This window comes from Gobio gobio (assembly GCF_949357685.1).
Source record: "Gobio gobio genome assembly, chromosome: 16".
NCBI lineage: Eukaryota > Metazoa > Chordata > Actinopteri > Cypriniformes > Gobionidae > Gobio > Gobio gobio.
In genome coordinates, this window is record NC_137109.1 from 41,098,947 (window position 1) to 41,387,304 (window position 288,358).

Below are 288,358 nucleotides of genomic sequence, written 5' to 3' on the forward strand. Positions count from 1 at the left end.
AGAAACACGCTGCAAATACTCACAACACAACCAAACACAGAAACACGCTGCAAATACTCACAAAACAACCAAATACAGAAACACGCTGCAAATACTCACAACACAACCAAACACACAAACACGCTGCAAATACTCACAACACAACCAAATACACAAACATGCTGCAAATACTCACAACACAACCAAATACACAAACACGCTGCAAATACTCACAACACAACCAAAAAAAGAAACGTGCTGCAAATACTCACAACACAACCAAATACAGAACATGCTGCAAATACTCACAACACAACCAAATACAGAAACACGCTGCAAATGTTCACAACACAACCAAATACAGAACCTGCTGCAAATACTCACAACACAACCAAATACAGAAACACGCTGCAAATGTTCACAACACAACCAAATACAGAACATGCTGCAAATACTCAAAACACAACCAAATACAGAAACAAACTGCAAATACTCACAACACAACCAAATACAGAAACACGCTGCAAATACTCAAAACACAACCAAATACAGAACATACTGCAAATACTCACAACACAGCCAAATACAGAAACAAACTGCAAATACTCACAACACAACCAAATACAGAAACACGCTGCAAATACTCAAAACACAACCAAATACAGAAACACGCTGCAAATACTCACAACACAACCAAATACAGAAACACTCTGCAAATACTCACAACACAACCAAATGCAGAAACACGCTGCGAATACTCACAACACAACCAAATACAGAAACACGCTGAAAATACTCACAACACAACCAAATGCAGAAACACGCTGCAAATGTTCACAACACAACCAAATACAGAAACACGCTGTAAATACTCACAACACAACCAAATACAGAAACACGCTGCAAATACAACACAACTAAATGCATTAACACGCTGAAAATACTCACAACACAACCAAATACAGAAACACGCTGCAAATACTCACAACACAACCAAATACAGAAACACGCTGCAAATACAACACAACCAAATGCAGAAACACGCTGAAAATACTCACAACACAACCAAATACAGAAACACGCTGTAAATACTCACAACACAACCAAATACAGAAACACGCTGTAAATACTCACAACACAACCAAATACAGAAACACGCTGCAAAAACAACACAACCAAATACAGAAACGCGCTGTAAATACTCACAACACAACCAAATACAGAAACACGCTGCAAATACAACACAACCAAATACAGAAACGCGCTGTAAATACTCACAACACAACCAAATACAGAAACACGCTGCAAATACTCACAACACAACCAAATTCAGAAACGCGCTGTAAATACTCACAACACAACCAAATACAGAAACACACACACTGTAAATACTCACAACACAATCAAATACAGAAACACGCTGCAAATACTCACAACACAACCAAATACAGAAACACGCTGCAAATACTCACAACACAACCAAATACAGAAACACGCTGCAAATACTCACAACACAACCAAATACAGAAACACGCTGCAAATACTCACAACACAACCAAACACAGAAACACGCTGCAAATACTCACAAAACAACCAAATACAGAAACACGCTGCAAATACTCACAACACAACCAAACACACAAACACGCTGCAAATACTCACAACACAACCAAATACACAAACATGCTGCAAATACTCACAACACAACCAAATACACAAACACGCTGCAAATACTCACAACACAACCAAAAAAAGAAACGTGCTGCAAATACTCACAACACAACCAAATACAGAAACATGCCGCAAACGTTCACAACACAACCAAATACAGAAACACACTGCAAATACTTACAACCAAATACAGAAACATGCTGCAAACGTTTTTTGGTTGTGTTGAGAACGTTTGCGGTATGTTTCTGTATTTGGTTGTGTTGTGAACTTTTGCAGCACTTGTGTTGTCAAACTGAAGATGTTTTCTTTATTTGCTGGTGTTTTTTCTATTTGCATGTGTTTTCTTCAGTTGCAGCACGTTGAGCTCTCTCGGCCACCGTACAAGCCCCTCTCCCACCATTGGGGAAACATCAAAAAATGGGAAAATGTATTCACACACATCCACCCATTGACCCATCACAATCACTAGCAAAATCCTTCAGTGAATGTGGCAGTGACTCACAGACCTCCTGCACTATTTTTTTTTTTTAATCAATCTTTCAGATCTTATATTGGCCAACTGCCCCAATTCCACTAGGGACGAGTACATGACTTTAAAGAGATGGCCTAACTTTGTACATCCTGCCTCTCACCGTGCTGAATGTAGACTGGCAGACTTTAAAGACCTCACACAAATAAAATCATCATTCAAAGAGCCACATACCAGGCAAGGCTGTTGAATCTCTTGATACCTTCAAAATCTGCCATACCTGTAGAACTGAATCATAAAAAGATGCTAAACCTCCAAAATCCACTTCTTCTTTTTTTAACAGAAAAAGTTGCTAGCTGTAACCCAGCCTCCCTGATTCGCAGTTTCATGCAATCTCAGCCCATTTCCATATAAAAATCCCTGTGCAGTTTTCAATCTAAAAGTCACTATACGTGAGGAAGATAAAGGGCCTCAGCTCTAACCCAATGACAGCCTGACCAAAAAAAAAATCTAACATTTTCTTCTGTAAACTTTGAATCAATGTCTTTGGTGGATTTAAAACCATAAATGTATGCCAAAGCATTGACAAACATGTGCAAAATAGAGTTTTCCGCTGAAAACTCTAGAAAACATGTCTGCCAAATTTGTGAACTTTCTGAAAAAGGTTAGTTTTATTGGTCACAAAGTCATTTTAGAGAACTGGAAATAAAAAGTGCAAGATCAGTCTAGAAGTATTTAGATTTATTGCATTTCAAACAGATTGTTGGCTTTATACACCGATCAGGCATAACATTATGACCTAATATTGTGTTGGTCCCCCTTTTGCTGCCAAAACAGCCCTGACCCGTCGTGGCATGGACTCCACTAAACCCCTGAAGGTGTGCTGTGGTATCTGGCACCAAGATGTTAGCAGCAAATCCTAAATTCTGTAAGTCGCGTGGTGGGGCCTCCATGGATCAGACTTGTTTGTTCAGCATATCCTACAGATGCTCGATTGGATTGAGATCTGGGGAATTTGTAGGCTAAGTCAACACCTCAAACCCGATGTTGTGCTCCTCAAACCATACCTGAACCATTTCTGCTTTGTGGCAGAACATTTTGTTTAAGCTACAGTAGGTTGTCTGTTTGATCGGATCACACGGGCAAGCCTTCGCTCCCCAAATGCATCAATGAGCCTTGGCCGCCCATGACCCTGTGGCCGGTTCACCACTGTTCCTTCCTTGGACCATTTTTGATAGATACTGACCACTGCAGACAACTCTGAATCAACATGCACCACTGGCAAATGTTCTATATGTCGTAATCATGTTCACAATTTGTAATAATTACTTTAATGAGCTCACTGTTTCTCCCTTTAAAGGAACACTCCACTTTTTTTGAAAATAGGCTCATTTTACAAGTCCCCTAGAGTTAAATAGTTGAGTTTTACCGTTTTTGAATCCATTCAGCCGATCTTTGTATCTGGCGGTAGCACTTTTAGCATAGCTTAGCATACATCATTGATTCTAAACAGTCCATTAGCATCTCATTCAAAAAATGACCAAAGACACTTTCAATATTTTTCCTATTTAAAACTTGACTCTTCTACAGTTACATGGTGTGCTAAGACCAACTGAAAATGAAAAGTTGCGATTTTCTACACCTATATGGCTAGGAACTACTTTCTTTTTGCAGACATTGAAAACCCCACAAGAGCTGCAATTTAGGAGATGCTCTGTTCCAGTCTTCCAGCATTACAATTTGGCCCTTGTGAAACTCGCTCAAATCCTTACACTTGCCCATTTTTCCTGCTTCTAACACATAAACTTTGTGGACAAAATGTTCACTTGCTGCCTAATATATCCCACCATCTAACTGGTGCTGTGATGAAGAGATAATCGGAGTTATTCCCTTCTTAAGGGTCATAATGTTATGCCTGATCGGTGAATATGTTGGTAAGAGCTTTTGGGTTTTTACTTTATAGGATTTTACTTATAGTGTAGCAATATTTGTCATAGCTGAGGGGCTTGCAAAATCTCAATAAGCTGGAATAATGTGATATTATGATATTTGTTGTTTATCTGTAAATTCCAAATTTGATATATATGATAAGCTTATTATGTGCACAGCTGCAGGGCCAAAAAGGAAGATACGTTTTATTTTGTGTTTCAGGAGATAATCTGTCTTCATATTCAGATTCATTTTATTAGAGTTAATCAGCATCTAAATACGAATTCTGGCAGCTATAGCATCTCTTATTCATCAAGCTGGCAGCTGATTGGCTCCACTCATCACTGCAGGAAATTAATGTTGATGTCATTCTTTCCAGGTGTCTTTTTTGATGTTGACACTTTAGAAATAAAACTATAATAAATATACATCAAATAAACTAGCATTTTTTAATGTAAAAACACACTGGTAATTACTGGAAAAAAAATAAACCTGGAAAATAATCTTCTAGATGGCCAATGCATATAGATATGTTACACTGTTTGTCTGTGGTCACTGTCAGTGTCGCTAACAGTCAGATCGAATTTACTCAAAACGTTCTCTTTTCTCATTCTATGACCACTAAAGCAAATGACAGAACACCATCGGCCATTCTCACCACAGCGTTTCACATGAAGTCTCTCTTTCTTTAAAGGAGGAACTGAATGAGGTCTTCTTGACCCTCTAAATATTGTCCTTAAGAGACTCTGAGGAACATTTTATCACCGTGTTAAAGATATTATTTATGCTCATGCATCCGAAATGTAATAATAGTTTCTGAGAGGGATTTATAAATTTGTTGTGAACAAATCTGACAATGCTGCCTTTGTGGCTCTTGGATTAAAGGTCATTTTATGATATATTACATATAATCATCAAAATATGCTTTTTCAGTCTGTTTCCATGGACGCATCATATTAAATATAAAGGCAGTGACAGAGCAAGCCTCCTTAAATGGGGATGTTGTGGGCGGGAGAACTGAATATGGTGATTTTAATGGAATATCTCTCACAATTTCATGCCATGGAGGAACCAGAAAATCAGGTCTGAATGAAGATACAAACATGTGCGTGGATTGCGGGGAGCTTTTATTCGTATATCCAGACATTGCAATAGAATCTGCCACAGGAACAGCCCACCTTTGTACACCACACACACACACTCATGGCAGGGGGTGTTTGTTATACATGGCTGCCCTGATCCATGAACAAACACAATTAGTCTCAAACAGTTGCGCTCCTTTTGGCCTCTGGACAGTGAGAGAGAGAGTGTGTGTGTAATCCTACAGTATTATTCATCAGCCAAGTCTAATCTGGTCAATTATAAATTCAATGTCTGAAAACAGCCACCGATTGATGCTTCCGGGTGTGAGATCCAATTAATCCTCTTGTTTTCGTTTTAGCCTGTAAAATGATGTGTCATTTTTAAACTGTACTATTCATAAAAACTCCTAAAACATCTTAATCTTTACTAAACTTATTCAAGAAAAGTTTCCAGGTTCAAACTAGGTCACACATTGTACCCTAAACTTTAGTGTTCCTTTCCTTTCCAATCCTTTCTTTCTTCTTTCTTTTTGTTCATTTGCTTGTTTGTTTGTTTGTTTAGATCTTTTCCGGTCCTTCCCTTTTTGTATGTTTCTTTAGTTCATTTTAGTTTATTTCCTTTCCCTTCCCATTCTTGTCTGTTTTAAGAGAGTATTTCCTTCCATAATACTTATAAAACATTTTTGAAAACAACAAGACATTTATTTCAAGAATAAAAATGTGATCTTTTCCCCCTTGAGATCAAACTATGAATAGGCCACTGGTGTTTCAACTAGCAACTCCTCACATAATCATATGGGTAACTTTCGGTGGGAGATGGTGGTCCAGTGGGTTAAACCATGGAACTGATATGCAGAAGGTTGCTGGTTCCATCCCAGCGGTCACTACCAGTGTGTCCTTGAGCACTTTACTCCACGTTGCTCCAGGGGGATTGTCCCTGTAATAAGTGCACTGTAAGTCGCTTTGGATAAAGCCAAATGCAAAAATGTAAATGTAAAAACTTTCAAAAGCAAGGTTATTATAACCTATTCAATCTGTCTCTCTAAATGTCGCTTATGTTTCCAGTCTCATAACACAAAGCAGGCAGGCCCGTATTTTAGCAGTGAAACACTTCAGAATTCAACAGCTTGTTAAAACACCAAATACATTAAAACTGAGTGGCTATTTAACAGCTGTTCTGTGCTTCTAAAAATGTAATTTAAATAGTGACAGGACACTTGTAAGCAATCATTATTCATTACGTGTCCGTGTACCGTAGTACCTGTCCTGTACCTTTACAGAGCCAGACGCTGTTGATATTTGCTATATTGTAAAACAGAGCCATCTGCTGGACCATTGGTGTCAGAGGTGGCTAAAAAATGCCAACGAGGGGACACTGATGATGACATGACAATGTCCTTGTTGTACAACGTCATTACTGGTATTTATGAACAACAGCAGAGTTTTTCTGACATGTTAATTAAAGTACATTATGATAAATAGGCAAAAATATGCTAATTATGATAAACATTGCTTTGATTTATTACATACCTGCAACATTTCAGCCGTAAATTAATTATGTTAGCTATTGTGTTTTATGGCTCCGCCCTCCTACGTACTTCCGCTCAATTTTCATTTTCCTTCAGTACTTCGTCTGGGATTGCGGTATATTCGCCGGTTTTAAGAGATGACATCCGTCACGACCAAACGTTAGGTGAATTAAGTGATTGGCTATGGCAGATCCAGAGTGGCTCCGGGCAGATCCAATAGTTTTAAACTTCAACAGAGTATACCTTCAAGGAAGTTTAGGCTTGTCAATGGAGAGTGGTCAGACTCCCTGTACAAATGAAATGTACGAGAGTCTGGTAGGACCAGGCTAATTATGTGTAGTACCTGTCTAGCAATGTATTTGTATGCTGTTTGTGGAAAATGTGAAGGCCAAGAATGGTAACCCACACAGAATTTGTCCCCCATCCAAGTTAGAGCACAGACATTAGGAATAGACTCCCAGGTTTTAATGGGGCATTGTGGGTCTTTTTTAGTGAGTTTCCATGCACCTTTCATAGCACTGGAAGGATTTTGCAATTGAGACAGCCTCAGTGTCGGCGCTGTGGTGGTGCATTCGAGGGCCATGCCCCCCTAGCAGTCATTGATGCCCCTCCTACCAAAAGCCATGGCGTGTGGCCCAAAAAAATATCCCTTTTTTTATTATTCTTTTAATAGATTAAAATTCTTTTAATACTAAAACTTTTTTTTCCCTCTTGCAATAAGTAATTCCAAAAATTATGCCACGGGTGTCGGTAGGTTTATATGTATATCCCAGCCACTGCATCGTAGACGTAGGTATGTTATCTAATTAAGCATAATGGTAAGGAAAGCACCTTATAGTCACTTGAGCGGCACGTATGAGGTGTTTGTGGGTGTTTCTCCCTCATATCTGATTCAAGATCTTGATAAATTGTGGCATTTCATTGTTTAGAATCCAGTATTCCTGTAATTCTGTTGTCTTTTATGAGTTTAATAAAGAACACGTTGTCTTCTGTCTGTGTCAGAATGATCAAAGGTACGGTGACGCGCATCTGCCACATCATATATAGGCCTATTATTTTTTCCCCACAATTTTTTTCCAATTTTGTTGTAATAACGAGATGTTATGTCATTAAAATAGACTGAGAAGGTTGGATTTTTCCCTTAGGCATAGTGTAACCACTTAAAATAGCCTAATCCGTCATTTATGGTATTGTAGTATATATTGTAGTATGCAACGTGTTGTAGAATATTTGAGTGTATTTATTATAAGTTGTGTATTTGTTTGTTATTATTATTACTAGGCTATGTGCATATTTATTTAGAACATTTCGTTAATTACCGTTCCCCTGTCAGGTAGTCACCGCGAGAGAAGGGCGAAATGTTTAATTTGCATGGTGGTAGGCTAACTCAAAGTTATTGTTTTTTTACCACTTCGTTATTTTGGCTCGGAATTTTGTTTGCTGGAAATATGAAGTTAATTTAGAAATGCTTTTGAAATGAAAAGCTTTGCGTTTAATAAACAAAATACATTTTTGAAATGAAGACAGCGTTTGGAGTGGAGTGCAAAATAATCTGTTCCCTGAGTCCACGGCCTTTGTTGGTATTGTGTGTACACACATAAAAGTAGACAGTTTATAGTTTATAATGATGTCTTGCACTTATCTGTATGGCTAAAAATGACGGAGTGTGAATTGTTTCCGCTGTCATAAAGGAAAAAATGCGTGGGCGCTTTTGTAGGACAGAGGGCCTTTTAGTTTCATATTATGTTTAATTATTAGCCTATAACATAATTTTTTACTTTTTTTAACTAATTGTCTGTATATTTAATAAATAAGAAGCAAACCAAGATCGTTGGGAATGGATTGACGTGCGTAATGTTTCCTTAACACAATTAAACAGAATTGTCAAATATTCGGGCTCATGTTATATGAGCAAAACTAAACTTTATTTTGGGGAAATAATAGATTCCTGACCATTTTTCCAGTCTATTGGCCTCATAGAGAGATGCGCTATAGAGCACAGCCTGGTGCATAATGGAGATTCCAAAGCACTCTTCTTTGGTCAGAACCACGGAGAGCGATTGCGGACAGGTCCGTCCTATATGCACCAAAACTTTTTACAATGCAACAAAATATTTAAAGAGCATCAAGCTATTAAAATCTCTATTATGTAAGCACAGACAATATAACAGGATATTAGTCAGTCATTTTAATGAGGTTAAACAGTGATTTGATAACGTTTTTAATTTAAGGCCCACCCACAATTGGTCTGGCTATGGCCAATCCAAAACTGGAATCCTGGCGCTGTGCCTGATTAATATAATAATAATAATAATAAAACGTGTTCCGCTTTTTTATTGCATTTCTGCTGTGTTGGACTATGATGTGGCCACTGCATATTTCTCAAACGGCAGTGCCCCCCCGCCGATGACCCAATTCCCCTCTAGTAGATCTGCAGCCTGCACTAAAAAAAGAAAGTGATTGCACCGCACACTTACAGAAAGATATCATACGTTGGTATGAACGCTAAAATAGTTATCATTATAGTCATCAAATCTTTAAATATCTCTGCCCTTAAATCTTTGGAGGAAAAAAGTGTTACAGTTTACGTGATTAAATACATTCTCTTAGCTTAATAGGCAATGAAAAGACAACTAAGACATTCGTAGATAATTTTTCTTGATTACTGTAAATATGTTATATGTAAATATATGTAAATATGTGGCGTTTGAAGCGGTTTTTAAACGGAAACGGTGCTGTGTTGAACACCCTGTTCTGATGACGCAAAAGTTGCAACTATGGCAGCTGAGAAGGCCATTCTTTGTGTTCCTTTTGAAGAATTTTTGGAGCTCTTAATTTTCTAGTTCTTACTTTTTTAATACCTTGTATTTTTCTTTCTCATTTTTATGTAAAGCACTTAATTAGGCTACCATTGTGTATGCAATTTGGTATATAAATAAACTTGCCTTGCAATGAAACAAAAAATATAAGCAACTACATCATCATGTTGATATGTTATATTTTACTATAAAACTCTCACAACAATCATGTCTTCTAATATCCTCAATTGTTGCGTACTAGCTGCAGCAGACACATGTAAACAACTTTACTTGGACCCCTTGGGCCTCATTCATGAAACGTTCGTAAATATATGAGCAAATTCTGAGTAATTTGTGCGTAAAGTTGACCTTTACAAAAACTCTCCTCCAGATTCACAAACGCTTCGTATACCACGGATTTGGTAGTTAAACGTGTGTATATTAATGAATTCCGAACATTCGAAAATAGGATGCGCGTGCATTCTCATTCATAATTAGCATAATTGGTTGTTTGGTCTGTGAGGTTTTTGTCCCGCCCCTCCTCCACTGTGATTGGACGGCTGGGTAAAAAGTAACAGTGACGAGCGCTGTCTATTACCCAACGTTGAAATATCATTATGGTACATAGTGCATCAAAATGCAATGTCATCAGTTTGCCTAAATTAGAACATAGAACGTTCAAATGTTTTACGCACCATTTACACATGGTATAGCCTGGTTAAAACCAGACCATTCTCAGTAGTAACTGAGTTATGGTCTGGCAAAGCTTCATAGACAAATCATTTCCAAAGGGGCGTCACCAACGGGCGTCGCTCAAATGCCTCTCTGCACAATTGGATAGACCTAAAACCAATCAGAGCGATGAAGGAGATGACGTATGCAGAGCGACGGAGAAACATCTGAGACTTTGGCCGTCTCTCAATATGCAATCTTGTCTGTACTTGTGTTCTCAAATAGGAAATGTCCCCGGTTTCCATTTCAGAAATCTGGTCACCTTTGTTGAGGGTAGATGTGACTGAGGCGTTGTGAGCAGATGTAAGCACTCAGGAGAAGTTGGATGAGTTTTAACAGATGGGATCTTTTTATTTACCCCAATTAAGGCCAAAGAAAGGCAATCAAAATTAAGAAAAGAGAAAAAAATATATATACAAGAAAAAAAAAATACTATTTAGTAAATAAAATAAATGGACATGAGAGTCCAAAACAAAGAAAAACAATCATAATTTTACAGCTGCTTAGAAATTGACCTTTACACAAGTCACTATACTTAGGGTATCAACAGACTTATGTCTTCTCACTTCCCCCTCCCTAGAGATTGAAACTACTAGTCTTTTATACACATGAAGGCACCCCTGGAATTGGCACATACCAATTCAATAATACAATGCAGGGGTGGCTCAGGTAAACAAACCATAAATGCTTAAAAACAGCTGAAATGCTACATCTATAAAATTAGAAAAATACAGAATATAATTTCTATGATTTCAGCTAACATTTGGCAAAGCCACAAGTCATATTAACAGCTAAACCAAAAAATAACTCAAAACTCCGGGTCACTTCCTATTGACCCGGAAGTCATAGCGTTATTTAAACCCCACCATTGCAACAAAAATTCCTTTACACAAACAAACAGGAGACGCTGGTCAGACTTAAAGATGGTATGTCAAAGCTATGTTCCTTTTAAACTAAATAAACAAATACATAATTAACAAAAACATGTGTTGCATGGTTATTGTAACAAATTATGATTGTGAAGTAATGGCATGGTTTTAAACAGTCAGATATGTATTGAAAGTAATAGCTATAGCCGTAGTTTTAGATGTTAAAAGTGTGCACACGAAAGCTACGGGATTACTATGGTGTTTTGATGAAAGGCTAGATTAACCGCTGATTTAAAACAGTATGAGGATTAACAGAACACATTAACACGCTATACAAACGAATACAAGCAACATTTGCACTCAGTCTTTGTGAACGGGAATAGGTAGCGCATCGCTACCGAGACAGTAGCTATGCGCCCTGTCACATACCCCCCCCCTTAAGAGAGAGCGTCCAGGTCCAGCTCATGACGCGAAAGAAAGTCAGCAATGACATTGTCCTTACCTGCCCTATACCTCACAGTAAACCTGTATGGCTGCAAGGACAGGTGCCATCGGGTGATTCTGGAATTAAAATCCCGCATTCGGTGTAGCCATTGCAAGGGTCTGTGGTCTGTCTCCAAGACAAACTCTTTGCCAACAAGGTAATATTTTAAAGTGTCCAGAGCCCACTTGATAGCAAGACACTCCTTTTCAATGGTGGAGTACCGAGTCTCACGAGGGAACAGTTTGCGGCTCACAAACTGTATGGGTCTTTTGTCCTCCCCCTCACCCTGCAACAACACTGTGGCACCACGCCGTTTGGATTGCACCAATTTGTCACCCTTCCTTTCGGCTTGTTCGGGGCTCCCACCACCTTCCAGCGTCTGATGGATAGAATTCTCCGGCCGCATACTGCGTATGCCGCTGCCTATCTCGATGACATCATCATCTACAGCGCATACTGGCAGCGGCATATGCAGCACCTGCGTGCTGTCCTGAAGTCGCTGAGAAGGGCGGGGCTCACGGCCAACCCAAAGAAGTGTGCGGTTGGGCGGGTGGAGGTAAGGTATCTGGGCTTCCACTTGGGTCATGGACAGGTGCGTCCCCAAATTGATAAGACCGCACCAGTTGCGACTTGTCCAAGACCTAAGACCAAAAAGGAGGTCAGACAGTTCCTGGGGCTAGCGGGATATTATAGAAGGTTTGTGCCTAATTATTCGGACCTCGCTAGCCCGCTGACTGATCTGACTAAAAAAGAGGTACCAGATACGGTTCAGTGGACGGATCGGTGCCAGCAGGCCTTCACCCAGATAAAGGCTGCTCTGTGTGGTGGGCCGCTCCTTCAGGCTCCTAACTTTTCTCTCCCTTTTTCTCTGCAGACTGACGCCTCGGACAGAGGGTTGGGCGCGGTCCTGTCCCAGGAGGTGGAGGGTGAAGAGCGGCCGGTGCTGTACATTAGTCGTAAGCTCTCTAAGAGAGAGACTATGTACAGCACCATAGAGAAGGAGTGTTTGGCCATCAGGTGGGCCGTTCTCACCCTTCGCTATTACCTCCTCGGGCGGGAGTTCACCCTCTGTTCGGACCACGCCCTCTTGCAGTGGCTCCACCGCATGAAGGATACCAACGCGTGGATCACCCGTTGGTATCTAGCTTTACAGCCTTTTAAGTTCAAGGTGATCCACAGGCCGGGTGCACAGATGGCTGTGGCTGACTTCCTCTCCAAGAGGGGGGGGGGGGGGGGGTGCTGCAGGCCGGATGGCTCCCCGGCCTGAGTCGGGCGGTGGGGGTATGTGGCGGAGGGGGCGTGGTTTCGCGAGGTCTGCAGCGGGAGAGAGAGGGCGGAACCGAGCGGTGAGTAAGTAGGTCAAGTGCAGATCATAAACACCTGTGTCTCATTGCAGTAATTGGCGTGGAAAGACCGCATAAAAGCCGCTCCGGGACGAGAGAGAGGGGGAGAGAGAGACACGCACGACTGAGACTCGAGGGATGACTGCAAGCAGAGAGGAACTGCCCAAACCAACGATTGATACGAAAAAAGAGAGTTTATATAGAAGTTTAGGTTGTGCGATGTGCACACTGTTTGTTTATTGAGCAACAAGAATAAAAGAGAGTACTCACGAGTCCCAGTACGCCGACCCCGTCTTCTTCCTTCCTACACCCACAAGAGCCATACACTACAAAAAGGTATAAGAAGCTATACAATAAATAAAGCAATTCAGTCAAAGTCAGCGCTAGGAGACTACAACGGTAAAGTTTAATAGCTTAAAAATATAAAGTTATGAAACTTCACTTTGCCCTCAGACAAAACGATCTGTCTGGGAACAAATTATAGATTAATGAGAGCAAAGATCAGCCGTTAGATCTACACCAGATGAATCATATCTTATGTTTAACCACTACAGAGACATCAGAGCCAGCGGCAGACGGCAGAAGGACTGGCCGAGGAAAGGCGCCTCTCGGTGGGGTTAATGAGCGATTGAGCGCCGCTGAACCACTGGAGCTCACAACTCTGAAAACGGCAGATCAAATTTTAAAAAAGGCGCTCTCTTTATAAATAAACCACAGATTTGAGCTTTAAACAACTACATTCTCGCCTGAAAAGGACTTAAAACTATATTTTGTAAAACATTAACACTACCAGAGGGCTCTCGCTAAGACCCATTCGTTTAGCCACCAAAGGGCCAAGCCGGTATCAAACTTTTGCCGAATCCAGTCAGTAAGACAGCGATAACGTCTTTTTTTAGATATGAAGGCTTTGAGTGTTGTTCTTTGCTCGGGTTTTAATGAAAAGGAAAAGTTTAAATCGCTTAAAACAGATGCGATAGCTGATTCAAACGAGTGATGCTCCACGGAGGCAAATCTACTTCAACGTCGCTGCGCTGTCGTCATTGTGTAAAGCCCGCCCCAACGTTTCTAATTGGTGCTGCGATTTCTAGGGATTAGAAATGGGCTTGAATGGGCTCTTTGCCAGACTACTTGCAGAGCAAATCTAAATTTGCCGGAAGTTGTCTGGGTTTTCCCAGGCTACACATGGTAGGGAGCAGGTGTACATTTATTTCGAACCAACTAACATTTTAAAAATATGAACATTTTCTTGAATACGAAAATTTACGTCAGATCGGCTTTACGAATGATTTACACACAAATTTGTTCTGCTCATGTTTCATGAATGAGGCCCATTGTGCGAGTGGTCTCTTTAATACCGCATGGTTTATATACATGTTGCTGCTGATTGGGCTAACATTTTTGACACACCCACCAAACGAGAAAACACATCTCAAACCCGTTGCACATGCACTCATAGACCGTAAAAAAGTTGCACACCGTTGCACACCATTTCCAGGAAACATGACGTTCAACCCGGAAACCATAGCAAAACGTTGCGCACCAGTTTGAGCTTGAACGTGCCCCTGTCCTACACAACAATGCTGACTCAACCAATGGCGTGTTGGGGTGGGGCTCATTAGCCGATTGTTGATGGGTGGCATATTCGCGCTGAAGGAGTTACTAGGGACTGACCTGCTAACCAACTAATTTCTGACGCCAACTCAGAATCAACATGCACCACTGGCAAATGTTCTATATGTTGTAATCATTAGGCCTATGTTCACAACTTGTAATAATTACTTTAATGAGCTCACTGTTTCTTCCTTTAATACATGATGTTAGCTAACATGATTTGTATCATCTTAGAGCTGTACAATTCTGAAATATTACTTGGACAGTCACCTCTGATAACAGATCACTCTAAATTGTAATGTAGACATGCATTTTCTGTAAAGCTACTTTAAAATTATATGTATTGTGAAAAGCACTAATAGCCAATACAAATAAATGTGAATTGAAATGTTAAGCTTTAATAACATTGTGTTTAAACTAGCATTCATTAACCTACCTCAGAAATGAAGATCTTCTGCAGAAAGAAGAGAGTAAATTGTTCAGAGGTTGATCTTCCATAGCTCAGGAGTTTCAGAATATATCAACCTTGACTTCGGTTTTTCTCCTATAATCCCTAATAAGATTTAGAAAAGATACAAATGAGATTGTCAACATATATATCTAGCTACAATTAATTTCACGAGTTCAAACTTACAAATAATTAGAGTAAAAGAGTTTGCATACTTGCCGTGCTGTTCGGGATATAGGGCTCTGAGCTATGGAATGTGGCCCGAACCCAAAGTATTCCCCCGTATCCCTGGCTGGGATAGGAACTAGCTGAGAATGAGGAGTCGGGGTGGTGGAGGGATGCAGAAAAGATTGTTGAGGAACGAAAGTGAGTCGGCTATCTATTAATAGGCCTCCAATCGTACTGATAGGGTAGATCATTTCAACGTGCTCCTCTCGGACGTTGTTAATAAAACTGTGGAAAACACAGCTCATAATTAAAAGAGAACTATTCATATTGAAATATTTCAATTTTGCTACTGTTGGTAGGCCTACCATGGCAAAGTTTTGAATTGTTCTCTTATGAAAAATATCTTATGAAACTCTGGTGAAACACTATAGTGTCTTTTTCTCAACAGGAGACCTTAGCAGACCTTATGATTTGATCTCCATCTCTTTTTATTTGTGATTCTTATATCATATAGGTCCTGTTTCTCACTGTTCTTAGTTCCTGAGTCTGTATGGAATGGATGTGGTTGGTCCATCCAGACTTTTACCTGTGGTGAGGATGAAAGCTGATGAAGTGGATAAAGTGAGGCGAGGCACCCTGGCAGAGATACATCTCTAATTTCTTCTGTTCTAATTAGCCCAGTTCTTTCTCAAGAACAACTTCATGCAAAGTTGTAAAATAATGAGAAAAGTACATGAGCTTTTTCCGAGTCTTTTTAAAGAATCTGTATAACTTACTTAATTAAACAGCTGTAAAAGTTTGTCCTAATTATTTAACATGCAAGTTGCATATGCAACTTTTTAAGAGCAAAATGTGCAAAGAATGATACATTGATATATAGATAAAATAAAAAATGAAGGTGGTGATATGTACACTATATTGCCAAAAGTATTGGGACACCCCTCCAAATCATTGAATTCAGGTGTTCCAATCCCTTCCATGGCTAAAGTTGTATAAAATTTCCTCACTTCTAAAGATTCTATGGTCAACTGTGAGTGGTATTATAACAAAGTGGAAGCAATTGAGAACAACAGCAACTCAGCCATGAAGTGGTAGGCCATTTAAAATCACAGACTGGGGTCAGCGCATGCTGAGGCGCACAGTGCGCAGAATTCACCAACTTTCTGCAGAATCAATAGCTACAGACCTCCAAACTTTGTGTGGCCTTAAGATTAGCTCAAGAACAGTGGGTTGAGAGCGTCATGGTTTCCATGGCCGAACATCTAAGCCAGGGGTATCCAGACTCAGTCCTGGAGGGCCGCTGTCCTGCAGAGTTTAGCTCCAACCCCAACTAAACACACCTGAACCAGCTAATCAGTGTCTTACTAGGGCCTTAAGACATCGATTAGCTGGTTCAGCTGTGTTTATTTGGGTTGGAGCTAAACTCTGCAGGATCTAAGCCTTACATTACCAAGTGCAATGCAAAGCGAGGGATACAGTGGTGTAAAGCACCCCACCACTGGACTCTAGAGCAGTGGAGATGTGTTCTCTTGGGTGACAAATCACAAACACCTTTGGGATGAATTAGAGCGGAGACTGTGAGCCAGGCAATCTCATCAGTGCCTGACCTCACAAATGCGCTTCAAGAAAAATGGTCAAACATTTCCATAAACACGCTCCTAAACCTTGTGGAAAGCCTTAAGAGTTGAAGCTGTTATTGCTGCAAAGGGTGGGCCAACTCCATATTAAACCCTACGGATTAAGAATAAGATTTCAATAAAGTTCATGTGCATGTAAAGGCAAGCATCCCAACACTTTTGTGTAGTGTATATGCTTGTTTTATCATCTACATGAAAAAGATATAAACTTTAAATTAAAGTAATGCTATCAAAACCTAAAAAAAGGTCTGTAAAAGCACAAGAAAATGTATGTGAGGAATGTGAAACTCTGAAACTCTTGCAATATAGAACATTTATTTCTGTTTTTGACATTTTCTTCTGCTTTTTACATAATGAATGGAGTCTTTGAAATCTTTGGATAAGGGCTGTAGAGCACTCTCATAATTATCATCTCACAAATAAAATCATATATCTTCTTGACCTGATTTGACAAAGTTTCAGCATAAGCTTCATACTGGTGAAAGGAAATATAATTCACAAGCATAACATTAAAATCTCTACGTATTTACTAGTAGTGCATCCCTGAATTATTCTTGTCAAATCACTCACCAGTGAAAACAACCCTGTAATTTTCTCATCACAGATACATGCAAGTCAAAACATATGAGACAGCGATATAGGTAAGACTGTTGAGTAATGGAAATGTGTTAACTGCATGTCATTTCTGGCTATATACGCACTTAACTCTGATTTACTGCTCTGAGGTAAATTAGTGCTATTCATTTTACATACTGAAAAAGCATTTATTGTACTCATTTTTGCAGTCTCTTCACAATGTACCATGGGTTCCTTATTTTTGAACCTGTGCAATGCTCAGACATTTTTATGATCAAATCTGCAGTTGAAACATACCATAACCAACATGTACATTTCAGACTGGTGCCAACAGAATAAAATATTAATAGTAACACTAATTCTATGCTACTGTAATTTACCGATAATACAGTATGTGCCTATTGTCTGTATCTGTCATTCAGCATATTTGAGCAACTTTGTCAAAGGTTTTTAGTTAATCTAAACATGGAATTTCTCTCATCATTCATTCCCTTTCTTGTTGACTTCCCTTTCTTTTTCCTGCTGTTTTTCTTACATTCAGTGAAAGTGGATGGGGAGAAGCAGTCAAGCTTCAAAACAGAACCATAAAAGTACCATAAAAATCTTGATGAATCTTGATGAATCCTGAAATCATGTGAGTATTATGTTTTGTGATCTATTATAATGTTGTTGTTTTTTACACAAAGCTACCAAATGGCTTCAGAAGACTGTGGAAAATTACTCGTATGATGCTTTATTGTCATTTTGGGGCTTGAAAGCTCCTCATTATCATTCAATTATATGCTATGGAAAACTATGTAGAAAGTTATGCATTTGGAAGAAAGTCATACAGGTTTGGAATGACATGAGGTTGAATGAATGATGACAGAATTTCAATTTTTGGCTGAACTAATCCTTTAAAATGATAAATCACTTAGAATGAGAACATCCTTCAGTGAAACCTCCTAAAAGGACATTGCTGAGGTTCAGAGACACTGTGCAAACACATGCTAGTGGTTTTGATGCACAAAGATCAGTTTGCCATGTCATTAAAAGAGGGAAAAGCATCAGTTCATTAAATATTTTGGCCATTTTCCAGTTCTTGACCCAAGCACCAAGATGAATTCTGGATTCAGAAGTAGCATTTGGCAGCTTTATCTCTATAAGAGAAACTGGACAGGGCTCAAATCCCCTGAGCTCTTTTCATCCGTCTCAAAAAGTTTCGCTTCTCCTCAAGCAGTTCCTGGATACGCTTATTCCGTGTTTTCTCACGCAGAAACACGCGCCCTCTCCTGGGGATGATGTTATTTGGAGGAAACTTGCTGTCCAACGGGATTATTCTATACGGTATATCAATAGCGTTGCTCTCGCTCGTCTCTTCCACGTTATTTGGTCGTCTGCTCGTCTTCTCTGTGCTGGATGCTGTTGTACTTGAGTGTGGTGTGCTGGACGTTGTAGATATAGAGGTTGTTGCCATTGGAGCAGGTTCTTCAGTGGTTGTTGGCACCTCTGCTATAGATGTTGCTGGGATGCTGAAGACCATCTTGCCTGAGGTTGTTAATTCGTTTTCCTTCACATCATACTCTGACGTTACCACACCGTTTTCCACATTTGGTGCACCAGTACTCCCATTAAACCCTTCAAATTGGACGGTGGTGCTGGGAATGAGGGTGGCGCCATTCATGTCACTGAAAATGGTGGGGATAACAGTGCTAACAGGGAATTTGGTGCCCGAGGTTGTTAATTCGTTTTTATTCACATCATACTCTGTTGTTGACTGGATCACACCGTTGTCCACATTTGGTGCACCACTACTCCCATTAAACTTTTCAAACTGGACGATGGTGCTGGGAATGAGGTTGGCATCATTCACATCACTGAAAATGGTGGGGATAACAGTGCTAACTGGTAATTCTGAGCTGTTTGCCATGTCATTTCCAGGTGCAGATGTGTTCCTAGTTGCTGTAGTAATGGCAAAGGATGTGCTCTGCTCTGGAAGGAAATCTGGAGTTGCGGGCTTATAGATAGGAGTTGTAGTATACGGGTAAATGGGTATTGTCGTGTATCTGTGAGTATCAATTGACGTTGCTAAGGCCGTATATAACCTAGGTGTGCTCACAGAAGTGGCACTTTTCCCTTCTGTAGATGGTAGAAAGGCTAATGTGGAGGTCCCCTCTGTGGTGGTCTCTGTGCGTGTGGGACTGTGAGTTATAGTGGATCGTCCTTTAGTGGTTATTTCTGATTTGGATGGTGGCCTACTTGTGATCACAGTGATCTTTGTGGAATTGTCAACCTTGCAGGACTTGCAGCACATGCGCTGGAAGCCCGGAAGGGAACAATACTGCAGCAGCGCCTCCATGCGACAGAATGTAGAACGGTCACCGTGACAACGCAGTCCTGCAAAACAGGAGAGGGACATAAGACATATTTACTGTATGTACGCTGAAATCATACTAAATCTAAGGGTTAGATCAAGTTAACACTTTTTACAATCTATGATGTGTGTATATATAGAGGATCTTAATGACTGAAGCTAAGTAGATAAAACATGTTTTGTAATCTTGTTTCGTGCTTTTGACAAGTGTGTTTGAGCAAGAAATAAGCACAAATCTTGAGAGAAGCATGAGTTAAGGCAAAGGCAGAAAAGTAGTTATGAACTGACCATTAAGCAAATCTATGAAGATAGAGATATACACTCCCGGGCTAAAAATGGGCCAAGCCAAAAATGGCAAAATATTTAGGGGTCTTTTAATGGTCTTAACCATTTTAATCACAAATCACTGATCAGCAAATAACTAAAATTGCACAAATACGGTAGATAAAGTAACTTGGCACGGAATAGCCTTCCCCAACTTGCAGTTTTTACAGGGAGAAGAGTCATTGTTCCACTCAATGCTTATGGCTTTAAACAGTTTGTGTATTTGGAAAATGTCACCCAGTTCGTCTGAGTTTAATTATGAGGCCCAATATTCACTATAGGGTTCACTCTGACCATACACAATGACACCTTCTCCATTCTTTATTGTGGTAGAGATGTATTTATTATTATATTTCTCAGCAGATTTTTGAAGACACCACTCTGGAGCATCACCATGCAAATCGTGTTTCATTGTGATTCATCACTCCACATGCAAGTACCCATATTCTGCCAAAAACTTAATTCTGTCTTTGATGTTTTTCTGAGACAGCAATGGCTTTTTTTAGTAAGTCCATTTGCTTAAATTTAGCTAATTTCCTGACCAATAATATGTGGTTAAGACCATAGATATACATAATAAAGGCTAGATGTCTCGTCCGCACTGCTGGCCAATGGAGGTCGACGTCCGCACCTGGCGGCCATCTTGTCACAGGCAGCTCGCTCACTCGTAACATTGTTTTCATGGTGCTTGCACTTTTTAAATAACCATAGCTTGCTCAATTTTATACTGATTTTCAAACTGTTTGGTTTGTTATAAACGTCAGAGATGTAGTTATGACACTGCATACTTATGAAAAATGATTCATCATTTCTTCAAGCATCCATAATTATAGCCACGTTAATAACGTTTGTAAGAAACCAAACCATTTGTAAATCCGTCAAGATTTCAGTGAGATAAGAGTATTTGTGTTCCTGCAGATCACTCGCCTTACATTAGGTACCACAGAGCCCTGCCTGTGACAAGATTGCCACCGGTGATGACGTTAGAAACTCCGCCATAAAACATCTAGCCTTTATTATGTATATCTATGGTTAAGACAGTTAAAAGCTTAGTTTTTCGCCATTTTGAACTTGGCCCATTTTTTTGCCCAGGAGTGTATGTGAAGGTAAAACATGTCTTCTAAGCATGTTTTGTGCTTTTGACAAGTGTGTTTGAGCAAGAAATAGGGGAAAATTTAAGGCAAAAGCAGAAAAGAAGTTATGAACGGACCATTGAGCAAACCTGTGAAGATAGGGATGTAGATGCATACTGGAGGATTAAACATGTTAGGATAAATGATTAGTTAACAAGCAGTTTTTCTTCCCTTGTGAATGTGATTATTTATGGACTATGAATGTAGTTATTTATCCTCATAAAAATGGATTAGATTTCTTAATATAAATATTTGCCAAAATATTTTGCAAGATCCTCCAAAAATGTATGGTCATCAAGGGGATTTTCAAATCGCTGACAGTATGATGGTCAGTATGATGCAGATATATTCATAATCCAATTTAATGATATCTAAGTGGACCTACAGAAGGTTTTATAGGGTAAAATTGTGCAAATACATCACAAAAATGAGTGTTATTGCCTTACCCCAATTTACTATGGTAAGCCTACAATAAACTACAAGTGACATAAAAAATTAACCCACAAATTTACATTCAGCCACAAATAGCGATAGAGAGTCCAATGTTCTGTATTGCACCATTAAAGTAAATGGAAAAAATCCCACTTTCAGAGAAATAGACAGAAAGCAGAGCACCATCACAGACAGGGAAAAGCCAGAGGAGAAGATTTCTGTTTTTATAATACTTTTTTTATTCCTACTTTTGCAGTTGATCATGACAGAAACTGAAACAATGAAATGCACTCCCACCCCCACCCCCCCTTTAAACATACAGATAGAGTTATCTTCTTCAGAAAAATAAATCAACTGTATTGAAAGGTACAAGGTCACAGTAACTTTGGTTAAACACTTCATTACTTTGAGAACAATTAATCTATTGGTAATTCAGATGAACAGGTAAATAAATAAATAAATAAATAGGTCATTAGTTAAATAAAATACAGGATTTCCATGATGATGTAAAAACTGGCATGGCACATACAAGTGTCATATATTAAACATTTACAAAACATTAATAAAGTTTCCCTGATAAATCAAAGTGCATATAGACGCAGTGCACGTAAGTCCATCTGAATGTTCCCCAGACATTTCCCCCACAACAGCCAGCCAAGACGCAGTTAGGCCAGTGAAGTAACATGACAGTTACTCATAGTATATAATATTAGCATTTTTTTTTCTTATAAGTAAGGAGATAACAGTCATAAATGTTATTAAATACAGTAAACACCTATGTTTATTTACAGTATCTCACTGCAAGGTCTGGCTTTTCCTAGTGTTTTCTTCACGGCTTTGAGCATGAAAAATTCGGATAGCTCGCTACATAGTCACAACAGAAATGTGTTTCACGATACAATGACACGTCTGAAGTGATAAAGAGATGCTGAGTGTAGGTTTCCATTAAAACGCCCCCTCCGTAGCCAATGGGTTTGCCACCGTTTTCGGATGTGTGTGACGATTGGTTGATCAGTTGGTTCTATTTCAGGTTTTGTTTGAAGCTGCCTCTGGTTTCTGTGCGCTAAGCCATCACTTTCACAGATAAATGCGATACATTCAATTGTAGTGTAAGGCATTGTTCTTACGCTCTATGTCTCCCCTTTCCCACCCCCGAAAAGAATGAGCACGGATGTGGATGAAAGTTCATGAGGTATATTTATGTGTGGTTTGTCTTTCGTATGGCCACTGGTAACCATTGTTAAAACGCATGCTGGCAGACATACACGGACGCACTCTCGTGTCGGAAACACTCGCAAACATGAAGGCATGACGAAAACGCACGCCGCTCTCATCGCCACATGGAGATATTTAAATGCGCATGAATCCCTCTCGTTCAGGATGAATCCGATAAAATGAAACCACTTCTCTCTGAAAAAAACAACAACAACAACAACAACAACAAAAAAACGAAGAGGCAACTGGCTGAGCGAGTCCTGCATAATATAGGTCTTCCCCTTCCCCCGAAACACTTAACAACATCTGTTATTAAATAGCAATAGTTCTGTATTTATGTAAAATCAATAAAAAAATACACGTAACAGTCAAGAATTAAAGCGATCAATAGCAGTCAAAATGTTAGGCTAATAAGCTACAGCTTATTCATGGTAAAACAAATTATTAATATTTCATATTATTGGTACCCATATAGATTTATAGTCATATATAAATACAAATATATTTATATGTTTGTTTAAAGTCTGCAAGCACAAATAAGCTGCATTTATTGAATTTGTTAACAGTCAAAGAGAGGATGGAGGATGAGGTGGTTATGGCATTCGAACGTGTGTAGTAAAGCGACCCTGTTTAGCAAGTTCCACCTCATGTTCACCATCGGCCACCAACACGCATGATGGCGGTTCAACAGTACATCCCATGTTAACATCTTAACTTGTTAGTTTGAGTGTTTGTTTTTGTCCCATCGGTTTTTCGAGAATGAACTAGGTTGTGGAATGAGCACTTAGCAAAGATTTCCTCATTGTGACAAGTTCACATTCACAATAAAGCTTAATGTTTTTTTTGTTTTTTTTTGTCTTTTTGTTTTTCTTTTTTAATCTTTTAGCCACTTTTCATGTTTATTTTTTTCCCCTTCACACCTGCAGCTCAGGCGGCGCCTCTGTAAAACAGCGTCCGCCTCGAGAGCGTGAGCCATATAGAAACAGCTTGCAGAGGGCAGTGATTCAAACAAACGCGGCGCCCCTGCGGAAACCTCAGCGCAATCATTAGCTCCGCAAGTTGCCCGTCCAACCACAAAGCCCCTCCTTTAACGAACATCCCCCGAATTTTTTACAAGTTTTGTTTTGTCAACAATTTCTCACTGGCCAGCGTTCACAACACAGAGCTCCACAAAGGAGAGAGAGAGATAGAGCGAGAGACAGAGAGAGAGAGAAACAGAGAAACCTCCCCCTATCGGAAACGCCCCGTAAAAGAGGACCACCACCCAGGAAAAAGAGAAGCGTGCAAGCCTCAGAAGAGGGAGGCAGTCAGGGGAGTTTGCCTTGTAAAGCCAGGCAGAGAGACAGAGGGAAGGTCCAGCTGAGATAGGTGAGACAGCGCAGCGCGACAACGTGGCTGGAGAGAGACGCTTTACTTGACATCCTCTGCACGGGGTATTTGGGGTCGTGACGCGACAACCACTGTATCAGGAAGTTGCCGTGCCTGTTGAAGTCGGAAGTGCTCCCTGTTGCATATGGGAAGAGGAGGAAGTGGGATCGGGAAGGAGAAAGCCCGGGAGACAGAGAGAGAGAGAAAGAAAGAAAGAGGAAACTAGTCAACTATATTAATGCAATTGTTAATGTCATGAATTAGTCTGTTATTTCTGCACAAAACCAGTAGAGAAAATACTACTTTTATTAATAACATTAATAAGCAAGCTTGAAAGATCATTAGTACTGTATGTGTACATTCAAATAATCCCAATTGACTATACTTCATATATGAGTACTTGGCTTCATATATTTTATGTATTCATCAACATTAAATCAATATCCCTGACTTCCTACTAGCACTCGGAAGATGAAATATTAGGATAAAAACGGTAACTGCTAAGCGAAGATGTTTCGTCACAACCAATCATATGCAATGCTATTATTTTGAAGGTGTAATATTTTACAAGCTTTTTGAGTTATGTGTAACTCAATTATGCATTTTGTTAGTTTAAAACACTTTACATGTGGTAACACATTACAATAAGGTTCACATGTGTTAAAGCATTAGGTATAATTAACTAAAAACTAATACTTTTTTACAGTATTTATTAATCTAGGTTTACATTAGAAATTTCGAAATATACTATTGTTCATTGTTGTGGTCAGTAAGATTTTTTAACTTTTTTTTTTACTTTCTATTTACAAAAAAAAAAAAAAAAATCCTACAAAAATGTATCACAGTTTCCACCAAAATATTAAGCTGCACAACATTGATAATTTATAAGAAATGTTTCTAAAGCACAAAATCATCATATTAGAATGATTTCTGAAGGATCGTGTGACACTGAAGACTGGAGTAATGATGCTGAAAATTCAGCTTTGCATCACAGGAATAAATTAAATTTTAAAATATATTCAAAAAGAAAACAGTTATTTTAAATAGTAGTAATATTTCATAATATTACTGTTTTTACTGTATGTTTTTATTATTTTAAATGCAGCCTTGGTGAGCATAAGAGACTTCATTCAAAAACATAAAAACAATTCCAAATTCCAAACTTTTGAACAGCAGTGTATAATAATTGTATAAAAATATAATTGTTATTTCATGTTAGATAATGTAAAGAACTTTATTGTAAAGTGTAACCAGTTATATACACCAACATCTTGAATATGTGGCATGCATTTTCAAGTTGTAAAACTGACTCCCAATGCAGGATTACTTTTAAACTCTCCCACCAACCATCTGGATCCAATCTAGTTTGTTGCGCCCACTTTTAACGATTCAATCAATTCCCAAAGTATATCAAATCCAGCCCTACATGTTTTTAAACTCTAATATCTTGTTTCAGTACATCAGTTTACAGAAAATGACTTTAATTAGGAATGTAATGATCTGTTAGACTTTTGGGGTTGTTATTTCAGACATGAAAGTTAATGAAATCATAAAGTTGAATACGCACTTGGGCAGGGATCTATTCTGCAGGGTCTTAATGCAGCTGGTTTGGAGTCCAGACAGAGTCCAATGGTGTTGTCACGGGTGTGGCAAAGCACCTGCCTCTCCTGCGTGCCATTACCACACGTCACTGAGCACTACAACAGCACACACACAAACAGAACGTCAAACTCATCCAGCGCTCAGATCTATACTGATATTAACAAAGCATATTCATGTCTGTACCTGTGACCAGGGGCCAAGCCTCCACTCAGCAGGGCACAGGTTGCGATTGCAGTCTTGGCGGGATTCTGGGCGCTTGTCGTTGCAGTAACGACTGCGGATGGATTTGTACTTGTCGTCGCCCAGAGATTGGACGCAGCGTACGGAACGTGTCTGAGTGCCCGTCTTCCCACAAGACTTGCTGCATTCTCCCCACTCTCCAGCCACCCAGCTAAACACATGAAATCCAACACACAGTCAATGTTTATTCAGAAAAACAGGTGCTAAATTGTCATGTGTTATGCAAGATACAACAGTATCATAATGACATCTACTGGACATAGACTATAGTTGCAGAAAACTAGACCACAACATGTAAAATATGTGTAGAGCTAGGGAATGCTATGTGGTTTTACTTTTTGCATTAAAAATCACATTGGTTATTTGTTTAGAAGCCTTTCTGGATTGTACTGTACATTGCATCGCGGGAAACAATGTATCACATGATCAAATGCAAAGTTAGAATACAAGTAAAGATAAAATAATACTTTTTTACTTCAAAAACAATCTGATTAAACAACTTGTGTTACTCTCAAAACTGAAAATGTGAATTCAAATATAACAAGAATATCCTTGTAACTCCTATAACAATACACATCTCTGATTTGGGAAGGAGAGCTCTTTTGGTGCACAAACTCACATAGGCTGAGCACACTCTCTCAGGTCACAGTCTCTAAATAGGGGCGGAGGCTGCTTGATTTTCTCACAGAATCTGCGATGGACCATCCTCATCTCTGTGTTCTTACGGCAGCCGTAACGTGTCATCTGAATGCCTGTCCATAAGAATGAAGTCAATGAAATATTCATGAAGAGAAATCCAGAATAATATAAAAAAAATAATGTATGCTAACATTCCATTGGACTAAATATTGTCAGAATTGTGTTTTTTGTAAATTGTTTTTTGTAAATTTTGTAAATTGCAATTACAAAATTGTGAATCAAATACTCATGATATTTCATGAAAAGTATGTATTTTCAAGTAAGCTAACATTCTATTGTACCATATATTGTCAAAAATGTTCCCACATAAAGTATTGCATATAATAAACAACAAATAAATAACAGGACCACATGAATATTGTGCTGACATATTTTTGTAGGCCAAAACCCAAAAAACATGGAATTAGCATTTTATCACTTTCGGTTCCATTGGTTCCAAAAGTTTTTGGTTAAATTCTTGAAGAAAAGGTCTGCCGATAACACATTTTCACATTTTTTAAAGCTTTCACTTGTCTTGAAAAACAAACTGTTGTTTCTTAAAGCTGGCAATGTTTTTAAAGCTGCAGTATGTAAGTTTTGCCTCTTTGTCGCCATCTCTGTTTGAAACCTGCAATTGCAGTTATTTGCGGAATTATCGTCTTTACGTGGGTTGTGCATCGGCACGGCTCCTCAGAGCAAATTAATCTAATGTTTTGGGCAGTATGTGCGTTTTGCTGTCAGTCACCGCACCGGTGTAGATACTGTACTTCGGAATCACAGATTCTACGTCTTGGAAACACGACCAAAATAAGAATTTTCACCAGAAAATGTCACGTCTGCCACTTTTGTTCTGACCAACTGAGAAAAAAAGCATTACAATAAATCATGCTACCAACGGTATTTAAATCTAACAATCGCTTAGCTCACATCACATCAAACTAGGGCTGTAACGTTTTGACCAAAAATAAAAATCTCGATTAATTGAACATTTTGCCTCGATTACGATTATTTTGCTCTCTTTTTTTTTTGCTTTCCTTTTTTTGCCCTCATAGTTCACTGATAAGGTTTGTACTGTAAATATTTTCTACTATTAGAGGTGGGATATTTTCTTCTAATGAAAAAGTGCATTTCTTTGTGATTTTAAAATACTTGAAGGAAACGGTTCACTTTCAGCAGTTATTGTCTATTGTCAGATTTCTGTTTGTTGTACATCAGATACAGTTAGCACAGTAGGCCTACATTACATTTATCTGAATGAATTAATGAGAGAGTGATTGTGTGTGTGAATTAGTCATACCGTCTCTATTAATTATGAAGCTGTGTTTTGTACTTACTTCAAAGGTATTAAACGCTATAACGGTTGAGTTTCTAAGCTACTTTAGTGATAAATCACAGGGCAGCATTGACAATGAGTTTCTGCGCTCCTCTCTGTGCGTGATCTTCACGTGATGTGCGAGCTTCTGTCTGAATGTTCGTTTGTCACAATATATCAGACATTTGTTCAACATAATACACATTTGATGGTCTAAAATCGCTTCAATGTTCAAACTGGCAGGCCTTAAAACACATACAAATGACAAAGCTTTGTGAGGAAGTGAAAGTGATCTGGCTTCAGTGCGTGTGCGTTGTCAGAGACACGACATGGCTCGAATCTCTCACAGAAAAAAAGCTCATGAGCACTGAACGGAGAAGTTTTCCATAACGTTGTTCTTGAATAGCGCACAATCGCTTTAATGTTCAAACTGGCAAGCCTTTAAACAAATTTAATTGAAAAACTTCATGAGGACGCAAGTGAAAGTGATCTGGCATCTTTCTGTGTGCCTGCAAACTGCACTTGATGTGACTGACAGGGCGGAGTCACGTGACTAAATGGGGAAATTATGTCGGTTAGAGGTTCTAAATTTCGGTTTCGATTACTTTTCGATTAATCGTCCAGCCCTACATCAAACAGTGCAAATTATTGCTATACTTTGTTCTCAAATTTTTAATGTAAACGACAACAGAATTGCGTGATGTATTTAGTATTTACATGTATTTAGAATATTAGCTTTAAAGGTGAACTATGTAGGATTTTTGCAGTAAAACATCCAGAAATCACTAGGCCAGTGTTATATATTTTGTTCAGTTGAGTACTTAGAATATCCCAAATGTTTTCAACTATTTGTAAATCGTGAGAAAATTGCTATTTTAACCAAGGAGCCGGGACGTGAGAGCTATGCGTGTGAGGGAGGGAGTCGCCTGTCGATTGCGTCATATCTGCGTCACCCTCGGTCTCCGGTTTTATTCAGTGAAACACTTTACTCTCACTGCATTGTGAACAAGTGTCATAGCAGCCGCCGAGCGAACGTCATAACTTCCTTTTCAACACACTCAGATATATCTAATACGATAAACAGAGCTGCGTTACCTCACACTCAGCACTGGAGAAGAGGAAGTGCCGCCGGCAATCGTGTCATAATAAAAGTCCTGACAGCGACTATGCCATAATAACAGTCCCGCTCTTCAATCGCTCCTGCGGCCTTGCTCAGCTCCACAACACTCGGTCCTGCTCTGCTTCAAACTACAGTAATGTTAATAATCGCATCCATGAACATGATTTCTGCCCGAGTCCTATCCTGACTGTTTCCCACCGGCTGTGAGATGAAGACCACATGTCCCGAGATTCTGCGCTCAAACGTGGCGTCATCAAACTACGCCTTTGTTTTGAACAGGCGACCTCTAGTGGACTGAAAAGTTACATAGTGTAGCTTTAACTGTAGATTTCCGTACAGTCGAATCTTTTGCTTTTGACTACGGGTGAATCTCCAGTTGTCACTGATGATTGGCATTTGGACCTTTCTGGATTACAATCCGCCATCAAAATGAATTACACCAGCTGCTGTGAGAATGATCCGCCACCTACAGCATCCTCACATGCGATACTACTACTAGCCGGACTCCTTATTTATCTATAGAGACGTGACATAATGATGCAGACATGCAGACATTCCACCAGTACCACTCAAATGATAACTTATACAAATTATTACAAGCTTACCGTTGTGAATCGGGTAAGGAGATAGTTTTGAACACTGACTGTTTATGTACTTGCTCATGAACAGATTTTGGATCATTTTTAACAAACAAAAAAAAGTTACGGACTGCAGCTTTAAATAAAGACGGAAATAGTTGTGGGAAGGTTAGTGATGGTGACATGGAAGTTGTGCGACCATGGTCTAGTTTGTACGTGTGTACGCGGCAGCCATTGTAAGTCCACAAGACCGTACATCTGACGTGAGCCATAAACGTTGTGTTAATTTGTGAAGATAATCATTATGAATAAAATGTTTAGGAATAAGATATTTTTGTTGGTCATAGAACTTATTTTCTGCAATGATCCAAAAATGGAAAAATCCTATTGGGTTTATGTCGAGGGATCCAGGGGGATGGTAACTTTCGGGTTGGCATACAAAAATATGTCATCACAGCAGCACTCTATAGACTCTTTCCTTTTAGTTACTGTTGCAAGCTTGATAATATGGCGGATAGCAGCAGTTGCTAAGGTAGGAATGCTCAGTAATGTTTTAAAAAGTGACTTTTTAAAGGGTCAGTTATAGTAGAAACTTAATAGAGATGTAGGGGAAACTCATCTGCCTGTATCCATATCAAATTATTCTCAGGCAAATGATTGTGGGGGTTGCAGTGAAATACCTCCTCCACAGGTCTTGGAACAAGGTGCCCATCTCTTCACCACCCAGGAGTATGGAAGGGCATTATCAGGGACCATGTTATTCTCATTGGCGCTGTCGCTCGGTCTGTCATTGTCCGTGATGTATTTGATCGACACCTTCACTTTGACCGATCCATGCATTCGAATCTAGTATACAAATAAAAGACAATCAGTTAAAACAAGTTAAAAGAGTGTGTGTCCATTCATGTGTGTGTGAATTCCTATGGGAGATTACCATGACAACCACATCGTTTTTCAGGGGGCCATTGGTTTGAATGGTGTCCTTGTTGTTTTTATTCTCATACTCCCATTCCAGACCTTTTTCAATAACTGAGCGCGTCTCTGGGTAGTCTCCATGTGTGTTGAGAAAGAAATCACCAGACTCTTTATTCTTGACAGCTATTCAGTGGCGAAAAGAAATGAGAGAGAGAGATGCAATTAGGCAAAAATAGTGACCACTTCAGTGCTTACTGCATGAGAAACTACAGGGAATGATCAGGCTTTACCTAAAATGTGATTAGTCCCATTAAGTTCCTGGATAAAGAGATGTCTCGCCCCTCTGGGAACTTCAAGCACCTTAATGACACCTAAACCAAATGCAAAACATGTTCAATTCACTATTACTATCCAACAATGGTTTTATTTGTACAGAACTATTTTTATGGATACTTTTCAGTATTAAATTAATTTTTAAACCAACATTAGTTTCCACTAAGCTTGCAGTTTTTTCTAAGCTGAACCCCTTAGATGTAAAATATTTTCTTGAAGTACTCCCTAAGATTTTAAGTTAATCATTTAATGACACATTTGCATTGTCACAGATCTCTGATGTCATCTTTTTTTTGTGTGTGTTCTATTTAGATTTTTTTATTTTTGAAAATTATTTATATATAGGGTTGCAAGGAATTATATTGTGATTATATATTTTGAACTGATATGACATTTAATTTCATATGAAAATATATTATATTGTTGCTGCTGAGGCCAGGAACAAAGAACAAACTCTACTGCTAATACTGAGTGAATGCTCTCCGCATATAGTATATGTTCATAAAAAACTTTTACTTCAAACCCACTAAATCCCAGCCTCAGTCCATTCAGAAGTACCAGTACTTGGGTAGAAACCTATACATAAAAGCCTGACAAAAATGCTTATTTTAAAGAAAAACGTCAGATGGACTTAGAGGCTTTTGCATCTGAAGTCTTCAAATAGTTACTTTTAAGGGTGTTCACACTTGGGTTCACTCTTTACAAGAACCAACTAACAAAGTTCCAATACAAATATTTATGTCTTAAAGGGGACCTATTATATAGTCTTGATTTTATTTTTGGGTTTACTAGAATAGTTTTTCATGCTTGAATGTTCAAAAAACACATTTTAAATTGTTGCAGCACCTCTCTTCCCAGTCTGTCAGTAACACTCCTTAAGTTATGGTTTCTATGAAGCCCCTCCTTCCGAAAAGCATAATGTGCTCTGATTGGTCAGCTGGACCAGTGTTTTGTGATTGGTCAACTGCTTCAAACGTGTTTCAGAAATGTCACGCCCTTACCATAACCGTGAGTTTCAACACACTACTAACTCAACCAGGCCCATCTTTTTCTTTCTTTTTTTAACGTATATTCGTTGTATATCAATTAATTAAATGAGGAATATTGAGATGTATTTATGAGGAATATTGAGATGTATTTGTTTCCAGAAGAAAACTCAATACTACAACTGGGGCATTTCAGGGAATTCAGAAACAGTGTTTACTGATATAGAGAATAGAGACTTTGTGCTTTCCATTACCTTTTTCATGCTCAAACAGCAACATTACACACTAAAGCAAGTTGAAAATCTAAAAAAGCATAAATAGGACCCATTTAAATTCGTCACACAATCAGTCATTTGAGCTTTTAACATGTCAAATCCTCCTTTTTGCCAGAAAACATATTTTGGCAGAATATTGATGAAATGCTATAAACTTGGTTCAACTCGCATATTGCATTCCCAAATGCAGGTTAAACTCACAGTGCTTGCAAAGATGGAGCAGCCTAGGATTTGATAATCGCGATATGATAAGACATCACACTTTTTATTAATTGTGCAGCCCCATTTGTGACATTGTAATGTTAGATTTAATTAATTATTAGCTTTCCATCAGCTCACAAACCCCCTGCATTTTTACTGACAAACCCCCAGGGGTTCGAGAAACCTGTGTTTGGGAAACCCTGTGATATGGTGCCATTTGTAAATTTCTCTTCAGTGCAAGATGTTTTTAAATAATGTAAAAATGGTTACCTCCTCTAAAACCCATTTTATGGTATGAGACAAATTATTCTGTGTTCAATCATAATTGACATGACAGTAATAAAAGGCTCACGAACCCCCAGAGGTTCAAGTAACCTGCATTTGGGAAACCCTGCACTATGGTATTGCCATAAGAAGGAGTCTTAGGAGGCAACATAATGAACTTACTTTTGTAAGAGCCATTGTATCTGGACTATAAGCCTGAAAAAGTCTATGAGGCATAAGTGCCTTAAAATACGGCCTCCGCTAGGTTTTGGAACCGAGCTTACATATGTGCTTAGGAGATGTACCTTTCTTCTCTACAAAGGTGAAGTTAAACTTGTGAGTCTTGCACTTGGTTCCGTCTCCCCCACAGACGCCGCACTTATCTTCCTGCAGAGCTGATCCAACTACCTCATCACAGCCCACTTTCTGAAGAGAGAGAGACACCATAAGTAAAAGGGAACTAAGCACACACATTTACAAGAGGTACACACAGTTATTCACCTCACAGTCTCCGTACACACACACACTGTAGGGATCTTTGTAGGAGCAGCGTGTTCCAGGTTCCACCAGAGTCTCCATGTTGACTATAGCTCGCGTCTCTTTGGATTGACAGTACAATTTGCAGCGTTGTTTAGCTATGGAAAACAAGACAAGAGAGATCCTTGAGTGATGGATTTAGATACGACAAAAAGATCGAGTGCATATTGACAAGGATTGAGAAGAGCTTGAATTCTTAAGAGGAAAACAGCTTCCATGAAATTTCATTAAATTACATTAAATACCAGTTACAAAATGTACAACTAGTATTGCTCAACTAGTCCATCTTGGTCCAACAGAGGATTGACTTAGATAATGTTATTCAATGGTTTATACAAAAATAAAACCTTAAATAAGTGTGAATGGTCTGCTGATAGTCTTTACATGTTCTATAAATGTATTGTACATTATATTATCATCAGCGTGTACAATCCAAAAACTGGACACTTCTGTTTCAGAAGTACATTCTAAGTCCAGCTCAATTTCCCATAAAGAACAAAAGTTATCCAAGAACAATGTGATGAGTGTTGGCTATCCCAGCAATTTAAAAAAAATTACTTGCACACTGTGTGAAAAAAATTATTTTCCTAATAAAAGAGCGAGACAACTCAACAAATCAAGGCCAAAAAAGTAAATTTCTCTTGAGTGCAAGATGTAAAAAAACAATGTAAAAATGATTACCTCATCTAATCAAATGTATCCAAGGCCACTTTACGGTATGAGACATAAACCACAAACATTCTTGTGTGAATTATTCTGCGTTCAGTCATAATTGACATGACAGTAATAAAAAGGCTCAAAAAGTCCCTCTTCACACGAGCATTACTTTGGATGTATTTGTGTTGATCATAAAACTAAGGCAGATGTCCATAGCGCTAAAGACTCTGGAGGGATTTCATGTTCTCAGTGATGTCATGAATGGTGTAGAAGTACACGTGGAAAAAAGAGGGGGGTTTGAGTGAAATCATATTTTCATGTGTGCCCACTGTGTAAGCGGAAACAGCTGTGTGGAAAGATGGATTACATCAGCCTGGTTGACAAACTGAACTTGATTGTGCAGGACAGGAGTGGGAAAATATATAAATAAAGTGTACAATTTAAACGATTAAAGATTTTAAAATGAAATTATATTTAAAAAATACTTAAAAATATATATTAAATATTCCAGTAAAATATTACATAGTGTTCTTTTTTATCTATTTGGCCTTTGCTTAATGCACAGAAATACACTTTCAAAAAAAAAAAAACTGCTTATCACTAGGCCTCAAAAGTACATCTTGGTACCTCACCCATCCATAAAGGGTAAGTATTAGTACATACAATTTTTTATATTTAGTACCTTAAGGTTTAAAGGTGTGTATTGTGGCTTAGGTGTCTAAAGTAGGTGTATTGTACTGTTTTCTTTTATTTAAAAAAAAATTCTGTCAGTAGTGTGGCTGTTTGATGTAGTATTTGTGGCCAATGCTGTCTAGTTCATTTGTAGCTCAGTATCTGCTTTCAACTCAGTACGGTCTGTGAAGTCCGCCGTATTACTTACGGTCAGGGTGTTCATAAGGCAGCCAGTGGTACCAGGTATTCTGGTACTGAAACTTGTTGTCCATCATGCTACATTGCTCGGCTCTGTAGTCATGGTACGGGTCCTTACACTCATGTGTATTACACATCTGGAACTGATAGCTTGGGCCGGAGCAAGAACGTCCACCATTAGCTGGACTGGAGGAGGTTGAAGGGATTGGAAAAAAATAATTAGTTATATGTGAAAAATTTGACAGACAGACAGACCGACCGACAGACAGACAGACAGACAGACAGACAGACCGACCGACCGACCGACCGACCGACCGACCGACCGACCGACCGACCGACCGACCGACCGACCGACCGACCGACCGACCGACCGACCGACCGACCGACCGACCGACCGACCGACCGACCGACCGACCGACCGACCGACCGACCGACCGACCGACCGACCGACCGACCGACAGACAGACAGACAGACAGACAGACAGACAGACAGACAGACAGACAGACAGACAGACAGACAGACAGACAGACAGACAGACAGACAGACAGACAGACAGACAGACAGATAGATAGATAGATAGATAGATAGATAGATAGATAGATAGATAGATAGATAGATAGATAGATAGATAGATAGATAGATAGATACCGTGGATTGTCACAAGCTCGGGTCCGAAACTGTCCTCCCCTTCCACAGGAGCGAGAGCAGGCACCAAACTCACTCCACATCCCCCAGCCTCCGTCCTGTTTTATAATGTCTGGAGTCAGCCACACACAGTGGCCTTTAAAACAGTGCTGAGAGAGGAAGAGACCAAAGCAAACACATAAACACAGAGGAAGCGAGTGAGTCTAACACATCAGGACATATCTGCATTAAAGGCGGTACCTTCCCATCTCCGCATGTGGTACCATCAATGGGCGGTCCTTTTTTGGTCTTGCAGAAGAAGGGGTTGTCTGGGTGAGCACACCAAAGCTGCTTACAGGGGTCAAAGGTGCGATACTGAGAAATAGAGGAACAGAGAGTAGAAAATTTATTCTCAACCTCTCACACACACTCTGAATGAGACGACAAGACGCAGCTGGTCAGATAGTCACAAGGCTAGGATCAATAGGAAGGATGTCAGATTGGATAAATAGTAAACTGTTCTTTACAAAGTCGAGATGATGTGAAAATATCACTATTAAAATAGCCCAGTAAATTTCCAATAATAAAAAAAAAAATCCATTAAACTTTGTCTCTATAATAAATAAATTGTAATTATATATATATTTGATATATATATATGAATTGTGTTTCTTTTAAATTTGTAACACAAATCATACACTTTGTTTCTATAATAGAGCAATGGTATTTAATTCAATAATTAATATAATATAATTAATATAATATATGTGACAAGCAGGGTGGGCGAGAGCCGTGACGGTGTGAGGCTGGGTGGCGTGATTGCAAATGAGCGTCAAACCGGTCTCGTTTCTCTCACGAAGGAGCTCGGATGCATAAAATGAGGAGTGACGACAGTGAAGGACGAGAGAGGACCAGTTAGCTGGATTTGATTGTTGACGATTTGGCATGATCTTGGATTGTTTGGCTCTTTGAAGCTCATCCGGGACTTGCTGTCATAGTAACAGATCCATAAGCTTAAATGGGAGGTTTATAATGTTTTATAATGTTATTGTCTTACACACATGTTGTACAGTTACTCTGAGCCGTGCATTCATTTGAACAGTAAAATCGTGAATATAAATAATTGGGAATCATGTTGAAAATAAACAGTGCACATTTCATTTATCTATTATAACTTTTATGTTGGTTTGGTCATTTGGCTGTTTCCTTATAAAAGGTCCAGAAATTCATGATTTTTTTGTATTTATTCATTTGTAAAAAAAAAAAATTGCTTGGTGGCTTTTTTAATTATATATGATGTAATTTTGTTGCTGTCTTGCCGCCAGCCAATCGCTGCATTGCTGATTGTGGTTTCGAGTATCGATACATCTGCCCTCTTCAGGGAACACAAGAACGGGCAGTAATCTCAGATAACTTAATCCAGATATTTTAATCCAATACGCAAATTTGTTTGAAGAACTAAATTAGCCAGAGATCGGTTATCACGATTAAAAGATCTGGGATCTGTCAAATCATCTCAGATGTATTAAGCGAGGACGGATCCCAAGCCTGGATTTTACTTTGTGTTTTGTTTATGTTTTATTATGTGTGTCCATGACGGCTTTATTTAAAGTGTTTAAACATTCGCCGGTTCCCGCCTCCTTCTTCCCATAACAACGAACTTAATTTCAACATAATATAATATAATTAGCGACGTCATGTCACAATTATTAAGGCACGATGAAACAGTATGATACATTTTCAATAATGGGCAGGTTACATTTATGTAACAAAGCAAACTCATGCAGGCAAAACAAAACAATGACAAAAAGCTGTTTTAGTTATGATACAGCTTCTGACCAAGAGCACAGTTAGACAACAGAATGCTGGGCAGTGATGTGATATGGCCTCAAATGCTAAGCAAAATCTCTCTTTTTTCCTCCTCCCTTGGAGAGGCGTAGTAGACAGGACTAGAATCTCTGGCTGTGGTACTAATGATGACACTCCATTTAGCAGGATCCTAAACCCAACAAGCGTTTCAAACACATCAAGGCACTAAGTGCAAAATAATGGCTCACAGTTTTCAGCATTAGCCAACTGGCTGCTACTGTTATCTCAGTTTGAATATTGTTTAGAGTTTGCCAAGCTAAATATTGCTAGATGATTATTTAGCACCTCAAGAGATTTTTTGATGTTTCAGGGAACTTTATTGTGGGTAGCACTTTATTTTACGGTCCTGTTACCCATGTACATACAATGTACTTATTATAGTAATTGCAATAACTGGGTTATAACTAGGTACTAATCCTGAACCTACCCCTAAACCTATCCTTAACCACGTAGTTACCTTATATTACACAGTACTTTCTCAGCTACGTGCACATACTGTAAAACAAAGTGCAACCGTATTATGGTTAAACTTGCTCCAGTTAGCAATCTATCTATTCATGGATATCTTTTCTGATGAATGTAGAAAACCAGACTGCAATGACCTGGTTAACTTGACATTAAAGGGATATTCAAAAGAAGTTTGAGCTCTATAGAGAGAATCTGCTTTCAATTACCACAGCAAAGAAGTCCCTCAGTTTGAAAAATAAAACATACAGAAATTGTGTTCACAATAGCGTTTTTACAACTGGAGTCTAGGGCAAGGCATTCCAGAGAGTTTAGAAGCAGAAATGTGCCACTCGTGTCTTTGCTGAAGCACTTACTTGCTGACTACTGTTCTGGGTGGATGACCTCCAGTTATGCATTACCCTAATGTAATTCCTGTGTGTTGTAAACACAACTTTGCAGATGGTTGAGTATCAATGTACACATATTGCTGTATATAGACATCAATATGTACATTTCTGTACAAATTTTTTCTTTATTTTTAGAAACTCAAGGACAAGTTGAAAATATTTAAATGATTACATTTGCACTGAAATCAAGCGTTACTTTAATTTCTCGTCACACAGGCCATTCAATTCATGGGGGGGGGGGGACTGTGCCAATTCCGAAATGAAGAAAAGACGACTGTGGGTTTAGTATCCCGCTGTGTACATGTCTGCAAAATGACAATGAGTTCAACACCAACCAATAACATGTAATGATTAACAATAAGACCATCTGACTTGAACCAAGTTCAAACGAAAGAGGCCACATTGCAACTGAGGAGAACACCTTACCTGGGCTCCTGACGGCCCCACCTTTTGCAGCTAAGGGAATGGTTTAACAAGACAGTGAAGTACAGTCCAAGCAGTGCTGTTCAGCTGGAATTTCATTTTTTTGAGCAGAAATGATTCTTGAAATCATTTTTATCCAGTTTTGTTAAAGCAACATTAAGTGATTTCAAACTCATGCCATCTGGTTTTGATTATCTGATCATTTTTTATTCAAAAATGTTTGTTTTTTTTCCTCTCAAAAGTGAATGGCAAACAATATAATTAGCCTCACATTTTCTCTCAGATAGACGTCTGACATAATTTTGGAATTTGGTGTTTATAAAAATGTTTTTATATTGACACATCTATATAAAATAAAACCAGCTGATGTGCTATGAAGGATTTTAAAACCTGGTCCTTATTGTTCACTAAAAGATTTGTTCACCCAACAATAAAATAAGTTTCGTCATTTTCTCACCCTCCTGTGAACCCATATAACATTCTTTTTTTTCTGCAGAATACACAGAATGTTTAAAAAGCTTTCTTACTTTCAAAATTATGAAAAGATTTATTGAAAAGATCCCACTCAAAAGCACAATTCCTTGATGAATCAGTGCTGCTTCTTTAGAGCTAGGGCAGATGACAAAAAGTTTAATAAATGATGAGTCTCAGTCTGTATAACTTGCATTACTTTAGAAGACTTGAAATAAAGTGCACGAGTCACTCATATGGACCACTTTTATGATACATTACAGGTGCTCTTGTGGCCTTTGTAAAGCCAGAATGGAAATGTTTCAAAATCCTTCTTTTCTGTTCCATGGAAGAAAGAAAGCCATACGAGTTTGAAACAGCATGAGTGTGAGAAATAGTGACAAAAACCTTTTCGGTGCACTATTCTGTTCCTTTAAGGTTTTTCCCTTCAGTATGTACAGATATCAAAACTCAGTCACTTAACACAACATACTGTTACACTCATAATGCATTATAAGCATGTATAACACATAATACTGGGTCACGGCGATCTATGGTGAACCCAATGACCACAAATGGTGATTGTTATGGCAAGCTGATGTCAAGGGAGAATTATACATGCTTGTAGTGATTTTACAATCTCATAAAAAATAATGCATTATTTGAATTAAAAGGTCTGTGCGGCAGTTAATTCAAGACTCACCGCTGTGCACATCATATATCCGGCCCCGAAGTCAAAGCGACACTGTTCGTTCATAGAGTAATGCAGCCCGGGCAGCTGTGGAAGCTCCTCCCAGGTGTGCTCAAACGGGTCATCACGGAGACAATCATATGAACTACAGAGGCAGAATGAGGTGGGATATAATCCACAGTTGTACCAGTAGAGTTGTGGTAGTTGATTTGGTGTGTATGTACATCTAGTACTCACTGCAGGTAGCGGCCCAGTTCCTGTTGACTGCAACGGGACCAGTGGAACCGGTGGAAAGCAGCCTGCACCAGTGGGGCCATGATGCTCCCCATCTGCACCTCATCTCCACAACGGTTCCCCTGCCCATCGTGCTCCATTCCCAACCTATAACACAAACATACATATACCGATCAGGCATAACTGAATTCATAAAAATTGAAGTGAATAACACTGATTATCTCTTCATCACAGCACCTGTCAGTGGGTGGGATTTATTAGGCAGCAAGTGAACATTTTGTCCTCAAAGTTGATGTGTTAGAAGCAGGGAAAATGGGCAAGCGTAAGGATTTGAGCAAGTTTAACAAGGGCCAAATGATGGCTTGACGACTGGGTCAGAGCATCTCCAAAAATCTCCAAAGCTCTTGTGGGGTGTTCCCGGTCTGAAGTGGTCAGTATCTATCAAAAGTAGTCCAAGGAAGGAAAAGTGGTGAACCGGTGACAGGGTCGTGGGCGGCCAAGGCTCAATGACGCACGTTGGAAGCGAAGGCTGGACCATGTGGTCCGATCAAACAGAGGAGCTACTGTAGCTCAAATTGCTGAATAAGTTAATGCTAGTTCTGATAGAAAGGTGTCAGAATACACAGTGCATCACAGTTTGTTGAGTCTGGGGCGGCATAGCCACAGACCAGTCAGGGTGCCCATGCTGACCCTTGTCCACCACCGAAAGCACCAACAGTGAGCATCAGAACTGGACCACAGAGCAATGGAAGAAGGTGGCCTGGTCTGATGAATCACGTTTTCTTTACATCATGTGGATGGCTGCGTGCATCACTTACCTGGGGAACACATGACACCAGGATGCACTATGGGAAGAAGGCAAGCCGACGGAGGCCGTGTGACACTTTGGGCAATGTTCTGCTGGGAAATCTTGGGTCCTGCCATCCATGTGGATGTTACTTTGACACGTACCACCTACCAAAGCATTGTTGCAGTCGTACACCCTTTCATGGAAAAAGCATTGCCTGGTGGCTGTGGCCTCTTTCAGCAGGATAATGTGCCCTGCCACAAAGCAAAAAGGGTTCAGGAATGGTTTTTCGCCAACTGTTTTATGAATATTGTCAATTTGGATGTACTATTCTTTTCACATACTGATTTTCGGCTACTATATAGTTGGGAAGTATGCCGTTTCGGATGACCAATTGATATTGCGGTTCCTGCTTGTGGCAAAGCATCCCTGATGTTTATCTCACCTGATTCAATCATTGACAGTCACTTTTTGCCATCTACAGGTATTTCAATCTAACTTACTGAAAGAGTCACTATCAAAAACACTAATCAGCAATACAGTGGGCCCCATCATACACCCTGCACAGCAAGACACAGTAATTTTTTTTTGTGCTAGTTTCAGCCCAACGCAGTTATCATTTTCACGTCCAGCACCACATTGTTTAAATAGCAAATGCACTTGCGCCCATCTGCTCGGCCATGGGCATGCTGGTCTGAAAACGAGGTTTGTTCTGATGCATTGTTGGCACGTTGATATTTTGAGGCAACTGAAAACGACTGCACCATTGACCAAACACCTGGTCTTAAGTCAATAGCGCAGTATTTTTTGTGTTATTTAAAGGGCGCATTAGTAATATACGCCTATAGGTGAGTGCACAACGGACATACACTCTGCTTATTACACACAGAGGGACACGCAGCAGCGCACAAACATTTTTAAATATTAAAAATAAAAGGATTCCTTTTTTGTTCAGTCTTTCCGCTCGCAAATTCCGCATATGTAAATAGTGAATCTGCCATGGTGCAGGCACAACTGAGAGATTGCTAATGTGTCGTCATCATGACGTATTCCCAGTGGTAAACGCAAAGCATTTTGGGAATCCGCGGCACAAACGGGTGCCAGTCGCCAGACTTCTTTGCATGGAGGGAAGAATGCAGTGTTCAAGATGCCATCTACCTGCTGTGTTATAAACTGCAATAGTCGTTCTCACGATAGAAGTGGCATAAAGCTTAAGAACGGGATATACAAATATAAGTAAACACTTTGCAGTTTGAATGATGTCCTGTATGAAAAAAATGACGGAGTATATTTTTATGTGTCCACTGTTCGATTGCGCCCTGTACGCACTAACAACACTTAATATCATGTAGTTGTATATGGGTGCTGGAAGTTGGGCAACAGATTGACGTCCCTTGACCAGTCGCTCAGCTCGTAAGGATCCAGTCCTTTGATTCCCTCTATTTTCTCATCATATCTCGTCTTTGCATTAGGATTTAGTTTTAGGCGATATGGTCCGACAATGTTTTCTTTAGCCCGCTGCATTTTGTAGGATTATATTCAGTTTTTCTCTCAAATTTTTAATTATTTTCATGCCAGAACACTAGCCTGCTATGCCAGGCCATGTAAACGGGCCAAACATACCCATAATTCTTTGCATTCTGATGACTTTGCCGCCCAGTTGGTCACAAGTCTTAGCGATCTCTAGCTTTTAAAGCGATTGGGATTGAGATAAAACTCTGATTGGTTTATTGCATGTTATGGCCAAAACACACCCATGACTCGAGACTAGGTAAAACCCTTTTGGAACATGAGCCTGGCGCGCCGACCGTTTTTTCCGTCATTAAAGGTGGGGTAAGTGCTTTCTGGTAACCGATGCTGATATTTCAAATCACCAAAACAAACACTCCCCTATTTTGATAGCTCCGCCCTACACATATGTAACCCAGGCAACAACTATGATGGAATCTGCTGTGCCAGCTGGCCGGGGGTATGATGTAGAGCTGCAACTAACGATTATTTTTTCTGTCGACTAATCTAACGATTATTTTTTCGATTAGTCGACTAATCTAACGATTATTTTCCAGATTATTCTTATTATTCTTTTTTACTGATTATTGTATTTCAAAGAGGGTAGTGAATTTATATATTATTTTAACATGAAATCAATGAATGATGACAATATTAATTGTATTTCAGGAAGGGTAGTGTACATAGTATGCCATTTTATAATGAAATATATGAACACAAGAAGCTTTTTAAACATAATATATAATGATACTATTCATCATAAAATGTATACAGAGTAGGCCTAATTAGGAAAAGTTGTTTACTATAGTAGTTGAGTATGATTTACTTATTGATTTGTGTCAATAGTAAACGAAAATGCACTTGTATTTATCTGCAAAAGGTTCACATACAGGAGCTTTCAGCATAGTGTTAATGTATAACTAGTCGTCTATTTTGAAGATACATGTGCATAAACAACGACTAAAGCTGCCAGAAGTTTTTGCCCAAACTTCAAAGACACATTTAAATTATTAAAGCTAGAGGCATATCTTAACTTTAATGTTACTTTAATCATGTAAACTACCTATATACAACAAGTTATTATGCATATGTGTTTGGGACAGAGCGGAACCAGGTCGCATTAACAGCAGATATATGCAGCCCATAATAAATAAAAGCACGAGACGTACTGGGGTCGGAGAAGAACCCAGGAAAATGTGACCGTCTGTTGCAATGCACGCGCCACGGTTCAGCTGCGCGAGAGAACACTGGCAGCAGGGTTGCCAGGTTTACACAACAAACCCCACCCATTCATTACTCAAAACTAGCTCAAAACAAGCCCAATCGCGTTTCGGGGAGGTTCTCTGGTAAACATCGCGTTCGGGGGGTTAAATATGTGTGTTTTTTTGCTTCAACCCGCGGACATGAGACACAGCCCGGGGCAACAGTGTAGAAGTAGCCCAATTCCGCGGAAAAAAGCGGACTTGGCAACACTGACTGCAGTGTGAAAGCTCCCGCTCTCCACGCGCACAGCTTCTGCTCTGCCACCGCGTGCAGTGTGAAACCGGCGTTACAGAGCGAACAAAGCACAGTTTTATTGGGCTTCTGTTTAAAGTACTCCCACACTTTTGAATGTCGCGGTCTGGCTTTATATGATAAATGATCATTTTCACTATGCCCGGGAGCAGAAGCTGCCATTATTCTAGATCTTCTGTTCCATTCTAGAACGTAAATAATGTGCCGCCGACGCGTCGACGCATTTCACGCACGTCGACGTATTTTCGTAGTCGACGTCATCGACGACGTCGACGCGTCGTTGCAGCCCTAGTATGATGTCATCAATAAGCGAAAGCAATGTGTGTTACTATGGTAATCCAGGTTGAATGTTCAGTGGAAAAGTCATCCCTTACATCCCAAAAACACAAACACAGTTCTCATGAACAACTCGATAGCACAAGCACGACAGTCCAACTAACGAACATATTACAATTATGACAAGATTCAAAGGGTTATATCGATCACGAAAAGAAGAACCAAAGGAAACAAACATATATTAGAGTTTATTGTCTTACTTTTCGGACCCACTGCTGACGCTTGAAACAGACAGTGGAGGAGGTTTAGACGCTCCAGGCTTATACGGTGTGGAAATGAATGGGTCTTTATCATCGCTGAAGTGAACGACAATACGATCGCAAATGGACAAGCAAGCAAACATGACACATGAGCATATTCAAGCAAAAGCCAGCATATATTAATTCTGTGAAACAAAACAAAATCAATGTTACTCGCCTATCGAGAAGAAATAAAGCAACCTCTGCCTTCGCTCCTTGAGTTCTCTCCAGCGCTGGAAAGCTGATACTTCTTGCCTGATCTTGCCTTCTTTTGTTCCACAGACATTTTCCACATTTGTTTTTAATCTGCCATATCTCTCTTTCTGTCATCGCTCGGCTAATGTCCGTCCTGTGTCGTGTCTTTTGAATAATGACGTGCACTGAGCCCCTCACTGCTGATTGGCTATAAGTTAGTTTTGGTACTCAGCCCGAGACACTTTTATAAAGCAGTTTTGAAATAACACTTAACCCACCTTTAAACTAGCAAAAGTGGATTCGGACACACCCTAAGATCGGCTCAGATCGTTAAAATAGGGCCCAGTGAGTGGAAAGTAATTTATTCGAATGCTACTCGACCAATAACATTGAAAGACCAAAACGAAATGTTTTATAAATTCAAATATATGAGCTAGCTTTTGACATACTGATATTAGGCAAGCAGGGGTGCAGCAGGTACTCACACATGGCCGGTTTCATGTGCCACCACAAAAGCAGACGAGAAACCGTCCTCATGGTTGAGAGTGCAGCTCCGTACGGGATGACACATGCCTGTGACAGGAGCGTAACCTAGCAACACATAAGAACACCTGACTGAGTTTGTCCTCCTCATATCTTCATCACCATACACATATTTGCAGTACTTATTTTCCACTGATCTGAGGCCTAAGGTCAAGATCATTTCAAGATCATTGTAGATATCCATTTTTCAAAGTGAGTGTGTTCATGTTTGAATAATCATCTGCTTTTATTAGCAACATGTTTCAATCTCTGGAGGTTGATGGTGCTGTGTTGGTGAGTGTGTTTGTGCATTTTACCCTGCATCCCCGTGGGTCCAAACTCTTGACGAGTGAGAAAGATGGCGTGATCGTGGTATTCTTTATCATTAGTGTCCTTCCTCTGCTGTTCGAAAGCCCATCTACACACATTCTCCAGACTCTGAGAAGGGTTGCCCAGTTCAATGAGACTCGCGGACTGAAAGCATACAGGAGAAGGATGTTACACTCAAAGCTACATTTTGATTTTATTATTGGCATCTGGTGAAGGTGTGAATCAATTCCAAACTAATCTAAATTAAGCTGTGGGCTCAATACAAACTATTAAAGGAACTGTTCATCAAAAATTTTAATTCTATCATAATTTCTGACAGAATCTGTCAAAATTTTGGTCTGTTGCTCCCATAAAAATTATGACTTCAGGAGACATGGAACACAGCACATGGGTCATATTAATGCTTTATAATGCTCATTATAATATAATGCTTTGTCGTCTTTTTTGCAGCATGAAATAATTGCATGGGGAAAAAAGCAACAAGTATTGCAAAGCTTTCTATTTGTATTGCATCTTGTCAATAGGGTTTGGAAGGGCATGAGGGTGAGTAACATTTGAAGGTAACTTTATGAATACTGATGATTGTTACCACCAGACCAACATAAGTACATACACTACCGTTCGAATGTTTGGTGTCTGTAAGATTATTAAATGTTTCTGAAAAAAAAGTATCATGCTTACCAAGGCTGCATTTCTTTGATCGAAAAATACAATAAAAGCAGTAATTATTGTGAATTATTATACAATTTAAAATAGCTATTTTCTAATTTAATATATATTTTAAGATGTAATTTATTCCAAAGCTGAATTTTAAGCATCATTACTCCAAGCTTCAGTGCCACATGATCCATCAGAAATCATTCTAATATGCTGATTTACTGCTCAAGAAACATTCATATTATTTTCAATGTTGAAAACAGTTGAGCTGCTTAATATTTTTGTGTAAACAGTAATGTTTAAAATTATTGGGTGAATAGAATGTTCAAAAGAACAGTATTTATAAAAAAAAAAATCTTTAGATTTTTTTAGGTAAGAATTTAGGGTTCAATTCTCGCTATTAACTAGTTGCTTATTAGCATGCATATTACTAGGATATTGGCTGTTTATTTGTACTTATAAAGCACGTATTAATGCCTTATTCTACATCCCTTAATCCTACCCAATCCCTAAACTTAAACGCTACAAAAACTACCTTACTAACTCTTAATAAGCAGTAAATTAGGAGTTAATTGAGGCAAAAGTTGTAGTTAATAGTTAATATGTGTTCCCCATACTAAAGTGTTACCGAAATCTTACCTAGCGAAGTAAGGACATTACTGTCACTTTTAATCAATTTAACGCATTCTTGCTGAAAAAAAGTATAATTACAATTAATTAAATTTGAATCATTATATAATTACAATTAATTAAAAAATAAATACTGACCCCAAAACTTAGAAACAGTAGCAAATAACCTCAAGACTTAACATTATGGGCCAGATTTACTAACGCAAACCCTCTTTTGCCGTTAAAAAAACACTGTCGGGATTTACTAAAGACACGCAGTGGAAAAAAAAAATGCTGAAAAGGCGTGAGCAAAGTTATTTTTGTGGCTGACCTTATTGCATATGCATTTGTAGGAGTTTCCCTTTCAGACGGAAAATTTATGAGAGGAGAGTATTTAAATGAATCACGTAAGGTGATTTACTAAGGTTTGCACTCGTTAATTTATTGGTATTTGTGCCATTATTAACAGCCCAAAAAAAGCACATCTTAAACCAGAGGCTAACGGGTAGATTGCGTTGGTCATTATGTAAATGATCCGGTTGCGTCTTTGATCTTTAGTGTGCGCATTGTCAGTAGTCTAGAAATCTAGACGCACCCAAGCGGCAGCAAATATAATTTGCAGCCAGGGCGTCTAGCAACTCTCTGTTGGCATGCGAGCTTGAAAAAAACAAACTCTAGTCAGGCCAATCACATCGTGTATAGAGTCGGTGGGCGGGCTTAACATAATGACGGCAGAGTTGCGGCGACACTTGAAAACAAAGGAGCTGGCGAACAGCGCTCTTTCGAATCGGCTTTGCCCGCGACTCTGGAAGACTTGGAGTTTAGCTTTTCTTTGAGAAAAGAACAAAGAGCGGCACTGAATGTGTTCTGAGTTTTGCCGACCGGATACGGCGAAAGTCTATCAACTAGCTCCGCTTCACCTTCTTCGTTGCTCTGGTTGGTTGTAGCGCTATCCTATTGCGTGCAGAGGGAATTTGAAAGACAACCGTTTATCCCGCCCCTCGGATTTAGCCCTGCCAACAGTGTGTTCCCAGACCCAACATCTTGATCTTGTCAGGCTACATAGTAGATCACACGCACTCCCATCGGGACTTTTTTGGAATAGTGCCCTCATGCTAATTTGCCCGATTAATAACTTTGGCCCTATATGTGTTAACATGAGTAGTGTGATAGAAAAGTATACTAACATTGCCTCTTTAGTCATATCAAATAACTTGACCATTTAATAGCAAACCTGAAACTGAACACTGAACAATTGTTTGTTATTACACTGAGGGATAAGTCGAAACTATTTTTTGCGGTCAAATCACAGATGCTGAACCCAAGCTGTTCCTGAATCAGAGGACAGACTCCTAAAGTAAACAATTACATCGACACACACTTCAAAAGCATGACACAATTGCTCATCAATCCTTTAGTATCATTAACGGCCTTTGATGTTGAAAGTACTGCACAACCTGATCGATATCATTTGTAGTGAAACTGAACATGTTGACATGAAATGTTTATATAAAAACAAAAGAAAAATGTTTACATCGTAAACCACGGCAGCCATGACGCTCTTATTGCTTCATTTCATGCTCGTGTGAACACAGACGTAAACATTGCTCTGGCTTTCTTCCGCAATCTGTGCAGGGAGATAAATGTGTGCGGAGAAACATCCAGACAGGAATGCGCGGCTGTGTTTTGATGACGTGGCCACGAGAGCCATTGGAAGTAGGAGATCCTTTCCAGATGCGTGTCCTGAAACTGCCTCTCTCTCCCTATCCCTTGCTCTAGTGCATTTTACGTTGTAAGGTCATGAACTCTGAGAACTACGCTGCAATGTCTTCATCCGCCAGTAGAGGGAGGCTTCACCATTCCAATGTCTTGCTGTGCACCAATTTGAAAGAAAGAGGGTGGTGGGAAATAACTCAACTCAGCATCACTCTCGGCACAAGTGCATCCAGCACTTTATTCTCGCATTACACTTCATTTATTTGTGATTGGTGATTTTTAAGCGGTAGGTTTGCGTGCAGGCAGCAAACTAATATAAACTAGTTGCTAAATACATGATTCATCTTCACTTATCTTCATTCCATCAATGAGACGTTTGTTGATAATGTCATGAAGGGTGTTTCTCGGGATTCTGTACACAAGAGACTTTCTCTTGTTCTTGTTAACGGAATACATGACAGACGTGCAAGAATGCTCATTAAAAGAACGTCTCGGCATCTTTATTGTCTCTGTGATCCGCCGAACACACACTTAGACACAAGCGCGCTCTGTGGATTGATGCTGGGTGTGTCGTGTCAGGGTCTCTTTATCTTTTTCGGCATTAGGTGAGGGGAAGAGCAGAACAGATGTTGAAAATTATGTTGGAACCTTGTTGGGGGTGCGCGGGGTCACTCGGTTGATCATGCGTGCCGCTGCCGGCAGCAACGGTTGCCACAGTAATTGGGAATGATGGACAACCTGCTGGCAAGACGGGCGAGGCTGCATGCTGATTGGGGCTGAGGCGGCAGGGGAGAGGAGTGGGTGTGGAAGAACCAGGCGTTTGTGTATGAGCGAGAATAAGAGGGAGGGAGGGAGAGGTGGAGAGAAAAAGATACAGATGGAGAAAGATGTATATCTGTGGCAGAGCTATTAAAATAAGTGGCTGATCTAGAGTGATTTGAGGAAAGGTTTCCACACTGAAAGAGAAGTGAAGTTGAGATAAAGGTCAACAAATCTGTAATGAAATTACTCAAATGGAACAACTGCATCAACGCGCCTCTATTTAACAGGATGTAAACAGATAATCTTGTACTAAACATGGAAAAAAAATATCCTAGGACATCCCCATCCTAACCTTACATTGAGTTATGATAGCCATGAATCGAGTTCTGTGTGTGTGTATTCACTCAGTTAGACACATTCTTGAAATGTACTCATATGAACACTATAGAAATTAATGCTTGCTCTGTTATTTGGTTTTAAAGCAAATCTCTGAAAAACTTTAAAAAAATAAAAAATAAAAATAAATGGGATCTTGCATAAAAAAGCTGAATGGATGTGAACAGGTGGATTGCTTTTTTTTTTTTCTTCATTCAGTAAGAAGACAAATAAACTACACTGGAAAATGTGCATCAAATTCCTGTGACTTTGCCTCAAGTCATGTGACTTAACACACTTAACACACCAGAAAAAAAAAAAAAAAAAGACCAATCTGCAATTTGGACCATAATGATTTTGTTCTCTTGAACACATGGGATGGAAATGCTGGTGTATTCGTTGAATCTTTTTTGAAATATTCAAATTGTTCGAATAAATTAAATACACAATTTGGATTAAATCTGCACTACATACAGTGAAAAACTGTAATAGATCTAACCTTACATTTTATGTAATTTTACAGTAAAATACTGTTAAATTTACAGTTTTTGGAAGTGAAAAACAACAAGTCATTGAATACTTTTAAGTGAAAATATATAAATTAACATTCCCAGAATTCCCTGCGACACATCATATTTGATGTATTTTTCGCTGAAATAAATATGCTTATTATTAGTTTTTCTGTTTGTTTTTTTCTAATTAGTTATGTGCATTAGGGTTTTATGTTACATCTAATTAATGTTTATTGCATTACTGCATGTCATGTGTGTTACCATTATGGTGTTTAGTATTTGTGGGAATGACAGTACAATTTCTACAGTCAAACCAAAATTTATTCAGACACCTTCAACATTTTCTCACATTATCACAGTTTATTCGCTATAGTTTAGAAAACGGTAATAAAATATGACAAGAACTCTGAGTTAATCTGTGTCAGAATAAATTCATCTTGATAATGTCAGATAACTTTGATAGAAAGGTATGTAATGGATTACAATCAACCAATCAGTTGTCAGCTGTTAAATTTAAGTACACAATTAGATAATACCAATGTTTTCAACCAACTACCAGGAAATGCTTCATTGTGTTCAGTGTGTGGTGTAAAAGGTCGAATTAGCAATTAAAGAAAAAACACTGGTCAGGTCAAAGTGTCTAAATAATTTTGGTCCCAAATGTTTATCAATTTACTCGTAGTCCACTGTATGAAGAATTTTTGGGTCATAGTTTACTTTGTTTTGCTATCCTCACTTACATAATTGAACTATAGTGTCCTGCACCCACTAGTAAAAAGTTATATCTGGTGTCTGAATTTTTGGTTTGACTGTATATATTAGTATATTTACCTTCTTACCTGGAAAAGCAGCTTGTGATTTATCTTTGATTCATCATGTGACTTATCACAACCTGTTTGGTGGTTGTCAGTGTATAAAAGGTACAAAACAGATTAGTACTTCAATAGGTTGGTAAATGAATCAGTTCAAAAAAATATCAGTAAATAAAATATGTTTTTTACTGTAAATTTAAGTAAAATGTTGCTACCATCTTTTTCATGTAAAATGTCTGGCTATATATATATATATATATATATATATATATATATATATATATATATATATATATATATATATATATATAAAAGCACACAACAAAATTACAAAAAAATTACAGTTTTTCAGCAAATTACAGCTAAACTGCAGTTGTGCTGATATTCACTTTTGCTAATGTGATATTGCTTATTTTTTCTTATTTTTATATCATCTACGCCAGAATCTGCCACTTGGACTTGGGGACGTTTTTTCTCTTTAAAATCATTGTATATTTACTTTGTATCTAAATTGGGTATCGACAGCCAGCCCACAGGTCAACCGACCCACTGGGAATGTTCCTGTGCTCCCTGTGGCCACCGTATCCCTGAATGGAGTTAAACATCATTTTAAGTCACAGTGAGAGGCAGACGAAGCGTGACCAGCAACAGACTGAAGGAAAAAGACAGAATGGAAAGGAAAACAGAGGATACACGAGCACAGAGACAGAGATGAAAAGAGAACTGACAGAGAGATAAACAGAGAGAGAGAGAGACCTGTGTGCCAAATGCCTGATGAGTTCATGTGGGACAGTTTGCATTTTAAGAACTTAATCCTGGAAAGACAAGGCCAGAGGGACAATCACCACAAATCAGCGCAGGAAACGCCATCTGCCTGACCCGCTGCAGACCTCTGTCTCTCCATCTCACCTGAAACTGCACGTAATCAGCATGTAACCCCACACACTATCTGTCACTGAGGAAAAATCACCATTTATCATAATGGCTGGGGGTGGTATAGTGTCTCAGTAAGAAGAGCAAAATTTGAGGGCACCATAGCGTTGTGAGCTATTCCTTCCGCTGGGCGAACTGACATTTGTGGTAATGGTAAGCTCCGTCGCAGAGATAGAGAGGTGATGGATTGTCATGTTTAAGTGGCTTAAAAATATCTTCCTCATGGGTTACACATCCAGATAGCACTCCTGGAGAAAAGATCCTTTCTTCCTGAACCTGATACCGATTGAATAAATGGCGTAGGTGTTAACTTCACAATTGATTAAGATGTCTTTTTTTCAGACATCATATTATTCAGATGTTCCCAGAGGAAAATTGCTCTTTCGAAGCTCAGTTGTGTCTGTCTCAGGATTGTTTCATTTAAAGGTGAAAGTATGTAACGAGTGGCACCAAACAAAAGTAATGTCACTAAAACAATAATCATTTTTCCAAACAGGTTTCTCAAACACTCTGAATCTGCCATTGTACATTTTTTTAAAAAGAGAGAAAATAAAGAGAAAACTGCTTCGCCCCTATCTCACACCAGTGCTTGTCACTGTTGCTGTGTCGGGTAGGTCAAATAAAGAATGTTGAAAGATTTTAACCTATGGGAATTTAACCTATGAAAGGCTTAATTTAATGTTAAACTTCCATGAGAGAAAGTCTTTTAACCCTTGTATGGTGTTCGGGTCTGTTGGACCCGTTTTCATTTTTTATCAAAAGAAAAATGATACGATTAATTATTATTTCAAACTGAGACTCATTGGCCTTGGCTCATTTTCTGTGAGGAATATCAGAACACATCTTTAATGAGCACACACTGTTCACCCCCCCTACACATTTATATTACACAGGATGTTCGGGTCCATTGGACCCAGGGCTAATAAAAGTGTGGAAATTGTAGGTCCTGTGTACCTTTACTCTGTCCTTCTCCTGTCAGGGCCTGCTGTTAGTGTGTGTATGTTCATGTACATGATTTATGAGGACACAAATGTGTATAATAACATGGGTATTACAACGTAAACATGGTTTATGACGACATCTGTGTCCTAATACTAAAACATACTAAATGGTGTTTTTTTTTTTTTTTTTAAATGCCAAAAGTTTTCTGTGATTGGTAAGTTTAGGGGTAGGGTTAGTGTGGGGGATAGATTATACAGTTTGTACATTAGAAAAACCATTATGCCTATGGAGAGTAACCATACATCACATATCCAAGTGAGTGTGTGTGTGTGTGTGTGTGTGTGTATGTGTGTGGTTTGTGTGTGTGTGTGTGTGTGTGTGTGTGTGTGTGTGTGTTTTGTGTGTGTTTTGTGTGTGTGTGTGTGTGTGTGTGTGGGCATGTTTTCGTGAAATATCAGGACACAAATGTGTATAATGACATGGGTATGACATAGGTATTACAAAAAGAGGGTGAAATATGAGGACGTTCCCCATGTCCTCACTTTTCAAAATGCTTATAAATCACACAGAACAAGTTTTTTTTCACAGAAAGTGAACTGCACAGTCTCCTGTGAGGGTTAGGTTTAGGTTTAGGGGCAGTGTAAGGGGATAGAAAATACGGTTTGTACGGTATAAAAACCATTACGCCTATGGAATGTCCTCACATTTCACAAAAACAAACATGTGTGTGTGTGTGTGTGTGTGTGTGTGTGTGTGTGTGTGTGTGTGTGTGTGCGTGTGTGTGTGTGTGTGTGTGTGTGTGTGTGTGTGTGTGTGTGTGTGTGTGTGTGTGTGTGTGTGTGTGTGTGTGTGTGTGTGTGTGTGTGTGTGTGTGTGTGTGTGCATGCATGAGTGTGTGTGCATGCGTGTGAGAGAGAGATTGAGGTTAAGTGTGAGAGAGTGCAAGAGTGAGTTTTGTTTCTACCCCTGCCGATGTGATCTAACAAAGGTAAAGAGAAAACTTTAAGCATATATGCTGTTTATATTGCTTGTAATTGGGATGAAGTAAACATCTGTTCAGTATTTTAACATAAAATGTTTGATTGTGTTGAATTAAAAACCCAAAAATGCAGCGGGTCCACCAGACTCACGCAGACTGGCTGAATAACAAAAATATGAACAACACACAAGGGTTAATACAAAAATTACAGCCTTGACCTAAATTAAAGCTTTTGTCTTTTGTACCTCCTAAAATCCTTAGAAGAAATAAACGTAGAAACAAGAGATTCAAGCAAGAGTGATACAAGTGTGATATTGCTTTTAACAGTTCAATGAACAAAGTTCATATTGAACTTACATTTTAAACACAATGTTGCCAATTACTATTACAATCTATTTTTCAAAAGGTACAAAACAACCGCAAAACTAAGTATTTTGTCTTGAATAAACGATTCAATAACTCACTCATAAACAATTGAATTAATCCCTCACTCATTGATTCATTTTAATGATTTAATAATTCAATTATTTTGTTCCTGTATCAGTATTTGTGAATTAATTGATTAAGTAAATAATTCAACGACTCTCTTAAAGGCAGTCACTTGTTTTGTTCATGAATGAATACGTGTTTTGAACAAATGAAGGATTTAAAGACTCACTCATAAATGCTTGATTTAATCACTCACTCAGTGATTCAATGATGCATGTGAATGATTCAATGGTTAATGGGAACACATCAATGCTTTACTCATAAAAATAATCAAGTGTTTTGCTCCTGAATTAATTAATCAGTATTTATGAACAAATCAAATATTCAATGACTCGGTCATTAAGGCAGTCACTTGTTTTGTTCCTGTGAATCAGTGTTTTGAACGAATCACTTTGAATTAATGATTCAATGTCACTCATCACCACCTACAGGCATAACGATGTAAAAAACGGAAACTCTCCACCACTAATGCATATAATGCACACTATTGCTATTCATTTAATTTAATTTCTGTTTAGGTGAGATATTAAAGAGATATTTTTTTGGGATGTTCTTATTGAGGAACTGTGTAAGATGTGAAAGCTGAGCCTAGAACTGTGGTCACTATCAGGGCAACTGCATCTGAGACTGTCTCCCTGATCTGAGATCAGCCTCTCTCTGATCTCCAGTTACAGGAAGAGCAGCATTTTATGGAGCTGTGTTTATGAATGAGGCAGGGTCATCATTGATTGTTTATCTGGCGTTCTTGATTCTTCTTCCCAGAATCCTTTGCTCTGTCCCATAGGGTAGGTGCTGGTCTGTGCGTGTTTATGTGTTGGGATGGGGGGGGGGGGGGGGGTATTAGGAAGGCAATTGCATAACATCAGCACTCTGTGTGCTTTGGTGTTGAACTGTGAAGGCGTGCGACTTTGAAAAGACTCCCATGGGAATGTTATGCTTTTAGTTCCCGTTTGCTCAGTCCGGTGGAATAACATGCCCTAGGCCTTGGTGAGCACCCAGCAGAAGGGGGTGGAAAAAAGATGTGCATGTAAGCTAAGCTAGCAGTGTGTTTATGTGTTTGTGTAGGTGTGAGTGTGAGACAGAGGGTGGAAGAGAGAGAGAAACGGAGTGTGTGTCTATACATGTTTCCTGCTGATGCAATATGTCAAACTGTCATGATACAGAACTGCGAAGGTGCTAAATGGCTACAGACAGCGAAATGGATCATTTGGGGATAAAACTATGTTTTAGGTTACATCAGTGCTCTATCAGAGTGAAAATAAGAGTCAGAACATGAATTCTGTCAGGACCACTCTCGTCAAAGATGATTGATTGACTATTAGCATACAGTTTGGATTGGCGGTATGGTTCTGTTCTGGGCAAGAACTCCCTGCGCATCCAAGCAGCCTAGTATGGATAAGAGCAGGGAGGGCAGCGATAACCCCCATAAGGGTAAACAGAACAGAACAAACATAATGTATTTGCAGATATCATTAATGTTGTTAATAAATGTACAAAATAATTTGGGAATTTAGTCTGATTCAAAGGGAATCGGAATACCAAATCCTGACTGGACGAGAGGAGGACCTGGGGATGGAGGAGGGTAAATGAGCTCTGGAGAAGCGATAGCATCTGATAGTACTGAAGGAGCTTATATATGTATGCTGTGATAGACGTCGTATTCCTATAGGTAGACGTGATCAGCTGAGAGTGAGTTGATGAGAGCCTGACTAACGTGACCTTCCAGAACTGACACTATATACGCTTGATATCAGTCTCAGATGAAACACCAGCTATTAAAGAGAAGTGTGTAATTTCTCCACTACTAGCGAAACCAAACTACATTGAAAATTAAGTTTGCCAATCACTTCAATTGATTAAACATAAAAAACATTACATTAAAACATAAAAAATGTTAATACACTCACAAAGCCAGTTTAAAACCTTGTTTTTTTTTTTGTTTTTTTTTTTACAAATTATTTGCTAATATTTGTCTCTAAAGCATTTAACCAAAGAAAATATTACACAAAATATGACTACAAAAATGTGAAAAAAATGTAGATAAAAGATATACTGAATCAAAACATGATGAACATGTATAATAAAACCTGACTTTGACTAACTTTTCATCTGATATCTGATGCATGATGTCATTAGATTCATGATTAACACACAATGGTTCTTACTTTTTTGGCATCCACCAAAACAATCCGAACTAGCACCACGTTTATCCGTGCCCCAAGAGAATGGTCATGATAGATCTCGTTAACCTGTGAAGAGAGAAAAGCAGTGTTAGGTCCAACATTAAGAGCTTAATATTGAGACTGATATTGTGAGTAAAATGTCTCACTATACATTACACCTATTAAAGCAAATTATTTTCATATTCATGTAAAACTTCATACTGAATACCCTTCAGATTCAATGTTTCAGTCTGCCTTTTAGACATGTTTCAGCATTATGTGTGTTGGATAATGGCTAGCATCACTTAAAGCATTTTTAAATTAAACTGATTATACTAACCCTAACCGTTAAACTTTTTCTATTTGTACACTACCGCTCAAAAGTTTGGGGTCAGAACTTTTTTTTAATAGTTCTGTTCAGCAAGGATGCCTTCAATTTAAACATTGATAGTGTTACAAAAGATTTCTATATTAAATAAGTACTGCATTTGAACTTTGCTGCTCAAGAAACAGCTCTGATTCCCTTTTGAATGGGAACTTGCACTGTGTCCCCTAGTGGTCATTCCCCAAAGTGTCCGCAGTGGAACCATGGTTACATGCTTAACCTGAGACGTTATTATCAAATCAGATTTCTGATTTCTGATCATTATGTGACACTAGTGACTGGAGTAATGCCAGCCGAAAATTCAGTTGTGCCATCCCAGGAATAAATTATATTTAACAATATTTCACAATATTACCGTTTTTACTTCACTTTTTATCAAATGAGTGCAGCCTTGGTGAGCATTAGAGACTTCTTTCAAAAGCTTCATAGGCTTCAAGAGTTGTAAAAACACAAATTTTTCAATGCTAGTGTACATTTGATAAAATGCATTTAGTCTCTATGAAGCTAATATACGTTTCAGCTTAAAACATAACTCCAGGCTAGTCTGATTTGCTGGTTTTAGAGGGGTTTCGGGGAAAAAAAACCCCTAATGTTATGCAAAGCATAACACGTGCACATAGAAAAACACAGACAAACTACAGAGCTGGACCCAATAGTTTTCAAGAGAGCCTTTATTTATTTCCCATGATTCTGCAGTTTGACTTCTCACCCCGCACCTCGGCCATCTTTACATATTCAGCTTGCCGAAGGATGGGCCTAATGCACTGTGGGAAACGCGGTTCCCAGACAGAGAGAGAGACAGAGGCAGACAAATTGGTACAGAAGTTCAGACATTGTGTCCTCTGCCGCTCTGGAAGCCTGCTAATGAGACACTGAGATGTATACACAGCCAACAATAATGAGATTTCTGATGGACAGACTGCGGGAGGGGGAGCAAGAATAAGAGACGAAGACAGACAAGAAGAAAGGGGCTTAAAAGAGGGCGGCAAGGAAGAAGGAAAAGATGGAAAAAGGATTATACAACATGCTTTTCGAAACCGATGTGTCGCTGCACTGACTCACCTGCTCTTTTATATTGCCAAGCAACCGGCAAACTTCAGAATGGGGTGGAGCCCTGTCTCTACTCTCTCGCTCTCTCTCTCTGTATTCCTGGCATTCCCTCTTCTTTGCTGTCATTCCTTTTGACTGTCGGAATATGTTTTGGTTGTGTTTGTCAGTGTTTCGTTATGTTTCTGCAGACTTTGTTTTTACAATTCACAACTTTTTTGAATTCGTCATCTCTTCCGTTTCCGTTTCAAATCGGTATATGTGTCCGCAGCTGCTAAAAGCTTATCTTTCAAACTAGCGTATAGGCCTTTTCCGTAGAGTTCGCCAAGATTTCTACAGAAACTCTAAAGTGAGCAGCTCTTAGGCTTGGTTGCCTTAGTAACTATGTTAATACAGAGGCCAGGTGACCATGACTTCAGTGTTCCGAACGTTAATGATCGTTAAACTGAGGCACGACTTTCATACGGAACACACTGTGCAACACCTCAGGACTCTGCATTAGGAGACGCAGTGCATGATGGGATATGGCTGCTGCCTTGTTTCCAGACTTCACTTCAAAGAAAAATAAATTCATGGCTGGCAGTAAAAGTTTATTTCTCTATTATTACAGTATATGCTAGAGCTGAAAAGTTGAACATATGCTACAGTATGTACTGTACTATGTGAGAGTAGCAGTGTATAAATAGGCATTCTGCTATGCCATTTGCATTTATGCATATTTGGTAGATGTTTTAATTTTTTTACATTAATTTCTTCTGTGCTATATATAGGCTCTTTGATGTTTGTCATAATTCTGTACTGATAGGCTATTGTAGGCTATGGTTAAGTTATTTTATATTTCTTAATAAAATTGTGACCGGAACAAATGTTATAAAGAAATTATGAATTATTACACCGGGTAGATTAGACCGCAGGATTAAAAGTGGTCGAAAGTTTTTTTTTTTCAAAGAGCCAGAAAGTCACTTTGGAGCAGTCACAACAAATTAACAATGATAGCGTTTCAGTAGGACAGCAGATATATCAGCAAATATCGTTCTCAAAGAGATGATTCTTGGAATATGTGACGACGACTGGGTTAAGCATTTACGTTACCGTATCTGAGGGAAATGTTGCAGTGCGTTGATCTGCCAATCTCTTCAAAGGAAGATTACAAACGGCGAACGCCAACTGATTACACGCGACGACTATTTTGGTGGTTTGCTTGACAATGTGAGTACAGGACTCTTTTACTTTAATGATCAAATAATTTTTTTAATTTGTCTAAAACATGTGGAACTATTCTTATATGTTTTGTCTCCCGGTTCTTGATTTTCACGCCGGCTGAGCTGACACAGGCGGTTGTCGTGACAATGACGTAGTTTAGGGCGGCACAAGTTTGCGTTCATTTACACTGAATCAAAGCCGTTTCAGCATCGCCTTTGATACTAGGGGCTGAGGTGGGTCAGACCCGGCATATTTTAAGTCTGCTTTTATGCGGCATTGCGTCTTTACAAATAATTTTAGCAGACACAGAGCCGCTTTAGCCGTCTTAACTCGTCTGTGTAAAGATGCTTTTAGAGAACTACAAATAAAAACTGAACGTGTCTGTTTAATACAGTGGGAGCGAAATGCGAAAGCGAAATGTAATTGCCGCTAATTCTGAACCGAAAGTAAAATGAGCAATGCCGCACTGTTTTAATTATTTAAATAGGCAAATGCTTAAGAGTCTATGATTGGATCATTATTGCAGTGATAAGTATGTTTCTAGCATGTTATATGTTTGCCAACAGTTCTTAACCCTAATTAATGGAGTGTGTAGCTTTTCATTTCTTAAACAACCATGTAAGACAAACCATGCCCATATTCCAGGATGACAATGTCAAGATTCATCAGGCTCAGACTGTCAAAGAATGGTTGGGAGGGAGCATGAAGAATCATTTTCACACATTAATTAAATCTTCGGGGTCTGCTGGAGTAGACTTTACACCATGCTCGACTCTTGCATAATCAATACAAGATCTTGATCAAAAAATGACGAGCCTCTTGATGGAAATAAATGTTGTGATGTTATTTCCACCTAGAGGTGCATACATTTTTGTTTAAGATCTTGTATTGACTTGTATTGCATCAATTAAGGTTAGAAGAACGTTGGCAAACATATAACATAGAAACAAAATAATTAATAATGATCCAATCATAAACGCTTAAGCATTTGCCCATTTAAATCCAAACAGCAACTTTTTTTCTTTTGGCCGGGCAGTGTATAAATCTCATTTTAGGTCTTTTGCAAGGTTACACTTTACTTCGATAGTCCACTTTAGACATTTCACTTACTATAAGTACACTCTAAAAAAAAAAGGTTCTATATGGCACCAAAAATAGTTCTTGGCTCGTAATCATAGGGGAACCTTTTTTAGTGCTATATAGCACCATTTTTGGTGCTTCAGTGGTTCTTCAGCGGTTCTTCAGAGGTTCTTCACCGGTTCTTTGACTAAGGTGCTATATAGCACCTCTGAAGAACCGCTGAAGAACCACTGAAGCACCAAAATTGGTGCTATATAGCACTAAAAAAGGTTCCCCTATGATTATGAGCCTTTTTTTTTTAGAGTGTAACTCTGCAACTACACGCCAACTAACTCTCAATATAGTATTATTAGACACTTAGGTAGGTAAGAGTTAGTGTTAGGGACAGTATACTAATACTCTAATGACTGATAGTTTACATGTTGCAAAGTTACGTATAGTTAGTAGAATGTCTAAACTGGGCTATTGAAATAAAGTGTTGATTCAAGTAGTAATAATAAAAATATATAAATAGTAAAAAATATATTAAACATATCTCATACAATTATGAGAATAAAGGACTTAATTCTCGTAAAAGCTGTATTATCAAAATCTCAGATTTTAAGATTTTAGTAGCATATTAACATGCTACTAAAATACTGTTGTAAACTGCCCAACCCTACTTTACAAATGCACAAGTTGGAAAGCTTAATATGAATTAGAGTCACAAATCATTAGCAATACCAGGGTTCGTCCTCAGCCTCCGACAGAAAAAAAAAACCCCTATAGATTCCCCCCTTCCCACCCATCTCTCTCTATGTTAATGACCACGAGAGTGTAGGTCTCATTAGTACTGCCCTGGTTGCTGGCCTTGTTCAGGAGCACTGGGTTTCATCAGCCTACAGGTAACTAATGGAGACCTAGAGGTCGGCAAGTCAGAAAATCATTAATATCCCATTAATAATGCAGCAGGGGCTAGCATTGTGGCTTCACAGCTTTAGAGGAAGGAGGGGAGAGTGAAGAAAATAGCAGAGGGTGCAGAAAGGAAGATATAGAGTTAGAGGAGAGAGGGGAAAAAAATCTATGTGTGCGTGTGTGGTCATTGACTGAGTGAGTAGTCAGTGCTTTGTGTGAGTGTGAGTTTGTGTGTGTGTGGAGGGGGGGTTATTAGCATAATGACCAACATTCCCTTATCAAATTGATTAAACCAATGTGAAAGAGCCATGAAAAGGAGCCATTTAAAAGAGGCCAAATTTTATGTTATCAGACCTGTTTATCATCTGGCCCTGCCAAACTGTGAAAAGAACATCGATAGAAGGGATTCAAGTGCCAAAGTGTTTCCTTAATCACAGGTAGAGTGGGATTTAACAATAAAATGTCAGTTTACTCAAAAATGTTCAGTTATAATAAACACCATTGGTTCTGGCATCTCAAGAACCAAACATGACTTATGTAAATCTTATGAAATCTCTTCAGTGAACTTAAATTTCGGTATTTCTCACACAAAGCTATCATAAATCTTCCCTTAGATCTGGAATATACCAAATAAGACATGCAGTATGGAGTATTTTTATGGTACTTTCATTTCTGATGACGTGTCTACCGGCATGAGGGCGGGACAACCTGTCACTTACAAGAGATCACAGCAATAGCAAACAATGGTACAATCAATTCCCGATGGACTGCCCAACATTTTTTTCTTGCTTCACTCAGTAATACGTCACAACTTTTGTAACTTCCATGGCATGCCAACTTTAAGAAGTAAAGTAAATAATAATAAGATTAATTAATATATGTAATAAATGCCTCAAAATTAACTACATTAAAGACTTCTTGTCCGTGCAAAACCAATTTTGACAAATCACTCCCATACAAGCCTTTTGTTCCCCATACAACACTGATTTCACCGTGCTTCCCACATATATATTATGCTGAATCATCATCGTCCTGTTTTAGTCCAGGAGAGGAAAGTGAATGAGTACAAAAATCCCATCAGGCTCTTGGCTGGCGGTGTCCCAATCTCCCTTTCATTCTTCTGTAATGTACAGGAATGCTCAGAGATATGAGGGTACACTGGTGGACAGTATTTGCTCAGACTCATTACCGAATCTCTGCCATTTTCACTTGACATTTTGGACCATTATTACCTGTCTGACATTTGAGGGCCAGAACAACATGTCTATGAAGAGCTGATTACATAATGGTCCGCCCGCCCGCATATCTTGTTTACTCCTGAGGAGTGACTAATATAGAGGGAAGCAATTAATATTGTCGACTTTCAATTCACACAATTAATGCTACACACAAAGGTCTCAGCTCCATTACACAGACTGGCTGCGATGTGGGCACCGCCGAGTGGCTGTGAGGCTGTGTTCCTGGACCTGGTACATTCAGTTCTGTGCTAAAGGCAATCTCAGATCAGCATGTGATTTTCCAAGATTGAAAACTAGAAAAGGGTCTCAACAACAACAAACCCTTCTGCATTAAACACTGGTCCATTATCTTGATTGCAACACTAAATCTGAAAGTCCCAGTCTTATAGGGGTGGAATAAAGGTAAAGGATTGCTGATTGGAGGATTGGAAGGGTGGGCGTATGTCAAAAGGCCTCCAGATCTTTTGATCCCTGTCTGACGCATCGATTCCTCATCATTTCCCATGGACCTATGAAGTGAAGCCAATCAATCTTAGTGCATTTTAAAGAATTGTTTCACTCGGTTCTATAAATTGAGGGCAGAGCGAGTCATTGGACCAGTTCTCCGGAACAAACAAAAATCCCATTCACAAATACATCAACTCCCACACAGAGATTAGCGTATCGAATTAATTCAGGAAGACGCAAAACTACATTCACAAACACTTTAGAGCAGAATCAGAAATGAAGCAGGACAAAACGCAACATAATAAACAAATAGAAAGCTATATATTTAAAAGGTGTCAACTATACAAGTATCACTGTATCATCTATACATCCATCCATCCATCCATCCATCCATCGACTCCATTCATGAACTGGAATTTGAATTGATAGGGCCTAATTTATTAAATATAATTAAACATAACTATTAAATGTAAATATAATCTACATTAAACATGCCTTTCTATAGCTGACTTGTCAAACATTGGTTATTATTAATGGATTCCTGAAATCTACAAATCTTCAAAACTACACGTGCAGCAAATTTAATTTTTTTATTCTGTATTTTATTATAATTTCAGATTTATTATTATTTCCTGAATCAAATTCAGAAATTGAAAAGGCTTCAAAATTCTACAGGCATTCTAAATTCAGTTGTGAATGGCGCTCAACCCTGCCGCCTACGCACAGTCCCGTAGACAGATCCCTTTCAGGCAGACAGACAGACGGCTCCCACTCTCTCCTCCTGCTGGATCATTCAGAGAGACCAACCACTGACCAGGAGATCATGAATGAAAGACTGCAGAGGATTTTTCTCTCTGAGCAAACACAACAACAGAGTAGTGACATTTACGCACACACACACACACACAAATCCGACGCAACATAACAACAAACACAGACGCTACGCATAAAACATCATCACATGCAGCCCTTATGTGCAACAAACACTAAAAGAGAAGCAGCAAAGTGGGGAAGTCAGGGAAAATAGTTGGAGGAAAAAAGGGCAAAAACCTGCTTTATGTCGCTCTCTTTTCTCTCCTTGACTCCCGGAGAGCGAGAGAGACATGCCTTCTAAAAGTGAGCAAAGTAAACTTTCAAGAAGAAAGCAGCAAGAACTCAACGCGTGGGAGAGAAAGGAGACTCAATGTTATTTATATATTTCTGTTTATCTGTTTTCCTGTCATTTATTCAGAATGCAGCGTTTGAAACACCCCCTAGGATGAGAACGAGAGGAGAGGAAAAGGAGATGGCAGCGGCACAGCTGCAGAAATTGTTCGGGGACTCATGATAACTGGAGAAAATATGCAATATAGAGACAAATGGTGAGGTTATAATACATTTTTCTCTAGCCTTTTTCATCCCATCACATTTTATCTTAGATGGAGTGATCCGTGATGTAGAAAAATGACTGTAGAACTGATCTAATATGTGTCTGATTTTACCTCACATCATTGACTATTACTGATGATATAATATCTGGCCGGCTCGAGTTTTTCTTTTCTTTTTTTTTTTTTTTGGACTGTTGGCTAGCTGATCTCTCTCTCTCTCTCTCTCTCTCTCTCTCTCTCTCTCTCTCTCTCTCTCTCTCTCTCTCTCTCTCTCTCTCTCTCTCTCTCTCTCTCTCTCTCTCTCTCTCTCTCTCTCTCTCTCTCTCTCTCTCTCTCTCTCTTCTCTCTCTCTCTCTCTCTCTCTCTCTCTCTCTCTCTCTCTCTGCGTAGGTTTAATTTGTGGAGATTAAAGGACACATATCAAGGAGCAGATGAGAGCTGTTTTGTCCTGAAGCATATTTTCTCCCCGGGCTTACCGCCACCCTGGAACACATGACACAAAACCACTGATTTACTGCATCCAGCGTTACCCCAGCTTGACATCCTTCTTGCTTGACAATTACAGAGACAAATCACAAAAAATCAAATCAGCATAAAGTCACCCAGACATCTACTCTAAAGACCAGCGTCACTATTTAAACCTGACCGCACGTGAAATCTTTGCGAATGTATGATTTAAATACTGCATGTATCCTTTTACTTCAATGTCAGAAAACTCCTCCAAAATAGCCCAAAGTGGAGTTTATAAACACTTAAAGCTAGAGCTGTTAAATTATTTAATTGCGATTCATATCAAAATTGAACGACTTCTGGAATGAAAACTAAAACTGTGCACAAGTATAAATCTGAAATAAGCAAAAGAAAAAAATCCCAATATTTTATATTTGAATTTAAAGGGGTGGTAAACCACGATTTCACGTTTCTAACTTTAGCTAGTGTGTAATGTTGCTGTTTGAGCATAAACAACATCTGCAAAGTTACAACGTTCAAAGTTTAAAGCAAAGGGAGATATCTGCTTTTAAAGAAATCAATTTCTGAGGACTACAGCAAACGGCCGGTAGGGACTACTAGACATTCCTCCAGGATTGCTGACATCACCAGTCCCAATATTTACATAGACCCCTCCTCCGAGAATATTAAACAAGGCCATTTTGTATCCCTGCTTCCCCGCAGCTCCGTTGTTGTGGTATAGTTAGTAGGCTGGAGTGTTGTTGCCGCAATGCCGACGAAACGCTGTTATTTTCATCTGGATTGCAGGTCCACTTTGTTCAGCCTTCCTAGGGACGGGGGTGCGTTGCAGTGCGTTTAACATACAACATGTTATATGCATGTGTGTATGAGACAGAGGGGAACAGGTCGCATTTGCAGCAGATATATGCTGCCCATCATAAATCAAAGCACGAGACAGACAGGGGTCGGAGGAGAAGACTGGAAATTGTGACATAATGGACAATATTCGTCTTTATTTGCAATACACGAGCCGTGGATCAGCTGTGCGAGACAAACACTGCCAGTGTGAATCATCCACAACGGGCGCGCGCGGCTCCCACTGCACATTTCACGGAGGAAAGCTTCCACAATCTTTGCGAGTTCAATGCAGGATTCGCACAATGGCTTGTCCTGAAAGACGGATTTAAAAACAGAAGCTGTTTACGGGCCACAACCTGTAAGTATGATTTATTTTTCGTCGATGTGTTTTCCTGTAATAGTTCGTATTGTTAATTGTACGTTGTAGCAAGGAAGTAAACAGATGACAACGCTGTTTGGCTCTGCAAACCAGTTTGTTAAATGCTCATTCATACTTAACGTTATCCGACAAACACCTAACGCTACAAACTTTTTTTTCAAATCTCAACAGCGAACTTGGTATTAGTGTAAATTATTCTTTAATTAGAGCTTTTATGTATTGTTTTTCTACGGGCATGCTAAACAAGGTTCTGTGTGTGATTTGGCTACTATAGTAAAGCCAATGTTTAGTGTTTATTCTTGCGACAGATATTTGGCTATAATCGTTCTAAAAATACAAAAGTAACAGTGCCATTCAGTAGCGATCACTATAGATCCGCAGTCTTTACTCTTGAGGACTGAACAGGTTCTGCTCGATCATCTTCACTCAAATGTTCTGGGTCCGATTCGGACTCAAATTGGTATGGTTTTATTGACGCCATTGTTTCTAATACTACCCAAAGCACAGTCTACCGGTAAAGGTAAGGGGCGTGACGTTTCCGACAAACGTGCACTAGGTGGTTAGCGAATCACAACACACCGGGCCAGCTAACCAATCTGAGCCCATTACGTATTTTTGAGGGACCGGCTTCATACAACCCGGAAACCATCAGACCGTTTTTACAAGGAGGGACAGAGCAGTGTAGAATAAAGGTAAAATATATGAAAAATAATGCAATTTTTTAAAAACGAAGCATGAACACATGTTACAGTGCACCCCACAAACACAATCAAGCCTTCAAAAGAATGTGTTTTTTACCACCCCTTTAAATTTGATTTTGAATTTGATTGAATTTGAATTGGAGTTTAATTGAGAATACCATTTAGATTACAATTCAATTTCTGAATAAGCATTAAACTACAATTAAAGGCACAATATGCCAAATCATTTTTGCAGCTAGAGGTCGCGTTATCAAAACAAAGGTGTAGTTTGATGACGCCTTGATTTCGCGGAAGTTGTTGTCTTCACCTCTACAGCCGGTGGAAAAGAATTTGATGAGGTTCAGGCAGAAATCATTTTCGTGGATAAGCTAAAGTATTAAAGATTTATTAACGTTACTGTAGTATGAAGCAGGGTTGGGCTGAAAGCCGCTGGAGCGGAACAAGGCCGCTGGAGCGCGTTACTAATGAGAGATGAGCGCGACACGGCTCAACGCACACACACGGTCTATGTCCTAGTTAAAATTGCCTATTTCTCTGGATTGAAAACATTCTTGGAAACATTTGGGATAATGTAATTACACAAGTCAACAAAATATATAGCACTGTTCTATTGGTTTTTTGGATATTTTTATCGTACCTTAGAATCTAATCAACTGAATCAATTCAATTTCAAAGAAATGAATTTAACTAATTTATAACCAAAAGTTGGTCACACAAACTTTGAATGTTGGCTTGACCTGAATGTTGGAGACTGTAATCATTTCCAAATGTAGGGTTTTCTAAAGAGACAGAATTAAAAAAATTGTTTTATCTATAACAGTTTAGTGGCAAATAAAAATTGATAATGTCAGTCTATAATGTAATGCTTTTGAGTTGGATTTTTTTGTAATACAGTTATGTCATAATTATTCAACCCCTATTCAATGCTGCCGTTTTTAAGTCACTTATTTGTATGGTACAAAATTATGTTAAAACACAGTTAAACCTTTGGAAACTCTACAACAGAACTGAATCAGCTTGTGCTGTTACATATACATACATTTAGTTCATGCATGTACTAAAGCTGAGTATCAAATACGGCCAAATCAAAAGAGCTCTCACAAAAGCTATAGAGAACGAAATGTTTTATTACATTAGAAAGTCTATGGCTAAAAGATTTCCAAAACACTAAAAGTTCCTAGAGACTCAATTGGCAGCCTTATTCATAAGTTTAAAGTTTGTTGTACCAGAAAACCATTGATGTTTTTGTAGAAAAAGTACAATATCATTAAGGGGAATAAAATGTTTGATCAGAGCAACTGAGAAAAACCCTCAATTTACTGCCAAAGGCTTGAAAGACGACCTGATGAAAGGAGGAAAAAACATTTCAATGCAGAGTATCAACTCAATCTTGCAACGACAGAACTGCTTGTGGTCTCAACCAACCCAGCACTTCATCAAAAAGCCTTGGAGTTGTGATTGATGACCAGTTAAACTTCACTGACCACATTACTACAACAGCTCGGTCCTGCAGATTTGCGTTATACAACATTAGGAAGATTAGACCCTTCATATCAGAGCAGGCCACACAACTTCTGGTCCAAGCTCTTGTTCTCTCCATACTGGACTACTGTAATGCTCTCCTAGCGGGCCTTCCGGCATGCAGTAACTGATCCAGAATGCAGCGGCAAAGGTGGTCTTTAACGAGCCGAAGAGAGCGCACGTCACGCCTCTCTTCATCAGTCTGCACTGGCTACCTATAGCCGCTCGCATCAAATTCAAGGCACTGGGGCTCGCCTACAAAGCAACCACCAGCTCTACACCAACATACCTAAACTTACTTGTTCACACTTACGCACCCTCCAGAAGCTTGCGTTCTGCAAGTGAACAACACTTCGTGGAGCCATCCCAAAGAGGCATGAAATCACTCTCAAGGACCTTTTCCTGGACCGTTCCCACATGGTGGAACCAATTCCACCATGTGGGAATCTCAATTTGAGCAGCCGAGTCTGTAGCCATTTTCAAAAAACATCTCAAGACACATCTTTTCCAGCAGCACCTGACCAATAAAGACTAGCACTTAACTATTCTATAAATTTTTCTGTTTGTTTGTTTATTTTATATAATAAAAAAAATGTTAAAGTATGTGTACTGTACTATGTGAACTCCGCTAGATTAACTGAGACTTGTTACAGCACTTGCACGCTGTTGCCCCTTGTTTGTTTAGTTGCTTCTATAGGGCCCTATAATTTCCGCGGTCACGAAACGCGGACGGAATCGCGGAATTGGCATATTAACGCGGAATCTAGTGTTAAAGCCAATTTTCGCGGAATTTTACATATTTGGAATGAAATGCTGTTTTGTGTGGGGGAAGAACGAATGTCTGGGGAAAATGCAGACCGGGGGAAGCAAATCTGGGCGACACAACCCCTCCCATCATTTCAGCTCCCCCTTCAAAACAATGAAAGTATGGGGAAGCGGCTCTCCGCGGCTCTGCTTTCGTCTATGAAAAAGTTAAGAAACTCAACGCTAAGCCCTCAGTACCGAGCCGAGCAGCTCATTCGCGGGGAGTGCTTGCTGTATTTTGCCTTATTTTTAATGCACTTTAATGTAAAATAATGTCTTAAATGAACTTGAGAGAAAATGAGATGCGTCATGTTTGGAAGCGGTAGATCTTAAAGTGACAGCAGCACTGATGATGTCCATCATTAATGTTCATCAAAGACAAAAAAAAAACACAAAAAAAAAACAACGGGAAAAGAGAAAATTGTAGCTTTAATGACGATTAATCTATATTTCACTTATCATTTACGCAGTTAAGAAAGGTGTTGATCCCTTTATTCAATTTCTGTGTAGGCTATGTCTAACAGGCAAGGCAATGGGTAAATATAACATTTATTATAATGGGTTTATGTAAAGATTGTTTTAAGTTCACTTAAATTAAAAGTTGTTTTTTAAAGACTAATAAATGTTGAAATTGGTAGCTTTCAGTTAAACTGTAATGTAATGTAACGTCATTAATGTTTCATAGAGACATTATCAGTGATACTGGCCTTCATTCATAAAAAGATGCCATTACTACACATATTTAAAATATGCTGTCTTTAAGTTGTTTCTTCATTAATTTGGAGAGTAACTGAAATTATTACAATATCAAAATATTAAAAACTCCAATGTTTTTTAATTACAATTAATTATGATTTATTACAGAAAAAAATGCGATTAATTCAGTTTTTTTTTTATCAATTCACAGCACTAATATTTTGTTGTGACTTGAAGTACTTAGAGTGCTGTATTTGTCCTGAAAAGTACTGCGTAAATGTGATGTTTGTTACCTCAATACATTTTATGTCATTCCTATTTTATGTTTTATGTTCTATTATATTAACATTAAAAGCACACTCTTTTTACGACCAAAAATAACAGTTAAGGGTAAAAAAAACTGAATTAGCAAAAATTTAAATGGAAAAAATGGAATTTGGGAGGAAAAAAAAAACAAATTTGGGAAAAAAATTTAACGGATTTTATAGGGCCCTACTTCTATTGCTCTCCTCATTTGTAAGTCGCTTTGGATAAAAGTGTCTGCTAAATGATTAAATGTAAATGTAAGTATAAGAAGAAGACAGACAAGCATGGCCTTCATGTTGGGACATCTTGCCGAATGCCCCTCTTGACCAATAACATAAATAGCTGACTTGAATATGCTAAAATTTATTTGGACAGACCTGTGGAGTTCTGGAAGAATGTTTTATGGAGTGATATGACCACACTGGAGCAAAAAAGGCAAAGCTTATGAGCAGAAGAACACCATCTACATGGTTAAACACGAAGGCGGTCCAGTCTTGTTATGGGGGTGCTTTGCTGTTGCAGGAAGTGAAAATCTTGTCTGTATGAAGTACATCATGAATTCCTTGAAGTATCAAGCCATTTTGGCAAAGATGGTGATGCCTTTGGTGCAGAGACTGAAGCTTGATGATCAATGGACTTGCCATCTGAAGGACAGCCATCCCAAAGTATATCCAAATCTACTTGAGCTTGGTTCAGGGATCAGTCGTAGAACGTTCTTGAGTGCCCTGTACAGTCTTCAGATTTAAATCTCATTGAAAATTTGTGGTGGAATTTGAAGAAAGCCGTGGTCACGTGAAAACCAAAGATTATCAGTGATCTGGAAGCTTTTTCAAGCGAGGAATGGGCCAAGATTGCAGTAGAGAATAACAGAAGCGTCTAAGCACTTACAGGCAGCGTTTATTGGAGGTTATAAAGAATAAAAGATTCTGCACAAAATTTGAATCATTTTGAACACAAATGTTTAGAGCCAATTCGATTTTTTTTCTTTCTCATGAACTTTACGCTTCATAATCACTCAAATGTGTATTAATAAATTTTCTATAATAGTTTACTGATGCCTTTGTTGAATTGTTTTCATAGAATTTTGTTCTTGTCAGCAAAATGTCTCACAAGTCAAGGGGGTTGAATAATTTCGATATGGATCCATCCGATGGACTTTAAAAAAATTCAAAACACTGCAGGATTGAATACATGTGCTATAAACAGTAGTACTTCTGGTGTCAACACAGTGTCTCTAACGCTTCACCACCAGTCAGCTTCATCTCAGCTGTTTATTATAATGCTGTCTTACGCCTGTAGAATCGCTGCGTTGTTGACAGAGTAGTTTCTATAATTCTATGACTTTTCTCAAGAGTAACCCAAACACAACAGTCAGCGTGGGTGGCTGGAGCACACTTACGATGTTCATAAGAGTAAGGAGGTACTTCTCCACATGTTGCTGTCCATGAAACTGCACCACGGAGTCGTCCACCCCCAGCAAAACCTCAATGTTGTAGACTCGTTCGGGGGACTGTCTGCGGGCTCGTCGGCTCTGGTTAATACTGCGTTCCACGCCCTGATACAGAGTCTCAAGATCCAACAGTCCGCCCAGATCAGCACCTATGAAAAAATACAGAATTTCAACAGTTTTTTAAGTGTAAACTGATAAATCATACAGCAACGCACAGACTTTCTTTTCCTTTTAAGTGACAAATTGTTAAAGACATGAAATGAAAAGCTGTTTTGTGCCACAAGAAAGCTATCAAACCACTATCCACTATATGTGGTGTCATGAGGTCATTCCCTCTCCAGGCGGATAGATGGAACATGGAGGAGAGAACACATTGAGGAAGATCCATCACCTTGTCTCCATCACCCAATCAGCTGGGGGCATCTTCTATGCTCCAATTATGTAACGTTTCCTAGGCAACCTGCTCATGGGTAAACCAACGCTCGGTGCAGACTAATATTAGCACACCAGTCACTTTCTTATTGGATGATAATCCGAGAGTAAGAACAATATTCATCATCTTAATGCTGAGAGTCAGTAACATATTATTACAGGGCTACAGAGGCAAGAAGACAAGCGCAGAAAATTCCCAATAAACCAAATGGAGAGGTGTTTGAGTGTTGCTTATTTTCCTCTCTTTTTTGCTTTCTTTTTGGTGTTTATTATGAAGGATTTTGTAGGGCTGTAATTGTAAACTTCCTCACACCAGCAGGTGTTCATAATAATCACAGCCTGTGTCAGCTAATTTTCACACAAAATTAGAAGAAAGTGTCTACTGTACAACAAAAGCAATTAACATGCTCTTAGCTCATGTCTTTCAATATGCAAAGAATATGTAGAATATTGTAGTTTAATTATCAGTATCTATTTTGTAGCAATATCTGCACCAGGCTGATATTACAGGATAGTCTGCGCAACGCTGTGATGATCTGAGGGTAGGGGAGAAAAGGCCACCATATTGCAGCATCCCTGAAGCATCTTTGGGTGCAGAGCTTTGTGCAGCAGAAGTGAGAAGAAGAACAGATCCCTTCAGTATCAACCTTGGGACCTGTTAACAACAACTGAGAAGCTAATAAACAAGTAATAAATATTTGCAAACATTTCCTTTTCACCAAACCTACTTATTCATCCACACATCATTGTTCAAAAGGTTGGGGTCAGTAAGATTAAAAAAAAAAAAAGAAATGTATTCATTTATTGATTGAATATTTGATTATGAATGTTTTCTATTTAAAAACAATGCTGTTCTTTTGACTTTCTATTAATCCTGAAAAAAATGGATCATGGTTTACAAAAAAAATATCAAGCATAACAACTGTTTTTAACATTGGTAATAATATGAAATGTTTCTTGAGCACCAAATCAGCATATTAGAATGATTTCTGAAGGATCATGTGACACTGAAGACTGGAGTAATGATGCTGAACAGTCAGCTTTGCCATCACAGGAATAAATTACATTTTAAAATATATTAAATCCATCCATCCATCCAGAAAATATATCTAAAGTTTAATTTTGTTGTGCAGCATAAAAGCCGCATTGTTTCAGCGTGAAAGCTTCTGCTAAGTACATAAAATGAACATAACATACTTAATAAAAATATATATAGTTTAAAAACTGTTTATTTGGGAACAGAAAGAAAACAGTTTTCCTTAAGGGGTATTTCCCCCCTGTTCTACCCTACTGGTGACGACTAACCTCCATCTACGTATGACATCTGTCTTTTTCTGCTATTCACTTTCATTCCATGATCCTCCAAAACTTGACCCATCACCCTGTCTGTCAGATACACACAGCTCCGTTCTGACCTCATGAGAGAACATTCACATTCAGACTGAGGAGTCCTCGCCCTTATCAGGACACAAAGCTACTTTGTCTTTCAACCTTTTCAAATGTCAAAAGAACCTATGAGGGAGAGAAATATGGAAGAAATGCAAGAAGAAGAGAGGGAAAGGGTGCTCAGACTGGTAGGACATTTGAAAAGATTGATATCATGTACAGTTGTGTTTCTGTTTGGTAATGTTAGGGAATGTTTGACAGAGTTTGTGAGCTGTGAGTGTGTTTTAGTCACAGATGTACATGTTCACAGAATCACAGTGTCATCTTATGAACCCAAAGTACTGAACTCATAGCAGCTAATTTCAACAATTCAAAGCTTCACATGCTCATCTCCATGAGTGACAGATTTATGGGTCGTCGGGCCGCCAAACTGCAAAATCACTGAGACAGAACGAGAGTTTGGTGCATCTAGACGTGTCTGCTGACACATGCACATAGAAACACACACAAATATGCACACACTGCCAAGCACAAACATTTTCCTTTAAGTTTTACATGTAGGTAAAAGTGTGAAAAACTCAATGAGAGCTTGTAGATCTGAATGTATATAGGCTTAATATCTTAAATAAACATCTTAAATCTGGTACAGCAAATTTGAATCAACAAGCCTGTTGCAAAACTTGGTACCACTATTTTACAGTGTCCTTGTTATACATTACAATAGTAATAACTATATATGCCTAATTGCATGCAATTAATCTTAATTTGCTAACACTTTATTTTATCGTGTCGTTGTTACACGTTACATGTACTGTAGTTACTATAGTAATTACTATAAGTTGTGCATAATTGCATGCAAGTAACCTTAACCAAACCCTAATCCTAACCCTATAGTAATTACATGAAGTTAAATATTATTACTCAGTACTGAAATGCATAATTGCACTGTAACACTGACACCTTGAAGGAATACGCCAACTTTTTGGGACTTTGGCTTAATCACCGTATCCCCCAGAGTTAGAAAAGTCCATACTTACCATTCTCATCTCCGTGCATGCCATAACTCTGTCTGACGCACCCACCACTAGCCTAGCTTAGCACAAAGACTGCAGGTAAACGGCTCCAGCTAGCCTACTGCTCAATAAGTGACAAAATAACGCTAACATTTTCCTATTTACATGTTGTGATGTGTATAGTTACATCGTGTACTAAGAACGACGGAAAATGAAAAGTTTCGATTTTCTAATCCGATATGTCTAGGAACTATAATCTCATTCCTGCGTAGTAATCAAGGAACTTTGTGCCGTACCATTGGTGCACAGGCGCAATGATATTACGCAGCGCCTGAAAATAGGCTTACTTCCGTCAACATAACCAACGTGACAACCTACTTGCAAAGAGGCTGGGGACTATATTTTCAGGCGCTGCGTAATATCATTGCGCCGCTGCACCCATGGTGCGGCAACAAAGTTCCCTTATTACTTTGCAGGAATGAGAGTATAGTTCCTAGCCATATCGGTCTAGAAAATCGCAACTTTTCATTTTCCGTCGGTCTTAGTACACGATGTAACTATACACATCACAACATATAAATAGGAAAATGTTGGCGTTATTTTGTCACTTATTGAGCAGTAGGCTAGCTGGAGCCGTTTACCTCCAGTCTTTGTGCTAAGCTAGGCTATTGGTGTGTGCGTCAGACAGAGTTATGGCACGCACGGAGATGAGAACGGTATGCATGGACTTATCTAACTCTGGGGGATAAAAAGTCCCAAAAAGTCGGCGTGTCCCTTTAGAATAAAGTGTAACCCTTAATTCTAACCATAAGTAAGTACATGTCTTTCTTTACTTAATATTACTCAGTACTTAAATGCAGTGTTGGGGGTAACGCATTACAAGTAACTTGAGTTACGTAATAATATTACTTTTTCAAGTAACTAGTAAAGTAACGCATTACTTTTCAAATTTACAACAAAATATCTGATTTACTTTTTCAAAAAAGTAACGCAAGTTACTTTTTCACATTTATTTGACTGACAGCTCTCCTGCCCCCATGTTGAGAAAAGTGAGAGTAAGTGCAGAGGTGTTGTGTGTAAATGTGTTATTGTAGTCCTAGACTAAATGTGAGCATTTACTCATCTCACTTGCACAATGAAGATTCTGTAGTCCTCAAAATTAATAAAATCAGTCAAATGCAAAATCAGAGTACTATGCAAACCTCAAATATATAAATGTTAAATAAAACTAATATTTTTATGCATTTAATCTACCTTTATTGACCAATGTCTCGCTGCTGACCTTTGATGATTCAGTTAAGCCATGAGCAAAAATTACTAGATTTTTGTTTTTATTGGTAAAACTTTTATCTCCTATGTCCTATTCTTCCATTATCCAGAATGGCAGCACATTTTTACCTCAGCCTGAGGCCTATTATTTCAATTTTGGTATGAAGAGGTCTTTACATTTGCACAAAAAATGACTTTTTTTGCTATTAAAAAACCAAATAAAAAAGCAAGCCCATCCCAGGTGAGAAAAAGTAACGCAAAAGTAATGTAACGCATTACTTTTCTTAAAAAGTAACTAAGTAGCTCAATTAGTTACTTTTTAAGGGAGTAACGCAATTTTGTAATGCATTACTTTTCAAAGTAACTTTCCCCAACACTGCTTAAATGTATAATTGCACTGTATCAAAGAAACCTTACAACAAAGTGTAACCCAAACCTCACTTGTACACTCAAAGTCCAAAAGCAAGTGAGCAGCACCTGGTTTGGATGGGTGTATTGGGCAATAAAGCCTCGCCCATTCATAAGAGCAAGAACAATCAATTCCTGACCAATCAAATCAGAAAATGCTGGAATATGTATGCTGATGCATTAGCAGGCGGGTGGAATCAGCTGTAAATAAACTGTATCTTGACTCTAAAATGATTCTCCACAAACATCAACAGAAACCGGAATGTGGCCTCTCTAAATGACCTCTACGTCACTATACATGTAACCTCTGACATCACGTAAAAAAGTAGTGGAATGTACTACTGAACTAAAAAAGTAGTTCAGTAGTACATTCCACTATGTGTGTCCATTAGAGCCTTCCAGCACAGATATTGTCCCATATGTACAAAAAGCACAATAACGCTCTGTGTGCAAACAGCTTGCGCATTGGCGATGCACCGGTGATGTAAGACAATGTTTTTAATTAGAGTGTGAGAAAGTGTGTACATGCAGCAGCTGTACAAGTGAGCCTTTCTGTGTTCTTGAGGAAGGGTATCGCAACCTTAGGGAAATCTGATCCAGCTACACACATTTTCTAACAGCCAGTGCTCAACTAATGCTCTTTCTGCCTTTTAATCTTTAATGGTGTGTTGTAAAAGCCGAGATCAAATTAAGCCTTTAGGACCAGGCCATTTAGAGCTGGTAATGATATCAGTAACTAAATCATCTCCACCGGTAATAAAGTATGCCATTTGATTAAGCTCTATATTAATGCCAACAATGCACTAATGTTTACCATGTGGTAAGTAAACCAGCAATGTTACTGCAGAGCAGAGGTCAGCAACCTTTGTGACACAAAGTGCCATTTTTAATCTATAATGGTAATCAGATTGTCATATCACCCTTCCCAATGTATTACACATTCACAATATACTAGATTTATAATTATCTACTGTATATTTGAGTAATATCTACCCATTTATCACTATATTAGATAGATAGATAGATAGATAGATAGATAGATAGATAGATAGATAGATAGATAGATAGATAGAGATAGATAGATAGATAGATAGATAGATAGATAGATAGATAGATAGATAGATAGATAGATAGATAGATAGATAGATAGATAGATAGATAGATAGATAGATAGATAGATAGATAGATAGATAGATAGATGATAGATAGATAGATAGATAGATAGATAGATAGATAGATAGATAGATAGATAGATAGATAGATAGATAGATAGATAGATAGATAGATAGATAGATAGATAGATAGATAGATAGATAGAGAGATAGATAGAGAGATAGAGAGATAGATAGATAGATAGATAGATAGATAGATAGATAGATAGATAGATAGATAGATAGATAGATAGATAGATAGATAGATAGATAGATAGATAGATAGATAGATAGATAGATAGATAGATAGATAGATAGATAGATAGATAGATAGATAGATAGCACAAATGACTCAACAAAGAAGGAACTGCCTACCATATTTCCAGCTGATAACAGGAGCAGCTGTACTCCAGGATCTCTGTGAGCCAGAATAAGTTTTTATAAGAGACACCTGTACAGTTCCAGCACTGTTTATTCCTGTAACCTCCTGTTGTATCTGTGAGGAGAGTGAGACTATTGCCATGTCAACACCTTTGGAGGTCAGTGTGGCCTTGTCTGTTGCTTCTACTCATCTGTCACTGTTCTGGGGCTCATCCACTGACCTCTGTGGCCCACATTCATGGACAGTGACACGGCCAGGTCAGTTTTTACTTTTGTGCTTTTAGAGTTTATTAATTAATATTTATTGCCATCATGTCATTCCAAACCTGTATGGCTTTCTTTCTTCTGTTAAGTTAAGTTAAAAACTGTTTGGTTACCAACATTCTTCAAAATACCTTCTTTTATGTTCCATAGAATAAAGTCAAACAGGCTTGAAACAAAACGGGGGTGAATAAATGATGACAGAGATTTCATTTTTGTGAACTATCCCTTTAAATGGCTGTTTTATTTAGCAGATGCCACGCGTAGGAGTACTTTAGAGATTTTAAATTACAAATTGTTGTATTGTATCAATTAGTTGTATGAAATACGATCACTTACTATACGCTTAGCCTCGTATTACTGTAAGCAGTATTGATTCTCTAGCAATACTCTGATTACAATGAATGTTTTTTCATACAGCAGATTGTACACTTACAAGAAAGTACATCCCACAAATAAAATCTCTTATGTCTCAGTCGTTTCTCCTAGTTTGCAGTGATATTAAATTGAGATTTTTTTGCTTAATGAAAAACTCCAGTAAACTTGCATTTCTTTGCTTCATTATTGAGAATAGACCTCAAATGTTTCTCATTCAGTTCAAGTATGCTATTGAAATGTACAGCACCATAGACTCGCTGCTTGTTAACAAGTGTCTTATTTGTGTCTCTTTTTACATTTTTCTAATGAATTTTAGGAGACAGATTTGAGAGAAAGATACTTGAAGAGAATATTCATGAGAACTACATTAAGCTTCTTGAGCTATGAAAAAGAAATAATATGAGTGGTTAAGCTATCAAGATAAAGTGATTATATCATTGTAAAACCACAGTGCTTAGATGTCTCATTACCATATTCATGTAGGTATTTCAAATGTGTCCTTTTTTCGCTATACAGCCCTATTTCCATAAGGCAGCCCATCAAAGTCTTGCACACATTTTATGTTCTGTCTGTTTAAACAACTAGCCTCAAACTCAATCTCCCAGCATTCAGCTGAAAACATATCTTGCCACTGATAGATGCAGTGAAGGTGGGGGAAAATGAAGAATGTAAGGCTGACCTAAGAGAGAGCAGGCGTCTGGTGCAGAGACGCTGAGGAGGAGGAGGTGGTGGAGGACCCCTCCCATCTTGGCATGAGTGGGTGGATTTCTCTGTTTATCTTTAAGATTTGGCAGTGACAAAAAGGCTGAAAACCGTCTTTTTCCCTCTTTCTTGTATTTCATAAGAGGATCTCTTCTGGCACTTATGAAATCATTCCCTTGTGTAGATATCCAGAGTTTAATGTGTGAATTGCTGGATGGCTTGATATAGCCCAGTGGAGCTTTTCTCCCATGGTGCTTTGCTGTTGCTTGTACATGTCTGCCTTTGAGGACAGTCAGCTATAAAGATTATTGAACACTAAAAAACATCTATCTATCTATCTATCTATCTATCTATCTATCTATCTATCTATCTATCTATCTATCTATCTATCTATCTATCTATCTATCTATCTATCTATCTATCTATCTATCTATCTATCTATCTATCTATCTATCTATCTATCTATCTATCTATCTATCTATCTATCTATCTATCTATCTATCTATCTATCTATCTATCTATCTATCTAAACATGTGCCATTAGAAGAAGCAGGATAAATGTCAGTGATCAGCAGGTGAGAAATGGCACCAGTCATTATGGTGGTAAAGGATGTACTACAGCACACACGGTATACTATAGGGTGAATTCAGGGTGATTGGGTCACTTTTTCCAAGTCATCTCAATGGCAAAAAGTGTCCCAATTACCCTGAATTCACCTACTCTCACCAGGTTGGACCCCCTTCAGAGATGCTCTTCTGCAAACCTTGGTTGTAACAAGTGGTTATTTGAGTCTTTCTATCAGCTCGAACCAGTCTGGCCAATCTCCTTTGATCTCTGGCATCAACAAGGTATTTTCTACCACAGAACAACCGTTTACTGAATATTTTCTCTTTTTCAGACCATTCTCTCCCTTCTGCCACCGACAACCATGCCACGTAGTTACATGAAGAATCACCCTTTCTTCCCCATTCTGATGCTCAGTTTGAACTTCAGCATTTTCTTGACCATGCCTACATGCCTAAATGAGTTTCTGCCGTGTGATTGATTGGTTGAATTCTACAGGATATCCGCGAGACGTGTGTGTTGAGTTCTTTAACGGTCTGTCTGGAAACAAATGCCATGACACCAAAGGCCGTCGTGTTTACAACTGTCAAGTCAACACAGATTGCTTCAAAGCAGCTTCACAGCGATAATAGGCAAGTCATTTTGTTTTAGAAGAAAAGTTTTTGATTGATTGATTTCTGTTGTAAAAACTGATTAGTTATTTAATTTAGTGCCACTTAAACTACACCATCCTCAGCTAAAACAGAAAACCCCCAATGCGTTCCAGACCCCATCCGCACGGCAACAGCACTTGATGGCCCTAGAACGCAAACCATGAAATAGGTTTGAAATAGTTTTGAAACTATACCATCATCATCATCATTATCCCCGCGCAAACCCTGAAAAAGGCGAATTTGTGAAAACGGGAACGGCATGTACGCAAACATTACGTGTTCAGCCTATAGGCAAGCGCGTTTGAATATGTGTGCATATGTGTTTTTATCTGTACAGAGGGGAGGGAAGGTAAAGAGGCCTTCACAGGGGAGAGTCTAGTTGACACGGTCTCTGCTGACTAGGGTTGGGAATCGTGAGAAATTTTCCGGTTCCGGTTCCGGTTTCGGTTCCGCCTAACGATTCCGGTTCCGATTCCGGTTCCATTAAAATTATTACACAAATAGTGGTAAAGGAAAAAGGCACAATACGCAACTCAAACAATCCATTTTGTGTTTATTACTTGCTCTAAAATTAATTTACAGGTTGGCAATGTCAAAAAAGTCCTGTACTGTACATATATTACAGTATTAATTAAGCCATTCTTGCAACACATTGTTTTTCAAATGAACACCTCTGAAATTGTCTTATTACATTTTATCTCTCTGTCTCTGAATAAAACCAAGTTATAAATTATATTTATTAGTTATATTTATTAATTAGTTGTATATTAATTAAATAGTAATTCAGTTATTCAGTGAACTTGTAAATAATAAATTGCAATTCAGCATTACAAAGGTAATTGTGCCTAAACGCTTACCTAAACCATGGTGACTCAACGGTTGACATATATATATATATATATATATATATATATATATATATATATATATATAGGCCTTCCACTATAAATCTGGTATAAGCCCTGAGGCACTCTGTGCTGTAGCAAATGTTTTGTCAAATTGCTAGTGCAGCCTCCTTTGCATGTTATTAACTTTTCACATTTTGCTTCATTATCATTCATTCTTTGGAAATGAATCCATACTTGTGACTTTCTCTTCGCCATGCTGGTGGTGAACGAGAAAATATCTGACGCAAAACCGTAAATGTGTAGCGCGAGGGCTTTCAGTGCTGAACTGCGTTGCACTCCTGGAAGCGGCAGGCAACGTAATTAATATTCATGATGAGGTGAGCCAGAGTTGCCAGGTTTTCACAACAAAACCCGCACAATTGCACAATCGCTTCAACCCGCGGACATGAAGCACAGCCCGCGGCAACAGTGGAAAACGGGAAAGCGGGAAAACCACGGACTTGGCAACACTGGCTGTCACTCGCTATGAAAGGATACGCTTCCAGCGCTTTGCACACACATTGCACCAGAACCGTTTTCGGAACCGAAACTTAGGAATTTCGCGCGGTTCTGGTATTTTTCAAAAATCAGTTTCGGTTCTGAATAAGAACCGGTTCTCGGTTCCCAACCCTACTGCTGACACTTCAGGGCTGCGTAGTGGCCGTGTCTAGGCAAAAGGTCTACCATCTGATCTGGATCTGGCACACTCCATTGTTGCAGATAATTTGCACAACATTCTTGAATGAATAAGTTATAGATGCACGCCGGTCTGTTATAGCCGGGACATCGGCTTTACATTTTCACGCCCTGGGCAAATCGAACTGTGATTGGTTGCGTTAAATGTCAGTCAAACGTCCTCTTGTGCGGTCCTCGACCAATGAAATCTGCGATAGAGTCCAAATATTCTGCTGTTAGTCTGAAGGTTTGGCTACGCGAGAATACACTTTACTACATAGTATAGTAATAACAGTAAATAACTAACCTTAAACCAAACTCTAACCGTAACTCTACAGTAAGCACATGTAATTAATTCATATTATTCAGTATTTATTAAAGTAAGTACAAACTACATTGTAAAATCCAACAGTGATTCTAACTAACTTTACTAAATATCTTAACTTAATTGTAAAAATCTAGTAAACTGTACTATTCACATACTATGCCTTGTTTACACAGAAAACCCAAGTTGTGATTAATTGATTGGTTTGAGTGCAATTTTGCCAACATAAGAAGTTACCATTATGGTGATCAGTGTTTCATTTGATTGGGCACTTGGAACATCCATATTATTGTAATTCTATTGATGTAGCGATGCAACAAGAAACCACAGTTATTTGGTTTCAAAGGAAGATAGGTAATAAATAGGTTTCTTTTAAAAGTTAACCTAGCTTCTGACTGAATAATTAACTATAGTTAATGATTTAGTCAGAAATTAAGTCACCTTTTAAAAGCAACCTATGTAATATTTCCCTTAATGTCGTATAATGATCTTTTACAATTGTATTGCTAACGCTTATGTCATAAACACCTTGTGAAACTTTTAATTGGGTTGATATAATCCATCTACATTTGTAACAATATCTTGCAGTTGATCATGCTGGAGTCACACACACTTCAACATCCAATAAATCTAAAGTAAATTATCAAGTACTCTCTACAGATCTTTTTTAGTTACTAGAACTCTTGTGTAAGTGAACTATACTAACTAAGCATTTGTTAGGACAACATACTATTCCTATTTCACTTTGCTTGTTTTTTAAGGCATTCGGTTTGCATGCTTTTTTTAAGTCTAACTAATTAGATTTTACAGTGTATGTCACCGTAAATATTCAGACACATTAGTTGTCTTAACTGTCAAGCATGTCCAAACTCATCTTTACATGATTTTTTAATAAAATCAGATACTGACTGATACGATACAATTTGATGGACTTCAGCGGTTTGATTCCAAGATGAGATTATTTCAGCTAGCTGCCACATTCAGCCATCTCGACTGCAAAAAGATTGTAAAAAGATCTTGAGTAGAGGGGGTGGAGAAAAACAAAAGGTGTGAGACAATATGTATGCAAATGATCCAGGGTAGAAGTTCCCACAGGGAACGTGGATATATATCAGCTATGATTTATGGAAATTCATCAGCCAGTTATATACTTTAATTGAGCAAACCTATAGAAAAATTACAGGCCCTTTTCAAATAAGGATGTACGTTTGTTTGCGTAAAATCTGCCTCTTCAATATACCAAGTATTCTGGCAAAATTTGAGACACTAAGGGAAAAATTATGAACTCATAATGTATCTAAAGCCAGATTTATGAAGTGTATTTCTTTATACTAAAGCATTCCACTGGTAGACACATTATGAATCAAATATACAATACACAGAGAAAAACAGTTACTGTCTGGTTTACCTGTTGATTGCATAATATTACTATGTTAACAATATATTTGGAGTAAATTTGCCCCTTTCTATGCACACACATGGGTCACCATTCAGCATGCAATACAACCATGCAATTTTGTCCTTTCATGGGATCGGTGTTCTCTCTTCAACCCCATTGGCAAGCTCCATCATTAATCAATACACTCATTCCTCTGTAACACTATATTCCTCCAGCAGCAAAGTAAAGTATCCCTTCTTGTGTTTTCCCATTTTAATAAACTGCAATTTTAATGGGATTATCTGTGGCGGATTGCCGCACCAGAGCAGATGTCCGGTGCATGTCATTCCCATGGCACCGACTGAATAAATCTGGACTGCCATTTCTCTGAATCCTTGGAGAGAATCAGATTTTCAGGCACACTGTTTACTCTCATCTCTGATAACTGTGCCTATTTATGCATGCAACTGCAATGCTACTTATATAAATGCGACATGAAACACAAAAGGACCTTAAACAGCGACTTTATTCTTATTTGCTAACCACCCAAAATTCAGTTTAGCCAGCTGCTAAAAGCTTTAATACAGTTTTATTTCTACCTGTTTTGCAAAAATTTCTATAGAAAATTGGTGAAATTTTTTTTTTTTCTTAATGAATTCGAACAAAAAAAAAGTATGCATTAACGGCAATCATAACGGATGATTATTAAAGAGATTAATCAGAGAAAATGCCTCATATAACCCCATTTTATGCTATAAAATTAATTAGAATCGGAAACATTATGCTAAAATGTGTATAGGGTACAACAAGGAACTGGATATACCTATAAATGTGGGTGTGCATTAGTGAAAGAACACAGCACAGAGGGATATGCTATACAATAGAGACTGGAGAGTAATATAGTTTGGACAGAATCAGCACTGAACGTGTAGCGAGGGGAAACAGACAGTGGAAATGTTAGGGCTTATCTCTCTGATGAAATTCAATAACAGCCTTCAAAGAGGGTTTTTTTTTCCCGTTTCCAATCTGAACACGACACTGAGTGTTATTTAATTCTCCTCATTTCACTGCACAGGTAATGTCCTCTAATCCAACGGCACACAGATCAGTGAGAGAGAGAGAGAGAGAGAGAGAGAGAGAGAGAGAGAGAGAGAGAGAGAGAGAGAGAGAGAGAGAGAGAGAGAGAGAGAGAGAGAGAGAGAGAGAGAGAGAGAGAGAGAGAGAGAGAGAGAGAGAGAGAGAGAGAGAGAGAGAGTTTCACTTAAGACCTGTGATAAATTAATGATCAAGCCGTAACAGCATCAGACAATAAACAAATCAAATTACTGTACTTTGTCAAGAAAACTACCGGGCCGGTTCCTGACTGTCCCATGTCACTCTAATACTGAGGTAGTGTTGACCACTCTTGTCTCTGTAACCTAGTTTGTAACAGTCCAAAGGAAGAGTAGTGTACTGAGAGTGAATCATAACTCATCACGATTCTACAAAGCTTGTGCATAAGAGCAGCTACTAGGCTACTTGTATTTTGTACATGTTATGATAAGGTTTACAACCAAAACAGGATTTCACTTTTAAAATGAGACAAAATCTCAAAAGTTGAGCTTATTGTTTTTTCTTCTTTGATGCATACCTTGAGGTCAATAAGACCGTGATTTTGAAATAAATTAATATGTTTATTTAATAAGGATGCACTCGGTTGAGCAAAACAGACAATAAAGACCTCTTTACAAGACATTTCTATTTCAAATGATGCTGTTCTTTTGAGCCTTTTATTTATCAAAGAATTCTGGAAAAATAGTTTCTACAAAACTATTAAGCAGTGATAATAATAAATGTTTCTTGAGCACCAAATTATCATATTGGAATGATTTCTGAAGGATCGTGTGACTGTAGAAATGATGCTGAAAATTCAGCATTGTCATCACAAAATTCTTCAAATATTACTGTTTTTATTCTATTTTTGATTAAATAAATGTAGTCATTGTGAGAATAAGAATCTGACCAACCCCTTAACACACACACACACACACACACACACATTGGGTTTTCATGTTTTATGGGGACTACATAGACATAATGATTTTATACTGTACAAACTATATTCTATCCCCTAAACATATAAATGCATTTTTATATTTTCAAAAACTTAGAATGATGTATCAGCTGTTTTCCTCATGTGGACAAAAAATGTCCCCACAAGGACAAGGATTTCGGATATTGCCTTCTTTGTTGGGGCATTTTGTCCCCATAATGTAGGCTTCACCAGGAACATAAACACACAACACAGACACACAAATGCATAACACACACACACATATATATATACACATTATATATATATATATATATATATATATATATATATATATATATATATATATATATATATATATATATATATATATATATATATATATATATATATATATATATATATATATATATATATATATATATATATATATATATATATATATATATATATATATATATATATATATATATATATATATATATATATATATATATATATATATATATATATATATATATATATATATATATATATATATGGTTTTGTAACAACATTAGGGTGCGTAAATAATGCATTTTCTTTTGTGGGTGAACTTCCTTTGGGGGAAGAAACAAAAACAAACAAACACACTATTACATAACCTCTCCATTTACATTTCTACTTCAGGTATTGAGACCTCATTATATTTACTTCAAACACAGTTCTCTATTATGAGAGAATAATCTTACAGTCCCAATGTAAATAGAATTAGGAACCTTTAAATGGCAAGTCCCCTCGTCTCACATAGCATAGTCAGGTCAAGCACTACAGCAGTTTGCTAAGGTCTACATGAAGTGCATGCTCCAAATGAGTGTCATTAGACACAGCAAAACAAAAACAGCAAAGTGCAGCAGACGGAGACAGCAAACACACGTCTCGCGCATTTGTTCTGACAATACGGTGCGATTCCTCGGTTGCCGCACCAGCTACACAATTAAACCAGCCACGTAGCGAGCATGTGCTAATTCAAGCTCTAAAGCTTCAACCCAGAAGCCAAAGCGCATAGCCCTAGGAACGTCAAGTAATGAGTTAGCTTCCTTTCCCCCTGCTATTCTTGACAGAACAGTACGGACGGCAAGAGAAGGGTGTAAAGAAAGAGGAGGCTGGGGAAAAAAAAGATTCTGCTCTCTCTTTTCCTTTTTCCTTTTACCTCACCTTCTCGCTCCTCTTGTTCTGAAGGCACTGGCCCGCCATTCTCTATCCAATTTTAATGAAGTGGGTCTCACTACGATGCTGGTGAAAATTGCCTTGGTCTCTGCATGTGAACATGTGTGTGTGTGAGAGAGTGTGCCCAGAGCCCTTGAGGCCTTTTAATCTCTAAATGTGTGTGTGTGAGACGGTGTGATTTATAGAGCACATGCTCGTGGCATCATCAAGAAATACAAACACTCACGTCACATGACATTCCTGACAGCACACACTGAACAAATTCAATACACACAATGTGAATCAACACAGGTTAGGAACCGTGAACCGGTTCTTATGCAGAACCAAATCTATTTAAATAATAATACAAATAATCCAAGAATTGACTGTTTGCCTGCTAACAGGGAACATTCCCAGAACGTTCTGGAAAGGTTCTTTCAAGGTTTTCACAAACATTATTCCAGTAACGTTAATAGAATGCTCATTCAGAGTTATCTGGTCTTTAAAAATGTTCTCAAAATGTTAACATAAAAACATTTATGCATCGCTCATGGGATTTTTTTTTTTTTTTTTTGATGTTCGTCAACATTTTTTAATAGTTTCAGAATGTTAAGAGAACATTCAAAATTAATGACCCCATAGTGTTTGCAAAATGCTAAAATAACTTATTCCTAACCTTCATATAACTAAGAAAAAAACTTTTTAAACATTTTTAAAAACTGGACATTTTGAAAATTCAGAGAACATTCAGAAACAACGTTTTCATAACTTAATGGGAACATTAGTAAAACGTTTTTAGAATAGATTTTTGTTAGCTAGATATTCAGTGGTGCAGCAACACAGCTACTAAATCTACAGTATGAAACTGATAGTGTGCCCAGTGTAATCCGATTTCCAAAGAAATGACTTCTATGAATAGATTCTGTTTTGTGAATCAAACACAGCTTACAAAGAGCCAAGACTTAAAGTAGTTTAGTTACTGACTGGTTTGTCATAACAATATGTAGTTCAAAATAAACATTGTGCATTTTGTCAGTAGTATTTTATGACAATAAATGAATACAACATTAATTAAAATATACACTGATTAGGCATAACATTATGACAGGTGAAGTGAATAACACTGATTATCTCTTCATCACAGTTAGTGGGTGGGATATATTAGGCAGCAAGGAAACATTTTGTCCTCAAAGCTGATGTGTTAGAAGCAGAAAAAATGGGCAAGTGTAAGGAATTGAGCGAGTTTAACAAGGGCCAAATTGTGATGGCAAGACGACTGGGTCAGAGCATCCCCAAAATGGCAGTTCATGTGGGGTGTTCCAGACCTGCAGTGGTCAGTATCTATCAAAAGTGGTCCAAGGAAGGAACAGTGGTGAACCGGTGACAGGGTCATGGGCAGCCAAAGCTCATTGATGCACGTGGGGAGCGGATGCTGGCCCGTGTGGTCCGAACAAACAGACAAGCTACTGTAGCTCAAATTGCTCGAGAAGTTAATGCTGGTTCTGATAGAAAGGAGTCAGAATACACAGTGCATTGCAGTTTGTTTCGTTTGGGGCTGCATCCCATACTGACTCATGTCCACCACCGAAAGCACTAATAGTGGGCACATGAGCATCAGAAGTGGACCACGGAGCAATGGAAGACGGTGGCCTGGTCTGATAATATCACGTTTTCTTTTACACGTTCTTTCACGTGGATGGCCGGGTGCGTGTGCATCACTTATGGGGAACACATGGCACCAGGATGCACTATGGGAAGAAGGCAAGCCGGCGAAGGCAGTGTGATGTTACTTTGACATATACCACCTACCTAAGTATTGTTGCAGACCATGTACACCCTTTCATGGAATTTCCTGGCGGCTGTGGCCTCTTTCAGTAGGATAATGTGCCTTGCCATAAAGCAAAATTGGTTCAGGACTGGTTTGAGGAGCACAACGACGAGTTTGAGATGTTGACTTGGCCTCCAAATTCCCCAGATCTCAATCCAATCTAGCATCTGTGGGATGTGCTGAACAAACAAGTCCGATCCATGGAGGCCCCACCTCGCAACTTACAGGACCTAAAGGATCTGCTGCAAACATCTTGGTGCTAGATACACCTTCAGGGGTCTAGTGGAGTCCATGCATCGACGGGTAAGGGCTGTTTTGGCAGCAAAAGGGGGACTAACATAACATAATAAATGACATAATGTTATGCCTGATCAGTGTGTTGTTTTATATAATTAAGGCAAATTCGCTAGGAGGAATCAGAGCCACAAGAATTCAATTATTTTTATTTCTAGTCATGTTGCCCAATAAATAACTATTCCCAAAACCACAGTAAAAACTATATACTATAAGCTATTGAACACAAAGTTATAAATTACATTTTAAACATTTTATAGATTTCATTAGGGTTGCAAACCTTTAAACAAGCACAGAAACGCACACGTAGAAAAGAGGACATTGTGACTATCTCGCTAGTGATACTGCTTAAAAATTAATGCCATCATTTTCTCTCATTAATAATGACAGGGTTAGTGATTGGTCTGCAAACAGCTGCAGTGTGCGCGTGTATGATGAGAGAGGATCTGTAGGCCAAATGTACAACATTCAACAGGAATAATGTGCCAGACATCAATGCAGTGGGTCACTGTGAAGAAAAGGTGACACTAACTGAGAGAGCAAGAGACATGGCGAGGTAGTGGGTGAGAAAAACAGAGCAAGGAAAACACACGTTGGTGTTGACTGTGAGCGAGTCTTTTACAATGATTCACAGCGGCTGTAAGCTTTGTGTTAGGAAGGTTTACTCACCATAGCCACCAGTCTGAAAGCCAACACAAGTCACACAAACACCATTCAACTCTGTCAATGTCCACACCTAGCAGTTGTAACCGATGGTAATGGATTCGACACCATGCCTTGGGTGAAACTGTGCTGTGATTACAGACATGGAAACTAGACCTCTTAAAATAACACTGTGACTCGCACTGAAGTGTTGATGGCTCTCTGATTTTCACAGCTGGTAATCTCATATGTTCATTAAAAATAACCTGTGCTGTGCACTGAAAAAAACACAAGCAACTCTGACAGCTGCTACATGGGACGACTGATTTGATGTATAAAGGGGCAAAAAGCATCTTGAGCGAAACATGTATCTTGTGCTGTCTAAATGGATACATCACTTCTTTTTCAAGCACCTCGTTTTGTAAATGCCTTTATTGCATAAATTATGGTAATGCAAAACTGTAAATACACAGTCCATATGCTCAATTTGAATATACTTGGAATTCCAGGTATAAATTATACTTTTACCTGAGCTGATTTACAATAAAAAACACAAGGCCACTTGTTCATCCACTTAAAATGCACATCTACAGTAAGCAACAAATATGTCCAGTCAGATGTGGTGGATGCTTCACGCTTAACAATCTTGGCTCCCAATGCAAAGATTTCAGATTTGATCCTAGGTGATCCTATCCTTGGTTATATTTCTGAGATAGGTGGCTTTTCTAGTTATTTCTATACTTATGTGCTAAAAATGCCACTTAACCCTCTAGTGCCCTTCGTTCAGAAAATTTTCTGTTTTGAAATATTAAAAATCACTGCTTCATCGGAATGATATGAAACTTGGTGCCTTTTCTAGCATTAGGTATGTTAACACAAACAAATTGGGGTCATAATTCGAGCATGCTAATTAGTCGTTAAAAAAAAGTAGAGTTCATTGTCTTTGGTCATAAATGACCGACCATAGGAAATGAATGGGAAATCAGCAAAAATTCTCCAAATATTTGTGTGTACAATCTACAAATCGGCCACGATGCTGAAAAAAAGTACACAGCAGTAAAGGGGTGACACTCTAAAACATCAAGAGTGTGATATTGACACATCCATTCACACACACACGCACACTTATACACACACACACGCACGCACGCACGCACGCACGCACGCACGCACGCACGCACACACACACACACACACACACACACACACACACACACACACACACACACACACACACACTGAACCTATGAACCACATCTTGAATTTTTAAAAATCACAGCTTCATCAAAATGAGATGAAACTTGATGACTTTTCTAGCATTAGGTATGTAAACACACAAACAAAATTGAGGGCATGATTTGAGCATGCTAAGTGGTCGTAAAAAAAAAAAACTCCCACTTGTGCTCTTCGGTCAAAAATGACCACCATAGGAAATGAATGGGAAATCTAGGGAATTCTCAAGCCTCTCCATAAAGACCTCTATGGTTGCATGATTTCTTAAATAATTCCAAAAGAGGGCGCTAATCTGCCTTCAAAAAAATTATTTTGAAGGCCTAGTCTCTATTTTAACCTGAAATACTGCAATAATTAAAAAAAAAACATTAATAATACATTACAAAAACAATTTAAATGGCAAAAATAGACCATAATTATTGCATAAATATAAAAAAATACCATCAAATCATCTCAAAATAAAAAATTAAAAAGAAAAAATATTATTGAAGAAAAATAAATTGTATTTGTTTTACTGGGGTAGAGGAAGTTTAATTTTTAGGTGTCCGGTCACTTATGACCGGGAAGACAACCAATGCAACCCCTAAGCGAAGAGTACCAGAGGGTTAATCAAAATACCACAATGTGAAAATAATAATTTCACTACCTTTAGGTACTTTTAGAGGTCACCAGGGTTGGGAAAATTCAGAACTAAAGAATGGGCTTCTGTTTAATTAATGAGTTGGAATTTGAATTGGAATGACAGGAGGAGAAATTTACAATTTAAGGAAATTTAACACAGGTAGTGAGTCGTCTGTAGGCAAAAAAAGCAAAGGAAAAACGTTTCCGTTTTTAGTAAATTAACACCCTTAGAATTTAAATAGGTATTCTAAATTTAATTTTCACAATTCACAATAAAAAATTCGGCATATAATCTGATTAAATTAAAATTCTGCAAGGAACATACAGTATACATCACAAATTATATTATCTAATTTGATTACAGAACTGCCCTACAAAGGCAAAACGCAGTAACTTAATTTTTGATCGAAAATGAGTTATTGATATTTTTGGGACATCAAGACCTCCTTTATCATGTGGATGAGTATCTTGAGTCAATTCCGTTGTTTTATCGAGAAAATAGTGGGTTGTCTTAACAGTAACTTCCAAAAGCCCAGGAGAAACCAAGCCAGAACACCATAACGCCAGTTCCTGCTCTTTTCCTTTGTTTTAGAACTCTCAAATCGAGTTAGGATACTACTTGTTTAGAAGTTACTGTGTTGGCCTGGAGTTACGGTATTCTGCCGTTGTTTTACAATCCATTAAAGTTTGCAGCGTTTATATTACAGTGTAGCCTGTGTCATACATCTGTCACTGAAGCACTCCTGACACACGATACCTGAATAAAAGTGTAGGTAAAACAAATAGTTGAGAGGTTGTTTTTACTAATAGCGTTTAAGGATGATTGAGATGGCTTTTGAAATGCCATAGTCACTATATTTTATACAGGTGTTACTATAATGTTTTTGTAAATGGTGAACAGCAACCAAATATTGATAATGTGGAAGTTACCGCCATTTGCCTTGGTGTGACCTCTCACTTTTTGCAGACAATACAAAGGCAGAGTACAGTAACTTCAAAATAGGGGTCAAAAGTCAAGTTTTTTTATGTAAATCATTTTAATTACTAAAACATCTAATTGACAGATTTCCAGTGTCCTAATTAATTTGGCTGGACAACTAAAAATCTTTCGTTCCACACTCTAGCGAGTTATGGTCTTTTGCCTTTGTAGGGCAGTGTAGATGTTTTGCAAGTGATCCATTTTTTTTTAGAGGATCTTAAATGCAGTAAATGAACATACCATTTCCCCTGTATGCTGCCTTACAAAACAAAGCCAGAATGATTAATAAAGTATATTAGCAAAGTAATTAGCAAAGCTGCAAACACGTCCACTTTGGCTAACTACAAATCATCTAGCTAACAGTGCTAACAAGCCAATGGTTTCACTCGACAAGTCACTGCCAAATATTTGGGTGGCCAAAAACTCTTTAATGTAGTGAATGCAATAGAAGTGCTTCAATTACCAGGCTATTATTGCTGTAGCAGACAGAGCCCAGGCGGTTGTGAGCTAGCTTGGGCTGCTGAGGGGGGTGATTTATTGTTGCTTGCGTGTTTGAGACAGCGAGTAAGGGAGGTAATCAGCATGGAGCTGCAGTTTAATGCTGTTTCAGGGTCATGGTGCACTTTGCACTCGACTCTTGCATAAAATATGCTCTTGTTCCTCCATCACATACTGTCTCTTTGTCCTCCATAAGTGTTGTTAACGCTAAAATGTGTTGGAAGTTTCAAAGTAAAGACCATTTGCAATGATCCCACTAGTCATGGAGTGGTAACCATGGCAGTAAAGTGGTGCTTGAAAGCACTGATGGGCGTCAATCTCTTTTCAAACCCACAAAAAGTTTAGAAAGTTTGCAAGTCCCTGGACGAAGCATCTTACACACCTAACATCTTACACAACTTTGTGCAAAGAATATTCTCAAATTGTTGCATGAATACTGCCCTTGTTACCCGTGTCTACGATCCAATCACAAGAGAATGCAACTGCCCTTTTTCTTTTGAGTGACGGCATTAAATGGAAATGATCTTATTAGCAACACTCTAATGTGTTCTCAAGATCCCTGATGGTGAATTTGAATTGACTGATGGCATCAATATTTCATTTATTCAAATGTGACACCACGTCACCTTTCACATGCACTGGCACCTCTCTTATCTGTCTGTTTGCTGACATGAGCAGGTGATTCTTGCACACAAACTAATTGCACTAATAGACCAAATGAGACTGTACAGCTTGATCAATCTACCTTAATTTTAAGTTGACCGACAACTCTTAAATGTAAGACGTGTTCCGCATTGATACCAGGGTGTACAGCTAACACCAAAGACCCAATATGACTGTAACATCAAACAAGTTATGGCTCTATTATTTTAAACCGAAAGCACTTCCTAGCGGAATGATCAACACCTCATTGTATACAGTTTCCTCACTCCACCTGCGTTTGTGTTCATAGTGTTCCTGAAGTATGTAAGTGTTGCAGGGTTTTCTTTGTCCATGCCCTTTTATATACAGCACCAAAACCTCATCCGAATTGCCTAAAGGAAATGTCTGTTGACATCCCCCTCATTATGTTCACAAGCACAGACACAAACAAATTGTCACGGTTCACGGATCCGCGTGTTCATTTCTGGTTTCTGTGTTGTGTTCTGCAGCTGGTCTGATTTGATCGTCCGTGTTGCCCTAGCTACTAATTCGCTGACGAGCTGATCAGATCAGCGGCACCTGTCGCTAGTTCCTGACACCTATAACGGTCCTGCGTTTTCTGTGTTCAGTGTCAGATCGTTCTGGTATTCATGTCTCGTTGTTTCACCAGTTGCCCAGCTTTTGGTTTCTGTGTTTGCTACCTGCTGTGTTTGGACTATTGCTGCGCCAGTTTGGAGTCTTCATTTCTCTGCTCTCCAGTCCATTGCAGTTCCTTCGCTACCAAGGACTTATCCTGTGTCAAAAACATCGAACAGCTCTGCTTGCTATAGTTTTGTTTAGTTTAATAAACTGTTATTTCACTTGCATTTGGATCCTTGCCTCTGTCTTGTTCTTGACACACAATTTCTGCTCCTCTCAGAACATCAGGTAAACTGCACTTGGCAGTGTTAAAGGGGTCATGAACTGTGTTTTCCTGGGGTGCACTTATAATGTTAGAATGCTTTTTGCATCCAAAATTGTCATAATTTATAAATAAAATACCTTTTTCATTCCCTGATTTTAGCGCTCTGGCTTGAACGCTCTGTTTTAAGAGGCATGTCCGCTGTGAGACTTCAGTGTAAATGCCCACTGCTGTGATTGGCTAACGTCTTTCTGTTTGAAATAGCTAAGTATTACACTCTTTAGTGCGTTTTTTACTATTACAGCTCTCATGGTTAACTAATTGTGAAAAGTGTTGCATTACATTTAGATCTATGGCATAATATTAAAGGGTTTGTTAACCCAAAAATGAAAATTCTGTCTTTAATTACCTACCCTCATGTCGTTCGACACCTGTAAGACCTCCGTTCATCTTCAGAACACAAATTAAGATATTTTAGTTGAAATCCGATGGCTCAGAAAGGCCTCCATTGGCACAATACACTGTACAGTCTTAAGACACATAAAAGGTAGCCTACTAAAGACGTCGTTACAAAGTCCATCTCACTACAGTGGTTCTACAATAACTTTATAAAGCGACGAGAAAAGTTTTTGTGCTAAAAAAACCCTAAATAACGACTTATAGTGATGACCGATTTCAAAAAAATGCATCATGAAGCTTCGAAGCGTTATGAATCAGCGAGTCAAATCATGATTCGGATCGCATGTCAAACCGCCGAACTGCTGAAATCACGTGACTTTGGCGATTCAAACCGCTGCATTGTTTTGAAATCGGTCATCACCATATAAGACGTTATTTAGGTTTTTTTGCGCACAAAAACTATTCTTGTCGCTTTATAAAGTTATTGTAGTACCACTGTAGTGAGATGGACTTTGTAACGACATCTTTAGTACCTTTTATGGGTCTTGAGAGTGTACAGTACATTGTGCCAATGGAGGACTTTCTGAGCCATCGCATTTCAACTAAAATATCTTCATTTGTGTTCCGAAGATGAACGGAGGTCTTACAGGTGTCGAACGACATGAGGGTAAGTAATTAATGACAGAATTTTCATTTTTGGGTGAACTAACCTTTTAAGATCGTGGCATGAAAGGTTGCAGAGATGACTTGTAGCCGATCACAGACATGTTGAGCGCATGCAATCAGTGATCTCATCATTGCAACTCAGTTTCTGTACACTAACTAATGCTTTCTTCACTAACAGTGCAGATGTGATATAGTTAAGATATTCGTAGAATGAAACAGGAGTCACTGATAAACTCTCGCTGTTTTATTGATAGCTTCAGCGCGTGCTGTTTCAACGATTGCAAAGGGAGCTTTCTTTGATCGCTTTCTTTATAGAATTTAATCACTATTAAAAATAAAGATTATTTTCATCCTACTAAGAGAAACAATGCAAGATGACGTTTAGTCACTGGTTGGATTTACTGACACACAGACAAATCACATCTGCCTACCTGAATCATCACATTTCAGATCAGGCATTAGAATGAACACAGTTACTTACATGTTGCATTACTGTCGAGCCCAGGCACTGCACAATATTTTGTAATCCTCAACGGCATGTTTATTGCTTGGTAGCTCGATCTCGTTTAGCTCGATCTGTTACTTAGACTACCTATTTTATTGCATGTCATGCGTGAATCGGTGGGCGGGGCTAAACAGGCATTGATGCTGTAGGCGTTGATATTCTTCTGCACAGGTGGTGCTCGCCTCCCTTTGACATCAAAGATCCCCACTTTGAAAAAACTGTCATTTGCTGGGCCTGGTGTCAATAAAAGATTGTATTGGACTAACAAGGAAGTTTTCAATTCTGAAACTTACAGGATATTCTTATAGTATGATGACCTCTTATATGTCAAAAGCTTAAGGAAAATTTTATATCTCAGTTCATGACCCCTTTAAGACAACACATGGTTGAGAAAGAGACCCTGTGAGTGAGTCTTATTTATTTGCCAAATCTTCGTTTTTTTATATATATATCACTTGTTTGGGCAAATCTGACACAAATCTTCCAGTATAAACATGGACAAAGACCATCCTTTTTTGGCCAGTGTTAGGGAGCACTGTGCCTACACTAAATGGGACATACATGGTGTGTGTGTTTAATAATTTTATCAGCAAATACGTAAATTGTCTTAGGAGAGCTAATTTATCCATTATCCATTATTAACTGACTTTGACACAGACTGAAAAGCATTGTAGAAACCTGATCACTGAGTGGATTTGTTTAAAAGCAGATTCATCTTCACCAAGTGTACTGGTCTAATGGTTGGGTTTCCTCAAATAATCATTACAATTGTGTGCAACCTTTAAACCCACACAATAGTAATTCTGATTGGAAGATAGATAGATTAGACAGACGGACAGACAGACGGACAGACAGACAGATGGACGGACGGACGGATGGAGGATATGCAGTGAGCAGAAATGACTGCAAATTCCGGGAAGTCACATCTCGGCCATAATTGATGCCAGACACAGCGGTCTATTGCCCAGCAGGCTCAAAGTCACTGGGCAGAGGTTTGGAGCATGAGCAGCACTACAAGGGCAGGGCTCCTCAGGAGTGCATACACATGCCAAAAAAGATGCCCAAACTGCAATTTTTGAAGGATTCACTGTGACATCCCATCTGCACAAACTGTATATTTACATCAAATTATTACCAAGTCATCACTGTTGTTCAAAACAAAACGTGCGATCATCTAGACTTAAAATGCTGCATAGTCGCTTGTTATTCCTAAAAAGCTGTATTCCAATAACTCTACTGCACAAGCAACAACAGCAAGATGGAGAGGAAAGCAGCACTGTTGCTGAAAGCCTTGCCTGAGATTGGGGATTTCCTCAGCTCAAGAGAGACATCAGCAGTGCACACTCCATCTTCAGCGGCCGCTTGTCAGGATTCAAGGGTTTAGAATCAGTTCGGAAGACGTGACACATAATGTAAGCTACAAGCATGAGATGATTAGTGTTTGTTATCGCTTTTTCTTTCTAATAATACTGCTGAAAACAGTAAAACACCATGATGAATTTTCTGCTCGCCAAGCCTGGCAAGATGTTCACAAGCAAAACGTCATCACTTAAGCCAGTTTAAAAGCCAGCAGGGCACCAGAAGAACAACGTCCAAGAAAAAAAAAAAAAAAAAAATTCTAAAATTATAATATATTTACAATAATACATACATATTTCTATTTCTATATTACATTCATATTATTTGTAATTTAAACACACATTGCTATTTATTTCTAATGTAAAATATGAACAATAAGTATACAAATAAATATAATTATATTATTTAATTAATTATTACATTTGTATTTACTTAATTATTGTATAATTTAAATGATAAAATACTTCATTAGCAGCACTTTGCCCAAATGCAAGCATAGTCTAGGGATTGGCTGTGTGTAGAATGTCTGTCATCATGTTCAAGTGATTCCTCTATTGACAGCATCAAATCCAGCTATACAGTTCCCCTTCGAGGGAACTCGAACTGCGTCATCGTGATGACACTTCGGGGAACGCCCCTCGCGTAAAGCGTCTGAAGAAACTGTAGAATCAGCCCAATCCGATTGGTGTTGCGTGATGACGTAGTATGTGACGGCATACCCGGAAGATACAAAGAGACGTCTGAACGTAACAGAGATAGCTTTTTTGCTCTTCAGCGTTAGCGCTCTGTGTTACCAGTCTGAGAGTATTTGGTGTTGTTATCTACCAACGTTGTTTTCACAAGCATACAGGGCTCGCGAATTCCTTGGCCGGTCCCGTGCTGTTGAGGCAGCACGGTTGATCTATCATGGACTCGCAGATGGGTCTGTCAGGGGAACTTGAGAGTGCTTATGCATCTTCTCCTTCCCGGTGACAGCTCCATTGTTCTCCTTCCCCGCGTGGAAGCCCGTGCTGCGACTTCTTCCCCCAGGGTGGAGGACCCGATGCGTGAGCTGTCTGATTCTGAGGAATTAGATGGGCTCCGTATCGAGGCTCGCCTTTCCTAATGCAGATTCAACCTCGAGTTGCCGAGGCGGCGCGCAGGTTTGGGTCTGTTATTAGAGTGATACAACGTGACACGGTGAGAAGGGATACTGTGGGTGCGAGGCATGCAGTCAGCTCCTGAGGGGGCGGGCTGTTTTCATTCAGAAATATCTCGACGCGTACTGCCGTGTGCCTTCGGGTGTTTCAGCCTCGCGCCCGTTTGGCTTTTTTCTCGAGGGATGAAAGCCAGTTGTATTATAACGGCTTGAACCGCGTTGCTGAGGCAACGTGTGGTTTACGAGCCGTATATAATACAATTAAGCAGTATTGTCTGATAATTGTGGCTGCGTTTTATTCTGAGGAATTAAATGAAATATGATCTGACTTTGAGGAGTTAGATATTCAGCCTATTATTCAGACCATGTTCACCGTATTTGTGAAATGTGATACTGTTTGGCTTTCTTCTCGAGGGAGGAAGGCCAATTGTATTATAACTGCTTGAGCCGCGTTGCTGAGGCAACGTGTGATTTTCGAGCCGTATATAATATAATCGAACAGTATTCGCTTTCACCTTACTATGGCGAGGAATTAAATTAAAATATTATCTGACTATAGGAGTTAGATGTATTTTTTACTCAGCCTATCATTCAGACCAGGTTGCACGGTTGGGTGATTATGATGACATTTAATTCTGAGGAATTGAGTGTCATGTTATCTGACTTTGTTAAGTTAGATACTTAATCAGTCTGTCGCCCAAGCGTGTTTGACTTGTCTGGATATCCATCTAAGATTGGAGGTTGCGGCCCTGTCGAGCTGCTCCCTTAGATGAGGCCCCTGCTGGCCGGCCCCCTCTCCCGGGTAGGAGCGATCGAGGTCGCCTCCCCTGAGGAGCTTTTGGGAATCGATGTTGTGCTCCCGCCGTCTAGTACGTTTCGGGCCACATCGTTTCTCAGCGCACGCGCGCTGCACCAGCCGCCTCTAGCAAGACCTGCGGCGGTCCAGCAAACGCGTACGCACACCGAAAATCTTACTCGATTTCGCCCTGCCGGTTAGCCGCTTCAGGGGGTCGGGGAGGAGGCTCGGTTGACACCTGAGGCCGGCCTCGAGAGGCTGGTTCCCTTAGCAGATTATCTCGCCGCATGGTTATGCCTCCGAATATATCTGCATGGGCCCTGCGTACTGTAGAACGGGATACAGGCCGCAGTTCAGTTCCCTCCCCCGAAGTCTAACGGGGTGGTCTGGATTGTGGTCGGCCCAGAGCAGGTGCGGGTAATGGAACAGGAAGTACACTCCCTGTCGGTTAAGGAGGCTTTGAACGTATTCCTCTGCCAGTCAGGGAGTCCGGGTCCTACAGCCGGTACTTCATAGTTCCTAAGAAGGATGGCCAGTTGCGTCCAACTTTAGATCGGAGGTACTTGGATCGTTCTCCGAGGAGATTCAGATTCAAGATGCTTGAGTGTCGTGGTTCAGATCCAGTCTGAGGACTGGTCTGTCACGGTGGATCTAAAGAGGACACATACTTCCATGTTCCATCCTTCTGTGTCACAGGGGATTCCTGAGGTTCGCTTTCGGGGGCGAAGCGAATCATTATCAGGTTCCTCCATTCGGGCATCACTGTACAGCAGTTTAGGACTGCTGGGACTTGCGGCAGCTGCGTCCAACAGAATTTCTCTTGGCCTGCTGCACGAGACCCCTACAGTGGTGGCTGGGAACCAGGGAGGTTTTCCTTGAGGGGAAGACCATTCTGTATGATCAGGGTAATGCGCAGATGCCTTCGTTCCCTCGTCATATGGAAGAGACCTTGGTTCCTGTCCCGGGGGCCAGTGCTGGGAGCATCATGTTGCCGGGAAACCGTTTCAACAGACGCATCCCTCACTGGTTGGGACACGGTCATGGAAGGCCGCTTTTTCAGAGGTCTGTGGGAGACCCGGCATTCTTCCTGGCACATCTACTGCCTGGAAATGCTGGCGGTCTACGAAGCTCTGAGGAGCTTCCTCCCGGACCTCTGCGGCCACCATGTCCTGATGCGGATGTGAACCAGGGGGCTTTCCTTGAGGGGAAATTCATTCTGTATGATCAGGGTAACGCGCAGATGCCTTCGTTCCCTCGTCATATGGAAGAGACCTGGGTTCCTGTCCCGGGGGCCAGTGCTGGGAGCATCATGTTGCCGGGAAACCGTTTCAACAGACGCATCCCTCACTGGTTGGGACACGGTCATGGAAGGCCGCTTTTTCAGAGGTCTGTGGGAGACCCGCCATTCTTCCTGGCACATCAACTGCCTGGGAATGTTGGCGGTCTACTAAGCTCTGAGGAGCTTCCTCCCAGACCTCCGCGGCCACCATGTCCTGATGCGTAAGTGAACCAGGGGGCTTTCCTTGAGGGGAAATTCATTCTGTATGATCAGGGTAACGCGCAGATGCCTTCGTTCCCTTGTCATATGGAAGAGACCTTGGTTCCTGTCCCGGGGGCCGGTGCTGGGAGCATCATGTTGTCGGGAAACCGTTTCAACAGACGCATCCCTCACTGGTTGGGACACGGTCATGGAAGGCCGCTTTTTCAGAGGTCTGTGGGAGACCCGGCATTTTCCTGGCACATCAACTGCCTGGAAATGCTGGTGGTCTACAAAGCTCTGAGGAGCTTTCTCCCGGACCTCCGCGGCCACCATGTCCTGATACGATCCGACAGCATGTCGGCAGTATCGTATCTAAACCACCAGGGGGGCCTGAGGTCGCGCCCTCTTTGCAGACTGGCGCATCAGGTTCTCCTGTGGTCCCAGGGGAGGTTGTCATCCCTCAGGGCGATGTACATCCCTGGGGACCAAAACTAGGGAGCAGACATCCTGTCGAGGCAGGGGCTGAGGCTCGGGGAATGGCGACTCCACCCCGAGGTGGTGGAGGCTATGTGCGAGCGGTTGGGCCCGGTGGAAGTGGATCTATTCGCGTCTCAAGAGACGTCCCACTGCACGCTGTGGTTCTCCCTCACTCATCCGGCCCTGCTGGGGCTGGATGCCATGGCACAGATGTGGCCGAGGCTACGTCTGTATGCTTTTCCCCCGATCACTCTGCTCCCGGGAGTACTGGAGCGTGTCCGCCGGGAGGGCATCAGCCTTCTCTTAGTAGCACCCCGGTGGCCCACTTTAGTATGGTTCTCCGACATCATCTACCTGCGGGACGGTCCCCCATGGCAGGTCTCTCTGAGGAGGGACCTGCTATCTCAGGCCGAGGGCACGATTTAAGCCTACCCCCGGCCAGAGGTGTGGGGTCTCTGGGTCTGGCCCTTGAGGGGGCCCAGTACCTAGTAGAGGGCCTGTCGGCGGGTGTCGTAGAGACCCTACTCAGCTCCAGAGCTCCTTCCAGCAGGAGGTTGTACAGCCTGAAGTGGAATATTTTCCACTTGGCGTAGAGAGCGGGAGGTGAACCCAGTTATCTGCCTGATGGCTTCAGTGCTGGAGTTCCGTCAAGACCGCTTCTCCGCCGGTCTTTACCCGTCCACACTTAAGGCGTATGTGGCTGCCATTTGGGCTTTCCACGCACCTCTAAGGGATGGGCCGTTGGGAAGGCACTATCTGGTTGTACGATTCCTCCGTGGGGCTCGGAGGATGAGGCCTGCGGCTCATTCCAGGGTCCCAACCTGGGACCTGGCGGTGGTGCTCGAGGGTTTGGCTGAGGCCCCCTTTGAGCCGCCGGAGTCGGCTGAGGCGAGAATACTGACCTTCAAGGTGGCTTTTTTCCTTGCCATCACTTCTCTGAGGAGAGTGGGGGACCTCCAGGCCTTGGCTATCACGCCGACTTGCCTGGAGTTTGCCCCTGGCATGGTAAAGGCCATCTTGCATCCCAGTCAGGGCTACGTGCCCAAGGTGCCATCTATTGTGGCACGGTCAGTGGTTCTCCAGGCTTTTCATCCTCCTCCTCACGTGACGGCGGAAGAGAGCAGACTTCACCTCCTCTGCCCCGTGCGGGCATTGAGGATTTACTTGGAGAAGTCTGCTCAGTGGAGAAAGTCAGACCAGCTGTTGGTGTGTTTTGGTTCACCCAAGAAAGGGCTGCCTGCGTCAAAGCAGACGATCAGTAACTGGATTGTCCAGGCTATAACCCGAGACGTTTTCCACTATTCCCTTAAGAAGCAATAGCTTTCTAGGCTACAGACACAGTACAACAAGCTAAGTTATTATCATGTCAAAGTTTGGCTTCTTTCCCTCACACAGACATCCTAAGATGGGAATTATGTCATTCGTATAGAGTATAGAGTACCGCACCGAACAGAGTTTCAGTCTGTGCTTTTTTCTTTTATTCTCTTCAGAGGCCCACTAAGTAATAGTGACAGTTATTATGGCTGGCTGTTATGTTTCATTACTATCAGTTAAGCTGCCAAAAACACTTAAAGCAGACAGCCGTCTCTCTTTTCTCTTCATAACACTGATATAGCGAGGTGAGGTGTCTATTATGCCCCATTACTCTCTTCTGGCAGCAGAAAACTTCAGTGTGTCTGTGTTTTTGCAAAGCTGCAATGGCGAACACACAAAAACTTCCAAAGAAAACATAACACTGGGTACTTTGCCTGGTAAAGGTGGTCTGAGCAAATTGTACTGACTGGCTTTGATTACATTTTAAAGTGTACATTTTACACATTTGTGACCCGTCACGGAAACCAGAGACACAAGTCGGCAGCACAACTTTCGAGCAAAATGAGAAAGAAGCTGTTTTTTTTTTTTTCAAAATTAGTGATTTTCGCTTTTTTTCAGAATCTGTTAGTTGAGATCACGAAGAAGCCTCTCCGTGTTTGATATAGCAGTATTGGTATATTTAAAAGCGTACATTTTGAGGTTGAAATCGGCTTGTTTTTCGGAGATTCTAGCATGCAGTAGAGGCGTGTCTACGTAAGCCGGCTTTTGTTTCTTTTGTTATTGCCCCCGCCCTCCAAGGGAAGAGTGGCTAACTATTATGCAGCTCTGGCCGGCTCTAGTGTCAGACGAGTTGGACTGTAAGATATCAGAGGCTATATCGATAGTAACATTTGATGGGGATAAAGACAGAGAAATGGGGAAAATCCGTAACTTTGACTGTAAATGCTACACGAGGAGAAAAGAGAACACTCTGCATGGGAGACAGTCCTGTAGCCAGAAGCTTTCTCCAGACATTATGTACAAACATACGGCTGGATTCTTTAGCTTTAGTGGCAGGACATGCAAATTATTGGACATTTAGAGGCAAACAGACGCGCAGTGCAAACTTCGGAGATGATTACATACACAAAGAAGACCCCGACAAAGAGAAAGTGTCCCCGAACGACTTATTTCATCGGAGGCAACGAGATCTGCAAGAATACTTTTCTGTTTATTATAGGGTGAGTTTCTATAAACATCAAAGTTTGTCGTTTTGTGTTCATTCTAAGAACACGTACAGGTTATCTCATGTTTAGTCCTTGTTTAGACCTTCCCATACCTACCTATTGTTATTAGCTAGCTCAGGACTGTCGTTTAGTCAAAAATTAAAAATATAAAGTAAAAACTCTAGATGGTGCAGGCTAATAGGTCCTGAACTCCACAGGTTTGCAATCACATAATTCTCTATAGGGCACAGCTGATAGGTTCAGTAGCCAATGAGCTCGCATGCTCAACATTAGCAGTGAAGTGCACTTTCAGAAACCCTCCACCTTCCCCAGCTCCACCTGTCCACAAAGACCAAATATATCAATCAACATTGTCATACCCATTACCATGCCAAACACTTAGAGAGTTGTCATGACAGAACTATTTTTTCCATATGAATTTAATCACGACTGATATTTCAGATTCTGCAGAGGGGAAGATTATTAGTGAATAAGGTCTGAAATGCCAGTATACTCCTTACACAAGCTTATACTGTATACTGTAATCCACAAGTCTTTGTCTACAAATATATCCACACAGACAAAAATCCACAGAATCACGACACGAGTGGAGCAAGGTACTTGGCTAGAGTTGATTTTGTGGCAATCAGTACATACCCACAATAAACTGATAAAACATGAAGTTTGTGTCCTTGTTCTGTCTTTGCTGTATGAAACTGAAAAAGCAAACACACTCAGCTGCAAAGAAAAAAAGTTCTGTCTGACTAACAATGATGCTAGTCATAAAAGCAGCACAAGGTTTAGAATAAAAAGAAATTCTGTGAACTCTGTGACTACTGATGAAGTAACGTGTTTTTTAAAGGTTTATCAAGAACACACTTGTTGTGTTCAAGTGTTGTAAGCTTCTATAAGCAGTTTTAATATTTTATGTTTTATATTTTAAATGTCCCTGGCAACCCACCAAATATATTATAAAATCAAGTCTGTCCCTGTGGCAGTCCTATTATTAATATTTTTTTTCTCCAAAAAAATTGTTTTTTATCCATACGGAAGCTCCAACGAGGACATAAAGTTAGCTTAAACATAATAGATTAAATTAAGTAATACATTATTACAGAATTAAATGTTCGGCTCAATAACTGTAATAGATAAGACTGATTTCAGACTTCTTATTTTAACTCTAGATAAGATCTACTCAACATGAAACATTTTGGCTCAATAAGATTTTATTTTATGAGCAATTTACATTAAATTGCTATCAAAGAATCCATAAAAGTATTAACCACAGTTTCCACAAAAATATTAAGTGGCACAACTATTTTCAACATTGATAATAATAGGTTACATAATGTAACCTGAGGCAAAATGTTTATGAGCACCAAATCAGCATTTTAGAATAATTTCTGAAGGATCATGTGACACTGAAGACTAGAGTAATGTTGCTGAAAATTCAGCCATCACGTTTTGAAGTATATTAAAATAGAAAACAGTTATTTTAATCGTATTTTAGAGCAAAAAAATGCAGTCTTGATGAGCATAAGATACTTATTTTGAACAATAGTGTATATACCTAAAATCGTGAAAATTCCATGTAATTTAATTATTACTTCATGGAAAGGTGCACAATAATGAAACCTAAAGAATGTCAATACGGCGAGGAGCTCAGACTAGTGGAAATAAATCATGTCCATCGCATGGTGTAAAATTGATTTGGGTACTGCAGTCGCGAGTACAAGTGGGCGGCTATATTAGGTAGTCCTACGGTTTCCCAGCACACAATTACTCTGTAAGTCAGTGGAGGTGCCGGTTCATTGCCTTAACAATTTGGTGTGTGGCCACCCTGGACTGCTTTTATTTCGCTTTACTCCCTATGGATTAACGTAATGGTACAAAGACACATAATCCATTGGAGAGAGCAGGGGAAGGCTGCGCACATGTGCAGATGGAAGATCACTACATACAGTACATGTTTTCTTGGAAATCTGCTTTAGAATAAATGTAGTGCAAATACAAAATTGAACTGAAATGTTTCCACATTCTTTTTATTCTTCACACAATGTCTTGCACTACTTGATTAGCACGCTTTCCCACGGGTCAGCAGGCCCACAGGCTATTTTGTGTGGTGAAACCAGGAAAAAAGAAGAGGAAAAAAATCAGACAAGTGTTCATTCAATTAGCCATGCCTCAAGGACAGTAAAATCAGCTCCTTCAAATTACAGGAGATCATCTTTTTAATGAGGCTTATACACATTTGCCCACTCTTCTAAGTGAAAGCTACGTATACGGTGAATAAAAACAGTAGTATATGAATACGCACATCACCTTTGTAAATTTTTCTCTCTTGCACACTCTTCGCTGCACTGTAGAATCGTTAACCAGTTTGACCGCTTGTCTGAGATCAGGGTTGATATTGAGCAGCATACCGTATGAAATAATCAACAGCCCAGAGGAAAAGCAGGTCTCTGAAGCTCAGAGAGAATGAATCGAGCAGACACTTTGTACATATCGCATGTTCTACAAGAGCCATTGTGTGATTAGAAAAAACACATGGTTAGCTTTAAAATAAATAATTTTGTCATCATTTACTCACCTTGTTGTTCCAAAACTATGACATTCTGTCTTCTGTGGAACACAAAAGTGGAAACTTTTTTTCAATGCTTAAAATGAAAGGAAAGAAAGGGTTTAGAATAACACAGGGTAAGTAAATAATGGCAGAAATATTTTTTTTTAGTCAACAAGCCCTAGAATAGCCTACAAACATTTAATGTACACAAATGCAGGTAAGATCATCTGGTAGTCCTGTTTGATCTCTGATGCTGCAATGATTTTGTGATTATATTGCTTTCCCTAATGAGCACAAATGTTTGTGTCAAAACTCTAATTAGACCATCAACAGTACTCTCTGCAGAAATCAATCAGTCTTGTTCTTTAAAGAGCCTCTTTTCTTTATTCAAACACTTAAAAGAGTGCAAAACATATCAAGAAGACAAAACTATCAAAAGGATGATATATTATTGCCAGAGAAAACAGTAGCAAATATTAAAGGGATAGTTCACTGAAAGAAATCGTCATTATTTACTCATCCTCATGTTCTTCCAAAACTGGTTGGTTTCGAAAATTCTTCAAAATACCTTCTTTAGTGTTCCAAAGAAGAAAGAAAGAAAGAAAGTTTTTGCTTTGCTGTTAAATGCCAAGGTTCTAAAGCTCACCGCTTTATGGAATACTTGAATTTGATTAGTTGATCGCTGCATTCTATGACCAAATTGTTTGTTGGTTCCAAGCAACTTATTTCCTACATAGCTGTGCCAGTTTCATGTATGTTATATCATTCCAAAGTCTCTTTCTTCTCACGACATTTTAAATCAATGTCATGTCCATTCTTTCATTTATTTGCTAAGTATTATGAGCTAATCTGCCATTATTGATAAATAAACTTCAACATCTGTCAGTATTTATTTAAATCTGTTTATGAATTAGTTAATAAGAAAAATCACCATCACTTATAGTCAAAATTGATTCTCCCTCCTGCTCTGCAAAGTGTTCACATTTGTACCCTCTTCAACCAGACCTGCTTAACGTGATTGTTCCCATATTGTTATTCTAATTATAAATTATACTCAATTACAAGTAAATGAATGAAAAATGCTTGCATATGAGTATAAGTTGCAGGGCACTTATAGTAGATTGATGGGTGGACATGAATGTGCTAAATTTGTCCAAATTGAAGAGCGACACGCCAGACGCCCCATGAATCAAAGCCAGTAGAATATTATTGGGCATTTTGGCTGCCAGCTACACATTCAAAGCCATTTATATGCTTTTCATGAGCTACTATCAACATCAAACCCTTCTTCTCTGCCAAATAAACATATCGCTCAAGCTCAAAACTAACATGCTTCATCATCAGACCAAGTAAACCATCTGGAACTGAGTACTCTGAACCACCCTACTTCAATAAATCATCAAAAAAAAATTATCTCCAATAAAATTATACAGTGTCAGGAGATTATAAACATTACACCCGCTTTAAAAAAAACACTGGTTACCAGGGTTCAAAGAGGTTTTGCACAAGTAAGTGGTGCAGTTTTGACACTCATAATCAAGACTTTGCAGTAGCATCATTGAAACGTATGATCCAGACCTCCTGCTTCAAAATGATCTCTCCTCAAATGCCTCCGGGGAGCGCTGTGAATGCTAATCACAACACATTAATGAATTCTAATAGGCCAGAGGTGTCATTTGGGCATTCAATTACCCCCGGAGTCTCTCTAATTAAGGGCATGTGAACATCTATTAAAATAGCCATGTTCCCAGCAACTCTGGAGTGGATCTTTAATGAAAAACATGACATATGTGTCACATAATAAAAGGCAGAGGTGCGGACAGCTAAAGAAGTCTCAAACCAAAACACGTCAAAACATATTTACGATCAAATCAGCCCTTGTTTTAAATCAGACTGGTGGGAAAAATCATCCACAATAAATAACACCATGGCTAATTCTGAACAGTTGCTAATTATTACCCAATTTGCCTGCAACGGCCATGGTCACTTTGTCAACCATTTCCCAATGAAAACCAAAAAATTTTCCAGGCCATTTGTTTTGTTACACGCAATCACTTCCCATTCATTTGTTTAAAAAAGAACCAAATGTGCAGTGATAACAAGCAGATGTTTCAATGAATGATCATTAAAAGGTAAACATCTTTAAATGATCTAAATACTAAATAAATTATCAATATAATTTTTATTTTTCCATTATAAAAGACAAAACACATACAATGAAATATTTCTACAATAAAACAAGAACATTAAAGGAATAGTTTGACAATTAAAATTTTGTCATCATTTACTTACCCTCACGTTTTTCCAAACCTGTATGAATTTCAAAGAATATGGGTAACCAAACAGTTTATGGGCCCCATTGACTTTCATTTTTCCCACATACTATGGAAGTCAACGGGGCTCATCAACTGTTTGGTTCCCATTCAGTCAGTCACGTTGTTAGACTGACGTAATGGGGTCTTGCCTCGGAGCCCAATCACCTTGAAGTGGTTACTAAACGAGCCAATGAACATTGCCCAGTGAGATTTGCATGCAGAGTCACACCCACCCGGACATATGGGTATAAATATGACCGGCATTATTCAGTTCATTTTTATTTTGCTTCGGAGCTGAGCGGTTGTAACAATGATCGCTCATTCCAATCACCCTTCTAAGAGAAGAAAACATTTAATTCAGAAAGAACAAACAGCTATTTTAATTTCTTTAAAAAAAGTAACTCGTCGTGGGATCTCTCTGCTGGTGTGAGGGCGCATCTAGCTGTGTTTCCCATCCTGCTTGTTGCGTTCTTTTAAAAGACGTCTTTCCGTCTGTGTGTTTCTGGATGCGGTCATTTCCTGACTTTATCTGGAGCGTGCAATTGCGGTGCACTTGTGCAAATTGCCGTCACCTGGCCACCTTCACCCAGCAGTTCTCGGCACTCCAGAAGCATCCTGCCACCAAGGGCATCCCCCTGCAGCTGCACAGGCTCCGGGGGGCCCCCGGAGTTATCCCACCCACAGCCCGTCCAGAGCGCAGAGTGGAGAATCTTCAGTTTCGTTTGTGTCTGTTCCTCCACTTTCTCAATAAAATAGCAGTTTCCTCAACCTCTAGGCCATACTGGGTCTGTGCTGGCAGTGAGCGAAGCTAAGCTTCCTCACTCTCAGCCACCCCCCACAAGTGGGGAGTTTGTGTTTCGAGAACACGCTGGTTCCTCACGCCTCCCTAACCCATGGAGCAGGTTAAGTGCACTACACTCACTGCCTCTACTTTGGGATGCTGTGCTTCCTGGGTTAGGTCCCAGTGCTCCTTGCTCCTTCGTAGCGTCCCTCTCCATTGGACTAGGCACGCTATCCCAGTGTTAACAACACTGGTCGTGGCTGAAAAACAATGGGAATTGAGGTCCGAAGCACTCGTGAAATGTCACGATAAAGGAACAGCAGCTACGAACGTCCCCAGAGTAAGTCTTGTCCCTTCCATCCCTTTTGGTATGGAGGATTACCATCCTCAGGCTTACATGGGCTGGGTAGGTTACGACTGTGTAGGGCAGTGCCAAAAGAGCACGCTACATCTTGCTAGCATCTGCGTCTCCGACACTCATAACACAGTTCAGTGGCTATGGCACTTTCCATAGGGACTCCATTACGTCAGTCCGACGTAACGTTGAATGTGACTGACTGAATGGGAACATCTAGGTTACTAATGTAACCCCTGTTCCCTAAAGGAAGGAAGGAACGGAGATGTTACGTCCAACCTGCCACAGCTCTGAACCACCGCTAAATGGACATATTCTGTCTCGGCTTCTCAGCAAAACATGAATAAAATGAGTAATGCCGGACATATTTATACCTGTATGTCCGGGTGGCTGTGACTCGGCATGCAAATTTCACTGGCGAATGTTCATTGATTTGTTTAGTTACAACTTAGAGGTGATTGGGCTCCCAGGTGAGACCCCATTATGTCAGTCCGATGTAATGTTACCCATATTCTTCAAAATATCTTTTGTATTTAGCAGAAAAAGAATTTCATACAGGTTTGGAGTAAATGACTAAATGATGACATAATTTAAATTTTTTGGGTGAACTATCACTTTAATAGTATTATGGCTACAAAATTGTTACTACACATGAGTGTAATTAACCCTGGAACAAAAATCCTCCAAATTTCTGTTTTGTATCCATTTTTTACGCAACCACATGCAATATAGGGCGATAATTCCTTATCACTCTTAGCCCCCTAGAGTCGGCCGGCGCGCTTGACTCTATTTTTCTTATCAGTGCCAAAGAGACTCAAATAACTCGTTTTTTATCATTCAGACAAGTTTTATACAACATTATAATCTGTTAAGTTTCTATTTTTTGTGTACAGTCACAAAAAAAACCAAATTGTGCTTTTTGCAAAATAAAGAAAACAAATATGATGCGTGATCTGCAGCCTCTTTGTCAAAGACGTTCATTCAGATAGTCTTCAGGAAAGGAACTCTAGCTTAGTGAATACTTGTCTCACAAACATGAGATATATGTCTAAAGAAATGTTAAAATGTCAGATTTAAAATAATGTAAACCAAATCGAAAACAAATATTCTGTGTTTATGTAATCTGTTTGAAAACAGAGAGATGTCAGTCGTTTTGCGCACGTTCTTTAGAGATTCAAATATTACAAGATCCATGCGTCAACGCCCACACATCAACTCAAATAAATGCATCAAGTGTAGCGCTATACTTCTGCTACATCGTTTTGAGACTGGATAATCAGGAATAATCCTGGAATAATTTACCTCATGAAAAGCTGTTCATTTCTAAGAGCAACGGATTCAGCCGCTGATTGTAAGGTAGGCTTAGTTTATTCTGTTAGCACCTGTGAATATTAAATGCAAAAAGACAGTTTAAATATGAATCCTGCTGCAACATAAAATGCAAGACTGTTTAGACAAGATTTATCTGGCCTGTTTTGGACAGATTATGAAGTGTTTATTGATTGTGAAAAATGAACAGCACAAATAATAAAGGATGCATCATTTGATGCGCAATATATCAGAAGACATGGAGTTTGTCAGAAATGATTTTGACTTCATTAAGTTTTGTTTTGTAGAAAGGCTTTCTTTAAAGTTAATTTCATTTTGTATTTTAATCAACGTTTTTAATAATTTTCCTTCTTTTTTAATAAGAATCAAATATAACAGACAATAGCCTCAGCGCTGTGTGATCATGCATTGCATGCATGTCTCATAAATGAACCGAAACTCAAAATGATATTTGAGTATTGTGAGTATCTGATCGTTTACAAAATCAAATGATTCAGAAAAATGTTGCCATTGAAATGACTGGGAAAAGTGTCCCAATCAACCTGAATTCACCCTATACTATTTGAAATCATAATTGCATTGCATTATGTTGTTTTAAATCCCAAATATTTTACTTATAACATTCATCATTACCAATTATTCATTTATTTGTATTTACTGAATACTGAATTGGGTTCAGTGTCACAATATTACAGTTTTTTTTAGCATGAGACTTCTTTAAAAAACATTACAAATAGTACACAAGACAAAATGCTCTTCTTAGTATTTTTGTCCTGATTCTAGTCTAAATATCTAAAAATTCTTAAATCAAGATGCATTTACTAGATAAGTAAAATGACATAAGATATGTTTTCTTGTTTTGTTGAAAAGAAAATCAAAAAGAAAGTGAGTTTTTGCTTAAAACAAGCAAAATTATATGCCAATGGGGTAAGAAAATAATCTTGTTTCTGATTGAAATCTGGTTTCTTGTTTCTGTTCCAAACAGAAATAAAATTATTTTTCTTACCCCATTGGCAGACAATTTAGCTTGTTTTAAGCCAAAACTCACTTTCTTTTTGATTTTCTTTTCAACAAAACAAGAAAACATATCTTATGTCATTTTACTTATCTAGTTTTTCCCCCAGAAAATTGTACTTATCTAGTAAATGAATCTTGATTTAAGAATTTTTAGATATTTGGACTGGAAACAGGAAAAAATACTAAATAATAAGAGCATTTTTTGCAGTGTAGTCAAATCTTTTGATCATATAAAATATAATAGGCCTTTGTAGTGTGCCTTTGTTGACTACATTCTAAATAAACTACAACAAAATATATTTCAATTCTCACATCAGTTTGAAGCAAAAACTCTAGGCAACAACACACTTTAGTCAAAACTCTTGTGGACACATATCTATTGTGTGTTTTGAGAACTTAATAAAAAAAAAATCAAAAACCATGCATAAACATAATTGCTCATGTTGCTCAGATATTATGGCAGCCCAGTTTGTGCTGAATACAGTGTAATGCCCCTTTTGCCATTAATGTGTTTATAAGCAACTGAAAAAAAAAACAGAAATGTCAGAGCATGTCAAAACTTCTAAAGGGCCCCAAAACAGCTCAGACTCCAGAGGGTTAAAGGAACTAGCAGACCATTAATGAAGACAATTTAAGATATTATTTTGGCAGACAAACTACACACTGTGCTATTTTTTTAGCAGTTTAGCAGTTTAGCAGTGCTAGTTTTAATAGTCCCTATTATGTAATTTTACATACATATCATTACATTTCCTTATCACATTATGTTTTATATAATTAATGAACCAAATTAACATTTTAATAAATCGATAGGTTTAGTGTTATATGTGCGTTCATGTGCTTACCGACATTGGAATCACCCGTTTTTTAATGTGTATCCCAGATGCTCAGGCGGATACACACCCTGCTATTTCCCATACTGCCCCCCTCCCAGTAATGATAGTGGTGTGGCACTGAGAGTGATGGCTCAATAACAGACCTACAGAGAACGGCACTCTGAGGTGAATCACTCTCACATGAAACAGTCTCAAGAATTATCTCAAGCATCTGACAGCACATGGCTCCTGAGCAACAGTTATTTTGAGTGCAGTCAGTGGAGGTTATTCTGGTTTATATGGTGATAAACCGGCCAAAAATATCCTTTGTTGTAGCTTAAACCGTGAGGATGTGAAAACTACATTTTAATGTTGTGTAGGGCAAGAAAGAGAGAGATAGAAGAATGAACTCAGTATACTCATCACATACTATCTGAAAAACACCAGCATATCAAAATGTCATTTTAAAATACCGACCTATTTCAAAACAAGGACCCTCTTTTAAAACCTACCATTAACATGCCTTTTGGTATCCAGACAATATCCAAAGTGATCAGATGGATATTCCCAAAATATGTCAAAGATATGTTCTGTTATACAGGCTTTTAGCCGCACATACTCATCGTACATACTGCAAGAGCTCAGCGCACATGCTCACAAAAGGAGTTAAACAGTTTGTTCTGATAATCAATATGTCCCCTTTCCAGGTGTTACAAATTAATGGAAACATGAAAGTAAGAAAGAGGCTGAGAGACAGAAATGGAGACACAGAGAGAGTGCATGAGGAAATTATAGAGTTTCAGTGAAGGAAGTGTTCCCATAACCAGCTGCTTCCTCCAGTGCTCAAGTCCATTGGGTCTATCTCTGGGAATACTGGGTGTGTTATTATTTTGTAATATTAGGCCTTTCAGAACAGATGTTCTGGAGTCAAGATCCCATAAAAAGACCACTAAAACCGGCTTTGGTGCTTCCCTGTAATCTGTCCAGTTCAAACAAATTCAGTGAACTACTTACAGAACATACAGATGGAAATGGCAGGACTGAAATAATGTATACCGTAGGTGTAGCTATGAATACCACATGACCACCTGTGGAGAAAGGGATAAAACCAACTGGATGGTTCATAAAAAGAACAGGGGGGAAAGAATCATGGAACACAAAAGGACTTATTAATCTATAGAACGACATATATACAGTCCTAAAAATAAAGGTTCTTTATTGGCACCAACAGTTCTATGAAGAAGCTTTACCATCACTGGAACTTTTTCTACTAAAAGGTTCTTTATAGTGGATAAAGGTTATCCTGTTATTTACACTAAGACAAAAAATGCTGTTTAACCATCAACTGTTCACTAAAATGTTCTATGGGGACCAAAAATCCATGGCATAAACTCTTTAAAACTACCTTTTGGAACCTTTAGGTTTAAAGGCCTGTACACACCGGGACGAATATCGCGCGCGCTTATCGGCAGAGTTTTTCGTGACGTTTTTCGGCGTGTCTTGAGTGTTCACACCCAAGCGATTTTCACTGGCGATGGGCAGAGTGAACGTGTAAATTCAATAGATAGCACTCCTGGTACACAAGGTGGTGCTGCGGCACTTTACGCTTCTGACACTCGCTTGTCACACAGAAGAAGAAGAGAAACAGTATTTACGTGCTTGCCAAAACCTTAGACATATTATGTCTATGGCCAAAACCATTCACACACTTTTTGCTAACTGGCAAGCAGCATTAGCAGCTCATCTTCTTATTTGTCTACTTACTACTACTTCGTCGTATCAATGTGTGTTCGGCAAGACTGTTTTGTGCTTGAGGGCCACCAAGTTGTGTTTTACTGTCACTGCAGCAGCTCCAGCCACGTGAACAAAAGCGCTGATCTCATTGGTCAGCCAGTTCTTAACGCGCCGCGTCAAAATAAAAAAACTAAACCGAGGCGGGTTTTTTTTCTAATTACACTTTTACGGCTGGCGTTTTGCACACGCCAGGTGTGCACACCGCATTGGCGCCCTTTGTTTAGTCACAAGGCGTTAAACGTTGCCGATAAACACACACAAAAATCATCCCGGTGTGAACAGGCCTTAAGAGTGTGAGTGTGTGTTTGTGTGTGTGTGTGTGTGTGTGTGTGTGTGTGTGTGTGTGTGTGTGTGTGTGTGTGTGTGTGTGTGTGTGTGTGTGTGTGTGTGTGTGTGTGTGTGTGTGTGTGTGTGTGTGTGTGTGTGTGTGTGTGTGTGCGTGTGTGGTCATGGTAAACCCTGCATTATGTGCATTATATTATGTCTGCAAAATGATGGCAATATCGGAAATCTTTGTCCTAGATTAGTCAGGTTGAAGACTGATCAAGTGTCTGGGTGTAGCTAAGAAAGCATCCAAGTTACACAGCTTCTTCTCAAAGGTCCAACCAAAACATTTTTGTATTACTTGGACGCAGTTCAAAGGCCATATGCGTGTCTTCACAGTTCCTGTTCGTGAAAACCAACAGCTCTGCTGGGCTGAAATTGTATACGTTTGTGAGTCCCTACAGACAGGCAGATCAGAGCGTGGGTTGCTAAGGGAGACGGGGACAAACTCAGAATGAAGACCAGATCGACAATTGAATGTGGTTTAACTCAGGCATTCAATCTTTTGTCCACCTGTGGTACAGCTTGGTAAGAACTTCTGGATGTAAAACTTCTGTCATCATTTACATGTTGTTCCAAACTACTATGACTTTATTTTATGAGTGGAACACTAAAGGAAAAATGGTTAAAAAAAAATCTAACAGAGACCTATGTATGTCAAGATGGGATAGAAAAGCACATAAAAGCATTCGATTTCAAACAAATGCTTTCTGAAAGAACACGCCTGGCCAAAAAAGGCCATACACAATCTCATACACACATAAAGTAGTACATTCCTACTTATTGTGGAACTGCTTTCTCACTGACTTCCTGTTAGTTTTGCAGGATGCCATCTGTGCATGTGTGACAGTCTACAACTATTATTTGAGTGAGATATATAACATTTATACTGGAGTGTGAGTATGTGACCATTCCACACTAAGCATTTCCACTGGGGGAAAGGCCAGTTAAATTTATTTAGCAGATGATTTGGTGTAGTGCTTTAGATTTAGGACTGGTTACCGAAAGGTTGCCAGTTCAGTTCCTACAAGACACTAAAGTTATTCAGGATGGATCATTTGCAGTAATAATCTAATGGGGTCACTGTAAGGTGACATCGCCTGAGAAACTGGACCTGTTTGTGTGGTAATAAATAAAAAATCATTCCTTCATGTTTTTAAAATGATGATAATCAATTTTGCACTAGCGGTAGCCAAATAGATGTTGGAATATTGCTATGAAGAGTACCATCTTATTAAAATCCTGTGTGACAGGTTTAAAGTGTTTTTTTTTCTTCCTTTTTTTGCAATGGAAATTGTGATACGGAAATTGCTTTTACATAATAAAACAGCATATGAAACAATGAACACAACTCGGCAAATATGACACATGAGATTCAGTGAGTCACAAATTTTTCCTGTTCATGTGGGTGGTGCACATCATCTCAGAAGGGATTTGCCAATATGGACAGAATAACAATGTGACAATTAAGTGCTACTACACTAATTTGTTGGATGCTTCACTTGCAACCTACTTTTTCCCAGACAAAATCAACGAAACAGGCCAGAAAAACAGACACTGTGTAAAATAAACCCTCTTGACAGCTGTCTACTTCTGGTCTACCAAATGAACCATCAAACGGTGACCCAAATAGAGTTCAACTTCACTGCAAGACAAGAAGAAAAAAAAAGCACAATCATTAAAAACAAAGTACAGAGTTATCCAGACAAACTGTGTTTGCTTGGAGAACATCCTGAGGGTGAGGCAGCAGTTGAAGCAGGTGATGCATTGTGGGATACGCCTCATGGGGGTCCATCTGTCTGTGCATGCCTCAGTCCACTGACCAAAAGAATATTCTCTTGATAAAGAGGAGAACAGAGGGGACATGAAATCCACATAGGAAACAGACAAAGTCCTACTATTATTGTACTGTGTGTGTGTGTGTGTGTGTGTGTGTGTGTGTGTGTGTGTGTGTGTGTGTGTGTGTGTGTGTGTGTGTGTGTGTGTGTGTGTGTGTGTGTGTGTGTGTGTGTGTGTGTGTGTGTGTGTGTGTGTGTGTGTGTGTGTGTGTGTGTGTGTGTGTGTGTGTGGGCATGTTTTCGTGAAATATCAGGACACAAATGTGTATAATGACATGGGTATGACATAGGTATTACAAAAAGAGGGTGAAATATGAGGACATTCCCCATGTCCTCACTTTTCAAAATGCTTATAAATCACACAGAACAAGTTTTTTTTCACAGAAAGTGAACTGCACAGTCTCCTGTGAGGGCTAGGTTTAGGGGCAGGGGCAGTGTAAGGGGATAGAAAATACGGTTTGTACGGTATAAAAACCATTACGCCTATGGAATGTCCTCACATTTCACAAAAACAAACGTGTGTGTGTGTGTGTGTGTGTGTGTGTGTATATTAGGAATAGCGGTCATAATGTTATATATATATATATATATATATATATATATATATATATATATATATATATATATATATATGCACACCGACCAGGCATAACATTATGACTATTGTGTTTTGCTGCCAAAACAGCCCTGACCCGTCGAGACATGGACTCCACTAGACCCCTGAAGGTGTGCTGTGGTATCTGGCATCAAGATATTGGCAGCATATCCTTTAAGTCCTGTAAGTTGTGAGCTGGGGTCTCCATGGATCGGACTTGTTTTTTCAGCACATCCCACAGACGCTCGATTGGATTGAGACCTGGGGAATTTGGAGGCCAAGTCAACACCTCAAACTCGTCGTTGAGCACCTCAAACCAGTCCTGAACCATTTTTTGCTTTGTGTCAGGGCACATTATCCTGCTGATAGAGGCCACAGCCACCAGGGAATACCGTTTCCATGAATGGGTATACATGGTCTGCCACAATGCTTAGGTAGGTGGTATGTGTCAAAGTAACATCCACATGTCCAATTCCTTGGACCGCTTTTGATAGACACTGACCACTGCAGACCGAGAACACCCCACAAGAGCTTTGGAGATTTTTGGAGATGCTCTGACCCAGTCATCTAGCCATCATTTGGCCCTTGTCAAACTTGCTCAAATCCTTACGCTTGCCCATTTTTCCTGCTTCTAACACATCAACTTTGAGGACAAAATGTTCATTTGCTGCCTAATACTGTATATCCCGTAGATGTTATTTTAATAACATCTATTAATTTATGGCTATACCTGGCCTCCTATTCTCTACTAAGCAGATGATTATCATCATCATCATGTCTTTTTTTGAAACACGAAATAATCTTGTGGCATTTGAAAACATCACCTCAATTTTGCTTAAAATCTTTGTGAAGATATATGACTTTTCAATACGTCGCCCAGCCCTTGTTGCTATAAATCACCATCACGTTCATGTTCAACCACGGTAAACATTCAATCCTAAAGAACAATTCAACTTCCTAGTTCACCTCAAGAACAACTATTAATCTGCTCCAACAGTGATGTTGTTAATCGATGGTGCTATAGTTCTTGGTATGAATTCTGAGAAGGTGAAATGTAGCATAGCAGGAAGATAACTCCGTTATGTTGTCTTTGCATCACATGACCGTCTGGCCATGAAAAACTCCGCTTTATCTCAGCAGAGTGCAGCACGACCACCTCCCAAGCGTCGCTTCCCACGCCATCCAGACTCACCCTAGCATTTCATAGGCGCACACTTCAGCTCACCAAGCAACAAGGAGACTACTTTGTGCATGTGTACAGAGATGCATGCATGTTAATGCATAAACAACAGGGTTTGTCAATATGGATAATATTATTATTGGAGGGTGTTACACAGAAAGAGAAGCACGCACACACACACAGAAAAATCAGCTAAGAAGCAGGTGTCACTGACAAAGCATCAACACTAAACTACGCTTTGCTAAGATCCTTCTGCCGTGCACTCTTATGGAAAGTAATTTTTCCTCTCCACAGCTGCTTTTATTCCTTTATTATTGGCGGCTGTGGTGTCAGACGCGAGTGCTCAGAATAGACCTTCATAATCCCCCATATTCACCGCACACTCCAGGACCCGTTCAATGCACAGCCACACAATGCAGCACCGACTGAAAGTTATGATGCCTCTCATACCAGAGCACTTTTGCATCAACGCCTCTAGTGCTAAAGGTCACAATTGATTGACCTTTAGGTGATCAATTGAACATTAAACGTGAAGTGACACGTTTTGCTCCCCAAAACGTCATAAAAGCAGAGCGTTGCTGTACTTCGAGTCATAAGATCTGGCTCTTTTTTTTTCTTCTTTTTTTGCAATTGGCACATTGCAGCTCTTGCTCTACAATTGGGAAAGTTTTGCAACTTTTGGTTGCATGACAGAGCATCCCTTTCACAAACTCACTCAATGAATTTGCAGTGTCAGTTTGGTACTTTAGTATGTAGGCAAACTAAAACATGCTTTAGTTTTACAGTGCGAACCTGGCTTGACATGGGAAGATCACATTATCCTCCTCTGATTGCAGGGGACACAATATTTCTATCATTTCGGTCAATTGCTAAAAGAGCTGGTCACTAATATCTCTTTCAAATGGAAAAACACACAGCACAGTACACAGAATTATGTTGCCGAGGACAAACCGCAAAAAAACCTTTCTAAGCAACAGGCAAACAAATTAAGTCAACACAAAGGCAAACTATTCATTGAGTGAGTCTGTTCACATATCCAAGGCCATTATGCAATTATGAAAGACTATGAGACTATGAGCTCCTAGATACAGAGATCTGTGAATATTTGAATTGTATGTGTTTCTTTTGAGGGAATTCACACATTGATGTGCATTAGTTACTATAGTTTATCAAAATGGTAATGGTAGTCAAGGGTCCACAGCTTATACATGATTCCTGCCATCCTACAACCATCCTTTCAGATTTGTCCATTTAAATATAAAATGTGACCATTGTTATATGATAAATGAAAGTCATATATAATCAATTACGACACAAATATCAAAATTAATATGATATACTTTATAGATATCTGAATAATGACAGCAAATAAGGTGAGAAAATTAAAGTTAAAATGGGCTGAAAATTATCAATCAGTAAAGTTTTAGAGTGTATCATTTTTATTTTTTTTGGTGAAAAAAACTTAATATACATATATACGTATACATATACATATATACATATATATATATGGTTGCACATAAACAATAGTGCTAAAAGTAAATTGTTTATTTTTTTGTAAAATTATGTAAAAAGAAATTCCCCATAATTAACCAAGAAATAAGGGCTAGACAATTATTATGTTTTTTTTGTTTTGTTTTTAATGAATGGAAATGTTATCTGCTTCTTTATTCATTTCATAATCAAATATTTTTTATCTGTCATTTTTTATTTGAATGTTTTTAGTAAGCAGCTACTGTAAACGGGTTGATGCGAAGAACCAATATTCCATTGCATAATTGTTTATTTACATGTGAAACCGTTATTTTTTCCCATATGGCTGACAAGAAATGAAACCAAATGTTGTTGTTGTTGTTTTTTTGTAAATCATGCTAAAACTCACTGGCTGTGCATGTTGTTTTCTGTCTGAAATGAAGCATCACTTTTATCTATTTTTCAACAGACAGAAATCCTATATTTAAAAGCTGTATTGAAGGTGCAAAATGTATGTGATATATATACACATACATTTTGCACCTTCAATACAGCTTTTAAATATAGGATTTCTGTCTGTTGAAAAATAGATCAAAGTGATGCTTCATTTCAGACGGTAAACAACATGCATCTGAACATGCAACATCATATGAATAAATTGATTATGAATGCATTTGCATGTTTTCCATTAAACATCCTAAGAAAGCAAACATTTAAGGGGCCAATAGTCCCTAACTGCAGAGGGCTTTAAACAACAGATGTATTGACATGCATCATGGGTTGAAAGTGTGCAATAGCTTTGCCATAAACACATTTTAAGCGGAGGAAAATACAGCTGAAACTTGACTAAGCCTTGTGCACGCAGAGAGCAATTGGAGAAAGGCTTGGAATTGATTTTCTACCTCCTGAATAGGTACATGACCAAATAGTGCTAACAACAAATCCTCTAGAAGAGCTGCTTGGCAGAGCTGCAAAATGTCACTTGTGAGCATTCAATTGACAGCATGGTTAAATGCTCAAAAGCTACCTAAATCTCAAATTTGCCTTTAAGAACAAAAAGACTTTTTAATCAAGCCTTTTTATCTAAAAAAAAAAAGATTCCTTCTGATATTACATATTTAAATTACGCACTGCCATTATGAAGTATTATCACACATCAGATAAACAGTTCAAATTAGATTTATAAATATATGAGACAAATGTTTTGTGGGAAAGAAGAAAAATCCTGCATACATGACAATAATCGCTCAAATACATGAACATAAGAACTATTTGCATGTGTAAACATGTAACAAATAAGTATGAAGAAATAAGATTAAGATCCTGGTGGATGAGCGCTGCTCTTCCAATTGTGCACTTCTATTCTATGGTGAAAGGTAAAAGCAAGAGCTGTCAGTGATCAATCCAAACCAAGCGCAATCCTGCTGTAAAACAGTCCCCGATTGGTCTTTACTCATCATCCCTACTCACTATACCCACCCACAATACCTGAGATCCAGTTTCCATTCATTTACCTTCCTGACATTGTCAAATGATGTTAGAAAAACTACATCATTGCCATCATCGTGATGCGATCGGATCTCGGATGTCTTATCAGGAAAGCAGCATGTAAATGCCACTCTATGAGAATTATTTCAAGATCTACGCTTCATATTGTGTTGTGTTTGGGCTTGTTTGAATTGAGAACACCTGCTCTAAATATATTTAAGTGATCTATTGTTTACTAACAGTTTACTCAGTTTTCTTTGGTCTCTCCCTGAAACAATTATGCTTGTTGGATTCTGCTAGTTGAGACCTTTTCAACGATATATGACTCAAAATGTTACGTATGATGATTGAAAGATCACATTTTCAAGTGAAGTCACATTTATATTTTCAATTTAGGCATATATTTTCAGCCAAAAACCGATAATGCCATTTTAGTCATCTTTGGCACCCCTATTTTTATCTCATGTATTGTAAAGTGCTGTACTTTAGTTTGAGAGGCACTGATGTTCCCTTTCAGTCGGTCACTACGACGTACGTCGGTAATACCGACGAATTGGGATCACTTCAGAGAGCCCCTATCAGCTTCGAGAACTTAAGAACAGGCCAATGAACAATTGGCGTGCGAGATTTGCATCTCGCGGTCCGCCCCGCGGCGCGGGTATAAACAGGAAGCGAGAGCATCGCACTGACATCATTCACTTCGGAGCCGAACCGGCGTTTGAAGTTACAGACTGCTTTCCTGATTAATTCAGCGACTGTCAGAGAACTAACAGAGGAAGAGGATCGTTGTGGCACTATCCCCTGTGTGTTGCCGCGGTTTCCCTGGGTGCTTCAGCACTCTCTAAAAGAGCGTTTCCTCACAAAAAGAGCAACACGGGTGCCCGTTGCCGAGGACGTCCTCCTGCGGCCGCCCCCGCTCCCGCCCCAGCCCAGCAGCAGCCTTCCACCGGCCGTGGGCCAGGTGGCAAGCGTCGTCGGAAGAGACCCTGAGACGGGCCGCCCAGAGATGGAGGAAACTGCTCTTCGGGAGATGGCTGCAGCACCACTCCTTCCCCCGGTGGAGGGCCGGGGGAACACTATTTGTTTGTATGTTGTATGGCCTCAGTGCCAGTGAAGCGGTATGCGACGCTACCATGCCTCATACCCGTCTGACACCACTCTCCTCGCCAACCGGGGGCGTCGGTTGTGCGGACGCACACAATGTGCCTCCCCACGCTCGCCCGTCCCCTCAGCGGATGCAGGTCGTGTGTCAGACCCAGACCCCTGCACGGACCACTCCCATGTCGTCCTGGGGCCCCTGCGTTCCGCTGCGCTGCCCCGCTCCGGGTACGTCCGTGGTGCCGATGATCCCGTTTGCTCTGTCTCTGGGGGCCTGGCTAGCGCTCCCCAGCCCGTCTCGCTGGATCATCCGCACCATCAGACTCGGCTATGCGATTCAGTTCGCCCGGCGTCCCCCGAAGTTCAGGGGTGTCCACTTCACATCTATACCGAAGGAGGGCGCCCCGGTGCTTCAGGCGGAGGTCGCTGTCCTATTGGCGAAGGACGCGATAGAGCCGGTCCCTCCAGCCGATATGAAGTCCGGGTTCTACAGCCCGTACTTCATTGTACCCAAGAAAGGTGGCGGGTTACCTGCGTTACCTGAACCGCTCCCTCCACAGGATGCCGTTCCAAATGCTAACGCAGAAACGCATCTTCAGGTGCATCCGTCCCCTGGATTGGTTTGCAGCGATCGACCTGAAGGACGCGTACTTTCATGTCTCGATTCTCCCTCGACACAGACCGTTTCTACGCTTTGCTTTCAACGGACGGGCATACCAGTACAAAGTCCTGCCCTTCGGGCTGTCCCTGTCGCCCCGTGTCTTCACGAAAGTCGCGGAGGCGGCCATTGCTCCCATGAGAGAGCGTGGTGTTCGCATCCTCAACTATCTCGACGACTGGCTGATTCCTGCCCAGTCGCGGGAGCAGTTGTGCGAACACAGGGACATGGTGCTCCGGCACCTCAGCCAGTTGGGTCTTCGGGTCAACTGGGAGAAGAGCAAACTCTGTCCCGTACAGAGGATCTCTTTTCTCGGGATGGAGATCGACTCGGTCGCCATGACTGCACGCCTCACAGAGGAGCGCGTCCAGTCGGTGCTGAGCTGCTTGAGTACGCTCAAACGCAGTACAGCGGTTCCACTGAAACATTTTCAGAGGCTCCTGGGGCATATGGCAGCAGCAGCCGCAGTAACGCCGCTAGGGCTGCTCCATATGAGACCGCTTCAGCACTGGCTACACGACCGAGTCCCGAGATGGGCGTGGCACAGCGGGTCCCTCCGTGTCCAAGTGACACCGAGATGCCGCCAAACCCTCACTCCATGGTCGGACCCTTCATTTCTACGGGCAGGAGTGCCTCTAGAACAAGTGTCCAGGCATCATGTTGTCTCCACGGATGCCTCACCCATGGGTTGGGGTGCCACGTACAACGGGCTTGCAGTATCGGGTCTGTGGACGAGGCCCCAACTGCAATGGCATATCAATTGCCTAGAGTTGCTGGCAGTTCGTCTTGCTCTCAGCCGCCTCAAAGGTCGCTCAAAGACAAGCACGTTCTGGTCCGGACGGACAGCACGACGGCCGTTGCGTACATCAACAAACAAGGTGGTCTACGCTCCCGCCGTTTGTCCCAACTCGCCCGCCATCTCCTCCTGTGGAGTCAGAAGCATCTGAGGTCCCTTCGTGCTATTCACATTCCGGGCCTGCTCAATCGTGCGGCCGACGAGCTGTCATGGTTGCCAGTGCTCCCCGGAGAGTGGCGACTCCACCCCCAGGTGGTCCAGCTGATTTGGAGTCGCTTTGGGGCCGCACAGATCGATCTGTTTGCCGCCCACGACACGACCCACTGCCAGTTGTTTTATTCCCTGACCGAGGGGACCCTCGGCACGGATGCACTGGCACACAGCTGGCCCCGGGCTCTGCGCAAATATGCGTTTCCCCCAGTGAGCCTTCTTGCACAGACACTGTGCAAGGTCAGGGAGGACGAGGAGCAACTCCTCTTGGTAGCTCCGTACTGGCCCAACAGGACGTGGTTCCCGGAACTAGTGCTCCTCGCGACAGCACCTCCTTGGCCCATTCCTCTGAGGCAGGACCTCCTGTCTCACAGACGGGGCACCCTATGGCACCCGCGTCCAGACCTCTGGAAACTCCATGTCTGGTCCCTGGACGGGACGCAGAGGTTCTAGGTGACCTACCGCAAGCGGTAGTCGACACCATCGCTTCCGCCAGAGCCCCCTCTACGAGACGGCTATATGCGTTGAAGTGGAACCTGTTCGTCAACTGGTGCTCTTCTCGCCGAGAAGACCCCCGGAAGTGTTCGATCGGATCTGTGCTATCTTTCCTTCAAGACGGGTTGGAGCGAAGGCTGTCTCCCTCCACCCTCAAGGTATATGTTGCCGCTATCGCCGCAAGCCATGACCTCATTAATGGTGAGTCCTTAGGCAAGCATGATCTGATCGTCCGGTTCCTGAGGGGAGCGAGGAGACTAAATCCTCCTCGCCCCTCCTCTATACCCTCTTGGGATTTGACTCTGGTGCTGACCGCACTGCAGAGGGCGCCCTTCGAGCCTTTACAGTCAGTAGAGCTTAAGATCTTGTCTCTAAAGACAATCCTCCTGATTGCATTGGCCTCAGTTAAGAGGGTAGGGGACCTGCAGGCATTTTCGGTCGACGAATCGTGCCTGGAATTCGGGCCGGGTGATTCTCAGGTGACCCTGAGACCCCGGCCTGGATACGTGCCCAAGGTTCCCACTACTCCCTTCCGGGACCAAGTGGTGAGCCTGCAAGCGCTGCCTTCGGAGGAGGCAGACCCAGCCCTGGCTTTTCTCTGTCCAGTTCGCGCTCTGCTATGTTGACAAAACGCAAAGCTTTAGGACCTCAGAGCAGCTCTTCGTCTGTTACGGAGGACAGCAGAAGGGAAAGGCTGTCTCCAAGCAGAGGATGGCCCACTGGATAGTGGATGCCATCGTCTTGGCGTATGAATCCCAAGACGTGCCCTGCCCGCTCGGGGTTAGAGCTCACTCCACCAGGGGTGTAGCTTCTTCCTGGGCGCTGGCTCGTGGCGCCTCGCTGACAGACATTTGTAGAGCTGCGGGCTGGGCGACACCTAACACGTTCGCTAGGTTTTATAGCCTACGTGTAGAGCCGGTGGCTTCTCGTGTGCTCGCTTCCCATAGTCAGCTTCACTGAAGTGCCCGTTCTAGTGTCGGCTTGCTGCGCCATTCCCTTCCCCTGGAACGGATACGTGCGCTTATTTTCTCCAGTCGAGTTCCCCAGGATTGGCAAACCCTGTTGAGTCCTCCGCACCCCTCGGCAGTCGGATGTTGCGGAGCGTCCGACGCCAGGTCTGGCACTCGTATGCATTGGTGGAACTTGTGTCAGACTGGGTTCTGTATGTCGTGACCCCTACGGCGGTCCCATACGTGTATTTTCCACGGTACAGCTCCCTACGGCGAGCTCGTGTCTTTCCCTTGGCAGAGTTCCTCTGCCGTCTCAGTACGGTGTCGTCCCCCGCCTGCATTAGGCCGGGGCCACCCCTGGGACTTTCGTATGTTGAGCTGCCCACGGCCAGCCCATACGTTTCTTTCCACATGGTAACTCCCTCTGGGCATGATGTGGCTCCCGCAGCGTCCTTCGGGCACGCTTTCCCAGCGTTATCCAATCAGTCTGCTGAATGGGTCTTGCGGAACAGCAGTATGACTCTCCTGGCGTGAATCTCCCCGCCCGCTTCAGAACGGGGTCTGAGGGGCTCTCGCTGGGCGCTGGTAGTGGTAGTAACTGTGGCGCTTTCCATAGGGATCCCAATTCGTCGGTATTACCGACGTACGTCGTAGTGACCGACTGAAAGGGGACTGTCTCGGTTACGAATGGTAACCCTTGTTCCCTGAAGGAGGGAACGGAGATGTACGTCCCATTGCCACAGTTCCTTCCATCACTGCATGGCTGAGTCACTGGTTCGGCTCCTCAGTGAAAAACGTCAGTGCGATGCTCTCGCTTCCTGTTTATACCCGCGGGGCGGAGCGCAAGATGCAAATCTCGCACGCCAATTGTTCATTGGCCTGTTCTTAAGTTCTCGCAGCTGATAGGGGCTCTCTGAAGTGATCCCAATTTGTCGGTATTACCGACGTACGTCTCCGTTCCCTCCTTCAGGGAACGAGGGTTACCATACGTAACCGAGACATTCACCCTACATAATTTCACCAAGGTCCAATCACTTTAAAATCTCTGGCCTTGCCACTGGTGCACATGATTTAGTACAATGAGGGAATTAATTATTATATCATGCCCAATACTTACGTAAAACAAGTGAACGAAATAATAAACTAGTAATCGTGGGAACAATTTGTTCATTCGTGGCCAAGATATACATATTTTTTGTCTGCATGTCACATGCAGGGCTTCGTAAAAAATAGATATTTAAAGAAATTAATATACTGTCTACAAAAGGTGGTTATTTAAAAAAAATATGTTATTTACCTACCATGAAGATGTAACTATTTAAAAAGAAAACTGTTTACAATAACTTTTACTGAGTGGCTGTTTTAAAGTATTCACAGATTTCATAATCCAAATTTCCATTAAATTACACAACTCACAAAGAAAAAAACACTCTCCTTCTTCAACGTGGCAGTTCATTACAAGCAATAAGATACATAATGTTGGACTCAGCTGAGCAACAAGTGGACGATGATCCAAACAGTGAAACCCAATATGACCCAAGGCCTCCTTTGACTCTTTGGGTTAACTAAGCATGTCTACCACATAACACTAGAAGGGAAAAGCTGTTGAACAGGACTAACCTCTTGAGTGAAAGTCTGCAGCTAGTGAGTTAACAGGAGGCTTCTTCACGGCGGCGGAACGGTACACAATGTGAGAACGGCCACCGTCCTCTTCCTCCTGCTCCATCACATGATGTCCCGTTTCCACTGGCTCAATGAAAAACTCCTCCTGCTCAGTTCTGATCATTCCTGCCTGTGAGAAGAAAAAAAGACAGGATAAATACAGTGTACAACTTTTACAATCATTACAATACCATAATACACTATACTGCCAAAAGTATTGAGATACCCCATCCAAATCATTGAATTCAGGTGTTCCAATCACTTCCATGGCCACAGGTGTATAAAATCAAGCACCTAGGCATGCAGACGCTTCTACAAACATTTGTGAAAGAATGGGTCACTCTTAGGAGCTCAGTGAATTCAAGCATGGTACCGTGATAAGTTGCCACCTGTGCAAAATGTCCTTACTACTAAATATTCTATGGTCAACTGTTAGGGGTATTATAACAAAGTGGAAGCAATTGGGAACAACAGCAACTCAGTCACAAAGTGGTAGGCCACGTAAAATCACAGAGTGGGGTCAGCGCATGCTGAGGTGCACAGTGCGCAGAAGTCGCCAACTTTATGCAGAGTCAATAGCTACAGACCTCCAAACTTTGTGGTGGTCTTCAGATTAGCTTAAGAACAGTGCGTAGAGAGCTTCATGGAATCGGTTTCCAATGCAGAGTAGTTGCATCCAAACCTTACATCACCAATCAGTGCCTGACCTGACAAATGCGCTTCTAGAAAAATGGTCAAAAATTCCCATTAACACACTCCTAAACCTTGTGGAAAGGCTTCCCATAAGAGCTGAAGCTGTTATAGCTGTAAAGGGTGGGCCAACTCCATATTAAACCCTACGGATTAAGAATAGGATGTCAATAATGTTCATGTGCATGTAAAGGCAGGCGTACCAAAACATTTGGCAATATAGTGTATCTGATATCCTCTAGACATCATGTGATAAATCGAGTGACACAGAGAATAAAGGACCTGTGCCAGGTGTTTGTTGGGTTGAATTCCTTGCTGATGAGAGGAAGACATTTCCAGTTCTTCTTTGTAATTTCCTTGAGAAAGTACTTAAAGCAGCACTAGGTAACTTTTGCTCTCGGGCTCCCCCTACAGTTGTGAAACAGTATTGTCCTCTACTACTGTCGTAAACTGTCATTCTACATCAGGGGATGCATCGCACGTGCATTTATTGACATGACAGCCATGATAGCCCTGAACACTGCCGGAGTTCACATGCAGCTGTTCTGCTTGCGTCGCGTGTGAAATGTCTTCATCCCAGGTACAGTGGCATATGTTTCAGCATGTCATATGAATATAATTTCATGGGTTTTATTTGTTACAAACGCCAAATGATCGCGATGCTCACGTTTACAAGCCAGCGTCATTATAGTAGCCTAGTCTATTGGTTACCGTTTTACAGAATCTATATGATACTTCAATTCAATGTTTGAGTGGTAGGTAATAACCATATAACGTCAATATTATAATATCAAGCTACCCTAGATGAATCTGCAAATTTGAAAAATCGATTTGCATTATAGCTTGAGGAAAGACAAATAAACAAATATCACAGACATGTTAGGTATCCTAAAATATTATTTTGTATGTATTACGTATTTACTTGCAAGAATGTAGCCCCTCCTCCTTCAGCTCACGCCAACGAGCAAACGCTGGCCCAATGTTGATCCTCAACCTGCCTTTAATCCCATCACTTTCTCATTTCCTCTTTTTGCTTTCCTCCGACAAAACCTTTGCTTTCTTATTTTTCTGTGCTGCTTCGGCCATGACTATAACATTCGGCAAACAAATGATAGTTTTTCTCGCACATCCGAATTTAAGGAAGTGTGGATGGTGGTGGAAGTGACGTATATGCCGTAAAGCAGTCGAATTTTGTAGTTCTTTTTTTTCTCGGGTTACTACCCGAAACCCGAAGTTTAAAAGTACGATTAAAAACGATACAGACCCTGTCAGGCTATGGCAGACGTGTCATTCAACCAATTGTAAGTCAATGTATCATCACAAGAGTTTTGAAAATATATTATGAAGGTTGAAAAGTTACCTAGTGCTGCTTTAACTTGTCTACACTACTTATTTCCATGCAAATAAAGGCCAATACAAATAATTGTAATACATTCATTCTAGGTTAAACAGGCATTTATACAATATAAACCCTATATGTATACAGTTTCATCCATAAGAGCTACTGTATGAGTAGAGCTCAACCAAATAATATAATCATCTGATTTACCAGGTTTGGTATCAATCTTTTGATCAAAAGGCTACATGTATTTGATAAAAAATTTAAAAAAAAAAAAAAAAAAAAATCATATACATATTTATATAATAAAGACAGTAATCTGTGAAATATTATTACCATTTATAATAACTGTTTTCTATTTGAATATATTTGAAAACAGGTAATGGCCAAAAGGGAATGAGTTACACTTAGTGAAATCATTAGGCCACTTTGTTCATCTATGTGTTAAATCTTAATTCTTTGCAATTTTACACCACAATTTACATTTTAGCACCTTCTTATTCCTAATACGGCCCCCTGCACAATCCAGAACCCTCCTCCGGGCAAACTTTAACACATAGCGTTGAAAACCTCTTTTCAGCTTTCAGACTTTAAAAGGTTTAGTGTACCCTTAGGCCCCGTTTCACCTGCTTTGAGACACATTACTCCCACCGATATCCACCCTAAGTCAGTCAAATCTCAATTTTACTTCCACACCTGATTTAGGATCATTTCTTCTAACACCAGCTGCATCTTAAACACAAGGACATTTATAACAGGAGTGGCTTTGAATCAGCTGTGGCAGATATGAGGTAGAAACTGGATTTCAGGAGCACCCCAGAGAGTGATACGCTACAATGATTCCCAGAGGAGACAGATCGTCTGTCTCTTCTTATGGCTGGAGTACTGTTGCAGATGTGCGTGGTGTGAACCACGGCATGGATTCGGCTGACGCTTGCAGCCGCCTGCCATTAAAGCGTAAGACTTTTTGCCTCTTTCATGCTTTTTCAAGCGTATTTTTGACATCTAGGTGATTTTAAGATTATTATTTATTTACATAAAAGACGTCAACATTTTGTGACCAGTGGGCACAGATCTCATAAATCTCAGCAAAGATTGTTTTTTTCCAATATTCAGAGGTACATTAACAAGTCAACACAAGTCATCTAAAGCTCTTCCTAAAGTTGTCCACTTGTATGCCATTTAGATTTAGAAATAAATAAAATAGTCATAAAAAATGATTTAAAAAAACGGACAAATGATTTTCATTATCGGTCAGTCAGGTCTTTGCACTACAGTATTGAAAATGGACAAAATGCCTATGAATAATGGAGGAGGTAACAAAGTGAAATGCTACAGGAAAAGTACATGACCCGAGTTGTCAAAAACATGAGAATTCATATAAAGTGCGTTAAACTTCCTAGGCATCACATGAACTGAATGTGAAACAGTGTTGCCAAGTTTTGCTAGAGAAATAAACAACCTGGACTGAAAAAAACAAGCCCAAACTGGCACCCCTATGCACCCATTTGAAAGAGATTTTGTTTGTTTTCTATAATGCTGGTTAGATTTAGTCTGCTACTCACTGTAATTAGATGTTGTATGACAATTCTCCCAATACCGTCACACAACACAGGTTATAATCCCTTGGTAGCCAATTGGCCAGTGTGCGTAAACCACCCAAGCATCAGTGGCTTAGGATAAGTGCATGCCAGCTGTAGCTTTTACACGGGTCACTGCAAATGATGGTTTCTTGACATGATTCACACTGAAAGGAGACTGAGGAGGGAGCCATCACTGCCCAAGCTGAGCACAGTTGGAGTTTACTGTGCAAAAACGTACTAAAAGATCCATATGTCAGCCTGAGTTATGTAAGCCATCGCAGAAGGGCATCTACCCTGGATGACCTTCTCTTTGGTGAAAGGGAGAAGAGGAGAAGGAAAGGAGAAGGAGACAGAGAGAGGGAAAGGAAAGGGAGAGGAAGGAAAAGTGGAAGGTAGAAGTAGGAAGGCCAGAGGGCAAGATGTATCCTGTCAGAAGGGTGAAAGAGTAGCACCTGATGCTAGTGACAGGAGAGTGAAAGATAAAAATGTCAAGCGGAGGTGCTAACACACAGTGTCAGGTAATCTTTCTCTCTCTCTCTCGCTCACTCCTGCACTCTCTAGCTCTTTGCTCCAAAACAAGCGTTCGGAAAATTGCCAGTCACTCTCCTTAATTCCATCTGTCTGTTTAGACAACTGGTAATTACCAGTCATGCTGACTGCATCTATACAGCATCCATAAGGGAAATCTCACATCACATACACATGAGCATTAATTCATGCCCCAGGCATGCTCCGCATGCACGCTGTCATTGTTTGTCCTCTCACGTTGGCATCTTAGACAGGAATGGCTGAATGATCTGATGGTGAGCACTGAGAATAACATGATCATTTTAGTGTTGCATGAGTTTTTGTGCATAAATCTGCTGCATAAAATTAGTGGTGAAAGGTGTGTGGTTACCATAAAATAAATGTAACGTTTTATATTTAAAATTAAACCCACATTTATATTATATTATGAAATGTTAAATATTATACATTTAATACATTAACATATATTAATTAAATAGGTTTAACATAGTAATTTTTAATACACATTAATAGTCAAATGTTATAACAAAAGAATAATTACTTTTTTATGTATTTGAAAGAAGCGTCCTATGCTCACCAAGGCTGCATTTATTTGAGCAAAATTACAGTAAAAACATTAATATTGTGAATTAGTATTACAATCTCTTCATCATATTGAAAAAAAGTTATTTATTCCTTTGAGGGCAAAGCTGAATTTTCAGCACCTTTACTCCAGTCTTCAGTGTCACATGATCCTTCAGAAATTATTTTAATATGCTGATTTAGTAGTCAATTACTATTATTTGTGCTCAATTATTAATAATGGTTCTAATCATTATCAATGTTGAAAATAATTTTTCCTGCTTAATATTTTTGTGGAAACTGTGATTTTTTTCTTTTCAGCATTACACTGCATGAAAACACTGAAATCCGGCACTATCCGGGCATGGTATACTCCTGTGTAATTTGATGTTTACCGGATGTATGTGGGAAAAAGCGGATCAGAGTAACACGGAACAGTATATTTCCAGAAAAACCCGGAAACCTCACGTATGCGGACGTATACAGGAATCCGTGAAATTTCACGGACATATACAGCTGAAACACTGCTGGGTGTGCTAGGACTGAAGACTGTTAGGTGTGAAGATTTACCTCTTGCATCTCCGATGCAAGATGGCGCCGCCGTGCTCGGTCGCCGTTCAGGTCGCTCCGCTAAGACTTTGCTTTTATTTATTATTCTACTCTCTTTTACTCTCTATTTTTTCCAACGGATCATCTGCTTTGATCTGTTACGACAGCAAAACACTTCTGGAAATTGGTTACCGCTACACTGACCTGTTTCAGGACACTTTCTCCAATCTTCCATCTGAGATTCGCCGGGACGCCGAGTTGAACAATGGCCACTCGAGTCGACGGCGAAGATTCAAAAAACACCGCGGGAAACGCGCTGGGATCCGCAACAGACTGAGAAAAAGAGCATTCAGTCCTCCTCTCCCGAGCATTTTGCTCGCAAATGTCCAATCCTTGGAGAATAAGATGGACGATCTTAGAGCCAGGATAAGTTTTCAACGGGACATGAGAGACTGCAACATCTATTGTCTGTCCGAAACATGGCTCACGCCAGCGGTCCCGGATACAGCCGTGACGCCGTCCGAGAACTTCTCTGTTTTTCGGATGGACAGAACAGCCGAGGCCGGGAAATCTAAAGGCGGTGGAGTGTGTTTCATGATAAACAAGAAATGGTGCGATCCTAGGAACATCTCCATTCTTTCGCGATCCTGCTCGCCTCACTTGGAACATTTAACTCTCATGTGCCGGCCTTTCTACCTGCCGAGGGAGTTTTCCTCGGTCATCGCTACTGCCGTTTATATTCCACCACAAGCAGACACGGGGCTGGCTTTATCTGCCCTCCATGATGTGACCAGCGGCTTCATAAACAAACACCCCGACGCTGCTTTCATCGTCGCGGGTGATTTTAACAAAGCAAACCTAAAGAAAGTATTGCCAAACTTTCACCAGCATGTCTCCTGTCCCACACGAGGAGCAAACACACTGGATCATTGCTACTCTCCGTTTAAGAACGCCTACAAAGCTCGTTCACAGCCAGCTTTTGGCAAATCGGACCATGCCGCCATTTTCCTCACACCGGAATATAAACAAAGGCTCGTTCAAGAGCCCCCGGTGAGGAGGGAAGTCAAACGCTGGTCATCCCATTCAGAGATCACGCTACAGGCAGCTCTTGATGACGTCGACTGGGACATGTTCCGCGCGAGTTCTGAAGACGTCAGCGAGTTCACAGAAGTGGCGCTCTGCTTTATTAACACACTGACAGAGCAAGCCACACAAACAATAACTATAACGTCCTTCCCTAATCAGAAACCGTGGGTGGACAGTTCAATTCGCACTGCAGTAAACTCGCGCACCACCGCTTACAATGCCGGTCTCCAAACGGGGGATATGAGGGAGTACAAAGCTTCATGTTACGACCTCCGGCGCGCCGTTAAAGCCGCAAAACTCCGCTATAAAGACCGAGTGGAATCTCATTTCCAACTCAACGACTCCCGGCGGATGTGGCAGGGACTGAGAACCATCTGTGCTTTTGGAACTAAATCCTCTGCAGAGGTGAGAGCTGATCCGTTGCTGGTGAACGAGTTAAACTCTTTCTACGCTCGCTTTGATGGTAATCGCGGCAGCGCGACTCCGGCGAGTGACGCGTCAGAGAGAGTCCCTCAGAGCAGCAACGGTCACGTGATCTCTGTCTCGGAGGACGAGGTTCGGAGGGCACTCAAACGTGTGGATGTCAGGAAAGCTGCTGGGCCGGATGGTATTTCAGGTCGTGTTCTGCGGTCCTGTGCTGATCAGCTCGCAGGGCTCTTTACATCCATATTCAACGAGTCCCTTGCTACATCTGTTGTCCCCACCTCCTTCAAACGATCCTCCATCATCCCTGTACCTAAGATCAGTAAACCCTCTTGCCTAAATGACTATCGTCCAGTGGCTCTCACATCTTTAGTCATGAAGGTCTTTGAGAGACTCATTAAAAACAACATTTGCTCCTCCATTCCTGACACTTTGGACCCTCTTCAGTTTGCCTATCGTCCCAATAGATCGACTGAAGATGCCATTTCTCACGTCCTTCACTCCTGCCTCACTCACATCGACAGCAAAAGTGGGAACTATGTCAGGCTGCTATTTATTGACTATAGCTCAGCCTTTAACACCATAGTTCCCATTAAGCTAACACACAAACTCCTGGATCTAGGCCTGAATTCTTCTCTCTGCCTCTGGATTGAAGATTTCCTCACTGGCAGACCCCAGGCGGTGAGAGTAGGCCAGTTCACCTCCACCTCCATCACCCTGAGTGTTGGAGCTCCACAGGGCTGTGTGCTGAGTCCCCTGCTCTACTCTCTCTACACCCATGACTGTTTGTCCACACACAGCTCCACCTCGATCATCAAGTTTGCTGATGATACTGTTGTCCTGGGTCTCATCTCCAACAACAATGAGACGGCATACTTGGACGAAGTGGAGCAACTGACATCATGGTGCCAGGACAACTGTCTCTCTCTGAATGTTAACAAGACCAAAGAACTGATTGTGGACTTCAGGAAGAGACAGCATCGGTCATACTCCCCTCTCATGATCAGCGGGACACCGGTAGAGAGAGTGAGCAGCTTCAAATACCTGGGAGTGAACATCTCCGAGGATCTGACCTGGACTACACACATCCAGACACAGGTGAAAAAAGCCAGGCAAAGACTGTACCACCTGCGCCAGCTGAGGAAATTCAGGGTTTCACCAGCCATCCTGAAAACTTTCTATCGAGGGGCGATAGAAAGTGTCCTGACTCAGTGCATCACAGCGTGGTACGGGAACAGCACCAGTCACGACTGCAAAGCCCTGCAAAGAGTGGTGCGCTTATCCGAGCGCATCTCAGGCTCAGCTCTCCCGTCTCTGCAGGACATCTACACCAAACGCTGCAGAGGTAGAGCTACTAAAATCATCAGAGACATTAATCACCCTGCAAACTCTCACTTCACCCTGCTGCCATCTGGTAAGCGCTTCCGTAGCCTGATGGCAAAGACTGAAAGACTCAGGAGGAGTTTCTTCCCCCAGGCCATCAGACTCCTGAACTCAGTCACGTGACTCACTTCACCCCCGCACACACATAAACATACAGTCTTTTAACATTAACATCCACATACTGCAATTGCACTGCACTTTACGTCCCTATTGTTACTGCGTAACAACCTGTAATAAACCTTGCACATTATACTTCTTTATATATACATATTATATATTTTATGTTAACCACTTATTTTTAAGTCTACAGTTTATCTCACTTATCATATCCACATATTTTTTTTATATTTTTATTTTTATCTTATTTCCTATTTTTATCTTTTACTTGATTTATTTATAATTCTACTTATGTTAATACTTTTTATTCTAATTTTATTCTATTTCTATTTAATTTCTTGTAACTGTTATTTGCACTGTCCATGGAGCGGACCTGTTTACATTTCACTGCCAGTTGTATATTGTGTATATAACTGTGTATGTGACAAATAAAACTCTTGAATCTTGAATCTTGAAGAAGACCTTTCATATGTTAATGACTGACACTAGTGCTGGCTGTTCTCAGAAGGAGGGGGGGCAGGGGAGGACTTGAGGATTGAGAATTATCTCTGGTCTAGTGTAGGCTACAGCAAACAAGCTTTTTACACAGAAAAAATAATTCTTAAGGCCCTGAAACACTAAACTGAACCAGCAATGAAGCCGACTGTGGGGTTGGTTCACGTTGCCTGGGTCTGAGCCAAACCATCAGAATGGTGTGGCAGGGCCTTAAAAACACTGCATGAAAAGAGTCTCTTAATCAAATATTTTTTATAAAAACAGTACAAAATAAAAACCCTGTCTGAACATATACGTTCACAAAAAAATCTGAATATGTAATGAAATAAACAAAGAAATGTAATGGAATTAACAAAGGATAATTAACCAAACATTTTAGACTATCCCCAAACAATTTTTGCAAAGTTTTACAAATTGTAGGCAATAATAGAATTAAATAAAAAGGAGATGAAATGTGGAAAATGAAAAAGTTTGTTTTAAAAACACCAAAAACTGATATGCTCAAAATAAAAATATGGAATAAAAAAGAGCAGGGATTCACTTGCTCAAGAAACACAGAAACACAAGCAGATCTTTCAGCTCTGCAACTGTTAACAAAAAGTGTCACTCCAAGATTCTTAACTTTAACACGTTGCAAAAGAGGGGCGTTTTGAGGTTTGAAATCCACCACTCACAATAGATGTATGTGCAACCAATAAGGTTACCAATAAAAAATAAGGCAACCAATAAAAATAATCCTAATTTTACAGAAAAAAACAGTTTTCAGTTTTTTACAGTATTTTCTTGTAATTTTGAATTATGTTTAAAACGATGTAAAATTACAAACAATATCTAAATAAACAACTTGACTGTTATTTTAAGGATTATATCATTAATGACAAATTACAGTAATTCTCAATTTTTTATACAGGAACATCACTGTATTATTTTTCTGTTTTCATAAATAACAAATTCATGCAAAATTACAAACAATATCTGTAAATTAACAACTGTAATACAATATTTAGCTCATTATATTAAAGGTTTATGTTTGTGTCCATACTAACAATTTAACATTATTCTTTGTCATTTTAAAGTAAATCTTATTAGTTTTATATGTACACTGTAAAAATAAAAACCTAAAAAAAAACAGCAGCTACAGCTGCAAAACAAAAACCGTAAAATAAGTCAAATATCTTAAGTCAAATAAAGTTAAAAAACTTCACAGAAATTTACATTAAACATTTTAGAGAAAACACTATTAGTTTACAGATTTTTCCTTATTTAAATTAAGATATTTTACTTTAATTTACTGTTTTACAGTGAAGGTGTATTTTTACATTCAAACTGGTTTTACATTCAATTCTGGATACAAATATAACAAAATATATAGCAAACTAAATATCAAACAATAATTGTTTTTAAAGAGTACAAATCTGCACTGCTCTCCAGGTTGAAACTTCCAGGCATCTGCCCACACCAAAAAAAACACCATTTGACCAATTAATTAAATATAACAGCAAATAAAAATAAATATACACATTTTCTAACTGTTGTTTAAAACAAGTTTTTTTCTATATTTGCAAGGCTATTTGCTGTCTTTCCGTGTTCTTTTGAGCGTGATTGGTCAATCTGAACGTCATCCAGAAATCTGGCCAATGACAGTGCGCGCCTTCAGTTTGAATTATACACCCGTTGTCGTTGGAGTTGCTCGTGGCTCGCGGGGACGCGACGCGATCGCGGCTTCTAATCTTCAACAGGACGGCTTCTTCTGTCCATTAATGGCATTGCATGGATCATTTTAAACCTGTTAAAATCTTATTTTGGACGAATTTTGATTGTGGGATGTCGACTGAGAACGAAAAAACATGAATGCGAACAGACTAAGTTTCCAATGGCGGACAACAGACGGCAGAAGGTAACGTAAATCCCTTTATATTTTTTCTACTGCTTATCAAGATATAACGTTAGTGCATTAAAGTCATATGCTAGTCGTGATTAACTTACATATTCTGTTTCTGTGTTTTGTTGTAATATTGTTAAGATAGGGCTGGGTGTTATGGCGATCTGATGATACTGACTATTGTTAGCGATTTTGCTGTAAACGTTAACATTACCTTTTTATATCGCGGAATGGGAATATAGCGTATATAACGCAGCACTGACTGTACTAAAAGTGTTTGACATTTTGACAAAGAAACATGCATGAATGTAGAATAACATGAACGGGACATGCATGTGTTAAAATAAGCCTCTCTCAGACAGCAGGCGATCCCGAAATCAATTATCTTTCTGTAAAATGCACACAATTACGTTATCTCAGAAACCTTGTCATGTGAGGTATTCACTTGATTTAAACAGTCAGTTATGTCTTAAGTAAGTTAAACAGTTCAAGTTAACGTGGGGAAACCCGGATGTGTGTCATTCTGTGCATCCGTTCTTAAAGGGGCTGCAGCTTTGTCATAATTTTAATAAAACAAAAGAATAGAGAAGACCTTCTGCTTCTTTTAGAATCAAGTGATATTAATTAATTGAATATCATACAGTGAAGACTTTTAAAGCAGTATTATTCTGTAGCATTTTAATAAAATATCCATCAAAATAAATATATTGTGATATATTGTTATTGTAAAATAAAATTTCTCATGTATGTATAATTATATGGTCATAATGCCCATCCCTACTGTCAGCTAGTTTTAAGATCAAGCTTGTCATAAAATGTAACGGAGCTTTGGAATGAATAATCTGAGATCATGTTCACTTGTTCTGCAGAGAGGACAGGAAACCTGAAGAATCTGAAGAATTATAGGCAAACCAGGATTTTGGATCTACTGTGAAGTTTTTGTATGGACCCGGTGAGTACGTTTTGCAAGTCCTTGTCCGTAAGTTGATAATTAATATTAATGTTTTATCAAACAAATTAATATTCTTTTGTGTGTGCATGTTTCTTCCCCCCTCATGATCCAGAAGTTTTGGATCCATGATCCTGAAGAACTTTTACAGATGTTGACCCTGAATGTGTAAAAGGTAATCTTAAAAATGTTGTCATTATTTTAATGTTCTCTGTTTTTTTTTCTGTAATGTAGACGCATGCATTTTCTGTGAAGTTGCTTTGAAACAATATCAGGGTTTTTCCTACATTGAAAATTTTTTGCCGGCCGCCAAAAAAATTTTTTGTCCCGCCAAAGCCTTATTTGTTGAGTTATTGTGATTTATGATTGATGTAGTAGATGACTGCTGCGCTTGCGTTAACTGAGTGACAGAGAGAACGACCAGTGAGCTCATCCCTCGCTCGCACTCTCTCTGTCTTCAAAATAAGCATTCTTAGCTTTCTACTGTTTCACATTTTACGTTAATCAAAATCAAAAGGTCGGAAGACCGAATCCATGTTGCATGTGGCGCTATCAGACGTCTTCCTTTAATAACCGCTGGGTGTGAAATGCGCTCAAAAAACATTGACTGATTCTCTGACCAGCTGACATAAAGCATACTTTAAATAAACAGGAAACAAATCCTATCCGGTTATGAAGTGTTTTCTGTGTCTTGACAAATCTTTCGCGATTTTCTAAAGACGGGATTCGCACACAACGCGTCTGCTAATGTCCGATTCGCCACCTAATGACTCCTTTGAACCGAATCATTTTAACGACTGGTTAGAATTGATCTGTCCAACACTGAACTAACAAATTAGTTTAATCATTTACTCAGAACAACACCTGAAATGAGAACACAAGTGTGCTTACCCACTTTAGCAAGAGTGGATAGTAAGAATTATTTTTAATTATCAACAGTCTTTCAGCTTATTTATGTGGACAATGTGTAGTAAAATAAATAGCCTAAAATCATTTAGTTTTGACTGGAGTGAGGTGAACCCAGAACAAATTTGTTGTTAGCTAGCTGATTGTATATGGCAGAAAATTAGGCTATTTGTTCATTTTTTTATTTTTTATATGATTACCAACACAATTATCAGTAAATAGTGTAAAAATGAGGAACAAAAACAAACATCAAGGTATCAAAATAAGATAAGCAAAAGTTACAAACTTTCTTTGAATTTATTTCAAATTTATTGTCAGTATTGCGCTTGCAGATCAAGTGGGTAGGGTATTTTTTTTTTACCGTGCGTATGTGTGTGTATGGATGACCATGTCTGTCAGCCACCACCGAAGACCATTTTTGACCCAGGAAAAACCCTGAATATGTATTGTGAAAAGCGCTATACAAATACATTTTAATTGAATTGTTTTACTTACTTTTATTGGCATTAACTATATATTATTAATGTATTATTTGGCAGGTCGCAACATGTATTTTATTTTGTGAGACTTTGCTGAGGAAGTATTCTTTGGCTCAGTCTGAAAAGGCCCAGAAAAGAAACACTATGAAGAACATCCCACAGAACCGTCAGAGAAAGAGACAGGTAAGTTAAGAAACCGGTTAATCTTTTCCCCCCCAGAATGTTACTATACTCTACTATACTATACTATACTCACTAGTTTTAGTGGTTAATTCACTGTCATGTTTTGCAGTTGCTGGAGACCAGGTCCAGGGTTGCACAAACCAACACAGAACCTGTGGAAGACTGCAACTATAGACCTGATGAAGATGAAGATGATGCTGTTGTTGATGGAAGGCCAGTGTGGATGGTTAGGCTAGCTACTACGTTTGGCTAGCTACTACAAACCAGACTAGGCTGACCCACACTACATGTCACATCACCAGCCCATCACGGCAGTTTGAAAAAATGTTCAAAACTCAAACAACATTGTGTTAGAGTTGGTCACAATTATTTTATAATTATAATTTTAATATTCAATTGTTCCATTTTATATTTTCTTTATTCCTATGTTTATATACTTATACTTTTATTGGTTCCCATATATAGAACATTTACATATATTTTAAATACACTTTTTAATTTATAGATTTCTTTGTCTCGTTTTATATTGTATACTTTGTATGTTTGTTCCTTTTTAGATGTCCATGTTGCTTTTGATCTCCACGTCTTGTATTGTTGTTCCTCTTACGTCGCCTTCCTTTAGAAACATTTTGTTCACTTATCTTTTCCCCCATTCATTTTAATGTATGTTTATAATGCTCTTTGTTCTTTTTATTTGGTTATATTGTTTACTTGGAATATTTATATGTATTTTAATATTTTTTTTTTCTCTAATATATTTTGTCTTATAAATTTATTGTTCTCATTTTATATTGTTTAATTTGTATATTTATTCTTTTCCTTTTTATGTTCACTGTGTATTTTATTCCTTTACATCTCTGTCTTTTAAATACATTTTGTTCATAATTTTTTTCCCTTTTTGTTTCTTTACCAATTCATTTTAACGTATATTTATGTTCTTTGGACTGTTTATATTTTTACATTTGTTCCTTTACATTTTCATCCCTTTTAAATACATTTAGTTCACTTGTTTTTGTTTCATCATTGTTTTAATGTTCGTTTATAATGCTGTTAAGAATGTTTTTTTTTTTTTTTTATATACCTTTTTAATAAATATTTCAGACTTTCTCAAATTGTTTTGTGTGTATTTTTCTTTTGGGCGGGAGAGGGGATTATTTTTTATATATATATATTATATATTAATGAGCGAAATCTGCATAGCTGGCCTATAACCAATCAAGTCCCTATGCTACAAAACCTAGCCCACCCTTAGCCTTAGAAGTAACCAATAAAGTCACTTGACTGGGTTTTCAATGCGTCCTGTCATCCAGTAGCAGTCTGGGTTTTGGGAGTGGTTTTAAAAAAAACCAATCCAGTTTGAGATGAAGGACCAATAGGGGGTGGAAGGCAAAGCTGTTTAGAGGTGTGAAAATGTCTCCTGGGAAAAACTTGATGGGATTATTTGCCATGGCAACAAATGGCTGTAGCATGGGAGTATACGGCCACAACATACATCCGATTTGGTACCATTTCGGATGTATACGGACATATACGGATCCATGGAATTTGACCTATCCGGCCAGTATACTCCTGGATTCTTCCGAATTTCAGCAGTGTATACAGGAGTATCCTGGTCCGGATACACCTTTTTTCATGCAGTGTTATATGATGAATAAATTCACTTTTTTGAAAAATAAATATTTTGAAACATTAAATGACTTTACTGCTGCCTCCTTGCTGAATAAAAGTATTCAGCTTCTTCTTCAAACTTCTAACTTAACCCAAACTGTTTAGTGGTTTCCACAAAAGTATTTATCTCCTAAGGGGGGGGGGGGGGGGGGGGGGGGGGGGCAGAGAGCCCTGGGAACAGATAGAGGCCGGTGGTGCGAGTGCTAATGAGTTTGGGTCAGAGATGGTGTCCCCGTGTGGCGACATCAGGGCCTGCATCCAGCCACTAGCATGGGGAGGAGCAGGTGCCGTGGGAACAGAGCAAAGAGATGGGGGGGGGGGGGGGATAGAGCGCAGTCCCGATGGGAGTATGTGGCATGCAGTCCCATGAAGGAGCTCCAGAAGGATAATGTTGTTGGACTTTATGTTGTTGTTGTTGTTGTTGTTGTTTTGTTTTAGTTTAAGCGGCAGTCGTCCATGAGGGGCTGCCGCTTTACTTTCGTTTTGTTGCTGCCACTTTACTTTCGTTTTGTTGTTTATACGGCAAGCAGGACGAGGTCAATGGCATTGAGAACAGGGTGAGGCTGGTGGCGTGAGTGATAATGAACCTCTCAAGTTTCTCACGGAGGAACTTCGGAAACATAGAAGGAGCGAAGGAGCAGCAATAACAGTGAAAGACAAGAGAGGACCATGCCAGAACATTTAAGCAGTGTTGTGGAAGCTACTCTGAAACAGTAGTTTGACAAGCTACAAGCTACTTATAAATTAAAGTAGTTAAACTACAGTCAAGCTACCCTTCTGAAAAAGTAGTTAGATACACTACAAGTTACTACCAAAATGTAGCTAGCTACATCGAACTACTTAGAATTATTTTCTTTTTTTTCAGTTATTTACAGATAACTGAATAATCGTTAATGAAGAATGTTTTAAGTTAAATGTTTGCGGTTTAAAACAATACAATGCAATACAATAATGATAAGAGTAAAGTTTTATTTTGTAAACTATCGAAATATACAATACTCAGTCTATATCTCGAACTGACTGTCAAAGTGCAAAATCGCTACAAATGTCATGTCACATCAAGGCAAGAACAAAATATAAGCAACACAGGAGTAGACAAAAATGCTGGTAAACTCACAGCAAGTTCAGTGAAGCATCATACGGTGTGTGTGTGTGTGCGTGCGCGCAGACCCGCTCCGAGACGCGAAGCATGCGCTGCTTGCGTGAACATTGTGCAATTAATTCTGTAACCCGCACGATCAGATCCTTTGCCGTGGGATAAGTGCACTAAACTATATTGCAATATTGTTTTCTGTTCAATTGACAGATGCTTTGCCAGTGCAATGACGCAAACACCACATTCGTGATCTTTCAGGTTCTTTATAAAACTGGTGGGACAGATTAAACTATGGCGGAGATATAGATATAAATAGCAAGATAATCAATTTAAAAAGTCTATTATTCACCTGTATGTGCTTGAAGTCTTCGATGCAGACAGCGTTTTAATCTTTTGTTGGTAGGCTATAAATCAAGTGTAACCTTTACTTGTCGATTCGTGTAAACTTATCAACCCACTCCTGCATGTTCTTTACATAATCATCAGATGATCTCTTCTCTGTGAACAGTAAAGCCGCAAGATGCGTAAATGAAACAAAAGATGGCGGTAACGCGCAATTTTCGTATTTGATCAAATAAAAAGAAAACACTGTGCTGCTTCAATGCATTGCAGGCTCGTCAAAACACAAAACCGAATGTAGCTTTTGGTCGCGCTACACAGCTACTTGCTGGAAAAAGTAGTTAGCTACTGGAAAAGCTACATTGTTTTAAAAGCAACTGAGCTACTGACAAGCTACTGAAAAATGTAGTTAAGTTAGTAGCGTCGCTACTTGTAGTTAACTACTCCCCATCACTGCATTTAAGTTATGTTTTATTTTTGTGTGTGCAGCAGTCGTCCATGAGGGGCTGCCGCTTTTACCTTAGTTTTGTGTTTATTTATTTATTCAAGTGTTAAACGTTTGCCGGTTCCCGCCTCCTTTACACTTGTGCCGAAACCAGTGAGAAAGGAGGGACATGCTGTTGGAGAGCCCTCGCTGCTGAGAGGGATCGTGGTGCTGATGAGGTCGGGCAGCACGATGCAGCAGTGGCCGCTTGAATGAGCGATTTGAACAGCAGTTGGGACGGAGAGCTTGATGTCATGCTCCTGGGTCGAGGAGGGGTAGCTGGCATCCGAGAGGGAGTGGAGGAGTTGCTCCCGTTCACAGTGGGTTGGAGCCTGCTGCCGTCCACCATTATGGACGAGGAGCAGGGAACAGGGAACTTGCTGCCGGCTTTCCCTCAACCGGAGGAGCCATCGCAGTCCGCCAGGAGGTGGAGGAGGATCAAGCCATCCACCCAAGAGCGTCTAGTACTATCGCATGGCACCGCAAGTGAAAGTCTCTCAGCCGGCTGTGGACCGAGCAGCAATGTGTCCGGGATACGGACCAAGTATTGTTTTTTCCTCTCGCGTCTCTGTCGATCCTTATGCTTCCGTCTCCTTTTCTCTCACCTCGTCTGTCCTTACCCCCAGGTTCTGCGGACGCCGAGACTCACAGTCTAGTGGTACCCCCCGGCCTGCGAGGGGCGATGGGGGTATGTGACAAGAAGGATGAGGCAGATGGCCGTGAGAACGGGACAAGGCCGGTGACGTGAGTGATGATGAGCCGTGACATCAGTCTTGAGTTTCTCACAGAGGAGCTTCGAGAACATAAAAGGAGGAGCGACAGTGAGGGGACGAGAGAGGACCAAGCCTGGACTTTAAGTTATGTTTTGTTTATGTGTGTGTATGTGTATGTGTTTTCTTTTGTTTTGTTGTTTGTTTATTTTGGAATTAAACTATTGTTGAACGTTCGTCGGTTCCCGCCTCCTTTTTCCCTGATCCTTTAACTGTGTTACAGTTTGTTATTATTAAAGTTACGTGGATCATTTGCCATTTCCTGCCTCCTTCTTCCCTGAGCCTTGAACATAGTTACAATAATAAGAAGAAATGTTTATTGAACTGCAAATCATTATGTAAAGATTCCAGAAGGAACATGTAAGCAACATATGCAAACAATTATGGTCCAATTATTAACAATTATGGCCCAGTGCTGTGAGTTATGACTGAGGCTTCTGTACCGGGTATAATGAAGGTCTACGGATGGACTGACTGTGATGTACTGTACTTATATTATAAATCAAATGTTGATCTGCCTATTTAGAAACACAGGTGAGGCAGCTCACAGAACCTGTCAAAGTTCAGAGAGACAATCTATTGATCAAAAAGAGTTCCAACGAGATGCAAGTTTTGTGGAACAGTCTGGAATTCAGCTACATTTCTGAGAAACTCAGAGAGAAGGCGTACTGTCTCTGTTTGTGTCTCTCTCTCTCAGTTCATCCCTTCATCTCTAGGCCTTGCTGATGGATCTACACTGTGGCTCCTGCTCTGGAATACCAAACAGAGGAAGTGCAGAGCGCACTGTGAGGGAGGAAAGATGACGCGAGGGACTCTGAGACACGGACGTATCGATCGTTCAAGGGAGAGGCAAGGAAGGGAGAGGGGACCGGACAAGTCTGTGCTGTCCCTTCAGCTCTCAGAGGAGATGCTGAATAAAACATCAAAGGCCTACTGGAGCCGAAAGAACACTGTGTTCACTTCCAAGACAGGATTTAGGAGACGAAGACAGAGCAGGCAGGTAGAAAAAGACCCAGGGCTAAAATGGCTGCTCGTCTTAGGTCTTCTCTGTTTGCTCACTCATTCAAGTTCAGTGGATGAGTGCAAAGCAATTTAGAAGAAAGCCAAAGAGGTCTGTCAGGATGGATAGAGAGCCAAATCCTAGTAGTTTAAGACAGCCTTTTAGCTTGGATGATGACTTTGATGCAAGGCCAATGATCAGCTGTAATGTTCAAGGACAGATTCAGCCCTTTCTTGCTGCAATTGTGAGATCCAAATAATGTACAAATACAAAAAACACTACTTTTTTAAAAATTATAATTAAGTCATGATGCAATAATATTGTGATTTCTTTAGTATTTTTTGTTTAGCACAGTTATTCAAAACTATTGTTTAATAACTCGTAAGTAATATATGTTATTACTTACATATATATACTAATACAGTTAGGTAATATTGTGGAAAATTATTACAAATGTAATAAATAAAATGTAATATATTCCTGAGATGGTTGAATTTTCAGCATCATTACTCTAGTCTTCAGTGTCACATGATCCTTCAGAAATCATTTAATATGCTGATTTGGGGCTTAAGAAACATTTCTTCGTAATACCAATGTTTAAACCGTCGTGCTGTTTAATATTTCTGTGTAAACCATGATACTAGGGATGGGACGATTACCGGTTTCACGATAAACCACGATAAAATGTACTGACGGTTAGTATTTAAAATGTAATTATCATTAAAACCGTGTTTGATTATCACGATTTTGAAATTCACAGTAAATCCTGTCCAGCCAACATCAGTCTGACACAGACACACCACGCTACATTGTTTTTTGAACGTGAAGAAATGGCAGAAGGCAGAGACAGTGCTCGGGAGATTTTTCAGCCTTCTAAAAGGACCAAATATGAGGTGTGGTCATATTTTGGCTTTTACAAAAGTCCTGAGGAAAACTTAATTGAGGATGGTCACACTGTCTGCAGAACATTCAAAAAAGAAAAGTCGCAGCAATAGGGGGAAGTGCTTCAAATCTGCTGAGTCGTCTTTGTGACCATCACCCACTGTTGTATAGTGAACGCAAGGCAAGTTAACTTTGACCTCAATACCAGAACTACGCCTGGAAAATAATTGGACACAAAATGTTGTTTTGAATTGAAATATTTTATCTTACTCACTTGAAATGAACGTGAAGCTTCCGCAAAGAAATGTTACAGCGTACAAAACAATCGTCCAGACAAGATGATCACAACAATATTATAGTAGTATTAATAGTAAAGTCCTCTGATTTAATTTGCAATACAATCAAAAAAAAAAAAAAAGCGGAGACGCAAGACAGCAAGTTGCATTTGAATGAAACGAGAGAGCGCGTCCGTTGTGACACATGGATGTGCTGTTATTATGCGTTGCTATTGACGATGGTCATTAGAAAGGTACGAAGGAAATACCACAGAATAGAACCTTGCTTAAAAAGTAGCCTACATTGAGCTGCTTGTTTTATTTGTTGTTTGTGATTTTCAAATAAAACTTGTTGAAATGTTTTCAGTGTGTGCATCAGTTCTTTTTGAACACTTTCATCTCATTTTAACAAACCCGTGATAGTATTGATAATCGTGATAATTTTGATCACTATAATCGTGATATGAAATTTTCATACCGTCCCTACATGATACATTGTTTTACCCAGATTCTTTGATAAATATAAAGTTCAAAAGAACAGCATTTATTTGAAATTTTTTTTTTGTTACATTATAAACATCTTCACAATTTCGAACCATTTAATGGGTCTTTGCTGATAAAAACACTAATAATACTGACCCAAAACTTTGAACGGTAGTGTATGTGTGTGTGTGTGTGTGTGTGTGTGTGTGTGTGTGTGTGTGTGTGTGTGTGTGTGTGTGTGTGTGTGTGTGTGTGTGTGTGTGTGTGTGTGTGTGTGTGTGTGTGTGTGTGTGTGTGTGTGTGTGTGTGTGTGTGTGTGTGTGTGTGTGTGTGTGTGTGTGTGTGTGTGTGTGTGTGTGTGTGTATCCCTAGCCTTCGTAATATATCAGATATATAATTATATATAATAGTATAACTACAGACCTTAGGCCCTACTGACACTGAGGCACTTACCCTGTCCTTCTACCTTACCCTATATTTCCTAAACAACTGCTTCTAATGTAACTTTAATACAAGTATTGTATTGTATCCAGCTGTCATAAAATGACATTTCGCAGAAAGCAAAGTGAAAATGTCTTTATATCACCAAATCTAATGCTGCAGACTTGTGAAAATATCCTGAGCAATTTGTGCAAGTCTAGTACAGTATGCTGTAAGTAATCTAGCTTTGTCACATAAACTGTTATTAGATAAATATCTGTGGTCTGCAGCACAACAGCTGCTCACTTGATGCCTTATTTTATAGAACGTGTTTCATCTTAATGAAATAGGCAGTTAGCATTTGCAAAAGGTATAAAATACCTTTTTTGAAAGATGTAACCGAATGGTTTCCATGGCACCGCCTATGTATTTCAAGGTGAGCAGCACCTAAAAAAAGACTAACCGTGACTTTGAGCAGTGGGGAGGCTGCCAGTTAGTGGCACATCACTATGACACATTAGATAAGACAACTTTCTGTATCACAATGAAAAATACTGAAGAAATGAGGGGGGATACAATCCAGAACATATCGCACCTTTTACACTGCAATCTCAGAAATGTATATTACTAAAAACTGCAAAAAAAAATCATAAAGCAATAAGCCACATGAGACCTTGCATTGCAGGGATTTTACTATGGTTAGGTTGCAAAGAGAAACCCCTTTTAACCCCTGTGAAATCACTGTAACGTAAGGTCTTGCAGGGGAAAACATTGACCCCCTGATTGACCCCTTTGAACGTGGCTTATCCAATCAGAGCTGCAATTGGATCCATTTTATAATACATGTTTTAATTTTAACTTTGTAACTTATCCTTAGAATGTACCTGTGGTCTAATATGCCACAAATCATTCCAGCCCTTAAATCCCCTTTTCATGCATTTTATAAGAGCTTACAGAGGCTTTATACTAAATGTTGTTAAGAAACCGTGACCCTGGATTCAATAGCAATCAATTGGAAAAATGTTGTGTTCAGCTTTAGGGTCTAATCCTGTTCTATCATATCTCTCATCCTGTCAGAGACAATCTGATTTAAGACTGTCCCTGACCTTATGGCGACAGCATAAGGGGAGAGAAGGCAGCACTATGGAAGACTGAGTATTAATTTAGAGGTTTGAATACAGTTAGCTGTATGACTGCAGTAATTATCTATAGTGTGAGAGAACGATGCTTTGTGCATTCAGAAAACAAGGGAGGAGAGTGTCTCCATGACCGTATAAGGCGGGGCATAAATCTCCATTTCTCTCTTTCTGTCTGTCCCTCTCTCTCTCTCACACACACACACACACGCACAAAATAATTCAGTAGTTGCACACTGTTGCACCTTGATTTTCAAACACAATAACAAACAATGAGGTTAAATAACATGAGCTGCAATGTCAAAATGCTTTAAATTCTTCAGGGAATTTTCAGGCCAAATTCCTTCTGAGCTTAAAATAAAACTGTAAAAATGTAATCATATTGCAATATAATACGTTTTGTTTTCCAGTACACTATGTAAACAAGTCAAATTCATTTGAGAAGCAAAACTGTATGTTCAAACTTTAAAGGGTATATGTACTGTTTTTTATTGTTTTAAAAAATATATATTTATAAAGGTTATTTTTTTAATATTTGTATACCTTATTGAGAAATGATTTATTGTATGCATAAATACATCATAAATACATAAACAAACATACATGTAAATATAAATAAACATACATATTAAATATTATTTTGATACATTTTATATATATATATATATATATGTATGTGTGTGTAATAAAAAAAAAAAAATTAAATATAATTAAATGTAATTGATTCAATAATATATTTTTTAAAAATCACCTTACATAGTTTTAATACAAGTTTATGAATTCTTGGCAATTGATTAATTGTGATTAATCGCATCCAAAATAAAAGTTTGTGTACTGTGTATAATTTGTATAATATGTATAATAATATGTGTATTAATGTATATATATATATATATATATATATATATATATATATATATATATATATATATATATATATATATATATATATATATATATATATATATATATATATATATATATATATATATATATATATATATATGGTCTTGGACCATATATGGACCATATATATGGTCTTTTCAGCTGCTGTCCTAAAGTAACTCTGTATGCAGTATAATCACGTGAATTTAGGAAGCCGTAACAGTTTGAGAGTGTGTCTGCTCCATATCTGTCTTAGGTTAGTGCACGTGTGAGTGTGTGTGTCTTTAGACGTCTGCCCTAGTTTTGGCAACACACGCAAACACACACTCTACTGTCCTTTTATTCAAACAAACTCATAAATTCTCACAAGGGGTGGCAGATGTCAGGCCGATTTACACTGTAAGAGACTTAGTGATGCAACCTCTTGCCTATCCCAGCATCCCTCTCATTACACTGAGTGTTCACTGAGAGATGCACATTCCACTGTGTATGTCAAACAGTTGAAGACTAGAAGCATGCGTGTTACTCTAACAGTGCTGTTTCTGCTTATGTCGCCTTTAAAAGCCAGACAGGCCTGTACTTTATATCTGGCTGTGTGTACATAAATGAAATTCCCCATGAAAGCTTCCATTGCACATAGTTGAATGATCGGCTTAAATTAATGATTCAAGTGGCTAAACACATACATACAAACACACACATAACAGTTCTGCCCCTTGACAGAATTCACTGGCATTGAGAAGGAATCTCAGCTAAGAAACGATTCTTCTTGCACCAGGAAACCATGTCCCTCGGATGAGTACAGAAGGCTCTGAAAGGTGAAAGTATAAAAGAAAGCAAAAGAGAGACTGTGCATACCCGATTGACAGTTTCGTGAGGGTTGGAGAAATTTTCGACAGGCTCAGAAGGTGTTGACAGCGATGTATATGTGTGAGACACTGAGATTATATGAAAAGAGAATAAAGGTAAGGACAGTCAAAATGTACAAAGACACTCACGGAAGTGTCATCATATATTCATAAGGGGAAAGAATGGCCATAGGGAAATTCATGCATAATCTTCAAACACTTTTTATATAATGATAGTTCACAGTAAACCGACCATGACATCACCAAATGACTCATGCACTATGACTTGAAATATAGTATGTGAGTGTAGTGTCATAGATTATCCAGCATGCTTTGCAGCTGACTTACAACTGACTGGGTTTGGAAAGGATAACATAGCCATTCATGTGTGCACAACAAAGTGTACACCAGAATTAGCTGTTATATTGCATGATCTGTATATGTGTTTCCATTGTGGAATTTTGTATACCAAAGAAGGTAGAGCCTAATTATCAGCCATGCTTCACTATTGCTTGTTTGACAAAGTTACCTAACAATATAGTCTTTCACGAGTTTGCACTTACATACAATCAGATATAACAGTATACAGTATGCATATTCTGCATGTAAATATGTGGCTATTCCTTTAAACATGACTAAAAAGGTGAAAAAACACAATTACTTCTGATTAAAAACATGTATTTATTTACAGATATATGCAAGCCAGATTTGAAATCAATTGTATTTGCAACATGGCCCAACATGTCAAAGTAACTGCAATAAACAAACTACAGCTCCAAAGAGTTACATAAGCATGTCGAGGACAATTTCCCAAAAAAAATAACTACCACTCAAAGCTAATCAGAAATCGTATCACTCCAGCAGCTTGAAAAGTGTTGAGTCAAATGCCAGCTCAGTCATTGTTCCGGAAGCCCTGCATGCGTATTTTCATCAATGTTTGTGTGTGCACATGAGTTACAGAAGCATCTGTGTTTAAATTATTTTGTTAAAGCTGTTCAGCTGAATCGTTAGCCTAGCCGCTACCGCCTTACCCCCCCACCCCCTCCTCCCCCCCTCCCCCTTTAGCCCATTAAGACTCCACACACACTGAACTTGTGGTTCTTCCTCTGGGACTGATTCTCGCTGAGTTGAAGCTCAGTTGTAGCTCAGTTCACCGTCAACCACACACCTCACTCCCACAGATGCATTTCAGCTAGGGGGTTATACTGTCCCTGGTCTTAATCATGTTGCTTTGAGAACAAATCTATGAAAATGATGCTGGTTCAGAACATTATGACATACTGGTACAGTTGAAAAGTTCATGTAAAGGCAGCATATTAAAGCATTATAGATGTGCTTTTGATGCAAAGGCTTTTTTTCCTCAAAATTCTAAGGAAGAATCCCGTGTGAAAAAAAATGTAAGCCAGGGCCTAGAGAAATCCAGCATTCCTCAAGTAGTTTCACTGAAAGATTGAGTTATGACATGTTGATTATGTCAAAGGTCAAAAAACTAAAATGTAAACGTGGATGAACTGATCACAATATGATCAATAACATGCAGTTCGAAAATAGATGACTTAAAGGTATGGTAGGCAATTTTCGGAGAGGCTAGCAATAGCAAGCTAGCTTTCAAAGTATAAGATCCCACCCTCCCTTTCAGAACGTTTCCAAAGCCATGCTTCCTTCAAAACACATGAACGAGTACAGCAAAGAGCAAACAAAACCGTCACAAGACTACCTCATGTCTCAAAGCACATAACATTACAATAATAATGAACATAAACAACTTAAACAGCACTGACCTGTACCACCTGACTGCTGCAGATTCATTTCGGCATTTATAGTGTTGCCATTGAAACGCATACATTTGAGACACAAACCGCTCTGAATATAGTCACAGATTTCCATGTCTTCCAGATAACAGTAGTTATGGTGTGAACGCCGCATAACACATGTCTACACCGGACGTGATTGTTGACGTGTTGTGTCACGCCGCGCCACAACAGCTAGAAGCAGTCTACACCGAACGTAAAAAAGCGGCCATTTAAAATCCATTTGTCCTTCCTATAAGAAGCATTGCGAGTGCTCGGGGTATGTCATAAATAGAACGAGGCATTAGTTTTTAGTGCATTTGCATTTTTAGTGCATTTGTAAAAGCAGACATTATTTTTTTTTATATTTAAAGGCTACTTTTATATTTTGGAGCAACTAACCCAACTCCTAGCCTAAACCTAACCACTTCCAAACAATATAAAACACGTGACAGGCAAAATAAAAGTACAGTCACAGGTATTTATTGCAAAAACTGACCAAAAACTGTATAAAACTATTAACTCTTCTGAAGTCTTCTTGAAGTCATACGATATCTTCATGTAAAGAACAGAGTTGATCTTAATGTTTTAATCGCTGAGATGATGACCCGCCGCTCCGTGAACGCACTCATTCATATCTCATTCAAATAATACACATTACTATTTACCATGACGCGATCGGTCACAAGACACATGAGAGCCAATGACATTTTACAAATGAAGCTGAAGTAATGACGCAATTGGTTACGAGACATACAGGAACCAATGCAATTTCACTATGAAATCTGATATAACGGGCGGCAATTTTTTAAATTTGATGTGTGCATGATCTTCGCTGATCGCTTTTGGGGATTTCCTTCACACAAATCAATCATTTGGCATCGGAACACTTGCATTATTTGTACTTTTTGAATAAATTGTGCATGCAGTCATATCTGCCTGTTATATCCTGTGTTGTCCCCACTTTATATTAGGTGGCCTTAAGTACTATGTACTTACATCAAAAAATAAATACAATGTATTTACTGTGTTCAAATTGTATTGCAAAACACCTTTGCTGATATTGAGGTGGGATACGGGTAGAGTTAGGGACAGGTGTGGTGATATGGGTAAGTTTAAGGGTTAGGTGTAAGGGAAGTGCCAACTGTGTAATTACAAATGTAACAACAGAAATTAATTACAGACGTAATTACATGCAGGTATTTTTTAAGTACAATGTAAAAACATGTATGTACACAATAAGTGCATTGTGTCAAATGATTAATTAAAATGTTAGTACATAGTAGTTAAGGCCACCTAATATAAAGTGGGTCCCCTGTGTTTTATATCATATACTACACAAATGGGTAGGTTTAGGGATGGGATGGGGTTGGGTTATATGTTCAAACGTGTCTTAATAGCGTAATAAAATAAATGTAAATAAAATTATGCTGGCTTAAATTGAGAATCACACTCCAACATGTCGTAATGGCAAAATCATAACTCAATATAATTTCATCATGACGATAACGTTCCCATGCCCAACGCGTCTGTGTATGACGCCAAAGGTTTCTCATTGAAGTGAATAGAGCACCCAGCACGTCAAAAAATGACGCCTATGGTTACCTTTAGCGTCTTCATTGCGGAAGGCACTTGCCCATGCTTCGGATTTTGATGCCTTGGGAGTGAGAACGGGTTGAGTGTAGACAACATAACTGATTATAATAGGTTATATTGTCTTTTGTAGACACGGTGTAAGCTTGTGTTTTGGTTCAGGAGGAGTTGTAAAAGGTACACCTTACATAGCATGAAACGTGCTAATGACGTGTGATGTCTGCGTGAGCAAGGTGCACCGAGGTATGGAAATACATACGCTGACAAGTAGGTAGGACAACTTATCATTGCATTCGAATTCAATGACTGGATGAACATTTTATGGTCCTACGCTTTCCACAGACAATATATAAACATATAAATACATTTAGACCACTTAACTTTGTGATTGCAGTGTTTTATGCTATCTATTTTATGATAGGTAGAAGGCAACACATTAAACTTTGCCACACCTACAATAGCACTACAACAAACAGGAAGCGGTAGGACAGTTTGAAATGTGGGTATTCACATTAGCATGGTGAAAGTAAAACAGACATGCTTAAATGATAGCATGAACAAATTAACTTTCACATGTAAGCCATAACTTACTGTGGATAAAAGCTTATTGTGCTATACTGTGATTTTAATGAAATAGTTATAACTACTTATAACCCTTATTAACATATAACCATTTTCATTATATTCCTTATGAAATCAGTTCCTTGTTTTTAGAGATAATTGAATATGAGTAAGATAAATATTAGGAACAAGGGCATAATGTGTATGTGTGTATATGTGTGAGTGTCAGTGTATAGAGAAAGAGAGACGGTTGAGCTGTGTGCGCCAATATGAAGTAATTGGTGTCATCTCAGGGCCTAGCTGCACGAGGGGGTGATGAGAAGTGAATGACTAGGGGGTGTGTGTGTGTGAGAGAGAGAGAGAGAGAGAGAGAGAGAGAGAGAGAGAGAGAGAGAGAGAGAGAGAGAGAGAGAGAGAGAGAGAGAGAGAGAGAGAGAGAGAGAGAGGAGAGAGAGAGAGAGAGAGAAAGAATGGGGTGTTTTGAGAGTTTGACAGGGTGCTGGAGGGGGGTGGTTTGATCCAGCCAAACAGAGAGCAGAGAAATGCTCTGAATGTCACATTTCCACTGAGAGAATTGAGGGCGAAGTATTCAAAAGTAAAAGATTAGTCTTCGGAAAGAAAGTAATGATTCTTCCTTGTCTCTTTATCTCATTCAGACTCTACAGAGTCATTTTGGATTTATGGGTCCAACAGAGTACTTCAACATGAAATCAAAATTGGGTACTTGCCTGCTTAGGCTGGGTTCATACTCTATGATTTTGGCCATGATTTGGCCATCTGAGACAAATTTTGTGAATCTCTAAAAGATTCCTCGGAGCCTAGGCCAAAATCTTAAGTCTTTGATCATTGTGATTAAATTTTGCCTCCTGTGAAATTCTGGCAGTGTCAGAAGATTTGATGCACAGTCCTGTAGTGTGATAGCCTGGTCTTACCAGACTCTCGTACATTTCATTTGTACAGAGAATCTGGCCACTCTCCATTGAAAAGCGTTTAAGTCTTTGAAGATGGGTACTCTGTTGAAGTTTAAAACTATGGGATCTGCCCAGAGCCACTCTGGATCTGCGATAACCAATAGCTAACGTTTGGTCGTGACGTATGTAATGCGCCGTTCGCCTCTGTTTCTCAAATGGAAATCTATAAAAATAACTGTGCAGATTGTGCACGCCACCTCAGTGATAAAACCTAAAACTTGTGCATTCGGGTTGTGATTTATTCACAGTGGCGGGGAGAGTTTTGTGATCGGGAACGCGCTGCTCACGTGGTCCGTAATATGATTGCTGTAAATAAAATGTCATATGGTTGGTATGATAAGAATAAATGCTGCCGTAAATAACGGCCCAATTCAAATGTTCACATGCTTTTCTTCTTTTTATTTTTTGAGCGGTGATTAAATATATTGCTCTTGTAAATACTTGCCAGCATTTAAAGAAATACAAGTCTAGAAATGCATCCAAATTACAGCGAAGCGCAACCGCACGGTGCTCTGCAGTGGTCAAAAAGGATATAAACAGTGAATTTTGAAGTGATATATTCTCGGATAGCAATTAAATGACCACACGACCATGGTGTTTGTCTAAAAAAGTAGGTAATTCAGCCGAGAAATTTTACACGGGTGGTGGGAGACGGACGGCAATAAAATCACTGACTAGCCCCTGTAAATGATGACAATGCCTTCCGACCACACAAGAAACAATTACCGTCCGAATAGGGCTTCAGCCAACTCCTTCACCACTAACGGAGCGAGCTGGAAAGGCTTTAATTTCTGGATATTCGGCAGCGGTGCCACAACGGAAAGAATGGTTTCGCTCGCATCTTTCTCCGCCGCCATTACTGAACTGCAACTCAAACTAGCGCACGACATCAACGTCATCGTTCTCAGCCACTCCCTCTGTTCGCCGATTAGACCGAGTAGCATCTGCCTGCACAAACGGAGGCTGCATTTTCAGGAACGCAGTCCTAGGACCGCATTTCTAGGACCCTAGGTTTTTATTGTCAACGCCACCTAGCGAATTAGAGAACCAGCAAAGATGGATGACGATCAGAGTGTGAGTATCACATGTGAATCAGTTTTTATTTAACATTAAAAACAATCGTGATGCTTTTCATTGGAAAGTTAACATAGCCGAAGTAATCGTGATTTGCTAAATAGTCTTGAATGCATAGCTATCATACGTATATTAGATAGTGCTGTAAATGAATTGTTAGCACATTCGTTTAACTAAACTTGCATGCAAGCTTGTGTTGACTTAGTGACAGCACAATTGTGTCTTAAGACAACTGTATTACGTTCGTTGTGAAAGCTTGTTAGTTACTCGTTGTTTTTTTTCCTTCATTTTAAGTAAGTTAAAATAATCGTAATATTTTAGCTGTCACGTGCTCACAGTCAGCCTGTTTAACGTTACCACACAATACATGACATGTTATGAGTACGTCTCTTCATTTTGGCATGATTTTTTAATGTTGATTGAGACATATGACGTTTTTATAGTCAGGCATAACAGAGGCCATCATAATAATTGACTGTTAAAATACCACGTGTTAGATTGTGTCATGTATTGTGTACTGTACTCTATATGAAGTGCTTTCAAGGACACAGCTCGAACAAATCGAACACTAAAGTATGCCAATGTTGTTTTCAATAAAACAAACATTTGAACAAAGCAAGCCGATCCACTTTTCTATGTTGATAAGAGCATTAAAATAAGAAAAAATAATGGGACAAAAAGAAATCAAGGGACATTTAGAATAAATAAAAATGTGCGATTAATTGTGATTAATTGTGAGTTAACTATGACATTAATGCGATTAATCGCGATTAAATATTTTAATCGTTTGACAGCACTAATTTATTTACATAAAATTAACTTGTTGAAAAGAGGGGAGAGAATTCAGTTGGTAGGTAGAGCTGCTGCATACATCACAATGTGTGCTTTAAATATCTAAAGGACAGGAAAAGTCATATTATTGTAGAAATAACATGTTATTTCTATTCAAATTTCTTGCATCTCTCTCTATTATTATTTTTTTCTCGGTTCAGATGAGCTTTATTGATGAATGTTTCAAGTTCACCCAAATCTTTGAACATTATGCAATAACAGTAATATGAACATTATTTGGTATGAAGATTGATATAATTTTGTATTGTATATAATGTGTGTGCTCTGTGGTGACTAAGATTTGAAAAATTAAACTGAACAAGCTCAACTCAATGTTCCTTATTTCATTCACTTCTCTATCTTTCTCTCTCTTAGGAGTCAGTGAAGACGTTGTCCATGAAGTTCTTCCGATGTGGTTCACGTCATGAACAAATTGGTTTTTGTGTGTGTTCAAATTCAACTGTTGCAATATATTATTTTATAAAATATACACAATCTTAAATCTTGAGTCATCCTTGTGTATTCCCTCCTTGAACATGTGATTGACTGAAAAGGCTATACCATTCCTTGTTTATTTTACTTGATGAGTTATTCAATTATGCAACTTGGACCCAATAATTACTCAACATTCCTAGAAACCAGATTTAATTGCAATAAAGAAAGCATTATTTGGGTGTAATAAACCTTTAAAAACCTTTAAAAAAATGGGTTAAAATACTTGGTGGCACTTGTTTCGTATATCTCAAAAACTAGGGTCCTGGAAATGCGTTCCTGGGATTGCGGTTCTCCGATTCGGTAGGTGGCGCTGTCACAAAAAAATAGGGTCCTAGAAATGCGGTCCTAGAAATGCGGTCCTGAAAGTGCAGCCTCCGTTATTGCAGGCGGATAATGTTGATTAGACCGGTAAAAATTTGTTCAGAGAAAACCTAAAAATATATCGCAGTCCCAGACGGAGTACTGAAGGAAAATGAAAATTGAGTGGAAGTACGTAGGAGGGCGGAGCCAGGCTAGTAGTGTGACTTCTCCTACGACAACCGTCAAATCAAAAACCAATAGGAGCGGAGAACCTGATGATGCAATTAGTGAGACGACAACAACAAACCACCACTCGATCCACATACATCATCTTAGTTTTTTTTTTTTTTTTTTCAGTTTTCTTTTCAAAAGAAGCCATGATAAAAATGAATGCTAAAGATTGTTTTTGTTTGCTGGCCACTATTTCTATCCACAGCTTACAGTCACTGAATGTGGCACAGATTGATGATGTAAAACGAGTCTTCTTGTGTGCGTCAATTTTTAATGCGCCTTAACTGCCGTACAGTGTGACATTAATGACAGCTGAGATCCTACAGTGTGACATGGCTTACAACGGGAATCATGTTTGTACAGTCTGACAAACAACAGTTGTAAAGGACTATTGTAAATTGTACATTGAGCACCCAGCTTTAATTCATGTTCCTGATTGCAATGCGAGTGATTCATCGAGTGCATGTTATTATAAAGAAATGAAGCTTATGCGCAAGTTCTGGCAGGAAGATGCAATGTTACGTCACTTATCACATTCAGACCTATCCAATCAAGTCATAATTCTCAGAGTATAAAAGATCGGTAATTAACACATGTCTGAGTTCACAGATGCTGACGCCAGCATTGCCTCCATCCTCCCCACCACCACCAGGTCGGTCCCTGTCTATACCTCCCGGGGGTCGGCTGCTCCCCTGCCTTCATCTTCAGGCAGGAAATGCAGAGTCCGTTACCCTCGTGACGAGCGCTACGGACGGGGCCTACGCCAAAGAACCTCTAATTTAATACTTGCTGGTCTGCTAATAAACTTGTGGTGTTATCATACTTTATCTGGTCTCCCGAGTCTTCATGGTAGAACTTTTTTTTTGCCTCTGTAATCAAAATAAAAACTTTATCATTGATGTCACTTGGGTTGTACAGACTATTGGATAATGTTATTGTTAACCAAACAGCCAAATAGCTTTTTAGGCCCTAAACACCATCGAAGAGGACTATTCATGATGTAATTAATACCAGATGGATAAAATGTACCTCGTCTTACATTTTTCCTCATTGAATATCCTGTTTCAGTCTTAAATTACGGAAGTAATTTCCAAGCTGACTTTAAACAGCTTCCTTAAATTATTCATTCACTTCATGATATATGTATATATATATTAAACTGCTAACATCTTAGTCAGTCGCAGATCGCAATGAAGCTAGCTAATTAGCAGGCAACATTATGATCAGATTTTCTGCAATTGGTTGCCTGGGTTCCGGCCTCTCTGGCTTCTAACTCGTTCTAATTCAATTACATTCAATTGAACCCAGTTCAGTTGAGTCACGGCACTATAGGCTGCTTTAAAGGGTAACTAAACCCTAAACCAACTTTTTTTAGTTAATGATCTGTAATACTGGGGCTTTATTAATGCTGTTCATTGATTCGAGTAAATGTTTTGACATTTGAGTATAAAGTGTTTTAATTCTATAAAATATGGTGTAAAACCGCCAAAGTGCTGCCCTCTTAAGGTTGAACGGTGGCTACTGCAGTTGAATTTTCCTATTGGACGTCGTGGTACATCGTGACGTAGGATGGTACTTCCAACGGCTCATTATCCGCGCCTCTGGTGCGAGCTCACCACGCCCTCAGAAATGATTCCCCCAATCACATGATGAGAACGGCTTCACTCCAGTATGAACTGTCATATTACATGAAGTGGAAACATTATGAATGAAACTCACTTGACACTTGCTATAACATTGTATTGAAGAAAATACGGTTAAATAATGCAGTTGTCAGTACACGTCAGGCTTTTCTTGCGATATTATTGCCGCCCGTCATGTGTACAGATAATTTTCATATGCAGATAGATTAGGTCGGTTCTCTTGCGCGGCTGCTTCACTAGCATCGTCTGCATCGGGAGTTAACGCAGTTTGAGCAGCGGCTCGCATTGATAAGGCTCGGGGTTTGTGTCTGTTACAGACAATCCACCCTCCTCCACTTCAGGTGAAGGTAGGAGAAATGACCGCTCTGTTGCAAAGCTGGCATCACTCCAGTCATTCTCCATCTTTGCGACTCGCGAGTCTGACAGCTGTCAATCAATCCGTCACTGCGGGTCTCAGGTGCACGCCCTCCGCTCTGCCCCGCCCTCGGTTCGTCCCCTCTGTGTCCGCCGGGCTCTGCCCACTTTTCCAGCATTTTTTGAAAATTGCCAGTGGGTGGAGTTAAGCTCTGAGCAGGGGTTTAGTTACCCTTTAAAGACAGCTGTACTCAAGGGGTCTTTCCATATAAAAAACAAGCTGATTAATTGCCAAATCCTGTGCACAAATATAAATCTCTTTCCTAAAGGTCAACTTGGCTATTTAGCTATTACAATTACATATCTATGGAACTGCTTATATAAGCGCTTCATGACAGCAGGATGAACGAAAACTGAAAGAGGGAAAGAGAGTAGCCAACATTTTAGTGCATTAAACATTTCTAGGGATTAGTCTACAACCATTTGATGCACACAAATGCGGCAAAGCTTTTTAGTAGGCTACTATGACAAGATCATACTCACTAAACAAAATGCTAGTTTTAGCAATGAAAGCAATGTTTAAAAGCCCACTGAAGGGACTTGAAACACACAGTCTATTTTAATGTGGTGATGCAATATCCACTAAAACAGGAAGACAGGATGGGACATATTGAGCAGCCCTTCCCCTTTATTAAAACGGCCAGAGCTGTTGAGCTCGGCAAAGCTGCATTTGACAGTATATGACAGCCACAGTCAAATAGATTCCCCTTTAGATTTAATATGAAACTGTTACTAAAGCAAAACAGAGATCAAAATCATGGATGTGTAGTTTGAAAAGTGTAGTTTGTGTAGATATGTCGTTTTGAAATTTCTGTTATCTCTTTCACTCGTCAGTGCCGTTAAAGAAAGTCTAATCTAACTGTTCTCCTGCTAATCTCCTCCATATTGCTTTAAAATATAGCATTCTGTGTAAAATTCAAATGGATCCGATACGTTTTTTGGTCTGCGATGACTTGTGCATATGATCCGCGCTGTACTATAGTGTCTCTGGACTGGAGCAGACTGTGTGTGCGCTATTTAGAATAGGGCGGGACGCTTCAGATTCTAAAGAGCATTTTATTGGACAGGAAAATAATTGCTTATATCTTCTAAATGCAAATTTTGCCATTGTTTTAGAGCACTTTAGCTCATAGATAATCTTAAGGCTAACATATTCATACTAAAAGCAAAAAAAAAAATATTTCATGGCGATTTTAAGATCTGTTTTTCCCCCCTGCCCCTTCATAATTCCAATCTTACGTTTTCATCATACTTAATCTGTTTAGCAGTAATCATCACTAATGCATATTTGAATTCTCAAAAATATTCAAATGGTGTGTATGCATGTTTTGTGTGTAAGACCTTTTTCATCAGTAAGTTCACACTTATATTTTTTCTAAATTTAAGATCTAAGAAAAGCATTCAGAAACACCTCGAACCACATTAACCCAAAACTCACAGACAATCCAAATTCAGCAGTTTTATAATTTTTTGTATTAAAAATAGTAATAATAATAATTATTGCAGATGATGTAAGTTCTTTTTTGTTTGCTAATAATACTTCATTAAAGGGTTAGTTCACCCAAAAATGAAAATTCTGTCATTAATTACTTACCCTCATGTCGTTCGACACCCGTAAAACCTCTGTTCATCTTCGGAACACAAATGAAGATATTTAAGTTGAAACCTGATGGCTCTGAAAGGCCTCCATTGGCACAATGCACGGTACACTCTCAAGACCCAAACTGCTGAAATCGACTCACTGATTCATAACGCTTCGAAGCTTCATGATGCCTTGTTTTGAAATCGGTCATCATGATATAAGTCGTTATTTAGGGTTTTTTTGCGCACAAAAACTATTCTCGTCACTTTATAAAGTTATTGTAGAACCACTGTAATGAGATGGACTTTGTAACGACGTCTTTAGTACCTTTTATGGGTCTTGAGAGTGTAAAGTACATTGTGCCAATGGAGGCCTTTCTGAGCCATCGGATTTCAACTAAAATATCTTCATTTGTGTTCCGAAGATGAACGGAGGTCTTACGGGTGTCGAACGACATGAGGGTAAGTAATTAATTACATAATTTTCATTTTTGGGTGAACTAACCCTTTAATATTGTTATTTAATATTATTAAAATATTTTTCAATAATATTAAAAAGTTATTATTAATTAAATGATTAATAATAGTATTATTTTAATATTATTCATTCATATTGTTGCTTTGATAATATCATTCATGTAATACATAAATAAATGTTTGGTTTAAGGGACTTTTTTGTGTGCTATACGGTTATGGTACTTTGCTGGGTCGCCACTAGACGTCCAATCTGTGTTGTGAAGCAAACCAGTCGAGAACCTCTGTCATAGACTACTGTATCAAACTCTTCTCCTCTGCAAAAGATTCTCATTTTCCTTCTCTTCCACTTTCTCATGTCATAACTGTGTAGCATTTCTTAGGCAGCACTAACAGCATGTTCTTGCAGAGCCCTTGCCAAGGCTGACAGGAGTGTATTGATTGGTGTGTGTTGGGGAGCTCAACTCGTTGGCAGTCTTGGCAGTTCTAAATGGACTCTTGTTAGCGATTCAGATTACTGATACAGCACCGTCCCGCACTTCCGATGTTGCCGCCCCGACTCGTCGCATGCGTTATTTTCAACAGCGAAACATGAGTGCAGCACGCTGGCTATTCATCACTTCCTCTTCACTTCACAGAGCGGGATGCTGATAGATTACCTCAATTAGGCCAGACGGACTGGTTCGGAGCAGTAATCTATGAGAAGAGAGGAATGAAAACCTTGGCGTGGCTATATTTATACAGTGCCGTGATAAATGTTTAAGCATTCGCTAATTCCTGTACAAGCAGATTGTGTTCAGGTCATCGAACAACCTCCAGCCAATATTCAATTAATAAGTGACACAATGGGGATTTGTAAAGCGCCTGCGTTCAAAAATGACAAATAATACTGCGTGCACTCAGACCTTGTTGAAATGATAGCTAATGGCATTAATCATCAGACAATTGCACGCAGGAATTTTGAATGATGGCAAAACTTTACAAAAGCTCTGGCCCTGAGAATGCCGCAAAAGACGTGTTAACTGGTTGAAAGTTTCAGGAATGCCAATCGCTCCATTTCGCACTTCTCTTTCCTGTTATCTTTCCATCTCCATCTCTATTTCTATCTCGACTATTAGGTATACCTGTAACCTAGCAACAGTGGAAGATATTGTCCCGCCCTCCACCTTCTCGCACAGTGACAGCTTCGGCTTGTCTGCCAATACGGCACAAAGGACTGCATCTCCCAGGGGGCCCAACGGACCAATCAGAGAGTGTTATAGAACCTGTTGAGATGCATACCTACCTCACACACAGACAATGTGCCCCACCCTAGGAACAGGAGGAAAAATCAAAGGATGCATGCAAGATCAGCCACTATGTGGCATACAAATATACACAAACCCTCACCTGCCAATCAAATTAGAAGCAGCATTGTTTGCACTATTGAATGCATCAAATCACACAACCACACCCTTATCAGACTGCCATATAAATCCTCCAAACCCAAACAGTGACCTGACACGGAAACATGTTATTTCTCTATCAATTTAACAGACATTTAGCTCAACAGGCACAAGCAGTTAGCTCATTGTACAACACAACATTGTGCATATCTCGCCCCGCCAAGGTCTCATAATCACACCAATATTATGGTCAGTCATGTCTCCTCCTGCTGGTTCATTATCGTGCAATCCCTCTGTCTCTCCTTCTCCCTTCCAGGCTCAGTCAAAGCCAAATTAACCCCTGCAGTGCCGGCTTAAGACAAGCTATTCCTCTTTAATAAGCTGGCTGATAGCACAGGAAAGCCATTCATACATAAACATGACTAGCATGCTGCACTATAAAACAAGCGTTTGACCTCCTACCAGACGAAACATGGCAAGGGCTGGAGATAGGCTACAAAGTTTTTTAAAGGAAACATTCACCCAAAAATTTTAATCATTCCAAACCTGTGTGCTTTTCTTTATTCTGTGGAAAAATTGTAATTATATATACATTTATTATATAATTTCATGTACAAAACAAAGTTCTTCATTTGTATGTTTTGCAGAAGAAAGAAAGACGTTCAGGTTTGGAACAAAGTGAGTAAATGATGACAGAATTGTAATTTCCCTTTAAGTGAGCGTCAGTATATGCGAAACAGATATTATGGTCTGTCAAAGTGGAAAAAAGATGTTAATTAACATTGAAGTGATTCGCTACATCACACCATTAAATGTTACTCTTTTCACACTGCTAATGGTGATTTTGCAGGACATTAATGACAGATATAAGTGTTGAGCCAGGAGGAGGAGAAATCGGAAGAAAATGAAGAACAGAAGGATATGCTAATTGTGATATCTAGAGTAGATATCATCAGTTTAATGATGTGCACAAAATGAAAACTTATTTTACATATTTACTCAAAGTGTGCACTATGCACTGACAATACTGAATTGACAGGTGGAATGACCAATTTCTGTAAAACAGCCAAGTGGGCATAGTTATTGGCAAAATGTCTCGGTCGATTAATTAGTAATCATTAAAAAGCACATCATTACATAACAAAACACAAAAAAAACTACAGAGTTCCATTGTCTGCATTTACACACTTTTTTAAAGGAAAGGGAATTTCGCAGGAATGCTATTGACGAATCTTTTATGAGAGCGTGTTTACTAGGTGGACCGTTCGACTGCAGTCGGCTGTGAGAAAGTGAAAATGGAACTTGTGAATAGAAAACATGTTGTGTGGCAGTACTTTCAGTCAAAAGAAGGCGATTCAAGTCGAGCTACATCGAGCTACACCAATTTGTCTCGTGGTGGCAAGGACCCTAAACAATAGCCGCTGTTAAAACATTTGCGTATTAAACATCTGAAAGAATACGAGTTGTGCATTAAGGAATCTACAGACAGCGGCCAAAATGCAGCAACTTCAGGTACGGCAAAGGAAGGACAGTCATCCTGGCATAATGTTGCCTATTCTTAATTCAAATTAAATTAAATTAAAAATACACTGCTGTAGGGATGCTCATTCGGTTAATTTTCCCAACCGACAACCGCTGCTCATTATCCGATTATTAACCATTAACTGATAAGATTATAATATTGAATTCGTATTAAATAAAAATACGGGTTTATTTTACCATGCAAATAGCAGCATACAGATCAGATAAAATATAAATCAAAAGAATAAAATAAATAGGCCTACACTATTTTTCAAATTAAAGATAAAACAAAAATACACTGAATCCGTTTGAAGCTTTGAAGAACCGGAATAGTTTTTTGTCAAATAAAAATAGCAGGCCTACCTCAACCCCACCCTGCATGTTTAAAAAAAAAAAATTTAAGTAACATGTCTAAGTGATGTGGGTTAGTCTAGAGAGCAGCCTGTTGACAGTTAAGCCTTGTTTATACTTTCGTCTGTCTCCGCGGCGCGAGCCTCCTCTGACTGTGCGCGTGCCTTCTTCGCTCTCCGTTGTGCTGTTCTTTGAAACGACAAAAGGCCGACTCGTGGTATTTGTTCTATAAACCATCAGGAAACAGTGGCAAGAAGAATATACGTGACAATGTTTACTTTAGTAAACTTGGCCAAAAGCATACTACGAAAAGCCTTAAACAAGGCTTCAGATGGCACTGGTGCCCCTGGAATACAGAGATAAAGCCTCGCTAGAGTGGCCAGCCTCGGGAAGCGTCTTTCATTTACTTTCCACCAGTCAGGAGCTTGTACTACTGCTGTATTTTAATACCGCGTAGCATATTTTGCAATATGAGCTATACACTGCTGTGGACGTTGTTTACTCCATTAATGTGTTTACTGTGATAATGCGAGTAGGATTCAGTATTCGGCAGAATCTTAACCAGTGGATTTGGTATTCGGCCAAACCCCAAAAATCTGGATTCGGTGCATCCCTATTCATAATACTGTAAATCAAAAAGTACACCTGGATGACATATTGTTGAGATACTGAAGTGTGCAACCATGGGAGCTGAAGGTTCAAAAAGTTTTAAAAATGGCAGAGAACTGTGAGCTAGGCAGTTTCAATCGCTGTATAGGTACCATGAAAGTGGTTCATCTTCAGTGCCTGATAATGCACTGATAATTCAGTCCCGGGATTTGTCCTAGGATCGTTTTATTTCTATTTAATTTTTCACACTGCCAGTGATTTTCTGGAAACTGTGTGTGCGTTCACAAACATCCTATAAAGATCCAAAGACACGTGACATCAGGATGTGACGTGTAATGTCTCCTCAGCGTCTAAGTTTGCTTATGTTTTACGCTTGTGCATTTTTTAAAATAAACTAGTGCATCACATCCGCTATGCTTCACTATGACACACCCATTTTGACATTGATCCTGCCTTTTGTTCACGTTCCTTGACTGATCCCGGCAATGTTACTTGGTCCCCATCCCGGAATCGATCCTGGGATCAATTCTGGAACGTGTTTGCGTTCACACAGAAGGCACTCTAGCAATATTATGCAATTTTCAACGCTCAGTGTGAAAGGGCTATAAGCTGCTAGCTTAGTACATAACTGGATAAGGAAATCTCTTTTGTATTTTTAGCATGTAAATGTAAATGTAAATGCCCTTTCACACCAAAAGTGAAATTAATAAAGCTGAAGGAAATGCAAATGTGTGCATTTAACTCAAACAAACCTTTCAGCTATGCTGCCATTCTGAATTGCAGAAGTATAGGACATAAGAGAAGAAAGAAAACACTCTCACTCCAACAATATATATATATATATATACGGTGCGACGCCTCTAATTAGCATTTGAATAGCAGCGAAACCAGAGAGTCAACGGCCAGACTTGAATTTACTAACTCAGTATTGACTGAGGCCACTACTTTTAAACAAGAAAAATCCCTAGGTTTGAGGTTTCTTGAGGTTTCAGACCACCAAAAATCTTGAGGTTTCAGACCACCAGCTCCAGAAAAACCTATCATATTTATTTTCACTTTATTTAAGTTAATGGGTGTGGCAAAAGTGCTTCAATTACATATAGGCATAATACCGTAACTTTTTATTTTGTGTGTATTTTTTTTTTACATAACATTGGTTATTGCTAATGACATACAGAGTAATTAATCTACTCTGTTAGCCCGGACAAGTTGAATCTACTTAAAAAATTGGAGCAAACTGGTTGCTCTAAAAATGTAGTAATGTGAACTAAAACGAGTACATTTAACTTAAAATGTTTTAGTTTAAAACATTCAGAACCTAGATAAAACTCCCCCTGCTGCTACTCTGATTTGCATTTGTGTAGCTCAAAGCATGTTCATTTACATGTTAAAGCCTCCCCTAGAATTAAGGGGAGGGGGGGGGGTCATGGGGGGACAACTGCCAAGCAAGGCCCACGTCAATTTCCGACAATTTACGGCAATTTTCGGTGTTGCCTGCAAATTGCCGTGCACAGTCGTAAACCTGAAGTTTCACGGCTATCTACAGTGCCACATACTGACGAAAATCCCACTTTTCATGCAGTGGTTTACACAGCGCACACAACGTCTCTGCCTGTTATTCACGATTTCGCTCAACATGGGAACAAGAGAGGTGTCAGTGAATAAATGGGAAAACAAAGTAAATTGCGGTACTTATTTGAAAAAGTAACTCATATATTTTGTGGCAAATTTAAAAGTAAATCTGTTTATGTAACTCGCGTTACTTATAATGTATTACCCCCAACACTTCTTACTATAAAAGCATATATACTCAGACACAATCTGTATATTTACTCCCACAGAATATCCCTGCACATTTGCTCTCCTTTCCCTCCTTTTTTTCCCCTCTCAAGTCTGTCAAAATACTATAGAATAGAAGTGAACAGATCAAAAAGAGAAGCACATCGCATATACCTTTGAATGTTAGGAGGATTCTTTTCTTTCTTGCTTTTCAGTTTTCAAAGTTTTTAATAGGCCAGATCAAAGCGATAATATTAAACGAATAAATTAGCTGGTTTTCAGGCAGAAAAAAAAATATGCCACAACTGTTGAAAGGGAAGGTGGGTAATGGATAACATCTACTCTCTCCATGCTGATTTAGGTGCTTGCTATTACACCAAAGAGAGCTTGATCCTCTGGTGTCAAATGCTGTCTAGGTTTTAAAATTCCTCTTCTCTCTGTTCAGTTTTGCTTCTAATTCTACTTGACTCTGGCTCAGTTGCTTTAACAGTACTTCAGCTAAACCTACGTGCCGTGCAGTGCATCAGATCAGTCTTACCATTTTTCTCTAGAGCTATTTTCTAATTGTGCTATTACTTCTGGAATTCAAGAAATGTAGACAAAAAACATGTCTGAATATGCCATTAAGTAGACAAATACAGATACAAACACACACAAAAATACAATTTTGAAATTGTATTTCAAAAATCATTACAGAGATCATTACAAAAAAAGAATTATTTCACAGTTTAGTAGTTTAAATTGTCTGGCTGGGTTCTTGCAGCAGACCTTAATTTTTTTATTTATTTTTTAAATGAACCATTTACAACACAGATTCTTTTCACCGTTTATATAGTTATGTCAACAGGTGGCAAAAAGTGACTTTCTTTAGGAGTGAGAGGAGTGATTTTTAGAAACATCCATCTGATTCGTTCAAAATGCTAAATCATTCAGGTACAAAACAAGTATCTAACATGCAAGTTACTTAAAATGAACTTCTTTTTTATTGAACTGTTGTATTACTTCCATATACACTACTGTTGAAAGGTTTAGGGTTAGTACGTTGTTGTTTTTTTAAGTAATCAGTCAGCAAGGATGAATTAAATTGATCAAAACTGACAACAAATCCAAAAGATTTATATTTAAAAAATAATGTTGTTTTGATCGTTTTTGTGTCATGTGTCACTGAAGACTGGAGTAATGATGCTGAAAAGTCAGCTTTGCCATCACAGAAATAAATCACATAAAAAAAAATGGTATTTAAATTGTAAAACTGTATTTTTGATCAAATAAATGCAGCCTTGGTGAGTATAATTGGATGGATAGATGGATGGATGGATGGATGGATGGATGGATGGATGGATGGATGGATGGATGGATGGATGGATGGATGGATGGAATTGATCTGTGCTTTAAGCAAACCAACACAATAAGTATGCAGCGAATACGTGACAACATTTTGGTGGAAGGCTGAATAAGGTGTCTGTAATGGAGATTTGATCTGTAGATGTGGACCACAGAACAGGAAATCTTTCTCATTACCAAGCTGAACAAGATACCTGCTGCTTCCCACAGCTCTAATGAGCCAACTCACCATAACACAGGTAATAAAGGTCAACTTACACAGCATATAGCCAACTACATGGACACATACACACATTCAGCATTGTTAAGAAATACACAGCGCAGGGAGCGACAGTGAATTTAAAAAAAAATTTTTTTACCTGTGCATACTGTGTATTTTAACATCTCATCCTGAATAGACTTAAAATTAGATGATAATTATCGATAAGTATCGATAGGTATATGTATAGTTTTCTCCATTTAAAGATATTACTACTGTCAAGTGTTTTAAAGCAGTTTAATACACCGCATGTTGATACAATCCACTTTTAAAAACATTTTCTTCACATTAAGATGACCTTAAATTCAGGACAGAGTAGCCTAGTCTCAGACGGCACGCCCACAGACCACCCACAGTCCGTTCACTGACCGTCTGATGCATATTTTTCAAACTCTTTCTCAATCTGGTGTATTATACTCTGATTGGCTGGCTTTACATAACTTTTGGGGAGTTTGTGTGTTCTGGGCATATTTTGTTGCGTTGGAAAGAACATTTTACACACATTTTATGCTATTTGTTGGTGTTTTCTTCGCTATACTCCATCTGAATTATTACCTTTTTTCAGTTGCAGTCTATTATTGGGACACAATCTATTTCAGATACATTCACTCCTAAAAGGCATGTAAAAAGAAAGTGATCTGTGGTTGTCTGTAGAACTGGCGGTCACTTTACATGTCCACCACAAGTAAGTGCTTCTTCGTGTCCAAAACAAGCTGCATTGTGGGTTTTTGCTTTTTGCTGTTAATCAAAAGTCTGGCTATGCAGACCAAGAATGCCAATTAATTAACAATTTTTGTATCCCATCTATCCCACTCCAGGTCAGTCGTGTAACAGTTATGGTAGAGATTTGTAAAACAGCATTTGGAGCCAGAGCGAAAACAACAGACAGACAATTAAAGACAACAAAACTTTTTTCATTACAAGGGCACTAAACCTTTAACCCCACGCTTATCATTGGCTATCTTTTATTATTAGTACTGAATAATTCAATGATCTATCTATAATGCAGCTTTAATTAGCTGTAGTTACACAGACTGCATTTACTGTAGAAATCTGCAGCATAATCTGGCCAGCAGGAACACAAAACGAACTGGACAATGCAGAACACACTGGTACAGCTGCTGTCCTTTTTTACTAGTATTTTGTGTTAAAAATTATACGATGAAACATATCCAGAAATCTTTAACTATAAAATCAAAATTACTATCAAGGCCAAAATCACGGATAACAATAGAAATGCATATACACAGAGAAAAAAAGGGGTAATTATATTAAATTTTTAACTGTATTTGAAAGCTGTCATTTTAAAATTTAACTGCAAATTACCTGATAGAGTTTTATTTTTTTTTTTAAATTAAAGTCCCTGTAAAGGCAATTCTGAGATTTTGTTTATAAATGTTAGAAATGTATTGCTGAAACACGTTACAAAGACTGTGAACTGTGTAGTACTGAATTGTGGAGTTAGACTAAACTAAAAACTAAACAGTTTTTCATCATTGCTGTGTTCAGAATTTTTTGGGCGGGGCTAAAACGGTGGCTCGATGACTAACTTGAACCACTGAGCATATGGCCCCTCCCCCGATACTATCATAACTGTCGATGACGCACTCGTAGACAGTAAAAGAAATGGACACAGCGACCCCATAGACTTCAACGCAGAAAAGTGAAGTCAATTAGAAGCACTCACTTCCTGATGGCTGAGCGTACTGCGCAGCCTCAGACTGACCTTGACGACGTAGATGTGACGTGAGCAACCTTTCTGACAGTTGTAAGTCTTCTAGTAGTTGTGCAAAGTGAAATCTGAATCACACAATCTTGAAGAGACAATGGGCCCTATCTTGCACCCAGCGCAATTGACTTTGTACACCGACGCATGTGTCATTCCTATTTTGCACCCGCGCAAAGCGCGCTTTTCCCTCCACAGAAGCACGCCGCTAAACTAGTGAATGCACTTGCGCTCCCTGGGCGGTTCAGCGCAAAAAAGGAGGCGTGTTCCGGCGCAAACAATCCCTGGTGCTATTTTGCTGTTTCATTAAACAATTGCGCCACTGACCAGAAAAAACCTAGTCTAAAGTCAGTGGCGCGTTGCGCGTTGTTCATTATGCTATTTTAAGGGCGCATGCTTGACCATAATGTATAGCGTGCACAACGCGCATACACTTTGCTCATGTAATCTACACAGATGCAACAGTTATTTTTGCAAATCATAAATTGTTACACTAAAAAAATATTAACACATGAGATATCTTCATCTTCATCCGTCATATGACGGAAATCATTGTGGTGTGCCACGAAGATGTGAAAAAATAGGCATAAATCTAGCTTACAAATGATTCAGGCTAATTGTAATAATTAAGGATAAGACCTGTTTGCCCAATAGTGGCAAGACATATATGTATATAAGGACATCTGACAAATTGGTTTGTCCGTCAAGAACCAGGAACAAAAATCGACTGACAAACTGAAAAAACTGAAAGACTGAAAAAAAAAAGACTGTGAAATCACCTTTACCATAATGTACAACATTACAACTTCACTTCTCTGTCTTTCACTGCTCTACAAGAACATCAGTCTCCTCGGCTGTGAACCGCTCCTGGCGTGCGCCTGGTAAATACGCCATAATAATAGCAATCCATAATGGAACTTGCGCACCTGCTTTTAAAGGGAATGTTGGATGACGCTCGGATTGGTTTATTCACGTTACGCCCAAACCACACCTATGAATAATGAAGCTACTTCAGACCAACCCATTTTAGATTTGCGCCGGGCGCAAGAGCAATTTATCCCGCCGGGAAAATAGCAACAGCGCCGAGACCCGCCCACAAAGTTACTTGCGCTTCGCGTTTTTACACTTGCGTTTCAGATCGTTAAAATAGGGCCCAGAGAGCGTGAGCAGGAGCAACTTTTGGTAAGTATTCTGATGAATTATTTAGTCATTTTGCGTAGTATTTATTTATTTTAAAATTGAATGCCAGTACGCCATTTTAAGTGAATGAATCCTGTCTATATGGGTAGCCTATTTACGGTAATTTCTCTACTGCGCGACAGAGAGTAGCGTGGTTATGACGCAATCGTTAGCCTATTTTTACAAAAACGGCTTCTACAGGGCGATAGTGTAAGATACAAGGTAATGAGGCCTTTTATACATTGTCGTGTTTCTTAAGAAATAAACAATGGACAAACAGAGTCTTTAAATTCCTCAGATGTAAAGTTATTCGCTGTCAAAGTGACAGCAAAATGAATGGGAGTCAATGGAATGCTAACAGCAGGTGATGGCTTGGTTAGCAATGGCTGCCCCAAGCCTGTAGTGCTCCTCTCAGAAACTGAAGCTTCCGCGCCTCGATCGCCCCCCGGTGGCCGGTCCCAGTATAGCTCATAAACTCCACCTCTCCATGTATTAGAATGGACGCGTAACACACTAAACAATTCAATTACACTTCAAATAATTGTTTCCAAAAGATGGTTTCTGTCATTTTAGGCAGTTTTTATTACGATGATTTCATTTCAAGTGTTCGTTTTTTAAATAAGTTTAGTTTTAGTGAGTTATTTCATACTACAAAAACGGGGGGTGTGACGTCATGATTGACAACTGAAGAAGATTGACGGCTTCTCTGAGTGAAGTTGTCACTGAGGCACTAACAGACTTTTTTCGGGATTTTTGGGAGGAGATTGGAACTTTAGCTTTCATTTCTACATTTCCATAACTGTTTATTTCACACCATCATAATTAATTGTTCTGCATCTGTGTGAGTGTGGGCGGGCTTTTGATAATCGCGCCTCTACTTCCTGCTCTTCTACTGCGCAAATCCGGTCCCGAGATCGCTACTGCGCAGACTCGGTCCCAAGATGGCAGCGCCGTGTGCGGCCTACGAAAGCTTCATGGTAAGCGGAAGTCAATGAAGTTGCGTCATCCATAATTTTTTACGGTCTATGGGCTGCCCCCATGGAAGGTACGCTTTCCGGGTGTAGGATTACCCCCTTGGACGCACTGGAGCCACTGAGCATATGGCCCCTCCCCCAACACTATAATAACTGCCGATGACGCACTGGAGCTGCTGAGCCTGGCTCCTCCCCTAACACGATCATAACTAGAGCACATTCGCATCAGTTCGCTTGATCGTGAGTTACTGTCAGTACCGTTAGTTACTACAGCCTACAACTTACAAAACAAAAATGATGATATCAAGCGGAGGTGGATTAATTTTGTGAACAGCTACCTTGATGGAGAGCTGAGGATCACCACCAACACCTGCCTCTGCAGTGACTTTACACCGGATAGTTTTACAAACTTTCAACCGGGTATTGGGATTCACTGATAATCCGCTGCAGAATGGGGGCGAACCGATTAGCTCCCGCGCCGACCTTCATCCTCCCGTCCCGCCGACATCTGGTGCCGTCGTGAACTGTAAGTTACGTGAGTGAACTTGTTTGTATGGTTATCACCAGACCAAGCTCAATTTAAGATTGAACATTGGTCTGGGGAGTCTGCTATGTATTTTCTACTGCACAAGAGGCGTGATAAACGAGCATAATTCAAATGACTCTGTATGCAATTGGATAGTCTTTCGACCAATCAGACCACAAGAGGCGTGATCAACGGGCATCGATCCATCGCTTCTCTATCAGTCATCTTGTTAAACCCGCCAATAGCGCGCCAGGTGTATAAGCCAGTCTGTGATTGGTTCCCACAAAAGTGTAACAGAAGCAGTAGAAATTAATGTAGAGGTTTCCAGACTGAGCTGCAGGGCGAAATCAAATCGCCGGCAGATCAGGCTGGGTTTACCCAGTCTATAAACTTGTGTGCTTATACGGCAGCTTTCCCGCGAGGGGGAGTGGTTTCAGCGCAGACAGCGGACACACCTCCAGCCTTTGAGAGCAGAGAATGCTGCTTATTTTTTCAAGATTTGATAAACTATTTTATTTACTTGGCGGATTTTTTTATGATTCAAATTTGGCAGGGTGGTTAATAACACATTTGTCTGTGGTGTGACAAACTCAGAACACACATTTAATTTTGACTTTACAGGGACTTTAAGAACAATTACAGAACTGCAGGAATCTTTTAACTTTTAATTTAAATAAATGTCACTCATACCCATTAAAAAAAAAAGTGACATTTAGCGGTCTCATTATTTAGTGTGAAATAACTGCAGATGATGTTGAGTGAGAGCTTACTATGACTGCTTATGTCTTTCCACATTTCTTTATGTGTTCAGATGAGCGTAAGGAGATAATAGGATGTGTACGAATATGTGAAAATGTGAATAATTAACTAAATAAGAGGGATCACACAAAAAGCATGTTATTTTTATACTGTCCTGAATAATATATTTTACACAAAAGATGTTAACATGTAGTCCACAAGACAAAAAAATAGCTGAATTCTTAAAAATGACCACATTCAAAAGTTAATGTACCCTTGATTCTTAATACTGTCTGTTGTTACCTGGATGATCCACGGTTGTTTGTTTGTTTTTGTTTTGTTTTTGTGATTGTTGTTCATGAGTCCTTTGTTTGTCTTGAGCAGTTAAACTCCCCAACAATCTTCAGAAAATTCCTCAGTTTTATTCAGTTTTATTTAGCATATTTAAACCCTTTCCAGCTGACACTGTATGATTTGAGATCCATCTTTTCACACAGGGGACAAATGAAAAAAAAGAAAAAAAGAATAGGGGGGTGGGAGGATTTTTTAATTTTAAGATCAAGGTAAATTGTATTTAATTTGTCTTCTGGGAAACATGTAAGTATCTTCTGTTGCTTCCAAAGCACTAAATGAAAAAAAAAAAAAAAATTTTTTAACAAAATAAGAAAAGAAAAATCTTCATCCTGTTCTAAATTTTTTTGTATGATCCCTCTTATTTTTTTTAAAAGTATTCACATTTTAACAGATTCTGAAAGGGGTGTGTAAACTTTTGAGCAAGACTATATATATATATATATATATATATATATATATATATATATATATATATATATATATATATATATATATATATATATATATATATATATATATATATATATATATACACACACCTGTTAGTGGGTGAGATATATTAGACAGCAAGTTAACATTTTGGCTGCGTTCGAAACCTGGAAAATGCTGCCTTCGGAGGACACATTTCAAGGTAGGAAGGCATCAAGGCACGTCCGAATCTAATGTTAGCTTCACTTCCTGCCTCCTGAGATACCTTCATCTGATCGATTTTTGAAGGCAGCATATGTATCCTTCGCTGCCTTTGATATCTATGATATTTGATATCCCACAATCCTGTGCGTTCCATTCTTTGACTGTTGAGCCTGAAAAAAAGATGACGTCCGAAAGTTGCGTTTGCTGGTCAGTTTGAGTAAATGTACGTTTTTTACCAACATTTTACACTTCTGATGTCACTTCTAGCGAAAAATGACTAATGTAGTAATTAAATATTTGTTTAGTTCTCACCAAAGCTCTCTCTATTTTGCTGTAGCTCATTAAACTGTTAGTCTGCCTAAGAAGTCTGTTCGAAATCAGTCTTGTGAGGTGCGTTCATGCACAAACGCTGCCTTACAAGTCATTGTCTGATAAGGCAGCGAGGCAACAAGTCAGCTGCCTAGGTTTTTGGACGCAGCCTTTGTCCTCAAAGCTGAAGTGTTAGAATAGCTCAATGATGCACGTGGGGAGCGAAGGCTGGCCCGTGTGTTCCGATCAAACAGACGAGCTGCTGTAACTCAAATTGCTCAAGAAGTTAATGCTGGTTCTGATTAAAAGGAGTCAGAATACACAGTGCACCGCAGTTTGTTGCCTATGGGGCTGCATAGCTGCTGACAAGTTAGGGTGCCCATGTTGACCCCTGTTCACCGCCGTAAGTGCCAACAGTGAGCATCAGAACTGGACTACGGAGAAATGGAAGAAGGTGGCCTGATCTGATGAATCACGTTTTTTTTTTTACATTATGTGGATGACCGGGTGCGCGTGCGTCACTTACCTAGAGAACACATGGCACCAAGAAGGAAAGCTGGCAGGGGCAGTGTGATGCTTGGGGCAATGTTCCGCTGGGAAACCTTGGGTCCTGCCAACCATGTGGATGTTACTTTGACACGTACAACCTACCTAAGTATTGTTGCAGACCATGTACACTCTTTCATGGGCACAGTATTCACTGGTGGCTGTGGCCCCTTTCAGCAGGATAATGTGCCATGCAACAAAGCAAAAATGGTTCAGGAATGGTTTGAGGGGCACAACAACGGGTTTGAGGTGTTGACTTAGCCTCACCTCTCAACTTACAAGATCTGCTTCTAACATCTTGGTGCCAGATACTACAGCACACCTTCAGGGGTCTAGTGGAGTCCATGCCTCGACAGGTCAGGGCGGTTTTGGCAGCAAAAGGGGGACCAACACAATATCATATGCCTGATCGGATATGTGTGTGTGTGTGTGTGTGTGTGTGTGTGTGTGTGTGTGTGTGTGTGTGTGTGTGTGTGTGTGTGTGTGAGAGAGAGAGAGAGAGAGAGAGAGAGAGAGAGAGAGAGAGAGAGAGAGAGAGAGAGAGAGAGAGAGAGAGAGAGAGAGAGAGAGAGAGAGAGAGAGAGAGAGAGAGAGAGAGAGAGAGAGAGAGAGAGTGAGTGTGTATGTGAGTATGTGTTACCCCTTTTCCACCAAGGCAGAGCTAGAGCTAGATTGGAGCCAGAACCTAGTTTCAAATCGTTTTTTTGTGTTTCCACACCCAAAGCCCCAGCTCCGAGCCAGGAAAAGTGGTTCTTAAGTAGCACCAAAACATTGCCGGGCTAGAACAGGGCTAGAAGTAAGAACCGATTACGTCAGGCGCTGGGGGCGGGGTCAACAAGACCAACACAAACTTGAGATCCGCCATTGTTGAAATAGCAGCTAATGGAGCTAACAGCTGCTGCTCGTTTGTAATCTCCGTCTATACAAATTACGGTGAACTGCATGAATGCGTTGGATTCGTTTTGATGCCGATGTAGGATCGTAAAGCCATGTGAATCAATAGTAACGCAACATATGCATTGTTGATGGAAGGCTTGTTCGCAGCGGTGCTGTGCAGACCGATCGCCGTATGATAACGAGTCCAGTGAGAGCATATGACTCCTTATGCTTTTGATTCACTCATGCGTTTTTTTATATATATCATACGTGGATCGGTCTGCGCAGCGCCGATGCATCTCGAACAAGCCCGGTGTGTTTGTGTTTCCCGCTGCCCAGGGTTGCCAGGTTTTCATAACAAAACCCCGCCCAATTGCTACTCAAAACAAGCCCAATCACGTTTCAGGGGGGCTTCCCCGGTAAAAATTACATTTGGGGGTAAAATATGTGTTTTTTTGGCATGGTTGCCTACTAAAATTCGCATTCCCGGGGCTAAATATCACATAATTGGGATCGCTTCAACCCGCGGACATGAAAAACAGCCCGCGGCAACAGTGATGAAGTAGCCCAATTCCACGGGAACACCAGATGAGACGTATACAGTGACGTAAGACATGGCTCTGTTGTGGCTCTCAGCATGTGGAAAAGCAAACGGTTCTTAGAAGGCTCCTCAGTCGAACCAACTATGAACTGGGACTAGCTCTGGCTCTGAATTAGCTCTAGCACTGCCTTGGTGGAAAAGGGGTATGGATGATCTTTTGGATCTACTGTTATTCCTATCATTATAAAAATACAATAAAGTTGTGGAATAGAATAAGCACATACACAAATTGAAAAAACACACAGCATTGGGCTGAATTGAAGGATGTGTGTCACACATATAATTGACCACTGTGACCACCAGTCTTACAAGCTCCAGCACCCAACACCTTCAGTCACTGTGTTTCTCTCTTTCTCTCAGCAGTGAGATTAGATAAGGGGATCAGTTGTACAGAGTTTGACCCTGTCCCTTAAGGCTAGTGCTAAGATGTAGTGTGCAAGCTGTAAATCTAAGCGAACTCCGATAAGATCCGTTGTGAAAGTAGCTCCTTCAGACTAGGAGAGGGAGACGAGGCATGAAAGAAAATGACAGAAGCTTCTCATCCACATTTTTGGACACCACTCAACCTCTTTTGGAATTTTCACAAAAGTTCAATGTCCAGTTTTAGCTCGATAATAAGAAAAACATAGTGTGGTTTGCCTCAAGTGAGAGGCTGAAATCTGAAGAAAGCACTTTAAGGCTGCTTGAAATGCAAATACAGTGAGATATAGCGAAGACATGAACAGGAAAAGGATAGAGGAGTGTGACAAGCCAGCTCATGATAATGGTCAGTGGAACTGGGCAGGCGCTTCACTCGGGATGCGCTTGAAAAATTAAGCAACTGTCCCAGCCACTGAATAATTCCTACCTTTAATGCTAGAGAGGCTGAGGGGGGAAAATGAGCCTGCACTTAGCCTATTTTTCCCTACTTAAAAGGGTAAAAATACACTCAAATGATATAGGCTATACGTCAGCTAGAAATGTAAACACAGAAGGTAGTCCTGGTTTTCTAAGTTTTGAGAGTGGGTGCAACCTTTCCAAATCTTACAAAATTACACCATCTCATACCCATTAAAGTATGTTTTCATGTCTGCATGCTAAAAAAAAAAAGTCTGCTAATTCTGGCCAAGAACCAACAACTTAGACAGAAAGAACATCCGAAATATGAATATAAGACCACCATGGAAAAAAGATATAAATTGAACATGGAAAAAAAAATTGCATTATACAGAAGTTCTCTTCCGTCCACAAGATTTTAGAAGGAATACTGCACCCTGGCTTCTGGAAGATGGGAAAAGCTCATGCATGAGTGGACTGAGGGCAGTCCATGGATATGCTGCCATCCATCTGACATGCTGGAGAGCTGATATTTAATTTTTGACATTTTTAATACATTTTTTTATATATTTGTTTAAGCACTTTTACAGTATATATATAACGTATATATAAAGGAGTCAGTCTTCAGCAATCCTTGACCAAAACACATTATTATCCTTATTATTAGCCTATTATTAGCAAGACAGGCCCAGGTTAGTTCATCACTCAGACTTGATAATGCTTTCAAATTCAAGCTTATCTATAAAACTATTCTCTGGCATGTGGGATATTCTGAATTGGTGTCCTGACAGCATGTTTAGGAGCTGCACTGAGATTCTTCAAAATGTCTTTAAAATTACTTTACAAATAAGGCTCCATTTGTTAACATTAGTTCAGTCAAGTCAGTTATATATATAAGTTATATATATATATTAATAAAATAAATTATTTTATATTATCAAATCAAATTTGCCTTGACCTTTATACATACAAGAGGTCTTTGTACTATTAAAACATCCTGCAAGTTTCATTGCTTGAAAATGCCCTCCACATTTTAAAGGGGTGATGAATTGAGAAATCAACCTTCCTTTGAGCCTTTGGTATATAAAAGTTAATTGTGATATAAGAATATCCTGCAAGTTTCAGAGCTGAAAACATCCTTGTTAGTCAAAGAAAAGCTTTTATAGACACCAGGCCCAGAAAACGAGAGATCTCCGAATATGTCGACCACTGACGTAGTAAGCACCGCCTCAAGCCCGCCCACTGACTCGCTGAGCGAAACTATGCGGAATCGATTGTAAACAAGATAAGAAGTCGAGACTGGATTTGCAGACACATTGAGATAAAAACACAATGCTGTGCCTTCTATATTGGATCCGACAGGAACGGTGCAACACACTTATGCGAGTATAACATGTTTATTTTTGAGAAGGTGTTATTGATTCATTCGTGATCAGACTCGGACTTGTAACGCCAGCTTGTGCGTGCGTGGGTGCGTGTGTGTGTGTGTACGGTTCGCGTTTATATTCACTGATGATCGGGCGAATAACATTCCAATCAATCGCGGGTGGATGAGAGATGAATCATTGTGTTTGACATAAAGACATTTTGCGAGCCCTGGCTGAGGGCAATTCATTCCGGTTGCCGTTTGCCACCCGCTGTCACTGACAGGGGAGCAGAAGCTCATTAAATATGCAAATCTTATCCAATCCTTGCCGTGGGCGTTTACTTCCAAGTCTTCAGTGCAGCACGCCCATCAAAACCGATCGTTTTTCAGAGAGCCTCAAAACCATCAAGCTTTAAAAACAGCTCGTTTTGATATTGGGTGACATGCGACGTGCAAAAACATTTGCATTTGCCTGCCTCCAGAGCAAAACATTGACGAATAGTTTTACATCATCACATTATAGGCCCCGCCCACTGGCACAATAGTTGACATTCACTGGATGTGAGTGTCAAAAGCAAATAGAACCCATTATAAACACTGATGGTTTTATAAATAGTAATGTGTTAACACCTTAGTTTAGGGTCCAATTCTCACACAGGCCACACAGGTTTGCAATGAAATTTTTGGCTTTTCAATTCTTCTAAAAGACCGTCACTGTCAATCAAACACATTTTCTGAGCATTTCAAGCTAAAGTAATGTACAGACAACAAATGTACCTCATCTTGACATTGTGCAATTGGACAATTGTAACATCCATTAAGAACAGCACAATCTGATATGAATGTAAATATAACATAAGAGTCTGCCAACAGTTGGAAAGAAGATAAAAATATGTCTGCTTCATTGTATTGGGTAAGAGTAGTGTGTAGTTCAAACATAGCTCTAACTTCCTACAAGTCTTTTTAAATATTATTTACAGAACAAATGAGATTTCCAGTTGAAAACATTACCAAATGAGAGGGTCATAACCCCCAGTTTTCATTATAGTGGAGGGCTGTACTTCTGAACTGAAAGTGTCACTTCAACAAACCAGAATGAAACCAGGCACAGTCAAATTTAAAGCCAAACCAGATAATAATTTTGGCTTGGTGTTGGGTTTCTTTTTCCATAGCAACCACAAACAAAAACATAATGAACTTACATCATCCTAAAACTTGATTTGTTTTTCAGTCACAGCAGGACTGTGGGAAGATCTTTGTTCTTGAGAGCAGAAAGGGAAAAGGGACAGATGGACACAGGACACTTGCCTGACTTTTTCTCTGTATTTGATTCTGTGCTCCTGAAGATAAACTTGAAGAGCATGACGCTAGCAACACAAAAGGTCACAGGTTTGATTCCCAGATATATATTAATATTAATTATTTGATTTGATTATTTCTCTCAAAATGTGCCACACTTCAGCCGAGTATTAATCTTGTCCTCATTTATCTTTGTCTCATTTCACACAATTCTTATACATTTATTCATATTCCCTTTCTGTCAGTCTCCCACTCTCTTTTCTCTTTTCCTGCGGCAAATGTGCCTAGAAGCCAAGTCCTTCCTGAGCCAGGCTGACAGATAGACCTAAATATTTAAATGCTGGATGGACACTTCACTGCAGCATACCGGCACACATATACCCTCAATCTCTCCCTTACAGACACTCTCTTACACACACACCAAACTGTAAACACTACAAATACTTCACAAATATAAGGGTGCTTTTTTTCAAATTGCACTATACAAAAGATTTCAAAAATGGGGTTTAGACCCCAAAAAATCAAACACATTTGTTTTTCTTCTTCTTCTTTTTGACCAAAAATGAAAATGTTGTCATCATTTACTCACCCTCATGCTATTCTATACACTATAACTCCACATAAGTTTTTGGATCATGATTTGCACAGCAAATCTAAATAAAAAAAAGGAGCATTTCAAGGAAAATACAACAGCAAACAAGTTTGGAATGACATGAATAATGTGAGGTAAATAATTACTGCAATGTGATTTTTGGGTGAGCAGTTTTTTAGGGATATTTAAAATAGTCAATGAAAGTCAATGGGGTCTAAAACAACCCTGAATCACATTGACTTTCACTGTAGGGACAAAAAATATATATATTTTGCTTTCCAAGAAAGAAAGAGTTATACTGGTTGGTAACAGGAGATTATTGTATAAACTATTTCTTTAACACACATATATATACTAACTGAAATTCCTACACATAGTTGTCACCAACCTATATAAAAGTACACAAAAGAATGCGTTTGTTTGCTTCCTTCCAGCTCACTTCTTTTTTCTGTTAACTTCCTTTCCCTCTTTTCCACCCTCATTCTTTTAAGTATATTTGATAACTGGCCATTTAATGTGATCTTTGGCTGACAGGAACTCAATGATAGCATCAGAAATGCCACTACAGAGAATACTCCAGACGCAGAGGAGAAAACATAGCCACCCAAAGGGCACACAAAGAGAACAAAACAAGCCGAACGTTAGCGAGGAATATAAAACATCATTTTCGGTGATGAGCCTCAATATTGATTAGCTCTCAAATCACCCTGCCTCCCTATGTCTTCCCTTCTCGACCTCTGCTTTTTCCTGAATAGATCATTCTGTTGTGGCCATATTCCTATTATAAAAAAGGTTTCCACCAAAGATGTTGCACTGCCTGACTTTCTATCTCTCCACTATAGGGTTTGGAATTGGATTATAGGTTTATTGTGACAAAAATTTGCCACATGATATTTGTTTTGTTCAGCCCTGACATTGTGCGCTAGCTGAGTAACTGCCAATGAGAAGGTGTGTTCGACTTGAAGTGTGTATAACATCAAAGTACCGCAAGAGTAATTCGAAAGCATAAGGATCCGTCTACTCTCTAATCGCTCTTGTGGTACTTTAATGTCATACACCGATCGGTCTGTGCAGCGTCGCTTCAAGTCAAACACACCTTAAGAATGGTATTTGTCCAGGCAATATAGAACTTTAAAGGTGAACGAACATATACTTTAAATGCAAGTCATTTTAGGTAAAAATGTCTGTAAATGTAAACCTCTATTAATGCAAACATTTATAAATGTAAATCTTCTTGGGCAAAACATACAAGCTGTGTATGTTAGTGTACTCTAATAGCCAAATAAATGACTCTAATGAGCCACTTCTTGTTAGTGAATAAAAAAAAATTCCTTTAAAATCAGCCTGAACAGTTACTAAATTAATCAAACTCTGACGTAACTTTTACTATACAAAAAAAAAAAGTTATACACCGTTCAAACGTTTGGGGTCAGTACGATTTGATTTGATTAAAAATACAGTAAAAAAAAATATTTACTGTTAAAAAAAATAACAGTTATATTGTGAAATGTTATTACGACTAACTAAATAAAAGTTTTCCATTTTAATATATATTCAAATGTAATTTATTCATGTGATTAGTGATGACGAAGCTGATTATTTGACAGAATTATATAGTGTGTGTCATTTATTATTTGATTGATAAATTAATTAATCTCAATAATTAATAAAATCTCATAATTTGGCAATAGACTTCTGAATGTTGTCAGCAACAGAAGACGGGAACACCAAGGTAAAGATGTTTATTAACAGGTATGGCCTGGGACACACTAGACGATTTTCAAATCTTAACCAATTTTAAAACTGTGGGAGACCACAGACATAAGGGCAGTTTCAACCAATTTTCAGCATTATAATCCTTCCAATGCACACTCTAGAAAGATTTGTCTGGACCGCAAGACCACACACCTGTCGATTGTAGTAACATTTCCACAGTGAGACGATATCTCACGGAGACTCGCGAGATCAAACGGGACCTGAGAAGAAAAACAAAATGGAGGCCGACGTCGACAGTCTGTTCTCCTGGAGTGAGTTTTGTTAAATAAAAGATAAAAAAAATATGGGTGATCTTCTATTTCAATTCTCCACTTTCGTGGCATGTTTGTGGCTGCCAAGTTTCAGCTATAGAAGCATGCAACATCCGGTTGGTTGAATCTTACTCTCATTGGCTATCCCCACGATAGCCAATCTCTTCAAAGGCAGCCCGGTCAAGAGTCGTAAATATTTTGTCGTAAAATAATTGTAATGACACCACACAATTGAGGATTTTTTAGAAAAAAAAGTACTTTGCGATAAGACTTGAATCTGGCCACGATCACTTGAAGGTGCAAATCGGCTCAAAATCAAGTTTAAAATCTTCAAGTGTGTGGCCAGCCTCAGCAGCAGAATCAGATAAATCATACAGGTAAGTCAGTGAAAGCTTAGGAAATAAAGTCTCTCTCTCTCTCTCTCTTAGGAGCTGGCTGGATCCAACTAACTGCAAAGGATGGCTGGAGAATGCAGACTGAAGACAGGCAGACGATAGGTAAGTAGCACAGGTGAGTAGTCGGGGAAGTTAAAACACTGTACTTAACGAGACCAGACAATGTGAAGTGGCAGAGTGAATGTTTATATGGGCGATCCTGATGATTGTCGCAGATGCAACCAGTTAATACTCAGGGGGGCGCATTTCACAAACGAATGGCTTGTCGCAAAAAATCCTCAATTGTGAAGTGATGAATTGAAGCTCTGTATTTAACCCATGCAAGTGCACACACACACAGTAGTGAACACACACACACACACACACCATGAACATGCACCCAGAGCAGTGGGCAGCCTTATATCTGCGGCACCCGGGGAGCAGTTGGGGGTTCGGTGCCTTGCTCAAGGGTCTCACCTCAGTTTTGGTACTAAGGGTGGAAGAGCGCTGGTTTTTCACTCCTCCCTGCTGGATCTGAGACTCGAACCCACAACCTTCGGGTTACAAGTCTGACTCTCTTACCAATAGGCCACAAACTGCCCCCGATTAGCGTCGGAGCCCGCACAATCCCAGACTCTTGATCGGGCTGCCTCTGACATGATACCCGCGATAGCCAATGAGAGCAAGCTTCACCAACCAGATGTTGCATGCTTCTATAGCTGAAACCTGCCAGCCACAAACGTGCCATGAAAGTGTAGTATTGAGAAAGATCACCCATATTCTCCTTTTTTCTCCTTTGTTTAAAGAGCACCTATTATGGCATTTAAAATGTTCCAAATATTGTTTTAGAAGTCCCCAACAACAGTTTTGCATGCATGCAACGACTAAAAAGACTTTAGTTTTCTTATAATATGCATTTATTTTTACCTGTTTTGACAGCGATTCTCAAATGATTCCTTTAGTGATTCACTTTTCAAAACCCCGCCTTTACGTGATGCTAATCTGCGGTGATTGGTCCGATGACCCAGTCAGTTGTGATTGGTATAGTCTGTGCAGATATTTTCGGAAACGGAACGCCCATCACCATAAATGATTTTAACTGGATTGAGGGCGCATTCGTCCTCAAGCTTTATTTGTTTAAATCAGCTCAAATGACTGTCAGATGTACGTAATTACCCTGTCAATCTATACATCATTTAAAAGATCTAAGAGTCAAGCTTCCATTTTTAACCTCTGTTTTATTCTCAAAGTCTTATAGTGACAGTAATTTGTTAATATGTGTCAGGAGTTATGAATATGAAAACCGCGTCTGTACCGTTTGATTGTAATATGAGCCTCAGCTGATCTCATTCATAAAAAAACTCCTCTATTCTCCTCACGAAGACTTGCGACAAATCAACATCCCTCAAGGCTTTTAGTTCAAAAGTGTGCAGATGAGGAGAAATATTGATAGATTCTCATATGTCTGTGTCAAATTTCTAAACAGAGGAGTATTTTTTATACAATACTTCCTCAAAATGCGCAGATGTAGCCTAATCATGAGCGATTGAGTCTCTTATGTGTTGTTTTCAATTCATACTGGCAGCCGGATGGCGCTCTGTGCACATGTAGTCCATATATGGTACAGACAGACGAAGAAGATACCATGTGCCATAATAGAAGTCCATAATAAAAGCTTCCTGAGATCGCGAAACATGCAAATAGAGACATTTGAAGACTAATAAAACACAATCGCGATGATGTATGGTTTGTCTTCAAGCCACTTAGTCTTCAAATGCTCATCCTTGGGCGGATGAAAAAAGTTTGCTTTTGAGTCGCACTTCAGAACACAGCGTCTCGTCGCCATGATGTTTTCTAGTTTTCACTGGCGTCTTGGAGCGCAATAAGTGGGCGTATCGTATTCAAATAACTTGACAAGTTGACGTCATCTAGTCAGAGAAAAAGCTTCGGTCTTCTAACGATTCTTAAAAATGACTCAGAGTCGACTCTTAATTTTGAAAGAAAATAACTATATATACGGTGCACTGTCATATTTCAAGCTTTGCAGGATGTTTTTGTTCACTTAGATCTATGTAACACACTACATGAAAGGTAAATTTCAAAATTCCATGATAGGTGCTCTTTAACAAAACTAATGCCAAGAGAACCAGCTGACGACGTCGATCTTCCTCCATTTGTTTTTCTTTTCAAGTCTTACGAGTCTCTGCGAGATATTGTCTCACTGTGGAAATGTTACTAAAATCAACAGGTGTGTGGTAGACGAATCTTCTAGTGTGTGCAGTCGAAAGTACTGTATCATAATGCTAAAATCGGTTGAAACTCCCCTTATGTCTGTGGTCTCCCACAGTTTTAAAATTGATTAAGATTTGAAAATCGTCTAGTGTATCCAAGGCCTAACAGAACCCGTGAGAAAGGGCAAGAAGAACTGCATTTCTTTTTCTATTTTTTCAAATATACCGTGATAGGTTGCCACTTGTGCAAGAAATCCATTTGTGAAATGTCCTCACTACTAAATATTCTACGGTCAACTGTTAGTGGTATTATAACAAAGTGGAAGCAATTGGGAACAACAGCAACTCAGCCACGAAGTGATAGGCCACGTAAAACCAACCAGAATCACAGAGCGGGGTCAGTGCATGCTGAGGCGCACTGCGTTACTTGCCTGACTGCATTGTGCCAAGTGTAAAGTTTTCTGGAGGGGGGATTATGGTGTAGGGATGTTTTTCAGGGGTTGGGCTTGGCCCCTTAGTTTCAGTCAAAGGAACACAATATGCTTTGGCATACCAAGACATTTTGGACAATTTCATGCTTCCAACTTTGTGGGAACAGTTTGGGGATGGCCCCTTCCTGTTCCAACATGATCCCATAAACACACCTAAACCTTGTGGAAAGCCTTCCCAGAAGAGTTGAAGCTGTTATAGCTCCAAAGGGTGGGCCAACTCATATTAAACTCAACGGATTAAAAATGGGATGTCATTAAAGTTCATGTGCATGCAAAGGCAGGCCTCCCAAAACTTTTGGCAATATAGTGTATTTTCATACACTTTATAACATGCATCTGCCACAATAACCTACTACAATGTGTTAAATTATATTAATGTGAAAGCTTTTTCACTAAAAATCTGATTAATAAGCATGTCATGCAGTTAAAATTAGACTCAATCCTTTTATCTACTAAAAACCCATAACCACAAAAATGATGGGTGAAAAAGAGTTGAAGAGGATCTAATAAACCATTGGGCTCGTCCTTTCCAATAGTTTCTCTTCCATGCCATCTTCTCACAACCCCCTCCACCCTGGTTAAAAGCCCAGAACATCCATCTGTGGCCGGCTGCGAGAATAGCTCACCACCCGATACATCAAAAGCTCAAGCCTGGCCAAGAGCTCCACCAACACTGTGTGTCTGAGCTAAAATGAACGAGAGGAACCACAGTTAGCCAAGTGTGCTTCTGCTTGGGTCCTTGTTTGGCTTTTGATGCCTCATGTTGACATCAGTAGCATCAAAGGTCTTACTGAATGTAAGAGGGCCACTTCAACTTTTTCATATGAAAGAACTTCATTGCAATACATAATGTTGCTCTTTAGCCTAATGATGTACTGACTCTGCAAAAATCATTTTCTTAATCAGTATTGTAGAAAAAATCAAAACATTGGTAAAACGAGATACAAGCAAAATACCTAAGAGATAATATCTATTATAAAAATAAAAATGAATCACTGATTAAGATGGCCATGAACAAATCTTTGTAATATAAGGGTATCGTTTATCGCTTCAAAGCATTCTCTGTGAGTGTGCATGATGGCAGTGACTGCAAGGACGGTTCGTCTCAAGTCTGCTGTGTTTATCTTCTTAGATTCCAACAAAACAATGTTACCCTGGTAACTTAGCATCAACAGGTCATAAGGGCTCTCGGTCTCATTACTCAAGAACACATCACTTCTTTTACACTCAAGAGAGGCACTTTTGCTGCTTTCTCAATTGACTTCAATTAAAGCAAGCTAATATGACAAGAATTTTTGTCAGAATTTCTCATTTACATTTGTAAAATAGAAGTTTAATAGGCTTTATGCCTAAAATGATGTTTGGTCAAACAGGCCTCATTGCTTCCGTTTGTCGGAGAAAGTGTTAATGGCAGTATGAACCGACAGTGATATTGATGGACTTTTAGGTTAATCAGCTAAATCTAAATGTTAGAGAGAAGAAGAAGAAAACACTTTTAGATATCAATCTACATATGCGATGGACATCGGTTATGCTCATCTTTGCTCGCTCCTTTGAAGACATCATGAGTAAAACAGCTCTATATTTAAAGAATCACATACAAAACACCTGAACCGGATGCGACGCGACCTGTTTTACAGAATACAGAAGTTTGTTGCACATAACCCCCATTAACCCAATTCCTTTATGACTACATTAATACCTTTACATGAATGTGCATGGCCTTCAGGACGGACAGAGATTTGACTGTTATTTTTAAATCATCATTATTTGTTTTCATTATTTTCAATATCATTATCCATCCATTTCATTACATAGTTTTTTTCAATTATTTCATTGATTTCTATTTGTTCCCAGCATGCTTTGAGAGAGTGCGCTCTAAGAAGAGAAGGTTCTGTCAGGCACTTCATATATACAACATTTTAGGGGTTCCTATCATGGGATCATTTTATGGATTTAGTTTTAAATCAATTAATTTAGTTTTAATTCATTTTTAAATCTAACTAAATTGTATGAGTTAAAGGATTAGTTCACTTCAAAATGAAAATTTCTTTATAATTTACTCACCCCCATCTCATCCAAGATGTTTATGCTTTCTGTCTTCAGTCGAAAAGAAAATAAGTTTTTTGAGGAAAAAATTCCAGGATTTTTCTAGCTACACACTCCATCCATTAGGGTTAGAAGAACTGTTATCAAACATATAACATGCTAGAAACATAATGGGCCCTATTTTAAAATGGATGTCCCTGTTCTCTTAATGAGGTGTGTTTTTTGGTGTGGATTCGCTATTTACATGGCGGAATTAGCGGGCCTCCTGGCATGCACTATCAAACCCTTGCAACTGATCCAGAATGCAGCGGCGAGGTAGGTCTTTAGTGAGCCGAAGAGAGCGCACGTCATGCCTCTCCTCATCAGTCTGCACTGGCTACCAATAGCCGCTCGCATTAAATTCAAGGCACTGGTGCTCGCCTTCAAAACATCCACTGGCTCTGCACCAATATACCTAAACTCGCTCGTTCAGACTTACACACCCTCCAGGAACGCCTTGTGGTGCCATATCAGAGAGGCATGAAATCGCTGTCACGGACCTTTTCCTGGACCGTTCCCACCTGGTGGAATGACCTGCCTATCTCAATTCGTGCGGCCGAGTCTGTAGTCATTTTCAAAAAACGTCTAAAGACACATCTTTTCCAGCAACACCTGACCGATCGAGAATAGCACTTATCATTCTATTCATTGTCTGTCTGTCTAATTTATTTATAAAAAAATAAAAAAATAAAATTCTGTTCTTTGCTAGATTAACTGAGACTTGTTACAGCACTTGCATATTGTTGATATTGTTGCCCTTGGACTGCTCTAGCTGCTTATATTGCCCTCATTTGTAAGTCGCTTTGGATAAAAGCGTCTGCTAAATGACTAAATATAAATGTAAATATAGACACCCTCAACACAAGTCAGTTTAAATACATGTGTGAATTGCCACAATTGATTAAATAAGTAGCCCATTTCATTCGTCATGCATGCAATGACCTATCCACATGTAAGTATGTTTAATCTTTACACAATAATAATCTTCTACATTGTAATCCTTTTATTTTAATATTTTAATATTTGGCATGTTTGTGTATCCCTGTGTGTGTAATAAGCAGAGTGTACGCACGTTGTGCACCCGCCTATAGGCGCATACTAACGCGCCCTTTAAATAACACAAAAAATACTGCGATACTTTTTACTTTAGACCAGGTTTCAGTTGGTCAATGGCGCCGTCGTTTTCAGTTGCCTCAAAATAGCAATGCGTCAACAATGCGCCTATACACACCTCATTTTCAGACCAGCACGCCCATAGGTGCACAAATGGCTGCAAATGCATTGGCTATTTAAACAACATGGTGCAGGACATGAAAATAAAATGATAACTACGTCAGGCTGAAACTAGCAAAAAACACTTGCGTCGCACCTGGCGGGTGCATGAGAGGGCCCTTAAAATCACAGCAACAATGATCCAGTCATAGACTCATAAGTGTTTGCCTAATTAAATCCAAACAGGATTTTGGCCTGTCAGTGTATTTAAGTTGACAGTGATCCCATTTCCAATGTGTGGAACCAATGAACACAACTGAATCAAGTTCAGCCATGAATTGTTTTTCACTATAGCATAACTGATTGCAAACACATCTAACCTATGACAAACCCCAAACACCCGAACTACAATTTCTTAAAGTAGTAAGAGTAAATACAATTCATACAAGAATAAATACACAGCTAAAAAAGACCATCATGAATTCACAAGCTGCTTAAATGCTGGTCAACCAGCACGTTTTTTCTGATGATGCTCGTTGACTAAGGAAGCTTGCTGATTAAGGAACACCAGAATCACATGATGGTATTATCCTGCTAATTTTGCCTTCTTTTTGTTTCTTCATCTCTCTCCATTACCCACCATCTCCCTTAGACAGATCTAACATTATGAAAGACCTCATTACCTCCTATTACTGTGATTGTGCTAGATATCTCCAATGATATCTCCATTCCGCCATTTAAATCATACAGAGATCATTGACATTTGGTGGGCTTCTTAATACCCCGGGCTCTGCCACTCCCTCTCCAAGCTGTGATGACCCTTAAGGCAAAACGAAAACCTCTAGTTAGCCTTTTCATTTTATCTCTTCTTCTGTCATCACTCCACAATTTTAATGAGCAAAAACGACACTCATTTTCCTGTCCTATTCCATCCAGGCAGGTGCCATGCTTTTTCTGTTTTTTTTTTTTCTCCCTACTTTCATCTAAGAACAGAATTTTATCCCCACACATGCGGGGGAAAAAAGACAGGAAACTTGCGAGGATGCCATGGCTTGTCTCAGAGGATGTGTGTTTGTGTAATACAGACAGAGCAGAGCTGCGAGTCTCCTTCCAAGCTCCTAAATTCAAGAAGAACACTGTTCCTGCATCCTCACAGAAAACGTTTATCATCATTATTGGGCCCACTCTACTTGCAACATTTATTTGAGGACTGTAAATTTATAAAGTATGATTATTCAAGAGAATGTGCAAATTTATGCAAGCGATGAAATCAATAAAAAAAAAAAAGTTTTATATCATATGAGCCCAAGGGAAATTTAATGGAATACGTGTGAAAATTATAAAAGTAAAAGCAAGCAAAAAAAAGGAAAGAAACAAGCTGTTGCATTACAACACCTCATATTAAATTGTATGCAAATAAGAGTATAAACTTAATCTACAATGCATGTGTTTCACCTACAAGTCTGTTCATGGTTTAAAAGAATACGTTAATGAAAGCAACCAGTGTCAGATGCAGAGTCTTTGACTATGCTGCACAAGCACTGCATGAAAAGTGGGATTTTCGACCCCGTAAACGCCTGTATACTCCTGGAAATCTCCCTAATTTTCGGCAGTTTTCGACAATTTAGAGGCAGCGAACGTCGCGTTTGTCTGTGCCACAAATTGTCGTAAACGAACCATGACGTAGGTGGAGAGCCCCCCGCTGAGAGACCGCGCGGAGGTGCGACGCCTCTAATTTGCATATGAATAGCAGCGAAACCAGAGAGTCAACGGCCAGACTTGAATTTACTCACTCACTATTGGCTGAAGCCACTACATTTAAAAAAGAAAAATCCCTCGTGATTGGTTGGCAGATCACTGCAAACCAATCATTATTGGTCCCCCTGGCTCATTATAAATGTAAACCCCAATAATAATAATAAATATATAATTTATGTTGTAATAATTTGTTTCATATTAATGTTATTGTGCTATGATGTATTCATACCATCAAGGAATATATGGGAAAATTATACGGACCGTGCCGTTTATTCAAACAAGGGGCTTCATTTATAAGCATACAGCTGTTCATTCAAGAGAAAGGGCTTCATTTATAAAACACAGCGGTTTACTTAAAGAAAGAGCTTTATTGTTAAACACACAACTATGTACAGTGCAGCAGTAATGTCTCGTAATGTAATGTAGAGTTCGGCGTGCTCCAGGCTGCGAGAGCGCGGTGGCCGCACAATCCATCCAGACACCCCGTCAACAAAGCCGTCTTCCTCGTCAAACATGAGTTCAATGGTCGCGGACTTCCAAACGTCCACCTCATCCTCATCCAGCACTCTCTCGCTTCCAGCAACTGTAATACAATCCATAAAGACAATAAGCAACCTGAAAAATACTCACATTGACAAAAAACGGATCTAATATAATAAATCTTACCCTTTTTCTTCTTGATCGACTCCGAGCTAAACTTCGCAGTTTCCGCCTGCTATGTAACGTTAAGTTCAGGTTGTTTGTATCTGAAGCTCCAGCGTGTCGATTCATAATACGTCTTACAGGCAGCTGGAAAACAATTACATGAGACTGGTATTAATAAAAACAGTCACGTTAAAATTAAACAAGGAATGAGAAACACATTAGAAGTTACTTACACACAATGTCGTCATGATCAGCGGTTAAATCTGGACTCGCGGAAATCGCTCCAAGCAGATAAGAGCTCACGGCTTCGTTATGAGGCGAGGATAGTCTGTGTAAACAAAATGTGCAGTTTTAAGCTCGGATCTATTAACGCATCCATTTCCTTATACAGCTGAATAAAAGCATATTCTTTAAATCGTAACGTTACATACCCATGCTCTGGTTCATAGCGACTGCAGTTTGCCTCAGAGTTATGAAGACGAAGACAGCCTCCTGAAAATGAGTCCAAAAAGTTCGTCGCGTCCATGCAGAGATTGAGTTGAAGACGGTGTCCTGTCATTGTTGATCACGAAAAAGGAAAGCAGCAAAAAACATAAAAAAAAGTTTAAAGCTCGTCTTCTACGCGTCATGGCCATGACCTCGACCTCGCACCTCATTGGACTAGGGCTATAATAAGGAACGCGCCCGGGGCCAAATCTCTTTATACGAAACGCGTGACTTATAATCGTTTCAACCTTCAACACGCCCTGTTTTCCGCTTCAACGCAGCAATTTTTTACGTGTGTCTTCTGTATGTGTAGACCCATGGTGTAGACACGCACATTCTGGTCGTGTAACAGGCATACACGCACAGTCGACGCACAGTTTTAACATGTTAAGAAGACACATTTGAACGTGTTTCTTAACGCGCACATTCTGTACATGTCGAAGTGTAATATTTTTTTTTAAAGCAGACTTACCTTTAGATGTAGCTTAGGCTACATACAGATTAATATAAGATATTAATTAATTGCTTAACTGACTACTGTGCTAGAGTAAAGTAGCCTAATGTTACAATGTATATTAAGTAAATGCTTAATATTATACAATTATTATAATTTATCTATATGGGTTATTGTTTGTTTTTTAAAGTTAGGCTATATATAATTTCTAAAAGTATAGGCTAATTTACACAGCACATATTTATAACTGAAAACACACACAACTTTATTCACTTTCACATAATAATGTTTTTGTAATTTGGTGTTTAGTTTGTTGTATAGTTTGTTTATACTGTTCTGTCTCTGTTTTGTTTCCAGGAACATCTGATGAGTGCTATAATAAAATGACTTCATTATATTTAAAATATGTTTTGATATTCATTTTATTTATATTATTAATATTTTATTTACCCATAAACGTGTCTTTAGGAAGCCATAAGTTATAGAGACAAGAATAACTTTTGCCATTTAAATGCCACATTCATTTACTGAGGACCCATACAGCCAATGATCATGTGTGAAAACACATACATAAATTGATCACTTAGAAATCAAAACTAAGGTTTGAGAAAGAAAGAATATGCATACAACAAAATATATTGTTTCATAGCAGCTTCAGTAACAAGTTCAAAACAAATTCTGCTGTAAACCGGCTCTAACAAGCCAATATAGTGTCAATATTCAGCTCAAGTGACTTCAGTGTTGATTCAGTTCAGTTGATTTCAGTTCAACTGTAAATTCCTCAGTTGTGCATTGTGTGTAGTTAGATATATGCAAAAACAACATTTTTGGAAATAGTTAAAATAGTTTTGCACAAAGTGTTGCTTTTGCAAGAGATGTCTGATGTTTTGTGTGTAGAGTTACAAGAAATGGAGCCATATTTTCAGAAATTGTGTGTAAGCAATTAGATAAAACTGTAAATGAATCCAGTTTATTTTAGTTCAGGACTCATAGTCCAGGTGTTAGTAATCTGTGCTTAATCTTTGTTCCAGGCAACAATTTTTTAACTCACGATTAACTAGATTAAGGCCTACTCTTGGCATAATTTAAACCCTGTCCAGGAAACCACCTCTTGAAAATCTGCATTGATAATTCATAAAATGTGGTGTGAGCTCAATTTAAATGACAATTACAGAAAAACACAATCTGACTTAACTATAAACAAACAAACTTGTACTTTTCACATTTATGATTAATAGCCATTTAAAAAATCATTCACAGTGCAGGGTGGACAAATTAATGTTGGTATGTAAACTGTATGCTTTACTTGATTTATTTGTGTGCTTTGGTTCATTGTCTTGTTGCATCACATAACCTCTCTAAAGGTTGAAGACATGAACTGCTGTCCTGTATTTTTTTATTTTTTTTACATAACATTGGTTATTGCTAATGACATACAGAGTAATTAATCTACACTGTGAGCCCGGACAAGTTGAATCTACTTAAAAAATTGGAGCAAACTGGTTGCCCTAAAAATTTAGTAATGTGAACTAAAACGAGTACATTTAACTTAAATTTAAGTTAACATTTTAACTTAAACTTTAAACTTGTTTTAGTCAAAAAAATTCAGAACCTAGATAAAACTCCCCCTGCTGCTACTCTGATTTGCATTTGTGTAGCTCACAGCATCTTCATTTACATGATAAAGCCTCCCCTAGAATTAAGGGGAGGGGGGGTCATGGGGGGACAACTGCCAAGCAAGGCCCACGTCAATTTCAGACAATTTACGGCAGTTTTCGGTGTTGCCTGCAAATTGCCGTGCACAGTCGTAAACCTGAAGTTTCACGGCAATCTACAGTGTCACATACTGACGAAAATCCCACTTTTCATGCAGTGAAGGCCATCTTATTTGCATTCAGTTTCCACCAAGGTCATGTCTGTAAAGTTAAGCCTCAGTTGCTGTAAAGGACTTCAGGAACATCTCTGACAACCCCACAAAAATGCAGGTACCCTCGGAAATTGCAGAAAGGAGGCTGTTTGTATAATGATATGTTTGAGACTTTTCACATATCACACTGAAACATGGATGACGGCCCTTATTAGGTCTGTCTGGTGTTTCATGCTAATTTATTCAGACACTGAAAAGTAAAATCTCACGCCGAGTCCAATGCGACCAGTTTTGCAAAATGATAGATAGATAGATAGATAGATAGATAGATAGATAGATAGATAGATAGATAGATAGATAGATAGATAGATAGATAGATAGATAGATAGATAGATAGATAGATAGATAGATAGATAGATAGATAGATAGATAGATAGATAGATAGATAGATAGATAGATAGATAGATAGATAGATAGATAGATAGATAGATAGATAGATAGATAGATAGATAGATAGATAGATAGATAGATAGATAGATAGATAGATAGATGATAGATAGATAGATAGATAGATAGATAGATAATATCTTTTCCATAAACACTCATTCTATTCTGCCCAACAGTCCACAGCCAGCTTCACACAGCCTAAATGCACCATGGGAAGTATCCATAACCGCCTGTCAACTGTATGACAAATGGCTCTGGAAATGAATGAGAGGATCAGCATGCCGATACTGCAGGCAGGGAAGAGTAATTAAAAAGCCTCATTACGTCAAATATTTGATTATGTGCAACTCAGCCTCGAGTTTTGTAATGATGCAGGGACCTCAAGGGAGTCTAGCCGAGACCAAACGAAAGAGAGAGAGGACAAAGAGAGAAAATTGAAATAATATTCTCCTGAACATTCGGAATCAGATAATATCATTATTCATGAACTCGTTAACAGGTTTAAATTTAATTTAGAGCCATGTTGATTCTCAAACACACATATCTGACGGAAAATAAAAACCTATGGCTTGATAAATGCGCTGTTTGAGTCTGGTTTGGTGAATCGAGATCTCTTGATTGGGATGTCTCTGCTCTGTTCCGCTGTCCTCGCCCCAGCCAGCCTGCCACGCTGTACATATAAATCCTGACAAGGGTGTCAATATGTCAATGCAAATGGCCTGCGTAGCACCTCGCCTGCTGTACTGGGCCCTTCTCCAGCAATAACACGGGAGACAAGAGAGACAACCAGTGTGTGTATACTTGTACAACTGGAAACTGTTTATATTTCATCTATCCTGCTCCAACTTCTAGTAGGTATGTTACATATAAACGTAGTGAAGGTCCTTTAACCCTATATTAATGTAGATACAGTACATCAAATCAAATTGGTTAATGATACTACATTATGGTAGAATGGTGAGTAGAAACGTCAAGTGTGGGAAATCTCCTTCCAGTTGGCAAGGCAACGCCTTTAGTCCTCCTTAATATATTCCCTGCTCTGTCTCAGGCTTCATCAGAGATGAAGGGGCAGGGTGGACGAGTCACATGACTGCAGTGTCTGTAATACTTCAGGCTGAAAACACCAGCCTTTTGCACACAGGCTTCACAACGTCCAGAACAATTAGCTAACTATGAAGAAATAACAAGGAGGTCTATGGTAATGACGGTTCTCTAGGTAATGATGGATCGATAAATCATTATCAGCCTTCATATATATAAATATATATATGTATATATATATATATATATATATATATATATATATATATATATATATACACACAGTGGGGAGAACAAGTATTTGATACACTGCCGATTTTGCAGGTTTTCCTACATGTAGAAGTCTGTAAATTTTTTCATAGGTACACTTCAACTGTGAGAGACGGAATCTAAAACAAAAATCCAGAAAATCACACTGTATGATTTTTAAATAATTAATTTGCATTTTATTGCATGACATAAGTATTTGATCACCTACCAACCAGTAAGAACTCCGGCTCTCACAGACCTGTTAGTTTTTTTTTAAGACGCCCTCCTGTTCTCCACTCATTACCTGTATTAACTGCACCTGTTTGAACTCGATACCTGTATAAAAGACACCTGTCCACACATTCATTCAAATAGACTCCAACCTCGCTACAATGGCCAAGACCAGAGAGCTGTGTAAGGAAATCAGTGATAAAATTGTAGACCTGCACAAGGCTAGGATGGGCTACAGGACAATAGGCAAGCAGCTTGGTGAGAAGGCAACAACTGTTGGTGCAATTATTAGAAAATGGAAGAAGTTCAAGATGACGGTCAATCTCCCTCGGTCTGGGGCACCATGCAAGATCTCACCTCGTGGGGCATCAGTGATCATGAGGAATGTGAGGGATCAGCCCAGAACTACACGGCAGGACCTGGTCAATGACCTGAAGAGAGCTGGGACCACAGTCTCAAATAAAAGCATTAGTAACACACTATGCCATCATGGATTAAAATCCTGCAGCGCACGCAAGGTGTCCCTGCTCAAGCCAGCGCATGTCCAGGCCCATCTGAAGTTTGCCAATGACCATCTGGATGATCCAGAGGAGGAATGGGAGAAGGTCATGTGGTCTGATGAGACAAAAATAGAGCTTTTGGTCTAAACTCCACTCGCCGTGTTTGGAGGAAGAAGAAGGATGATGAGTACAACCCCAAGAACACCATCCCAACCGTGAAGCATGGAGGTGGAAACATCATTCTTTGGGGATGCTTTTCTACAAAGGGGACAGGATGACTACAACGTATTAAGGGGAGGATGGATGGGGCCATGTATCGCAAGATCTTGGCCAACAACCTCCTTCCCTCAGTAAGAGCATTGAAGATGGGTCGTGGCTGGGTCTTCCAGCATGACAACGACCCGAAACACACAGCCAGGGCAACTAAGGAGTGGCTCCGTAAGAAGCATCTCAAGGTCCTGGAGTGTCCTAGCCAGTCTCCAGACCTGAACCAAATAGAAAATCTTTGTAAGGAGCTGAAAGTCTGTATTTCCCAGCGACAGCCCCGAAACCTGAAGGATCTGGAGAAGGTCTGTATGGAGGAGTGGGCCAAAATCCCTGCTGCAGTGTGTGCAAACCTGGTCAAGAACTACAGGAAATGTATGATCTCTGTAATTGCAAACAAAGGTTTCTGTACCAAATATTAATTTCTGCTTTTCTAATGTATCAATTACTTATGTCATGCAATAAAGTGCAAATTAATTACTTAAAAATCATACAATGTGATTTTCTGGATTTTTGATTTTAGATTCCGCCACTCACAGTTGAAGAGTACCTATGATCAAAATTACAGACTTCTACATGCTTTGTAAGTGGGCAAACCTGCAAAATCGGCAGTGTATCAAATACTTGTTCTCCCCACTGTATATATATATATAGGGCCAGTGGCGTGTAGTCACAAAAATGTATCGTTTGCACAAGCTTTCATTTGCGCAAGACGACAAAACTCAATTTGGTACTCAAAAAAACAAAAAACAAAAAAACAAGGAGTTCTCCATCACATCTTGCTTTAACTGATAAATACACACATTTATGTCAAAAGGCTTGTCTTGGTAAAAAAAAAAGTCAGTTTTGTCTTAAATAAATGTAAACAGTTGAGAAAGAAATCGAATGTGTATGTTAATATATCAAATCCATGCATTAGGTCTTAAAGTAACAGCAGCCAGCTGTTATCGAGGCGTTATTCGGCGCGTCTTTGTGTCCACACCCAAGCAATTTTCACTGCTGATGCGCCGAGTGAACGTGCAAATTCAGTATGGCACTCCTGGTACACAAGGTGGTGCTGAGCCACTTTACGCTTCTGACACTCGCTTGTCACACAGAAAAAGAAGAGAGACAGTATTTATGTGCTTGCCCAAACCATTCACACACTTTTTGCTAACTGGCAAACAGCATTAGCAGCTCATCGTCTTTTTTGTCTACTTACTTCCTCTTCGTCATATCAATGTGTGCTCGGCATGACCGTTTTGTGCTTGAGCGCCACCAAGTCATGTTTTACTGTAACTTCAGCAGCTCCAGGCTAAAAAAAAAAACGAACCCAAGGCGTTTTTTAAAAAGGATGCTTTTACGCCTGCCGCTTTGCTTGTTGGTGTGCACACTCACATTGGCGCCCTTTGTTTAGTCACAAGGCGTTAAACGAAAATCGTCCCGGTGTGAACAGGCCTTAATACGCCCCTGTCTGTGTCCTTAATCAGAAGACAAAAAGAAAATCTCTCACTGCTCTTGACTGAATAAATTTTGTAGATTTAACAAGGATTAATCTGTATTCAATTTATACAGTGAAGACTAAGTTTTATTTTACATTTGATTATTCAATTTCTTATTTATTAGAATACATTGGGTCAAAACAACGAAAACCATAGTTTTTTTTTTTTTGGTGGCACGGCAAGTAGAAAGATTCTTATGCAATGATAACGTTATTTCAGACCCAGACATTAAGTTATTTTTGTACATAATGACCTTCTATCCCGAGAACATTATGAAACTGTAAAAGCAGATTGTTTACTATTACTTTTTTACTATTACTAAAACTGTTTCACAGCAAAAATAACAGCGCATCATTTTAAGGCTTATTCCAGCTTATAACAACTTTTGTATCTTGTCAACTCATAATTAAGTTGCAAATAATTATTTATGGGTAGATAAGCTAACAGGGTCAACCACTGAGATACACCACCCCAACGTAATTTATTTATTATAATTTTATTCATTGTTCTCTGAGACATCAAAATGTGAAGTAATTATATATTAATATATATTTTTTATAAATATGAATAGGCAATTGCAGAAGATTTGCATTGCTTAGGTTTAGGTATGATATATGTATGCATGTGAGCTATGTTTTATATTTTTTTACTCTCCAGCAGAAAAAGCTGAGTGCAGCACTTTAATCCATTGCAGTTACGAAGAATATAGATGCCACATCAAACAATTAAACGGTAAAGAATAACTGTCATCCTTCTATTCATGTCATAATTAGGCATAAACGTTACAGGCTGTTATACACGATAAGCTCTGATTGAAATTAAACGGCTCATTTTCAGAGAACGAGAGGCTGAGATGCTTTCCAGTATTCACTATCGACTGCTCATTGATTAGTCGCATGCTGGCAGTTTATAAGGCAAATGCTGATGCTTGTTGCACTGATTCTGCTCTATATTAATGTTGATGATGCAAAATCATTGTAATAAATCAACCAGAGTCAACTTACCACTGACTCCAACTTCACAGGATCCCATGAGGCTGACTTCCAGCCCACATACACACACCACACACACACTCTTTTTGCACCTGCATTCAAGTCTACCTACATCATACACTGTACCCTAAACAGATGGGTTACAACGAATGCAATTTTCCATGTTTTTTTTTTTTTTGTTCAAATGCCAAATGCCAACACCCTTCACTAGCGACAACACTTTGAAGAGGCCACCAACAAACAAATTGGGTGCTAAAAAATATCTGCAATAAATATTTACAACTTATATGACCGTCAATGGAGAAAGATGCTGTTTGCATCCAGATGGTGTATTTACTACATTCACCAGCAGGGGGTAAGAGGGCAGCAGGGCATAACTTGACCCTTTGGTTAGGACACGGCATTTCCGTGCATTGCTACACCATGGCCAACTAGTCAAAACATCAGAGCCATCTCATCCCACATCCCACAAGTTTGGCCTGGATGCTGAGAGAAAGAAAATTGCATGTTTACACGTTGAAGATCCACACATACAGTCCAGCACTTAGAATAGGGAATGACTCAAGCTATAAGAGTTTCAAACAGACAGATCTAAAAGTTAAAAGGTTCTCAACGTTCTTCAAAATATCTGCTTTTGTGTTCCACAAAATAACTTAATTCATACAGATTTGCAATGACCTGAGAGTGAGTAAATAATGGGAGAATTTTCATTTTTGGGTGAACTATCCCTTTAAGAGACCTCTATAGAGTGGCTCTCTGGGGGTACAGGTGGAGGAAATGTGCACATTTTACTTGCTCTATCTGTAAACTGCTAAAGTAAGCTAATGCGATGTATTCAAAAGGTAGAAAAGGAAAAAAATACATTTGATGGATCTGACCAGAGTGATTGATGTGATTTCTGTGGGCTATATTGCTAACATTATACAGTGTGATAGAAAGCTAATTACATCCTGTGGGTGTAAAATAGCACTCCGACTTTTTAGTAGTCTACAGACAGAATATCACTATTATTGGGATTCAGACATTTTCAAATACATACTAGCTTATATGGGCGAAAAGGAGAACAGTCAATGTTAACTATATTAAACCATTTTAACCTAGCTCAAAAGAGGATTTCAATTGTAAGCAAATGACATACCATGCTACTCTAAAATACATGTGTGCGATAATAATGGTCATTTCGCCAGTAAACCAGTACATTGCTCAGTAATTCAATGGGATTTTCAGATCTCTCAATATTGTTTATGTGGCTCCAGCGAAAGGCAGACACAATTTGTGCCCATCTGTGGTTTACCGCTCACTGAAGAGGCCATACTTATGTGATTTATCTTAGAAAATAACACAGTAGTGTGGTATTACCTCAGACAGAGAAAAAAGGTAATGGTGTTTTATCTAGAAGAAAATACCAGAGTTCTCCACTGTACCGAATTACTGTGACAAAAGACTCCAGCAGGCGGCCTCAGTTTTCCACAATATGTGAGTCTCGAAATGAAATAATCTCTGTTAGTGTAAAAAAAACAGACATGTGCTTTGATAAAAGGCATGTTATCAATCATTTCGCTAAGGGTGATGGTACTCCAAGTGCCATTTTTCTAAGATAAACACTTTTAAGTCTGATTTCTGCGTTTAGAGAGTTAGGTGGGGGCGTTGTTGTTGCATTGAGAGGAATTGTCACTTTGCCCATTATTCCCATAGATATGGATGCCCTGCCTCTAACAGAGCCCCGCTGATGGTAATGCGCTGCCTCTGAAACAACGAATTACCGCGATACATCAAAGCTGCAGCTGCGAAGAGGAAAAAGTGTCAAAACAGTGCACACAAGCCTGGTCATTTTTTATAGTTAACCTCCTTAACTAGATTACCCCTCACCACTTCTACTGCAGCCCTCGCACACTGTCTACGGATTCAGCCTCCAAAACAGGGTCAAATACGCACATGACCTTGATGTTGAGGCTCTGCAGCAGAAGATACTAGAGTCTTAATATCCCGGAGCACACCGAACATGCTTTCAGATGCAATACGGTGAGTTTTTGTCTCAGGAAATGTGACCACATCAATGAAGGTTCAAAAGCAAAGGGGGTTGGCAGCTTGCAATTAATGTATATTGACTTTCTTCTCAACCTTCAGTTTACTGTTTGCACTTACCAACACTCCAATCAGCTGTCCTTGGTATTGACCATCAAAAGGCTGATATGGCCAGGCCCAAAGGTCTTTCTTTAGGGCATCAATTAAGGTAAGGCGCAGTGATGCTCGTGTCATTTTAGACGGCCAGGTTTGATTGGAAACTGATGCGAAACCCTGCAGGATGAACCCAATACCTGATGACTGAGCGATCCGTTACTTTGGACTCCAGCCTGAGAGCAGATTGCCAACCAAATAAATGACATCTTGATGTGAGAATCTGTGCTTTTGGCAAATTAAGTCCTTAATGTTTTGAGCTTGTGTTGGCTTATGATTCTGGGGCCTGTATTGTATTCTACACATATCTTTTTGGTGCACTCAAGAGCTGTGCTTTGGCTGTAACAGAGTATATAATATAGAGCTATACATAATCACTACTACCATTCAGACGTTTAGGGTCAGATTGGACATTGTATGCCTGAGTTAAAACGTCCTTTACGTTAGCCCTTAGCCAAGTGTTGCATGATTTAACATGTTTCTAACATGTTTGCTATTAAATGTGTTTCTGGGAGTAAATTACAGTGTAAAGCATGCAATTTCCTCTTGCCAGCACGTGGTGCTATAACTGAAAATTGGCATGTAGATGTCTTCAGGCCAGGACTCTTCTCAAACATGTGAAGTTTGGGGAAGATCGGACATTGTATGCCTGACTTACAACAGCTTCCTGTTTTATGGCGAAACATCAGACTTTGTCAGGCCGCCACGGACACGCCCTTCAACGAAAACTCAAGATCTTCGCAATATAACATTACAAAAACCTTTAGATTAGATTCTGCAAATATAATGTTGATTTGGTTAAATCTCTAGGAGAAGTTAATCACAGTGTAAAACATGGCATTTCCTGTTGCCCTCAAGTGGCGCTATGACTGTAACTATTGGTATGTAGATGTCTTCAGGCCAAGGCTCTTATCAAACATGTGAAGTTTGGGGCAGATCGGACATTGTTTTCCCAAGTTAAAACAACTTCCTGTTTCATGGCGAAACATCAAACTTTGTGAGGCCGCCACGGACACGCCCTTCAGCGAAAGCTCGAGATTTTCACAATTTAACAACGCAAAGGCCTTTAGATTAGACTGTGCAAATATGATGTTGATCTGATTAAATCTCTAGGAGGAGTTTGTTAAAGTACAACTTCCGGAAATGGCAAAAACTCAAGAAAATTCAAAATATCTCACTTCCTGTTGGTTTTCAGATTTTGCTCCCAGTGCCTTTTTTGTAGGTATTGGGCTATTACATGTGTATTCCGAATTTCATACTGATACGTGAAAATTTAAATTTTGTAGGTGGCGCTATCGCCATCAATTCTGAAAGTCATAACAGGCGTAAATTTTCACCACTTCTGACACGTGTGCAAAGTTTCATGAGTTTTTGAGCGTGTTTAGGCACTCAAAAGGGCAATTCATTTTTGCAATTACAATAGGGTCCTCACACCATCGGTGCTTGGGCTCTAATCACAGTCCTGTGTCATCATTTCCACCACAATATTTTTTTTAATCAAAATTTTGTGTTATCAAAAACTGTGCAAGTAGAAAAAAGCTTCAGTTGAGAGTATGCATCAATTTACTTTATATGAATATGAGTGTATATAGTGTACTGTATACTGAATATGTCGCCTGTAGTTTAAGTTGGGGTTTAAAATACAATTAATATTCAGTAAAATTAAACTGACTTGAGCTGAATAATGACACTACACTCTAAAAAAAAGGTTCTATATGGCATCAAAAATGGTTCTTGGCTCGTAATCATAGGGGAACCTTTTTTAGTGCTATATAGCTCCAATTTTGGTGCTTCAGTGGTTCTTCAGAGGTGCTAAATAGCACCTTAGTCAAAGAACCGGTGAAGAACCGGTGAAGAACCTCTGAAGAACCGCTGAAGCACCAAAATTGGTGCTATATAGCACTAAAAAAGGTTCCCCTATGATTACGAGCCAAGAACCATTTTTGGTGCCATATAGAACCTTTTTTTTTAGAGTGTACTGTACTGAAGAACAGTAATAACATAAGTATATGTTATTTTCCTGTTAATTAACGTGGACCTATTTTTGAAACAATCTGTATTGTATAACATGCTATTTAAATAAAGGTTACTTGACTTAACAGGAAAAATGTTAAATTAAGGTAAATAACATAAGGTAAATATACTGTATATGTATAAGAGAAAGAAACAAGTCCACAGGGTCAAAAGTTCCCATAATTGAAGTAACACCCATAATAAATGGTCTCCTGTAATTTCCCACACAGGAAGGTAACATTCCAGCAGCAACAGCTTGTGACTCAGCTGGATTTTTGACCTCTTTGCTGATGCACTGCGTTCCAAGTTTCTCCGATTATTCCCATTCCAGCATGGCAAGTTCCAAATACAGCCTGAATTCACAGTCTAAACGGCCTTCCCGTGAGAAGACATCTGAGCAGGTTTTAAAACAGCTCAAATGAATGCTGGCCAAGCAAAACATATGACCCACAACTCACAGGTGCTCTGGCTCAAAGGTTAAGTGCTTTATTTGGAGGATAAGGGCTAATTCTTGCAATCCTCCTTATAGAATACAGCTTTATGTGGAGTAGCTTTGATCTTATTACGCTTATTAGGACAGTGGTGCTGTAAATCTATCCGTTAAATGCCGCTTACAAGCTGTGCATATGCCATCCGCCTCACCCCAGGCACAAATTACACAGCGGCTGTATGAATCCAACACCTCCTCACCCTATCAAATTCATTTAAAACAGACTGTGCTGTAACAATTTACTAAACTTATTTCTGGCAAATATGCGGTTCTCCCCATTGGCGGCACATTAGAGCCTCAGATGGCCAGAGAAACTCAGCGAGTCTTGAGGCGGGGATGGATAGACGCGATCACAGAATGACTTGAGACGGCATCAGTCATCTGATGTTACAGCCTACAGCCCGAGCCCCAGAGCGGGGAGGAGGTGGGGTTACCAGAGGGGAGAGTGAACAAGAAACAGGCTGAAAATATAACATTGAGGAAAGAAAGAGCTTTTCTTTGGGAATCGGGGTGAATGCAGGCAACGTGCTGTCACACATGAGGAAAAAGACAATCAGAAAGGCCATGTCACATCCCATTTCTATCAAAGACTCAAGCCTAGGTCTCCAAGACACAGCCAGACCACACATGGGTAACAAAGTGCTGTGTCCTCACAGCACCTGTAAGAAATTAGCTTACATAAAACAGGTCAAAATAAGTCCTTAAAGGAACAGTTAACCCAAAAATTTAAATTTGGTCTTCATTTATTGTTCTGTGGAAGACAAAATACGATATTCTGAAGAACAGTTTTTGTCTGTAAAAAAGAGATTTTTTATGGGGGCTATCCCTTTAATAAGAATTAAAGAAAGATTCTCACCAAATAAATACTAATCCCCATTCTCACATGCAAATATGCATTTATTTACAACTGACAAAAATGACGCACTTATGTGTACTTGCAGTGTCTGTCGCCTTTGGCTTGCTTTGTTGGGGGTTAAAAGACACTAATATTATCTAATATAATGACATTTGACTGCACTGACACTATCGGATGAGAACAAAACTTGAATTGACTTGAACTGAAATAATAATTATTTGGGGGTTTTTTGGAGCTGCTTTACAGCAATTTGAATGAGTCTAATTTTTGATGAAGTTTGCATCATTGATTTTTATTTTTCTGTTTATTACTTTGACAACCAATGTGGCATTACTTCAAAGTGTGGAGTCAGAGGCATGAACTGGAAAGATATTTGGGAAGCCCTATCATCACTGTGCCCTTGAACAAGGCACTTAACCTCGAATTGCTCCGTGGTTGCTGGGCCTGTGTTCTATTGTCTAGCTTTTTATTCTGTAACCTGCTTCTAGCTCAAGCAGCGAATAAAACAGTGGTGAAGTAGAATGCATGTGAGAGTGACATATAAGGAATGAATAACTGGATTACAGACAAGTGAAGCCATCTTTTTAGCAGATAGATTGTGAAAAAATAGCACAGGAACATGAGAGGCAACAGATCTCACCACAGCAGGATCCCATGGAGTGAGATTCTTCACTCGCAGTGAAAGAGGAACATAAAGCATCAAGCATGATGATTAGCACGTAACCAGAGCAAAAGAGCATGGAAGATCCACACAGTCTTAAATCGTTTTTTTTTTTTTAAACAAGTCTACTAATTGTTGCTAAATAGCATTACATAGCATGTAAATGCTTGTTCACCAGCTAGACAAATGTTTAACTACTGTAGTTAATATTCTCCAGTTAGCCCCTGCTGGTAGATGTTATAACTACACCATCTTCCTCCATTGGAGGCCATTCATAGCCGCGTTTCCACCGCAGGAACTTTCCCCAGGAACTAGGAACTTTGGGGTGGTACTCGGTGTGTTTCGACCGCAGGAACCAGGGTCTAAATGAAGTTCCGGGTAAATATTTCCCCCTCCAAACGGCCCTGCTCGCGAGGAAGTACTTTTTCAAAGTTCCGGAACTTTCGGGGGTGGGATTTGGGTGCTGAACATGCTGATCGGTTGAGCTCACGCAGCATTTTATTTCAACCGGCATTTTTTAAAGGTCTTGCGAGGTTCGTTCTGCGTTCAGTAAATATCAGTCTTGCTCTTTCTGTCCGATGGCGCGCGTTGTCTCAGCAATCGCACGGTCAATGTCCGTAATAGCTGATAATAACATACGTTATCTTATTTTAAATCTAGCTTTACGAGCTTTTTAGAATACGCTTTAGTATCAGTGCTCGTCTCTTTTCCGCTGTTTTGTTAATTACATATTTAGTAAACCAATACATAACTAGCAAAAGCAGCACTGCTTGCATCTCCTCCATACTTGATATTGTTGCAGACAGTATCGCACAAAAATTATTATTGTCCGCCGCTGACTGGGAGGAACAGTCGCGCGCAGTCCCACGTCTCTGGACTAATTTGCCTAATCTTCACGGAACTTTAGACCGCAGTGGAAACGCAGACAGTAGCAGGTCTCAGGTCTTCCTGTAAAAAAGTTCCTGGTACAAATTGTTCCGGGTAATTTCGGTGGAAAGGGGGCTCATTTTATACATTAGACTGGGTAAACCCAGCCTGATTTACCGGCTATTTGATTTCGCCCTGCAGCTCAGTGTGGAAACCTGTACATTCATTTCTACTGCTTCTGTTACACTTTTGGGGGAACCAATCACAGATTGGCTTATCCACATGGTGCGCTATTGGCGGGTTTAACACGACGACGGATAGAGAAGCGATGGGTCGTTGTCCGTTGATCATGCCTCTTGTGGTCTGATTGGTTGAAGGACTATCCAATTGCATACAGAGTGATCTGAATTGTGCTCGTTTATCACGCCTCTTGTGCAGTAGAAAATGCATAGCAGACTCCACAGACCAATGTTCAATCTTAAATTGAGCTTGGTCTGGTGATAGCCAGACAAGTTATACATCACAGCTCAGCTTTTTTTAATGAATGTGAATGCTAATTGATATATGTATCTAGGTATCACAGACCTCCCTGAGCCAAAACAACATTAAACTAGTACTAATCATCACGAGCTAGCTTGGACAGCCATGCAAATTCAAGCTAAAGTCATTTTTGCAAGGAAGTGCTTTCATTACACTAGAATTCAATTTATTGCTTTGAAAAACTCTGCTTGGAGACTCATGGGAGGATCTGAACTGGAAATGAACTAAGGCATGAAAAATTGCTTGAGTAAGATTAAACCAGTCTCTAATGCTTCTGTAAACAATTGTTTGATGCACAGCATGTTACAGGAATTATGATTTAAAATATTTTAGCGGGTTGCCTTTGGCAGATTGGAAAGATTTGTCTTGCATCATAAGCATGGGCATGTTTTAGGGGAAATTATATGCATCTCTACTTTTGGGCAAATTAATTTCATTACAGAAAATTATCCCAAATCATTTAGGCTATATCCCAAATACAAATTCTACATGTTTGGGAAATAAAATATGCTTGCAAGTTTCTGTGCTTCTGAATTCAACAATTTGGCTGTTAAAATGTAACATTTATGGTATCATGTGAAAATGAAAACGCAAAAAATTACAAATTTTAATTGATTATTATTACCATAATATTAAGTAAACAAGACAGACAGACAGACAGACAGACAGATGGGATAGATAGATAGATAGATAGATAGATAGATAGATAGATAGATAGATAGATAGATAGATAGATAGATAGATAGATAGATAGATAGATAGATAGATAGATAGATAGATAGATAGATAGATAGATAGATAGATAGATAGATAGATAGATAGATAGATAGATAGATAGATAGATAGATAGATAGATAGATAGATAGATAGATAGATAGATAGATAGATAGATAGAAACGCTTCAATCATTTGACTAAGGTGCTGTAGCACATCTGAAACGCTTCAATCATAATCTAAACCAAAACAACACTATTTTGTGCTGCAAAAATAACAAATACAACAAAAACAAATGAAATCATCAGCATCTGGAAGCCTGAAGGTGTGAATACGAACAAAACAGTGTGATATCGTCCTGTTTTGCTGCTTATGGAACTGCACCAGCCCCACCTCCCCACAGATAAATGAAGGGAGGGAGATGGAGAGAGACAGAGTGGGAGACTCTCAGGGAGGCTCCTGGTAAACAGGCTGCTAAATGTTCTGTTCTGAGCATCAAGGCCCATGGATATTGGGTGAGACACAATGGTTGACCATTCTGAACCAGAAAGGGCTAAATCATGGGTTTTGATATAGCTTAGTTTTTTTGCTTTGTCAGTTACACCCTTTTGACACCATTTTTGTGACTATCCAACTTGTTAATCCAGAGTTTGTGAAAAAAAAAACACAGCTTTAATTAGGTAAACTAGCACACGCTCAATAACAACAACCATATGCAACTACATGACAATTGTACTATTGGAACAACAGCGCCTTACCTGTGTGATGTTGCTTTATTATATAATGAAAGAATATAAAACTCTCAATATAGACTCTAAAGCAGAAGCTGAACAATTTGAGAACTTGGAAGAATAGTAAACTTTAATACCCAATGCTGTGCAAAATCACTTATATATTTTTTTCCTTGTAATTATAACAATTTCAGTTCTATGTTTGTACACTTTGATGAAGAATTTATAGCAAATATATATTGTATACTATAGTACACTACATTCTTAAAAATAAAGGTTCTGGTAACACTTTAGTAACACTGTTTATTAGTATTTATAAAGCACATAATACCTTATTCTGCATGACCATATTCTACATCCCTACCCAATACCTAAACTTAACAACTACCTTACTAACTATTAATAAGCAGCCATTAGGAGTTTATTAAGGCAAAAGTCATATTTAATACTAATAGATAGTTAATAGTGAGGATTGGAATTAAAAATGGTTCTATGGTATTACTGCAAAAAAATATATATATTTTTTTAAGTGTTGCCAGCCACTTTTAACCAAAGTGACTTACATTACAAATTGACTGATATAAATTTCAGTTCACAGTTCACTAATCAGCACCAATTTTAGAGATATATGATAGAAATCTTCTGCTATTAAAATTTCACCTACTGTACATAATGTCTTTACTCGTGTAGAATTTCCTCATGTACTACTAAAGGGAAATCCCTCGTCTTTTTTTATGCATTCAGTGCATAAACTGTGAAATGGCTGCTGAATTGCAGTCCGTAGGAATTGGTAATTATAGATTATGAGAAACATTCCTGCACCCGCGCTGAGCCACTGACTGGCTGATAAAAGCCTCTTGATTGAGTAATTGTGCGTTTGAGAGCCACATCGCAGGGCGGAGTCTGTAATCATAGCGTAATCTCTTGTTCGTTCATGCCCAGCACCAGCCAATTCACACAAATTCGAACAAAAGGGGTCAATAACAGCTGCTCAGCAGAAAATTGATATAATGATTATACTCAGAAATAAATGGCACTTGAGCTCCGCTAGCTCGGCTCACCATCACGATTATATCCATGGTGACGCTATTGCTTTTAGCTCAAGAAATGAAGTCTCTCAGCATTTTCAGACTAAACCACCTGTGTCATTACCGGATCATCAACTCCTAAAATGACCAACCGTCTCTGCTGAGTTGTTAAAAGTGCTACTTGATGACTCAGGGGCACTTATGGGACTTGAAATGGTTTACGCCTGGAGCAGACCCCCCTTAAACTACAGGAATGAAATTAGCTAGGTTAGATCAAGCAATGCTTAATAACTTCAAGCCAACTGCAAGTAAAAGTGAGGCAAATGAAACAGATGTTCCACAACATGTAAGGCGAATGGAGTGCTAATGTTCCTCATGGGACTCTAGACTCTATTCATCACCTCATCAAAATTAGACATGCTGCCGTACTTGTGTTTGGAAGTGTTAACGTAAAAATTAGCTCCTCCAACAGGTACTAAGGTATCTAAGGGAGTTTCATGTGATGAATGCAAATACCTATATCTAAAGGGGAGTTCGTAAATTAACTGGAAGATCTTAATTTTGGCTATAAGAACATTTTTAATTGAGGTAGCAAACAGGAATCTGAAATGCAATTTGGATGTATATGGACGGATGGATGGATGGATGGATGGATGGATGGATGGATGGATGGATGGATGGATGGATGGATGGAGTGAACAACTTTGCCTTTTTATGTTGATGCTGCCGTTGACTATTGCCAGCAATGCACACTATGGTGATGGACAGAGGGTCTGATTGATGGTATGAGTGCGTTGCTGGATGCAGATTTGCCCCAAGAGAAGAGAAGAGGCAAGAGTATAATTGTGTCGGGCAGTGAAGTGTGTGAAAGGATTAGGCCTTGGCCACTCTTCAGCACACACATATAAAAGACTGTCCCCCCCGGGAGAAGTGCGCTGGCCTGCCTGTGTACTGAAACCAATGTGCCGACAGCACCATTCGTCTTCGATACGGCTCTCCTCCCCTGCCTGTTTGCTATCTCAGCCTTGGCCTTGTCTTTCACCAACTATGGCGTGTCCTCTCCGATCCTGCTCAGCTGCTCAACATGGTCTCTGTCTTCATTAGTCTGGCAATATTAGGAGCGCAAGCTTCCCTCAGGATGTGTGCTGGTGCCTTTCACCTGTCTGTTTCCACTTTCCTATCTATGTTTGGTTCTCTGAACACTGTCCATGAAAGTTTAGCTGCGGGTTTAGTTGTGGTTACAAGATGCCAACTGGCTCACCACCAAGACTATGGATAAAATAAATAGAAAAAAGTGAATATCAAATTCAAATTTATTTATATAGCACATTTAAAAAACAACACAGCTGACCAAAGTGCTTAACAGTGTCAGGATACATAAACAAATGAAAAACAAACACAGTAGAAAATGTCACAGTGTCAAAATGTCAGCATTAAATGTGACCGCACCTTAAAAACCGCACCTTATTTCAATCTGTTGCTCACCCAAAGCTATCATATGACTTCAGAAAAGTTAGTATTTACTGCATGTGCTTACTATGAAAGTCGATGTAAGGACAATAATTCTTCATAAATTCTCCTTTTGGGGCTTTAGGGGCGTTTCCTCCAAGGAGGTAAGGGAGGCAGAGCCTCTATTTTCAGAAAATAATTCATTAAGCAAAAATAAAAAAAACGCAAATATTACAAAATATGACATTAAAAATGTGTATAAATCACAAATGTTTCTAAAATGATACTGTCCGACAGCGACACCAACAGGTAAAGTTACATTGAATTTTAATAGACCCCCTAAAGCCTGTGGTGGGTTTGGTGGAGGGTAATTGTGAATGAATAGGGAAAAGTCACGTGTGAGGAGGCAATGCCTCCATCGCACTATGATTGGATTGATTATGGTTGATTGGTTTGTGCGATAAATCTCGTTTGTTTTCGTGCAAATTCGCCAATCAGCCTGAATGAATAACATTATGGAGTTAATGGGAAGACTAATTAAAGTAAGTAAACAACTCACCCACTTAAATATCACTGCTTTATATCACGTCAAAATGAAACTAGAAATGGCCTAAAAACATGATGACGGGGGTTTTTAGCAAGCAATCATCTTGGTGAAATTAAAGATACATTGTTGCGTCTGTGACCAGTGTTTACTGAGTTTGATGAATGATGATCCGAAAATAAGATGACCATTAAAAAGAACAGCTAAACATCAGTTCACAAATACAATATATTGTTAAAATAGTTACTGCCTTTAGTTATTATTTTGGAAGAGATGTTAAAATGCGTAAAAAAGGAAAAAACATATACAATTCTATTTTGTATTTTTACATTAACTATGTAATTTATGTTCTACTTATTAAAACCAAGTATAATCTCAGCAATTTTTCTATGCAATGTTTATTATGTGTTTATTAAGTGTAAATGGGACATGAATTTACATGTGAATTATAAAAATAAAACCTGAGGACCTCCTCATTTCAGAGTCAATGCCTTTTGTCGCTATTAGAATAGCACCCCATTATCCAGTGAGAGGACAAGCTTAATTTAAATTCAAATGTTACATTTTTTTAATTAACTTAATTTTTCTAACTTGCTTAAACAATAAAAGACTACTCCCTCGAGTCTCTGTAAATGCTAGCATAACCTGCAATAAAAAACCCAAAAGAAAACAGATGTATGCACAGTCAACATTTTGCTATTATTAGAGGATATCTTGGCCTCAGTCATTTTTTTTACAAAACCGAACAAGTACACAATTGGCCTCTCAGCTCATAAGAGTCTTGTCATGACTAATCTAACACTAAGCCCTAAAACTCTATTTTATATCATCAATCAAGTTGTAGTGCACATTCACCTTGAAATACCTTTAGCAATGAAATTATAACCTCCTAAAAGACAGATGTCTTCACATACACCTTAAACAATGTTGATAAACACCTGTTGATAAACCGTACAAAGAATCCTCAGCTCTGTCTTACTAAACTGGACCCTCTGATTACCGAATCTTACCTCTAACACAAACCTCTGATTTGCAGGAAAAGACTGTTTAAGAGAAAACATAATAGCATATAAGTGGATTTCTCCTTAGCCTGCAAATGGAATAATGAGTTTCTATGAGATTCTTGAACAACAAGTGGTTACTACTACAATTACTACCTAATTCTATCTGGTCAGGGTAGGGGATTTGCTCCAGAAAAGGTCTCTTCACATCCTAATAGCAATCAATCATTTAGTGATATAATATATATATCGTCTGTGAAAGGTACAATTATTTGCCAAAAAAGGCAAACTACACCTACAGGTTAAAAAAAAAATGCATAGAAAAACAACAAGCTCACAGAAAAAAGCATACATTCACTACACCGTAATCAGTTATTAATAATTTGTTGGTTCTCTCTTGTTTTTGCATGTGTTCATAATTTTTTTGTATAACAGCCTGGCCAAACATTATGTCTGTACAATTTGGCACGTTTCATTGCATTACCACAATTTACATTGCATTTACCCAAATTGAGCACTTGGCACTACAAAAGCATGTTTCCGGTATAACAAGCTTCCGGTACAACAAGCTTCCGGTATAAATCAGGGGACGCTTGAGGGGGACAAAAGAGGTTAAAATCAAAGGCTCAACTAAACTGTCACTCTGAATATCCTGACTCTGAGCTATTCAAAATATACTTAATACTGCTGTTAGCACGGCCACTATTCATTCTGCAGCATAATCACGTACAAACAAACCTGGGTCTGAAATAACAAGAACTGTGAAGCTATGGTTGTATTTATTCTCTCTGTTGAGGAGTATCACCCTCAGAGGAAATGGAGTTACCGAAGCTGTTCTATATGCAAGATGCCCACGGCTGTTGCCCTGGATGACCCTGAGTGTTTGAAGCTGAAGGACAGCATGGAGACTGGGTTTAATCCTGTGGGCACCATGCCCACTGGAGCGTGCATTCACATACATACACACGTACGCATACACACACACACACACAAACTGACACAGGTGTGGACATACCTGAGCACAAGCACACAAACACAGAGTATGCCTATAAGCATGACTTTATATGTGGCATTCATACAGGTTATGATTTAATCAGCACATGGAGTGCTAAAAACAAGCTACTACACACACAATCATACAAATGAAGACATACCTGTACACACACACACACACAGACACAGACTGGTACACTATGTTCTTTTAAGTTTTAACTAACTGAAACAACTCTGAAATCCTGTTGTTTCATCAAAAGTATTTATTTTTGTCCACCACCCTTGTGAAACAAGTGTACTTAAGTGTACTTTTTTAAGAAAAATCGTTTTAAACAGGGTTTGAAATTAACACCCGCCAAATGCGGGTAAACATCAACTGTGTCGGGTAATGCTGTCAAATCACTAGCCAATTTGTGCAGCTTCTTATGTTTACTCACTTTGCTGGGATTTAGCACAAATACATGAAATTCGTGATACAGCGCATTGCGCAGAATTTGTACATATCTTGAACGCATGGCACTACGCAACAAATAACGCCACACTGAGTGAGGTGAGAAGATATTTTGTTCCGCGTGCTGTGTGATGTTCTTCTTTGTACTGTATTGATCTGTCCACCTAAAATATATTTTTGGTGATGAGGATGATAGAGGAAGGGAGGAGATGGCTGGATTATAGGACTTTGTTTAAATAAGAAATTAATGTATGAAATTCAAATATTTATAATAAAACAATATATATAGGCCTTTATAAGCTGTGACATAATTAATTGGGTTTATTTCTCTTTTTTTCTTTTTTTGGGGGGGGGCTTGTAGAAGTTCTGAATGGCCGTTAACTGAAAAATTGAGTAGACAAATTGGCCAGTGAGTGAAAAAATTAATTTAAAACCCTGGTTATAAATATAATACACTTTCATAGTTCATACTTCAGTGTATACTGAACTTTTAATGCACTTGAAATACATTTTAAATTCACTGTTGGGTATATTTAAGCACAAATGTTAGTTATACTGTATTTAAAATTCACTTCAACTGTCCACTAGCTATCAAAACAATCTGATGCATATTTATTATAATCCTGAATGTATTTATGCTTCAGCCTACATATTTTGAGATTACCTTTCAATGTCTAATTAATACATCAATTTAATTAGAGTACGTTTGTTGTCTCCAAACAATGTATTTACAGTAAGCGCGGTCAAGAAGCATCAAGTAAGATACACTAAAGTACTATAATGTTATGAAATAATCAATGTTGGGTGTAATTCAAGTAATTAATTATTTTTTTCTTGAAAAGTTTTTCCTACTGATGTAATTGCATTAAATCCAGCGTATAGCGTTAGTTCTGGCAGGGCACGTTAGTCAAGCTTGCATCAGCTGACTGTCAGCTGATCACGTCTACCTATAGGAATACAATGCCTATCACAGCATGCATATATAAGCTCCTTTCTTTAGTATTATCAGCTGCTATGGCGTTCTCCGGAGCTAATTACCCTCCTCCATCCCCAGCTCCTCCTCTCATCAGTCAGGATTTGACATTCTGATTCCCCCTGAATCAGACTAAATTCCCGAATTAGGTTGTACATTTTAATATTGACATTAATGCTATCTGCAATACATCGTTGCTTCTGTTCTGTTTACCCTAAGGGGGGTTTATCACTGCCCTCCCTGCTCTTATCCATGCTAGGCTGCATGGATGCGCAGGGAGTTCTTGCCCAGAACAGAACCATACCGCCAATCTAAACTATATCACTTTGACGATAGGGATCCTGACAGAAATACTGCGTAGACTATAGAACAATTCTATATAAAACAATAGTGGATTTAACATCACAATTGAATGTCTAGTGTGGAAATGTATGCTTTTAATGTAACCTTCACTCTTTAAATGCTTTGGTCAGTTCATGAATAATTTGATTATTTTAAATTATTTATTTGAAAGAATTAAAAGAGAAGTCTATCTTTGTATTGTTCAACTTGAGGTTGAAAGGTAATAGTAAAAAGTAATGAAGTACTTTTTAGAAAGATACATTAGTACAGTAATCTAATCTGAACACTGTTGAAGATGAAATTAGTAGTTAGTAATTCATTTATTTTTTTGAATTTACCCGACACTGGAAATAATGTCCCGGAGGTGTATTTCTTAAAAGTATTCTTAAAATAAAATGAAAAATTATAGAATTTAAATGTAATTTCTAGTAACACTGCAGATACAAATTTAGAAATAAAAAAAATTAAATATAAAATTCTAATAATAAAATAACTTTTAAAGTGTGCATACATAACATGAAAGTCTAAAGTATTCTCTTACACTATAGGTCATGTTTTAAATACTTTTTAATTCATGTCAATAATATTAAATGGGAAAAAAATTAAGTGTACAATCGATAAACTTAAGTGCACTTTTTTTCACAAGGGCTATAATGACTGCACTGGAACTCTGTAGTTGATTCAACCTTAGTTTACTCTGCGTATAAAGTTATTCACTCAGTTTATTTTGTGTCTCTCTTTCTCACTGTAAGATGTCAGCCACAGGGGGCGTATGGATCTCATGATCCCTGACAGACTCTCTGAGCTTCTCATCTGGGCCCGTTTAGAATTATAGTTTTATTTGAGTAAAGAAAAACACCTCCGGTAATTAACAAGAGACCTCTGCTCCAATCCTCACATCTGTCGCTGCCATAAACACAGATTTCAGTGCACACAACAAGTCACAAAGCACACTCTACCACTGAACTATTTATTTGCCTTTCAACTTGTATTAGAAATATCCCAGGATACTCACAAAATCTTTGACTACTGAATGCACGCATTTAGGTAGCAATGTCACTTAAAAACACATGGCCAGGGACAAAAATGTAAGCTACACCATAAAGGACCTTAAGGGGATCACCTCATTATAGGTTCACATCCACATTCCTGGTTGTCTCCCCTTAAAGGGTTCATTCACCCAAAAATAAAAACAATTCTGTCATTAATTACTCACCCTCATGCCGTTCCAAACCCATAAGACCTTTGGTCATCTTCGGAACACAAATGAAGATATTTTTGATGAAATCCGAGAGCTCTCTGACCCCTCCATTGACAACTATTCAATTAACACTTTCAAGGTCCAGAAAGGTAGTAAAAACATTATTAAAATAGTCCATGAGACTCCAATGGTTCAACCTTAATTTTATGAAGCGACGAGAATACATTTTGTGTGCAGAAAACAAACAAAAATAATGACTTTATTCAACAATTTCTTCACACCTGTGTCGGTCTCCTACGCTGTTGACTTAGTGAATACTAATTTCTGTGGAGCAACATGGAGTAAAGTGCCTTGCTCAAGGACACACTGGTGGTAACCGCTGGGATCGAACCAGCAACCTTCTGCGTATCAGTTCCATGGTTTAACCCACTGGACCCACAGACGTGAAGAAATTGTTGAATAAAGTCGTTATTTTTGTTTGATTTTTGCACACAAAATGTATTCTTGTCGCCTCAAAAATTAAGGTTGAACCACTGGAGTCACATGGACTAACAATGTTTTTACTACCTTTCTGGACCTTGAAAGTGTTCTTTAAATAGCTGTCAATGGAGAGGTCAGAGAGCTCTCGGATTTCATCAAAAATATCTTCATTTGTGTTCCGAAGATGAACGAAGGTCTTACAGGTTGGGAAGGACATGAGGGTGAGTAATTCACAACAGAATTTTCATTTTTGTGTGAACTAACCCTTTAACCCACGCCCTGATTTTGCAGTTAGACGTGTTCCCGGGTCATCATATTTTGTTGATCCTGGAAAAAACATTCCTGTCTGAAAATATTGTCCTAACCATATTGCTACCCCTAAATCTACCTAGGTGAATAACACTTATGTAGAAGCACTTAACCCTGGTTGTAAGCCTAAACTTTACTGTAAACTTGTCCCTCAAATCTGGTTGATTGGAATGTTGTTCCAGGATCAACAAAGATGTTGATCCAGGAACATGTTGCACTTGGTGAAATCAGATTCCGCCCCCTTAACGTCGCCCCTGGTATTCGGATACATGAAGTAAACAACAAAGAGAACCTAAAATGGAAAAAAAACTACAAATACATGTATGTAATACCCCGAAAAACACCTGATTTCCACATTGTTTGAATACAGGAAAGATACATTTCAATGATTGCAACAGATTAGCTTCATGAAGGGATTGTGTAAATTAACTGGACATAACATACAAATGAAGGCCAATGTGGCCACTCACCAGGCCGTCGCAGTTGCTAATAGCTACTGAGGCTCCCTGTATGTCCGTAATGTCACCCACATACATGCAGTCACTCTTCAAAGGCTCGGAGTGCATGGCGTCAGATTCCAGCCACTCCATCTTGGCTCCGGGAGCCACCAGGCGTGTGTTGCGACGCAGACGCAGGTGAAACTCCCGGCCGAAGACGGTGACATTGTAGTAGAGCTGCTCGAGCGTGTCTCCTCCGGACTCATGGTGGGCGTGGTCGGTCGATGCCGCCTCTCTTCTCCAGCGCCTACGGAACTGCCCATCTGCTGGACCAACCGATACCGCATGGGACAGGAAGCGGCCTTCTGCATCAGTAAGAACAGGCTTCACCAGTCCATAGTCCCCCAGAACATGCTGCAGGGAATCTGCATTACACACAAAGATAGTCAGTCAGACAGCAAACATTGGCTGGCAACTTTCATGTAATGGTTTGCAGAAACAATGCTTCTTTTCACAAAGCAAATTCAATTTAGATGCGTTTATGTTGACACTTGAAATGCACATTCTTTCCCATGCAGCGAGTTAATGCACGTGAGAAACAATGGGTCAGATGGGTCCAGTTGAAGAAACACATTAACACTTGTTTGACACCATCATTTTCATATTTAATAATGCCTGTTTGTGCACAGACTGTATGAACATTGTGCTTTGTTATTCTGCGTTTGTAATTGTATATCTGCCTCCCATCACAAAACACCAGGATAAATCAAATGTATCATTCTCAACATGTCTCATTGTTTTCAATGACAGCCAGATGCATCGTAAACGTATTTACAATACTGAAATACATCAAGAAAAAATACAACAACAGACTCACATAAGGGGGAAAAAAAGAGCAGTCATCCTAAATGAGTGTCACAAAACCTAGTGAGCACACTACCAAGACAAAATTTTGGGCACCACAGGCGCATTCAGCTCAGCTGATTCCAAACAAACCTATGATGCCCAAAAAAGCTGCATGTGTGTTATGATGCGCAAAAATGTTCCATGCGCCTAACACGCTGAAAATACTCTGAGTGAACCTGATGCACAAAAATGCTGTACATAACTATGACACTCAAAAGTGCCACAAACACCTATAATCCTTGCACCTGATGTAATGTACGGTGCACAAAATGATGCCCACACCAATTATACCTAACATTATGCAAAACAATGCTTCACTTACCTATGATGTTCAAAATATGTTGCGCACACCTAATAATACTTTATGCAACTGATGCACAAAAAAATGCTGTACACACCTATGATACCCAAAAGTGCCACATGCACCTATAACACCACTGCATGTACAAAAATCCCCAACTTAACTATGATTCCCAAAAATCCTCAAATGTGCTTAAAAATGCTTTCTATGTTGCACACATGCTGTCTAGGTAGGCCAGTCACTAGGTTGAGACACAGCCTATATGTCAGTTCAAAGTGATGCTGAGCTCTGCATGTGCATCTCTGAAGAGACTACTTTAGCACATTTATTACAAACATTCGTTTAGCAATAACCATTACCATAATAACAAGTTACCAACAAACCGAAAGTTGCAGCATAAAAACATTCTGGTCTTTCTCTTCCGAAACCAAAAGTTGTATTTTTAAGTTTCTATAAGCAAAACGCATGTTTTGTTTAAACGCTCTCAGAGGATGAGAACAGAACTGGGACATTTTTTTTTTTTTTTTTTAATCAATATCCTGCAATACTTCCGCTCTCAGACAGATCAATATCGCCAGAGCGTCCGTCAAAAATCGCAAACGCGAGAAGAAAAAAAACACCCAAACATTTCCACTACACCGCCAGAGCTGCGCTGAGAATTAATTTCAGCAGCATGTGAAACAAACACACAACAAACAGTACTGGAACAGCACACGGGAATGCCGCGGCTGTTTAGATTTCCTAAAGCTCCAGAGAATAATTAAAAAGATTAGAAATAGCCCATGCCACAAGTTTCTCACACACGGGGATGGAGACAGTGCGCAAACATCCAGGTCTGATGCGCACTGGGGTGGTACCGGGCAGGACATCTTACGATGGGATGGAACTGGAAGTGTAAATAGGTAAAGGCAGCAGCACATACCTATGCTACTGGAGATATAAAGGCCGTTCGTCTGCAGAAAGATCGGCAGTGTGATTAGGATAGTAAATCCGGCCGCGAAATCCATGGCAGCTCCGAACTGCGCAGGTGAGGGAGACGGACTTTGGGATCCAGCGTGTTAAAGTTCCCTGCGCGACCAGCAACCGCCACGCCAGCAACAGCCGCCCGCAACTTACTGCAAAGTGCACTAGGAGAGAGCGCGTGCTCTCTCTCTCTTTCTCTCTCTCTCTCTCTCTCTCTCTCATACACACACACACACACCCTCTCCCTCCTCCTCGACTCGTACTAGGTTTCTCTGTCAACACCTGAATGTGCGCACGAGCTCGCTACAGTGCGGAGAGACAGAGGGATGCGGAATAATCTCAGACAGCGCTGTAATATACATTTTTATATATCGCATTATTATGGCATGTAAATAAACTTTTAAGGACTTCAAACTTCACGTGTGAGTCACTGCTGAATTTTTTTAATGTTGCTGCTGAAGTCTGAAACTTTTACAGATGAAATGCTGCTTGTGTGAGGTTGTGTTCTTCATGACCTGCTCAAACTTTTTGCAGCGCCTCATCACATTCAATGCACAGCATCGTCAGCTAGAGCAATAGCGCCCCCTTGAACACACACACACAGAGAGAGAGAGAGAGAGAGAGAGAGAGAGAGAGAGAGAGAGAGAGAGAGAGAGAGAGAGAGAGAGAGAGAGAGAGAGAGAGAGAGAGAGAGAGAGAGAGAGAGAGAGAGAGAGAGAGAGAGAGAGAGAGAGAGAGAGAGAGAGAGAGAGACTGTCACTTACTCCAAGGGTTTTCGATCTTTTAGATGCCACGGACCCCCAAATATGATTATCCCTGTGTGAGGGACCTCCATTCTAAAATGTATAATGTATAATCTGTCTTTTATAAACACTCAATTTATAAACACAAATAAGAATATTATACATTTGTTACAATATTATATATTTTGTTCTCCTCAGTGTAGTAATGTATTATGTATGATTTATTTCTTGCTTATTTATTTAATTTTAATCTAATTATTATTTATTTATATTAATATTTTTATTTTAATCAAATTAATTTCATAGATGAATAACTAACTAATTTTGTAATAATTTTTAGATCTAATATATTGCTTTACTATATTATATTTTAATTAAATTATTATGATTTTTATTTTATTTATTTTTTTACAGTTTTTTTCCACGGACCCCATGTCCCTGCGGTCCTCTGGGGGCAATTTGAAAACCCCCCTGACTTATTAAACAACTGTCACAGGTGGTCGAATCAAGTAACTCTTAATCAACACCAAACCAGAAATTTAGCATTATCGTTAATATTAAAATTTTTCAATGTGAGTGTCATCCACACAAATGTATAAAATATTACACACACCATGTAATTATTATAGTTGATGATGAGCTTCTATTAAACGGTTGAGATGTCCAGTAATGGCTAAACATTTCTCATCTAATAAAATAGGTGGTGGGTTCATTTGCTTACCTGGTAAATCTATGTGAGAGGAAATGCTCACCTTTGATATATGTGGCACTTCTGTATAATGGTACAAAGCATAATAATAATACAACATAGATAAATCATAATTATAATTATAATAATTATACTTATTAACTGAAATCAAAAAAGAATTTGTATACGTAAAAAACAAAAACATGAAAATAATACATTTAATAACAGTGTATCAAAATGCTAGAGGCCCAACTGGCCACTTCATTAGGTATACATTAGGGTTTAGAGAGAATGGTCAGAAAAAGAGAAACTTTCCAGAGAGCGGCAGTTCTGTAGGCAAAAATGCCTTGATGATGCCAAAGGAGATTGGCCAGACTGGTTTAGGCTGATAGAAAGGGTACAGTAACTTAAATAACCACTCGTTACAACCAAAGCAGAAGAGCATCTCTGAACAAACAACACATCGAATCTTGAAGCAGATGGGCTACAGCAGCAGAAGAACACACCAGGTGTCACTCCTGTCGGCTAAGAACAAGAAACTGAGACTACAATGTGCACAGGCTCACCAAAATTGCACAATAGAAGATTTAAAAACAAAACCAAATGTAGCCTGGTCTAATGAGTCTCGATTTCTGTTACAACATTCAGGTGGTAGAGTCAGAACAACATGAAAGCATGTATTCATCCTCAGGCTGGTGATGGTGTAATGGTGTGGGGATATTTTCTTGGCACACTTTGGGCCCCTTAGTACCAATTGACCTATCGGTAAGCCCGTCCCCTCGAATGCAGATGAGCCAATGCACTGTAAAATCCAACAGTTGTTCTTACTAAGACTTTTTTAGTAAACTTTACTTAATGTCCAATAATTTGTTGACCTTACTTAAAACAAGTAAGTAATCTGAACTATTTGCATGCTATGCCTTCGTTACTTAGAAAACTCAAGTAAACATTACTTGACTGGTTTGAGTACCATTTTGCCAAAGCAAAAAAACAAGCGGGCGGACGGGCGGACGGGCAAAGTGTTTTTGAGGCGGGGCAATTTTTTCTAGACTTATCACTCATTTCCTCCACTTCTTCTCACCATAATTGTGATTAGTGTTCCCTTTGGTTGGACACTTGGAACTTCATTCATATTATAGTAATTAACTTCCTATTAATGCAGCAATGCAACAAGAAATTGATTTCAAAACAAGGGAAGTAATATATGTATATGTAATATTTGTCCATTAATGATATGGAACATAACTACTTTTCATGTCAAATAATGACCTTTTAACATTTATTTTGCTAATATTTATGGCATAACCTTTTAATTGAGTTGATATAATCCCTCTATGTTTGTCACAATATCATTTGACCATGTTCGAGTGTGTCACACACACACTTCAACATTCAGCATGCAAAACACAACAATGGTAACAAGGATTTTTTATTTATTTTTTTTTATTATTATTAATACGACCTTTACTATTTTACTTGCTGTCATTATTGGGGTTATACTGACAAAAGACAAATAGTAAAATAAAGGCAAAAATAGTAAAACGAAGCAATTAATTTATTCATGCCACAATGCACTCTGGGAGTACACTTCCTCAGATCCCAGATAGAATTAAGTTGACAAAACTTAAACGGTTTAAGTAAGAACAACTTAATGCAATTAAAAAGATAAGTGAAGTAATTAAACAGCGGTATTACTTAAAATTAAAGTATTTAGTCTATTCAACTTAAAATAGTTATTAGAACGACTAATATCTTTAAATAAATTTAACTCAAGTTTATCAAGTAATCATTACTTAAATTTTTTAGGGCAACCACTTTCCTCAAATTTTTTAAGTAAACTCAACTTATCCGGTTTTAGAGTGTGGCAGTTGAGAATCAGTTGCACGGGGGACCGAAACTTGGACATCTTTAGGTTTCAGCGCCATATAGAAACATTGGAAGATCTGTTTGATGGTGTTTATGCTACAAAATGGTAGAACAATATGGCTGGGGTACTTGTAACTCTGATTCCAGGTATCCTGATTCCTTTGCTTCCAAATTAATTTTGTTACCCCCCATATTTATTTTTAAATATTTTATATATCCCTCCATAGTATATGTAAGTCCCACTTGAATGCTCCTTGATGAGAGGTGGTCCTTCGGTGTCCAAAATGAATCAAAAACATCTTGGGACAAGGTTTTCACATTGTAAGACAGTTAGCAACTCTGTTTGTTTTTCCAAGTTAGCAACAGTAACTAGGTGCGGGCTTACCGATAGGTCAATTGAGCATCATTTAAACACCACAGCCTACTTGAGTACTGTTGCTGACCAACCCTTTACAACCACAGTGTCCCCATCTTCTGATGGCTTTTTCCAGCGGGATAACGCACCATGTCACAAAGCTCAAATCATCTCAAACTGGTTTCTTAAACATGACAATGAGTTTACTATTCTCAAATGGCCTCCACAGTCAGGCTTCCGGTTCCTGTCTGCCTCGCTGCTGAGGGGTTTGCGTTTGTAGCTCTGTATAGCTTTGCTTTGAATCTCTATTTAGTAGCATTCCTTGTTGTTGGTGCTAAATATAACTTACTGATCACTATGTATCTGATATTGTCTAACATTGCCTATCATATTAATCTGACATCGCTATAGCTTGTAATCTAAATCGCTATCGCTAGTACAACGCGTTAGCATTTCGCTAGCCTGTTAGCTTGTCATCCATGCTACCGTCTTTTTTTCTCTCTTGCAAGCATCTTTTTTACGAGTCCATAAAACAACTGTGGTAACTGCCACATGTTTAGCGTAGCTTTCTCTGTCACTGATGATGGTTTCACATGTAGGCTAATAAATGTAGGGAAGTAGTCAGGCTGACAGAGAAGATTTCAGAATTAGAGACATGCAGCCAAACTTTAGTCCAAGGATAGTAAGAATGCAAAGGATCTAGATACTGCTTTGGGTGCGACTAGCCTAGCGAGCCCTGTACATTGTTTGGTTCTGGTTGTAGAGTCGCCGCAGCAGGGCAACTGGGTGACTGTGAGACAGCATGGTTGCGGGACAAAACATCGCTGTTCTGTTCCGATTACAACAACAAAAAGGTTCTCATGTCATAGAAGTCAGATAAATCCCAACACATAGAGACTCTTTCACCTAGATATCATCATAGAGACTGTGTCTGTTTCTAGGAAATATGTTCGAACTAGGAAATAAAAAAACTCCCAAACATCAATTAAAAATGTATTTGATGTTCAACAAATAAAAAACAGATATAATACAGATGAACAAATGATAGATTCCTTTCTACAAAAGCACTTTTTGTAAATAATATAATCACAGGTCATCACCTAGATGTGCTGTGTTTGACAGAAACCTGGATAAAACCAGATGATTACATTACTTTAATTGAGTCCACCCCCCAAGATTACTGTTATAAAACATGAGCCTCGTTTTAAAGGCAAGGTGTTGCTGTTATTTAAAATAGTATTTTTCTAGTATTACTCAGAGGTCTTTCAAGTATAATTCTTTTGAAGTGATGGTGCTTTATGTAACGGGCTATTATTAGGGCTGCCCCCTAAAAGTCGACTAAACATTAGTCGACGAGAAGAGGCTTCGTCGATTAATATTTTATTAGTCGCAGGGAAAAAAACTCCACTGGAAGTGGGACAGATCGTTAACGGCACTACCTTGTGGTAATTAGCCTACAGTATGTCGAGCAGGAAATCCAAACGTTCACCTATTGTCCATCTGTCAGGGTTGGGTGAAGGAATGAGGACTCAGTAATGCAGATTATGGCCTTTTTATTAATAATAAAAAATAAAACAATAACAAACAAAAACTACCCCAAGGGGGGAAAACAGGACTGGCGACTTGACTTGACTTGACTTGACTTGACTTGACTTGACTTGACTTGACTTGACTTGACTTGACTTGGCTTGACTTGCAATAAGGCAGGGAAACAACACATGAGAGAACATTTAATGACGATCTGGCACAGGACTGCAAACAAAAGGAGAATAAATAAGGCGGCAAACAAAAGAGGGTAACAGGGAAGGACAGGTGGGGCAACCAATAATCAGGTAACAAGATGGCCAGGGTTAAGACAATAGACAGGAGAGCACATGGCACACTCACACCAAAAACGCGCACACATGGCCAGCGAACACAATCACAAGCCATGTGATTGATAGAGAAGATTAGGGAAAGTAGTCAGATGTCGTGATATAACAAGCACACTTGGAATACACATACAGAAAGGCCTTAAAAACTGCTGGATCTACTTACTTTTCAACTCTCTTAGAAGAGAACAAACACAACCCTAGGTAGTGGTAGACCAATATATAACGCCAAGGTCAATATTATATTCTTTTTTTGAACAGTTTTTCTGTTTGGTCGATGTTTATGACGCCGCACTTAACTTTTATTTTGACAGCGCTGATAATGAGATAATGAGCTCTGAGAATGGCAAGACCTGAGCACACAGCACTCCCCTTCTCCTTCTTCATTAGTTATGGTCTCTGTTTAACAGTTTTGTCTAATACATTACTAGATAGAACTGTTCAACAAATAAAGTAACGTGTGCGAAAATGTATTATAGCATTTGCTTTTATATTATTAGTAATAGAAAGGCAAACACGATTAATCATTTCTCAGTTACAGTCAGCATTCAGCAAATACGTATTTATATATTTTAAACAAATCTTTGAATATCTCATAAACATTAAATTTCACAAACCTTTAAGATTCTAATCCAACTATTAGATATGCTGGAGTGCACATTTGTAGCCAGCATGAACATGTGATCCGAGTTCAGCTTCACTGGATGTGCATGATCAACAAACTTTAAACCCTTGATTTCAAACTATGCTGTGCTATATTCAGTTGCCCACTATGTCAAATAATTTTCTTCATTTGTGAAAAATACTGTAATATGATTACAGATTTCCGATTTGATCAAAAAGATCTTCATTTGTGTTCGAAGACAAACGAAAGATTTACGGGTGTAGAATGACATGAGGGTAAATTAATGACAGAATTTCAGTATGAAAGTACCACAAGGCTCAGTACTAGGGCCTATCCTTTTCACCCTGTACATGCTACCCTTGGGAGTAATAATTAGGAAGCATGGCATTCGTTTTCACTGTTACGCTAATGATACTCAGCTCTATACTTCTTCGTGCCCTGAAGAAACATACCAATTCACAAAACGAATGAAACAGTTGGTATAAAAAAAATTGATGACTAGTAATTTCCTACTGCTTAATTGTGAAAATTACAGATTCTAAATTATTGGACCAAAAACCTCCACAAGTAATAAGCTAGAAGAGATCTATCTATCTATCTATCTATCTATCTATCTATCTATCTATCTATCTATCTATCTATCTATCTATCTATCTATCTATCTATCTATCTATCTATCTATCTATCTATCTATCTATCTATCTATCTATCTATCTATCTATCTATCCATCCATCCATCCATCCATCCATCCATCCATCCATCCATCCATCCATCCATCCATCCATCCATCCATCCATCCATCCATCCATCCATCCATCCATCCATCCATCCATCCATCCATCTATCTATCTATCTATCTATCTATCTAAATCTAAATAAAAATCTAAATAAAATGTATTAATTAATTAATAGTTCAGTCATAAAACTCGATTTGTGCCAATTGATTTCACCTATTCATTAATGTTTCCCTATGTAACCTAGAAGCATCCATTTGAATCACCAAGTTGTTTGAAGCATCAAGTTGAATGCACTATCGCTGCATGCTATGCGAATTCTCTTTCTCAAGCACCACCTGCCTAAATCTTCTTCGAGCAGAGCAGGTCTCCCTCTCTCTAGCAGCAGCAACATGTCATGTTCTGAGCATTTAGCAGAAGCAAGTCATACTTGCTCTGCAGCAGCAGCAGCAACCTTATCTCCAGCAGCGTAACAGATCTATTCCAGCAAGACCAAACCTACTTTTCTATTTTCATTAACAAAATGTTTTATAAATTATCCGAGAGTTGTCATGACTGTAATACATTCCCATGCCACAGAACTCAAATTTTAGAGTACCTTTTATTAAAATATCTTATTTCAGTATAGTTGCATATGAATATATAGCCAGTTCTAAAGCCTACTTGATAATGAAATATCTGAGCAGTGAAAATGAGTTACCCCTCAAATGAATGAAGTATGCAGATACATTTCAGTGCATTTCAGTAAGAATTCTTACTGTAGTTTCTTTTGAGCTTATATCAGGAATAGGATTGTTTTGAAAAGGCAGGTGAGCAGATAGCCTCTCTGTGATGCGGACAGAGAATGTCCTTGGTAGGGTCAAACACATGGCTTCCATTCGTTTGCATGTATTAACATACCTAATGAGTGATGGGACGGATTTTAATTTTGCTCTTGAAAGGTTAGACTCCTGAGCATCAGGTTTAGAGAGTGTCAGAATTAATCTGACATACTCATTAAAAAGCTGCCAGACCCTATAAAAGCATCATGCTGTATTGATGAAAATGCTTGGAAACATCCATATTTGTAGTCGAATATATACATATAGCAATTGCATGAATAAAATCAGGGTTAGAGAGCATTCACTATATTGGTGTGATGCAACTACACTGCACTCTGGTTTGGCATAAGATTATTTGTTCCTATTATCACGTAAAGCAAATGGCCTCCACATTGCAATTTTTGTCATCTAAAAAATTATAATAACAAAGAAGAATATGTTTTACATTCATTAAGACTTTTAACAAGGTCCGAAGGCCAAACGAGAAACAATGGTTTTGTCTGACCCTTAGCAAAGTTAATCTATGAGATCTCACATTAACTGCTACCACAAATAGTGAAATGTGCCTTATGCACCTGAGACGTAAGTTACCAACAGGCCAATTCCAAATCAATTTCTTGTCACTGATATATGGATTGTCTCATTTCAGTCAAGAATGAGAACAAAAATTCAAAGGCCACTGATTCTAATGGCCATGCTGATGTGAAAACCCTGTTCATTCCACAGATATACAGAGAGGTCAGAGCAGTGTAATTATCAAGCACATTGTGGCAGAGAAATTCCCTTAATACTGCACATTTTTATCAAGCCTTGTTGGGGAGAGCACAAACAGATTTTCTTGTCTGTGTGTGTGTGTGTGTGTGTGTGTGTGTGTGTGTGTGTGTGTGTGTGTGTGTGTGTGTGTGTGTGTGTGTGTGTGTGTGTGTGTGTGTGTGTGTGTGTGTGTGTGTGTGTGTGTGTGTGTGTGTGTGTGTGTGTGTGTGTGTGTGTGTGTGTGTGTGTGTGTGTGTGTGTGTGTGTGTGTGTGTGTGTGTGTGTGTGTGTGTGTTGTGCATGTGGTCCTGGTGAACCTTACGTTGTGGGGACAAAATGTCTCCACAAGGTCAAAGTTTTCTGGTATTTGTCCCCACAACGTAAGGTTTATGACCATACACACCCCACATTTTTTGGTCCCCATGAGGAAACCAGCTTATAAATCATAAGAAATTATGTTTTCTGAAAATTATGTGTTCTTGTATAAATGGTTTATGAGGACATCATGTGTATAATGACATAGGTATTACAACGTAAAAATGTATGAGAACATTTCCTGTGTCCTCGTAAACCAAATGGCTTAAAAAACATACTAAACAGTGTTTTTTTTTTATAAATTAATTAAGTTTTCTGTAATGAGTATGTTTAGGGGTGAGGTTAGTATAGGATAGAATATACAGTTTGTACAGTATAAAAACCATAACGCCTATGGAGAGTCCCCATAAACCACATAAGTGAGTGTGTGTGTTCACTTTGTGGCAGGAGATGTGGGGGAATTCTATCAGTGTGTATCGTGTTTCCCCATAAAGAGACGTCTGATGGTTTTATGGTCAATACGTTTGATCTTTTCCTTCTCACTTTTCCTCCTTATCCCTTGCAATCATCTAAACATCAACAAAAAAAAAATCTCTTACATAAAATCCAATCTGTGAGCCTCTTAAAAGCAGGAATAAATGGATAGTTGATATTGCAAATAATCCGCCTCTTTCATTGTTTAATTTTTACACAAAACACAAGAGTACCAAATAAGCATTTAGAACATTTTGTGAATCTGTGCACATATATTGTCAAATAATAGCATTAAATAGGCAATTAAATTAAATAGGAAATTAAATTCAAGAACATCTCTGCAATCTGCAAGAACAACGAATGAATTAGATCAGAGAAAATCTTGACAATTCTTTGGAGGAGATAAACAATGCGTTTCTTTATCTTATCGATACCACGCATGAAAATAAATAACCATAGCACATACAAGTAAATCAGTAATATCTCTAAATCAGAGCCTTGAGGAATACCAGAAATAATGATCTAAACCATGTACATTCAAACAGTTTCTACACTAACTGTTAAGGATATGGGAATTGATCTTGGGAATGATTTTCCAGACAGAGGACAATGTTTTGAACATTGCAATGAGATCTAGAGGCAAAGAGATCCGTCAGGACAATAATGAGTCATTGACTGTAACTAGTGCTGTCTCAGTACTATGATTAAGTATAAATCCTGTCTTGAAGAAGCCACCTTTGTCGTTCCTGTGGAAAAGGTGCAGTTGCTGAGCAACAACCTTCTACAATACCTTGGAGATAAAAAAGAAGTTTCATATTGGGCGATAATGTGACAGATCATATGCAAGATTTTGTTTCTAAATTAAGGTTTAGTCTTTAAGGATTCAAGTCAGATACCAATCAGCCTTTAATAATACCTTTGTTGTTGGAAAAAGACTGAGTAGTAGATAAGTAGACAAGTAGACATACATGTACAGTAATTAGTCCATTTCAATACACCTAATTTGATTAAATTGGGAGGAATTCTAAATGGTCAATGGTTTTATGACTTTTCTGATGTTTTGAAAATATTGAAAATTACTATTTTTTATATGCATGAATGCAAGTTGGTCATTGTTTTTATTTTTGTTTTTTGTTTTTTCAAGGAAAGGAAGTGCTCTAAACCAGATCTAGATTAGATCAAGATTATATACAAACCTTCTGTATAAAATGTAGCCATGATCTAAATGTGTTTTATAGGATGAAGAAGGTTTGAAATGGTTTTAAATGATCTCATCTGCAAATCTTAGAAACGTCTGGTGCATTATGAGAGAGAGAGAGAAAGAGAGAGAGAGAGAGAGAGAGAGAGAGAGAGAGAGAGAGAGAGAGAGAGAGAGAGAGAGAGAGAGAGAGAGAGAGAGAGAGAGAGAGAGAGAGAGAGATATTGGGAAGGGTACATGATTTGAGTCAGAATTAAGCTTGTACCCTTCTCTAACTAAGGGTGTCTTGTCTGAAGAGGTGCCTATTCACAAAATTCAGATGAGAAAACTTAAATTACAGAAATAAACAAAACCAATATTACAAAATATGTGTGGCAGTATGAGTGGCAAATATTGTGTATGTCAATGAAAACTTAAAAAAGGATTTTGCATCCTTATTTCAGAAGTCATCCACACACCACTGTACACATATCTGGAGCATGTCCATTAACCAACAAGGCCGCAGCTCTATCTGAAATCTTCCTCTTGCAGGGAAGGAGGACAAGACCTTGACCTAAGTATCTATGGAGAATGATAAATATGAGGCGAATATAGTGGGAACGTGTGTGTGTGTGTGTGTGTGTGTGTGTGTGTGTGTGTGTGTGTGTGTGTGTGTGTGTGTGTGTGTGTGTGTGTGTGTGTGTGTGTGTGTGTGTGTGTGTGTGTGTGTGTGTGTGTGTGTGTGTGTGTGTGTGTGTGTGTGTGTGTGTGTGTGTGTGTGTGTGATTTATGAGGACACAAATTTGTATAATAACACAGGTATTACACTAGTATTATGACGTAAACATGTCCTCACTTAGATAGCAAAACAAACGTGTGTGTGTGTGTGTGTGTGTGTGTGTTTGTGATTTATGAGGACACAAATTTGTATAATAACACAGGTATTACACTAGTATTATGACGTAAACATGTCCTCACTTAGATAGCAAAACAAATGTGTGTGTGTGTGTGTGTGTGTGTGTGTGTGTGTGTGTGTGTGTGTGTGTGTGTGTGTGTGTGTGTGTGTGTGTGTGTGTGTGTGTGTGTGTGTGTGTGTGTGTGTGTGTGTGTGTGTGTGTGTGTGTGTGTGTGTGTGTGTGTGTGTGTGTGTGTTTTATTTGCAAGTATATATTTATCTATATATATTTGTACCACACTCTTAAAAATAAAGGTGCCAGGAAGAACCAAAAAGGGGTTTTCACAGCGATGCCATAGAAGAAACATTTTTGGTTCCCTGAAGAACTGTTTTGGGAAAGGTTATTTAAAGAACCAAACTTTCTACGCAATAAAGAACCTTTTGTGCAATGGAAGGGTTCTTTGGATATTTACAGTTCTTCGTGGAACCATACACCTTGCCAAAGAACCTTTATTTTTAAGGGTGCAGCTGACAATATAAAAATCATACTTTCTGCTAACCATTTTAACTTCAACAGAAGAGCAAATTTTCACAACATAACAGAAAACCAGCAGTCAGACCCCTGGAATGTCAACCATCGACACTGGAATGTTAATAATAGCCTTTTAAAAATAGTTAACATATAGCGTCTCTTCCATCTTTACAAATGCCTTATTTAATCCAAAAGCAATCCTGGAGTAATTGCACACCTCATGCCATTAGTATTTTTAGACCCGGACATTTCAATAACGCTTACATTTCTGCAACATGGGAACGATCCTGACTGCTGCATCCCTGTGAAGGAGCAGCATCAGACTTTAATTAGTGAGCTCACCATTCCTTAGAATAGCACAGAGTCAAGCCGAGCCGAAGACCCTGACTGCATCTCCTGGCTTTGAACAACGCTGAAGATGATCTCATCTTGTTTAGTCAAAATAATAGGCTTTCAGCACAGACCATCTCTTACATATGTTAGGTGACAGCGTATAAACACGCGTCACTTAAAAGCAGGGTGGTCATTAACGAAAAGTAAAACAATCAATTGTTGGAAATTAGGTCCAATCTAAGATAAGATTAATTTTGTAATTAAACCGCATGTGGTGTATTACGACATTGTTTAGAGCCGGCAAAATATTTGTGTGTATGTGCGTGTGTGTGTGTGCGTGTTATTCCCTACACACAACGATAGTACCTATTGTAAATGCTTCAGTACATTCATACAATTATGTACAATTGTCTGCTGTTTCCTACATTATCAATTGGTTATGTCATGTTGATCAAAATGTATTGCATTGGTTCTCTGTTGAATAGTCTTACCCCTCAAAACATCCAGTTCCTTGCATAAGTCATTAAATGCAAACATGGTTGAACTAGTTGTAATAAACTGTCAAGAATATTTTCTATACATCTCAGACTTTTTTTTGTAAATGTGTCCTGAATTGATGAATTGCACAGGTAATTCTTGAATTTCCCTAATGAAGGGAAATGTAAAGCATTAGATCAACCAGTTCTCTAAAATAGCTCAGAGATGCATCTCATGAACCTGTGTTGTGAAGCACAACACGTTGTTACCATTTCTGACAATGGAAGAACAACAAGGAAACAAACAGGGTCAAAAAAAGATTAAGGATGCATGGTGGAAGGGTATAGAGGCAAAACAGACGAAGTGGTAGAAAAGGCCAAGGATGTATGCATGTTTCTGATGACATAAGGGCCGAACATGTTCTCAGTTATGACATTATGGCTGAGGCGGGTCGAAAGGTTGCTGAATGCTGGCAGAACAGCTTTCATTCAAATGTTTGTACACAGAACAGGTAACCAAACAATGTGCACTGTACTGTAATACTGTATACTATTACTTACTGTAATGCTTCATATAACAGTTCACTTGCATTTTACATTATACAGTAAATATACTTTATAGAGTCATACTTGAACACACACACACACACATACATATCCTGTCCAGTCTCTTGCAATCAATATCCCACATAGAGTAATGTGTAAATTTGCACTGTTGAAACTGATATATGTCATAGAGATAAAGTACAGTCTTGTGCATTTTCAATCTTTGTCATGAAAGCCGTAGCCACTGTTTACATCAGAAAATACTGACAGAGTACACTGCTATATTTATAACATGGCTAAGAATCTTGTTTGAGAACAATGGCCTAAGTGCCATTCTGATGGCACTGACATGTTCATTGAAATAAATTAATGTTGAGAGATGAACTAAGGATTTTGAGCAAGTTACAGGCTTTTGAATGTAATTTATTGTGTGGGTCTGTTTGAATGAATTGTTTTGTGAAATGCACTTACTGGTTTGCAAATAATAAGTATGATTTGAGAAATGTTCCAAAGCAAACGAGAAAAACTGCAATAAGCAACATAATTGAGGGAGAAGAAATGTCATCTAACAGAAAATGTCACTGAGCTGCCTTGAGTCATGACAGACAATGAGACTGCTTTGTGTGGAGATTTTTGGAATAAAACATTTGTTTTGGCTTGTTAAAGTAACAGTTCACCCAAAAATGTATATTCTGTCATCATTTACTCACCCTCACCAATACAACAAACGATAGATGGACAGAGCAATATAACAAACGATAAACAGAGTGATTTAACAAACGGTAGATAAACAAAGCGATATAAACGGTAGATAAACAGAGCGATATAACAAACGATTGTAAGACCACTAAATTCGTTCCAATGAAGGCTAACGATCTGCGGTGGAAGTTCGCTGCGCGTTCAGTGTTTTCAGCTGACTAGAATGAATTATTTTCCAATTTTTTTTTATCTGACTCCATTTTATTATAATCTCGAATTTAGGTTAGAATGCCAATTGGTTATTTGGTCATTTATATTTTATAGTTAGTCACACATTTAATCATTCTGTTTAACCCTTTTGTTGCAATTATACCATTCCGTAATCTAGTACACATCCGAGATAGTTAATAATTACAAATGCGGAATAGATCAAAAATGTAACAATTTATTAACAGTCAGGTAAATGTATAATGCCAATTACATAATCAATTCAAAGATAACCCATACATAACATCAAATACTCTGTAGCAAAGAATAAGATATTCTGACTTCTGAATATTACATAACACCAGTGTTGGGGAAGCTACTCTGAAACAGTAGTTTGACAAGCTACAAGCTACTTATAAATTAAAGTAGTTAAACTACGGTCAAGCTACCATTCTGAAAAAGTAGTTAGATACACTACAAGTTACTACCAAAATGTAGTAAGACTGACAGAGCGATATAACAAACGATAGAAAGACAGAGCGATATAACAAACGATAGATAGACAGAACGATATAACAACCGATAGACAGATAGAGCGATATAACAAACGATAGATAGATAGATAGATAGATAGATAGATAGATAGATAGATAGATAGATAGATAGATAGATAGATAGATAGATAGATAGATAGATAGATAGATAGATAGATAGATAGATAGATAGATAGATAGATAGATAGATAGATAGATAGATAGATAGATAGATAGATAGATAGATAGAATAAGAACGATATATAGACTGAACGATAGATAGAATGATAGATAGAACAAACGATAGAATAAAGATAGATACATATGAACGATAGATCAAATGATAGAAAGAACGATAGACAAATCGATAGAACGAACGATAGATAGAATGATATATAGAACAATAGATAGAACGAACAACGAAAGATAGATCGATAGATAGATAGATGGTTCACTGTCCATGCCACCATTGTAGATTTGGTGATGTCAATGAAAGCCTTCAAAAAACCTTATAGGACTATTACGCAATATTATACAAAAGGCATTTATGAATACTTAATGTTTGACTAAAAATAATCACCCTAAGTCTTTTACTGAGTGGGAAGACATCCACTGAATTCTCGCTGTGCAATAGGGATCTATGGACGTTTCTGGGTCTCTGAAGACCACAGCTCTTCTCCAAAGCACTGGAGTGCTTTTGCACCACCACATTTTAATTTTATTCTAATCTTCTCTGTTCCATAGGGAACAGAACATGTAATTAAACTTTATGGAATTGCCCTGCATCTCATGCAGGATAGCATTACGGTATACAAAATCCCCTTCAAAGACTGGCACAATCAAAAACACACCAACAAATTCCTATACATACACACAGCACACATGTACTGTACCTAACAACTCTGTATGCTATTGTACTTTTATAAACAAAGATTTTAATTTAAATGAGTTGGCTAATTTGTAATTCACTTGTAAATATGTGATTCAAAATATCGTTGTCTGCAGCATCATGCGGTTTGTGCTATGGGTAACGCTTTAGATTACAGCCAGTAAGATTACGTTAGATTACAGCGCAAAATTAAATTTACAGCGTAACCTTCGGTAATTATAGTGTAACTATAAAGTATATATGTGTAGGTATAAGGGAACAATATGTAATATTTGGGGAATAAAGGGATATCTACAGGACAAATTAACAAATTATTTATACTGTAAATATTTTTTTAAGCTGCAGTCCGTAGTTTTTACTCTTTGTCGCCATCTCTGTTCGAAATCTGCAACTGCAGTTATTCACGGAATTATCAATTTCACATGAATTGTGCCTCGGCAGCATCGTGAGACTACATTTAATGTGCATTAGGGCTACCTTCAGTTCAGAAGTTCAGTTTCCATTTCTGTGCAGTCTAATTTCTAATTGTCATATACCAACAAATTAATATGTGGAAGAGGTGAATTGCTCCCTCTCATAGCTAGCACAAAATATTTACCATAATGCACATAGCAAAACAAGAAAGGCACAACAAAGAAAACTCTGTAACTCCATGAATTAAGCGAACAAGTGTGCTATTGTTACATAATTTAACCATTGAAATGTCTTACCTGTCCAGCAGAAAAAAGCTGTCTCTGCGTCCGTTTTGAACCCCTTCAAAACACGGAGTTCATGCCACCTTTCAAAACAGCTTTTTATACTTTTTTCTGTAGCCACTCCAAAGTCTGAAGTCTTTTACATTTTACAACGGGTGAATCTCCAGTTGTCACTCGTGATTGTCGTTTGAACCTTTCTGGATCCGCCATCAAATTGATTAGTTTAATTATATCAAGTGCTTTGAGAAAAGGCTATTTAAATCTCCACCTCCAACATCCTCACACACAATATAGCCTACTAGCCGCGACATCTTTATGTGTACAGATGTGACGGAAATACAGCGGAAATCCACCAGTACCATTGGAATTAAAAACATTATTACAAGCTTACCGTTGTAAATCGAGCTAAGGTAAGGTAAAGGGTAACAAACACCACTTTAATTTACAGCCTGCAGATTCACACTTACCCTGTAACTACATAAAAACAAGAGGGTAAAAAAACACCACTTTAATTTACAGTCCGCAGATTTATACTTACCCTGTAACTACACGAAACAAGAGGGTAACAAGCACCACTTTAATTCACAGCCCGCAGATTCACACTTACCCTGTAACTACACAAAACAAGAGGGTAACAAACACCACTTTAATTTACAGTCCACAGATTCATACTTACCCTGTAACTACACGAAACAAGAGGGTAACAAGCACCACTTTAATTTACAGTCCAGAGATTCATTCTTACCCTGTAACTACACGAAAAACAAGTGAGTAACAAGCACCACTTTAATTTACAGTCCGCAGATTCATACTTACGCTGTAACTACACGAAACAAGAGGGTAACAAGCACCACTTTAATTTACAGTCCGCGGATTCATACTTACCCTGTAACTACATGAAACAAGAGGGTAACAAGCACCACTTTAATTTACAGGCAGCAGATTTATACTTACCCTGTAACTACATGAAACAAGAGGGTAACAAGCAACACTTTAATTCACAGCCCGCAGATTCACACTTACCCTGTAACTACACAAAACAAGAGGGTAACAAACACCACTTTAATTTACAGTCCGCAGATTCATACTTACCCTGTAACTACATGAAACAAGAGGGTAACAAGCACCACTTTAATTTACAGTCTGCAGATTCATTCTTACCCTGTAACTACACTAAACAAGTGAGTAACAAAAACCACTTTAATTTACAGGCAGCAGATTTATACTTACCCTGTAACTACATGAAACAAGAGGGTAACAAGCACCACTTTAATTTACAGTCCGCAGATTCATACTTACCCTGTAACTACACGAAACAAGAGGGTAGCAAGCACCACTTTAATTCACAGCCCGCAGATTCACACTTACCCTGTAACTACACAAAACAAGAGGGTAATAAGCACCACTTTAATTTACAGTCCGCAGATTCACACTTACCCAGTAACTACACGAAACAAGAGGGTAACAAGTACCACTTTAATTTACAGTCCGCAGATTCACACTTACCCTGTAACTACACAAAACAAGAGGGTAACAAGCACCACTTTAATTTACAGTCTGCAGATTCATACTTATCCTGTAACTACACGAAACAAGAGGGTAGCAAGCAACACTTTAATTCACAGCCCGCAGATTCACACTTACCCTGCAACTACACAAAACAAGAGGGTAACAAACACCACTTTAATTTACAGTCCGCAGATTCATACTTACCCTGTAACTACACAAAACAAGAGGGAAACAAGCACCACTTTAATTTACAGTCCGCAGATTCATACTTACCCTGTAACTACATGAAACAAGAGGGTAACAAGTACCACTTTAATTTACAGTCTGCAGATTCATTCTTACCCTGTAACTACACTAAACAAGTGAGTAACAAGCACCACTTTAATTTACAGGCAGCAGATTTATACTTACCCTGTAACTACATGAAACAAGAGGGTAACAAGCACCACTTTAATTTACAGTCCGCAGATTCATACTTACCCTGTAACTACACGAAACAAGAGGGTAGCAAGCACCAGTTTAATTCACAGCCCGCAGATTCACACTTACCCTGTAACTACACAAAACAAGAGGGTAATAAGCACCACTTTAATTTACAGTCCGCAGATTCACACTTACCCAGTAACTACACGAAACAAGAGGGTAACAAGTACCACTTTAATTTACAGTCCGCAGATTAATACTTACCCTGTAACTACACGAAACAAGAGGGTAACAAGCACCACTTTAATTTACAGTCCGCGGATTCATACTTACCCTGTAACTACATGAAACAAGAGGGTAACAAGCACCACTTTAATTTACAGTCCGCAGATTCATACTTACCCTGTAAATACACGAAACAAGTGAGTAACAAGCACCACTTTAATTTACAGTCCGCAGATTCATACTTACCCTGTAACTACATGAAACAGGTGAGTAACAAGCACCACTTTAATTTACAGCCAGCAGATTTATACTTACACCCTGTAACTACATGAAACAAGAGGGTAACAAGCACCACTTTAATTTACAGCCTGCTGATTCATACTTACCCTGTAACTATATGAAACAAGAGGGTAACAAGCACCACTTTAATTTACAGTCTGCAGATTCATACTTACCCTGTAACTACACGAAACAAGAGGGTAACAAGTACCACTTTTAATTTACAGTCTGCAGATTCAAACTTACCCTGTAACTACACGAAACAAGAGGGTAACAAGCACCACTTTAATTTACAGTCCGCAGATTCATACTTACCCTGTAACTACACAAAACAAGATGTTAACAAGCACCACTTTAATTTACAGTCCGCATTCATACTTACCCTGTAACTACACGAAACAAGAGGGTAACAAGCACCACTTTAATTTACAGTCCGCGGATTCATACTTACCCTGTAACTACATGAAACAAGAGGGTAACAAGCACCACTTTAATTTACAGTCCGCAGATTCATTCTTACCCTGTAACTACACTAAACAAGTGAGTAACAAGCACCACTTTAATTTACAGGCAACAGATTCATACTTACCCTGTAACTACATGAAACAAGAGGGTGATAAGCACCACTTTAATTTACAGTCCGCAGATTCATACTTACCCTGTAACTACACGAAACAAGAGGGTAGCAAGCACCACTTTAATTTACAGTCCGCAGATTCATACTTACCCTGTAACTACACGAAACAAGAGGGTAACAAGCACCACTTTAATTTACAGCCTGCAGATTCATACTTACCCTGTAACTACACGAAACAAGAGGGTAGCAAGCACCACTTTAATTCACAGCCCGCAGATTCACACTTACCCTGTAACTACACAAAACAAGAGGGTAACAAGCACCACTTTAATTTACAGTCCGCAGATTCATACTTACCCTGTAACTACACGAAACAAGAGGGTAAAAAGCACCACTTTAATTTACAGTCCGCAGATTCATACTTACCCAGTAACTACACGAAACAAGAGGGTAACAAGCACCACTTTAATTTACAGTCCGCAGATTTATACTTACCCAGTAACTACACGAAACAAGATGGTAACAAGCACCACTTTAATTTACAGTCCGCGGATTCATACTTACCCTGTAACTACAAGAAACAAGAGGGTAACAAGCACCACTTTAATTTACAGTCCGCAGATTCATACTTACCCTGTAAATACACGAAACAAGTGAGTAACAAGCACCACTTTAATTTACAGTCCACAGATTCACACTTATCCTGTAACTACACGAAACAAGAGGGTAACAAGCACCACTTTAATTTAGAGCCTGCAGATTCACACTTACCCTGTAACTACATAAAAACAAGAGGGTAAAAAACACCACTTTAATTTACAGTCCAAAGATTCACACTTACCCTGTAACTACATAAATACAAGAGGGTAAAAAAACACCACTTTAATTTACAGTCCGCAGATTTATACTTACCCTGTAACTACACAAAACAAGAGGGTAGCAAGCACCACTTTAATTCACAGCCCGCAGATTCACACTTACCCTGTAACTACACAAAACAAGAGGGTAACAAACACCACTTTAATTTACAGTCCACAGATTCATACTTACCCTGTAACTACACGAAACAAGAGGGTAACAAGCACCACTTTAATTTACAGTCCACAGATTAATACTTACCCTGTAACTACACGAAACAAGTGAGTAACAAGCATCACTTTAATTTACAGTCCGCAGATTCATACTTACCCTGTAACTACACGAAACAAGAGGGTAACAAGCACCACTTTAATTTACAGTCCGCGGATTCATACTTACCCTGTAACTACAAGAAACAAGAGGGTAAAAAGCACCACTTTAATTTACAGTCCGCAGATTCATACTTGCCCTGTAACTACATGAAACAAGAGGGTAACAAGCACCACTTTAATTTACAGTCCGCAGATTCATACTTACCCTGTAACTACACGAAACAAGAGGGTAGCAAGCACCACTTTAATTCACAGACCGCAGATTCACTCTTAACCTGTAACTACACAAAACAAGAGGGTAATAAGCACCACTTTAATTTACAGTCCGCAGATTCACACTTACCCAGTAACTACACGAAACAAGAGGGTAACAAGTAACACTTTAATTTACAGTCCGCAGATTAATACTTACCCTGTAACTACACGAAACAAGAGGGTAACAAGCACCACTTTAATTTACAGTCCGCGGATTCATATTTACCCTGTAACTACATGAAACAAGAGGGTAACAAGCATCACTTTAATTTACAGTCCGCAGATTCATACTTACCCTGTAAATACACGAAACAAGTGGGTAACAAGCATCACTTTAATTTACAGTCCGCAGATTCACACTTATCCTCTAACTACACGAAACAAGAGGGTAACAAGCACCACTTTAATTTATAGTCTGCAGATTCATACTTAACCTGTAACTACACGAAACAAGTGAGTAACAAGCACCACTTTAATTTATAGTCCGCAGATTCATACTTACCCTGTAACTACATGAAACAGGTGAGTAACAAGCACCACTTTAATTTACAGCCAGCAGATTTATACTTACACCCTGTAACTACATGAAACAAGAGGGTAACAAGCACCACTTTAATTTAAAGCCCGCTGATTCATACTTACCCTGTAACTACATGAAACAAGAGGGTAACAAGCACCACTTTAATTTAAAGCCCGCAGATTCATACTTACCCTGTAACTACATGAAACAAGAGCGTAATAAGCACCACTTTTATTTACAGTCCGCAGATTCATACTTACCCTGTAACTACACAAAACAAAATGGTAACAAGCACCACTTTAATTTACAGTCCGCAGATTCATACTTACCCTGTAACTACACGAAACAAGAGGGTAGCAAGCACCACTTTAATTTACAGTCCGCAGATTCATACTTACCCTGTAACTACACGAAACAAGAGGGTAACAAGCACCACTTTAATTTACAGCCTGCAGATTCATACTTACCCTGTAACTACACGAAACAAGAGGGTAGCAAGCACCACTTTAATTCACAGCCCGCAGATTCACACTTACCCTGTAACTACACAAAACAAGAGGGTAACAAGCACCACTTTAATTTACAGTCCGCAGATTCATACTTACCCTGTAACTACACGAAACAAGAGGGTAAAAAGCACCACTTTAATTTACAGTCCGCAGATTCATACTTACCCAGTAACTACACGAAACAAGAGGGTAACAAGCACCACTTTAATTTACAGTCCGCAGATTTATACTTACCCAGTAACTACACGAAACAAGATGGTAACAAGCACCACTTTAATTTACAGTCCGCGGATTCATACTTACCCTGTAACTACAAGAAACAAGAGGGTAACAAGCACCACTTTAATTTACAGTCCGCAGATTCATACTTACCCTGTAAATACACGAAACAAGTGAGTAACAAGCACCACTTTAATTTACAGTCCACAGATTCACACTTATCCTGTAACTACACGAAACAAGAGGGTAACAAGCACCACTTTAATTTAGAGCCTGCAGATTCACACTTACCCTGTAACTACATAAAAACAAGAGGGTAAAAAACACCACTTTAATTTACAGTCCAAAGATTCACACTTACCCTGTAACTACATAAATACAAGAGGGTAAAAAAACACCACTTTAATTTACAGTCCGCAGATTTATACTTACCCTGTAACTACACAAAACAAGAGGGTAGCAAGCACCACTTTAATTCACAGCCCGCAGATTCACACTTACCCTGTAACTACACAAAACAAGAGGGTAACAAACACCACTTTAATTTACAGTCCACAGATTCATACTTACCCTGTAACTACACGAAACAAGAGGGTAACAAGCACCACTTTAATTTACAGTCCACAGATTAATACTTACCCTGTAACTACACGAAACAAGTGAGTAACAAGCATCACTTTAATTTACAGTCCGCAGATTCATACTTACCCTGTAACTACACGAAACAAGAGGGTAACAAGCACCACTTTAATTTACAGTCCGCGGATTCATACTTACCCTGTAACTACAAGAAACAAGAGGGTAAAAAGCACCACTTTAATTTACAGTCCGCAGATTCATACTTGCCCTGTAACTACATGAAACAAGAGGGTAACAAGCACCACTTTAATTTACAGTCCGCAGATTCATACTTACCCTGTAACTACACGAAACAAGAGGGTAGCAAGCACCACTTTAATTCACAGACCGCAGATTCACTCTTAACCTGTAACTACACAAAACAAGAGGGTAATAAGCACCACTTTAATTTACAGTCCGCAGATTCACACTTACCCAGTAACTACACGAAACAAGAGGGTAACAAGTAACACTTTAATTTACAGTCCGCAGATTAATACTTACCCTGTAACTACACGAAACAAGAGGGTAACAAGCACCACTTTAATTTACAGTCCGCGGATTCATATTTACCCTGTAACTACATGAAACAAGAGGGTAACAAGCATCACTTTAATTTACAGTCCGCAGATTCATACTTACCCTGTAAATACACGAAACAAGTGAGTAACAAGCATCACTTTAATTTACAGTCCGCAGATTCACACTTATCCTCTAACTACACGAAACAAGAGGGTAACAAGCACCACTTTAATTTATAGTCTGCAGATTCATACTTAACCTGTAACTACACGAAACAAGTGAGTAACAAGCACCACTTTAATTTATAGTCCGCAGATTCATACTTACCCTGTAACTACATGAAACAGGTGAGTAACAAGCACCACTTTAATTTACAGCCAGCAGATTTATACTTACACCCTGTAACTACATGAAACAAGAGGGTAACAAGCACCACTTTAATTTAAAGCCCGCTGATTCATACTTACCCTGTAACTACATGAAACAAGAGGGTAACAAGCACCACTTTAATTTAAAGCCCGCAGATTCATACTTACCCTGTAACTACATGAAACAAGAGCGTAATAAGCACCAATTTTATTTACAGTCCGCAGATTCATACTTACCCTGTAACTACACAAAACAAAATGGTAACAAGCACCACTTTAATTTACAGTCCGCAGATTCATACTTACCCTGTAACTACACGAAACAAGAGGGTAACAAGCATCACTTTAATTTACAGTCTGCGGATTCATACTTACCCTGTAACTACATGAAACAAGAGGGTAACAAGGATCACTTTAATTTACAGTCCGCAGATTCTTTCTTACCCTGTAACTACACTAAACAAGTGAGTAACAAGCACCACTTTAATTTACAGGCAACAGATTCATACATACCCTGTAACTACATGAAACAAGAGGGTAACAAGCACCACTTTAATTTACAGTCCGCAGATTCATACTTACCCTGTAACTACACTAAACAAGTGAGTAACAAGCACCACTTTAATTTACAGGCAACAGATTCATACATACCCTGTAACTACATGAAACAAGAGGGTAACAAGCACCACTTTAATTTACAGCCCGCAGATTCACACCTACCCTGTAACTACACAAAACAAGATGGTAACAAGCACCACTTTAATTTACAGTCCGCAGATTCATACTTACCCTGTAACTACGCGAAACAAGAGGGTAACAAGCACCACTTTAATTTACAGTCCGCAGATTCACACTTACCCTGTATCTACACGAAACAACAGGGTAACAAGCACCACTTTAATTTACAGTCTGCAGATTCATACTTACCCTGTAACTACACGAAACAAGAGGGTAACAAGCACCACTTTAATTTACAGTCCGCGGATTCATACTTACCCTGTAACTACATGAAAAAAGAGGGTAACAAGCACCACTTTAATTTACAGTCCGCAGATTAATTCTTACCCTGTAACTACACTAAACAAGTGAGTAACAAGCACCACTTTAATTTACAGCCCGCTGATTCATACTTACCCTGTAACTACATGAAACAAGAGGGTAACAAGCACCACTTTAATTTACAGCCTGCAGATTCATACTTACCCTGTAACTACACGAAACAAGAGGGTAGCAAGCACCACTTTAATTCACAGCCCGCAGATTCACACTTACCCTGTAACTACACAAAACAAGAGGGTAACAAGCACCACTTTAATTTACAGTCCGCAGATTCATACTTACCCTGTAACTACACGAAACAAGAGGGTAAAAAGCACCACTTTAATTTACAGTCCGCAGATTCATACTTACCCAGTAACTACACGAAACAAGAGGGTAACAAGCACCACTTTAATTTACAGTCCGCAGATTCATACTTACCCAGTAACTACACGAAACAAGATGGTAACAAGCACCACTTTAATTTACAGTCCGCGGATTCATACTTACCCTGTAACTACATGAAACAAGAGCGTAACAAGCACCACTTTAATTTACAGTCCGCAGATTCATACTTACCCTGTAAATACACAAAACAAGTGAGTAACAAGCAACACTTTAATTTACAGTCCGCAGATTCACACTTATCCTGTAACTACACGAAAGAAGAGGGTAACAAGCACCAGTTTAATTTATAGTCCGCAGATTCATACTTACCCTGTAACTACACGAAACAAGTGAGTAACAAGCACCACTTTAATTTATAGTCCGCAGATTCATACTTACCCTGTAACTACATGAAACAAGTGAGTAACAAGCACCACTTTAATTTACAGCCAGCATATTTATACTTACCCTGTAACTACATGAAACAAGAGCGTAACAAGCACCACTTTAATTTACAGTCCGCAGATTCATACTTACCCTGTAAATACACGAAACAAGTGAGTAACAAGCAACACTTTAATTTACAGTCCGCAGATTCACACTTATCCTGTAACTACACGAAAGAAGAGGGTAACAAGCACCACTTTAATTTATAGTACGCAGATTCATACCTACCCTATAACTACACGAAACAAGTGAGTAACAAGCACCACTTTAATTTATAGTCCGCAGATTCATACTTACCCTGTAACTACATGAAACAGGTGAGTAACAAGCACCACTTTAATTTACAGCCAGCAGATTTATACTTACACCCTGTAACTACATGAAACAAGAGGGTAATAAGCACCACTTTAATTTACAGCCCGCTGATTCATACTTACCCTGTAACTACATGAAACAAGAGGGTAACAAGCACCACTTTAATTTACAGTCTGCAGATTCATACTTACCCTGTAACTACACGAAACAAGAGGGTAACAAGTACCACTTTAATTTACAGTCCGCAGATTCATACTTACCCTGTAACTACACAAAACAAGATGGTAACAAGCACCACTTTAATTCACAGTCCGCAGATTCATACTTACCCTGTAACTACACGAAACAAGAGGGTAACAAGCACCACTTTAATTTACAGTCCGCGGATTCATACTTACCCTGTAACTACATGAAACAAGAGGGTAACAAGCACTACTTTAATTTACAGTCCGCAGATTAATTCTTACCCTGTAACTACACTAAACAAGTGAGTAACAAGAACCACTTTAATTTACAGCCCGCTGATTCATACTTACCCTGTAACTACATGAAACAAGAGGGTAACAAGCACCACTTTAATTTACAGCCTGCAGATTCATACTTACCCTGTAACTACACAAAACAAGAGGGTAGCAAGCACCACTTTAATTCACAGCCCGCAGATTCATACTTACCCTGTAACTACACAAAACAAGATGGTAACAAGCACCACTTTAATTTACAGTCCGCGGATTCATACTTACCCTGTAACTACATGAAACAAGAGGGTAACAAGCACCATTTTAATTTACAGTCCGTAGATTCATACTCACCCTGTAAATACACGAAACAAGTGAGTAACAAGCACCACTTTAATTTACAGTCCGCAGATTCACAATTATCCTGTAACTACACGAAACAAGAGGGTAACAAGCACCACTTTACTTTATAGTCCGCAGATTAATACTTACCCTGTAACTACACGAAACAAGTGAGTAACAAGCACCACTTTAATTTACAGTCCGCGGATTCATACTTACCCTGTAACTACACGAAACAAGAGGGTAATAGGTACCACTTTAATTTACAGTCCGCAGATTCACACTTACCCTGTAACTACACGAAACAAGACGGTAACAAGCACCACTTTAATTTACAGTCCGAAGATTCACACTTACCCTGTAACTACATGAAACAAGACGGTAACAAGCACCACTTTAATTTACAGTCCGCAGATTCACACTTACTCTGTAACTACACGAAACAAGAGGGTAACAAGCACCACTTTAATTTACAGCCCGCAGATTTATACTTACCCTGTAACTACACGAAACAAGAGGGTAACAAGCACCACTTTAATTTACAGCCTGCAGATTCATACTTACCCTGTAACTACATGAAAAAATAGTTACCCCTTTATTCCCCAAATATTGCATATGTGATGCGATCTGGGAAAACCCGTTGGATGTCGCGCTAAAACGTTTTCAGCAACGTCGAAGAATAGGTTGAATGTCCATTTTTGTCAAAATTGGGTTTTCATTAAATGATTCTATCATTTCTAAAAAATATCTTGGCACAATTCACTTAGTGCAGAAAAATAGCGATTTATAGTGGCAAGCTGAAAAGACTGCTTCTTTCTCTAATGTTTAATGTTAGTTTGTTTCTCTAATGTGTCTTTCGATCATGCCCGGCGGAGGTGCAAAAAAAAAAAAACAGCCATCGTTTTCGCTCTCAACACCACAAAGACAGTTCAACCATCAAAATAAACACATTACATGTAGAATAAAGGTGTATCAAAGCACATTTCCCTCCAGTCCTATGTAGACTGCGGCACGCAAAGTTTTTATACATTTTTATACAAGTATTAAGTAACTGATCGCTTTTGTGATCTCGCTCGCCTCAATTTGCTTAATCCTGGTTTTGTCAGTGCCCTAAACGATCTTATAATGGATTATTTCACATCCAGAGATGTAGGATCGGATGGTTTGGACTAGGGGTGCTCCGATTGATCGGCAACCGATCTCTATCGGCCGATAATCGCTTTGGGATGATTGATCGGCGGTCTCTAAAAAGGCAGATCTCATGAACCGATCGCATGCGGACGACACATAAAAACCTGTGCCTGCCGTGAGAGCTAGGGCATTATATGCAGCGACACCGTCTCATTCTCTTTCTGGTAAAATTCCCTATAAATAATTCTACATGATAAAAAGAAGGCTTCAAATAGATCGGTATCGGTGATCGTATCTGCAGATACTGCTTCCTGTGATCGGCTCCAAAAATCCTGATCGGAGCACCCTTAGTAACAGAAGAAAAAAAACTTGCCATAGTTTTATCCTTTGTGACAGTAGCCAGTTTTGGTGTAACAAGTTTTACATATAGCTGCCAATTATTTAATGTAATCAGTGTTTTAAGAGGCTACATCTCATTAAGCTGATCTGATGTGTGTTGGTCTGCCTAACCCCTCTTTGTTTGGAATAATTTTATGTTACTCTACCTTATTTGGGAAAGATGGCCTACAGTAGCCTTAAGTTATCTCATTTTCTAAAATAAACACTTGGTGGGTTCTTCAAGATCTTGACTCTAGCCTATTTCTAAAGTTTTTTTTCTCAATACAGTTAATTTAGAGTTAGTTTCATTTCTACAAATGGTGCAAACTCTGCAAGATTATAGATACAAGATTCCCATTCCCCTGCCATTCTGTGATCGGCAGTGATCGGCAATCGGCAGATCATGATATTGGTGATCGGTAATCGGTGATCGGCCCCAAAAATGCTGATCGGAGACTCTCTAGTTTGGACGTTACTGAAGAGGAGTTAGTTTAGCTATGCGCTGTGCATGATATTCTAAATGTACACTAGCTGTGCGATCTAAACATACAACGGGTGATCACAAGTTCAGAGACTGCCCATGATAAACAATAGAAAACGTATTTCACTACTTACAAAGTTTTCATATTTTATTCAGTTCAGACCTTTATTTTGAAATGGCGATGAACACGGGAAAAAAAAAAGTTTGGGAGACAACCAATTTGTTTTCATGCCAAGAGTTCAAAATGTAACATCCAGTCAATTTTTCGAGATAAAAAGTTCTGGAAATGTTTTAAATTTAAAGGGAAAAAAATATATAGATTTGCCATTTGTGAGCTACAATGCACATGTTCTTTATTAGAGGTTGAATTAAAATCAAATACTGCTAAACTGCCTATAATACTTCTGAAAAGGATGTCTACTTCATAAAATGTATGAAAATTATGGAAATATACGGTTCAGAATCAGATCACTCAAACCATTTAGAAATGGAGGCGCCCTTGGTTAGTAATGGAGCTTGGATGTCATCTAGTGAAAAAGTTTGGTACTGCGCCCAAACAAACTTTTCCTGAAAGCTCATTTTTTGTTATTTCAACCTAAAACTTTGAACACAACTTGTTCACATTTCTGGCTTTGATTGTCTTGTAGTTTTAGAGTAAAACGTGTGCAAATAAATAATGCTACAGTATTGTAACGGATTTCCACCGGAGCCAAATTGCAGTTGAACCCAAGTCCAGTTTATTTACATGTGCACAAAAACAAGTCAACTCAAACAGACAGAGAACTCACCAACAGTAATAATGCTGCGTTCCAGGCAGGTTTTTGAGCCCGTAAGTTACAACTTCAAACCACGACTCACGACTTTGTAGCATTCCAGGCAAAGTCACGCCAAACTCCCTGAGAGCAAGGAATTGTGGCAGCTAGATGTAAACAAAGCATGGCAGACCGTATGAGGCTTATGCTAAATTGGCAATAATTTCTAATCACCAATGGTGCTTACTTGCTTATTTGAGGGAAACAGAGAGGAAAAAATGGCGCATACGGCAAAAGAAGCTGTTTTCCTTTTATTTGACGTTAATTGTATATTTGTTTCATAAACACTGCATCCGTACGGGGCTGTCATTGTTGTTTCGCGAGTTATGTGACGTCAGATCTCGTAACTGGGAGTACATCGATCTAGTACGAGTTCCCGGGTGGGAAGTCACTGGTTTGACTGCCGTTCCAGTGCTCTTTCACGGGTAGAAGGTTGGAAAAACATGGGTTACGGGTTTACATTTACATTTACATTTATGCATTTGGCAGACGCTTTTATCCAAAGCGACTTACATTGCATTCAAGGTACACATTTTAATTTTGTCAGTTCTTGCTTTCCCTGGGAATCGAACCCATGACCTTGGTGTTGCTAGCGCCACGCTCTACTGTTTGAGCTACAGGAAAGCTACGGGTTGCCTGGAACGCGGCATAATACTCAACCAGGGAATAAGGCAAACATGAATGCTTAAATATACAAGGATTAATGACTAAACAAGCCACACCTGTGAACAATCAAGACAATGAACAAATGACACAAGAGACTAGAGAAACAAATGACATGGTCACATGAGGGCACAATGGAATCGCATTATAAACCAGGAAACATGACAATGAACCTATCAAAACATGAAACAAAACCAAAACACTAGACATTACAATTTATAAAATAATAATAAATAATGTACCAGCTATACTGAAGACTTAATTTTTCCACAAACCTGCATAATTCAGCTCTCAGCTTGTTTACAAATCTTTAAGTTGACAAATCAACCCAAAACAACGTTTTTCCAAATATTTTGTCAAATAGATGCCGTTCCCAGCAATATCATAAAGTGATGGAGACTCACTCACAAGCAAAACAACAGGAATGAAGGTATAAAGAAAATCAATCAAGGAAAAATGGGTCAGGAGGAAGGATAGACAGAGGAATGGTCTCAAAGGGCTACCTCTGCTCCAGAATGCACTGGAGAGTATTGATAGATGTCTGTTGGCTTGAACCTGCTGTGAAGAGGTAACATGTGGAGATGGTTTGAAATGGTCAACCTGAAAGAGAGAATCATACTGGCGATGTTGAATGGCCTGTATGTTCTCGCAAAGTGCTGTGCCATTGTGACTGGAACTTTTTGTCAGGGCAGTTTATTGAGTACATGCTGTACTGATAAGAGTTTAAAAAAGGGGGCTTTTTGAGAAATGTGAATTTAAATTTTTCATACTAGAAAATGCTGCTAAATTGAAGAGCATTTGTGAGATCCCTTGTAAATGATTAGCTGCCTTTACATGATTGTTGGAAGATCCTAATTCACACTTATATAGAAAAATATGGTTTAAAGGGGCATACCCTTTTACAAAATATTGATTTTGTTTTTGAGATGTACTAAAATAGGCTTGATTGTTCAAAAAACATTATTTTTCACACATTTTAAATGTGACCTCAACACCTCTCTCTCCAGTCTGGCCCAAACGTGTCATTTAGTTCAGGATTCTATGAAGCCCCTCCTTCCGAAATACGGAATGTGCTGTGATTGGTTAGCTGGCCCAGTGTGTTGTGATTGGCACCGCTTAGTGCACGTTCGTGAATTCACCCCTTGCCATAACCGCGAGATCTACTCAGATGTCAGGATATCGCCAATTTCAAACCAATTCAAGCCTGAATGGATTTCATGCACAAACTTTGCAGAGTGGTATGTTTGTTTGGTTTTGTTTGGTTTTAATTTTCTTATACATATTAGATACGATGTTATACATCATTTAATCATGATATTTGTCGGAAAACTACTTTATGGTAATACAAACAGTAATTTATCACAAAACGTCCCTGAAGGCGGGAACAGAAACGTCACATCGGGGGAGTGACCCAACAAATTGGGATCTCACTTGAGAGACCAATCCACTTTGAGTGTAACTAAACGAGCCAATGCGCATAGGCATGCAAGATTTGCATCTGACGTTCCCTTTAAGTCGGTCACTCTCAACGTCACCTTGGGGAGTGACCCAACGAATTGGGATCCCTACCAAAACGCCATTGTTGTTAGCCCTTCTAGTGCCCTGCAAAAGCCTTGATTGTAAAAGCCTTGATTGATAAACTTGATTGTCTTGAAAGTTTGTTAACATGGGGAAGTGTAGGCCACAACATTCACATGTAAGTGGTAAACAACAAACACAACCAAGAAAACAGCTCTGATAATGTTGTTTCAGTCATACTTCAAAATGTTTTATTAGACAGCAAACTCTGCGGACAAAAAAACAAACAAAAAAAGCATACTTTTATACATTTATAAAATGTATAACGTCTATAAACGTCTGACTGCCGAGGGTGATGGAGGAACTCAACAGGGTTCGCCAACCGGGGAACTTACTGGAGCAAATAAGCACACGCATCTGGTCGCTTGGAGGGGAATGGTGCAGCAAGCCGTCACTGAACGGGTTCCTAGCGCTACTGGCCACTCGGGGCGAGTACACGGGAGGATACCGGTTTTACACAAAGGCTATAAAACCTAGAAAACGTGTTGGGTGTCGCCCAGCCCGCAGCTCTACATACAGTATTTCTGTCAGCGAGGTGCCTTGAGCGAATGCCCATAGAGGAAACAACACTCCAGGTAGAGTGAGCCCTCAACACGAATGGGCAAGGCACGTCCTGGGATTGATACGCCAAGACAATAGCATCAACCGTCCAGTGGGCTTACCTCAGCTGGGAGACAGCCTTTCCCTTCTGCTGGCCTCCGTAACAGAAGAAGAGCTGGTCTGAGGTCCTGAAGCTTTGCGTTCGGTCCACGTACAGCCACAGAGCATAGAAGGGACAGAGCAAATCTAGGGCTGTGTCTGCCTCCTCCAGGGGCAGCGCTTGCAGGTTAATCACCTGGTCCCTGAAAGGAGTGGTAGGAACCTTGAGCACATATCCGAGCCGGGGGCTCAAGAAGATGTGAGAATCAGCCGGCCCAAATTCCAGGCAAGATTCGTTGACTGAAAATGCTTGCAGGTCCCCTACCCTCTAGATGGAAGTCTGTCTCCATCAACAAAATTTTTAACTCATCTGACAGCAAAGGTTCAAAGGGTGGTCTCTGAAGTGCCGTGAGTAATAGAGACAAGTCCCAAAAGGGTATAGAGGTAGGGTGAGGATTTAACCTCCTCGCGCCCCTCAGAAACCTGACAATCAGGTCGTGCTTTCCTATGGACTTACCTTCAACTGCATCATGATGTGCGGCAATAACGGCAACATACACTTTCAGGGTGGAGGGAGACAGCCTTCGCTCCAACCCATGCTGCAGGAAGGAAAGCACAGTCTTCAACTAATAGGTTCCACTTCAATGCATAGAGGCACCTCGTAGAGGGGGCTCTAGCCGAAGTGATGGTGTCTACCTCCTCCGCATCCCGTCCAGAGACCAGACTTGAAGATTCCAGAGGTTTGGATGTGGGTGCCCCGTCCCTGTAAAAGTAGATTCTTCCTCAGAGGAATGCATCTGGTCGCAGTTGAAGCCAAGTTGAAGTCCCAACAGGCTGAGGTGACTAATTATCATGTCCCAGTGTTTGCACAACTACTCTCGCGACTGAGCCAGTACGAGCCAGTCATCGAGAATGTGAATGCCAGGTTCTATCAGAGGAACAATGGCTGCCACCGTGACCTTTATAAAGACGTGAGGCAACAGCCCGAAGGGAAGGACTCTGTACTGATGTGCCTGACCCTTAAACACAAATCACAGAAATGGCCTGTGTCGAGGGAGAATCAAGACATGAAAGTACTGACCTTCAGGTCGATCACTGCAAACCAATCTCGGGGACAGATGCATTCGAAAATACGTTTCTGCGTTAGTAATTTGAATGGGGGCTTGTGAAGGGCCCAATTCAAAACTCGCAGGTCCAAGATTGGGCATAACCCATCACCTTTCTTGGGTACTATGAAGTACGGGCTGTAGAACACCGTCTTCATATCAGCTCGGTCGTGTCCTTCGCCAGTAGGACTTCAATCTATGTGCGTAAGTTTACCACAGATGTAAACCTAATGCCCCTGAACTTGGGGAGATGCCGGGCAAACTGAATCTCATAGCCGAGTCTGATGATGCGGATGAGCCAGCACTAGCCAGGCTCCAATAGACCATACCAGCGGGACCAACGGAACCACAGACACACCCACAATGAGGCAGTGAGGTGGAACGCAGGGACCCGGCTCGAGAGGCATAGCATCCTAAAGTGGGGTATGAGTGTGCGGTGCAACACTTACCTGGCTCCACGGTTGGGCAGAGCATGAGAAGGCTTTGGTTGAGTTCTCAAGCCGCATGCTGCTGCCCGCTGGCAATTGTAGAGGTGGACGAGAGTGGCAAGGCATAGCGTCGCACACTGTCATCCTTGCACAGTCCTCGACAGTGTCGCAGAAAAAGCTACCTTGGGAGATGGGAGCATCGAGAAAGCACACTTTGTTGACATCTCACACTTAAAGGTTTAGCCAGGGGCGTCTGGACCACCAGGGTGGACATCGTCTGGCCAACGGTCAGTAACTGTGTGCAGTTCCTGCATCAACCCCGGCTCAGAACTACCCTCGTGCAGTGTGAGTGCTTTGGCCTTCTGTAGACTTGCAGGGTGGCTATCGCATGTAGGGCAGAGGTGGCCTGCCAGTACCATCAAGGGCACCAAAAACTTTTAATACAGATTTTGGCACTTTTGGTGCTCCATATTGGCGCCAACATGACCATACTGCCAAGTTTTCCCATGCACATCTGGGATAAAAGGCACGGGGGCGGGGCAAGGCGATCTGTGTGTTGCGCTGCCCCAGACACCAGCCATGAAAGCTCAGAACGAGAAAGCATGCCCAGGAAAGCATGGCTGTCAACTCTGAATCTGAATCTGATTCAGCATTCACACACCATTACAGTGGGAAGCTCAGCATCAGCTTCTTTTCCAGAGCATAAAAGCCCTCGGCATCTGATCCTCTGCTGGAGCCTCAATTGAAACACTAGGTCCATCATGAGTCCCTACATTGTTCACTTTAGACATTAACTATAAGTAACTTTGCATCTACATGTTAACTAGCAGTCATTAGAGTATTAGTAGACTGTCTGCTTAATATCTGCTAATATTTTATTTTGATGCTCCCCCAACCGATATTCTACTGACTATAAGTAGGCCTACTTTGCAAGCACATGTCAACTTATTCTTCTAACCCAAATCCTTACACCTAACCCTAACCTAACAATCTACTAATACTCGAAAGTATCGTTGACATGTAGTTGCAAATTAATGCAAGTTAGTTGAGATGTAGTTGCTTATTAGTTAATTAGCATAGTACTACTATTATATATAGACATTCTACTGTATATAGTAGAATGTCTAAAGTGGACTATCGAAATAATGTGTAACCAAAAGGATTTTATGTCAACTCCCCATGTAAACAAAATATACTGTTGTTTAATCTCCATAAATTCCTACAACATGGCTACGCAGTTGTGCCGTGGGACTAAAGATGTGTTAATCCATTTTTTTTAATAACTTTTTCCCACATTTTGCAAACGCAGTCCATCTGTGTCCCTCACTCTCCCTTTGCCACCCATGCTCGTTTTGCCAGAACTCCTCATATTCTCATATCCCTGTACACACATTCACACACATACATCCACCCACACTCTCTTGGACGGACTCACTTTCACAACTATTCCTATTTGTGCTGGTCTCAAAGGTAAACATAGCAAAGTTCTCAGATTTTTACTTATGATGACCCTGTGTAACCCCATTAATAAAGTCATCTGTTCACAGCACTACGGATACAGGTACTCCAAACAGATATATTTGTGAATGTCCAAGATATTAATGTATGTCCAACCTGGGTTTTAAGACCTCAAATGAGTGAAATTTGTGGGGAGCACACATAAAAAAGCACAGAGAGACAAAATACAATATCCTGAAACGGTCCAAAAACATCTTTTAAAAGCTCTTTCTACCTTGGTCAATGACCACATGCTGTGTTAAAAAAAATCAGTCAAAAACCTGAGGTCATTTCGGTTAGCAGGCCCTGTCAGGTTTACTTCTCATCATGATGTAACATACAGCAGAAAACAGGTTATGCAATCAACAAATTACTTGCTCTGCATCTAAAACTATTTATTTTTTGTCTGACGTGACACATCCTTTCAGGTCCATAATGGCATTTTTCATTTACCAAAAATTTCCTGATGTATAAACTCAAGTCCAGACCTGCTTTTTCTCATTCAGTATCCCAAGTTAGATTACGGAAAGAACAATTCTGATTATGAAAATTTGGTAAACCAATTCTTAACCAGTAGGCTATACCATTTAAAAAAATTGGTATTTTCATATGCTTTTTTTCATATTTCTCATCTGGTGGCTCTGAATTGTCAAAACCCCTCTCAAAATGCTTGCTACTGATGAGAAAAATGCAGAAAATAGAACCCGATCCGATTTTTTTATGACGGACAAAAGTTTCAGAGGCAGTGTGTAAACGTGATTGACACAACGTGAGGTCGTATTTATTTTTTAACGTGCAAAAATTTCGGACTCAGTGTGTAAGGACCTTAAAGGTGCACTATTTAAAAAATGTTCAGTAAAAAATCCAAAAACCACTAGGCCAGTGTTATGTTTTTTGTTCAGTCGAGTACTTATAATATCCCAAATGTTTCCAACTATTTGTAAACTGTGAGAAATTGCTATTTTAACCAAGGAACCGGGACATGTGAGGGAGTCGCCTGTCGATGGCTTCATATCTGCGTTCCCCTCGGTTTCTGGTTTTATTCTACAGAAATGCTTTACTCTCACTGCAGTGTGCAGCAAGTGTCATAGCAGCCGCCGAGCGAACACAGAATAACGTCATAACATAATTTTAAACACACTCAGATGTATCTAATATGATAAACAGAGCTGCGTTATCTCATACTCATGACCGGAAAAGCAGAAATGCCACCACAACTGTGTATAAAAGTCCTGTGTTATAAAAGTCCTGCCGGCGACTATGCCATAATAAAGGGCCCGCTGCTCGTGAGGCTTGTGTTGCGCTCTTCTTATTAACAATCTATAGTAACGTTAATAATATAATCCATGAACATGATTTCTGCTCGAGTCCTATCACGATTCTTTTCCACCGGCTGTGAGGTGAAGACCAGATGTCCCAAGATTCTGCGCTCAAACCTGGCGTCATCAAACTATGCCTTTGTTTTGAATAGGCGACCTCTAGTGGACGGAAAAGCACCTTTAAGTATTCACAAAACCATTTCATTTTTGCGATATACCTCAACACAACTTTTGCTTATGTTTGTACACCTGTTTCTATCCAAATTTCTATTAGAAGAAAATATGATGATGATGATTATACTGTAAATCACTCAATCCCTTTCTATTTTCTTAACAATTGCTTTCATTTAATTTAATTTCTTTGCCATAGCTCCTAAACAAGGCACTGAATTGCTGAGCCAAGATTCTCTCATTGCTGGCAAGCAATGCTGGCAATAAATACAAATATAAACAAGACAGCTTACATTGTTATTCACAGAAAGGCTTTGTTTTTCTTCCCTTTAAAATATAAGTTTGAATAGATGTTTTAAACAAAGTACCCTGCTGCCGCTGTAGGCACAGCACACACTCAATTGCATCAAGACAGCTGATCCATTAAAAAGGATTTCTCTATTGTAGAAACTGGCATGACTGTTGACAGTAAATATCAGGGTGCCATTGACAAGCTGCAAGTCCTGAATTAGAGGCCAAGACAAACAGAATACACAATCTTACTCTGACTGAATAGTTAAAGAGTGATTACATGTATGCACATGAATGCTTGCTTCCTCATATGTAAAAGAATGATGAACTCTTTGTGTCTTAGGTGACCAAACATCAATATTTTGAATGTTGTGCAATTGGTAGTGTAGCAATAGTATATTTTCAAATGAAATCAGAGGAAATTGAATGCGTTTTCCAGTCTGAAGTCACTTTTTAGTGGCGCTTGAGAAGCAAAGCATCACTATTATTATTATTATTCTTCATGCTTTATCTTCCTGATCTACAAAAAAAAAGAAGAAGAAAAAGAAAAAGTACACCATTTGTGTTACGGACATGAAAGTTCAAATCATGGTTTGGTGAGCTTTTTTCGACTTAGATCAGGAAAGCAGTACAGCAATACTGCAGCAACTTTCAAATTATAAAATTCCTTCACTGCTCACAGTTCCCCTTCGAGGGAACTCGAACTGCGTCATCGTGACGACACTCTGGGGAACGCCCCTTCGCGTAAAGCGTCTGAAGAAACTGTAGAATCAGCCCAATCCGATTGGTGTTGCGTGATGACGTCGTATGTGACGGCATACCCGGAAGATACAAAGAGACGTCTGAACGAAACAGAGATAGCTTTTTTGCTCTTCAGCGTGAGCGCTCTGTTTGTTCAGTCTGAAGGTGTTGTTGCAGTGAAAGTAAGTGAAATATATTTACTATGGCGAGCGAGCGTTTCAGGCTGTGTGTGCACCCGTGTCCGCGCTATATTACGGGCACGGACACACATCAGCTTTGTGTGCAGTGTCTCGGCGTGCAGCACGCCCAAGCCGCTCTTGAGGGGGCGGCTTGCGGTGATTGTGAACTGCTGCCGCTGAGGGTGCTGCGCTCGCGGCTGGCCGTCTTTGAGGAGACCGGTCAGCCTCGTGAGCCCCGCGGTTCTGGGCCTGCGTCTGTTGAGGCAGCGCGGCGCCGTAGATCGTGGGGCTCACAGCGGGATCTGTCAAGAGGATATGGGACTGCTGAGGCATCCTCCCTATCCTCCTCTGACGATTCTGATATCCTCCCGCCCCGTGTGGAAGCCCGCGATGCGGCTTCTTCCCGCGGGGCGGAGGATCCGATTCTCAGGCTGTCTGATTCTGAGGAATCAGACAATTTGAGGATCGAGGTGGATGATGTGGGGCTTTCGCCACCCCACACACCCGCTATTGAGGAGCTAGTGGAGGTTTTAGTCCGCGCTGTGGCCAAACTGAGTTTGGATTGGCCACAAGAAATAGTGGACATCCAGCCACCATCTAAGCTGGATGAACGCTTTTTCAGGCGTCGGGTTCAACCTCCACGGCGGGGTCTTCCTTTTTTCCCCGATCTGCATAACGAGTTGTGTAGATCGTGGGAAAAACCCTTCTCAGCCCGTGTAGCTAATCCCCCAGTACTTGATTTTGCTAATGTGCTGGGGACGGCTGAGTTGGGGTATGCAGCGTTGCCACAGGTGGAAGAGGCGCTTGCGGGCCACCTCTCACCCGGGGCCGCTGCATCATTGAAGGCTCCGTCGCTGCCCACTAAACCTTGCCGCGACACGTCCAAGTTAGTCGGCAGGGCTTTTAGTGCGGCAGGTCGAGCTGCTGGTTGTCTGCACACCATGGCGGTCCTGCAGGCATACCAAGCCGACCTCCTCAAAGAACTGGATGAGGGCGAGGCACTGAGCTCAGGAAGGCAACGGATTTGTCTCTCCGCATTACCAAAGAGACGGCTCGCGCTGTGGGCCGCTCTATGGCTGGAATGGTATGCGTTGAGAGGCATCTCTGGCTGACGCTGTCGGGAATCAAGGAGAGAGAGAAACATTTTCTCCTTGATGCTCCGATCTCGCCTTCTGGCCTCTTCGGCGGGGCAGTGGATACTGTCGTCGAGAGGTTTCAGGAGGCGAGGAAGCAGTCAGCCGCCTTCCAGAAGTTCTTCCCTCGCCGCTCGGGCTCTGCAGTTACAGCAGGCCCGGGTGGGCAGCCCGGACCCTCATCCAGCGCATCACACCGCGATGCGCAGAGGCAGAGTGTCGCCTCCCGCGCCCCTCCCGAGGGAGCTTGGCAAAAGAGACGGCGCTCTCGCAGGAAGCCTTCTCAGCCTAAGAGCGACCTGAGGGACGTTATCCAGGCTAAGAAGGCTCCCAAGCGGTCCTAGCTTCGGCAGGACCGCTGAGAGTCGTCCCCCACAGGGTGGAGCGATCGAGGTCGTTTCCACTCTGGGACTCTCGGGGAATCGTTGCTGCGCTCCCGCCGTCCAAGACGTTTCGGGCCGCATCGGTTCCCTGCGCGCGCGCACTGAACCAGTCGCCTCCATTAGGACTTGCGACAGTTCAGCAGCCGCGTGCGCCTCACGGACCTCTTCCCCGACGACACCCTGCCGGTCAGCCGCTTCAGGGCGTTGGGGTAGGGGCTCGAATAACACCCGAGGCTGGCCTCGAGAGGCTAGTTCCCTTAGTAGATTATCTCGGCGCATGGTCATGCCTTCCGAGTATATCTGCATGGGCCCTGCGTACTGTGGAACGGGGTTACAGACTGCAGTTCGGTTTCCCTCCCCCGAAATTCAACGGGGTGGTTCGAACTGTGGTCGGTCCCGAGCAGGTGCGGGTGATGGAGCAAGAAGTACGCTCTCTGCTGGTCAAGGAGGCTATAGAGTATATTCCTCCACCAGACAGGGAGTCCGGGTTCTACAGCCGGTACTTCATAGTTCCCAAGAAGGATGGGGGGTTGCGTCCAATTCTAGATCTCAGGCACCTGAACCGGTCTCTGAGGAGATACAGGTTCAGGATGCTCACAATTCCAGCCATCGTGACTCAGATCCAGTTCGAGGACTGGTTCGTCACGATAGATCTGAAGGACGCATACTTCCATATCTCCATCCTTCCAGCTCACAGGAAGTTCCTGCGGTTCGCTTTCGGGGGCAAAGCGTACCAGTATCGGGTTCTTCCGTTCGGCCTAGCTCTCTCCCCTCGCACCTTCACGAAGTGTATGGATGCAGCACTGGCTCCGTTGAGACTCCAGGGCATCCGTATACTCAATTATATCGACGACTGGCTGATTTTGGCTCAGTCGTACGATATGGCGGTTCGACATCGAGATGTCGTTCTAGCCCACATAAGGTGCTTGGGTCTCAGACTCAACACGAAGAAGAGCGTGTTGACGCCCTCCCAGAGGACCACGTTCCTGGGGGTTGTATGGAATTCGACTCTGATGCGGGCACAACTGTCCCCCGCACGCGTGGAGTCCATACTGGCGATGGTCTCGAGAGTGAAACTGGGCCGCAGCCTCACTGTGAAGCAGTTTCAGAGACTGCTGGGTCTCATGGCAGCAGCAGCCAACGTGATTCCGTTCGGTCTGCTCTACATGAGACCCCTCCAGTGGTGGCTGAGAACCAAGGGGTTTTCCCCCAGGGGGAATCCTTTCCGCATGATCAGGGTAACGCGCAGATGCCTTCGTTCCCTCGTCATGTGGAAGAAACCTTGGTTCCTGTCCCAGGGGCCAGTGTTGGGAGCGTCGTGTTGCCGGAAGTCCGTTTCAACAGACGCTTCCCTCACTGGTTGGGGCGCGGTCATGGAAGGCCGCTTTTCCAGGGGTCTGTGGGGGACCCGGCATTCTTCCTGGCATATCAATTGCCTGGAAATGCTGGCGGTCTTCAAGGCTCTGAGGAGCTTTCTCCCGGACCTCCGCGGCCACCATGTCCTGATACGATCCGACAACATGTCGGCGGTATCGTATCTGAACCACCAGGGGGGCCTGAGGTCGCGCCCTCTTTGCAGACTGGCGCATCAGGTCCTTCTGTGGTCCCAGGGGAAGTTGTCATCCCTCAAGGCGATGTACATTCCCGGGGACCAAAATCAGGGAGCAGACATCCTGTCGAGGCAGGGGCTGAGGCCCGGGGAATGGCGGCTCCACCCCGAGGTGGTGGAGGCTATGTGCGAGCGGCTGGGCCCGGTGGAAGTGGATCTATTTGCGTCTCGAGAGACGTCCCACTGCCCGCTGTGGTTCTCCCTCACTCATCCGGCCCCTCTGGGGCTGGATGCCATGGCACAGACGTGGCCGAGGCTGCGTCTGTACGCTTTTCCCCCGATTGCTCTGCTCCCGGGAGTTCTGGAACGTGTCCGCCGGGAGGGCGTCAGCCTTCTCTTAGTAGCACCCCGGTGGCCCACTCGAGTATGGTTCTCCGACATCATCGACCTGCTGGACGGTCCCCCATGGCAGGTCCCTCTGAGGAGGGACCTGCTGTCTCAGGCCAGGGGTACGATTTTCTACCCCCGGCCAGAGGTATGGGATCTCTGGGTATGGCCCCTGAGGGGGCTCAGTTCCTAGCAGAGGGCCTGTCGGCAGGTGTTGTGGAGACCCTACTCAGTTCCAGAGCTCCATCCACCAGGAGGTTGTACAGCCTAAAGTGGAATGTATTTTCCACTTGGTGTAGAGAGCGGGAGGTGAACCCAGTTAACTGCCCAGTGGCTTCAGTGCTGGAGTTCCTTCAAGACCGCTTCTCCGCCGGTCTTTCCCCGTCCACACTTAAGGTGTATGTGGCTGCCATTGGGGCTTTCCACGCACCTTTAGGTGATGCGACGTTGGGAAGGCACCATCTGGTTGTACGTTTCCTCCGTGGGGCTCGGAGGATGAGGCCTGCGGCTCATTCCAGGGTCCCAACCTGGGACCTGGCAGTGGTGCTCGAGGGTTTGGCTGAGGCCCCCTTTGAGCCGCTGGAGTCGGCTGAGGCGAGAATACTGACCTTCAAGGTGGCTTTTCTCCTTGCCATCACTTCTCTGAGGAGAGTGGGGGACCTCCAGGCCTTGGCGGTCACGCCGACTTGCCTGGAGTTTGCCCCTGGCATGGTTAAAGCCATCTTGCATCCCAGCCAGGGCTACGTGCCCAAGGTGCCATCTAGCAGGGCAAGGTCAGTGGTTCTCCAGGCATTCCATCCTCCACCTCACGTGACGGCGGAAGAGAGCAGACTTCACCTCCTCTGCCCCGTGCGGGCATTGAGGATTTATCTGGAGAAGTCTGCTCAGTGGAGAAAGTCAGACCAGCTGTTGGTGTGTTTTGGTTCACCCAAGAAAGGGCTGCCTGCGTCAAAGCAGACGATTAGTAACTGGATTGTCCAGGCTATAGCCATGGCTTATCGGGTGCGCAACCTGCCTTCACCCTTAGCCGTGAGGGCCCATTCTACCAGGAGCATGGCCTCCTCGGTAGCCCTCCTTTCTGGGGCCTCTATGCTAGACATCTGCGAGGCAGCTGGGTGGGCCACTCCTCACACCTTCATTCGTTTTTATAGTCTGCATCTCCCTGAGACGCCTGGCGCGAGAGTGCTCGTCCCCTAGTTGTGCCTGGTTCCAGCTTCACACTGGGGTGGGTATGATTGGTGCGGGATAGTTGGTACTCGTTCCCCAGAGTGTCGTCACGATGACGCAGTTCGAGTTCCCTCGAAGGGGAACGTCTCGGGTTATGACTATAACCCTTGTTCCCCGAGAAGGGGAACGAGACACTGCGTCTCGTGTCCACCCAATCATCAGAGCGCTCGCTTCATCGCAAAGAACGCTATCTCTGTTTCGTTCAGACGTCTCTTTGTATCTTCCGGGTATGCCGTCACATACGACGTCATCACGCAACACCAATCGGATTGGGCTGATTCTACAGTTTCTTCAGACGCTTTACGCGAAGGGGCGTTCCCCAGAGTGTCGTCACGATGACGCAGTGTCTCGTTCCCCTTCTCGGGGAACAAGGGTTATAGTCATAACCCGAGACGTTTCTTCAGAAAACTCATTAATTCTTACTAGAATGTAAATATCAAGTGGAAGGAGTTGGAAAGCAAACAATGCAGTCTAAGATTATTTTAGTAATCTATATTCTGCAAATCAGATTTTATAATACTGTTCTATTTCTGGAACAAAAAAGTGTCAAATACCTAGATTCACCTCTTGACAACTGATTATGAAACTTGTGGGAAAATTCAATTTTCTCCCATAAAGCTGTGAATGCAGTGCTAATTGTGAAGATTACATACTGTGTTTACTTATTCTTTTATCTGTTTTCCAAAAGACAACAAACCGCAAGGTGCAAGTGCCTTACCCTCCCACTCATCCTGGAGATGCTCTCAGTGTTTTTCTCCAAATCTGAATATCAGAGCCCACACAATGTCTAGCACAAGGCAAGCTGGCAATATGAATAAGTCAAACGCTAAAGTGACCCAAAATCATGTAAAAAGACAAAGAAACCGACCAGAGATATTCTAAAAATCATGCGAAAAATGGGGAGGTGCATAAGTGTTGTAAGTAGGATGCAGAAATTGTAATAAGCAGCAGCACAAGTGCAATATTGCTGTTGTTTTTATCATTATTATAAATACAACATCCACCTTGCACACACAGACAGACTAAATCTGACATCCATATACTTCAACATGTGAGACTTCTTTTTCTCCCTACGGCTGTTGGATTGTGGTCTCATAACACCTGAACCAAAACATGATCTGAATTCTGGCTGGTAAAATGTGTGATTGAATAAAATGTCCTGACACTAGTCTCTCTAACTGCCAGACTGGATTCTCCATCCCTATGAAGTGTGGTTTATAGCCTCAAGCCAAAAGTAGGTGATTATTCTAGCCAAAACCCAAAGGCTTCCAATGTCATAGAAAGTTCAGACATTTGGCAATGAAGTCTGTGAATTTTAATTGCTAAACAGGGAGAGATCTGCCCTTGTCGACAGGAAAACAGCAAAGAGTGTACACCATTCAAAACAGATGAAAATAAAGAGTTGCATTTAAAATATTTAATTAATAATACATTTTAATATATTATATAGTAAATATTTACTATATAATATGGTATATATATTTAAAAAATATTTACCCCCAATATTGGATAATGAAATGGGTGAAATCCCAATAACTTAAAGCTACACTGTGTGATATTTTCCCCCATCTAGCGGTTAAAAGGTATATGACCATCCAGTGAATATTAGTTTCTCTTCCTCTCAATTCCGATTTCGTTTTAACTCCTACGGTGGCCGATTTAGTCCAAGATTAATATGGCTTCCAGTTCGACCTCGTCCACATTCGACACGGTGCCATGGAGTGTTAAAACGCGAAAGGCGAAGCTTGAGTTTACGAGTATGTCCCTCTTTGGATAATGTATACTTTCAAGATGGAGGGGCAACATGGCGACCCGCATTCGAACCCCTTACCCGTATGTATTTTCAATGGCATATTATAAACTTACGAGAATACTTTATTACTTGAAAGAAGTAAATATACATTAATGAGCACATATATTTTTGAAAGAACTAAGTGTTTTTAGCTAATAATAAACTAAAAAAGTTACACAGTGTAGCTTTAAGGAGAGACAGAGCCATATCTAGAGAGAAGAATATAATCAAGACTTAAAGCAAGTGGGCTTCAGTGTAGCGCTGTGCGATATTGAAGAAAAATGCGATATGCGATACCTTGTTAAATAATGCGATATTCGATACGATATTGCTTTAAGTGTGTCAAATCTATTTAAATGATATTAAAAAAAAATATTTAAAAACTTAGAATGATACCATTTATGTGTTTCTTTTTTTCTGGGAAAAGAAAGCATCGCTACAACTTCTGAAAGTGACCAGCAGTGTTTTAGCGAAAAATAATGTCACAAATCTGACAATATAATTTTAACATCAATGTAAAAAAACAAAAAATGTAATGCCGATTATTAAATGTCTTTGCTTGACTTGGTAATATATGGTTATATCAACCTAAAACATAGAGAACGTAAACATAGAGACCTGAACTAGGGGTGGGCAATTATTTTCGTTATTTTAATTTATCTTTATTATTAAAAAAAAAAAAAAACTAAAAACAGTAGTCTTCACATGAATTAAATATACCCTGATACATAATAAAACAACAAAGTTTATTCAGCCAAGAGCACTGAGTGATTTTCTCTTGTTCTCTTGTTCTTTCGGCGGGTTTACTGCAGGTTTCACTGTAAGCTGTCACTTTAAGACCTAATGCATGGATCCTATTGACACGCATTCAGTTTCTTTCCCCAACTGATATCGTTCACTTCTTAAAGCATAACCGTGTTTTCATGAATATTCGTCAAGACAGCCATTTTGACATAACTGTGTGTGTATTTGACAGTTCAAGTGTGTAACAAGACACGAAACAGAACTGAAGGGATCACACGCTTTCAGAGAGGAGGCTTTTGCGTACATTTCAGACAGCGCGAGACTGCAAGGAGTTGTTTTTCGCAAGTTATTGCATTTAATAACTCTTTTTAATGTCAAGCAAGTCACATAAATAACAGTCGTGTGCCCAGTCTATTCTCTGCTATATGCTTCGACCTAAAATATACACTTTTCACAATGTTGAATAGCCTATTAAAATCATGCAGCAAATTGAAATGCTTTCTCACTGGATCTCCCAGCGATCGAGATCGGCTCATGAGTAAACCTGTTCTGAGCTTTTGCTGCACTTTCTATTATTGCTCCAAACTGATCTGTACAGCTCAAACGAGTAGTGCAGTTTTGTTTGTGATGTTTCTCATACGCAACAGAAATGAAAGTTCTTATCTGTTGGAAGGCGTGGTGGTGGTGGCACCAATGCGACCTCTAACAAAAATTAGTCGCACCATTTGGAATGCAACTGGAATGCAATTTGCTCACAGTCTGGAGCCCAGCCCTGACATACCCATCACAGTCCACAGTTTTCCAGGCATCCACCTGTTAGATAACTGTCCAGGTATGTGAGACAAACAACACGGTGGAAGGACCAAGATGCTCCATTTGTGGCCTTATCAAAGATCAGCAAAGTTTAAAAGGTCGTTTATGCTATATTCTCATCCTCTCTGGTTCTGACACTTGGCATTTCACTGATCTTCTACTCTAATTAAAAGAAGAGGAGAGGGAAAGGAGAGAAAAAAAAGTGTAAGAGCGGGGAAAAAAACAAGAGAAACAGTTGCCAAGGAATCCATCAGTCTATGAAAGAAAGCAGTCACAGGAATGAACATTCCCTTCCAGACTATTTTGGAACACTAGATACACCGCAACACCAAGTAATTAATTATTTTTCTTTTCTGTCTTTACGGTATCAACAAGTAAGGAAAAAGAGGTAAACATTGTGCCATGTGCTTCAGCAATTGCTTCACCACTGGGCTGGCATTGGCAAGGGTGGGTGAAAAAAAATAGAACTAAATAAAGTGGCATGTGGCAACTTGACTGTAGAGGTTTAACATGATATTTAAGAAACACAAAGGTCTTTTCATTAAAGGGATGGGTTAATTCTTTCATCATTTACTCGCTCTCATGTTCCTCCAAACCTGTATGACTTTCTTTCTTTGTGCAACAGAAAAAGATATTAAGAAAAATTTTCAATATTTTATCCAAACAATGAAAGTCAATGGACCAATGTTGTTTTGGACCCCATTGACTTTTATTGTACAAACGAAACATTCTTAAAAATATTTTCTTTTGTCTTCTGCAAAAGAAAGAAAGTCATGCAGCTTTGAAATACCAAGAGGGTAAATAACTAATGACAGAATTTAAACTTTTCAGTGAACTGTTCTTTTAACCAGTCGGTTTTATATAGGCAATATTACACTGCATTCAATAGTTAGTTCTTGGTATAGTATTATTAAATTATATGCTTTAAAAGCTGATAATAGAACCAATTTATGTATGTGTGCTTTGAAATCAGACAGAAATGTGCAAGTGAAATTTGGCCGGACAGGAGAACTACCTCTCACCCGCATAAACTTCTTTTGCGTGTCCAGACATTCACGGTGGTCCTGTTCCTCCATATTACTGAGTGGTATGTGCACCAGATTGGGCAGCTGCTGATCTTAGATTGCCAGATGCAAGCTGGTGCTCGTTCTATCATTTGAACGTATACATCCTTTCTCTGTGGACCCTTTGCCTGGCCTGTTCACCCTCCCGGTTCACTGTGAACTGGGTGTACACAACACTGACCATCTGTGGACGGCTCCATCTCAAGCTGCTCATGGAATGACATGATCTGAATTCAGTATTGGATGTCCAATACTGGGAATTAACAGTAGTTGTTAAAGTCATTAAATAAAATGATTGCAGTATTTATAATAAATGAATTTTACGTGCACATCGTTTTTTTTCTTGAATCTTTAATCAAAATGATTTCCCCTCCCACAACATCTCTTCTCTTCTCGGATGAAGTGTTTACTGTCACTCGCTTGAGATCACAGCAAAAGCACACCCCTCCAACAATCCAATCAATTCCCGATGGCCAAGATGAAGTCAAGACATTTTTTCTTGTTTGAGAAGCCGTTTCACTCGGATATACATCACAATAGGGAAGAAAAGACGTGCGTCCCAAATCACGCTTACTGTCTGAGTAGGTAATACATTTTAATTTGAAAGTTCTTCGAGAAAGTAGAGTATGTTCTTTATAGTATGAATATGGGTAGAATGAATGAAATTCGGATGTACTGCATTGGCCATGTTGTTGTCATGTGACCTACCAGTGTCAGTTGCATTGCTTCACTGCCGTTCATAAATCCTTTCACGTGGCCTCATGGGATAGTAAAGTGTCCATCGAAAGCACACTTCAGAATCACTATGTATTTGTACATACTACTGGTGTACTGTTTTTCACATACTATATACAACGGACGTATCCAATTTCGGACGCAGCACAAGTTTCTGCAAGCTTGGATGTGTTTGCTGCAGATTAGAAATCATAAAGATATCATTGAAGGTCTTACAGTCCAGTGTTATCAAAAACAAAATTATTTGTTAATGAACCTTTTTAAACATATTGTGATATGCAATATAGAGCGTTTTTACACCAAAGCCTCCATCATATTGTCATAAAGCGCTACATACTGATCTAAATCAATGCTTTTACTAGATGTTCCACAGGCCTTTTGTTGCAAGGCATTTTAAGAGGCATGCATTTCAAAAGAGAGCATTAAAGTAACTGTTCAAGCAAGCACATATAAATAGAAATGACCTTTGGAATTAAAGTGAAAATCTGCAGTACCTTCGCCAGAAATAAATTACAACAGGTAATAAAAAATCAAGTACTAAAGAAAGCTTGCCAAGCAGTGATTACAAGATTATAGATATAAAAAAAATGTGCCTTGAAATTTTTTTTATAAAATAACACACTTAAATATATATAAATGTCTTTAGATTTTCTGTTGAAAACACACGTTTTTTATACTTGCTTGACTAGCAAGATTTTTCTAGCCAACAAAATGGCAGTGCTGGTCCACCAGCTAGACCAGCACCAAACAAGTATCAACCAGCATTGACAAACATAGGCTACGTCTACATTAATCCGGATAGATTTGAAAACTGAGTTTTTGTTTCAAAACGCTCTCAGTCCACACTAGTGTTTTCCAAAAGTTGCCAAATTCAACTTACTGCGCATGCGTAAAACCTCATAGAAGCGATGATACAGACATCATAAAGTTATCACCATAGACTGTAAAAAATACTGACGCGATGACTAACAGACAGAAGATAAATGGCTATCCACCTGTCACTCAAAGTGGCCACGCCCTTAATTATGCAGAACTTTAAGGCTTTGTATAATGTAAACGAATGAGTTATACAAAAATCCACCCTCCTCACAGTTGTCATGAAGGGCAAAATTAGTCGTATAGACCTAAACCACAATTTGTACCAGGCTGTAAACATATTTTTTCTGCTGTAAAGTTGGGCATTTTAACATGGGGCTCAAAGAGATTCTGCTCCCTTCTGGAGCCTGTCCCTAGCGGCCAGTCGATGAATTGCAGTTTAAGTCACTTCCTTATTGGCTTAAAGAGAAACTGCGGGAGGTTGCCACTTGGTTATCACTCAATTCTTCTGGCAGGATCATTTGATTTAGCAAAATATCTCACCATTCACTGATGTGTCCAGGTCGCACTCAGTCAACCATTGTTTGGTCTAAAACGCAACTCCACTCGTGTTTTGCTGCAGGACAGCAAATGTGAGTAAATTGTCTGTCATCCTTGCAGGACTGTGATATGAAGTGTGCAAAGTAACATATTTTAGCCACTGTGTGAAAGTGAATAGCACATAACTCTGGCACATATATCTATTGGTACAATATGCGTCACATGCGTCATCGTTTTCAAATACCTCCGTCTTCACAGTCCACACTACGACGCGAAGACAGTGTTTTCAAATGTATCCGCTTTGGAGAGCGTTTTCAAAAAGCTACGTTTTCGTTGACCTAAAACGCCATCTCAGTGTGGATGGAAGGTTGTCTGGCTATCACCAGACCAAACTCTATTTAAGATTGAACATTGGTCTGTGGAGTCTGCTATGCATTTTCTACTGCACAAGAGAAATAATAAACGAGCATAAATGAAATGACTCTGTATGCAATTGGATAGTCCTTTGACCAATCAGACCATAAGAGGCGTGATCAATGGGCAACGACCTATCGCTTCTCTTTTCGTCATTGTGTTAAACCCGCCAATAGCGCGCCAGGTGATAAGCCAGTCTGTGATTGGTTCCCGCAAAAGTGTAACAGAAGCAGTAGAAATGAATGTACAGGTTTCCAGACTGAGTTGCAGAGCGAAATCAAATCGCCAGCAGATCAGGCTGGGTTTACCCAGTCTAGATGGAAGGCCAAAACGGAGAGAAAAATATACGTTTTCAAGCGATAAAAACGTATTAGTGTGGACATGGCCATAGAAATTCATTATGTTAAGCAGATCTTGTCAGCCGGGCTATATAAAAATATATAAGAGAGAAAGAGTATTTTAAAGAAATAATTACATTTTAAATCAAAATAAAAAAGTCTGGATATAAAATATATATTATATATACAAAATTTAAATTAAGACAAAAAAAGATTTACTCTGTTCTTTGGTTACTCTGCTAGAACACCTGTGTGAACTTGTTACATCCCCTAAAAAAACAACTTGAAGCCAATTCATTAAAAGTAATAGCAAAATAAGTATACTTCAAGTTAATTTAAGTACGTATACTAATATCAACATTCTAGTAGTATTTCAATACTACTTGGGACTAACTTGGCCCAATTTTTTAAAAGTATACTTTTAAGTATCTTTTAAGTGTAACAGTAGTAAACTTTGACTACACAACTAGTTTACAACTACGTTTTCCATTTGTACTGCAACTATACTACAAGTGAACTTTACTATAAGTAAACCTATATAATAAAATTATAGTTAAATACTTGTAGCCAATTGTTTTGTTTATGAAAGTACACTTTGAAGTATACTCTCAGTAAACTACTATTTTAAACTGCAACTATACTTGTAAGTTTTCTTTTAGTGAACTTAATGTCATACTTATAGTTCCCCTTCGAGGGAACTCGAACTGCGTCATCGTGAGGACACTTTGGGGAACGCCCCTAGCGTAAAGCGTCTGAAGAATGAATGGAATCAGCCAAATCCTGATTGGTGTTGCGTCATGACGTAATATCTGACGGCATATCCGGAAGATACAAAATGACGTCTGAACACAACAGAGATAGCTTTCTGCTCTTCAGCGTTAGCGCTCTGTGTTTGTTGGTCATATTTGGTGTTGTTTGTCTACCATCTATTTCTCTACGTTATGGCGAGCGAGCATTTCAGATTGTGTGTGCCTCCATGTCCTGGACTACATTACAGGCACGGACACACGTCAACTCTGCAATATATAACATATATTCATTATATTTACTCATATTAGTTATTATAACGTTATTATTATAAAAAAAAGCATTATATGCAATTGTATACAAATCAGTTAATTTTGTACCAGCTGACAGGGTTCCCTGTAGCAGAGTCCTGCACGGGTGCGGGTACCCGACGGGTGACCCGCGAAAATATATAGTACGGGTGAAAAACATCCTACTGCGGGTCGGGTCGGACAAGGGAGAACACAGGTCTGAACACGGGTTTTAAACAGTCACGTGCAAACGAATATAGGCCTATATATAAAAATATATGCATGTATATTGTAGATGTGTTCCTAAAAATATGCATATACAAAAATATGCCTTGCCTGTATTTCAAGTTGATAAAATAATTTCAAATCCATATCAGTTTTGTGGCCGCGCACCCTCCCAGAAGAATTACAACACGCGCAAATCTGCCTGCACTGCAGTCGTCAAGATGGATCATGAGGAGTTGAAGAAAAGAGCCGCGAATGTGGAACTTCATCACTGAGGAAGCACGCAGATAACTGTGGTAACAAAACCAAGCACAAGCAGTTCTATCGAACAGTGTTTTTGTTATGTTTCCTGAGTTTGGTCTCTTAATAACACTGTCTTAGTACATTAAGCCACGTTAAGCGTTTTCTTATAATGGTTTTCTATGGGAGGAAAACGCTTGACGTGTAATTAAACGCGTTGCGTTCATATTCTGGGCTCATCTGATTTTTTGTACATAGATATACGTTATTAGCATTATGTTTACCGAGTTTGGTCTCTTAATAACTGTCTTACCTACATTAAGCCACGTTAAGCGTTTTTCACGTTAAGCGTTTTAGAATGTCCCTGCTGAAGTTGTCCTTGTGTTAATGGTCGTGTAATAACTTCTGTATGCTGGCAATAAACATTTTTGTAAGTGTGTCTATAATGTGATATGCTAAACTGATTTTATTGCGGGTCGGTGTCGGTTCTATTCTAAGCGGGTCGGGTAGGGTGCGGATTTTATTTAGTGCTGTTGTCGAAAAACGGGTTTGGATGCGGTTTTAAGCACTGCGGGTACGGGCGGGTGCGGGTTTACAAAATCGGAGTCGTGCAGGACTCTGCCCTGTAGCCTATAGTTTACAGCATTACTTGGGAGAGATTTCTTCCTTTTAAAAATGAACATGTACTGTACTGTACCTGATATATATCCAATGAATCGATTTTGAATCTAATTGAATCTAGCTCAGAATCACGAAATTTATATCAAGCACTCACCTCTAATAAAAACACTGTACCATTCATTGTACCATGTAAACATTGTGCCATGTTGTCAGTAAACCTAATGAAATTATTTTCAGCTACAAAATGTTTTGACAGTCACAATACACTTCTTGTGATAAATAATTTGAATAATTCTCACCTCAAGCTCAACAATATGTATACGATAACAATGTTGGCATCAACGGAATAAAATATACATATACTTTTTTCTCTCTTGTATCTATCTAAATTGAAACCTGGACATCATATGCCATATTATGTTCTATCAGAAGACTCCTGAAAATGGAGAAAATGGTCCAGCTGCAACAACAAGAATTCTCTTTCAACACTCAATGATTCTGAGCTGAAAACACATATTCACACGCACAGTGAATTTCCAAGAATCTTGCCCCAAGGTGAGTTACTTTTTAGTTTTGTCAGTCTGAAGGCCTAAATTAAGATATTCTAGTCACACTTATCTACACAGTCGTGTGACTAGAAGCTGAAGAATCTCAAGAAGGTTGTGTGCAATGACAAGGATTTTGACTGATTTATCATTTGGACTGAGATAAAAAGGCGGCTGTGTGACACTCTCATGCAAATCTGCTTGTGTATCTGGTTCTGATGATTTTACCAGTTCTTTAAACCCAGTCCAACTAGAGGAAATAATGGACAGATACGTGGAAAAACGGAGGCTGTAGGGCAGATGGGCCTTGCATATAACACACAGTATGGTTTGGTGATAGAAATAGACTTGCTTCCTCACTGCCAACCAATGATGGCACGTAATGACATGAAAACATGTATGTTTACAGTCTCGCGGCTTGTCACTGATCAGACAATGGTTCTCTGGTCGGGTAACCAGGGTAACGCTTCCTCTCTCCATGTCTGGTGTGTACAGAACGGACCTTTAAAAAGGAAAAGTAATTGATAGAAATTAAGCAGAAGTGTGGACACTAAAAGTGGTAAAGACACCCTCACAAGCTCCGCTTTCCGATTAGGTGAGGTTATTTCACCGATTTAAACGATCTGCGATTATAAAGACTGATTCTATATTTGCAGACCTTTGATGGTATCATTATCCGCAAAAGGAGCGAAGATCAACTTTGAGACGGAGACTTTGGCATTGTGTAGGCTTAATGAATCTGTTACTTACATCATCTTTGTTTGGGTGCTCATTAAAAATGGACTGCTAAAGCTTTGACTGGACCTGCGGTGTGATGTACCCCCAGATGTCCATGTCTGACAGGGTAGCTGCTTGAAGTGGGTTCAATAGTTAATGTTTATGATCAATAAAAGGGTTGAATCGTTCCAATTATAACAAAGTGAATGTTAAATCTTAACACATGGATAGACCGACTGCTGTCCCCATTTGTTGGTCAAAACGGTCTCAAATTTAAGCTTCTCGTGCAAGATGCTCATGGCTGAAACCTGTCAAAGACATGAAGTATGGGACAGATGCTCCTAGTTAGCGAGACACACGGTCAGGCGACTCAATAAAACTTGACCTAACGTACACGCACACCCAAAGACACTTTTTAAAATCAATTGCTTCTTGGAAAACTGACTGTTGACCTCACATGTTGGTTAAATGGATCAACTGATGGTTGTACTCTAATGTAAGATGCTCATGGCTGGGCCCACAAAAGTTAACACAAAAATGCTGATGCGCCTCAGTAAAACCAAAGAGGCCTGCATGCAAAAGTTATTTTAGGTGATTGTCCAGATGTACACGTTAGATGTAATAAAAGATCCCAAAAGAAAAATGCCTCAGGATTTAAGGCAGAGGACAAATGTGCAGCTTGCATTTTCTGTAGGACTAATGGCACAAAGGGTGACCTGGTTTGAAAGGAGAAATCAGGCTCATTTTTTAACTAGACATGCATCAATATAATTGTATAGATCAGTGGTTCTCACCAGGTTTTGATTCGGGACAAAGATTTTAAATTGGACAACCCAACAAAGTACCACAGTTATTTATATCGTAGAAATTAAAGATTAAAGTACTGGTCACACTTTACAATAAGGTCTCATTAGTTTATTATCTAACATTGTCACGTTGTGCTCAGGCAAGAAGAGGAAGACAGACGCATTACATCCAAAATACTCCATGTTTAATATGCGTAAATCAGATAACAGGCAGGATGAACACAACTTAACTCAATTAACGAATAATAATAAGAAAACGTGTAGTGGCTGAACTAGAACGATCTTTAATGACAAACACTCAGGAGAACACCGGAAACACAACCATCAATGTAAATAAAAACGATAACCGACAAAGGACTAAACTGAACAGAGAATATATATGCAGAGGATAATCAGGAACTTTATTATATACAGAAACAAACATGAACATAATCAGAAACCAAGAAAACCAAAACAAGCATGGAAACGGGAACTAAAGGAAACAGAACAAAATATCAAAATACAGTATAATCGTGACAAATAGGCCTAATCTTATTTAGTTGCATTTTATTATTTGTATTTAACATTACTCCGCCAGCTGGTGTTGATTATTAAGATTATCATTTTCAAAACTTTATATTTTAAATATATCCACATGTCCTAAGTAATGTTGTATTGTCCCTGCATGTACTTAAACTTGCATTGCTTACTTCACAACAGCGCATGCAACCATGCCATGTCAATAGCTGTCCAGGTCCGGCTAATCCAGTCCCAGCCATCAAATGTTCCATCCGAGCCGTGTAATTTTGGATCACACCATTAGTACTGCACTATCCATGACTCTTTAATGCATTAACAGGATTTTAGCTCTATCTTTCACAAATACATATATGCAAAGCCAACAATCCCTATAGAGCCTACCTATTATTTGAACACGTATATAGCACTGAAATCCTTGCCAAGAGTCTAGGTTTTACTATCCATTTAAAAGGCATTCCAGCTGGGTGACAAAGGTCTCCTGCACACGTAAGAGTTAAGCACACATATGGCTTGACTTTAAGAAGCGTCATTCAAATAGAAGCCCCAGAGACTGTAGGTGTTGTAAAAAAAAAGTGCACTTTTATATTTCCTGCTGTATGGAGAGGCTATGATCTTGTGGCTGGAAGGGTTGAGGAACTGGGAGCTTCAAGGCCCTTGAGAATGCTGTTTTAGCTTGTTTGGAACATGTGATCACATTCTTATGTCTGGCAAAAAACTCTCATATCAGCCTTAAAAGTGAAGCCACACGAAAACAGGCACCACAAAAGAAAAAATAAAACAAAAGAAAGCAATACAATTGGCAGCATGGTTTGGAGGCGTGCATATGCGAAGAATCTGTGATCCAGTGAGGTTTGTGTAATAAAAACAAGGACGTGGATGCAGTTTCCCTTTGTAGGTCAAGAAGCATTGTGTCTAGAAAAACACAACCTACAATCACACATGCTGTTGATTTTGTCTGAAAAACATATAATGCAAATTTGCAAAAACATTCAAAAACGAATCTCCAATTTTTAAATAGTATATTTTATTATCTTAATGCTAATATTCAACCTGATGCTGAAAAGATAATGAATTTGAAAAGTGACACGTCATGTCTAGCTTTATGTCTACGAGGTCTTTTAATCAATGACTGCATTGCTTTAATTGAAAATACACAAGAATATGAAATGAAATGGCATGAAGAGGAAAAAGCAATCTCCTCATCCCTCTCTCCTTCCTAATCCAATAATCCTTCTATTTTATTCGTCCAGGGACTGAGGTAAACCTTACACAGACAGCCCTCAGCATATGTTTGCCATATCCGGTAAACCATGCAGGGAATGGATAGAAACGGCTGGAGTATTTGTGGGCTGAATTATTCTGAATGAGGATAAAAGTGTCCGTTCGTTATTGAGAGACTGTTATTTACAGATTGTTTTGGTGGAAAGCCTCATGTTGACATAATATCTTGTGATATTAATAGCCAAGCACATAGGCTGTAATAAAAATCATTTTTTTAAAAATTACTGGGAGAGAGCCGGACCGTTCAACCAAAAGTATATGACAAAAGTGTCAACACTTCAAACTGGAGATTGTCACAAAAGCATATCCAGCTATCTGTTCGTAATGTCTGAATATTATTTCATACTTGATGTACTTGACAATTTATTCCTGTTTCCGTTCCCTTAAATCTCTTTCAGAAATCCATTTACTCTCGCGTACACACATAACCAAACGAGAATCAAATCAGAAATTTACACCTGGCAACGAAACATCATCTGAACACATAGATCATATTTTACTGTGATTAAAATTCATTTGATATTCTGAAAACATCTGGCTGACTTCAAGTCTGGAATCTATTAAAACTAAAAAACATTATCTTGGATGCTGTTCTTGGACAAACTATGGTTTGTACTGTTTCTAAAGAGTATAATAAATTATACTATTTAGTACCTTCACATTAAATCGACTACTGAGTAGGAAATAACTATAGTTAAATATTCCCAAATCTTTTTTATTTTTTTATTTTACTAACATAAGCATGCTCATTTTACTTAAATAGCCGCGTCTGAACCCTGGCTGGGACTAATTATGATCTCACAGCTAGAAGAAATAAATGACATTATATTTTACACATATTTAAGGGTATATACATAGATATTTTTTAGTACATTTAGTAAAAAATATACTTAAAGTTATTTTTGGCAAATTGTCTGAAACTTCACACCCATTTAAATACATCTCACTATCTGAAAAGTAGTGAAAAGGTATTAAAAATCATTAAAATCATTGTTTCTTTCTTGGAATTACAAAGCAATGATTGTAGCACAAGTGAAAATAAACAAGACTCTTTCAGTGTAGCCCAAACTTTCCACATGCAACTCCATTTTGACCTGTCTAGTCATCATTTTTGGAGCATTTGCTTGTCAGTGTAGTGAGGCCAATAGGCAGTGGCATCTTTCCTGACCTCTGGTTGCAGTATGGATCACATTTTCCAAACTGGCATAGGATAATGTACCTAAATGCCTGACTTCAACAACAATCTATGACGTATATTCTTCCTCTCTGCCATCACTGTCACTGCTTCCAGGGCCGTCCCAAGCATGGTTCGCGACCACATTCCAGGGGGATCCCCCCTAGGTCGGTTCGCCGCGGGGCCCCCTCAAGCGCGCGGCCTGGTCAGGTTGCACTGGTTGCACTGCCCTAAGGATGGCCCTGAATGCGTCTACCCTCCTTGATCTTAAACTTCTTCCTTTCTTACTAGGACCTTGTTTTCTGATGCACTGCCATCACTATCATCAATAATCCCTGGAAAAGGTTCAGCGTTTCCTCTCTGTATTCTATAAAACATACAAACATCAACCTAAAACACTATTAAAAAAGACTATTATACTGCCTGCCAGTAATGAACAATAGTGCTAGCTGCATAGAAAATGTGCATCCCCTAAAAGGACTTTGTCATTTATGCATAACACAGGGATGTTTTGGTCTTTGAGTTATTGATTTGACAAAATGTGCATAAAAATGACCAAAAACGAATTAAACAATTAACTTACAATGGAGCCTTGACAGCATGTGACCAAACATGTGCTAATGTCTCCTTCACTTCCGTGTTGCCAAAAATGTCAAGTACAAGGCTAATAGATTAAAATTTTACTGGCTGAAGGAGATGTCATATGATAATCCAGGTGGATGCTGCACATTGGTAGTGGTTGAGGAGATCTATTTGCAAAGCACTCTGAGTACCCAGAAAAGGGCTATATAAACAAATGATTGTTATTATAATACTAAACTGTATGTATTTTTGGTTGAATATTATTATTGTATTTTAAAGGTGTCATGAACTGGCTTTTTTAATTTTTTTATACTGTTGTCTGAGGTCAACTTATGATGTTTGTGTGGTTTTTACATTCAAAAACATCATAATGAATAAGTAATAGGCTATTTTCTGCCTTGGTTTTGAGGCTCTCTAAAAAACACTCTGATTTGATGGGCGTGCCGCACTGAACACTTGTAAGTAAACGCCCACGGCTAGGATTGGATAAGATTTGCATATTTAATGAGCTTCAGCTACCGTCAGTCCCAGGAATCGTCTGGGGGAAATGCTCAGAGGACTCGCAAAATATCAAACAAACACAATGATTAAATCACACAGACACACACACACACACACACACACACACACTCGCGCGGGGACACACACACACACACACACTCGCACGGACACACACACACACACTCACTCACTCACTCACTCACCTATTCACTCACTCACTCACTCACTCAAATTACCCACGCCTGACTCCACTACGCCATCTTGTGGACGTCTGCAGATGTGTTCCTTATTAAACTCTCTCAAGCGAACTCTCGTTATTTTATTTGTTTACTATTATAATTATTTTCATTTATTTCCTGTTATTGCTATTGTTTGATACCATTCGATCTTTCGGATTCAATGACTTCTCACACTTATTTAAATTTGGTTTAAACAAAGTTTGAATTTGAATTTAAATTAAGTTCTCCTTTCAGCCAGTGATGCTACCTAAGGGGAATAAGCCCCTTTTGTGACATCTTCTGCTAAGTCAGTTTCCCTTTCTTTCTCATTGTTTCAATTTGAGTTATTTTTGCTTGTCTGTTCTTTTCTTTCCTTTTTATTTTTTTTTATCAATTGGTTTCTTCCATTTCATACCAGTCTGATACCCTGCACTTATTTAAATTTTGGTTTAAACAAGTTTGAACCTGAATTTAAATTAAGCCTTCTCTTTTCAGCCTGCGACAGCCACTTATCAGTAGCACGCCCCTGCTGGGCACTCTCATAAGTGGGCATTCCTCTCTCTCTCTTCTCCTTTGGCTCCATTTCTGAATAGATTAATTTAATTAATTCTATTTCTCCCTTTTTCAAGGTTGTTCTGATAATTACCAACATTATCATCATTTTATGTTTTAGTACTATTTATTGAATAGTCTTTTACCTCACTCACTTTACAGAATTATTTGAATTTGGTTCAAACAAGTTTAAGCTTAAGCTGATGTCACGTTTTCCTTGTTAGCCATTTATATATTTACAGGTAGTACCTCCCCTAGTGCTTGTGGTGAATTTCCGGTTGTCTTCTGGCTGGGTTCCGGTGAGTGGAGTCACCTGGCCTGCGTAACTGACACCGGTCGTGTGTGAATCGCAGACACCTCTGTCTCCGTACCATTGGCGGCAGCACGCAGCAGACTAAGCATTTCGGGCACTCCAGGGAGAAGTCAACGAGTCCAACTGAACCGCTCAAGGGCATTTTGGTTAATTACTCTGATCCTCCGTTTGGACTCCAAAGGGATTTCAGAGGAAACCCAACTTCACCCTTCAGTCTGGCCGTTGACCAAACTCACCTGAGTGCTGCCCAGTTATGCTAAAAGTCACACCCTGTTTGAGTGGGCGCACCGTGGTACCAAGGGACGAGGATCTGGGAACACCGCAGTCGAGTGTCCAGGGACCGCCGGCGAGATTGACCTCACCATCGGTTCTCACCTGAAGCGACCCCGATTCACCCCAGGCATAGTAAGTTAGGGTGTACTCACACTAGCCAGTTTGAACCGTGCCCGAGTGCGTTTGACCACCAAAGCGCGGTTCGTTTGACTAGTGTGAGTGATCCGAACCGTGCTCGGGCGCGGCTCGATTAGCCGGCCCTGGCCCGCTTGGAAGAGGTGGGCCAGAGCACGGTTCAGTTGGACTCGGGCGCGGTTCGCATGCAGTGTGAGCGCTAACCGTGCTGGAGCACGGAACAGCTCCGCGCTACTATCAACATTACAACAGCAAACACCAAACTATTACTACTTGGATACACTTTTCAATTAATTCAATAATATTTAGGTTTATAATGGTTCTGGTTTTCACCTTATTGATGAACATGAATTGAAGTTTGCGGGTAAAGCTGCAAATTCCTCCGTCAAAGTGAGCTGCCTCCGTAATAATCTTCTGATATGTGCAGTGCAATCAAGTGAAAATCGCTGCGCGGCATAAATTATAAATGTATTAGGCAGTCTATTAGCGAAAGCGCTTTTCTTCCTGTCTTCTTCAAAACAAAAAGTTGCATCGTGAATGACTTAAGCGTGCTCCGGCCCGGTACGTTAAGTGCAATGTGAGTGCAGGCCAGCGGGGGAGTGGGGAGGGGGGACAATCGCGCTCGAGCACGGTACAAGGCAATCGTGCCTAGTGTGAGTACACCCTTAAATAAGCCCATTCACTTATTGCAAGCCCTAGAATATACATATTCCCGGTCATTTAAGTGTTTGGCCACACCTTTCTTTTTTTTAAGCCATACCATTCCCCTAGGCTTTATAGCTCAACAGCGCCCCCTCACTCGTTGGCCCTGTCATAAACCCTAGCATTGGTATTAAGCTTAGAGCCTTTCCATATCTATCTCTTCTCATGTTCTCATTTTGTTTTATTTCATGCCTTCTTGGTATTCTTGGTTATTTTGCACTTTTCTACTCTACCGTTCTGTTGTTTTATTTCTTCCAGTTCACCTAAAGGCAGAACCTATGAGACCCATCAAGGAAAGATGAATAATAGATTTACGATCAGCAGCCAGTGTCAGTAAATGACCCACTAGGCTACCGCACTGTCAAAATTGTTATTTAAATCCAACACTCACCCACACAAATCGGCCCCACCTGGCCGCTCACGGCCAAGACAACAGGTGCACGGCCTAGATTCCACTAACTGTCTGCACCAGTTAGTCCAAAATTGCACACACAATTAAATAGTCACATATGGCTACAAGCACTAAACCCTATACGGACTTGCATTGGCCTCTTTTGTGTTGTCTTTCTCTTGCCCACAGTAAGCGGTGCGTCCCGTTTATCCAGCCCCACCGCCATTGGGATCACATCGAGACCTGATCGAGCACCAGGACGACTGCGTTCCTGCCTAAAGCCACGGTGACCTGCAGCCCCTGAGCCAAGAACGGCAGCGTTGAAGCTCCATGCTGAGGAGGCCCGTAGGAACCAGGACCACGTGCAGAGTCGAGATCAGCTACTCCTCGAGACCCAGGACCGACGCGGACGGAAGGACGGAATGGACCTACAACTTCGGGAGGAAGTTGAGAGACTCTAAAATGAAGAACTTCGTGTAGAGACAAGCACAGAGAGCAGTTGGAGAAAGGATCCGAAGAGGAACCAAAAGAAAAACTCCAACAAGGTGAAGCTCTCCTAACAAGAGCAAAGATTGAACTGAAAGAAAGAGACAGCAAGGCCAAAGCTTGTGAAACCCACTTGCAAACGGCCCATGCCAAGGTCCAAGATTTGGTTCAACAAAAAGACCATTCAAGACAAAGAACTTGAAACTGTTCACAGAGAACTGAAGTTCACATGTACACTGCACAGTGAACAGCAAGTGGAAACACACACCACACGGTTTCCCCTGACAAGTGGGCCAAGAAACCCCCAGCCAAGAGTTCCAAGCTCAAAAGGGGGGTGAAAGCCCACTGCCCAAGTTGTCACCAGCCAGCAGCCAAGAGCCCCCACCAGCAGCAAAGGGGGTGGGAGCCAATCCAGAGAATCGTGCTCACACACACCATGGCTTCCCAAGAACTCTACAAGCTGGCCAGAAACATCCCAACTTTCACCCCAAACCCTGCAGGAAGCCAAGACGCGCACGCCTACCTGCAGGATATGAACTTTCACTTGCAACCTGTGGCTAACGTGACCACATGGAACCAATTAGGTCTACTCCGAGGTACGTCCAGCCGTGAGGCGTGGTATTTCCTCGATCGGCAACCTGAGACCGTAAAGCTGGACTACCAACAGCTACGGGACTGCCGACCAAAAAGACTGTTTCTGAAAAGACTGTGAGAAATCCAATGGTTTGCCCTGTCTCTGATCACCGTTCAGAGCTGGCTCCAGGGGGCGCCCTGCAACAACACAGTGACAGACTTTGTAACCGTCAAGACCGTTCCAAGCCAGCAGAGAGCAGCGCAACCGGCATGGTGCCGTCTTAAGCACCTGTCCGAGCACTCTGAAAGACTCTGAGACAAGCCACGTCTGAGCACTCACCAAACCCAGACGGTACAGCTTTGTCTGAGTCAGCAGAGATCCTGAGGATTCTGAAAGAACTTCTCGCAAGGGAGACAAGAAGGACAGGCCAGACACCTTACGACTGTGACCAAGACCGGCACCCAACGTCCTTCCTGACTGCTCTCCGACTGAACCAAGCACTGCACAAACCACAGTCCAAAGATCCAGAGACTTCATCACCAAGTGACAGCGTCACTCAACCCCCTTAGCTGACTGCTGCACTTCCTGAACAATCGAACTCTGAAATCCAAAAATGTGAGTTAAATGTGCAGTCATACAGCCAAAATGAGATCCAACTTGAACAGATAGCTCCCATCCAGCTAACGATGGGCCTAATGAGTCTGGTACACCCAGTGTACATCTAACCAATGGACACGTACCCCTTTCTCTTCGGCAAAGATCTGCTAAATCGTTTTGAGCCCCTACTAGACTTCAAACAGCTAAAGATTTGGGCTCAAGTACGAGAACATCTGCCTCTCCAGCCACTCAGATCACCTGAGCCAGACTGTTAGGTCACAGAGGTCACGAGAAATCTTGCAACCAGCCGCAAGAACACTGTCTCAGCACCAGAGCAAAGTTCAAGCTCGCTACTCTGCACTTTTCAACTCACCAGAGACTCTGACTTTCACTGCCCCAAGGTCATGACCAGTGATGCCAGTAACGCGTTACTTAGTAACGCGTTACTCTAATTTGACCACTTTTTCCAGTAACGAGTAATCTAACGCGTTACTATTTCCAAACCAGTAATCAGATTAAAGTAACTTATCCAAGTCCCTGTGAGTTACTTTTTTTGTCATTTTCCTTAGTAAAAATATATATTTTTGCTTTCTTGTTTAGTCTCAGCAGGGTTTTCCTGCATAGAGAACTACGAGGCGGCCGCCTCCGTCTTTCGACAAAACTCAAGACAGGCAGTCACTTGCTCAGATTAGGCATGTCGTGATAATTAAATAATCATCAGAAATATATATTGTCACATTATCCTTCAGCAATCATTATTAGAATATTATTATTTGCTAGTAGCCTACAAAGTCATCTAAAGCCATTCCATAGCTGAATGTCTTTCCTCCGCTGTAGCTGTCAATCATTCTCCGTTCAGCAAAACTGCGCGTCGCGTTCGGTTCCAGTCAGCAGCAGTACGGTAAAGCTCACTCCATATGATATATTCCCGTTATAATACTTGATATGTTGATAAAATAATTTATCTTCCAGGAGTTTATCTAGCGGTTTCTGAAAGATGTTGTGCTCGCTACTCAGGTGACAACACAAGGACTATTAATTAGCATCGCACGCACAATAACCAGAATTAAAAACTGTGAAGAAACAAATAATCAGTGAATGTTTGGACCGATATAGGCTACATAGTAGACTAGGATTTGTGGGCTCAACGCTCATCTTCTCTTTATGCCGTGAACTTTTCAATGTGCACTCGCGCTGCACTGCGCCCTCTGATTCCATGTTGCTTTAAGCGCATCATTCTGGTGCCAGACCATTCCAAGAGTCTGTACTTTAATCAACGAACAGGATACTGCAGCACCAGCTGTCTTTCACCTTCTGCAACCGACAGCGTACTTTCACAAGGTGCCCAATCGGCTATGCCAACTCACCAGCCGAGTTTAACATCTTCCGAAACGAAGCATGCCCAACACCTGTTCGAAGCGTGTGATGACATCACAAGAACACACGACATGACTGTCCACCGGGAAAAGGTGACAGGACACTCAAGGCAACCCGGCCTTGACAAAGACTTGAATGACCAAACTGATTTCCTGGCCAAGACTGGCACACTTCACGGCAATCCATGGTCACCTCCCACCCACGCAACCACCCGTGATGGCGCTGCGATAACCCGCAGCAAACTGACTATTCCTGCGACGATTCCAACATCACAGCCGCTTACGCTGGCTGTACAATTTCCATAAATGACACAGCTGACATGCAAGCCTCTGACACTGCCATAAAAGCTATGAGTAACCACCTCTCAGACCCCTCCAACCACCCTGTCACGATGTCTGACTTCACCGCTACCACAGGCCTCAGACGACCGCATGACGGCAAACACATGCTGCGTGAGAAAACAAACATTCTGGGGTATGCCTCTGACGCCCTCACAGCGCTAAAGCTTGTGATGCCACAGTGTCAAAAGGGGGGTAATGCTAAATGTATGCCCACAACGCACCATGTGCCGGACACCACGGTACCAGAGCCACAAGACACAGAAGCAAGTGGAATATTGGCCTGGCATGCAGCAAGTCGTGTCAGAGTATGTCAGAGAAGTGTCTGGTTTGCTGACAATTCTAACCGGCAAACCCAAACCCCAGAGCCCCTGCAACGCAGAAGAGTCACAGTCCCGCGGTCATACGTCCAAATAGACTGGGCGGGATCCCTTCCCAGATCGACGAGGGACCACAAGTACTCCCTCACAGTTGTATGCCAGTTCTCCAAGTGAGTAGAATGTTTTTGAGCACCCAACGACACCAAGTTGAACGAACCAATCGAGCTGGGGCCAGCATGCTGAGAAAGTATGTGTCTGCCAACCAGAAAGACTGGGATGTGAAACGTCCGTTGGTGCTCATGACCATCAGAGCCACCCCGCATGAATCAACTCATGTGTCTACTTTTGAACTTGTGACTGGGTGTCAGACAACCCTGCTGCATCAAACAAGAGAATCTAGCTTTGTCAGAACTTACACTGCTCACCAGCACATTGACAAACTACACCTGAAGTGGCTCAGACAGCTGTTGAACCATGAGAGCAGCTGGACAGATCAAGCTCAGGACCCATGCAAAACTGTCACTATGGCAAACGCCAAGTACCAGACAAGCCACTGGGCAAAGCCATGGAAGACAGCGCGTCCAACCTGCGCACACCACAGGATGTCCCACAGCCGTCGACAACAACGCCCTCTGCCAAACCCTTCACGCAGATGTCAAGCGGAGGCTGCACAAGGACAGCTGGACACTACTATCTCAGGGTCACAGGAGCTGCTGACATCAGCAAAATAGCCCCTAAACAGGACTCACCAGATGAGTACTGCAAAGGACAAGCTTCCAACTCCTTGCCACACACAGCTCAGGCAAGCTCACAACAGCACTGCCACAAGAAGCAGAGCAGAACTCCGATCCTTCGGACGTCTTGTGACTGAGAGGCTAACAACTACCCGCTTCCCTCCTGTCACCAGCACTAGGTCAGTCTGAAACCCTCTTCAGGCCACACAGACCCCTTACCACTTCCTGAGACCACAAGCAGAAACCTGCGCCACACAGACAGACTTCAGGATGACAGGTGACGCACCGTCATGGCCCCTGCTGCCTCGACACCTGTTGCACAAGGTCAGAGACCTGAACTTGGCTACTGCCTGCCTTATCTGCCGTGGAGTGACCATCACTCCAGGGGACCCAAACAACCAGAGTGTGTGGATTCACGTACCAAAGGGTGCCATCCTCCACCTTGATGATCTGGCATCGTAATACCTCCCAAGTGAAGAGTACTGGTCAGAGCTGGAAACCCCATCCTTCTTCAAGAATCACAACTTCACTCTAGATCCAGAACTGGAACCAAAGATTGAGAAAGGGGGTCCTAGCCAGTTGACATCACTCTCATCGACACAGCTCTTTACCTTGCTACAGCATTATGCCACACCCTGACACTGGGCCTGGCTTTCATCCTAGTCAAGAGGGTCCACGAGATGCGAGAGTCCATGACCAAGAACAAGGCCTCTCTCCCCCTAGGATTCAAACAAAACCCACGGAAGGGAGGTACCAAGACAGAGACAATGCCAAATCTCATCGAGGTGGACTCTCAGCCTGAGGAACCAAAGGCTGAGGACAAGTAGAGACCACCTGCCACTCGACCACCATGATCCACCTGCCATCCGACCATCATGATCCACCTGCCACTCGACCACCATGATCTACCTGCCATCCGACCATCATGATCCACCTGCTGCTCGACCACCAAGATCCACCTGCCATCCGACCGAAATGACAACTGTTATCCGACGAGGTCACCCGGACTTCGTCACATGACAAAGGGGGACTGTAGCGTCTGGAGTGTCTCTCAACTAGGATCAAAGTGATCAGAGATGCTTTCCTCCAAACAGCTCTGCATATAAATTAAATTTCTGCCCCACTGGCTCCGGCGGGTCTGAGTCAAATGGCACCTCCGACTGTTTAATGGCCAGCTAGAAGATGACCAGAAGATACTAGCGATGGCCTTTTCTGAACTTCAATCAGATTTTAATCAGCCAGAACAGTTCCCTCACCCTTCAGTCTGGAGGGGCCATGGGGGGTTGACTCTAACACAAACACACACAAACACACACACACACAAGCATTCCCCTCTATTTAGCCTTTAATTAAACTATCCCAGAAATTACATATATGATGATTTCTTAAGTGTATGCATGCTCCCTATATTTCTTATGCTTGCGTGATGTAAGAGCTATCTTAAACGCTCCAAATTGCTCTGTATAGAAGATGCACTGCCTTCATGTCTGTAAACCAAGGCATGTCTGATGTCTAAATGTTCCTTTTTCTCTGTCTTAGTCAATGGTACAAAGTATATGATTATGAGATGTACCACTAGTATGGTTAGGTCTTTGGAGTGAAACTTTACTAAGTCTGGCTTCCAGCAAGAACATTCCATTGAGTAATAAAGTTCGAACAAAGAAAGTCTCTCCCGCCTGAAATTCACACCAACGATTGGTCGTCTCAGGGAAAATGGGCGTAGTTAATGGACTTTAAAGGACAGAAACACCCACACAATGTTGCGCAGTCAACCTGCAAGGACCCCGACGAGAAAAATTTCCTTTTCCTCCCATCTCATCAGCGCGGCTCGCAGGCTTCGACCTGCGAGCCGGCGCGGTCCAGCCAAGCTGATGTTTCCTTTGAAGATTCTACCGAAATTTAGATGCGTTTTAAGATTGTACCCCTGTTTAAGGTGATATAGTTCTTGCTGGCTCCAATGGTTTTGTCTGGGAAGGTGTCGGATCGGACACGATCTTACCCTCCTTCC

The 288,358-nt window shown here is 39.7% G+C and overlaps 1 protein-coding gene and 1 long non-coding RNA gene across 6 annotated transcripts; both read right to left on the reverse strand.

Moving 5' to 3' along the window:
* Positions 1–17,042: 17,042 nt before the first annotated feature.
* LOC307139562 (A disintegrin and metalloproteinase with thrombospondin motifs 2) lies at positions 17,043–221,649 on the reverse strand. 5 transcript variants are annotated; one of them, XM_079838565.1, is made up of 23 exons: positions 221,274–221,504; positions 219,178–219,569; positions 126,827–126,998; positions 71,021–71,220; positions 56,249–56,332; positions 45,285–45,441; positions 44,931–45,036; positions 39,868–40,011; positions 39,643–39,775; positions 38,493–38,522; positions 35,605–35,718; positions 35,368–35,513; positions 34,729–34,904; positions 33,156–33,289; positions 32,960–33,080; positions 30,886–30,966; positions 30,615–30,778; positions 30,361–30,526; positions 26,612–26,744; positions 25,936–26,143; positions 25,718–25,847; positions 24,197–24,286; positions 17,043–19,701 (listed from the first exon to the last, which is right to left on the reverse strand). In XM_079838565.1, the coding sequence occupies exons 1-23, from the start codon at positions 221,356–221,358 to the stop codon at positions 18,488–18,490; spliced, it is 4,380 nt and encodes a 1,459-aa protein (XP_079694691.1). In that variant the 5' UTR covers positions 221,359–221,504; the 3' UTR covers positions 17,043–18,487. The 5 variants fall into 5 exon arrangements, with proteins under 5 accessions (XP_079694691.1, XP_079694692.1, XP_079694695.1 ...); XM_079838566.1 differs by lacking the exon at positions 38,493–38,522 and having other exon boundaries at positions 221,274–221,510; XM_079838567.1 differs by lacking the exon at positions 24,197–24,286 and having other exon boundaries at positions 17,049–19,701.
* Positions 191,444–193,536, reverse strand: LOC307139564. Its single transcript, XR_013818141.1, has 4 exons — positions 193,306–193,536; positions 193,108–193,202; positions 192,896–193,018; positions 191,444–192,812 (listed from the first exon to the last, which is right to left on the reverse strand). It is a non-coding gene; the product is annotated as an uncharacterized lncRNA (long non-coding RNA).
* Positions 221,650–288,358: the final 66,709 nt, after the last annotated feature.

Excerpts from the sequence above, each read along its gene's own strand:
- LOC307139562 (XM_079838565.1), bottom strand. The coding sequence starts at position 221,358 with ATGGATTTCGCGGCCGGATTTACTATCCTAATCACACTGCCGATCTTT. Across the intron at positions 30,779-30,885 it reads TGGGACTAATCACATTTTAG|CTGTCAAGAATAAAGAGTCT; the intron begins GTAAAGCCTGAT and ends GCCACTGAATAG. Across the intron at positions 19,702-24,196 it reads CCCCGTGCAGAGGATGTCAA|GACTGCGTTGTCACGGTGAC; the intron begins GTAAAGCGTCTC and ends CCTGTTTTGCAG.